Source organism: Dendrobates tinctorius, unplaced genomic scaffold (assembly GCF_039654945.1).
Source record: "Dendrobates tinctorius isolate UK_male_01 unplaced genomic scaffold, ASM3965494v1 ptg000054l, whole genome shotgun sequence".
NCBI lineage: Eukaryota > Metazoa > Chordata > Amphibia > Anura > Dendrobatidae > Dendrobates > Dendrobates tinctorius.
Window position 1 is genome coordinate 16284703 of NW_027361722.1, and position 265503 is coordinate 16550205.

Genomic DNA, 265503 nt, shown 5'->3' on the forward strand with positions numbered 1-265503 from the left:
AATTGTGGAATGTAATAATTGCGCAGAATCAAACAAATTTCCCACCAGAATTTTAAATTTGGCAAATCTGCTAATTTCTTCTAGCATGCCACTTGTTCCGGGAATTGTAGGGGGTCCCAAGATTCAGTCTTAATAAAATGCCATCAGTTGTTTATTTCCCGTTGTAAATGGCAAGTTGTAGCATTGTAAACCTGTTTATTACATCCAGATGTTCAAATTTGGACAATGGAACCTGTATTTTATTTGTTCTTTTTTTGTATTTTATTATTTTATTTGTCTTTTTTTTTTTTTTTAATTTACTTTTATTGTGTTTGCTCAGTGTTTCATTTTTGGTTGTATTTATGGAGAACAAAGCCTTAGGCAAAAGTTTGTTTAGAACGTATTGAATGAAATTGGCTTCTTTTTTTTATTAACTATTTATGCATTTTGCAGAAAAAAAAAGATAAAGTCCAAAAACAATTATTTATTTTATTTAATGGGAACCTGACACATTAAGAATGTAGACAGATCTACGGTATGCTAGAGAGCTGGAGGAGCTGAGAAGATGATATATATGGGTTTCCAGGAAAGGATTTAGTTTCAGTCATTAATTCATTGGAATCTCTACTGGTGATGAGTCTACGTGCTCGGATAAGGAGTTACCAACCTGAGCATGCTCGGGTGCTAACCGAGTATCTCGGGCGCTAAACGAGTATCTCGGGCATGCTCGAATAATATGTTCGAGTCCCCGTGGCTGCATGTCTGCCTGTTTGTAAGATCCAATCCCTGGCTGTCGAACAGCCGTGGGGACTTGAACATTTTTTTTTCGATCATGTCAAAGACACTCAGTTTGCACCCGATCATGCTTGGAGAACACCTTATCCCAGCAAGTTCATTCACCACTAATCCCTACTTCTTCTGAGCTGAGGAGTCCAGTGGGAGGTCCCTTCATGATTGACAGCAATCTGTATAAACACTCCCACTGGACTCCAGCTATCAGCCTCCTAAATCCAACAGTTTAAGGAATGAATGAGCGTTTCTAATGAACCTTCACCCACAAAACTATATATCGATCTATTCATTTCCTCAGGCCCTTTATCATACCGTCCACAGAATGTACATCAAGGTCAATGACTTTTCTATTTAGTCAGGATTAGAGCTGAGTGAATTTTTCCAAATTCGGTTCCAATTATGATCGGTGCCGAATATCGTTTTTTGCAATATTCGCCCGACGTCATTGGAGTCAATGGGAATAGAAATGAATGAATATGTTCAGAACCGATCATCAAACATAAATTCGGCACAAACAGTGTTCCAATATGGGACAAATATGGCCAATTCAGATTCGGCGACTGATTCCGAACATATTCGCTCATCTCTAGTCAGGATGGATTGTTTAATAAAATGCCGATGTAGTCCCATCCTAACAGGCGCATAAAAGTTATATTGTACAAGGATGGATGTCAGATCGGAAGATGCAAAGCTTTAGCGTAACCTTTGACAATCTGTTTTGTTGTAGCTTTTGATGTATATGGTATATTCATTTAATAAAGCTCTTGTTTTACTCCGATTTTTTTGTAATAAAAATCTATACGCAATTAGTTTTGTGCTGCTTTTCTTTAAACTGATGTGTAGATAGCATTATAAATTGACTTGAGCTAAGGGGAGCTTCTTGTGAGAAACTCGCGCAAGTCTCGCGTCTCAATACCCGGCATTGCCGCCGGCACTTGGGACCGGAGTGTACGACTGCATGTATTTCTATGCAGCTGAATGCTCCAGTCCGAGTGCCGGGTATTGAGACGCTAGACTCGTGCAAGTTTCTCGCAAGTGTGACCCCGGCCTTATACACACTGTCAGGATTCTGCTCCCTTTGCTTGCTGGAGCTCCTGCTCATCAGATGACTGCTCTATTTGCATACTGGTGATCACATGCCAACTAGCTACAATTCCCTACCCTCGTAATGTTCAACATTCTATTGAGAGAAGAGGGAAAAGTTGAACATTTTCCCGTAAATATCAGTATGCAGATTGCTTATGAGCTTTCACATGATGGCTACTTCCATAATCAGCTCAATCCAAACAGTTTGCATATTGTATATTGCTAACATTTGGAAGCAACGGTCATCTACAGCAACTATAAACATTCATGTCTTGTCTAAAGAACCTCTTTAACCCCTGAATGACAAGCGCCATACAAAGGAGGAATGGAGAGGGCTCAGTAGCTGAGCCCGCTCCACTCCCAGTAGATGATGGCTGTGTTATTATTGTGTAATTTGTTTAGTCAAAAATCTACAAACAACTAAATCAACACATTTAACAGTACAGGTGATCTGTTTGCAACACCTGCTTAAGTTGTAAAATTGGAGACATGAACACGGCTCGCTGAGATTACGGGAAGGTTGCTGCTGCATTAGCCGTTTTGGCTATCATGCGCTACCTAGCATTTCTGGTCATATTTTTCAAGGATTTGCTAAGAGTCGCAAAGAAGTGTTATTAAATTCTATACTCGTGTCCAAAATGTATAGTAAACGGAAATGTGTCATTGGCAATGAACATGGTGGTGTGAGAAAAAATAACACATACCATAGTAGAAAAAGGGCAAGGTGCTAACAGCAGTTCCACCAATACTGCTGGCACTAGATTTCCAAGCAGTAAATGTACTAAAAGCCGGTCACATTCGCCCTCCTTTGGTTTACAACAAATTAGTGGGGAGGAAGTGGAGGTTGTGATGGAATATATGTCACATCATTTATATCAGTCACAGCAGGAAGGTGTAGCCTCTGACAGTAACACCATCAGCTTGAGTCATTGTTGTGCACAGTTGAAGTTGAGGCGTTGATATTCTCAGAGAAAGAGAGTGTTAGCCTCGGTGATACACACCATAGGCAAAGTGTGGAGGTAAAATCTACTTGTTTCGTGGTTGATTCTGGAGCAGGTGTTGCCGAGCGTGCTGTTTGGTGGTGGAGGTTTAACAGTGTCTGGAAGCTCTTGTTGTGAGGGGGGGTGAGTTGTACATGCAGGAATCTCATATGTGGGAGCTCTTTTACATATAACAAAAGACTGACCGTCAATTCTAAAACAGAAACCAGGTGTGTACAGGTGCAAACTAAGAGTAGCCACCTTCATATCTAACCAACAAATAAAGCTGCACTCTGTAGCACTATAGAAAATAGGAAAAATTGAGAATGCTTAGATTGGCCAGTTCATGTGTACCCAGCAGCCACGATAAGGTGATTCTCGTTGCTGGGCACCTATTGTAATGTGAATCTTCTCCTAGGCTGAAGCCTACATTATATGGCTGGATAGGATCCTGTTGTAATTATAGCCAAAGCAGGCTGATGGGTGGAGTGCTCGGTCAGAGAGTCTAAGTATACAAATATCGCGGCTGCTGGGTACACATGAATTGGACAATTTATACACTAAGTATTCTCAATTTTTATTATTTTCTAGAGCAGTAACACAATTCATATATCATATATTTCTTTTTTTTCATGCTTTAGCACTACAGAGTGCTACTTTGCTTGTTAGCTCTTCTTATGCTGCTATCAAATGATTCTTTGGCACTCTGCAGGATCTGCCAGAGGACGATAAGCTGTGAACTTCAGAGCTCAAATTGACCAGGAACTACAACTCAGTACATGAAGCAAAATCACCTCCCAATTTGGAAAAATAAAGCAGTCTAGCAATCAGAAGCCTCGAGCTGTCCTCTTCTCCTTTCTTTTTTCTCCTCACATTAGTCTTTCAGTCAGCAAGGCCACATCCTCAAGTAGCATCTGGTCAGTGTCATCATCACTATCATCCTCGACTACCACTACTGCTTGTCGCACTCTGAGTACTCCTCCTCCTTCTCCGTTGCACTGTGGTAGGGGGCCGGATTGGGGGGTGGTCCACTGCTTACCCTGTCCGGATGACACAGACACCAGGCGATGCAAGGACGAGCCTGAGACAGATTTCAATAGTAACAGTTCCGTATTTATTCGTCGTCCTCCTGACCACAATCATGCACCGCAGCTTCTTTACAGTTCTCTGTCTCCAGGCCCAGGTACCTGCACCTTTCCTCCAGTCGAAGTAACGTCCCTCGCGGATCTTTCGCTGGGGCTGTCCTAGACCAATCTACCGACAGCGCTTCACCTGGCCGAGGTCGTCGTACAATCGGTACCCCCGGGGCCTCGTCTGTCCTGTGGTCCGTCGGGTCAGGGCCACCCCCTAACTGTCTCTTTGCTGTCCGTCCCCTGGTCGAGCTCTTCTCTCTTCACCTTCTTCCACCGAGCTCCTTCCTGGACTAGACTGCCTGGAACCCTATCCTGTTCTATTTATCCCCTCTCTCACTTGGAATTCCCCTCCTGGGTTCCTATCTCCCCGCCCCCCATGACTAAGCGTTTCTCAAGCCATAAGCTGATGTTGAGTCCTAAGCTACTCCCCCCTGCCATCTTGTAGTCATTTCTAGGTACTGCACTCTCCTATCCACCTTTCCCAGCTGTCACCCTTCCATCCTGTCAATCTCCATCTCTAGTGCACAAACCATCCCCTCCTACTACCAGTCACGTCTGTCCGTCAAGTCACCTTCCCCACACTCACCCTCCCTTTGTCCATTGTCGTCCTGACAATCATACTCCCTACCTACGTCGTTCTGAAGCTTGTCCACAGTCTTTTGTCGGACCGGTCGTTGGGCCAAAACCCCGCTGCTCATGGGGCCGAACTAAACCAGGAGCAACATGCTCCGAGCAGCCTACTGCTACTTGCCAGCGCTCACGCCACGTGACAACTTCTTTCGGGTTGGCGAGGTCCACCTGGACTACTCTAAGGCGTAAACCTCTCACTACTCTCCCCTTCCACTACCTTCAGCTTTCCGGAACGCTATGACCGAGGCCTTTCGCCTACCAGGTTATCATTGGCGCCCGCCCATCCTTGTGGGGTGTCCGTGGTGTTGGGGACCTGACTGACGGACCACTGTCTGGTTCGATGTTTGTCATCTCTTCGTCCTTCACCTAAAAAGAGTCATGGTCGGCGTCTTCGCCACATCTACCTCGTACCCGGAACCTGTTACACACATTTTTTTTTTTTTAAAACACACTACTCATTAAATCAACTTTAACATACTGTTATCTCTACCTTAATAACAATATGAGTTACCCAACAGTGGTAACCCCTTTTCCCTTGTTTTTTTCTTTCGTTTTTCTTTTTCTTTTCTTTCAACATAACATTTTAACATAAATACTCCCCCTCCCTTTAACATTAGTTCTTCCTCCTTCGCACCCCCGCTATATCAGGAGAAAACAATAACTAATAAAATATTTTCCTTAACTTGGACGCATAACTGTCCTTTTAGGCCTGCACAACGGTGCAGCGATATTCCGGTAGTCCGGGCCATCTCCTGACGGCCGATGTTATGCCAATTCACCAGGGATCTCCACAGCCGTGGAGCTCCCGGGGTGTCTCAACTGTTCCTGGGCCCCGACTGTTCTCTTTGCCCCGGGCTCAGGGGTCATCTCCCTCCTGAGAGATGCGGCTACAGGGGTAGAAGGGGTCAAAGGTGGTTCCACGGCGCGCGTTCCGAGCTATTTCTCTACTTGGGGACCAGCAGTCCACCACCGGTGGTGGCGTGGACGTGCTCATCTCTGTCAACGCGGTGGCTTCGCTCCAGCCGGCCCCCAGCTCCTGTAGCTCCAACTGCAGGTGAGGGACCGGTGTCGTTGACCGATGAGAAGCGGAGCGGCAAAGCTGGGGCCTGCTAGTGTGGATGGCAGACGTCTCCGCAGAGGCGGCGGAGCCCAATGACCCGGCCGAAGCTGCCGTCCGGAGGGGGGCCGGAGCAGCCGCGGACCTTGATGGGCAGGCCGCAGCCGCGGTATGGAGTGCGGCAGAGGCGGCCCCAGGTATCGGTGAGCAGGCCGCAGCTGGAACCATGAGCGAGGCCGAGGCGGCTGCGGGTGCCGCCGGGTAGGCCGCAGCCGGCGCCGCAATTGAACCAGAGGCGCCCGCGGAGCAGGCCGCAATCGGAGTCACAGATGGGGCCGGAGTGGCGGCCCGCACTGGTGAGGAGGCCTCAGGGGAGGCCGGAGTGGCGGCAGGCTTCGGGTGATAAACCGCTGCTGCCAGGTTGAACGCAGCAGCGTCGGCCACGGGCTGGTTCCTCACCGACGACGCGGGCCGATGCGCCGCCAGGCAGGGTGGCTCAGGGTGGCAGGTGAGAGCATCGGTCGGCCTAGCGGAGGCCGCAAAGCCCTTCGCAACCGGGCCCACAGGAACGCAGGAGGCCACGCAAGAAGGCCGGGTGGAGGGAGCCGGTCGCGGAGCCGCCGGCCGGGCCGGGGGATTTCTCACCTACCCTTGTGCCGCAGCCTCCGGCAGGTCACTCCGCAGCTCCTCCCTCGACCTCTGATCTTCGCCCCGCCATCTGGCAGGGCTAGCCTCCAGGCTTGTGGGTCCCACGGGGAGGCTCCCAGGCGATGTCTTTGGTGGCTGCTCCAGCAGAGCCCGAAGTCGCTCCTCCTCTCCGCCAGATGTCTGGGGGCCGTCAGTGGCTCCCGAAATCAGGCTTCCCGGCGAGATTCGGCCTCTTGACGCCACCGCCCCGGATCCGGAACCAAGTCTCCAATTATAATCCACAGGTGAGCAGTCTTGTAATCCACATGTATTTGTAATCCACAGGTGAACAGTCCAAGTCCTGTTGGGTTCTTCAGACGCAGGCCTGCCGCGGAAGATGTCGTATTAGCGGCGGCGATCCTGCTGACTACGCCAAATGTGGTAGGGGACCGGATTGGGGGGTGGTCCACTGCTTACCCTGTCTGGATGACACAGACGCCAGGCAATGCAAGGACGAGGCGGAGACAGATTTCAATAGTAACAGTTCCGGATTTATTCGTCGTCCTCCTGACGACCACAATCACGCACCGCAGCTTCTTCACAGTTCTCTGTCTCCAGGCCCGAGTACCTGCACCTTTGCTCCAGTCGAAGTAACGTCCCTCACTGATCTTTCGCTGGGGCTGTCCTAGACCAATCTACCGCCAGCGCTTCACCTGGCCGAGGTCGTCGTCCAATCGGTACCCCCGGGGCCTCGTCTGTCCTGCGGTCCGTCGGGTCAGGGCCACCCCCTGATTGTGTTCTTGCTGTCCGTCCCCTGGTCGAGCTCTTCTCTCTTCACTTTCTTCCACCGAGCTTCTTCCTGGACTAGACAGCCTGGAACCCTATCCTGTTCTATTTATCCCCTCTCTCACCGGGAATTCCCCTCCTGGGTTCCTATCTCCCCGCCCCCCATGACTAAGCGTTTCTCAATCCATAAGCTGATGTTGAGTCCTAAGCTACTCCCCCTGCCATCTTGTGGTCATTTCTAGGTACTGCACTCTCCTATCCACCTTTCCCAGCTGTCACCCTTCCATCCTGTCAATCTCTGTCTCTAGTGCACAAACCGTCCCCTCCTACTACCAGTCACGTCTGTCCGTCAAGTCACCTTCCCCACAGCACCTCCAAATATCCATCTCCAATTGTCTGTCACGGAAACGTGTGTTCTCAGAGGCATACACCGGTTGTCCAACTAAATTTTCACCTGGTCAACTTACTTGTTTCCCAGTTGCTGCATTTCTACCTGGTGGAGTCGACTGCCTTTTGAAAAACTATGGTGAGCGCTTGTTGGAAGATACCAAGCCGCCATTATTTCCTGCAGAAAAGGATGTCCGTTCTGTACTCTCACCTGCAGAATAGCGTAGACCGCTCTCTGAACTTGGTGAAGTCTCCATGGCTGGGAGCTACATCTATTTCTACCACCAGGGGGCTGTTATCTGTCTCCTCCTACACCTTCTCTGCATCTTACTCAACAGACATGACTTCATCCACAACACGTAAAGGACATATCATTGATTCTGCACAGTGAAAATCTATAAGATTTTTCTCATCACCACATTAGCGACAGTACTGTACATTAATATCTGCTCCCTTTGTACATACAAATGGTTGACACCATATTCACTTTTTGGACCCATTGCTTCTAACTTTTAACCTGACTTTTTGTTAGGTATTTTGGATAAAGCGAGGTAAAGAAAGGGGGTCTTGTCTAAAAGACTATGTCATGATTAGGGTCGAAATGGAATTCTTGATTTTTATTTTTTATATTCCACTTGGTTTATATGATTAGACAAGAAGTTTTTTTTTAATGATTCTGGAGTTGTGGAGTGTCTCACTTTGAACTTGAATTTTTGCATGGATAAGCCAGCTCTGCTTAAAGGGAATCTGTCACCCCTTTTTTCGACTATGAGCTGCCGGCACCGACATCAGGGGCTTATCTAAAGCATTCTGTAATGCTGTAGATAAGCCCCCGATGTAACCTGAAAGAGAAGAAAAACAAGTTAGATTATACTCACCCGGGGGGCAGTCCGGTCCGACGATTGTCGCGGTCCGTTCCAGCACCTCCCATCTTTATACTATGCCGTCCTCTTCTTTGCTGCCTGTTGTGGCTCCGGCGCAGGCGCACTGCTCTGCCCTGTTGAGGGCAGAGCAGAATACAGCAGCGCGCAGGCGCCGGACCTCTCCCGGTGCCTGCGCACTGCAGGACTCTGCTCTGCCCTCAACAGGGCAGAGGAGTACGCCTGAGCCGGAGCCGCGACAGGCAGCAAAGAAGAGGACGGCATCTTATGAAGATGGAAGGCGCCGGACAGCAACACCCACCGAACAGGACCGCCCCCCCAGGTGAGTAAAGTCTAACTTGTTTTTCTTATCATTCAGGTTACATCGGGGGGCTTATCTACAGCATTACAGAATGCTGTAGATAAGCCCCTGATGTCGGTGCCGGCATTTCATAGACAAAAAAAGGGGTGAGAGATTCCCTTTAACCCCGTATACCACTGAATGTGTCCCCACATGAGTGACACTCTGGGCGAGTTTAATAATTGCTTTTTTTTAAACTATTATTATTCCTGTATTCGTCTGCGCCTCTCTGTCTCTCACACTCTGCCCATTCTTCCTCCTATCTCTCCATAGACTCCAATAAGCAGCTGTAATCTGATCCCTCAGTGAGCTGGAAAATTTTCAGCAGGATAGATTTTAGGTGTATTTTTTTAGAGAAAAAAATTATTTCAGTAGTAGAGGACGTGGAGAGAAAAGATACAGAATTCTATGATAAGATATATTGCAACATTTCCTATAATCACTTGTACTATTGAGTTATGCAAAGTTTGTTGAAACAACAGAAGCAACATATATCCTGTTCTGATGTATTTGCTGAACCCATTGTATAAAAGTCCCTGGAATATTCTGTGTTTCTATGATGTTAACAATAGCCTTGAGATTCCAACTTTTACCAGCGCCATCAGCATCCGCCATTAGCCCTATCTGCATACTGTTATGTCTTTTTGGTAATAAACAGAATACTGCTGCTAAAGGTGAAGCTCCTTTACAGAGAAGCTGTAATTATGCCATAAGCAGGACTGATAAGCAAGGTATAGTCAGGAGCAGAGAGCAGACAGTAAAATAATTTTGTCTGCTGGGACTGCAGAAAATGTAGCTGCAATCAATAAATAGCACCAAAGTGTTGCTAATTACAGTAATTGGGATATTGTGTTCCTGGTAAAATAAAAGTCCCCAAATCTTCCCAAAATTTGATGATATTATGAACTATCACATTATTCCCGTGATCCAAATAATTGTTGTTGTCTGCAAGTGAAGCTGAGCAGAAACAAGACAATCTGATGGATCTGTAAGAGAATAAAGTGGGGTACAAAAATGCACACGTCAACCCATAATAAGGCCAAGCAATCAAGATGCATGAGAATAAAAAACTTTTTTTTAACCAGTTCATAACCAGCCCATTTACACACGTGGTCAAAATTGTTGGTTCCCCTCGTTTAATGACAGAAAAACCCACAATGGTGACAGAAATAACTTGAATCTGACAAAAATAATAAATAAAAAAATCTATGAAAATGAACAAATGAAAGTTAAACATTGCTTTTCAGCCATGCTTCCACAGAGTTTAAAAAAAATTAACCTCATGAAATAGGCCGGGACAGAAATAATGGTTCCTTAACTTAATATTTTATTGCACAACCTTTTGAGGCAATCACTGCAATCAAACGATTCCTGTAACTGTCAATGAGACTTCTGCGCCTCTTGACAGGTATTTTGGCCACTCCTCAAGAGCAAACTGCTCCAGTTGTCTCGTGTGTGAAGGTTGCCTTTTCCAGATGGCATGTTTCATCTCTTTCCAAAGATGCTCAATAGGATTTAGGTGAGGGCTCATAGAAGGTCACTTCAGCATAGTACAATGTTTTCCTCTTGGCCATTCTTGGGTGTTTTTAGCTGTGTGTTTTGGGTCATTATCCTGTTGCAAGACCCATGAACTGTGACTGAGACCAAGCTTTCTGACACTGGGCAGCACATTTCTCTCTAGAATCCCTTGATAGTCTTGAGATTTCATTGTACTCTGCACAGATTCTAGACACCCTGTGCCAGATGCAGTAATGCAGCCCCAGAACATAACAGAGCCTCCTCCATGTTTCACAGTAGGGACAGTGTTCTTTTCTTGATATGCTTCTTTTTTCCGTCTTTGAACATAGAGCTGATGTGCCTTGCCAAAAAGTTCCATTTTTGTCTCATCTGTCCATACAACAGTCTCCCAGAAGCTTTGTGGCTTGTCAACAAATAGTTTGGGAAATTCCAGTCTGGCTTTTTTATGATTTTTTTTCAACTATGGTGTCCTCCTTGGTCGTCTCCCATAAAGTCCACTTTGACTCATACAACAACAGATGGTGCGATCTGACACTGATTTTCCTTGAGCTTGAAGTTCACCTTTAATCTGTTTAGAAGTTTCTCAGGGCTCTCTTGTTACCATTCGTATTATCCATCTCTTTGATTTGTCATCAATTTTCCCCCTGTGGCCACGTCCAGGGAGGTTGGCTACTGTCCCATGGAGCTTACATTTCTGAATAATATGTGCAGCTGTAGTAACAGGAACATCAAGCTGCTTGGAGATGGTCTTATAACTTATACCTGTAACATGTTTGTCTATAATTTTCTTTCTAATCTCCTGAGACAACTCTTTCCTTCGCTTCCTCTGGTCCATGTTGAGTGTGATACACACCAGGTCACCACACAGCACAGTGAGTATCTGTAGCCTCTATACCGGCCGCTCACTGACTCCAGGATTGTAGACACCTGTGATGATAATTAGTGGACACACTGCGATGTAACATGTCCCTTTTGTCACATTATTTTCAGGGGAACCATCATTTCTGTCCAGGCCTATTTCATGAGTTTTATTTTTTTCACATTCTGTGGAAGCATGGCTGAAGAGCAATGTCTGACTTTCATTTGTTCATTTTCATAGATTTTATATTTATGATTACTTTTGTCAGATTCAAGTTATTTCTGTGACCATTGTGGGGTTTTCTGTCATTAAAAGAGGGGTACTAACAATTTTGACCATGTATGTACCCCTCTTCCAAAGCATGAATATTTTGGGGTTTTATCCTATATGCACTTATAATGCCTCCATATTTTTTATGGTTCAGAATTATTTTCATGATACATGTGGCTTAATTTTAGGCCATTTTTGTATTAATATTTTATATGATATTGAAGTGAAAATGTAAAAAAAAAAAAGAAATACCTCTCTATTTTTCACATTTTTATTTTTACCACAATAAACATAGTAACATAGTTATTAAGGTTGAAGGTTGACTTTAAGCCCATCTAGTTCAACCCATCTCCTATCCTAACTTGCCCTAACATGTTGATCCAGAGGAAGGCAAAAAAAACCCCCATGTGGCAAACAGTAAGCTTCACATTGGGGAGAAAAATTCCTTCCCGACTCCACATATGGCAATCAGACTAGCTCCCTGGATCAACGCAGTATTAAGGAAACTAATGTATATACCCTGTAATATTATACTTTTCAAGAAAGGCATCCAGTCCCTTCTTAAAATTTATTAGGGAATCACTCATTACAACATCATATGGCAGAGAGTTCCATAGTCTCACTGCTCTTACAGTAAAGAATCCGCGTCTGTGAGTATGCTTAAACCTTCTTTCCTCCAGACGTAGAGGATGCCACCTTGTCCCCGTCACAGGTCTAAGAGTAAAAAGATCATTGTCCCCGCATATATTTATACATTGTATAAAGGACCGTTAAAAAGCATTCTAAATTGTTTTCCTCTATCCTAAAAGATATTTTTATATATTGGACATATTTGTTTGATAGGGGCAAAGCTAGAAACAGCCATTTAGGTTGGCAGTGTCTCTTTTATTTTCTTAGTTAAATTTTTTTTATTTATGATTTTTTTTCTATTTAATTTTCTTATTATTTCTTTTTTTCATTTCTTGTGATCACTGTGCCCCCTAAAAGACTTTGTTTTGGGATGGGGCATTGTAACATATCTATATAGTTTTATTCTTGGCTAATTTCCCTTGTAACTAAAACTGATCTATTAGCCCCAGTTAGGTGCCAGGATTCTCCTGCTCCACAGGGTGGATCCCCATCCTTGTCTGCCTCTGCGGTCTCCCGTTCAGCTTCGGCCGCAGTTGAAGCTGCTCAGCAAGGACGTCGGTCCCATGGTCTTCCTCAGACTCATGCTGTGCGCTTTGTTACTGCTGGCTCTCCAGCCAAAGCTATAGTACCTAGCAATGGGCAGCGGCGAACAAACCTTCCTGAGCCTGCTATAGTACCTAGCAATGGGCAGCGGCGAACAAACCTTCCTGAGCCTAAGTCCAGAAATCACTCTACTGAGCATGCTCGTGAGGTGACTTCTCATTGGTGGTCAGTCATCAGCTGCTTGGGTGACATGGCAGTTCCGGATTGGTCCACAAGCAAGGTCCTGTCAGACTGGACTTGAACAGGAACATATAAAAGGTCCTCTGGAGCATTCATCGGCGCGCTAAGATAATATGTGTTTGTTGTGTAGGTGGAAATGTTACCACCCTGTGTGCACGTGTGTCGCTACTAACTCTATGAGTGTATGTCTAGACAGGCAGGGTAGGGTGGGAACTCCCGCTTGAGTTTAGCATCTGCTCCGGGCGGCAGCATCGCATGTGCCGTTTGCACAAACCGTGTGTCAGAGCAGGCTCAACCACCAACTTAGTCTTCCCTGGGGAGGTTAATTGTAGGGACCCCAACTAGTGTCATTTCCACTATGCTCCTGTGATGTCTAACAGAGCATAGCTTACAGTGCTCTCAGTTTTTGTACTGCTCTGTGGAGTAACAGAGTAAGGCACTTTGCACTCTGTTCACACCGAATGACGTTTAACTCGGTGTGCTTACAGTGCTTGCTCACAGCTACGCTTCGCCATTGTTTACTAGTTTCTGTTCCTCCATCACGCACGGTGGACCCCAGGTTGCGATCGCACCTTTTCATAATTTATATTTGGTGCGATCCGCAAACCCTAACACCAGCTACAAGCCTGTAGGCTGCAGAACAGAACTGTTTGGTTTTCATAGGACTCAGCACTCCTGCTCCCTCCCTAATAAACCATGTTTACCTTCTCTCCTGAACCCAAGATGATGATTTTTTTAAAGCTGCTTAGACTGATTTAAAGTCTATGGGGAATCCAGCAATAGTTAAAAATTGTAAGTGATGAATTTACCTTAAAACCACAAAAAAGTAGAAAGCAACCATCTAGGACCACACATAAATATATATGTGGAAACCCAAGTTGTTTCTCTAAGTGCTAAAAGCCCGGTCTTGATGTTTCACCTTCGGTATCTTCCTCAATGATGGTCAGGCTGAGCCTCCTCACCTCAGCCGTGTCTCTGAGCATTGAACACCTTGTTCTTCTGTGTCTTACTCAGTCGTGGTTGGGCTCAGCCACCCCACCTCAGCAATGTCTCTGAGCAGTGAACACTTTGTGCTTCAGTATCTTGCTCAGTGGTGGTCAGACTCAGCCTCCTCACCTCGGCCTTGTCTCTGAGTAATGACCACCTTGTACTTCCATGTCTTGCTCAGTGGTGGTCGTACTTGATCTCCTCCCCTCAGCTGTGTCTCTGAGCACTGAACACTTTGTACTTCTGTGTCTTGCTCAGTGATAGTCTTGCTCGGTCTACTCCCCTAGGCTGTGTCCCTGAGCACTGAACACCTTGTACTTCTGTGTCTTGTTCAGTGGAAGTCGGGTTCAGCCTCCTCACCTAGTCTGTTTCTTTGAGCACTGAGTACCTTGTACTTCTGTATCTTTCTCATTGGTGGTCTGGCTCAGCCTCCTCACCTTGGCTATTTCTCTGAGCACTGAACACCTTGTACTTCTGTGTCTTGCTCAGTGGTGGTTGAGCTCAGCCTACTGAGAGGTCCACACTATCTATAAACAGAGAGATGGTGAGAGAATACTTAGCTAATTTAAGTAAATTTTAATCTCCTGGTTCAGATGATTTACATCCTAGGGTAATTAAAGAGTTAGCAGAGGAAGTTGCAGAACCACTAGCCAGAATCTTTGAAAAATCCTAAAGAACAGGAGTAGTCCCAGAAAATTGGAGAAGGGCAAATATTGTCCCTATCTTCAAAAAAGGAAAGAAGCACTTTGATAAGAATACAGTAACTAACCAGAGCCAGCATGGGTTTGTAGCAAACAAGTCATGCCAGACTAATCTAATTTCCTTCTATGACGGAATCACTGATTGGTTGGATCAGGGAAATATTGTAGATATAGTATATCTTGACTTCAGCAAAGTATTTACTAAAGTATCTCATACTATCCTTATTGAAAAAATGGCCAAGTATGGGATTGACAAGGCTACGGTTAGGTGGGTTCATAACTGGATCAGTGATCGTACTCGAAGAGTTGTAATAAAAGGTTGCACATCAAATTGGAAGAGTGTTTCATGTGGGGTACCCCAAAGCTCCTGGCCCCAGTGTTGTTTAACATTTTTAGAAATGATCTAGATAAGGGAACTGAAAGTAGACTAATGAAATTTGCAGACAATTCAAAGCTAGGAGGGATAGCTAATACTAGAGAAGAAAGAGAAAGGGTTCAGAAGTATGTGGATAAGCTTGCACAATGGGCACCAAATAATAGAATGGTATTTAACAAGGAGAAATGCAAGATTCTACATCTGGGCAAAAAAAAAGAAAATTACATTTACAGAAAGGGAGGAATAGAACTAAGCAACAGCACATGTGAAAAAAACGTGGCTGTACTAATAGATTACAGCCTGCACCTGAGTCAACAGTATGGTGCAGCAGCAAGAAAGACAAACATGCAAACGCAGTTCTAGGATGCATTAAAAGAAGCATAAATTCTTGATCACATGAAGTAATTATCCCCCTCTACTCCTCCTTGGTCAGACCTCATCTATAATACCATGTCCAGTTCTGGGCACCACATTTTTAAAAAACACATTGAAAAACTGGAGCAAGTTCAGAGAAGAGCTACCAGGATGGTGAGTAGACTGGAAAGAGGAACGGTCAAAGAATATGGGAGTGTTTAGCTTGCAAAAAATAAGGCTAAGAGGACACTTAATAACTGTCTACAAATATCTGAAAGGATGTTACAGTGTAGAGGGATCATACTTAGTCTCATTTACACATAAAAACATGAGAAGCAATGGAATGAAACTGAAAGGGAGAAGATACAGAATAGATATTAGAAAAAACTTTGTGACAGTGATCAATGAGTATAACAGGCGGCCACGAGAGGTGGTGAGTTCTCTCAATGGAAGTCTTCAAACTGAGGCTGGACAGACATCTCTGTCTGACATGGTTTAATAAATTCTGCAATGAGCAGGTGGTTTGACATTATGACTCGAGGTCCCTTCCAATTCTAACTTTCTGTGATTCTGTGAACCCCACTGATGATAAGAGCTTACAGGAGACAGGATCCTGTAGAGGATCCTCTCATGGACATGAGCTTTAGTACAAAAAAAGTCCCTCCTACAGCCTGTATCACACAGCTCAGAGATCCGCCACACCCAGGCCCACAGCACATACACCAAGTACATGGGGATGCCACACCAGAAACCCACACAAATCCAACAGCCCAGCAGTGTGTGCGGCTCAGAGCCCTCCTCGGCCTGTCACCATGTATAACACATGTCCTCTCCCTCCACTATAGTGCCCCGGCGAAGCGACAGCCAGGCTTTTTATAACCCTCCTCCCTCTCGGCTTATACATGAGTTAATTGTCCCAGAGGGCTGGCAGGGGGAGGGGCAAGTGGCGGAGCAGCGGGTCACAGAGGCAGGAGCCGGCGGCTGCAACTGTATCTGTGCCTGCTGCTAAAGAGAAATGAATATTCATTTCTATATTATAGCACGCACAGTGACACCGGCAGCCGCCGGTTTCCAAAAGACATCTGGGTCGCCCTCACACTCGGTACCTGGCCCGATGGTCCTCAATGAGAGATGTCACGGTAGCTGGAACCCGGCCCGTGGCCCTGGGCGCCCATTGTAAAAGTTCAGTGTCAAGGTGTAAGTCTTGACGCCACCTGTGGTGTTCGGCAATGAAGATGTAAGCCGACGCTGCAGACAGATCCTCTGGGACAGATAGTGTGGTGCAGCAGTGATGTTATAGCCCTCCACAGGCAGGACTGTAGTCCCAGGGCAGAATAGGTAAAGTGACATGTAGGTGGTGTAGTGTCAGGCACAAGGGATGTAGCAGTGCTGGGCAGGTTGGCGCAGGAATAAGTGGAGGACACCAGGGCATGTAGTTCCAAAGCTTTACTCACAGTCTTGCACAAACAGGTGCCTGCCTCCGTTCCGTGTCCTCCGGGTCAGGGACTCAGTCAACCTCCAGGCCAGATGGAATACTCCTTTCCAAAACTCCGCCAACATATGTGCCTTTTCTGATCGTCTCCTCTTATAGCGCCTTTGAGTGAAGTACTCCTAGTACTGAGTTACACTGGAGTTCCTCCTGTCCGATGTTCTTATGAACCCTACTTGTACGGCAGACAGCTGTAGCCTGCTTCGGGGACTTCTTGCTACTAAGTCCCGGCTCACTATCCAGTTGCTGTTGTGCCCCCAAGTCTTGTGTGGGAATAAAATGGTCACTACTTCTATTCCTCCGGTGTCTGCTGCAGGACCATTAGTATCCATACAACCTCGGGGACCGGGCCCCGGCCTTGCGTTTGGAACTTCTAGGAAGGGTTCTCTTCTAACCCACGTCCTCTGTTCCCTTTTAATCCTCACGTTCCGTACTAGTCTTTCTTTCTATGGAGAATCAGGCTTTCAGTCTATGTTGCTCTCTTTCTTCCTTTCCCGTGCCAGCAGACCCAGGTCTGCTGCAGCACTTCCATCCATCTATCCCTCTCTCTAGGGATCTTCTTCTCTCCAACTCTCTAACCAACTGACTGACTGTTCTAAACTCTTTCCGCTCTTTGTAATGTAATCTAACTCCACCCACCTCCCAGCACGTTTCGTGTTCCAAGCAAGGAGCAACCAATGGGTGTTTTGCTATACTCCAAGCAGGGAGCCGCCGAAGGTGCTTTGCTACACTACTTTGTGGTGAGGGGTGCGGGTGTTGGAGCGTGGTCAGGAGTCCCCACCTTACCTGGATGGTGGGATACCACACCTCAAAAGTAGGTGCAGTACCTCTGTGGCGACTGAGCCTCAGGGGCGCCACACATCCTACTCACCTTCCTGCACGATTAGCGATCACATGGCCTCGCTCATTAAGGTAATGATGAATTTGCACGGGAGCCATGCATACCAGGAAAGGGATGAGGGGAAAATGCATACCAGGCTTATACTCGAGTCAATAAGCTTACCCAGTTTTCGTGGCAAAATTAGGTGCCTCGGTTTATAGTCAGGTCGGCTTATACTCGAGTATATACGGTGTATACATACATATCTACATATAAAGCTGAGTGTATTTTGTTACGCCGGGCTCTTCAGCTAATTGACTATAATAATGTAGACAGAGTCACGGTTTGCTCTGTTGTGCATCATTTTTGGCTATATACGCATGCAGAAGAAGGCAGCAAGCACAGTCTGCTACATATTGTCGCCCACTTCCAAAAAGTATATGCAGTCAGAAATTATTTTATATTTGGGGAGTCCAAATAGACTAGTTTCCCAATTCAGCCTACACCTAAAACCGTCTGCAATTTATTTTGGGGTGGAGAGATGTTTCCAAGTTTTTCACGAGATATACAGTAGGTGCTGATATGGCACCTAGCACCTCGTATGTATACATGTCTGCGGAGATTGTGGGTTGGTTCGTTCAAGAATAAAAGGGATAAAGTTATATAAAAAATCTTTTTACCATCTCGTGATTCCAATATGGATAGGCACAGGTCGGCCATGTGCCTGTTACATGAAGACTTCCAGGAAATTCCATGACATTCAAAAACATCAGAGCGATGAGCTGTTTTTTCCTACAGTGGTGGAAATCCCCTAAAGTACAGTAACTTTCCACATAAATAAGATAAATGCCATCACACTTATAATATTTATCCATAAAATGATGAATACAGAAGGATTAAAAGGGGCCCCCATTCCCACTCCGTGCACCCTGAAGTGCAGATGCGTTGGCTGAAATGTTTCAACAAGTTTGCGATTAAAAAAAAAAGCATCACCTGCGTACCAAAAACACTGGGGGAGATTAGGTCATGTTCCCACCATTTTATAGGTGCCAAAAGTGCAATATAAAATACTAATCTGCTCTGGTTATTGCATGTTTATTGCATTTTTTACATGGTTTTCCCATTTTTGATGTTTTTGATGCTGGTTCTAATCAGCATTTCTTTTTGTTACTAATTTTAATGCAGAGACTCTGAGATTTTGTGCTTATAAACATATAAACATGGCTACATTTATTATATGCATGTTTTTAGGCTTCCCATAAAAGTTTAAGGGGGAAAAATGCACAGTTCCACACATAGTGGGAAGAACTTTTACTGAAAACACATCCACTTTGCTGGAACTGTTAAACATAGCAAATTTTCTGCAAAAAAAAATGAAAAGGAAGAAAAATGCATTGTTTATGTATTGTGAAAACATGGCCTTAAACTTTTGGCTTAAGGTTTCTGGCAGAAAAAGAAATGCAAACTTTGGCATATGACTATTCTGTACAAAAATGTCAACTTTTTTAGTTTTTAAATGAGCAGAGCAATTTTCCAAACACATAAATGCAGAGAGCTGCACGTTTGCGGCCACCTGTCCATTGATAACGGCGAAAGATGAGATCCTGTTCTCCAAATACCTTTGGGGTTCAGTGCTAAAAAAGTTCGACCTGGGAATAACCATTTAAACTGTTTAGCATCCACGTGTTGTTATACTTCATTCCTTGGGGCAAGTCAGCGTGTGGCTACACTCCACAGTTTGAGTGTAGAAATAATTTTTTTTTAATTGACCAGACTTTCAATAATTGGAGTTGCTCTTTGGACGCTAGCCGCTACTCATGGACAAGCTGAGAGGCTGGGTGGTCAAGAGGTCCGGTGTCAAAGGAGAGTACATCATAGACAGAGGAATGAGACAAAGGCGTTGTCAGATCACAGTTCGGGGTCAGAATTCCAAAAAGGTAGGGGATCACGACAGGACAAAAGAGATAGGCAACGCAAGGTCAAAGGCAAATTGAAGGTGGAACAACAAAGATCAGAAAACAAGACTTTAAGCATACAAACACACACCTCTTGAGCAACGCTACAATTGGAAGTAATCTAAGGCAGAGGGCTGGCTAAATAGCTAGGTAATCACTCTGAACTGTAGACACATGGATGAAGTCCCAGCTGTTATGATTGAGACACCGTAGGAGGCAAAAACAGAAATGCTAGCTAAGTCCAGAAAACCAGAGAAGTTGGCAGCTATCGGATTGCAGACCCCTGAACCTATCAACACAACTAGCAGTAGCCGTGGGGGGTTCCTACGAAGCCCTAGACCCCTCGATCACAGCCGGAGAATTAAATAGGCCTAAAGAAAGAAAGGGGAAATCTAAACTGCCCCAGAGCAGACCCCAAAGCAATAGGCAGCCCCCAACAAATAATGACGGTGAAGCAAGATGAAAATACTAACACAGACAGAAAGATAGACTGAGCAAAGGCGGGGCCCAAGCTAACTAAATAGAAAAGGACAGGAAGGCTGCTGTCTGCAATCCGTGAAAAACCCTATGAAAATAAGAGCCAACAGACTGACAGAGAAAAAGGCCCTGAAGACGCTAGGCTTCAAAAAAGCTATGTCAGTACTCAGGAATATTCTGAAGACAGAGCTGCAGGCAAAAGGAGATTCAGCTCACCCCAGCAGGGAATGGCAGAATACTGAAAAGCAAGGAAAGCAAAAAAACAAAACAAAAATGCTAACAGGCAAAACAGAAAACTTAGCTTTAGAGGAGTAGGAATCAGACTGGTGTCCTAGAAGTCCACAGAGAAATCACCCACAGGGCAAAAGGGCGTCGTCAGCCTTATATCCAGTCCGTGACTCCACTCAGCCAGTCATCCTCATTAGGCTCAGGTGCCTGATAATCAGGCTCATTACCTTCCTTTACCAGAATAGGGAGTTCACCAGACCTCAGTGACGAAGGGGAAAATGAACTCACAACACCCAGCTGTTATGAATGGGTCACCGAGGAGGAAAACAAGACCAAGCCAAGTCACAGAAAACCAGAGAGGTTGGTAACTACGCAGATTGCAGACCCCTGATCCTAACCACACAACTAACAGCAGCCGTGGAGCGTACCTACGATGATTCTAGAAGCCTCATAAAAGCCGGAGGACTAAATAAGCCTAAAGTAAGAAAAGGGGAAATCTAAAACTGCCCCAGAGCAGACCCCAAAGGAATAGACAGCCCCCACACATGTATTGACGATGAGACAAGATGAAAACATGAACACAAGTAGGAAAATAGAATGAGCAAACGATGGGGCCCACACTAGCTAGAAAGGACAGGAAAGGAAAGATACTGTCTGCAATCACGCCAAAAAACCCTGCAAAAATGTCCAACACTTCTGATAGCAAAAAAATACCCTGAAGTCACTAGACTTCTCCCACTATATCAGCACTCTGGCATATTCTGAGAAAGGAGCAACAAGAGGCCAATCTAATAAGGGACAAAAAGCAAACTGGCACATACAGTGACATAAGAGTAGAAATTCAGCACAGCCCCAGCCGGGGCTGGCTGACCACACAAAAAACTGAATAGACCAAACCAAATCAAATGTGAACATTAGCAAAGACAATTTAGCTTGAGATGGCAGGAACTGAGCTGGAAACTAAGACCTCAGGAGGCAGGAAAAATTCACCAGCATGGGAATAGGGAGTCGGCTGTCTTAAATCCAGTCTGAGACTCCAGATGTCCACTCCTCTACCTCATTATCAGGTGACAGGTCTCTGTTAATTAGATCAGCTTCAATACCTCCTGCCACCACCAGAGGGAGCCCGGAAAGAGAACTCTCAACTCCTCTCAGCACAACCAGCTCCATCACCAAAAACCAGAGCAGACCAGAAAATGAGTTCACAACACCCAGCAATCCCTAGCACTGATTGGACAGCTAAACTGACACTCAAGACACTGACAACTCAGCATGCTCTAGGATCCGATTGGACAGCTGACCTGTCCATCACCATACTAACAGCTCAGCACATCCCTCTTATAGATTGAATGGCAGAACTGTCATTCACTGTGTCCAGACCCACTGCTAGGTGGAATCGCGACACCCATATGTTTAATTCAAGTCACATTCAGTTGATTCCCTACATAAATTATCTTTGGTCTTGATTTAGGCACTTGTTTGAAATTCTCTGGCGCCAAGATGAGTTCACATGTTAGTTTTCTTAAAAATTTTTGTGCTGGGTGTTCCAGGATTAAACACGAGTCTCAAGCTTATAGACTGGGCCATATTTACTCCACCAAAGTGTCATGGATCATACCATACCTTATTTTCATGGTATATTCCTACTGCTTCAAAGACTGGATCGTCACAGCTAATATCACGTAAAAGAGCTGCAGGAGATTCTCAGAAATGCACTATGGTCCAAATGGCTCCACAGTAGGGACATGTGGTTGGTATAGATGGAGATGGATCCAAATAGAAAACAAAAATGTAAAATTTTTCTTGGGTCTTATAACATTGGGAACCCCTTTAGTAGCTTTTCCCTGTTAGGAGGGAGTTGTCCAGCGGCTACCGGTAGCTTCTATTTCCTGCTTCTAGAAATGGAAGGGAATGTCCTCCAAGACAATCACTGGTCAAAATGGTGAAAATTGCTTTGTTTTGAACAAATCTCTGGTAAACATCATTGTCATTGACGCATCCTGGTCAGCAAAAATATAAACTATATCTGACATTCTTTCGTCACTTTTTCATAAATAGGGGGTCTATATAAAACAAAAAAATGCTAATTTATCTGCAAGGTAAAAAGTCTACCAAAAATATGTGCAAGGCTATGCATACGGTTCAAATCCATGTTGTTTTACATCCTGTCCTGTGCTTGTTATATTTTTTCCATTGTCAGCTCTACCAGGAACATGTCCACAGCTTGATGCTGCCACCCAGAGGATTTCTCTAGAGAAGGTATGTTTCTCATATTTTTTGTTCTCTTAATGGTTTTGGATCTCCATTTGGAAAGTATTCGCAAATCAAGATATAGATGGAGGTGTCCACCCAATCAAAAAGGATCACCGGAAAACAAATTGTATTCAAGGCACATTAATAAAGAGCAGTTCATATAATGTCCAACCTACAAACAAGGAGAAAAAGACTGATAAGGCCAACAAGTGTGGTGGATCTAAAGTGCAAGGTTGACAAAGGTCTCATATAGAAGGTGCATCCTTGTGAAGGCAAGGTCCTAAGGACTAATCCCAGAGCATAGTGCTTTAATACAGCTCAGTACAAAGTTAGGTAGTTCCAGACCACGGTATGGTTTACACATTGGATGTACGAGCTGGATCAATATTAAATCATGATTCAAGATGAGCGAACGTGTTTGGAAAACTTTCACCAATCTCAAATTTGTCACGAATGTAGCATATTCGGATTTGTGTTTGGTTTCCCGAGCAGTTTTCCTCAAAGTCGGCAAAATTCGATCACAGATAAATAAATGATTGTTTTTCCACTAATGCTTTTGTTCTGACTTTCTCTAGGATAGTGGTGGTATATGATGAGCTGGGGAGACGGGGGGCGGGGGCGTATTTTATGAGTAGAGGTCTAGGTCAGAGGAGCGGCGGAGTGTAATTTTTAAAAAAAAAATTCTATTTCTGTAATAACTTAATGTGTGTATATTTTTCTGGCAGTCAACCAAGAAGCAGAAACCATCCACAACATCACGTCACAAGGTCTTCTGTGATTGGCTGCCGAAGTCACATGTCCCTGGCTATATAAAAAGTGGACATCTTGTTTTGCTGGCGCCATTTTCTAAGTGTAACAGTGCAGAGAGGTCGCTCCTGCTGCTTCTGCTTAAGATAGATAAGATCCTGTCTTGTGTGAAATCGATCTTCCAGCATCTAAATAGATTGTGCTAAAACTGTGTTGCAGTCAGGACAAGGCCCCATTTGCTAATCCAAAGAGTTTGGGCAAAAACTGTGTTGCAGTGAGGAATTAGGAGGTCCCAATTGCTCTTAAAAATCGTTAGTCCTAATATTGGGGTTCAGCCAGGAGGCCCTATTTGCTTATCTAAATCGTTTGGTATATTACTGCGTTGCAGTGAAGAATCAGGAGGCCTCATTTCCTCCTAAAAATTGTTAGGTCTAAAATAGGGGTTCAGCCAGGAGGCTCTATTTGCTTATCCAATTTGTTTGTGATAAAACTGTGTTGCTGTGAGGAATTAGGAGGCCCCAATTGCTCTTAAAAATCATTAGTCCTAATATCGGAGTTCAGTCAGGAGGCCGTATTTGTTTATCCAAATCGTTTGGGATAAAACTGTGTTGCAGTGAAGAATCAGGAGACCCCATTTCCTATTAAAAATTGTTAAGGCCTAATAGTGGGGTGCAGCCAGGAGGCCCCATTTGCTAATTCAAATCATTTGGGATGAAACTGTGTTGCAGTGCTGAATCAGGATGCCCCTTTTGCACTTAAAAATCATTAGTCCTTATATTGGTGTTCAGCCAGGAGGCCATATTTGCCTATCAAAATCATTTGCCATAAAACTGTGCTGCAGTGAGGAATCCGGAGGCCCCATTTGCTCATCAAAATTGTTAGGTAGGTAAAAGAGTGTTTTTCAGGCACACTATTTAACAAAATTTAGTGACAGGTGACTGACAGCTGTGGGCCTAAGGATGTGAAACAGCAGGTTAAAAGAGAGGAAGGCTACTTACAACATGGGTGGGAAACAGCGAGGTTGTGGTGGAAGGGGGAATAGTCTTGGTGTTCGACTTGAACGTGGGCTAGGTGTTAACGTTAATGAAACCTCAAATGAACAAACACCATCTACTGGATAGGCTACTGCACTCCCTTTCTTTGGAAGTCACACAGCGATACACCTTGTAGATGAGGGTCATAAAGCGCATGTGTTCCAATGGATGGCAAACGCTGCATCAAGTGGCCTCTCATCTTCTTCCTCCAGCTTAACATCACGCACAGAACAATTCTCAGAGGTGGCACCCCAATGACCCTTGTTTCCCCCCATGTCAAAAAGCTCCAAATGCCCAACTGACTGTGGGGAATCTCAGATGGGCCATTCTGCAGAGCTGTTCATACATTCTATTCCATGAGCATCAGAGGTCAGCTTCAAAGATTCACAGAATCCAGAGGAGAAAAGTATCTGCAATGATGACTAGTGTTGAGCATTCCGATACCGCAAGTATCGGGTATCGGCCGATATCAGCGGTATCGGAATTCCGATACTTAATTCCGATACTTTTTTCATATCGGATTCCGGGATCGGAATCGGAATAGGAAGTTCCCATCATGCTATGAGCCTGCTTGCTTTGATTAAGCCAATGGGAATCCTCCGAAGTGTGGGCACATCCTGTTAGGCATGTAGGCATGTTAACTATTGGCATGGCTGTGATTGGCTGCCGAAATGATGTCATGATGCACTATAAAAGCCACCGCAGCCGCCATTTCTGGTCACTCTGCTGTGAATTCAGTTAGGGACAGGCTGCTGTAGAAGACTGTGAGGGACAGTTAGAAATAGCGATTCTAAAAACAATATTGTGCTTTATCCAGGCTACATAAACCACCACTGTAGCTTGCTTTTCCCTAGCAGCGCTGTTTTCACAGCTGTCTGCAAGGGCTGTGTGAGTGCAGCTCACGCTGTGGAGTGGGTCCTGCAGCCACGTCAGGCTGTAGGCCACCCAGTGTGATCACTGCTGCCTCATACATCTTTTATTTTTTGAGCTGCATTTTTTAAATAATTTCAATCTAGTGTGCTTCCATCCGTATCCATATACGTTGGTTGCAAACACTAGTAGTAGACAGCGGAGCCTTTCTGCAGCCTTTCAGTGCTAGTGTCCACTTTGCTGCACTGTTCACGGCTGTCTGAGAGGTCTCTGACTGTGTGTGAGTGCAGCTCATGCTGAGTAGTGTGTCCTGCAGCTACGTCTGGCTGTAGGACGCTCAGCGTGCGTCACTGCCTCACACATATTTTTATTTGAGTGCAGCTCATTTTTTCTTCTATTAGTGTGCATCCATCCGTCTCCATCTACGGTGGTTGCAAACACTATATAGGAGTACACAGCGGAGCCTTTCTGCAGCCTGTCAGTGCCAGTGCCCACTTAGCTGCACTGTTGACGGCTGTCTGAGAGGTCTCTGACTGTGTGTGAGTGCAGCTCACGCTGAGTAGAGTGTCCTGCAGCTACGTCTGGTTGTAGGACGCTCAACGTGCGTCACTGCCTCACACATATTTGTCTCTGAGTGCAGCTCATTTTTTCTTCTCCTATTAGTGTGCATCCATCCGTATCCATCAACATTGGTTGGTTGCAAACACTATATAGGAGTAGATAGAGGAGCCTTTTTTTCTGGCTTGTGCCCTGCCGGCGCAGCCAGATTAGTATTACCCAATTTTTTTGGAGCCTCATCTTTTGCATTGTAGGTTACCTGCCTGCATTGTAATAGCTCCAAAAAGTTGGTGATACTATCAGTTTCAATTCTTTGTTCTCATACTTTGAGTTTGTTTCAAACAAAGAAACCACATAAAAAGTTCACCAAACACTACATTTTGAACTTGTGTAGGCCACATCAGCTCCTATTAAAGTCTAGTCCACACACACACACTTCATAAAATTAGTGTTTCTTGTACCTGTAACCAGCTGTTCAGGAATAAGCACACTAAGGCCCCCCTTTGTCCTTTTTTGCCTATCTTAAGCAGTCTTGCAAGATGAAGAAGGCAGGGAGTAAGGCGCGGGGGCGTGGGCGTGGGCGTGGAGTTTCAGCAGGGAGAGGACGTGGGGATTCTGCAGGGAGAGGACGTGGGGATTCTACAGGTAGAGGACGTGGGGATTCTGGGCCTGCTGCGGGCACCAGTGGATCAGCATCCCCCAGTTTTAGCAGGCAACAGTCCTTTATGCGCAGCTTTGTAGGACCTCAACGTACCCCACTGCTGCGGGAGGAACAAATTGAAGCCGTTGTCGGATGGATGGCAGCTAACGCATCGACTTCAATTACTTCCGCATCCTCTCAGGGTCAGAGCACCGAAGAGCAACCATCTGTCTCTTCACCACCTGCCAAAGTGCCCAGGCAGTCAGAGAGACATGGACAGGAGCCATCACAATCTCTACTTCTGTTCTCGGAATCTGTTGGCTTGGAAAGAGGGGGCCAGCCAAGCAGCATTCCTGAATGTGAAGAAGAGGGAGTATGCAGTGATGCGCAACTTCTTTGTCCCTCTGAATCTGAAGAGGCGAGTGGGCCAGTGCCTATGGTCAGCACACCTCAGTACGCATCAGATGATGACGAGACTCAGTTGCCACTTTCTGGTGCGTACAGTGCTGGCGAGACAACCCCGGAGAAGCAGCTGTTTGAAGAGGGGAGGGAAGATGATGAGGTCCTTGACCCATCATGGCGTGAGCAACAGGAAGGTGGTGGGAGCAGCTCGGAGGAAGAGATTCCCCTACTGGCCAAAACAGGAGGCAGAGGGAGGGGGAAGACTTGGTTGCCTGTACCCTCCACTTCGGCACCCGTTAGGAGCATTCCTCCTTCCAAAGGCAAACCGGGCGCTCACAAGAGTTGCAGTGCGTGGTCCTTTTTTGACACAGTTGCAGATGACATTTGCTTTGTCAAATGCAAGCTGTGTCATCAGAGAGTCAAAAGAGGGAGAAATGTCAGCAACCTCAATACCACAAATATGTGGAAACATGTGCGCACCAAGCACGAGTTGGAGTTGCATAGACACCCTCAAGACGTAGGCCAACGTACAGCACCACCTACCACCTCTTCAGTTCGTGTTGGGCCCTCTTCCTCCAGCTCACACACTGCTGGTTCGGCTTCCTCACAGGATCGCCAAGGAAGAACCTCTGCCACTGTTGTCCGGAGACCCTGTCAGATTCCACCCATAACAGCACGTTCCCATCCATCACAGCCATCGGTAGCACAGGCATGGGATAAAAGGCGCCCTTACTCGGCAAACCATCCCCGAGCACAGTCTCTGAATGCTGGCATTGCCAAACTTCTGGCAGTTGAAATGCTGTCATTCAGGCTGGTGGACACTGACACCTTCCGGGACTTAATGGCATTGGCAGTCCCCCAATACAACGTGCCCAGCCGCTTTTATTTCAGCAGGCGAGCCGTCCCTGCCCTGCAGAAACATGTTGAGGGCAAAATAAAACATGCGCTACTAAACGCCGTTAGTAGCAAGGTCCACCTGACCACCGATGCGTGGACCAGTAACCATGGACAGGGACGATACCTTTCCCTCACTGCCCACTGGGTCAATGTTGTGGAGCCGGGTACGGATCTGGAGAGTGGCGCTGTACGTGTTCTTCCAACGCCACGGATTGCAGGACTCCAGTCTGTACACATAGACTCCTCCTCCTACTCAAGTTCCTCAGAAACAGCAGAGCAGGAGCCTGTTACGACCGATATGAGCACAGCCGTGGCCAAACGTCAACAGGCTGTACTCAAATTAATTTCTTTGGGGAATCGAAGCCACACAGCGCAGGAGCTCTGGAATGCTATCAAGCTGGAGAGCGATGTGTGGTTTGGGCCAGCGAATCTCCAGCCGGGCTTGGTAGTGTGTGACAATGGCCGAAATCTGGTGGCAGCTCTTGGCCTAGGCAACCTCACACACATCCCATGTCTGGCACATGTTCTTAACTTGGTCGTGCAGAGCTTTCTGAGGGACTATCCGGATCTTGATGCACTGTTGCACAAGGTCCGCATAGAGTGCGCTCACTTGCGACGTTCCAGCACGGCAAGATCGCGCCTCGCTGCTCTGCAGCGACGATTTGGCCTTCCAGAACATCGCATCATATGTGACCTACCCACCCGGTGGAATTCAACGTTACATATGTTGGAGCGGTTGTGTGAGCAGCAGGCAGCAGTCATGGAGTACCAGCTGCATCAGGCGCAAACAAGTCGCACTGTGCGCCGTTCACACTTCAGCACCATTGAGTGGGCCTCTATGAAGGACATCTGCCTCGTTTTGCGTGCCTTCGATGAATCCACGCGGATGGCGAGTGCAGATGATGCACTAGTCAGCATGACTGTCCCCCTTATCTGCCTGCTTCAACAAACACTGCAAGCACTAAGGGATGAGGTTTCAGAAGAGGTGGAGGATGAGGAGTCCCAAATGCCATCTGCTTCTGGACAGTCTGCGCTACGTGTTTCCTCACAAAGGCCTAGGCAGGGGACACTTTGTGAGGAGGATGAGGAGGAGTCGATGGAGGAGGAAGACATCTCTCCAGAGGAGGGAGGTACACAAACCTCTACTCAGTATGTACAGCGAGGGTGGGGTGATGCAGAGCAGGTCGAGGTCACGCCTCAAACAGGGGACAGCGGTTCTTTGGCAGTTGGGAGTCTGCAGCACATGGTTGATTTCATGCTGCAGTGCCTGAGAAACGACCGCCGCATCGCCCACATTCTCGTCTCGGCTGATTATTGGGTGTACACCCTCCTAGATCCTCGCTACCGGGACAGCGTACAAAGGCTCATACCAACGTTGAACCGGGAGCGTAAAATGCGGGAGTACGAAGAGTCACTGGTGCAGTCCATAATGTTTTCCATTCCACCCGACAGCATTGTTGCAAGTGCTTTACAAAGCAGCTCTGTGCGTCGAGGCAGTGGAGGAAACTCTGCACAAAGAGGGAGCAGAGGCAGTGCCGCAGCACAAGGCAAGACCACTATGGCCCAAATGTGGCAAAGTTTTGTGTGTCCACCACAATTGTCTACACCATCAGCGACGCCTCGAGTCAGCAGGAGGCAACGCTTCCGTCAGATGGTGTCAGACTACATGTCTTGCCCTGTCGCTGTACTCCCAGATGGCTCTTCCCCCTTCAAGTTTTGGGTCTCTAAGCTGGATACATGGCCAGAGCTTAGCCAGTATGCATTGGAGGTGCTGGCTTGCCCTGCTGCCAGTGTATTATCGGAACGTGTCTTTAGTGCCGCAGGTGGTGTACTAACAGACCGTCGCACGCGACTATCTTCCGATAATGTTGACCGGCTGACTTTTCTGAAAATGAACAAGGCCTGGATCTCCAAAGACTTTGCCATTCCTCTTACAGACTAAATTAGTGGTTGGCAACTGTATCCAGGTCTGCTGGTGTGTTCATTTTTCTACCACCTGAACTATAATCCCTGTGCTTCAACACAGCCAGTTGTCGCTCAGATGTGTCGTCTGCACAGAGAAACACACTAGCTCCTGTGTTACTGGGGTTCAGTAATGCCAGCTGATCCCCTGCTGTGTGGACGGCAGAGTCACCAGCTCCATCAACATTCAAACCACTACTGATTTTTAACCGTGCCCAACTTAGGTCTCTGGCTCCACTGTCTCTACTATTTCCCCTGACCTCCAACCCCGCCATCTACATCTCTGAAGTGGCGTCAGCACAATCTACACTTGTTCCTGTGTTCCTGTGGCTCAGTCCCATCAGTTTATCCCCTGATGTGTGTCCGGCAAGGTCTCCTGCTCTGTCCACATTCCCATAACCAGTAGTGGGAATGAGGACAGAGCTGGCGAACTTGCCGGACAAACATCAGGGGATCAACTGATGGGACTGAGCACCAGTAACACAGGAACAAGTGTAGATTGTGCTGACGCCACTTCAGAGATGTAGCTGGCGGGGTTGGAGGCCAGGGTAAATAGTAGAGACAGTGGAGCCAGAGGCCTAAGTGGAGCATGGTTAGAATCAGTAGTAGTCCACAACCTCCATAAAAACCGCTGCCCATTGGCCTCTGCATGCGGCATGCGTAATCCTGGGCACCAACAGCGTCAGTTGGTGTTCAGAAGTGTCGTCTCCACAGAGCCAAACACATTCGTTCAAGTGTTAGTGGGGTTCAGCACTGCCAGCTGTTCCCCTGCTGTGGAGATGGCAAGTCTCCTGCTGCCTTCACCTGCCCAAATCCAGTAGGCCCCAGCCTGCTCCTCGCCTAATCCTGGGCTCCAACAGCGTCAGTTGGTGTTCAGAAGTGTCGTCTCCACAGAGCCAAACACATTCGTTCAAGTGTTAGTGGGGTTCAGCACTGCCAGCTGTTCCCCTGCTGTGGAGATGGCAAGTCTCCTGCTGCATTCACCTGCCAAAATCCAGTAGGCCCCAGCCTGCTCCTCGCCTAATCCTGGGCTCCAACAGCGTCAGTTGGTGTTCAGAAGTGTCGTCTCCACAGAGCCAAACACATTCGTTCAAGTGTTAGTGGGGTTCAGCACTGCCAGCTGTTCCCCTGCTGTGGAGATGGCAAGTCTCCTGCTGCCTTCACCTGCCAAAATCCAGTAGGCCCCAGCCTGCTCCTCGCCTAATCCTGGGCTCCAACAGCGTCAGTTGGTGTTCAGAAGTGTCGTCTCCACAGAGCCAAACACGTTCGTTCAAGTGTTAGTGGGGTTCAGCACTGCCAGCTGTTCCCCTGCTGTGGAGATGGCAAGTCTCCTGCTGCATTCACCTGCCAAAATCCAGTAGGCCCCAGCCTGCTCCTCGCCTAATCCTGGGCTCCAACAGCGTCAGTTGGTGTTCAGAAGTGTCGTCTCCACAGAACCAAACACATTCGTTCAAGTGTTAGTGGGGTTCAGCACTGCCAGCTGTTCCCCTGCTGTGGAGATGGCAAGTCTCCTGCTGCCTTCACCTGCCAAAATCCAGTAGGCCCCAGCCTGCTCCTCGCCTAATCCTGGGCTCCAACAGCGTCAGTTGGTGTTCAGAAGTGTCGTCTCCACAGAGCCAAACACATTCGTTCAAGTGTTAGTGGGGTTCAGCACTGCCAGCTGTTCCCCTGCTGTGGAGATGGCAAGTCTCCTGCTGCCTTCACCTGCCAAAATCCAGTAGGCCCCAGCCTGCTCCTCGCCTAATCCTGGGCTCCAACAGCGTCAGTTGGTGTTCAGAAGTGTCGTCTCCACAGAGCCAAACACATTCGTTCAAGTGTTAGTGGGGTTCAGCACTGCCAGCTGTTCCCCTGCTGTGGAGATGGCAAGTCTCCTGCTGCCTTCACCTGCCAAAATCCAGTAGGCCCCAGCCTGCTCCTCGCCTAATCCTGGGCTCCAACAGCGTCAGTTGGTGTTCAGAAGTGTCGTCTCCACAGAGCCAAACACATTCGTTCAAGTGTTAGTGGGGTTCAGCACTGCCAGCTGTTCCCCTGCTGTGGAGATGGCAAGTCTCCTGCTGCCTTCACCTGCCAAAATCCAGTAGGCCCCAGCCTGCTCCTCGCCTAATCCTGGGCTCCAACAGCGTCAGTTGGTGTTCAGAAGTGTCGTCTCCACAGAGCCAAACACGTTCGTTCAAGTGTTAGTGGGGTTCAGCACTGCCAGCTGTTCCCCTGCTGTGGAGATGGCAAGTCTCCTGCTGCATTCACCTGCCAAAATCCAGTAGGCCCCAGCCTGCTCCTCGCCTAATCCTGGGCTCCAACAGCGTCAGTTGGTGTTCAGAAGTGTCGTCTCCACAGAACCAAACACATTCGTTCAAGTGTTAGTGGGGTTCAGCACTGCCAGCTGTTCCCCTGCTGTGGAGATGGCAAGTCTCCTGCTGCCTTCACCTGCCAAAATCCAGTAGGCCCCAGCCTGCTCCTCGCCTAATCCTGGGCTCCAACAGCGTCAGTTGGTGTTCAGAAGTGTCGTCTCCACAGAGCCAAACACATTCGTTCAAGTGTTAGTGGGGTTCAGCACTGCCAGCTGTTCCCCTGCTGTGGAGATGGCAGTCTCTCCTGCTGTCTCCGCATTACAAAGACAGTAGGCCTCTGCCTACACCCTCCTATTTCCTGGGCTTCAACACAGCCAGTTGTAGTTCGGAAGTGCCGTCCACACGGAAAGAGATACTTGCTCCCGTGTCTCAGTGGGGTTCAGTAACGTCAGCTGATCCCCTGCTGTGTGGATGGCAGTCTCTCCTGCTGTAAACTCATTCAAAATACAGTAGGCCTCTGCCTACACCCTCCTATTTCCTGGGCTTCAACACAGCCAGTTGTAGTTCGGAAGTGCCGTCCACACGGAAAGAGATACTTGCTCCCGTGTCTCAGTGGGGTTCAGTAACGTCAGCTGATCCCCTGCTGTGTGGATGGCAGTCTCTCCTGCTGTCACCTCATTCAAAATTCAGTAGGCCTCTGCCTACACCCTCCTATTTCCTGGGCTTCAACACAGCCAGTTGTAGTTCGGAAGTGCCGTCCACACGGAAAGAGATACTTGCTCCCGTGTCTCAGTGGGGTTCAGTAACGTCAGCTGATCCCCTGCTGTGTGGATGGCAGTCTCTCCTGCTGTCACCTCATTCAAAATTCAGTAGGCCTCTGCCTACACCCTCCTATTTCCTGGGCTTCAACACAGCCAGTTGTAGTTCGGAAGTGCCGTCCACACGGAAAGAGATACTTGCTCCCGTGTCTCAGTGGGGTTCAGTAACGTCAGCTGATCCCCTGCTGTGTGGATGGCAGTCTCTCCTGCTGTAAACTCATTCAAAATACAGTAGGCCTCTGCCTACACCCTCCTATTTCCTGGGCTTCAACACAGCCAGTTGTAGTTCGGAAGTGCCGTCCACACGGAAAGAGACACTTGCTCCCGTGTCTCAGTGGGGTTCAGTAACGTCAGCTGATCCCCTGCTGTGTGGATGGCAGTCTCTCCTGCTGTAAACTCATTCAAAATACAGTAGGCCTCTGCCTACACCCTCCTATTTCCTGGGCTTCAACACAGCCAGTTGTAGTTCGGAAGTGCCGTCCACACGGAAAGAGATACTTGCTCCCGTGTCTCAGTGGGGTTCAGTAACGTCAGCTGATCCCCTGCTGTGTGGATGGCAGTCTCTCCTGCTGTCACCTCATTCAAAATTCAGTAGGCCTCTGCCTACACCCTCCTATTTCCTGGGCTTCAACACAGCCAGTTGTAGTTCGGAAGTGCCGTCCACACGGAAAGAGATACTTGCTCCCGTGTCTCAGTGGGGTTCAGTAACGTCAGCTGATCCCCTGCTGTGTGGATGGCAGTCTCTCCTGCTGTAAACTCATTCAAAATACAGTAGGCCTCTGCCTACACCCTCCTATTTCCTGGGCTTCAACACAGCCAGTTGTAGTTCGGAAGTGCCGTCCACACGGAAAGAGACACTTGCTCCCGTGTCTCAGTGGGGTTCAGTAACGTCAGCTGATCCCCTGCTGTGTGGATGGCAGTCTCTCCTGCTGTCACCTCATTCAAAATTCAGTAGGCCTCTGCCTACACCCTCCTATTTCCTGGGCTTCAACACAGCCAGTTGTAGTTCGGAAGTGCCGTCCACACGGAAAGAGATACTTGCTCCCGTGTCTCAGTGGGGTTCAGTAACGTCAGCTGATCCCCTGCTGTGTGGATGGCAGTCTCTCCTGCTGTAAACTCATTCAAAATACAGTAGGCCTCTGCCTACACCCTCCTATTTCCTGGGCTTCAACACAGCCAGTTGTAGTTCGGAAGTGCCGTCCACACGGAAAGAGACACTTGCTCCCGTGTCTCAGTGGGGTTCAGTAACGTCAGCTGATCCCCTGCTGTGTGGATGGCAGTCTCTCCTGCTGTAAACTCATTCAAAATACAGTAGGCCTCTGCCTACACCCTCCTATTTCCTGGGCTTCAACACAGCCAGTTGTAGTTCGGAAGTGCCGTCCACACGGAAAGAGATACTTGCTCCCGTGTCTCAGTGGGGTTCAGTAACGTCAGCTGATCCCCTGCTGTGTGGATGGCAGTCTCTCCTGCTGTCACCTCATTCAAAATTCAGTAGGCCTCTGCCTACACCCTCCTATTTCCTGGGCTTCAACACAGCCAGTTGTAGTTCGGAAGTGCCGTCCACACGGAAAGAGATACTTGCTCCCGTGTCTCAGTGGGGTTCAGTAACGTCAGCTGATCCCCTGCTGTGTGGATGGCAGTCTCTCCTGCTGTAAACTCATTCAAAATACAGTAGGCCTCTGCCTACACCCTCCTATTTCCTGGGCTTCAACACAGCCAGTTGTAGTTCGGAAGTGCCGTCCACACGGAAAGAGACACTTGCTCCCGTGTCTCAGTGGGGTTCAGTAACGTCAGCTGATCCCCTGCTGTGTGGATGGCAGTCTCTCCTGCTGTAAACTCATTCAAAATACAGTAGGCCTCTGCCTACACCCTCCTATTTCCTGGGCTTCAACACAGCCAGTTGTAGTTCGGAAGTGCCGTCCACACGGAAAGAGATACTTGCTCCCGTGTCTCAGTGGGGTTCAGTAACGTCAGCTGATCCCCTGCTGTGTGGATGGCAGTCTCTCCTGCTGTAAACTCATTCAAAATACAGTAGGCCTCTGCCTACACCCTCCTATTTCCTGGGCTTCAACACAGCCAGTTGTAGTTCGGAAGTGCCGTCCACACGGAAAGAGACACTTGCTCCCGTGTCTCAGTGGGGTTCAGTAACGTCAGCTGATCCCCTGCTGTGTGGATGGCAGTCTCTCCTGCTGTAAACTCATTCAAAATACAGTAGGCCTCTGCCTACACCCTCCTATTTCCTGGGCTTCAACACAGCCAGTTGTAGTTCGGAAGTGCCGTCCACACGGAAAGAGATACTTGCTCCCGTGTCTCAGTGGGGTTCAGTAACGTCAGCTGATCCCCTGCTGTGTGGATGGCAGTCTCTCCTGCTGTCACCTCATTCAAAATTCAGTAGGCCTCTGCCTACACCCTCCTATTTCCTGGGCTTCAACACAGCCAGTTGTAGTTCGGAAGTGCCGTCCACACGGAAAGAGATACTTGCTCCCGTGTCTCAGTGGGGTTCAGTAACGTCAGCTGATCCCCTGCTGTGTGGATGGCAGTCTCTCCTGCTGTAAACTCATTCAAAATACAGTAGGCCTCTGCCTACACCCTCCTATTTCCTGGGCTTCAACACAGCCAGTTGTAGTTCGGAAGTGCCGTCCACACGGAAAGAGACACTTGCTCCCGTGTCTCAGTGGGGTTCAGTAACGTCAGCTGATCCCCTGCTGTGTGGATGGCAGTCTCTCCTGCTGTCACCTCATTCAAAATTCAGTAGGCCTCTGCCTACACCCTCCTATTTCCTGGGCTTCAACACAGCCAGTTGTAGTTCGGAAGTGCCGTCCACACGGAAAGAGATACTTGCTCCCGTGTCTCAGTGGGGTTCAGTAACGTCAGCTGATCCCCTGCTGTGTGGATGGCAGTCTCTCCTGCTGTAAACTCATTCAAAATACAGTAGGCCTCTGCCTACACCCTCCTATTTCCTGGGCTTCAACACAGCCAGTTGTAGTTCGGAAGTGCCGTCCACACGGAAAGAGATACTTGCTCCCGTGTCTCAGTGGGGTTCAGTAACGTCAGCTGATCCCCTGCTTTGTGGATGGCAGTCTCTCCTGCTGTAAACTCATTCAAAATACAGTAGGCCTCTGCCTACACCCTCCTATTTCCTGGGCTTCAACACAGCCAGTTGTAGTTCGGAAGTGCCGTCCACACGGAAAGAGATACTTGCTCCCGTGTCTCAGTGGGGTTCAGTAATGTCAGCTGATCCCCTGCTGTGTGGATGGCAAAGTCTCCTGCTGCCTACACAGTCGTACCACTACTGATTTTTAACCGTGCTCCAATTAGGCCTGTGGCTCCACTGTCTCTCGTATTTCCCCTGTCCTCCAACCCTGCCAGTTACAGCTCCGAAGTGGCGTCTGCACAATCCACACTTGTTCCTGTGTTACAGGTGTTCAGTCCGATCAGTTAATCCCCTGATGTGTGTCCGACAATGTCGCCTGCTCTGTCCACATTCCCATTATCGGAATGTGGACAGAGCAGGCGACATTGCCGGACACACATCAGGGGATTAACTGACCGGACTGAACACCTGTAACACAGGAACAAGTGTGGATTGTGCAGACGCCACTTCGGAGCTGTAACTGGCGGGGTTGGAGGACAGGGGAAATACGAAAATCAGTGAATCCACAGGCCTAAGTGGAGCTTGGTTCAAATTAGTAGTCTACAACCGATCTTAAAATTTCTTCAATGCAGCCTAAGCCTGCTCCGTGCTTGTCCCTGGGCTTCAACACAGCCAGTTGTTGCTCGGAAGTGCCGTCTTCACAGAGTAAAACACTAGCTCCTGTGTTTGTGGGGTTCAGTAACGTCAGCTGTTCCCCTGCTGTTTTGATGGCAATCTGTCCTGCTGCCTCCCAATTGACAGCACATCAGGCCTCAGCCTGCTAAGTGCTTGTCCTGGGCTCCAACATCGCCAGTTGCTGCTCATAACTGACTTTGGCACGGGTACTCCCTCCTGCCCAGCTTGGTTCCAGCCCTGCCTGCTGTTTCCGGGAAGTGTCAATGTCAGTTTGCCACCCCAAGTTGCCATGTCGTGTTGCGGTTGGGTTAGCCGAGGCTAGGGTGCCAGCAGTTTAGGTGCTTCCTATGTGGACTGCGGGTTCTGGTAAGAAAGGTTTGTTCCATAGTGCCAGTAGGACAAGCACCCCCTGTAGGACTGTGTGATTCGGTAACTGCGGCCAGCTTGCGGCATGCCAACTTTGCTTTTCAGGGGTAACTTCTGATACCCCTCCGGGTTCCAGCACCGTCAGCTGGTTCTCATCAGAGCCTTTGGCCTAGGTGCCTCCATCTCGGTATCCGAGTTCCAGCAACGTCTGCTGGTCCTTGGTAGTGCTTTGTAGCACAGGTACCTCCTGCTTAGTAACCGGGTTCCAGCACCGTCAGCTGGTCCTCGGTTGTGCCATTGGCTCTTATTCCTTCTGCTGCCCCTCCGGGTGCCAGCACTGTCAGCTGGTCCTCGCTATTTCCATTTGCTCTTGCAGCTTATGCTACCCCTCCGGGTTCCAGCACCGTCAGCTGGTTCTCGTCAGAGCCTTTGGCCTAGGTGCCTCCATCTCGGTATCCGAGTTCCGGCAACGTCTGCTGGTCCTTGGTAGTGCTTTGTAGCACAGGTACCTCCTGCTTAGTAACCGGGTTCCAGCACCGTCAGCTGGTCCTCGGTTGTGCCATTGGCTCTTATTCCTTCTGCTGCCCCTCCGGGTGCCAGCACTGTCAGCTGGTCCTCGCTATTTCCATTTGCTCTTGCAGCTTATGCTACCCCTCCGGGTTCCAGCACCGTCAGCTGGTTCTCGTCAGAGCGTTTGGCCTAGGTGCCTCCATCTCGGTATCCGAGTTCCGGCAACGTCTGCTGGTCCTTGGTAGTGCTTTGTAGCACAGGTACCTCCTGCTTAGTAACCGGGTTCCAGCACCGTCAGCTGGTCCTCGGTAGTGCCATTGGCTCTTGTTCCTTCTGCTGCCCCTCCGGGTGCCAGTACCGTCAGCTGGTTCAAGAGGACAAAGAACAGGAAGACAACCACCAAGATGCAGAACAACAAGAGAGAGAAGACAAAGAAGCATAAAAAAAACAAAGCAGAAGAACATTAAGCATAAGACTAATACTCTGAGCAAATGATATTATCTTATTTATAAGCAGAAGAAGACTAAGCAGTGTATGGGGGTGAGTCCGTTCCTCCTCGTGGTGCCCCTGGAAAAGGCCTGCTTCTGCAGGCCAAACTGAACGCGGACAAATCCTGTTGTAAATCTTTTGTGACAGGCAGAACGGAAGGTGTAAACTTCTAACTTTTCTAGATAACAACTACAGGAATGCCTGACACAAACAAGAATATGATGAAGAAGAATAGGAAGAAGATGAAGAAGCTGAATATGTAGAATAATAATTGTTGAATAAGAAGAATATGAAGAATGTAAGAAAAGGAAGAAGAAGAAGAAGAAGAAGAAGAAGAAGAAGAAGAAGAAGAAGAAGAAGAAGAAGAAGAAGAATGTAAAAAAAGGAAGTAGAAGAAGAAGAAGAATGTAAAAAAAGGAATAAGAAGAAGAATGTAAAAAAAGGAAGTAGAAGAAGAAGAAGAAGAATGTAAAAAAAGGAAGTAGAAGAAGAAGAAGAAGAATGTAAAAAAAGGAAGTAGAAGAAGAAGACATACATGTCTGGCAAAATATAAATGAGGCTAACATAGTCAATATCTTTGTAACTCCTAACATCTTTAAAAAAAAAAGTTTAATTCCTGCTATTCCATTTGATTGGGCTAAACCTCTATGGCTTTAATGTCTCCTCCACCTCCCACAATACATTCTACATTATTCTTAGTTGTTTTTCTTCATGTAGAATTAACCTACAAGGAAAGAAAGGTTTTTTTTTAATTCCGATATTTTGGCCCCATTGACTTGCATTGGTTCCCGGTATCGGAATCGGCGATACCGATACTTTTTTTTAAGATCGGCCGATCCATTCCGATCCGATATTTTCAAGTATCGGCTGGTATCGCTCAACTCTAATGATGACCAAAATTTTTTCATGATGGATCCAGGGCCAGATGAAGTAGAGTTGGGGTAGAATCCAGACCTTTGTCAACAGACGATAACCCCCGGATGTGGAGGTGATCCTGATGAGTTCTTCTTAGGTTGTCACTAAACTTTTAGATAAGATCCATGCTCCTAGAGTCAAAATTATTCACCTAGCCATACACTTCGATAAAACAGACTTCATGCCTACGATGATTGTTTCTCATACTACAGGAAGTCCATTCTAGTGTACGTCAAGGTGTCTTTGTCCTATTAGGCTATGTGCACACGTACCGGAACTCTCGCGGAAATTACCGTGAGAATTCCGGAATTCCATTCCGCGGGAAAATCGCATTTTAAATTCCCACGATTTTCCCGCGGAAAAACTAGCATTTTGCAAGCATATTTAGCTTGCAAAATGCTAGCGTTTTCCAAGCGATCTGTAGCATCGCTTGGAGAACTGATTGACAGGATGGTCACACTCGTCAAACATAGTGTTTGACAAGTGTGACCAACTTTTTACTACTGAGGCCGCCTATGCGGCCTCAGTAGTAAAAGATAGAATGTAAAAAAAAATAAAAAATGGTGTTATTCTTACCTTACGACGTCCCGCGCATCCGTTCCCAGTAATCCTTTGCGAAAATGCCCGCGATGACGTCCGTTCTCATGCCATCGCGGGCATTTTCGCAAAGGCTTACTGGGAACGGGAGCGTGGAGAGAGGCGGGAATGCTGCGCGGGACGCCGGAAGGTGAGAATAACAATATTTTTTATTTTAAATTCTATTTTTTACAGGGATATGGTACCCAAAGCCCGGAGGACAGTCTCCTCTCCTCCGGACCGTGGGTACCATCCGCAATTGTTCTGCTTACTTTCCACATGGTGTGCACAGCCACATTCGGGAAGTAAGCGGAACAATGCATTCCTATGGGTGCGGGATCGCCGCGATTCCGCAAATTAATGAGCATGCTGCGTTTTTTACCGCGAAGCGATTCCGCCGCGGTAAAAACCGCAGCATTAGCACAGCATTGCGGAATCCCATAGGAATGCATGGGATGCTTATTTTTCGCGTTTTCACGGCAAAATCGTGCGGTTAAAACCGCCGCGGAAACGCGAAAAAAACACCACGTGTGAACTCAGCCTTATGGTCATCGTCAACTCAGTTAATTGGTTCAGCTCCCCAAGTGGGCATTTTACTGACAAAGATTAGAACTTAGCTTTGAGAACCCCACTTTTGGTGTCCTCCAACTAAAATGACCAAGCAGGTTGGTGCATCTTCCCCTCTACCTGTGGGTGTACATATGGCATTGGTAGTCCACCTGATATAATGGTATGGACACAGATGCATCTCCCGTAATGGCGTGAATGGCATCCTATGCAACCTGTGTGCATATTGAATACTAGGCAGTGGCCCCACTGATGTTTGGTGGGCTAGTAAGTGGCTGTTTTATTAGTATTTTGCACCTGTGCAGCCCCCGTCTTCATCATGGTGGACCTGCTGCATCCTGTTGTGCATTTGTGTCTAGACATGGTATTGCAAGTGGGTCGCCCTCCCAGGACTGTGGGGTACTAGGTACCGGGCCCGAAGAGCTTCAATGGGAGATGTCACAGCAGCTGGGACCCTGGGCGCCCAATGTAAAAGGGGGGAAATGTTCAGTGTGCTTATGATGATTAGAGTTTATGAATGAATGAGTCGCCACCTGTGGTGTTCGGCAATGAAGATGTTGAGCCGACGCTGCAGACAGATCCTCTGGGACAGATGGTGTGGTGCAGCAATGATGTTATAGCCCTCCACAGGCAGGGCTGTAGTCTCAGGGCAGAGTAGGTGAAGTGACACTTAGATGATGTAGTGTCAGGCGCAGGGGATGTAGCAGTGCTGGCAGGTTGACGCAGGAATAAGTGGAGGACACCAGGACATGTAGTTCCAAAGCTTTACTCACAGTCAGTTGTGGCACCAGAGCCCGCATCCGTGCTGTGTCCTCCGGGTCAGGAGCTCAGCCAACTTCCAGGCAAGATGAAGTACTCCTTTCCAACACTCCGCCAACATATGTGCCTTTTCTGAATGTCTCCCTCTTAGCACCTTTAGTGAAGTACTCACAGTAGAGATGAGCGACTTTGCCTTTTTTCGGGTCGAGTCGGGTTGCGTGAAACCCAACTTTCGCAAAAGTCAGGTTGAACGAAATCGGACGATTATCGTGAAAAGTCGAAGGCCGACCGAAACACGAAAAACAATGCAAGTCAATGGGGAAGCAAAGTCGGCAGGCAGTGGAGGACAGTAAACACACCTACAGTGGCCATTTGAATGCCAAAAACATCAATTTTTATTACTGAAGCTTGTCAACCTTAACTTACTTCAAAATAATAGTTACGCACTGAAAAATGGGGGTTATTTGGCTAAAGTTGTGGGGGGTAGGGCTGGCTCCAGGTTTTCATGTGCCCTGGGCCAAAGAGCGCACCTTTAACACATAACACAAATCATGATGCTCCGATATGGCAGAGAAATAGCGGTATAGTACAATGAAAAATACTTCACTTTTTACATCTCATGACTGATATTGATTTTAAATTCTCCAATAGCTCCAAAAACGGACAGTATATTACTCCATACAGTATTATGGGCACCGCATAGTGCGTTATACAGAGTAATGAGGCCCATATATTTCTCCATACAGAATCATTGGTCCCAAATAATGTTTGAAACAGTATATGATGAGCTGCACATAATGATACAGTATATGTTGGTCCCCATGGATGAAGCTCCACTGTCTTATGGGCCCATATAATGCTCTATATATAATGGGCCCCATTTCTAATGCTCTAGTGTATAATGGGCCCTGTAAATGCTGCTCCAGTGTCTGATGTCCACCTTTGGAATGCTCCATTGTATGGTGGGCCTCATATATCATTCTCCAGAGTATAGTGCCCACCAAAAATTGGTGTCCCAACATTGAAAACAATTAAATAAGTCTCCTCGCTAGGGAATCCCTGTACTAGCCTGGACTCCTCGTCGTCCCCATCTTCCATCTCACTGCACTTTGCTGTTTAGGCAGAGGGCGTACAGACGTGATGTCATTGCGCTCTCTGATCAGAATATCACTGTCAGGACACGTGGAAGACGTCATGGCGGTGGAGCAGGGAGAGGTAAGTATTTCAACTTTGCAAGTGCTGTGATCCTGAGCAAGCAGGGGGGCCCACTCGTTGGCGACGGCACTGGCACAGGGCCCCTCATAGTACGGCGGTGTGTGGCGGTGTGTCTGATGGCGGGTGTCTGATGGCGGGTGGGCCCTCCCACTGGCAGAGACACTTTTGCGTACTATGAGGGGCCCTATGCAAGTGCCGTCACCCATGAGTATGCCCCCCCACCTGCTCAAGTAACCTGCACTTTCATCTGCACCTTCCTCTTTGTCACCGTGTAAGGTGGTATAGTATGCGGGAAGGGGAACCTGAGTTTCCTCAGGGTCAGATTCTGGCTGTGTAGAGTGTGAGGGGAATGTAGTGGTCTGGGTCAATGTACCAGAAGAATAATCTAGCAGTGGCTGGGCATCAGTGCACTTGTGGCGTCCGCAGGAGTACGCTCGCCACAGTGGCATTACCTTCCTCCTTGGGAGTGTGCTGTCAAGCTTGGGAGCAACGAAGGCTCTCTCTAGCAGTTAAACCAACACACAACACATTTCCCACTCCAGGCCAGCAGGGAGACCTCTGAACCTGACTGCTGAGGAGCTGCTCTCTGTGGTCGGGAGGAGGTAAGTTAGGGCACTCTGTGCAGGGAAGGGGAAGTGTGTGGACGTGAGAAGGGGAGCTGGAGGATGAGCAGAGTTAAGGCTCACTTCTAGCTGGAGCGCATGGTCCGGATTCCGGTCTCCGAGTTTGTAGGGACACTGACGTTCCTGCAGCAGAACCCGGAGGAAGTAGCAGCTGTAAATGCTCTGTACCCAACTAAGCCTCGGAGGCCCCAGCATCGACGTGTGGGAGTCAGAAGGAAAAGGCTACGGCTGCCTGCCATACGAGAAAGTTCCAAAAGAGAGTCAACAGGGGGAACTTCATTGAACTCAGCACTGCGAGTACCTCAGATAAGCGCTAGAACGGAGGCCACACTACCTATCTGCAGAGAGAGAATTCAAAATTGGCTTCCAGGCTGACCAACTCCTTCACCATCTGTACTCTGGGTCCTGGACGGCACTTACGAAGTACAGGTAAAGGAACTGCACGACTGTGTCTGTCATCTTTCTCCTGCGCCTGGCGCACGGCTCTGCTACATCCTGCACTGCACACCATCTACCAACTCTTTCATCTGCCCTGCGACTACGGCCCTACCTGTGCAGGGCTTCTACATCTTAGCTGCACCACAACATCTGTCCCAGAGAAGCGACACTGCAGCGCTGGTCAATCTAATCAGAAACCACAGGTGGCGTCACGTATCATTCACCTATTAACGTAATTCACCCCTTTGCATGGACGCCCAGGGCCACGGAATGGGTCACCACCACCGTGACACATCCCTGTGAGACACCGGCCCGATACCGATTAACCCCACTGCCCTGGCTGACCACCCACACTCCATGTCAGATTCATCTTGGACTTGGGAATTCACGATTTGACTTGATAACCCAGGCATGGTATGATAGAAAGAGCTACATGGACTAAAGTGAAGTGTGGCCTGCTGCATCATTCACTTTTGGTGGGGGTGAAAGTCACAAGGAAAGGGGTTCTTCCTGACCAGGAGCCAGCACTTGACGACTCAGTGCTTGCATTTTTTGAAACTTCAGAAGAGGAGGGCATATTTGCTGGAGTCTGTTTCGGCAATGTAAGCCAAAACCAGTTCCTAATGCTCCGCCTTTAAAAGCGGTTAACCTACTCCCAGAAAAGGTAGTCCTCCAGGCGTTCCGGAGCCAGACCATGACGCAGGCTCAACACCTCCTGCCTTAGCTGCTATTGTGCTTTTGCCACTACCAGCAGATGCACCACCACCATCAGCACCAGCTTGCCCCCCACGCCCACGTCCGCGGCCTCTTCCACCAAACTTCAAAATTTTGCAGAAAATAGACCCAAAATAACATCAGATATATGGCACTGTATCAGAAGCGTACAGATCTATTCAGTCAAAGGATAATTGTCAATCTCCTTATATATTCCATCAGTCACACAGAGACGCTCACAGGCTCAGTATGGAATAGACAAGAATATAAAAATTAGACAAAGTGTACAGTATCATCAGACAGCAGGTATATATAGTATAGTTTAAACATACTAAATCTCCATAGATATTTGAGGAGGCACATACAGACAGGCTCAGTATTGGATTACAACACAATCTAAAAAGCCATAAAACGGTAATGGATCTCAAGAGTACAGCTGTACACAGTGTAGGTGTCATTGTTGTCAATCTCAGTATTTATTTCCACAGTCAGAAAATAACTCTCACTTGGTCAGTTTGGATTAGACCAGAATATAACAAGCAGTAAATGGGTAATGTATCACAAGCGTAGAGCTGTATACAGTGTTGTGGTAATTTTTAAATGTACATCTAAATTGCAGGAGTAACCCATAGACACTCACACGCTCAGGATGGATCACACCACAATATAACAAGAAGATCCGCAAGAAATAATAACACATGTGGGACAATGTTCCAGGTGTCAATGATACACTTAGAGTGGTGGGTGGAGGAGGACTTCCTGGCAGAAAGGGTACTGTATCACCAGATACCAGGTATATATAGCATAGTTTAAACATTAACAATGTACGTCTATATATCAGGAGTAGTGTTGAGCCACCCCGCTAGTGTTCTGGTTCGCCGCACAGGAGGCAAGTTCGTCGGATGTTCGTCGAACACCGTCGAACCCCATTGAAAACGATGGCAGGCAAACACAAATACATACAAACACATAGAAAACAATTGCAAAACACCTTAAAAGGTGTCCCAAAGCAGACAAAATGCTCAGAAGACAAAAATAACATATGGAAAAGGGCAACTACATTTAAAAAAGAGGTGGAGGAGTAAAAGGAGGAGGTGGAGGAGACACTGATATAGGCTTGTCATGCCCTTATGAAGTCAAGAAAGGCTGGAATAAAAATGTAAAATACAAACCAAAAAAAAAAAATTTCTGAAATCGAACATGATCATATACCGTCGGACTTCCCACCAATAAATTATGCCAACTGCCGATCGGGCGGCATTATTCCCACGAACCTCCAAACAGCGTCCATGAAGGCAAAGTGTTTGGTTTCCGGGGGCAGTATGATTGCAAAGCTGAACCTTAAAGGAATGTCCAAAAGGGCACCACCAGGAGTGGAGCCTGTGGCTTTATTGGACTCCACCCGGGAAACCACAACCATGCCACCTAAAGAAAAGATGCACACATTGAAAGCTTTGTCGATTCTGTGTGTGGTGTGGTATGTCCGTTTGTAGTTGGGCTAGCGATTTCTCAGCTTTATTCCGTTAACGACCGAGACTCCGGCATGCCCCCCGTGGTACGCGTCAAGCTTACTAGAGGGATACGCGAGGCTCTGGCATGCGAGATCGAGCAATAACAGGTCCATCATGCCCTTATATGTCCGGGGCTGCATGCGCGCTACACTGAAAGGACCAGCTTTTGTCGCTTACAGGTGCAGATAACCCGCTGAACACCGTTAGTGATGGGGATCTGGGATTCCAAATATTCCCCGCGAACGATGATTTCCCAGTAAGTGCAGGTCAACCGCAATTCCGGAATTAGGCCTAACCGGCATTCCTGAAGAAATGAAAAAATTACGTGTCCAAACCACAGGTGCTGTAGCTAGCTTAACAGCTCGGCAGCCGTTCTCAGGCCCAGTATGGATTCGACAACATTGTAGAAAGTTGATAAAGGGTACAGTTTCACCGGATAATACGTATATATGTAGCATGGTTTACACATTAAAAACCTATGTCTATATATCAGGAGGCAGGCTCGGACGGTCTCAGGCCCAGTATGGATTTGACCAGATTGTACAAAGTTGAGAAAGGGTACTTTATCACTGGATAGCAGGTATATATAGCATAGTTTAAACATTTAAAATCTCCGTGTTCTCAGTATGGATTAGACGACAATCTAAAAAGTAGAAAAAAGGAAATGTATTTGAAGCGTACACCAGTATACACTTTTGGTGGTATTTTTAAATCTTCATATATATTTCTGTCTCAGTAAGACAGTCCAGCCTCTCCGCAATAGGAAATGAGAAGCATACAATTACTGACATAAAGTCTAGTGTTTGCAGAGATCTAGGAATTACTAATCACGGGAAAAACGTCCATCACAATTCTCAGAGGCGATGCTCACCCTCAATTAATTTGTGTGTGGAGACAGCGAAAACATTTCTTTGTGAAGAAAATGTTGCTGTATCGCAGTACCGTTGATCCCATCACCGTTACTCATCTCCATCAAATTTTTATCACAGGGATAGGTGTAAACATGGTGCTCACTGCCTATCATGATCTGTCACGTAACTTTGGAGTGCAAAAGACAGAAGCCACAGGCCGTAGGTGATTCTATGGGATTGGCATGAGAGGGCACATTTAAAAATGTGCGCCGGAATGTCACATGTCTGCACACGTCTGTGAGTAGGAAAACGGTGAAAGCTGATGATAAACTACCACTGCATGTCATTGTGAGTCGACGTCCATATGAAATGGAAACCATTGATCATGTGAAGCTAGAGCCCGGCCAGCGGGACAGGGCATAGCTACGTCTTAACCATCATCTATCAGTTCAACAAATTTGTAGTGGCAGTCCCAGTGAAGGATTTGACAGCCCAGACTACACAGCGGAGGAGCAGGGAGAGGTAAGCATTGCAAATGCTGTGGTCCTGCCCAAGCAAGGGGGGCACACTCGTGGGCGTCGGTACTGGCACTGGGCCCCTCATAGTACGGCGGTGTGTCTGACGACGGGTGTGCACCCCCACCGTCAGAGACACTTGATTGCACTATGAGGGACCCTGTGCCAGTGTCCGCACCCAAGAGTCGGCCTACCCACCTGTCCAGGGCAACGGCACTCGCACGGTTGCGTGCGCTAGGTGGTGACCCCGGCCATGGGGGGGAGGCAGCCCAGTTAGGGAGGTTTACAAAATGGCATATGTTGATGTGGGACATTCAGCTGCTGCTAAAGGCGAAATTGGTCAAGTCCGAGGAAGAGGAGGACCAAAGCAAGCCATTTTTCTGACAACCTATGTGTCATCAGGGTGAGGTGGGAAAAAATCCTTGGAAACCCATGCATGGTTCATTTTAATGAAGGTTAGATCATCCACATTTTGGGTCGACAGACGGGTCCTTTTTTCTGTCAGGATTGATCCAGCTGCACTGGAGACTCTTTCCGATAGCACACTTGCAGCTGGGCAAGCGAGCTCCTGTAAGGCATATTGTGCCAAATCAGGCCAGGTGTCCAGTTTAGCAGCCCAATAGTCAAATGGGAATGACCTGTGAGGGAGAATATCGATATGGGACGAGAAGTAGTTTGTAACCATAGTTGACAATTGCTGTCTCCTGTCACATTCAATCGATGCAGTATTACCAGTCGTGTGAGCGGGACTTGAAAAATCATTCCACAACATGGTCATGAAACCCCTGTCTCCAACGCCACTTCTAATGTGTGAACCACGAACACCTCTTCCAAGCTGCCCCGGCCCCTACGGCTCGTGTGAGAACCATCAACACTGCTGTGTGCTGGGAATGCCTCAACCTACTGGTTTACCAGAGTTGCTTGTTTGTTAGCCAATATTAGGTCAAGGTTCTCATGTGGAATGATGTTTTGGAATTTGCCTTAATAGCGTGGATCCAGCATGCTGGCCAACCAGTAGTCGTCATCGTTCATCATTTTGGCAATGCGGGGGTCCCTTTTTAGGATCTGCAAGGCATAATCTGACATGTGGGCCAATGTTCCCGGTGTCAATGATGCACTGTGAATGCTGGGTGGTGGAGCACTTTCTGGCAAATCCACATCCTTCCAGTCACGCACAAACCCTGTTCCAGACCTTGCCACGCCAACATTTTCTCTTGCCCCACGAGAAGCATCCTCCTCCCCTAAATAATCATCCCCATCATCATCCTCCTCCTCCTCTTCTTCCTCCACCTCGTCCAGGAGAGGTCCCGGATCAGACAATGGCTGTCATCAAGGCTTCCCTCCTCCTCTTCCTCCTCATCAACCTCGGCTGCAGACGCCTGCTCCTTAATGTGCGTCAAAGTTTGCATGAGCAGATGCATAAGTGGGATGCTCATGCTTATGATGTCATCATCTGCGCTTACCAGCCGTGTGCATTCCTCAAAACACTGAAGGACTTTACAGAGGTCTTTCAGCTTTGACCACTGCACACCTGTCAACTCCATGTCTGCCCTCAAAGTGCCTGCCCGTGTATCCTCCCACAAATGCATTATGGCCTGCCTCTGTTCGCACAGCTGCTCAACCATGTGCAGGGTGGAGTTCCACCTTGTTGCAACGTCGATAATTAGGCGGTGCTTGGGAAGGTGGAGCAATCGCTGCAGCTTCTGCATATGACTGGAGTGTGCGAGCACAGTCTTCGAACCTTATGGAGCAGGCCTGCTAACTCTGGATAATTATTGAGGTAGCACTGCACCACCAGGTTCAAGGTGTGAGCCAAGCAAGGTATGTGTCTGAGTTTTGAAAGGGCTATGGCTGCCACAAAATTCCGGCCGTTATCACTAACTACCTTGCTTGCCTCAAGATGTAGACTGCCCAGCCATGACTCAGTTTGTCCCTGAAAGTAGTCGGCCAGTACCTCTGTGGTGTGTCTGTCACCCAAACACATCATCTTCAATACAGCCTGCTGATGCTTTCCACTAGCTGATCGATAGGGGGACACCTCGTATGCAACACTGGCAGCTGCGGATGGAGTGCTCGTGCGACTGCGCTCTGTGGACGAGCTTTCGCTTCTGGAGGAGGAGGAGGGTCAAACGCCTACAGCCTACTATTTCCTATACCGTGGGCTAGGCAGCACTGTCCCACCACCGTTGTCCCCTGTGGACCCTGCATCCACCACATTAACCCAGTGCGCAGTGATGGACACGTAACGGCCCTGGCCATGCCTACTGGACCATGCATCAATTGTGAGGTGCACCTTTACACTTACTGATTGCTTGAGTGCATGGACAATCTGGTCTTTCACATGAAGGTGGAGGGCTAGGATGGCTTTGCGAGAAAAGAAGTGGCGACTGGGTAGGTCATAGCATGGTACTGCGTAGGCCATGAGTTCGCGGAAAGCTGCGCTTTCAACCAAATGATAGGGCATCATCTCTAATGAGATTAGTTTGGCAATGTGGGCATTCAAACCCAGTGTACGCGGATGAGAGGATGAGTACTTTCTTGTCCTACTCATAGTCTCTGGTAGGGTGAGCTGGACTTGAGAGCTGCATATGGTGGAACTAGCGGTGGACATGGCGGACTGAGAGAGGGTTGATGATGGTGATGGAGTTGGTGTTCTTGCTGATGGCCTAGATTCAGTCTTTCGCTGATATAACATTGTGATTCTCTGACTGCTTTGGCCTTGCGAGGACACCTCAACATTTGCTGCTGGTGGTGTGCTAACCGGTGGGCCTACAGTGGGGAAAACAATGTAGCGTTGCTGACTACCTTCTTTGGGAGCAGTTGCACATGTGGTATGTGAGGTTTGGTAGTCCGTCCACGCTTGCAAGTGCATGGTGGTTAAATGTCTAAGCATGCCACTGGTATTCAAATTTCTCAGATTTTTCCCTCGGCTAAAGGTCTTTGCGCACTTCTTACAGATAACCTTTGCCTGATCATTAGGATTTTGTTCAAAAAAGTGCCACACTGCACTCTTCCTACTATGGAAGACATTTTGAGGCCTTGCACGCTGTGCTATTTTGACTGTCTGGCCAAGCTGTCCTGCAACTCTTTTGGTTTTTGTAACCCGTTTTTGGACTGCTCTGGGCCTGCCAGATAATAGCTGTTGCGATGTCGATGCCTGCTGCGGATGCTCTTCCTCCTCTTCTGAGCTATTGGCAGCGGCACCCTCTTCCCCCAATGGATGACAATCTGGGTCAACAACTGCATCATCCATCACCTCCTCTTCAATGTCATGTGCACCTTCCTCTGTGTCACCGTGTATGGTGGTATAGTATGCGGGAAGGGGCACCTGAGTTTCATCTGGGTCAGATTCTGGCTCAGTACACTGCGAGGACAATGTAGTGCTCGGAGTGAATGTACCAGCAGAATCATCTAGCAGTGGCTGTGCATCAGTGCACTCCATGTCAGATTCATCTTGGCCTGGGTAATTCACGATTTGACTTGATAACCCAGGCATGGTATGTGAAATCAGCTCCATGGAGTGATCTGTAGTGTGGCCTGCCGCATCCTTCAGTTTTGGTACGGGCGAAGGACACAAGGAAAGGTTTGGTTCATGACCATGAGCCTCCAATGACGACTCAGTGCTTTTATTTTTTAAAACTTCAGAAGAGGAAGCGATAGAGCTGGAGGCTGAGTCAGCAATGTAAGCCAAAACTTGTTCCTGAAGCTGCGGCTTTAAAAGTGGTTTACCTACTCCCAGAAAAGGGAGCCTTCGAGGCCTTGTGGAGCCAGACGATGACGCAGGCTCAACACCTCCTGCATTAGGTGCTATTTTGCTTTTGCCACTACCAGCAGATCCACCACCACCAACACCTTCATTACCAGCTGGCAACCCCACTTCCACTTCCACAGCCTCTTCCACCACACTTCCTCATTTTTGGGGAAAATGTACCCAAAATTCCACCAACTATATGGTGCTGTAAAACAAGGTACAAGGTGTATATAGTAGTGGGGAGAATTTGAATCTCCTTACATACTTCTGGATACTGAAGTATTCTCTCAGGCCCAGTGTATATTACACCGCAATGTAACAGGCTGATTTTGGATGGTGGATAAAATGTCTATAGAGGACTGGGGAGAATTGGAATCTCTCTACAGACTTGAGGACACTGAAGGATTCTCTCAGGCCCTGTGTATATTACACTGCAATGTAACAGGCTGATTTTGGATGGTGTAAAAAATGTGTATAGAAGACTGGGGAGAATTTGAATCTCCTTACACACTTCTGGATAATGAAGGATTCTCTCAGGCCCTGTGTATGTTACACCTCAATGTAACAGGCTGATTTTGGATGGTGTAAAAAATGTCTATAGAGGACTGGGGAGATTTTGAATCTCCTTACACACTTCTGGATACTGAAGGATTCTCTCAGGCCCTGTGTATGTTACACCTCAATGTAACAGGCTGATTTTGGATGGTGTAAAAAATGTCTATAGAGGACTGGGGAGAATTTGAATCTCCTTACACACTTCTGGATACTGAAGGATTCTCTCAGGCTCTGTGTATGTTACACCTCAATGTAACTGTCATGTCGCCATCAGACTCGGGGCCTGCTGTTCAGCCCTCAGCCACTAGGAGGCGACGAACTGTCACGCCGCCCTCGGGCTCGTGGCCTGCTGTCCAAGCCTCAGCCACCAGGAGGCGCCGGACTGACACATCGCCGTCGAACTCGGGGCCTGCTGTTCCTGCCGCGGCCACTGGGAGGCGCCGTGGCTCACGCCCGAGTGATGGCGGCAACAGTGAAAGGGCTTCTGCGCAGGCGTCTAGTGGACACAGACTCCGCTCCTCTGTCAGTCATGAAGGGGTTGGTGCATCATCATCAGGTCTGGTCCTGGGGGCGGTCCTGATGACATCATCAGCCCGGGAGCCTGTGAGGGATGACCTGATCCCTCAAATACCTTTGGACTGGGCTTGCAAGCCGCCGGATATATTCTTGGTTCCCCTGCGTACTACTTTGTGATTTACTATAGTTTACTCTGACCTCAGCCTGGATTTCTGACTATTCTACTGCCTACCGTTTTTGTACCGATACCTTTCTCCTGACTACTGACACTGACCTTGGCTTGGATCCCTGACCTCTCTTCTGCCTGCTGATTCTGTACTTCTGCTATTCTCCCGGTTTGTGACCTTGGACTGGATATTCGACTCTGCTACCGCCTGCCGTTTTTGCACCTCTACCGCCCTCCTGTTTTGTGACCTTGGCCTGGACTCTCGACTCTGCCTCTGCCTGCCGTTTCTGTACCTCCACTGCTTGCCTGGTTCTGACCACGTTTTTGGCTCCTTCCTGCTTTTCTATTGGCGACCATTCTGCTCTGGCGCACTACCCCTATTTTGACAGCGCCTCCTGGGCTCTGCTGTAAATCCAGATCCCTGTATAGGGGTAAAGGGTATCGGGGTTACTCAGGGTGCTGTCTTTCTGCAGCCCAGACTTGCAGACGGACATTACAGTAACAGGCTGATTTTGGATGGTGTAAAAAATGTGTATAGAGGACTGGGGAGAATTTGAATCTCCTTACACACTTCTAGATACTGAAGGATTCTCTCAGGCCCTGTGTATGTTACACCTCAATGTAACAGGCTGATTTTGGATGGTGGAAAAAATGTCTATAGAAGACTGGGGAGAATTGGAATCTCTCTACAGACTTGAGGACACTGAAGGATTCTCTCAGGCCCTGTGTATATTACACCGCAATGTAACAGGCTGATTTTGGATGGTGTAAAAAAGGTGTATAGAGGACTGGGGAGAATTTGAATCTCCTTACACACTTCTGTGTTGTGAGTTCATTTTCCCCTTCGTCACTGAGGTCTGGTGAACTCCCTATTCTGGTAAAGGAAGGTAATGAGCCTGATTATCAGGCACCTGAGCCTGATGATGATGACTGGCTGAGTGGAGTCACGGACTGGATATAAGGCTGCTGATGCCCTTCTGCCCTGCGGGTGATTTCTCTGTGGACTCCTAGGAGACCAGTCTGATTCCTGCTCCTCTAAAACTAAGTTTTCTGCTTTGCCTGTTAGCATTTGTGTTTTGTTTTTGTTTACCTTGCTTTTCTGGATTCTGCCATTCCCTGCTGGGGTGAGCTGAATTTCCTTTTGCCGGTTGCTCTGTCTTCAGAATATTCCTGAGTACTGACAAAGCTTTTTGAAGCCTAGTGTCTTCAGGGCCTTTTTCACTGTCAGTTTGTTGGCTCTTATTTTCATAGGGTTTTTCATGGATTGCAGACAGCAGCCTTCCTGTCCTTTCCTATCTAGTTAGCTTGGGCCCCGTCTATCTGTCTGTGTTAGTGTTCTTTCTTCTTGCTTCACCGTCATTATATGTTGGGGGCTGTCTTTTGCTTTGGGGTCTGCTCTGGGGCAGTTTAGATTTCCCTTTCTGTCTTTAGGCTATATAGTCCTCCGGCTGTGATCGAGGGGTCTAGGGCATCGTAGGAACCCCCCACGGCTACTGCTAGTTGTGAAGATAGGTTCAGGGGTCTGCAATCCGATAGCTGCCAACTCCTCTGGTTTTCTGGACTTAGCTAGCATTTCTGTTTTTGCCTCCTACGGTGACTCATTCATAACAGAATCACCCGCCATACTGCAGATCCTAGGGTACTCAATAGCAGGAAAGAATTGTGTTTAAAAAAAAAAAAAAAAAAAAAGGTGTGTATATTCTTTCCTCTATATCTCTGAGGCCATAGGGGGAATTTTTTTTTTTCTCTCAATGGAGATAAAGCAATTGTCTGATCATGTGGAGCAGCTCGCTGCGGAAGTGCGGGGAATTTCCGCCTACCTTGTTCGTTCGCATGCTGTTGAACCAAAGATCCCTACACCTGAATGTATTTTTTGGGGATCGATCTAAATTTTTGAGTTTCAAAAATAATTGTAAATTATTTTTTGCCTTGAAGCCTAACTCGTCAGGGAGCTCCGCGCAGCAGGTTAAAATTGTCATCTCTTTGCTGCGTGGCGATCCCAAGGATTGGGCGTTTTCTTTGAAACCAGATGATCCTATTCTGACTAATGTGAACGCATTCTTTCAAGCCTTGGGGTTGTTGTATGACAAACCTAATGCTATTGATCAGGCTGAAAAGACTCTGTTGGCATTGAACCAGGGTCGAGATTCTGAAGAGTTGTACTGTCAAAAATTCCGAAAGTGGGCAGTACTTACTACCTGGAATGATAATGCCTTGGCTGCTCTCTTTCGGAAGGGTTTGTCAGAAGCCGTAAAAGATACTATGGTGGGATTTCCTGTTCCCTCTGGTCTGGACGATTCTATGTCATTAGCCATTCAGGTTGATCGGCGTTTACGTGAACGCAGGATTGCACGAGAGGTGTTGCCACCGGTTGAACAGACGTCTGAACCTATGCAATGTGATAGAGTTTTGTCTAGGGCGCAACGTCAGGAGTTCAGAAGGCGTTATAAGCTGTGCTTTTTCTGTGGAGATGCCTCGCATATTATTTCTGTTTGTCCTAAGCGAGAGAAACGCTTTGCACACACGTTTTCTGTTGGTGGTGTTCAACCTAAGTTTCTTCTGGCAATTACTCTGATCTGCTCCCTGTCCACATTTTCCGCCAAGGCTTTTGTGGATTCAGGAGCAGCGCTAAACCTAATGGACTTGGATTTTGCTAAACGTTGTGGATTTCCGATGACACCTCTGCAGACGCCTATCCCTTTGAGGGGGATTGATGCTACTCCTTTGGCGAAAAATAAACCTCAGTTTTGGACCCAGGTGGTCATGCGGGTCGCCCCAGACCATCAAGAAAATTGCAGATTTTTGGTGTTGCATGGTCTGCATGATGCCGTTGTTCTGGGGTTTCCCTGGTTGCAAATTCATAATCCAGTTTTGGATTGGAAATCTGTGTCTGTGGTGAGTTGGGGTTGTCGGTGTGCTTTTAGTGAGGCTCCGGTTTTTTCCACCTCTCCTCAGTCGCATGATGTTCCTGACTATTTGGCGGACTTTTATGATGTATTTAGTGAGAATGAGTCTGCATCTTTGCCTCCTCATAGGAGTTATGACTGTGCAATTGAACTGAGCCCGGGGTGTAAATTTCCCAAGGGTCGGCTCTTCAATTTATCTGTACCCGAGCACGAGGCTATGCGATCCTATATTAAGGAGGCGTTGGAGAAGGGTCATATTAGACCATCCTCTTCACCCTTAGGTGCCGGGTTTTTTTTTGTGGCCAAAAAGGATGGTTCTTTAAGGCCTTGTATTGATTATCGTGCCCTCAACAAAATTACTATTAAATATCAGTATCCGTTACCCCTGATTTCGGATCTATTCTCTAGAATTAGAGGTGCTTGCTGGTTTACCAAGCTTGACCTCAGGGGGGCGTATAATCTTATCCGCATTAAGCAGGGGGATGAATGGAAGATGGTGTTTAATACTCCGGAGGGACATTTTGAGTACCTGGCGATGCCTTTTGGGCTCACTAATGCCCCTTCTGTCTTCCAGTGCTTCATAAACGATATTTTCCGAGGCTTTGTCGATAGATTTTTGATTATCTATCTGGATGATATTTTGATCTTCTCCAAGGATTGGGATTCTCATGTGGAACATGTTCGGACTGTGTTCCGGATCTTAAGGGAGAATTCCCTGTATGTCAAAGGATCGAAATGCCTTTTTGGAGTACAGAGGATTTCATTTTTGGGATTTATTTTGTCTCCGTCAACTATTGAAATGGACCCGGCCAAGGTACAGGCCATTTATGATTGGGTTCAGCCCACTTCTTTGAAGGCCCTCCAGAAGTTTTTGGGTTTTGCTAATTTTTATCGGAAATTTATAGCAAAATTTTCTAGTATTGCCAAGCCATTGACTGATCTGACTAAGAAGGGTGCTGATGTGTTGAATTGGTCTCCGGAGGCTGTTGCTTCCTTTCAGCAGCTGAAGCGAAGATTTACCTCCTCCCCGGTTTTGCGGCAACCTGATGTCTCACTCCCGTTCCAGGTAGAGGTGGATGCTTCTGAGATTGGTGCAGGAGCTGTTTTGTCCCAAAAGGATCCTGTAACATCTAAAATGAATCCCTGTGCTTTCTTTTCCCGAAAGTTCTCTCCATCTGAACGTAACTATGATGTGGGGAATCGGGAACTGTTGGCCATGAAATGGGCATTTGAGGAGTGGAGACATTGGTTGGAGGGAGCTAAACATCAAGTTGTGGTCCTCACTGACCACAAGAATTTGATTTACCTAGAGTCGGTTAAACGCTTGAACCCTAGACAGGCTAGGTGGGCCTTGTTTTTTACACGTTTTGATTTTGTGGTCTCTTTTCTTCCTGGAACTAAGAATGTCAAGGCAGACGGCCTCTCTAGGAGCTTCTTTGCTGATTCTCCTGTGGTGACCAAGCCTGCTACCATCTTAGGTGAAAGGGTAGTTCTTTCTGCCATCTCGCCCGATTTGAGACTTGCTCTGCAAGAGTTCCAGGAGGACAAGCCTGAGCGTTGTCCCAGTGGAAAGTTGTATGTTCCTGACCAGTGGAAGAAGAGAGTGATGTCTGAAGTTCATTGCTCTGCATTGGCTGGTCATCCAGGTATTTTTGGTACTAGAGATCTGGTGAGTCGCTCTTTTTGGTGGCCCACCTTGTCTCATGATGTCAGGAATTTTGTGCAGTCCTGTGGGACTTGCTCCCGGTCTAAATCTTGTTCTCGCTCTAGTGGGTAGTTGATGCCTTTGCCGGTCCCCTGGATGCCATGGACCCATATTTCAATGGATTTCATCTCTGATATGCCGGTCTCTCAAAGAATGACTGTTATTTGGGTGATTTGTGATAGGTTCTCTAAGATGGTTCATCTTGTACCACTCCCTAAGTTGCCATCTTCCTCTGAGTTGGTGCCCCTGTTTTTGCAACAGGTGGTTCGCTTGCACAGGATTCCTGAGAACATTGTATCTGACAGAGGAGTTCAGTTTGTGTCTAGATTTTGGAGGACTTTCTGTTCCAAGCTGGGAATTCAGTTGTCCTTCTCCTCTGCTTTTCACCCTCAGTCCAATGGGCAGACGGAGAGAACAAACCAGACCTTGGAGTCGTATTTGAGATGTTTTATTTCCGCTGATCAGGATGATTGGGTTTCTTTTTTGCCCTTGGCCAAATTTGCTTTAAATAATAGAGCTAGTTCTGCCACTTTGATGTCACCTTTTTTTTGTAACTTTGGGTTTCATCCTCGATTTTCCTCAGGGCAGGTGGAGCCTTCTGCCTGCCCAGGTGTTGACACTGTGGTGGAGAGAATGCACCAGATCTGGGACCAAGTGGTGGATAAGTTATCTCTCTCCCAGGAAAAGGCCCAGCGGTTTTCCAATCGACATAGGACCATTGGTCCCCAGTTTAAGATTGGTGATATGGTGTTGTTATCATCAAAAAATATTGCTATGAAGGTGGCTTCTCCTAAGTTTAAGCCTAGATTTATTGGACCTTACAAGATTTTGGAGATTATTAATCCGGTCTCTTTTCGTTTGGCTCTTCCTGTCACATTTAAGATCCATAATGTGTTCCATAAGTCCTTGTTGAGGAGGTTTGTTGAACCAGTTGTTCCTGGGGTGGCACCTCCGGACCCTGTATTGGTTGAAGGTAACATGGAATATGAGGTAGAGAAAATACTGGATTCCCATCTGGCTAGACAGAGACTCCAGTATTTGGTTAAGTTGAAGGGTTATGGTCAGGAGGATAATTCCTGGGTCTCTGCCTCTGATATTCATGCCAAAAGATTGGTGCGTGCCTTTCATCGGGCTCACCCTGATCGCCCTGGTGGCGTGGTTGAGGGTTCAGTGACCCCTCCTCAAGGGGGAGGTACTGTTGTGAGTTCATTTTCCCCTTCGTCACTGAGGTCTGGTGAACTCCCTATTCTGGCAAAGGAAGGTAATGAGCCTGATTATCAGGCACCTGAGCCTGATGATGATGACTGGCTGAGTGGAGTCACGGACTGGATATAAGGCTGCTGACGCCCTTCTGCCCTGCGGGTGATTTCTCTGTGGACTCCTAGGAGACCAGTCTGATTCCTGCTCCTCTAAAGCTAAGTTTTCTGCTTTGCCTGTTAGCATTTGTGTTTTGTTTTTGTTTACCTTGCTTTTCTGGATTCTGCCATTCCCTGCTGGGGTGAGCTGAATTTCCTTTTGCCGGTTGCTCTGTCTTCAGAATATTCCTGAGTACTGACATAGCTTTTTGAAGCCTAGTGTCTTCAGGGCCTTTTTCACTGTCAGTTTGTTGGCTCTTATTTTCATAGGGTTTTTCACGGATTGCAGACAGCAGCCTTCCTGTCCTTTCCTATCTAGTTAGCTTGGGCCCCGTCTTTGCTCAGTCTATCTTTCTGTCTGTGTTAGTGTTCTTTCTTCTTGCTTCACCGTCATTATATGTTGGGGGCTGCCTTTTGCTTTGGGGTCTGCTCTGGGGCAGTTTAGATTTCCCTTTCTGTCTTTAGGCTATATAGTCCTCCGGCTGTGATCGAGGGGTCTAGGGCATCGTAGGAACCCCCCACAGCTACTGCTAGTTGTGATGATAGGTTCAGGGGTCTGCAATCCGATAGCTGCCAACTTCTCTGGTTTTCTGGACTTAGCTAGCATTTCTGTTTTTGCCTCCTACGGTGACTCATTCATAACACTTCTGGATACTGAAGGATTCTCTCAGGCCCTGTGTATGCTACACCTCAATGTAACAGGCTGATTTTGGATGGTGTAAAAAATGTCTATAGAGGACTGGGGAGAATTTGAATCTACTTACACACTTCTGGATACTGAAGGATTCTCTCAGGCCCTGTGTATTTTACACCTCAATGTAACAGGCTGATTTTGGATGGTGTAAAAAATGTGTATAGAGGACTGGGGGGAATTTGAATCTCCTTACACACTTCTGGATACTGAAGGATTCTCTCAGGCCCTGTGTATGTTACACCTCAATGTAACAGACTGATTTTGGATGGTGTAAAAAATGTGTATAGAGGACTGGGGAGAATATGAATCTCCTTACACACTTCTGGATACTGAAGGTGTCATGGTCACGTGTGTCAGGACGCAGATGTTTCCGCAAGGCGAACCCATGTGACACACGTGACCCTGGATACACCGCCTCCAGTGGGGCGAATTTAAATAATAAAACGTGCAGATGGATACGCCGCCTCCACCTGGCGAATTTGGGTATTACACGTTATGCATACATATATCTGGAAACACCGCCTCCAGTAAGGCGCATTTAAATAATAAGGGGGGAACCTGGGTAACTTTAACAATGGTGGGCCCTGCGATAGGGAATGGAGAAATGGAGACCTCCTGCACTCCCCTGAGCCAGTGTCCCTACACTCCTCACATTCCCTAAACAGGCTCCGCACCTGTCGCCGCACACGTACCTTAACGCCCTTGCTCGCCCTGAGCCTAAACCCTCACTAGGGAATAGGTCGGTGCGGAGACTAATCCCACCACTGCACTAACAACACACATGAGGAAAGAGACAATACAGGGAAACCACCACTTATCTTTGCTCTGTTGCGTTCGCTCCTAGCAACAGAGCCCACCACCTGTGTGCATCTTCTCCTCCACCCTGATCCATCACATAACTGGATCCGTCACCATCGTGCAGCCTGGGAGCAGAGTCCATCACCACTTGCAGCAGTCCAGTACACAGAGTCCCAAGATGAGTCCAGCCTCTGCCAAGAATCCAAGCATGCTCGAGTCCAGTTCTCAGCAACCAAGTAGAGCATGCTGAGTGCAACTCTCTTCCAAGTCGCCACTCCTCCAAGCCATGCCCGCACTTCCCGCCGACACCACAAACTGCGACTCCACCAAGCCATGCCAGTCCTTCCTGCAGACACCATTAGCTGGCACTCATCCTCTCTGGCTGACTGCGCAGGACTCCTATCCCGCTCCATCCTTCCACCAGGCTCTCCAACAACTCAGAAAGAAATATCACCAGCGGTGAGTGAACCCCCTAAGCACACCTTTATAGGGAGTCACACCTGATCCCTAATTAAGTGAACATTAACCTAAACCTATGGTGCGATACCGCTAACCACCACCGGGACAGTCAAAACACCTTTTAACTCAACCAAAGTAAAAAAAGTTCACTTTGTGCTCTTAATACCGCCAGATCCAACACTGGATCATGACAGAAGGATTCTCTCAGGCCCTGTGCATGTTACACCTCAATGTAACAGGCTAATTCTGGATGGTGTAAAAAAGGTGTATAGAGGACTGGGGAGAAATGGAATCTCTCTACAGACTTCAGGACACAGTTGTATTCTGTCAGGCCCTGGGTATATTACACCTCAAAGTAACAGGCTGATTCTGGATGGTGTAAAAAAGGTGTATAGAGGACTGGGGAGAAATGGAATCTCTCTACAGACTTCAGGACACAGTTGGATTCAGTCAGGCCCTGTGTATATTACACCACAATGTAACAGGCAGAAATTGCCTAGTGTATTACAAACTACAAGGTGTATATAGAATTGGGCAGAATTGGAATCTCCCTAGAGTGTAGGTCTGTAAGAACGGACAAACTCCTCGGATTATTCTTACAGAGTCACACCCAGATAGCTTAAATTTGGCCGTGATACCAGCCGGTACACGGTACTGTGTGAGCAGCATACACGTACACCGCTGTACAGTGTATGTAAAATTGTCAAGCTCCGTGTTTTTGTATACGGACTGACACACGCTGTCTCTCTCTAGTTTTGAATGTAATCGAACAGCAGATAATCGAAACTGTTTGAAAAACGGACAAAACTCTAAGGTGTAGGTCTGTAAGAACGGACAAACTCCTCTGCTTTTCCTTACAGAGTCACACACAGTTCGCTTCAATTTGGCCGTGATAACAGCCAGTACATGGTACTGTGTGAGGAGCGTACACCACTGTACGGTGTGTGAAAAAATGAACGCTCAGTACCTCACCAGGACAAAACAATAAAATTTGGATTGCTTTTAAAAAAGCAGTTTGAACACCAGTGTGCACACAGCAATGCAGGTAGCCTTAAAAGGCAGGCTAATCACCACCAGAGCTGCTGCACAAAAGCAAAAATCTTCACCTTTCACTGCACACTAACTACAGTGAAAAGCGCTATCAGCAGAAGCATTTTTTTTTCTTTTGGCCTTCCTAACGCTCTCCCTACAGAATCAGCAGCAGCAGCAGCAGCTCTCCCTATTGTGAAATCAGCATAAGTAACATGGCGGTCGGCGTGCACGCCCTTTTATACCCCCTTTGACGCCACACAAAGCAAGCCAATCACTTGCATGCCCTTCTCAAAGATGGTGGTGACCCCTGCCTATGTCATCACATTGCCCACAGTGTCCGTTCTTCCTGATTGGCTGAAAAAGGGCGCTAAAGCATCTTTTGAAATGCGACTTTGGCGCGATGGTCGCCGACCTCGTGGCCGACCTCACGCTAAGGTCGGGTTTCATTTCTTGAAACCCGACTTTGGCGAAAGTCGGCGACTTTTGAATTTTTTCGGCCCGTTTCGCTCAACTCTAACTCACAGTACTGAGTTACACTGGAGTTCCTCCTGTCAGATGTTTCTATGAACTCTACTTGTACGGCAGACAGCTGTAGCCTGCTTCGGGGACTTCTTACTATCTAGTCCCGGCTCACACACATTGCTGTTGTGCCCCCAAGTCTGGTGTGGGAATCAAGTGGTGACAACTTCTATTCCTCCGGTGTCTGCTGCAGGACCATTAGTATCCATACAACCTCGGGGACCGGACCCCGGCCATGCACTTAGAACTTGGGAAGGGTTCTCCTTTAACCCTGATCCTTGGTTCTCTTCTCCTCATGTTCCGTACTAATTCTTTCCTTCTTATGGAGAGTCAGGCTTTCTATTAATGTTCCTTTCCTGTGCCAGCGGACCCAGATCACTGAGGTCGGCTGCAGCACTTCCTTCATCCATCCCACTCAGGGGATCTCCTTTCACAGACTGACCTCGTCAGACTCCTGTGACTAACTAATTCCTATCCTCTTCCCGCTCTTTTAGTGCAAACTAAACTCCACCCGCCTCCCAGCACGCTTCGTGTTCCAAGCAGGGAGCCACCAAGGGTGCTTTGCTACACTACTATGTTGTGTGGGATACAGGTGTTGGAGTGTGGTCAGGTGTCTCCACCTTACCTGAATGGTGGGGTACCACACCTCAGGAGGAGGTGCAGTACCTCTGTGGCGACTGAACCCTCAGGGGCACCACACAAGTAATGCTGCTCTTTTTTTCTGACATGTTTTTTTAATTGATTTTTTTACTTTTTTTTTTTTACAAGACAGCATCTGTTATGAATGGGTCACCGAGGAGGAGAGCAGGTCCAGGTTAAGCCACAGAAAACCAGAGAGGTTGGTACCTAAGCGGATTGCAGACCCCTGATCCTATCCGCACAACTAGCAGTAGCCGTGGAGCGTACCTACGATGATCCTAGATGCCTCGGCACAGTCGGAGAGCTAACTAAGCCTAAAGCAAGAAAGGGGAAATCTAAACTGCCCCAGAGCAGACCCCCAAAGGAATAGATAGCCCCCAAACATATATTGTCGGTGAGACAAGATGAACACACAAACACAGGCAGGAAAATAGACTGAGCAAATGAGGGGGCCCACATTGACTAGACAGGACAGGAAAGGAAAGACACTGTCTGCAATCACACAAAAAACCCTGCAAAAAGTCCAACACGTCTGATGCAAAAAACACTGAAGTCACACGACTTCGCCCCCCACTATATCAGCACTCTGGTATATTCTGAAAGCCGAGTAAAAAGAGACCAATCTAACAGGGGATAAAACAATCTGACACAAACAGTAACATATGGGTGGTGATTCAGCACAGCCCCAGCCGGAGCTGGCTGACATGCATCAAGAAGAGATAGACAAAACCAGATCAAATGCAAACAGAATAGCAAATAAACCACTTAGCTGAACATGCAGGGACAGAGCTGGAGAAATCAGACCTCAGGAGGAACAGGAAGCAAATCACCAGCAGCGATAGAGGGAGTCAGCTGTCTTAAATGCCAATCTGAAACCCCAGATCTCCAATCGTGGTCCTCATTACCAGGTGGCAAGCCTCTGTCAATCAGATCAGCTCCATTACCTCCAGTAACCACCAGAGGGAGCCCAGAAAGAGAACTCGCAACCCCTCTGTCAATCTGACCAGCTCCACTACCTTCAGTAATAACCAGAGGGAGGCCAGAAAGCGAATTCACAACAAGCATCTATGTCATTGCGAAGAACCTTGGTGGTCTAGAGTAGCAAAGCGTCAGCAAGAGGTCTGAGGCAATGAAGGGGTTTAATATGTTCTTTTGGGTTTGGAGCTGTGTAGCGTAGATAGGGGCAAATCAAATGTGTGCATCATGCCACACTTGACCACTGGGCCACACATCATTGACTATGTGACAATTAGTCAGCACTAGAAGATTTAAACAACCAGATGACCAGGTGAGTATTTGTAGAGCAGCTGAGGGAAGGGCCTAAGACAAATGAGTATTTTTTTCCACTCCCCTTATTATGCTGGGGAATCTGGAGATTGGGGCAGATTAGACTCAGACTGAATTTTATCCTGGCCAATTTGAGTATCCTGGATGATTCAAGCCACTGTGCTAGAAACAAATTTTCAGCTCAACCCTAGTCAATGATTGATATGTCTTCTCTGGTTTCCAATAGCTAGCTGACTCTGTAAGCTCCATCACTACTCTATATTGTGAACTTGAACACTGATCATTCAGCTTCCTCTTCTGACAGGCACATTAGGCCATCCGGAAACATTGATTTTGAAGATCCACTATTATTATTTTTAATATTATTTTACTCACTTATATAGCGCCATTAATTCCACAGCGCTTTGCAGACATTATCGGCACTGTCCCCGATGGGGTTCACAGTCTACAGTCATGGCCAAAAGTTTTGAGAATGACACAAATATTAATTTTTACAAAGTCTACTGCTTCATTTTTTCTAATGGCAATTTGCATATACTCCAGAATGTTATAAAGAATGATCAGCTTAACAGCAATTACTTGCAAAGTCAATATTTGCCTAGAAAATGAACTTTATCCCCCAAAACACATTTCAACATCATTGCAGCCCTGCCTTAAAAGGACCAGCTAACATCATTTCAGTGATTGCTCCATTAACACAGGTGTGGGTGTTGATGAGGACAGGGCTGGAGATCAATCTGTCATGATTAAGTAAGAATGACACCACTGGACACTTTAAAAGGAGGCTGGTGCTTGGCATCATTGTTTCTCTTCTGTTAACCATGGTTATCTCTAAATAAACACGTGCAGTCATCATTGCACTGCACAAAAATGGCCTAACAGGGAAGAGTATCTCAGCTAGAAAGATTGCACCTCAGTTAACAATCTATCGCATCATCAAGAACTTCAAGGAGAGAGGTTCCCTTGTTGCCAAAAAGGCTCCAGGGCGCCCAGGAAAGACCAGCAAGCGCCAGGACCGTCTGTTAAGTGTTTCAGCTGCGGGATTGGGCTACCAGCAGTGCAGAGCTTGCTCAGGAATGGCAGCAGGCAGGTGTGAGAGCATCTGCACGCACTGTGAGGCGGAGACTCTTGGAGCAACGCCTGGTCTCAAGGAGGGCAGCAAGGAAGCCACTTCTCTCCAGGAAAAACATCATGGACAGACTGATATTCTGCAAGAGGTACAGGGAGTGGACTGCTGAGGACTGGGGTAAAGTCATTTTCTCTGATGAATCCCCTTTTCGATTGTTTGGGACATCTGGAAAACGGCTTATTCGGAGAAGACCAGGTGAGCGCTACCACGAGTCTTGTCTCATGCCAACTGTCAAGCATCCTGAAACCATTCATGTGTGGGGTTGCTTCTCAGCCAAGGGAATGGGCTCTCTCTCAGTCTTGCCTAAAAACACAGCCATGAATAAAGAATGGTACCAGAATGTCCTCCAAGAGCAACTTCTCCCAACCGTCCAAGAGCAGTTTGGCGATCAACAATGCCTTTTTCAACATGATGGAGCACCTTGCCATAAAGCAAAGGTGATAACTAAATGGCTCAGGGAACAAAACATAGAGATTTTGGGACCATGGCCTGGAAACTCCCCAGATCTTAATCCCATTGAGAACTTGTGGTCAATCATCAAGAGACGGGTGGACAAACAAAAACCTTCAAATTCAGACAAAATAAAAGCATTGATTTTGCAAGAATGGACTGCTATCAGTCAGGATTTGATCCAGAAGTTGATTGAGAGCATGCCAGGGAGAATTGCTGAGGTCTGAAGAAGAAGGGTCAACACTGCAAATATTGACTTGCTGCATTAACTCATTCTAACTGTCAATATAACCTTTTGCTACTCATAATATGATTGCAATTATATTTCTGTATGTGATAAAAACATCTGACAAACACACATAAAAACCAGAGGCCAGCAGATCATGTGAAAATATAATATTTGTGTCATTCTTAAAACTTTTGGCCATGACTGTACATTCCCTGTCAGTTTGTCTTTGAAGTCTGGAAGGAATCCAGATACCCGCGAAGAAACCCACACAAACATGGGGAGAACATACAAACCACGGTATTTGCAGATGTTTATTTGAACTCAGGACCTCAGAGCTTCAAAGCAACAGTGCTAACAACTGAAATGCACAAATGTGAACAAGTCTGTAGGACAATGTTCACACCCCCCACTGATTGAAACACAAACAAAGCACAGAATGAAAAATGTGCAAAAATACCTTGCAGTAAGACATATAATAGTAGTCAGCAAGTGCTGATAAAAAGATGACAACAAATACAAAAAAATGTATGCCAAGCTGCTCCACCACGTCAAGGTAACCCCTATTGAAGCAGTCCCTATCTAATATATTATATATATTAGGTTACCTATATATATTAGGTAAGCACTTGCTGACTACTATTATATGTCTTACTGCAAGGTATTTTTGCACATTTTTCAGTCTGTGCTTTGTTTGTGTTTCAATCAGCGGGTGGTGTGAACATTGTCCTACAGACTTGTTCACATTTGTGCATTTCACCTGTGTTTTAATCCAGTTTTTTTCGTGCTTATGCATGATTTGAGAGACCCCAGCCCTCTCTTGTGTGACACGCACAAAAGGAGCTGTCTCACACCACGAGCCCATACAGGTAAGCGCCTGTCTTAATCCTGCTCATTTAAACACTGTTCACATGTTCAGGTTTTAAATATATTAGATAGGGACTGCTTCAATAGGGGTTACCTTGACGTGGTGGAGCAGCTTGGCATATATTTTTTTTGCAAAAAAAGTATCAACTAAATACCCTGTATTTGTTGTCATCTTTTTATCAGCACTTGCTGACTACTATTATATGTCTTACTGCAAGGTATTTTTGCACATTTTTCATTCTGTGCTTTGTTTGTGTTTCAATCAGTGGGTGGTGTGAACATTGTCCTACAGACTTGTTCACATTTGTGCATTTCACATGTGTTTTTAATCCAGTTTTTTTTGTGCTTATGCATGATTTGAGAGACCCCACCCCTCTCTTGTGTGACATGCACAAAAGGAGCTGTCTCACGCCACGAGCCCATACAGGTAAGCGCCTGTCTTAATCCTGCTCATTTAAACACTGTTCACATGTTCAGGTTTTAAATATATTAGATAGGGACTGCTTCAATAGGGGTTACCTTGATGTGGTGGAGCAGCTTGGCATACATTTTTTTGCAAAAAAAGTATCGACTAAATACCCTGTATTTGTTGTCATCTTTTTATCAGCACTTGCTGACTACTATTATACGTCTTACTGCAAGGTATTTTTGCACATTTTTCATTCTGTGCTTTGATAGTGCTAACAACTGAGCCTTTTGCTGCCCACTATCCATCTCTATAAAAAAAGCCTGCTCAGTTAATTTCTTATTATTAAAGTGTACCTTCAGTTTAATAGGGTTCTAAGAAGTAGCATCTTTCCTTGTGGCGCATCATATGCTGGTGTGAAGAGACTTATAGGCCATGCAATGTTCTTCTGGGAAACTAAATATGCAAATTGCTTCTCCAGAGTGGAAAAAGTATTGAACACTAGTACAGCCTACTGAAAGTAGCAATCCTAGAAGCTAATATTGACTCTTAACGAGACATTACCCCTTAGACGCCAGTCAAAGGCCTGCGATCCAGTCAAATAAGACACCTTGCATTGCACGATGAGGGGCTTCCTTTTACTAATTCTGCATTGGGACCTAAATGCATAAAGGGCTAGTCTGGGTTAATGATAATGATGACCTGTCCTTATGATAAGTCATCAATATTATATAGATGAGGTCTCACATCTGGTACCCCACCGATAAAGCTGTTCTCAGCAATGGTCCCCACGTGGAGCTTTACTGACCCGCTCAGTATATTGGTTATGCCACTGACAGAGCTGATAACTAGAGTTGAGCGACTTTTGGTTTTTTAGGGTCGCGTTTCGTTTCATGAAACCCAACTTTTGCAAAAGTCGGGTCGAGCAAGATCATCTGATTATAGGGAAAAGTCGGGGTCGTCCCGAAACACGAAACCCAATGTAAGTCAATGGGGAATAAAAGTCGGCAGTGAGAGGAGGACAGGAAACACACCTACAGTGCCCATTTGAATGCCAAAAGCATCAATTCTTCTTACTTAAGCTTGTCAACCTTAATTAACTTCATAATACAAGTTACGCACTGAAAAATGGGGGTTATTTGGCTAAAGTTGTGGGGGGGGGAGGGCTGGCTGCAGGTTTTCATGTGCCCTGGGCGAAAGAGCGCCCCTTTAACACATACCACAACTCATCATGCTCCGATACGGCAGATAAATAGCGGTATAGTACAATGAAAAATACCTCACTTTTTACATCTCATGACGAGGCCCATCTATTTCTCCATACAGAATCATTGGTCCCATATAATGTTTGAAACAGTATATGATGAGCTCCACATAATGCTACAGTATATGTTGGTCCCCATGGATGAAGCTCCACTGTCTTATGGGCCCAAATAATGCTCCAAACATAATGGGCCCCATTTCTAATGCTCTAGTGTATAATGGGCCCTGTAAATGCTGCTCCAGTGTCTGATGTCCACCTTTGGAATGTTCCAGTGTATGGTGGGCCCCATCTATCATTCTCCAGAGTATAGTGCTCCCCAAAAATTGCTGTCCCAACATTGAAAACAATCAAATAAGTCTCCTCGCTAGGGAATCCCTGTACTTGTCTGGACAGGTGCTGTAGCTTGCTTAACAGCTCGCCAGCCGTTCTCATGCCCAGTATGGATTGCACGTGATTGCACAAAGGTTAGAAAGGGTACCGTATCCCTAGATAACATGTATGGATAGCGTACACATTCAAAATATATGTCTCAGGAGGCAGGCTCAGACGGTGTCAGGCCCAGTATGGATTGCACGTGATTGCACAAAGGTTAGAAAGGGTACCGTATCCCCGGATAACATGTATGGATAGCGTACACATTCAAAATATATGTCTCAGGAGGCAGGCTCAGACGGTGTCAGGCACAGTATGGATTTGACGGCCCAGATTACACAGCGGAGGAGCAGGGAGAGGTAAAGATTGCAAATGCTGGGGCCCTGCCCAAGCAAGGGGGGCCCACTCGTGGGCGTCGGTACTGGCACTGGGCCCCTCATAGTACAGCGGTGTGTCTGACGGCGGGTGTGCACCACCACCGTCAGAGACACTTGATTGCACTATGAGGGACCCTGTGCCAGTGCCCGCGCCCAAGAGTCGGCCTACCCACCTGTCCAGGGCAACGGCACTCGCACGGTGTTGTGCGGTAGGTGGTGACCCCGGCCATGGGGGGTGAGGCAGCACAGTTAGGGAGTTTTAGAAAGTGGCATATGTTGATGTTGGACATTCAGCTGATGCAAAAGGCGAAATAGGTGAAGTACCAGGAAGAGGTGGACCAAAGCAAGCCATTTTTCTGTCACCCTATGTGTCATCAGGGGAAGGTGGGACAAAATCCTTGGAAACCCATGCGTGGTTCATTTTAATGAAGGTTAGATCATCCACATTTTGGGTTGACAGACGGGTCCTTTTTTCTGTCAGGATTGATCCAGCTGCACTGAAGACTCTTTCCGATAGCACACTTGCAGCTGGGCAAGCGAGCTCCTGTAAGGCATATTGGGCCAATTCAGGCCAGGTGTCCAGTTTAGCGGCCCAATAGTCAAAGGGGAATGACCTGTGTGGGAGAACATCGATATGGGAGGAAAAGTAGTTTGTAACCATAGTTGACAACTGCTGTCTCCTGTCACTTTCCATCGATGCAGTATTACCAGTTGTGTGAGCGGTATTTGAAAAATCAGTCCACAACATTGTCATGAAACCCCTGTCTCAAACGCCACTTCTGCTGTGTGCACCACGAACACCTCTGCCAAGCTGCCCCCGGCCCGTACGGCTCGTGTGAGAACCATCACCGCTGCTGTGTGCTGGGAATGCCTCAAGCAACCGATTTACCAGAGTTGCTTGTTTATTAGCCAATATTAGGTCAAGGTTGTCCTGTGGCATGATGTTTTGTAATTTGCCTTTATAGCGTGGATCCAGGATGCTGGCCAACCAGTAGTCGTCATTGTTCATCATTTTGGCAATGCGGGGGTCCCTTTTTAGGATCCGCAAGGCATAATCTGACATGTGGGCCAATGTTCCCGGTGTCAATGATGCACTGCGAGTGCTGGGTGGAGGAGCACTTTCTGGCAAATCCACATCCCTCCAGTCACGCACAAACCCTGTACCAGACCTTGCCACGCCAACATTTTCACTTGCCCCACGAGATGCATCCTCCTCCCCTAAGTAATCATGCCCATCATCCTCCTCCTCCTCCTCTTCTTCCTCCACCTCGTCCAGGAGAGGTCCCTGAGCAGACAATGGCTGAATGTCATCAAGGATTCCCTCCTCCTCTTCCTCCTCATCAACATTGGCTGCAGACGCCTGCTCCTTAAGGTGCGTCAAAGTTTGCATGAGCAGACGCATAAGTGGGATGCTCATGCTTAGGATGGCGTCGTCTGCGCTTACCAGCCGTGTGCATTCCTCAAAACACTGAAGGACTTTACAAAGGTCTTTCAGCTTCGACCACTGCACGCCTGTCAACTCCATGTCTGCTCTCAAAGTGCCTGGCCGTGTATCCTCCCACAAATGCATTATGGCCTGCCTCTGCTCGCACAGCCGCTCCACCATGTGCAGGGTGGAGTTCCACCTTGTTGCAATGTCGATAATGAGGTGGTGGTTGGGAAGGTGGAGCAATCGCTGCAGCTTCTGCATACGAACGGAGTGTACAGGCGACCGGCGGATGTGCGCGCACAGTCTTCGCACCTTCTGGAGCAGGGCTGTTAACTCCGGATAATTTTTGAGGAAGCACTGCACCACCAGGTTCAAGGTGTGAGCCAAGCAAGGTATGTGGCTGAGTTTTGAAAGGGCTATGGCTGCCACAAAATTACGGCCGTTATCACTAACTACCTTGCCTGCCTCAAGATGTACACTGCCCAGCCATGACTCAGTTTGTCGCTTCAAGTACTCGGCCAGCACCTCGGCGGTGTGTCTGTCGCCCAAACACATCATCTGCAACACAGCCTGCTGACGCTTTCCACTAGCTGCTCGATAGGGGGACACATCGTGTGCAACAGTGGCAGCTGCAGATGGAGTGCTCGTACGACTGCGCTCTGTGGACGAGCTTTCGCTTCTGGAGGAGGAGGAGGAGGAGGAGGGTCGAACGCCTACAGCCAACTGTTTCCTATACCGTGGGCTAGGCAGCACTGTCCCACCACCGCTGTCCCCTGTGGACCCTGCATCCACCACATTAACCCAGTGCGCAGTGATGGACACGTAACGGCCCTGGCCATGCCGACTGGACCATGCATCAGTTGTGAGGTGCACCTTTCCGCTCACTGACTGCTTGAGTGCATGGACAATGCGGTCTTTCACTTGATGGTGGAGGGCTGGGATGGCTTTGCGAGAGAAGTGGCGACTGGGTAGGTCATAGCGTGGTACTGCATAGGCCATGAGTTCGCGGAAAGCTGTGCTTTCCACCAACCGAAAGGGCATCATCTCAAACGAGATTAGTTTGGCAATGTGGGCGTTCAAACCCAGTGTACGCGGATGAGAGACTGAGTACTTTCTTGACCTACTCATAGTGTCTGGGAGGGTGAGCTGGACTTGAGAGCTGCATATGGTGGAAGTAGCGGTGGACAAGGCGGACTGAGAGAGGGTTGATGATGGTGATGGAGTTGGTGTTCTTTCTGATGGCCTAGAATCAGTCTTTCGTTGATATAACAGTGGGATTCCCTGACTGCTGTGGTCTTGCAACGACACCTCAACATTTGCTGCTGTGCTAACCGGTGGGCTTACAGTGGGGGAAACAATGTAGCGTTGCTGACTACCTTCGTTGTGATCAGTTGCACATGTGGCACTTGAGGTTTGGTGTTGTGTCCACGCTTGCAAGTGCATGCTGGTTAAATGTCTAAGCATGCAACTGGTATTCAAATTTTTCAGATTTTTCCCTCGGCTAAAGGTCTTTGCGCACTTCTTACAGATAACCTTGGCCTGATCATGAGGATTTTGTTCAAAAAAGTGCCACACTGCACTCTTCCTACTTTGGCAGACATTTTGCGGCCTAGCACGCTGTGATCTTTTGACCCTCTGGACAAGCTGTCCAGCAACTCTTTTGATGTTTGGAACCTGTCTTTGGAGTGCTCCGGGCCTGCCAGATAACAGCTGTTGCGATGTCGATGTCTGCTGTGGATGCTCCTCATCTGAGCTATTGGAAGCAGCACCCTCTTCCCCCAATGGATGCCAATCTGGGTCAACAACTGGGTCATCCATCACCTCCTCTTCTATGTCATGTGCACCTTCCTCTGTGTCACCGTGTATGGTGGTATAGTGTGCGGGAAGGGGCACCTGAGTCTCATCAGGGTCAGAATCTGGCTCTGTACACTGCGAGGACAATGTAGTGCTCTGAGTGAATGTACCAGCAGAATCATCCATCAGCGGCTGTGCATCAGTGCACTCCATGTCAGATTCATCTTGGCCTGGGTAATTCACCATTTCACTTGATAATCCAGGCATGGTATGTGAAAACAGCTCCATGGAGTAATCAGTAGTATGGCCTGCGTCATCCTTCAATCTTGGTTGGGGTGAAGGACACAAGGAAAGGTGTGGTTCATGAACATGAGCCTCCAATGACGACTCAGTGCTTTTACTTTTTACAACTGAAGAAGAGGAGGCGATAGAGCTGGAGGCTGAGTTAGCAATGTAAGACAAAACTTTTTCCTGATGCTCTGGCTTTAAAAGCGGTTTGCCAACTCCTAGAAAACTAAGCGTTCGAGGCCTTATGTAGCCAGACGATGACGCAGGGTCAGCACCTCCTGCATTCGGTCCTATTTTGCTCTTGCCACTACCATCAGATCCACCACCAACACCATCATTACCAGCTGCCAACCCCCGCCCAATTCCACGGCCTCTTCCACCAGCCTTCCTCATTTTTGGTAGAAATGTAGACAAAATCCAACAAACTATATAGTAATGTAAAACAAGGTACAAGGTGTCTATAGGACAGGGGAGATTTAGAATTTCTGCACACACTTGTGGACAGTGGACACTTTTGGATTGTGTGAGGCCCACTGATATCTGAGCGCTATGTGACAGGCTCGATGGCACAGCTGCCTGTGACCAAAGTGACGAGAGGATAATGGAGATTTTGAATCTCTGCGCACACTTTTGGACACTGGACACTTGTGGATTGTGTGAGGCCCACTGATATCTGAGCGCTATGTGACAGGCTCGATGGCACAGCTGCCTGTGACCAAAGTGACGAGAGGATAATGGAGATTTTGAATCTCTGCGCACACTTTTGGACACTGGACACTTGTGGATTGTGTGAGGCCCACTGATATCTGAGCGCTATGTGACACGCTCGATGGCACAGCTGCCTGTGACCAAAGTGACGAGAGGATAATGGAGATTTTGAATCTCTGCGCACACTTTTGGTCACTGGACACTTGTGGATTGTGTGAGGCCCACTGATATCTGAGCGCTATGTGACACGCTCGATGGCACAGCTGCCTGTGACCAAAGTGACGAGAGGATAATGGAGATTTTGAATCTCTGCGCACACTTTTGGACACTGGACACTTGTGGATTGTGTGAGGCCCACTGATATCTGAGCGCTATGTGACACGCTCGATGGCACAGCTGCCTGTGACCAAAGTGACGAGAGGATAATGGAGATTTTGAATCTCTGCGCACTTTTGGACACTGGACACTTGTGGATTGTGTGAGGCCCACTGATATCTGAGCGCTATGTGACACGCTCGATGGCACAGCTGCCTGTGACCAAAGTTACGAGAGGATAATGGAGATTTTGAATCTCTGCGCACACTTTTGGACACTGGACACTTGTGGATTGTGTGAGGCCCACTGATATCTGAGCGCTATGTGACAGGCTCGATGGCACAGCTGTGACAAAAGTGACTAGAGGATAAGGGAGATTGGATTGCTTTTAAAAAAGCAGCTTGCGGAGCAGTGGGTAAACAGCAATGCCAGCGTGTCAGGAAGCCTTAAAAGGCAGCCCAACAACCAACACCACTGATACACCACAATATAGCCTCCCCTTGCACTGCACACACAGTGACTTGTGTGTTGTGCAGGCCAAATCGCTAGCAGCAGAAGCAGTTTTTTTGTCTTCTTCCCTGCCTAACGCTCTCCCTACAGAATCAGCAGCAACCTCTCCCTATACTAAGATCGGCAGAAGTAAGATGGCGGTCGGCGTGCACGCCCTTTTATACCCCCTGTGACGCCCACCAAAGCAAGCCAATCACTTGCATGCCCTTCTGAAAGATGGTGGTGACCCGTGCCTAGGTCATCACGTTGCCCACAGTGTCCGTGGATCCTGATTGGCTGAAAAAGAGCGCAAAACAAACTTTTGAAACGCGACTTTGGCGCGTAAGTCGCCGACCTCGTGGCCGACCTCATCCTAGGGTCGGGTTTCGTTTCATGAAACCCGACTTTGCCAAAAGTCGGCGACTTTTGAATTTTTTCGACCCGTTTCGCTCAACTCTACTGATAACATGTTATCCTTGAACGTGCTGGGCTTTAACTCACCTATATGATATTGAAGGCTTGAAGGAAAAAAAAACCCTTTAAAGTTACTCTACTAGCCACTTTGTAATGTCCTAAAATATGCCTAACGAAACAACCCAATCCATTTTTGCAAAACATAGACTGGCGTCAGCTCCATCAGTCCAAAGACAGTATTTTAGGACATGATGAATATCATTGACCCAACCCCATGGATGTTTCCACTCCTTATAATGCTGCACAGCATGAACCTTTTGTTAAAGGGATATTTTCATCTTGTACATTTATGGTATATCCTCAGGCTCTGCCATATACGTATGTGGGTCCCATCAATTGGATCTACCTCTACCTTAAGAACCAATTTCCATCATTAGTAGAGAAGTTGTCAGAAGTCTTATTAATTTATTTGGGAATTACGACAATTTCTCCACTACCAGCAGCACACAACGGGGACCAGTATTTACTAAATGTTAATGGCATAGCCTTTGGATTTGTTATAAAGTACAAGATAGGAGTACCCCTTGAAGACCTGAAGCATGATTCTAATTAATTAAATCCGACTACATGTGTTCTTGTTGGGACATGTAATTATAAGTCAACAATTGATCAAACACCATTCATGGTCCATATCTAGTGGATGATGGTAGATGTGGTATCCGTTCCTGTGGACAATCATATCTTTGTCCATCTCTAGCGGTTGGTAACGTGTGTTGTCCATGATTTCCAATGTTACATTCAAAATCTGTATCTGATTAATAATCCAATATATTGTCCAAAAATATTACTATAGTGTGTGATCCACCCATGTGCTATCGTACCCACCACCAGTCGTACCTCACCATTCACTTATGGCCTTGTAACTTTTCTTATGTTTCCCTCTAGTTTATAAAATTAGACCTGATAACATTGTGAGATTAATCATTACGGTAATCTTCACTGTTCTCCTCGCCGAACTTTTCATAAGCCTGAAGATCAAGAGCCAGGTACTTTTTGGACTTCGTATTGATGTAATGACGGCACATCCCACAGCTCTCTGTTTATATTGGCTTACAGTATAGAAGACTTTGTTATATTACATTAATTCAGCTCATACTGATCACATAAAGTCACATATACCATTATATTTTTACATTTATAACATCAAAACACATTATAGTAAACTTTCTCTAATTAGTTTTACTTGTGGCACTGTTACAAATTGGAGAAAAATCCAACTCACCGTATTATAGGGATCACTATCTGTGGTCATCTCTGTTCGGACGTAGCTTTCTGTTTATTTCATGGAGGTAGCAGATATCCCTTTTGTCAATTTTCTTTTGAACTTCTGCTCCCCGCATTTGTTTATTTTCTCATACTGAGATGGGAAGATGTTATTCAAGTACTGACTTCCCTCCATTCTGTGTCAGTTGCAGAGGGCATGTGGAGGAGGTGGAAAATTCACTGCCTCTTAGAGGCCATGGCTTATAAGGGTGAATCGGACACACCTGATATAGTGTGTCGTGGCAGGTTATCAAGAGGTTGACCCTTTAATTTCTTTGTTTTCAGCTCCTCACCTGGAATTATTTTCACTACATTTGTTGATTTTCTGATCCTGTGAGGGATAGATGTTATTTTTGGACTGGTTTCCCTCCATTCTTTGTCAGTTGCAGAGGGAATGTGGATAGAGTAGGAGCTTTACTGTCTCTTAGAGCTAATAACTTCTAAGTGTGTATAGAACACAACTGAAATGTGTTCGCCCTGGGTTATGGAGGGGAAATTAAATCTTTCATTTGTGAACTTTCAGCTCTCCACCTGTATTTGTTTATTTTCTGAAACTCGGATGGACAGATGTTATTTTTGGACTGGTTTCCCTCCATTCTGTGTCAGTTGCAGAGGGCATGTGGACAGAGTAGGAGCTTTAATGTCTTTTAGAGCCCATAACATCTAAGTGTGGACAGAACACAACTGAAATAAGGGAGATTGAATCTTTAATTTGTGAACTTTCAGCTCTCAAGCTGTATTTGTTTATTTTCTGATACTGGGATGGACAGATGTTATTTAAGGATTGATCTCCCTTCGTTCTATGTGTGGCACCCCTGAGGGTTCAGTAGCCACAGAGGTACTGCACCTCCTCCTGAGGTGTGGTACCCCACCATCGAGGTAAGGTGGAGACTCCTGACCACGCTCCAACACCTGCACCCCACACCACAAAGTAGTGTAGCAAAGCACCCTGCTGGGAGTGTAGCATAGCACCCCTTGGTGGCTCCATGCTTGGAACACAAAACGTGCTGGGAGGTGGGTGGAGTTTAGTTGACACAAAAGAGCGGGAAGAGTTGAGTTGTACAGTCAGTCATTCACTCAGTCAGAGAGTAAGGATGTAGACGGACAGAGTGTGAGACAGAGAAGATCCCAGGGAGAGGGATGGAAGAAGGAAGTGCTGCAGCAGGCCACAGTGATCTGGGTCTGCTGGCACAGGAAAGAGACAGAGAAAGGAAGCTTGATTCTCCATTGGGAAGAAGGATTAGCACGGAACGTGAGGAGAGTAAGAGAACAAGGGCCAGGAATAGAGAACCCTTTTCAAGTTCTAAGCGCAAGGCCGGGGTCCGGTCCCCGAGGTTGTACGGATACTAATGGTCCTGCAGCAGACACCGTAGTGTTATGAATGGGTCACCGAGGAGAAAAAAAACCAAAACAAGTTAAGCCACAGAAAACCAGAGAAGTTGGTAACTATGCAGATTGCAGATCCCTGATCTTACCACACAACTAGCAGTAGCCGTGGAGCGTGCCTACGATGTTCCTAGATGCCTCGTCATGGCCGGAGGACTACATAAGCCTAAAGCAAGTAAAGGGAAAACTAACTGCCCCACAGCAGACCCCAAAGGAATAGATAGCCCCCACACATGTATTGACAGTGAAACAAGATGAAGGCACAAACACAGGCAGGAAAATAGGCTGAGCAAATGATGGGGCCCAAACTAACTAGACAGGAAAGGAAAGGCAAGTCACTGTCTGCTGTTATGAATGAGTCACCGTAGGAGGCAAAAACAGAAATACTAGCTAAGTCCAGAAAACCAGAGAAGTTGGCAGCTATTGGATTGCAGACCCCTGAACCTAACAACAACAACTAGCAGTAGCCGTGGGGGGTTCCTACGGTGCCCTAGACCCCTCGATCACAGCCGGAGAACTACATAGCCTAAAGACAGAAAGGGAAATCTAAACTGCCCCAGAGCAGACCCCAAAGCAATAGGCAGCCCCCAACATATAATGACGGTGAAGCAAGATGAAAAAACACTCACACAGATAGAAAGATAGGCTGAGCAAATGATGGGGCCCAAGCTAACTAAATAGGACAGAATAGAAAAGCTGCTGTCTGCAATCCGCCAAAACCCTCTCAAAACAAGAGCCAACAGACTGATAGGGAAAAAAGCCCTGAAGACGCTAGGCTTCAAAAAGACTATATCAGTACTCAGGTATTTTCTGAAGACAGAGCAAAAAGGAATTAAGCTCACCCAGCAGGGGAAGGCAGAAATCCAGAAAAAAAAGGCAAAACAAAACGAAAACACAAATGCAAAAAGCAAAGCAGAAAACTTAGCTTTTTAGGAGCAGGAATCAGACTGGTCTCCTAGAATCCCTCAGAGAAATCACCCGCAAGGCAGAAGGGCGTCGGCTGCCTTATATCCAGTCAGCAATTCCAGTCACCCAGTCATCATCATTCTGCTCAGGTGCTTTGTAATCAGCCTCACTACCACCTTCCTTCACCAGAAGAGGGAGTTCATCAGACCTCAATGGTGAAGGGGAAAATGAACTCACAACAGTCTGCAACCTGCAAAAAACCCTACAAAAATAATGTCCAACACTTCTGATAGCAAAATTAACCCTGAAGTCACTAGACTTCTCCCACTATATCAGCAATCTGGAATATTCTGAGACAGAGCAAAAAGAGACCGAACTAGTAAGGGACAAAAAGCTAATTGGCAAAATACTGATAAATAAGAGTGGAAATTCAGCTCAGCCCCCAGCCGGGGCTGGCAGACCCCACAAAAAACTGAATAGACCAACAAAATCAAGTGTGAACATTAGCAGAAAAACTTAGCTTTAGATGACTGGAACAGAGCTGAAAACCAGGAGCTGACAAGCCAGAAGGAATTACCAGCAACTGAATAGGGTGTCGGCTGTCTTAAATCCAATCTGAGAATCCTGAGATCCAATTGTCATCCTCATTCTCAGGTGGCAGATTTCCACCGATTAAACCAGCCGCATCACCTCCCGAACCAGAGAATGAACTCACAACAGTAGCCCCCCTTGAGGAGGGGTCACCGAACCCTCATCCACGCCACCAGGCCGATCAGGATGGGCCCGGTGAAAAGCACGAACCAATCTATTGGCATGAATATCAGAGGCAGAGACCCAAGAATTATCCTCCTGACCATAACCCTTCCGTTTGACCAAATACTGGAGTCTCCGTCTAACCAAACGAGAATCCAATATTTTCTCTACCTCATATTCCACATTGCCTTTGACTAACACATGGTCAGGAGGTGCTGCCATAGGAACCACTGGCTCAACAAACCTCTTCAACAGAGATTTGTGAAATACGTTATGGATCTTGAACGTAACTGGAAGAGCCAATCGAAACGAAACAGGATTAAGAATTTCCAAAATCTTATAAGGACCAATAAATCTTGGCTTAAATTTAGGAGATGCAACCTTCATAGGAATATTCTTAGACGACAACCAAACCATATCACCCACTTTAAACCGGGGACCAATGGTCCTATGCCGGTTGGAAAATCGCTGGGCTTTTTCCTGAGAGAGTGACAACTTATCCACCACTTGGTCCCATATCTGCTGCATTCTCTTAACCACAGTGTCCACACCTGGGCAGGACGAAGATTCCATTTGCCCTGAAGAGAATCGAGGATGAAACCCAAAATTACAGAAAAAGGGTGACATCAAAGTGGCAGAACTAGCTCTATTGTTCATTGCGAATTCGGCCAAGGGCAAAAATGAGACCCAATCATCCTGATCAGCAGATATAAAACATCTCAAATAAGACTCCAAGGTCTGGTTTGTTCTCTCAGTCTGTCCATTGGTCTGGGAATGAAACGCGGAGGAGAAGGATAACTGAATTCCCAGATTGGAACAAAAGGCTTTCCAGAATCTGGAAATAAACTGGACTCCTCTGTCGGACACATTGTTCTTAGGAATCCCATGTAACCGAACCACCAGTTGTAAAAACAAGGGCACCAACTCAGCGGAAGATGGCAACTTTGGGAGTGGTACAAGATGGACCATCTTCGAAAATCTATCACAAATCACCCAGATAACAGTCATTCTCTGAGAGACCGGAAGATCAGAAATAAAATCCATTGAGATATGGGTCCATGGCCTCTTGGGCACCGGCAAGGGCATCAGCAGCCCACTAGAGCGAGAACAAGGTTTAGACCGAGAACAAGTCCCACAGGACTGTACAAAATTCCTGACGTCACGAGATAGGGCAGGCCACCAAAAGGACCGACTCACCAAATCTCTGGTACCAAAAATAACTGGATGACCAGCCAATGCGGAGCAATGAATTCAGACATCACTCTCTTTCTCCACTGGTCAGGAACATACAATTTTCCCATAGGGAAACACTCAGGTTTATCCTCCTGAAATTCCTCCAAGGTGCGTCTCAAATCGGGCGAAATGGCAGAAAGAACTACCCCCTCACCTAGGATAGTAGTAGGCTCAGTCACACTAAGAGAATCAGCAAAGAAACTCCTAGAAAGGGCGTCTGCCTTAACATTCTTAGTGCCCGGAAGAAAAGAGACCACAAAATTAAAACGTGTGAAAAACAAGGCCCATCTAGCCTGTCTAGGATTCAAGCGTTTGGCCGACTCCAGATAAATCAAATTCTTGTGATGGTGAGGACCACAACTTGATGTCTAGCTCCCTCTAACCAATGTCTCCACTCCTCAAATGCCCACTTCATGGCCAACAATTCCCGATTCCCCACGTCATAGTTGCGTTCAGATGGGGAGAACTTTCGAGAAAAGAAGGCACAGGGATTCATCTTAGAAGTCACAGGGTCTTTTTGGGACAAAACAGCTCCTGCACCAATCTCAGAAGCATCTACATCCACTTGAAATGGAAGTGAGACATCAGGTTGCCGTAAAACAGGAGCTGAAGTAAATCTCTGCTTAAGCTCCTGAAATGCTGAGATAGCCTCAGAAGACCAATTCAGCACATCAGCACCCTTCTTGGTCAGATCAGTCAGTGGTTTGACAATACCAGAAAAATTACCTATAAATTTACGATAGAAATTAGCAAAACCCAAAAACTTCTGGAGGGCCTTCAAAGAAGTAGGCTGAACCCAATCATAAATGGCCTGTACCTTGGCCGGGTCCATTTCAATAGTCGATGGAGATAAGATAAATCCCAAAAATGAAATCCTCTGTACACCAAAGAGACATTTCGATCCCTTAACAAACAGGGAATTCTCCCTCAAAATCCGGAACACAGTCCGGACATGTTCCACATGAAAATCCCAATCACTAGAAAAGATCAAAATATCATCCAGATAGATGATCAAAAACTTATCCACAAAGTCACGGAAAATATCGTTCATAAAGGACTGGAAGACAGAAGGGGCATTAGGTAGCCCAAAAGGCATCACCAGGTACTCAAAATGTCCCTCCGGAGTATTAAACGCCATCTTCCATTCATCCCCGTGCTTGATGCGATTAAGATTATACGCCCCCCTGAGGTCAAGCTTGGTAAACCAACAGGCACTCTTAACTCTTGAGAATAAGTCAGACATCAGAGGTAACGGGTACTGATATTTAACCGTCATCTTGTTAAGGGAACGATAATCAATACACGGTCTTAATGAACCATCTTTCTTGGCGACAAAAAAAACAGCACCTAAAGGTGACGAGGATGGTCTAATATGACCCTTCTCCAATGACTCCTTAATATAGGATCGCATAGCATCATGTTCGGGTACTGATAAGTTGAAAAGCCAACCCTTGGGAAATTTACACCCAGGCATCAACTCAATTGCACAGTCATAACTCCTATTAGGAGGCAAAAACGCAGACTTACTCTCACTAAATACATCAGAAAAATCGGCCAGATAATCAGGAATATCATGAGACTGAGGAGAGGAGGAGAAAACAGGAGCGTCCCTAAGAACACACTGACAACCCCAACTCACCACAGACACGGATTTCCAATCCAAAACTGGATTATGAGTTTGCAACCAAGGAAAACCCAGAACAATAGTATCATGCAAATTATGCAGCAGCAAAAATTTACAATTTTCTTGGTGGTCTGGGGCAACACGCATCATCACCTGGGTCCAAAACTGAGGTTTATTCTCCGCCAAAGGAGTAGCATCAATACCCCTCAAAGGAATAGGCGTCCGCAGAGGTATCATGGAAAAACCTTGTAGATTGTGAGCCTTCGCGGGCAGGGTCCTCTCTCCTCCTGTACCAGTTATGACTTGTATTGTTTAACATTATTGTACTTGTTTTTATTATGTATACCCCTCCTCACATGTAAAGCGCCATGGAATAAATGGCGCTATAACAATAAATAATAATAATAATAATAATAATAATAATAACCACAACGTTTGGCAAAGTCCAAATCCGTCAGATTCAATGCTGCTCCTGAATCCACAAAAACCTTTGTGGAAAACGTGGATAAGGAGCAGATCAGAGTAATTGCCAAAAGAAACATAGGTTGTATACTGCCCACAGCAAATCTATGTGCAAAACGTTTCTCTCGTTTTGGACAGACAGAAATAGTATGAGAGACGTCTCCACAGAAAAAACACAGCTAATTACGCCTTCTAAACTCCTGACGTTGCGCCCAAGACAAAACCCCATCACATTGCATAGGTTCAGACATTTGTCCAAAAGGTGGCAGCGCCTCTCGTGTAGTTTTGCGTTCACGTAAACGCCGATCAATTTGAATGGCTAATTACATAGAATTGTCAAGACCAGAGGGAACAGGAAATCCCACCATAACATCTTTTACGGTTTCTGACAAACCCTTCCGAAAGAGAGCTGCCATTCCATGTAGTAAGGACCGCCCACTTTCGGAATTTTTGACAGTATAACTCTGCAAAATCCTGACCCTGGTTCAATGCCAATAGGGCTTTCTCAGCTTGATCAATAGCATTAGGTTCATCATACAACAACCCCAAGGCTTGGAAAAATGCATCCACATTAGTCAGAATAGGATCTTCAGGTGTCAAAGAAAACGCCCAATCCTGGGGATCGCCGCGCAGCAAAGAGATGACAATTTTAACCTGCTGCGCAGAGCTCCCCGATGAATTAGGCTTCAAGGCAAGTAATAATTTACAATTATTCTTAAAATTCAAAAATTTAGACCGATCCCCAAAAAACACATCAGGAGTAGGGATCTTTGGTTCAGCAGTATGTGAATGAGCGTGATAGGCGGAAATTCCCCGCACTTCAGCAGTGAGCTGCTCCACATGATCAGACAATTGCTTAATCTCCATTAAGAAAAAAAAAAATCCTCCTACGGCCCCAGAGAAAGAGGAAAAAATATACATATAAAAAAAAAAATTCTGACACTTTTTTTTTTACAATTCTTTCCTGCTTTTGAGTACCCTAGAATCTGCGGTATGGCTGGTGATTCTGTTATGAATGGGTCACCGAGGAGAAAAAAAACCAAAACAAGCTAAGCCACAGAAAACCAGAGAAGTTGGTAACTATGCAGATTGCAGATTCCTGATCTTACCACACAACTAGCAGTAGCCGTGGAGCGTTCCTACGATGTTCCTAGACGCCTCATCACGGCCGGAGGACTACATAAGCCTAAAGCAAGAAAACAGATAGTAGTCTGGTGGCTCTGGCTGACCGGATGATGTGGGATATTAGGGGTAGTAGTCTGGTGGCTATGGCTGAGGGGATGATGTGGGATATTAGGGGTAGTAGTCCGGTGGCTCTGGCTGACGGGATGATGTGGGATATTAGGGGTAGTAGTCCGGTGGCTCTGACGGGATGATGTGACATATCAGGAGTAGTAGTCCAGTGGCTCTGACGGGAAGATGTGGGATATTAGGGGTAGTAGTCCGGTGGCTCTGGCTGACGGGATGATGTGGGATATTAGGGGTAGTAGTCTGGTGGCTCTGGGTGACGGGATGATGTGGGATATTAGGGGTAGTAGTCTGGTGGCTCTGGGTGACGGGATGATGTGGGATATTAGGGGTAGTAGTCCGGTGGCTCTGGCTGACGGGATGATGTGGGATATTAGGGGTAGTAGTCCGGTGGCTCTGGCTGACGGGATGATGTGGGATATTAGGGGTAGTAGTCTGGTGGCTCTGGGTGACGGGATGATGTGGGATATTAGGGGTAGTAGTCCGGTTGCTCTGGCTGATGGGATGATGTGGGATATTAGGGGTAGTAGTCCGGTGGCTCTGGCTGACGGGATGATGTGGGATATTAGGAGTAGTAGTCCGGTGGCTCTGGCTGACGGGATGATGTGGGATATTAGGGGTAGTAGTCTGGTGGCTCTGGGTGACGGGATGATGTGGGATATTAGGGGTAGTAGTCCGGTTGCTCTGGCTGATGGGTGGCTCTGACGGGAAGATGTGGGATATTAGGGGTAGTAGTCCGGTGGCTCTGACGGGATGATGTGGGATACTAGCAGTATTAGTCTGGTGGCTCTGACGGGATGATGAGACATATTAGGAGTAGTAGTCCAGTGGCTCTGACGGGAAGATGTGGGATATTAGGGGTAGTAGTCCGGTGGCTCTGGCTGACGGGATGATGTGGGATATTAGGGGTAGTAGTCCGGTGGCTCTGGCTGACTGAATGATGTGGGATATTAGTGGTAGTAGTCCAGTGGCTCTGACGGGATGATGTGGGATATTAGGGGTAGTAGTCCGGTGGCTCTGGCTGATGGGATGATGTGGGATATTAGGGGTAGTAGTCCGGTGGCTCTGGCTGACGGGATGATGTGGGATATTAGGGATAGTAGTCCGGAGGCTCTGGCTGACGGGATGATGTGGGATATTAGTGGTAGTAGTCCGGTGGCTCTGGGTGACGGAATGATGTGGGATATTAGGGGTAGTAGTCCGGTGGCTCTGACGGGATGCTGTGGGACATTAGGGGTAGTATTCCGGTGGCTCTGGCTGACGGGATGATGTGGGATATTAGGGGTAGTAGTCTGGTGGCTCTGGGTGACGGGACGATGTGGGATATTAGGGGTAGTAGTCCGGTGGCTCTGGCTGATGGGATGATGTGGGATATTAGGGGTAGTAGTCTGGTGGCTCTGGCTGACGGGATGATGTGGGATATTAAGGGTAGTAGTCCGGTGGCTCTGGCTGACGGGATGATGTGGGATATTAGGGGTAGTAGTCTGGTGGCTCTGGGTGTCGGAATGATGTGGGATATTAGGGGTAGTAGTCCAGTGGCTCTGACGGGATGATGTGGGATATTAGGGGTAGTAGTCCGGTGGCTCTGGCTGACGGGATGATGTGGGATATTAGGGGTAGTAGTCTGGTGGCTCTGGGTGTCGGAATGATGTGGGATATTAGGGGTAGTAGTCCAGTGGCTCTGACAGGATGATGTGGGATATTAGGGGTAGTAGTCCGGTGGCTCTGGCTGACGGGATGATGTGGGATATTAGGGGTAGTAGTCTGGTGGCTCTGGGTGACGGGATGATGTGGGATATTAGGGGTAGTAGTCCGGTGGCTCTGGGTGACGGGATGATGTGGGATATTAGGGGTAGTAGTCCGGTGGCTCTAGGTGACGGGATGATGTGGGATATTAGGGGTAGTAGTCCGGTGGCTCTGGCTGACGGGACGATGTGGGATATTAGGGGTAGTAGTCTGGTGGCTCTGGGTGACAGGATGATGTGGGATATTAGGGGCAGTAGTTCGGTGGCTCTGGCTGACTGAATGATATGGGATATTAGGGGTAGTAGTCTGGTGGCTCTGGCTGACGAGATGATGTGAGATATTATAGTGAATGTGGCTATGCGGAGTGGGCGGGGCTGTACACTCAGCTTTATATATAGATATAATCATTATAATTTTTTATAACTAACCGTAGTTGGTTATTATGCCCGGGCAGCGCTGGGCTCTTCAGCTAGTTCCTTTATAAAAATGGCAAAAAGTTTACAGAATTGCTTTTTTGTCAGTGAGCTTTAAAACATGACCAAGGAACTGAAAGCCGGATCTGTGATATTTTTTGTGTGCAGCCATACCATATAATAAAACCATAATGAATTTCTGACATACAGTATAGAAAGTTTGCTGGACAGGAAGTTGAGCTACATAAATAGCTCTATCTGTCGGTTTCCTCTTTCTTTTCACAGCAGAATTAAGAAATGGTGCCGCTGCGATCTGTAACTTTTCGGATGGCTCTAGTTCTTTGGTTCTTGGGAGTTATATCTGCAGGTGAGTGCTTTCTATATGGATGGGAGGAGATTAAAAGTTGGGACTCTGCCGCTTACAAAGTTTTCAGATAATGTAGTGTTGCCAATATTTTACCTTAAGAATTCTGATTTTAGACTTTTAACATATTTTGTACTTTTGTTATCTTGGACAAAATAAAAATACATTTCATTTCATGGGCTTGGGCCAGAACCTGGAGCTAAGCAAATAACTCCTGGATTGGCAACCTTTGCTGAGTTCCTTCCACCAGTCCAGTATTGAAGCCATTATCTCGCTAGAACCTTTGCTGAATTTTAAGAAAATACTGATGTCATTGTAGTTTACCATTTGTCCTTCTAGGTTTTTTCTACTTTGTTTCTGTTGATATACGACATACAATTTTAAAAAGAAAAGTTCCACATTGTTCTATTTTATTTTCAATTTCTTATTTTTATTTTTTTTGTTGTAACCCTGAACCTGCCCCTAGCCCTACAGCTAACCCTAACACTACTTAAGATTGGAAAAAATGTGTAAAAGCATAACATTTATAATAATGTTAGTGAATTTTTTTTATTTAATGGGATTTTTTTTTAGATTTATTTTACAACAGATCTATGTTTCTCCTATCACAAAACTATTAAAGAGGCTGAGAAGCGTGCAGCACATGGAAAGTGTGCATGATTGAATACTCTCATGCTCAACTTCTGACATGTCAGCCTCTGCCTATACAAAGTGCAGTAGTCAAGATGAGATCGTCATTGCTGCTGCGCTCTGCATAGGCGGCAACCAAACCGACAAAGTTCACTTCGTGATACTGAGAGCTTTCTCATCTCATTGACTGCCTATGCAGAGCACAGCCCCATTGTGTGCTCTACAAAGGAACTGATAGCGGCTTCCAAAATAAGGAATAACCCAGATATCCAGGACATTAATGTACGGGAGAGAGAGTTCAAGTTGTCTCTATTTGCGGATGATATTCTCCTCACTCTCACCAACCCACACATTTCCCTCCCAAATCTCCACTCTACCTTGACAGAATATGGACTACTCTCAGGGTACATGAAATTAAAACAGTGGGGAATAAAAATAATATTCCAAAATAAACAATTTTTTGAAATAATTAAATATATAATAAAAATTATGCCAAAAAACCCTCTGTAAAAATTGGATGGCAGACCATCCGGTGAAAAAACCACTGTATACTCTGGGTATGGTGGAAGATGAAACCGGGCAGGGTATAGAAATAAAAGAAAATATGATGTGTGTAATATATAATATAAAAAAAACACAGAATAAAATAATCAAAAAATGGCCTTTATTAAAATATAAAACAACAATAGGTGCACACTTAGAATAACTAAAAAAGGCACCCCAAATGTATACATGGTATTATAAATACAGTGGGGCAAAAAAGTATTTAGTCAGTCAGCAATAGTGCAAGTTCCACCACTTAAAAAGATGAGAGGCGTCTGTAATTTACATCATAGGTAGACCTCAACTATGGGAGACAAACTGAGAAAAAAAAATCCAGAAAATCACATTGTCTGTAGTGTTGAGCATTCCGATACCGCAAGTATTGGGTATCGGCCGATACTTGCTGTATCGGAATTCCGATACCGACTTCCGATATTTTTTCAATATCGGAATTCGGCATCGGAATCGGAAGTTCAAAGTTGATTGACAGACTGACGTCATCATGATGCGCGGTGTGTGCGCATCATGATGCGCCGTCATTTCGGGCCTTCCGGGGGTCTCTGCCGGCCTGCCGGGGGGCTGTGCCGGCCTGCCGGGGGGCTGTGTGGACTGCCCGGGGTCTGTACCGGCCTGCCGGGGGGCTGTGCCGGCCTGCCGGTGGTCTGTGCACCCTGTGGGGGTCTGTACCGGCCTGCCGGGGGGCTGTGCCGGCCTGCCGGTGGTCTGTGCACCCTGTGGGGGTCTGTACCGGCCTGCCGGGGGGCTGTGCCGGCCTGCCGGTGGTCTGTGCACCCTGTGGGGGTCTGTACCGGCCTGCCGGGGGGCTGTGCCGGCCTGCCGGGGGGGCTGTGCTGATGTCCGGGGGTCTGTGCAAGCATCGTCCGATGGGACTACAAGTCCCATCGGGCGATGCCTGCTACCATGACAGTGATTGACACATTAGCCAATGATGGGACAGTAGTAGTCCCATCATCCGGCTAATGTGTTAAATGTTAAAAAAAAAAAAAAAAAATACTACATACATACTACATGCATGCTACATACATACTACATGCTACATACATACTACATATATACTACATACATACTACATACATGCTACATACATACTGCATGCTACATACATACTACATACATACTACATACATACTACATGCATGCTACATACATACTACATGCATGCTACATACATACTACATGCATGCTACATACATACTACATGCTACATACATACCACATACATACTACATACATACTACATGCATGCTACATACATACTACATGCATGCTACATACTACATACATACTACATACATGCTACATACTACATACATACTACATGCATGCTACATACATACTACATGCATGCTACATACATACTACATGCCACATACATACCACATACATACTACATACATACTACATACATACTACATGCATGCTACATACATACTACATGCTACATACATACCACATACATACTACATACATGCTACATATATACTACATGCATGCTACATACATACTACATATATACTACATGCATGCTACATACATACTACATGCTACATGCATGCTACATACATACTACATACATACTACATACATACCACATATATACTACATACATACAATACATTCATACAATACATACATAGACATACAGTACATATAACATAGAGTAACATACTTACCAATACTTGTCACATTGTTCCCCGAAGCCATTGTCTTTTCCGGAATAAATATTAACATAACAAACCACAAAAATACTCACCCACGATCCGAAGCAGTCCACGAGTGTGTCCCACGACGATCTTGGGTAGAGAACGGCAGCATCAGATGATGCTGCCGTTCTCTACGGGCTGCAGGAATCCAATGACGGAAGGTAGGTATCCTTCCGCACTGTATTCCTCCGCCACTTAAAAAAAAAAAAGTCCCTAGTCTCACTTTATGCCATTGCTGCGTGGGAAATTCCCACACAGCAATGGCATAAAGTGAGACTAGGGACTTTTTTTTTTTTTTAAGTGGCGGAGGAATACAGTGCGGAAGGATACCTACCTTCCGTCATTGGATTCCTGCAGCCCGTAGAGAACGGCAGCAACAGCTGATGCTGCAGTTCTCTACCCAAGATCGTCGTGGGACACACTCGTGGACTGCTTCGGATCGTGGGTGAGTATTTTTGTGGTTTGTTATGTTAATATTTATTCCGGAAAAGACAATGGCTTCGGGGAACAATGTGACAAGTATTGGTAAGTATGTTACTCTATGTTATATGTACTGTATGTCTATGTATGTATTGTATGAATGTATTGTATGTATGTAGTATATATGTGGTATGTATGTAGCATGTAGTATGTATGTAGTATGTATGTAGCATGCATGTAGCATGCAGTATGTATGTAGCATGCATGTAGTATATATGTAGTATGTATGTAGCATGTAGTATGTATGTAGCATGCATGTAGTATATATGTAGTATGTATGTAGTATGTATGTAGCATGCAGTATGTATGTAGCATGCATGTAGTATATATGTAGTATGTATGTGGTATGTATGTAGCATGTAGTATGTATGTAGCATGCATGTAGCATGCAGTATGTATGTAGCATGCATGTAGTATATATGTAGTATGTATGTGGTATGTATGTAGCATGTAGTATGTACGTAGCATGCATGTAGTATGTATGTAGCATGCATGTAGTATATATGTAGTATGTATGTAGCATGTAGTATGTAGCATGCATGTAGTACATATGTAGTATGTATGTAGCATGTAGTATGTATGTAGCATGCATGTAGTATATATGTAGTATGTATGTAGCATGTAGTATGTATGTAGCATGCATGTATGTATGTAGCATGCATGTAGTATGTATATGGTATGTATGTAGCATGTAGTATGTATGTAGCATGCATGTAGTATATATGTGTTATGTATGTGGTATGTATGTAGCATGCATGTAGCATGCATGTAGTATGTATGTAGTATGTATGTAGTATATATGTAGTATATATGTAGCATGTAGTATGTATGTAGCATGCATGTAGTATATATGTAGTATGTATGTAGCATGTAGTATGTATGTTGCATGCATGTAGTATATATGTAGTATGTAGCATGTAGTATGTATGTAGCATGCATGTAGTATATATGTAGTATGTAGCATGTATGTAGCATGCATGTAGTATATGTGTTATGTATGTAGCATGCATGTAGCATGCATGTAGTATGTATGTAGTATATATGTGGTATGTATGTAGCATGCAGTATGTATGTAGCATGCATGTAGTATATATGTAGTATGTATGTTGCATGTAGTATTTATGTAGTATGAATGTAGCATGTATGTAGTATGTAGTATGAATGTAGCATGTATGTAGTATGCATGTTGTATGTATGTAGCATGTAATTTTTTTTTTTTTTTTACATTCAACACATTAGCCGGATGATGGGACTACTACTGTCCCATCATTGGCTAATGTGTCAATCACTGTCATGGTAGCAGGCATCGCCCGATGGGACTTGTAGTCCCATCGGACGATGCCTGCACAGACCCCCGGAGCCTGCACAGCCCCCCGGCAGGCCGGCACAGCCCCCCGGCAGGCCGGCACAGCCCCCCGGAGCCTGCACAGCCCCCCGGCAGGCCGGCACAGCCCCCCGGCAGGCCGGCACAGCCCCCCGGAGCCTGCACAGACCACCGGCAGGCCGGCACAGACCACCGGAGCCTGCACAGACCCCCTGGCAGGCCGGCACAGCCCCCCGAAAGGCCCGTACAGACCCCAGAGAGGCTGTACAAGGGCAGGAAAGGGTTTTTCTTATTCCGATACCGGAAGTCCCATAGACTTGAATGGGACTTCCGGTATCGGAATCGGCGATACCGATACTTTTTTTAAAGATCGGCCGATACCATCCGATACGATACTTTGAAGTATCGGACGGTATCGCTCAACTCTAATTGTCTGTTTTTTTTTTCATTTTATTTGCATATTATGGTGGAAAATAAGTATTTGGTCAGAAACAAAATTTCATCTCAATACTTTGTGATATATCCTTTGTTGGCAATGACAGGTCAAACGTTTTCTGTAAGTCTTCACAAGGTTGCCACACACTGTTGTTGGTATGTTGGCCCATTCCTCCATGCAGATCTCCTCTAGAGCAGTGATGTTTTTGGCTTTTCGCTTGGCAACACGGACTTTCAACTCCCTCCAAAGGTTTTCTATAGGGTTGAGATCTGGAGACTGGCTAGGCCACTCCAGGACCTTGAAATGCTTCTTACGAAGCCACTCCTTCGTTGCCCTGGCGGTGTGCTTTGGATCATTGTCATGTTGAAAGACCCAGCCACGTTTCATCTGCAATGCCCTTGCTGATGGAAGGAGGTTTGCACTCAAAATCTCACGATACATGGCCCCATTCATTCTTTCATGTACCCGGATCAGTCGTCCTGACCCCTTTGCAGAGAAACAGCCCCAAAGCATGATGTTTCCACCACCATGCTTTACAGTAGGTATGGTGTTTGATGGATGCAACTCAGTATTCTTTTTCCTCCAAACACGACAAGTTGTGTTTCTACCAAACAGTTCCAGTTTGGTTTCATCAGACCATAGGACATTCTCCCAAAACTCCTCTGGATCATCCAAATGCTCTCTAGCAAACTTCAGACGGGCCCGGACATGTACAGGCTTAAGCAGTGGGACACGTCTGGCACTGCAGGATCTGAGTCCATGGTGGCGTAGTGTGTTACTTATGGTAGGCCTTGTTACATTGGTCCCAGCTCTCTGCAGTTCATTCACTAGGTCCCCCCTCCCAATTAACTTACCGTGCGCAATGGTGGACGCCCTGAGATCAAAGTTTAAATTTGTATGGAAGGACACCAAAATTAAATATTTGGTTATCTTCCTGACTGGCTCTTACGACTCCCTTTATAGACCAAATTTCCTGGCCTTCTTTCAAGAGATTAAAGGGAATCTGTCACCCCTTTTTTGAGATATCATATAATGATATCATTCAATTGTGTGTCACATAAGGATTCATGCATAAATACCTATTTTATATTGGTTCAGATGTTTGTAAACTGCCGCTGTCCGGTCCGCTGGGCGGGGCTTCTTCAACTGCTCCCCCCTCCCTGTCTTGCTCTACGCATTTCTTCTTGTGTAGAGCAAGACAGGGAGGGGGGAGCAGTTGAATAAGCCCCGCCCAGCGGACCGGACAGCGGCAGTTTACATACATCTGAACCGATATAAAAAAGGTATTTATGCATGAAAGGTGCGGGGTCAGTGGGAAGCAAAAGTACTAAGAGAATCCTTATGTGACACACAATTGAATGATATCATTATATAATATCTCAAAAAAGGGCTGACAGATTCCCTTGAGCGGATTACTATCTAGATGGTCTAAACTTCCTCTCTCTCTTTTTGGTAGAGCAAATTTGATAAAGATGTTTATTATACGTAAGTTCTTATACATGGTGGAAGTTTTGCCGGTTCCGATCGCACGAGCGGTGTTGAGGAGGTTTCAGACCGTGCTTCTAAATATTTTTGGGAGTCAGAGATGACTTTGTATAGCTAAATTAGTCCTCACATCTCCAAAAAACGCAGGGGGTGTATTGCTTTTCCAGACATATTAGTCTGGAAAAGTCTGGAGATATTACTTGGCCGTGCACCTTAGAAGGATACCAGCTTGGGACTCCTTGCAGGCTTAGAGCAAATGGGTAGAAATCAAGAAACTTTGGATGTCTCCAGTGCATCCCAATTCATTGCTATGGGGAGATGGGAGTACATGACCCTCAGTCAGTAGCGTAGCTACCGGGGGGGCAGAGGGGGCGGTGGCCCCGCACTCTCAGGGGGCCACCCGGCGCTACGCTACAGATGCATTTTGCGGCAGAGCAGGGATAATCAATCCCTCCTCTGCTGTCCGGCCGCTATGGGCCCCTGAGCAGGCAGGGGGCCCGGTGCCGGCAGTGGGCCCCCGCCCGTCATCGCAGGGTCAGCGGTGTCGGCTACATGCCGACACCGCTGACCGCATTGATGACAGAAGGAGCGAGCGCTGCTTCTCTCATCATCCCCCTGTCAGCGTCTGACGTCACCGACGCCGACACTGACAGGGGGTGCGATGACGTCAGTACCCGGCGCCTGCAGTCGGAGATTAGCGGCATCAGCGCAGGAACCAGGAGGAAGAGAGGTGAGTATTTAGTTTATGGGGGGGTGCATTATCCTACAGAGGATGGCTATGGGGGTGCATATGCATAGGGTAGCTATGGGAGTGCATATACAGAGGATGGCTATGGGAGTGAATACAGAGGGTGACTATGGGGGTGCATATACAGAGGATGGCTATGGGGGGTGCATATACAGAGGATGGCTATGGGGGTGCATATACAGAGGGTGGCTATGGGGGTGCATATACAGAGGGTGGCTATGGGGGTGCATATACAGAGGGTGGCTATGGGGGTGCATATAAAGAAGGTGGCTATGGGGGTGCATATACAGAGGGTGGCTATGGGGTGTATATACAGAGGGTGGCTATGGGGGTGCATATACAGAGGGTGGCTATGGGGGTGCATATACAGAGGGTGGCTGTGGGGGTGCATATACAGAGGATAGCTATGGGGTGCATATAAAGAAGGTGGCTATAAGGGTACATATAGAGGGTGGCTATGGGGTTGCATATACAGAGGGTAGCTATGGGGGTGCATATACAGTGGATGGCTATGGGGGTGCAATACAGAGGGTGGTTATGGGGGTGCATATACAGAGGATGGCTATGGGGGTGCATATACAGAGGATGGCTATGGGGGGTGCATATACAGAGGATGGCTATGGGGGGTGCATATACAGAGGATGGCTATGGGGGGTGCATATACAGAAGGTGGCTATGGGGGTGCTTATACAGAGGGTGGCTATGGGGGTGCATATACAGAGGGTGGCTATGGGGGTGCATATACAGAGGGTGGTTATGGGGGTGCATATACAGAGGATGGCTATGGGGGGTGCATATACAGAGGATGGCTATGGGGGGTGCATATACAGAGGATGGCTATTGGAGTGCATATACAGAGGATGGCTATTGGAGTGCATATACAGAGGGTGGCTATGGGGATGCATATACAGAGGGTGGCTATGGGGGTGCATATACAGAGGGTGGCTATGGGGATGCATATACAGAGGGTGGCTATGGGGGTGCATATACAGAGGGTGGCTATGGGGGTGTATTTACAGAGGGTGGCTATGGGGGTGCATATACAGAGGGTGGCTATGGGGGAGCATATACAGAGGATGGCTATGGGGGTGCATATACAGAGGATGGCTATGGGGGTGCAATACAGAGGGTGGTTATGTGGGTGCATATACAGAGGATGGCTATGGGTGGTGCATATACAGAGGATCGCTATGGCGGTGCATATACAGAGGATGGCTATGGGGGTGCATATTCAGAAGGTGGCTATGGGGGTGCATATACAGAGGGTGGATATGGGGGTGCATATACTAGAGGATGGCTATGAGGGTGCATATACAGAGGGTGGATATGGGGGTGCATATACAGAGGGTGGATATGGGGGAGCATATACAGAGGGTGGCTATGGGGGTGCATATACAGAGGATGGCTATGGGGGTGCATATACAGAGGGTGGCTATGGGGGTGCAATACAGAGGGTGGTTATGTGGGTGCATATACAGAGGATGGCTATGGGTGGTGCATATACAGAGGATCGCTATGGCGGTGCATATACAGAGGATGGCTATGGGGGTGCATATTCAGAAGGTGGCTATGGGGGTGCATATACAGAGGGTGGATATGGGGGTGCATATACTAGAGGATGGCTATGAGGGTGCATATACAGAGGGTGGATATGGGGGTGCATATACAGAGGGTGGCTATGGGGGTACATTATACTACAGAGGGTGGCTATGGGGGTACATTATACTACAGAGGGTGGCTATGGGGGTGCATTATACTACAGAGGGTGGCTATGGGGGTGCATTACATTATAGAGGCTGCCTATGGGGGTGCATTACACTACAAAGGCTGTCTATGGGGAGTGCATTACATTACAGAGGCTGGCTATGTGGAATTCATTATACTATAGAACCTGCCTATGGGGAGTGCATTATACAATATAGAGTTAAAAAAAAAAAAAAAAAGCATTATTACGTTCTAGGGGACAAAATGTGGGCACTGTTTTATAGGGCACTTGCACCCGGCCTTAGTATTTTCTAGAGGGTTGCTTTAAAATTTAGAGGTCACATAGGGCCACCCAGCAGGTGCATTAATAGGGTCACACATGACAGCAGCGGATCAGCATTGGGGCATCAGCAGGATGAGGAGTTTGTGTAGGTTGGGGATAGTCCGGTTTTGGACACTGCTGAAAATGTGAGAAGTGAAACGTCTTTGTTGTATTCTCTGTAGCCGAGTCCTGGCTGGAGAAGTTGTCATGTCGGTCTGGGCCAGATGGAAAAGATGTGAAAAGTGAACGGTTCCTTCAGAAAGAACGTCAGCGGTAGGTCATATCTGTAGCTGTGCTGTGATCTCTTATACAGTATGTTCTGTAGGACAGGTATCTACCACTGACCATATGGCGGTAATATCAATGTTGATCTTTATATAGCAATTATTTTCAGTAACAGCGCGGTCATCTGCTGAGGTTCTCCTCCACTTTTAAGGTGCGTCACCCAGTTATAATCAAGGTTACCTGGTTAGGGGCCCACTCGGAAGTTTCGCCCCCCGCCCTGAACCAAAACCCTGGCTATGCCTCTGCCCTCAGTGCCTCTGCTGGGCTCTATGGCATTTACAATGAAAATTTGGAGGATAAGCAGCAGGGCCTTTCCATTGATCTCCTCCAGATCCCCTATGATCTCCTTCCTTTTTACACCCTATATACCTGATAGTCACGGATCCATACATTCCTCAACCAAGAATCTGCAAAAACCCTAGTCCATGCCCTCATCATCTCCCGCCTTGACTACTGCAACCTCCTGCTCTGTGGCCTCCCCTCTAACACTCTCGCACCCCTCCAATCTATTCTTAACTCTGCTGCCCGACTAATCCACCTGTCCCCCCGCTATTCCCCGGCCTCTCGCCTCTGTCAATCCCTGCACTGGCTCCCCATTACCCAAAGACTCCACTTCAAAACCCTAACCATGACATACAAAGCCATCCACAACCTGAGTCCTCCGTACATCTGTGACCTAGTCTCCCGGTACTTACCTGCACGAAACCTCCGATCCTCACAAGATCTCCTTCTGTACTCCCCTCTTATCTCCTCTTCCCACAATCGCATACAAGATTTCTCCCACGCATCACCCCTATTCTGGAACTCTCTACCACAACATATCAGACTCTCGCCTACCATGGAAACCTTCAAAAAGAACCTGAAGACCCACCTCTTCCGACAAGCCTACAACCTGCAGTAACCACCGATCCACCAAACCGCTGCACGACCAGCTCTGCCCTCGCCTACTGTATCCTCACCCATCCCTTGTAGATTGTGAGCCCTCGCGGGCAGGATCCTCTCTCATCCTGTACCAGTCGTGACTTGTATTGTTTAAGATTACTGTACTTGTATGTATTATGTATACCCCTCCTCACATGTAAATCGCCATGGAATAAATGGCGCTATAACAATAAATAATGATAATAATAATAGTCTTACTGCTGCTATGATGGAACCATGGCTTCAAGTACAATTATTTTATTACGCAGATATTGTAGACCTCTAACAGAAATATTCTTCCTTTCCAGACACTTAGAGAGCGGTTTAAACTCCCACTTAGGACCTATTTCTCATACTTGCAGATCCGCCACCTGGCCTTAGCTTTATATAAAACACAACGTTCTCTACCCCCAATCCCTTTGAGTGACTCTGTAAAGGGAATCCCTCTGCAGGGATGCACACAAAAATGGCTGCACACAAAAAATATCACATATCCCTCTGTTTGATCATGGACATTTATAATATACTGCTCACTTTGCCATCAGACCCCCCTCCTAAACATGCTTACATGATTAAGTGGGAGAGATACCTGGGGAGGGAACTTCCGCTTCCTGTCTGGCAGGTCATTTGGTCTAAGTCACCATGCATAATACAGAAGGAAAATCAGTACAAGATACTGACGCATTGGTATCATACGCCGGAAGTTTTACATAATGTTTACCCTGCCACGTCAAAAAGATGCTTGAAATGCCTGGGAAGCTGTGGGCTCATTGCCACATGTATTCTGGGATTGCCAGGCTATATCCTCGTTCTGGAAGAGGGTATGGGGGTTGATTTCTCAGGTGTTGGATGTAGAGATTCCTCTGGATCCTGTGACTTATTTGCTTAATGTTTTTTTTTTTAATTCGTTTATTGAACCTCAGGACACAAAGAATGTACAACATACACAATGGCTTATGATAACCAGTAGAGTTGAGCGAAACGGGTCGAAAAATTTCAAAAGTCGCCGACTTTTGGCAAAGTCGGGTTTCATGAAACGATACCCGACCCTAGGATGAGGTCGGCCACGAGGTCGGCGACTTACGCGCCAAAGTCGCATTTCAAAAGTTTGTTTTGTGCTCTTTTTCAGCCAATCAGGATCCACGGACACTGTGGGCAACGTGATGACATAGGCACGGGTCACCACCATCTTTCAGAAGGGCATGCAAGTGATTGGCTTGCTTTGGTGGGCGTCACAGGGGGTATAAAAGGGCGTGAACGCCGACCGCCATCTTACTTCTGCCGATCTTAGCATAGGGAGAGGTTGCTGCTGATTCTGTAGGGAGAGCGTTAGGCAGGGAAGAAGACAAAAAAACTGCTTCTGCTGCTAGCGATTGTGCCTGTACAACACACCAGTCACTGTGTGTGCAGTGCAAGGGGAGGCTATATTGTGGTGTATCAGTGGTGTTGGTTGTTGGGCTGCCTTCTAAGGCTTCCTGACAGCTGCATTGGTGTTTACCCACTGCTCTGCAAACTGCTTTTTTAAAAGCAATCCCAATTTTTTTTTTTTTGTCCTGCTGAGGTACTGAGCTGCAAACTGCTTTTTAAAAAGCAATCCCAATTTTTTTTTTTTGTCCTGCTGAGGTACTGAGCGTGCATTTTTTCACACCATACAGCGGTGTACGCTCCTCACACAGTACCGTGTAACAGCTGTTATCACAGCCACAGTGAAGCTATCTGTGTCACTCTGTGAGAATAAGTCGAGGACATGTTCCGTTCTTACAGACCTGCACTCTAGGGAGATTCCTATTCTGCCCAATTCTACATACACCTTGTAGTTTGTGATACACTAGCCAATTTCTGCCTGTGACATAGCGCTGTGATATTCAGTGGGCCTCACACAATCCAAAAGTGTCCAGTGTCCACAAATGTCTGCAGAAATTCAAAATCTCCCTTATCCTCTAGTCACTTTGGTCACAGCTGTGCCATCGAACCTGTGACATAGCGCTCAGATATTCAGTGGGCCTCACACAATCCAAAAGTGTGCAGTGTCCACAAGTGTCTGCAGAAATTCAAAATCTCCGTTATCCTCTAGTCACTTTGGTCACAGCTGTGCCATCGAGCCTGTGACATAGCGCTCAGATATTCAGTGGGCCTCACACAATCCAAAAGTGTCCAGTGTCCACAAGTGTGAGCAGAAATTCAAAATCTCCCTTATCCTCTAGTCACTTTGGTCACAGCTGTGCCATCGAGCCTGTGACATAGCGCTCAGATATTCAGTGGGCTCACACAATCCAAAAGTGTCCAGTGTCCACAAGTGTCTGCAGAAATTCAAAATCTCACTTATCCTCTAGTCACTTTGGTCACAGCTGTGCCATTGAGCCTGTGACATAGTGCTCAGATATTCAGTGGGCTCACACAATCCAAAAGTGTCCAGTGTCCACAAGTGTCTGCAGAAATTCAAAATCTCCGTTATCCTCTAGTCACTTTGGTCACAGCTGTGCCATCGAGCCTGTGACATAGCGCTCAGATATTCAGTGGGCTCACACAATCCAAAAGTGTCCAGTGTCCACAAGTGTCTGCAGAAATTCAAAATCTCCGTTATCCTCTAGTCACTTTGGTCACAGCTGTGCCATCGAGCCTGTGACATAGCGCTCAGATATTCAGTGGGCTCACACAATCCAAAAGTGTCCAGTGTCCACAAGTGTCTGCAGAAATTCAAAATCTCACTTATCCTCTAGTCACTTTGGTCACAGCTGTGCCATCGAGCCTGTGACATAGCGCTCAGATATTCAGTGGGACTCACACAATCCAAAAGTGTCCAGTGTCCACAAGTGTCTGCAGAAATTCAAAATCTCCGTTATCCTCTAGTCACTTTGGTCACAGCTGTGCCATTGAGCCTGTGACATAGTGCTCAGATATTCAGTGGGCTCACACAATCCAAAAGTGTCCAGTGTCCACAAGTGTCTGCAGAAATTCAAAATCTCCGTTATCCTCTAGTCAGTTTGGTCAAAGCTGTGCCATCGAGCCTGTGACATAGCGCTCAGATATTCAGTGGGCTCACACAATCCAAAAGTGTCCAGTGTCCACAAGTGTCTGCAGAAATTCAAAATCTCACTTATCCTCTAGTCACTTTGGTCACAGCTGTGCCATCGAGCCTGTGACATAGTGCTCAGATATTCAGTGGGCTCACACAATCCAAAAGTGTCCAGTGTCCACAAGTGTCTGCAGAAATTCAAAATCTCCCTTATCCTCTAGTCACTTTTGTCACAGCTGTGCCATCGAGCCTGTGACATAGTGCTCAGATATTCAGTGGGCTCACACAATCCAAAAGTGTCCAGTGTCCACAAGTGTCTGCAGAAATTCAAAATCTCCGTTATCCTCTAGTCACTTTGGTCACAGCTGTGCCATCGAGCCTGTGACATAGTGCTCAGATATTCAGTGGGCCTCACACAATCCAAAAGTGTCCAGTGTCCACAAGTGTCTGCAGAAATTCAAAATCTCACTAATCCTCTAGTCACTTTGGTCACAGCTGTGCCATCGAGCCTGTGACATAGTGCTCAGATATTCAGTGGGCCTCACACAATCCAAAAGTGTCCAGTGTCCACTAGTGTGAGCAGAAATTCAAAATCTCACTTATCCTCTAGTCACTTTGGTCACAGCTGTGCCATCGAGCCTGTGACATAGCGCTCAGATATTCAGTGGGCCTCACACAATCCAAAAGTGTCCAGTGTCCACTAGTGTGAGCAGAAATTCAAAATCTCACTTATCCTCTAGTCACTTTGGTCACAGCTGTGCCATCGAGCCTGTGACATAGCGCTCAGATATTCAGTGGGCCTCACACAATCCAAAAGTGTCCAGTGTCCACTAGTGTGAGCAGAAATTCAAAATCTCACTTATCCTCTAGTCACTTTGGTCACAGCTGTGCCATCGAGCCTGTGACATAGCGCTCAGATATTCAGTGGGCCTCACACAATCCAAAAGTGTCCAGTGTCCACAAGTGTCTGCAGAAATTCAAAATCTCCGTTATCCTCTAGTCACTTTGGTCACAGCTGTGCCATCGAGCCTGTGACATAGTGCTCAGATATTCAGTGGGCCTCACACAATCCAAAAGTGTCCAGTGTCCACTAGTGTGAGCAGAAATTCAATATCTCACTTATCCTCTAGTCACTTTAGTCACAGCTGTGGCATCGAGCCTGTGACATAGCGCTCAGATATTCAGTGGGCCTCACACAATCCAAAAGTGTCCAGTGTCCACTAGTGTGTGCAGAAATTCAAAATCTCACTTATCCTCTAGTCACTTTGGTCACAGCTGTGCCATCGAGCCTGTGACATAGCGCTCAGATATTCAGTCGGCTCACACAATCCAAAAGTGTCCAGTGTCCACAAGTGTCTGCAGAAATTCAAAATCTCCGTTATCCTCTAGTCACTTTTGTCACAGCTGTGCTATCGAGCCTGTGACATAGTGCTCAGATATTAAGTGGGCTCACACAATCCAAGTGTCCAGTGTCCACAAGTGTCTGCAGAAATTCAAAATCTCCCTTATCCTCTAGTCAGTTTTGTCACAGCTGTGCCATCGAGCCTGTGACATAGTGCTCAGATATTCAGTGGGCTCACACAATCCAAAAGTGTCCAGTGTCCACAAGTGTCTGCAGAAATTCAAAATCTCCGTTATCCTCTAGTCACTTTGGTCACAGCTGTGCCATCGAGCCTGTGACATAGCGCTCAGATATTCAGTGGGCTCACACAATCCAAAAGTGTCCAGTGTCCACAAGTGTCTGCAGAAATTCAAAATCTCCCCTGTCCTATAGACACCTTGTACCTTGTTTTACATTACTATATAGTTTGTTGGATTTTGTCTACATTTCTACCAAAAATGAGGAAGGCTGGTGGAAGAGGCCGTGGAATTGGGCGGGGGTTGGCAGCTGGTAATGATGGTGTTAGTGGTGGATCTGATGGTAGTGGCAAGAGCAAAATAGGACCGAATGCAGGAGGTGTTGAGCCTGCGTCATCGTCTGGCTCCATAAGGCTTCGAAGGCTTAGTTTTCTAAGAGTTGGCAAACCGCTTTTAAAGCCAGAGCATCAGGAAAAAGTTTTGTCTTACATTGCTGACTCAGCCTCCAGCTCTATCGCCTCCTCTTCTGAAGTTGTAAAAAGTAAAAGCACTGAGTCGTCATTGGAGGCTCATGTTCATGAACCACACCTTTCCTTGTGTCCTTCACCCCAACCAAGATTGAAGGATGACGCAGGCCATACTACTGATTACTCCATGGAGCTGTTTTCACATACCATGCCTGGATTATCAAGTGAAATGGTGAATTACCCAGGCCAAGATGAATCTGACATGGAGTGCACTGATGCACAGCCGCTGATGGATGATTCTGCTGGTACATTCACTCAGAGCACTACATTGTCCTCGCAGTGTACAGAGCCAGATTCTGACCCTGATGAGACTCAGGTGCCCCTTCCCGCACACTATACCACCATACACGGTGACACAGAGGAAGGTGCACATGACATAGAAGAGGAGGTGATGGATGACCCAGATTGGCATCCATTGGGGGAAGAGGGTGCTGCTTCCAATAGCTCAGATGAGGAGCATCCACAGCAGACATCGACATCGCAACAGCTGTTATCTGGCAGGCCCGGAGCACTCCAAAGACAGGTTCCAAAAATCAACAGAGTTGCTGGACAGCTTGTCCAGAGGGTCAAAAGATCACAGCGTGCTAGGCCGCAAAATGTCTGACAAAGTAGGAAGAGTGCAGTGTGGCACTTTTTTGAACAAAATCCTCATGATCAGGCCAAGGTTATCTGTAAGAAGTGCGCAAAGACCTTTAGCCGAGGGAAAAATCTGAAAAATTTGAATACCAGTTGCATGCTTAGACATTTAAACACCATGCACTTGCAAGCGTGGACACAACACCAAACCTCAAGTGCCACATGTGCAACTGATCACAACGAAGGTAGTCAGCAACGCTACATTGTTTCCCCCACTGTAAGTCCACCGGTTAGCACAGCAGCAAATGTTGAGGTGTCGTTGCAAGGCCACAGCAGTCAGGGAATCCCACTGTTATATCAACGAAAGACTGATTCTAAGCCATCAGAAAGAACAACTCCATCACCATCATCAACAGTCTCTCAGTCCGCCCTGTCCACCGCTACTTCCACCATATGCAGCTCTCAAGTCCAGCTCACCCTCCCAGACACTATGAGTAGGTCAAGAAAGTACTCTCTCATCCGCGTACACTGGGTTTGAACGCCCACATTGCCAAACTAATCTCGTTTGAGATGATGCCCTTTCGGTTGGTGGAAAGCGCAGCTTTCCGCGAACTCATGGCCTATGCAGTACCACGCTATGACCTACCCAGTCGCCACTTCTTCTCTCGCAAAGCCATCCCAGCCCTCCACCATCATGTGAAAGACCGCATTGTCCATGCACTCAAGCAGTCAGTGAGCGGAAAGGTGCACATCACAACTGATGCATGGTCCAGTCGGCATGGCCAGGGCCGTTATGTGTCCATCACTGCCAGAGGTTAATGTGGTGGATGCAGGGTCCACAGGGGACAGCGGTGGTGGGACAGTGCTGCCTAGCCCACGGTATAGGAAACAGTTGGCTGTAGGCGTTCGACCCTCCTCCTCCTCCAGAAGCGAAAGCTCGTCCACAGAGCGGTCGTACGAGCACTCCATCTGCAGCTGCCACTGTTGCACACGATGTGTCCCCCTATCGAGCAGCTAGTGGAAAGCGTCAGCAGGCTGTGTTGCAGATGATGTGTTTGGGCGACAAGACACACCGCCGAGGTGCTGGCCGAGTACCTGAAGCGACAAACTGAGTCATGGCTGAGCAGTGTACATCTTGAGGCAGGCAAGGTAGTTAGTGATAACGGCCGTAATTCTGTGGCAGCCATAGCCCTTTCAAAACTCAGCCATATACCTTGCTTGGCTCACACATTGAACCTGGTGGTGCAGTGCTTCCTCAAAAATTATCCGGAGTTAACAGCCCTGCTCCAGAAAGTGCGAAGACTGTGCGCGCACATTCGCCTGTACACTCCGTTCGTATGCAGAAGCTGCAGCGATTGCTCCACCTTCCCAACCACCGCCTCATTATCGACATTGCAACAAGGTGGAACTCCACCCTGCACATGGTGGAGCGGCTGTGCGAGCAGAGGCAGGCCATAATGCATTTGTGGGAGGATACACGGCCAGGCACTTTGAGAGCAGACATGGAGTTGACAGGTGTGCAGTGGTCGAAGCTGAAAGACCTCTGTAAAGTCCTTCAGTGTTTTGAGGAATGCACACGGCTGGTAAGCGCAGACGACGCCATCCTAAGCATGAGCATCCCACTTATGCGTCTGCTCATGCAAACTTTGATGCACCTTAAGGAGCAGGCGTCTGCAGCCAATGTTGATGAGGAGGAAGAGGAGGGAATCCTTGATGACATTCAGCCATTGTCTGCTCAGGGACCTCTCCTGGACGAGGTGGAGGAAGAAGAGGAGGAGGAGGATGATGGGGATGATTACTTAGGGGAGGATGCATCTCGTGGGGCAAGTGAAAATGTTGGCGTGGCAAGGTCTGGTACAGAGTTTGTGCGTGACTGGAGGGATGTGGATTTTCCAGAAAGTGCTCCTCCAACCAGCACTCGCAGTGCATCATTGACACCGGGAACATTGGCCCACATGTCAGATTATGCCTTGCAGATCCTAAAAAGGGACCCCCGCATTGCCAAAATGATGAACGATGACGACTACTGGTTGGCCAGCATCCTGGATCCACGCTATAAAGGCAAATTACAAAACATCATGCCACAGGACAACCTTGACCTAATATTGGCTAATAAACAAGCAACTCTGGTAAATCGGTTGCTTGAGGCATTCCCAGCACACAGCAGCGGTGATGGTTCTCACACGAGCCGTACGGGCCGGGGGCAGCTTGGCAGAGGTGTTCGTGGTGCACACAGCAGAAGTGGCGTTGGAGACAGGGGTTTCATGACAATGTTGTGGACTGATTTTTCAAGTACCGCTCACACAACTGGTAATACTGCATCGATGGAAAGTGACAGGAGACAGCAGTTGTCAACTATGGTTACAAACTACTTTTCCTCCCATATCGATGTTCTCCCGCACAGGTCATTCCCCTTTGACTATTGGGCCGCTAAACTGGACACCTGGCCTGAATTGGCACAATATGCCTTACAGGAGATCGCTTGCCCAGCTGCAAGTGTGCTATCGGAAAGAGTCTTCAGTGCAGCTGGATCAATCCTGACAGAAAAAAGGATCCGTCTGTCAACCCAAAATGTGGATGATCTAACCTTCATTAAAATGAACCATGCATGGGTTTCCAAGGATTTTGTCCCACCTTCCCCTGATGACACATAGGGTGACAGAAAAATGGCTTGCTTTGGTCCACCTCTTCCTGGGACTTGACCTATTTCACCTTTTGCATCAGCTGAATGTCTAACATCAACATATGCCATTTTCTAAAACTCCCTAACTGTGCTGCCTCCCCCCCCATGGCCGGGGTCACCACCTAGCGCACGACACCGTGCGAGTGTCGTTGCCCTGGACAGGTGGGTAGGCCGACTCTTGGGCGCGAGCACTGGCACAGGGTCCCTCATAGTGCAATCAAGTGTCTCTGACGGTGGTGGTGCACACCCGCCGTCAGACACACCGCCGTACTATGAGGGGCCCAGTGCCAGTACCGACGCCCACGAGTGGGCCCCCCTTGCTTGGGCAGGGCCCCAGCATTTGCAATCTTCACCTCTCCCTGCTCCTCCGCTGTGTAGTCTGGGCCGTCAAATCCATACTGTGCCTGACACCGTTTGAGCCTGCCTCCAGATGTATAGACATATATTTTGAATGTGTACGCTATCCATACATGTTATCCGGGGATACGGTACCCTTTCTAACCTTTGTGCAATCACGTGCAATCCATACTGGGCCTAACACCGTCTGAGCCTGCCTCCTGATGTATAGACATATATTTTGAATGTGTACGCTATCCATACATGTTATCCGGGGATACGGTACCCTTTCTAACCTTTGTGCAATCACGTGCAATCCATACTGGGCCTAACACCGTATGAGCCTGCCTCCTGATGTATAGACATATATTTTGAATGTGTACGCTATCCATACATGTTATCTGGGGATACAGTACCTTTTCTCACCTTTGTGCAATCACGTGTAATCCATACTGGGCGTGAGAACGGCTGGCGAGCTGTTAAGCGAGCTAGAGCACCTGTGGTTTGCACACGTAAGTTTTTCATTTTTTCAGGAATGACGGTTAGGCCTAATTCCGGAACTGCGGTTGACCTGCACTTACTGGGAAATCATTGTTCGCGGGTAATAATTGTAATCAGTGATCCCCATCACTAACGTTGTTCAGCGGGTTATCTGCACCTGTAAGCGACAAACGCTGGCCTTTTCAGTGTAGCGCACATGCAGCCACGCACATGTAAGGGCATGACACACCAGTTATTGGCCAGTATCATGTGCCAGAGCCTCACGTGTCCCTCTAGTAAGCCGGACTCGGACCGCGGGGCATGACGGAGTCTCGTTCGTTAACGGAATTAAGCTTGCAATGTGTGCATCTGTTCTGTAGCTGGCATGTTTGAGGTTTCCCAGGTGGAGTCGGATTTAACCGTAGGCTCCACTCCTGGTGGTGCCCTTCTGGACATTCCTTTAAGGTTCAGCTTTGCAACCATACTGCCCACGTAAAACAAACACTTTGCCTTCATGAACGCTGTTTGGAGGGTCATGACTCATGGGAATAACGCCGCCCAATCAGTTAACCTGCTAGAGAGATCGTTCGTTGCTCCCAAGCATGACATCACACTCCCTAGGAGGAAGGTAATGCCACTGTGACGACCGTACTCCTGGGGGCGACCCAAGTGCACTGATACCCAGCCACTGCTCGATGAATCTGCTGGTACATTGACCCAGACCACTACATTCCCCTCGCACGCTACACGGCCTGAATCTGACCCTGATGAAACTCAGGTTACCCTTCCCATATACAGTTCCATCTTACACGGTGACAAAGAGGAAGCTGTAGATGAAAGTGCAGGTTCGGCCCACCCGCCATCAGACACACCACCGTACTATCAGGGGCCCTGTGCCAGTGCCGTCGCCAACGAGTGGGCCCCCCCTGCTTGCTCAGGATCACAGCACTTGCAAAGTTGAAATACTGTGCAGTGAGATGGAAGATGGGGACGACGAGGAGTCCAGACTAGTACAGGGATTCCCTAGCGAGGAGACTTATTTGATTGTTTTCAATGTTGGGACAGCAATTTTTGGGGAGCACTATACTCTGGAGAATGATAGATGGGGCCCACCATACACTGGAACATTCCAAAGGTGGACATCAGACACTGGAGCAGCATTTACAGGGCCCATTATACACTAGAGCATTAGAAATGGGGCCCATTATGTTTGGAGCATTATTTGGGCCCATAAGACAGTGGAGCTTCATCCATGGGGACCAACATATACTGTAGCATTATGTGGAGCTCATCATATACTGTTTCAAACATTATATGGGACCAATGATTCTTTATGGAGAAATAGATGGGCCTCGTCATGAGATGTAAAAAGTGAAGTATTTTTCATTGTACTATACCGCTATTTCTCTGCCGTATCGGAGCATGATGAGTTGTGGTATGTATTAAAGGGGCGCTCTTTCGCCCAGGGCACATGAAAACCTGGAGCCAGCCCTACCCCCCCACAACTTTAGCCAAATAACCCCCATTTTTCAGTGCGTAACTTGTATTATGAAGTTAATTAAGGTTGACAAGCTTAAGTAAGAAGAATTGATGCTTTTGGCATTCAAATGGGCACTGTAGGTGTGTTTCCTGTCCTGCTCTCACTGCCGACTTTTATTCCCCATTGACTTACATTGGGTTTCTTGTTTCGGGACGACCCCGACTTTTCCCTATAATCGGCCGATCTTGCTCGACCCGACTTTTGGAAAAGTCGGGTTTCACGAAACGAAACTCGACCCTAAAAAACCAAAAGTCGCTCAACTCTAATAACCAGCATTATACATAGCACACATGTTTCCGTCCATTGTAAAATATAATGCAAAGAGATTGCACACTCTTATAAACTAGGTAGTATGTACATATCCTTCCAAGCCTACACAAAGGATAATTGCCTATACATTTTCCAGCATGTATATCAATCCAATTTCATAAGCCTTGTAATATCATTCAGAAATAAAATCTAACTAAAATTCCTAAACTACAACTACCACTACATCAACTGGTATCTACTATTTCCGCAGCCTGGTCTCCTATATCATATTATGTCACGTGTGATGTCTCAGCCTTCTAAAGTGAGGTCAGAGGAATTCCACCTCTCCCAAATCTTTTCAAATGTACCCAGGCATCCCCTATTTTGGTATAACGTGCGCTCATATGGAACAATCAAATTTAACAACTCGATCCAAAATCTAAGGTAAGGACATGAACCCCCCCATCCACCGCAATGCCAGCACCTTCCGCGCCATAAACAGCGTCTCGCGCAGGAAGACCCCAGCATAGCGATCCCAAGTCTCCTCCTCCCATACCCCAAACAAGCAGAGCAATGGCTCTAGAGGGTCAGGGGCCTGCACCAGGGATGTCAGTAGTGTCGTCACCTCTTTCCAGTAATGTAGGATAATGGGACACTGCCACACCATATGAATAAAATCAGCATCTGGCGAGTGACATCGCATACATTCTGATGATTGAAGCCGACCCATCCTAAAAAGTCGCACCGGAGTCAGATATGATTGATTTATTATACACAGTTGTATCATTCTGTTATTAATAGATGGTGATACTCCAGTCGGAGACTCTAGAATCTCCTCCCACTCCTCTTTTTGCGTATTAGGGATGAGTCGTTCCCACTTCCTCTCAGTAGAGCTTATGGCCGATTCTGCCCCTACTGACAGAGAGTATGAGACCCTGGGGACCCTGCGAATTAAGGATTCCTATCAGAGGTAAAGATGAAATAGTACGGTCCACACCCCTATCCCTCATATGCGATTGAAGAGCCGATCTCAACTGCAAATTATGAAAAAATTGAGATCTCGGAATATCATGTGTGGCCTGTAGTTGTTCAAAAGATTTTAAGATCCCTTGGTCATACAAGTCTCCCATTGAAGAGCCGCCATACTGAATCCAAAAAGCGGCGGATGGGTGACTCAGTAACCCCGGAAAATAGTTATTATTCCACAGGGGCATTTCAGCTATAAAACCTTTAAACCCAATAACGTTCTTGATTTGTCTCCATATTAATGGTGCCAGCCGGAGCAGGGGTAACAGACGTGGAACATTGGTTTTCTCCAACTCCAGGAAACCTAATGGGCAATCCGCTTGTGCAGCGTGGAGCAAGTGACTTTCAGAATTGGGGAGACAATTACCCGACATCCATTTACTTAAAGCTTTAGCCTGCCCAGCTAAGTAGAATAGGAAAAAATCTGGCAACGCCGCCCCGTCTCCCTTCTTTGGTCTTTGTAAAGTGGACAGTTTAAGTTTGGGCCTAGTTTTCCCCCATATAAAGGACGTGACCAGGGAATTGAGATTAACAAAAAAGGACTTGGGCACCGCTACCGCACTGTGCTGGAGCGAGTAGCTAAATTTAGGGAGTAATATCATTTTAATCAGGTTAATGCGTCCAGCCACAGATAATGGGAGCCTACTCCAGGATGCAAATTTAACTTTAACTAGTTCCAGCAATGGGTGGACATTAAGTTGTAGATCAAGCGTACTATTGTTAGATATGTGGATGCCCAAATATTTAAAACTAGATACAGTTGATAGCAGACTTCTCCCAATTTATATGTAAACCTGAATATTTACTGAATCTATCTATAAGGGATATCACCTGCGACAAAGTTTCTTCCACATCATTCAAGAATATCACCATATCATCAGCATATAGGCCTATGGTATCCACCCGACCTGCTATATCTATACCTCGGATGTTAGGGGAGGACCTTATACGTATTGCTAGTGCCTTAATCGAAAGGGTGAAGAGGGCCGGGGAAAGAGGGCAACCCTGACGGGTTCCCCTATGTAATGCGAAAGACTCAGATATAGAGTTATTTATTATAATACGGGCCTTGGGTTTCATATATAGTACTTTGATCTTTGTTATAAATTTATTGCCAAAGCCATACCTCTGCAAACATTCGGAGAGGAAAGGCCATTCAAGAGAGTCAAAAGCCTTGGCAGCATCTAACGATGCCAAAGCCCATCTGTTGTCTGGCATTAGGGAGCTATATTGGACTATTGACTGGACTCTTCTGATGTTAATAGAAGTACTTTTACCAGGCATTAAGCCCGTTTGATCAGGATGTATAAGGTTCAATATAATTGAATTCAGTCTAGTAGCTAGAATCTTGGTGAAAACTTTATAGTCCACATTCACTAACGAAATGGGACGATAGGATCCACATTCCAAAGGGTCCTTCCCCTCCTTCCTAATCACTATGATGTTAGCCTCATAAAAGGACTCAGGCATAGAATTCCCTTCCCAATTTCCCCGAAATACCTTCACCAAAAGTGGCGTCAATATATCCCGGTACTTCCGATATAATTCAATAGGGAACCCATCAGGTCCAGGGGCCTTCCCAGAAGCCATGTCTGTCATAGCATTTTCTATCTCCTCTGCAGTGAACACAGCGTCCATAAGGGCCCGCTGCTCAGGATCTAATTTGGGGAATGATAGATCTGACAAATAGTCAAGACACCCCAAAGTGTCAGAGTCACTTTTAGATTCCTATCGTGACCTGTAGTATTTCTGAAAACAGCCAAGAATCTCCTCGGTCGAAGACACCAATATACCATCGGCCCTACGAATCTGTAATATCGTGTTGGAGGTGTTATGTTGGCGCACCGTTAGGCCAAGAATTTGCCCGTCTGGTTCCCCAATTCAAAATAGCATTGACAGGTAAAGAATAGTTTACGTTTAGATTTAGTGTCCACATGCTGAGTATATAACCTCTGGGCAGCCAACCACTCACTCCTGTTCCCACTGGTTTGGTTAGATATATATGTAGCCTCTGAATCTTTCAGTCGTTGCTCCACCTCATCATTCTTTTCCGAGGTTACCCGCTTAATATAAGAGATCGTGGAGGAAAAACAGCCCCTCAGATATGCCTTAAGGGCATCCCAAAATAAATTAATATCTTGAGGTTCCAGGTGGGACTCGATGAAGCAATGCAACTGACCAATCATTCTGTCTGGAGGTCCCATCAATTTTAACCAGAAAGGATTCAACTTCCAAGCTATCCCATTGTTTACATGCCCATATTTGAGTTTAAGGATAACCGGACTATGGTCTGAGATCCCTCTACTTCCATGCTCTATATCAGCCACCCACATTGCCAGACCGCTAGAACCAAATATGTAGTCTATGCGTGATAGAGAGCGTTTAGTGGATGAGTGGCAAGTATATTCCCTTAGCTCAGGGTGACGCACCCTCCACAAATCCAACCACCCGCCATAAATAATGACAACGGGGTTGTATTCGGTGGAGAGGACCCTCCAGTCGCTCCATCATCCAACCTCAATTTATCAAGACAGTTGTTCATAACCATGTTAAAGTCTCCCATGCAAATAACATCAGCGTCTGGGTAATTAAGAGCAAAACTCATTGCCTTCTGTAGAATGGATATGCGAGCCGGGGGGAGGATTATAAATACATAAGGCCACATATTTCCTGGTGTTTATCAATGCACCCTCAGAGTCTCCCTAGTTTCCCATCTAACATCTTTATGTACCAACAGTGAGACCCCTCTCGAGTAGCTGGTGTGGAATGTATGGGCAGACCATTGTACCCAAGGCTTCTGCACGCAACGCGCTGTATCCCTAGTCAGGTGCATCTTCACCAAGGCCACAATGTGAGGGCGATAATGTCTGATCTGTGAGAAAACCTTGATCTTTTTTCGAGGAGTTTTTATACCCCTCACATTCCATGTCATACATATCATCTCCGACCCCATGTTTTACTCCGCTGAATATAATGCATAATATTACCCGGGCAAAATTTAGAGACATCACCTAGAGACTGAAATTGTTGTCGACTGCGATTAATACCTAAAAAATACAAAAAACCACAACGGAATAAAAACTAAGTGGAAAAAACAAACAACGCGGGAGCAGAGTCCTGTACTCCCATCACAAAGCAAACAAGGGGATACCATCACTGAGCCCAGTGTCCGGTATTGTTGGTAACTTGGACGCTTTCGAGTAGAGCTCCAATCAGTCGATTAATAGAAAAATACCAACTAGCCATAGATACGTTAGGATTCCATTGCAGCAGATCCTTTGTGAGACCGTAGCCACTCCGCCGCCTCCGCTGGATCTGTAAAAAATAAAGTAGAACCCTCGTGAACCACCCTGAGCCGGGCCGGGTAAATCATCGAGTACATAACATTCCTCTCCCGTAGATGTCTTTTGACCGCCGTAAACTGTGCCCGTTGTTTCTGGAGTTCCATAGAGAAGTCTGGGAAAATCAAAATCGTGGCATTGTTGAACTTGATAGGACTCTTATTTGCTTAATGTTCCCCCCGTGCCGATGAGAAAGGGCCCTACCAGGCTGCTCCTCCATATCCTAACATCGGCGAAGTGTCTAGTAGCCTCTTACTGGAAGAAAAGGTCGACTCCCTCCATGAAAAACTCAGGATGAAGATTAAAGAAATGTGACACATGGAGAATCTTACGGCCTGTATTAATAATCAACTTGATTTGTTTAATCGCATCTGGGCTCCATGGGATGATTATGTAACTAAGCTAACCAATTGATGTTACGTGCCTTCTTTCTTTCGTGTCCTTTCCCCCTTCCTGACTTTTTTCCTATCTCTTCCCTGTACTCCTATACTGTTAGATGATGTATTACATGTTTGACCTAATGTTAGGAGGAGCAGCAGTGCTGTGCACTGTGCATTGTGCCACTGCAAGAAACATCTAAAATGTTTGGCACTGTTTTGCATAATTAGGCCACAACTATATTTGTGTTTATGATGCTATTTGTACACGAAAAAGGAAAATCTTTAAAAAATAAACAGTTAAAAAAAAATATAAAAAAATAACACTTAATTAACACCAATAATAATATTACATATTCCCTGAAATAACATCCAAAGAGTGGTGAATACATATCATGACAACCACTTCTGGTTGGATGTCAAATGAAAGCGTGAGTCCACAGCTGTGATCGGAGGTATAATATTTACCTCTGGTCACTGGCGTTGGCTGATAACTGTGCTGTAAATAAATAATTTAAAAAAAAAATGACCTGGGCTCCCCTGTGTTTTTGATAACCAGCCGGGAAAAACTCACAGCTGGGGGCTGCAACCCACAGCTGTCAGCGACAGCAAAGCTGGTTATCAAGTATAGAGAGGTCCCCATTCCGATTTAAATAAATAATTTAAAAAAATGGCATGGGGTGACCCCCATTTTTGACAACCAACTGAGCTAAAGCAGACCATGGGGCCATGGATTTTGCTTCCCTGAGACTAAAAATAGCAGCCCGCAGTCACCCAGAAAAGATGCCAATTTTGGCACTTTGTCTGGCTCTTCCCACTTGCCCTGTAGCGGTGGCAAGTGGGGTTCATATATGTGGGGTTAATGTCACCTTTGTATTGTCAGGTGACATCAAGCCCACGGATTAGTAATGGAGAGGCGGCTATAATACACCTATCCATTACTAATCCTATAGTTATATTGTAAGTAAACACACAGCCAGAATAAAGTCTTTTATTTGAAATAAAACAAAAAAACACTTTAACTTTTTTATTTAAAAATAACAAACACAGTTATACTCACCTAATGCCCATTCCACTGAATTCCTCATCTCATGTAATAAAACAATAAAAAACAACAATATCCCTCACCTGTCCGTCGTTCTGTCCCGTGTCTGGGGATAAATAGTTTTCAACCTGGATGTGCCAAGATGCGACTGTCCAGGCTGAGAACCACTGGGAAATGAGGTTGCTTTTGTTTTTTTAATTTTTGTTTTATTACAGGAGATGAGGGATTCAAAAGAATGGGTTCTGATAAGTGTTTGGTTTAATTTAGAATTATTAAAGCAGTCTGTGTCATTCTTTCAAATAAAAGACTTTATTCTGGCTGTGTGTTTATTTACCATATAACTGTAGAATTAGTAATGGATAGGTGTCTTATAGATGCCTCTCCATTACAAAGCCATGGACTTGATTTCACAGGACAATACAAAGGTGACATAAACTCCACAAATATTACCCCATTTGTGTCATGATCCAGGGTGGATCTGACAGATTAAATGCACAAAGTAACCCATTTTTTTTCCTTTGGCTGTGTGCCAAAGGTGGTTTTGCCCCCGGTGGCCATTAGGGTCATTGCACTTTGGTTACCTAAGTTTGTGCATGTGATTATATAACAGGTGTGATTGCTCTATAAAAGAGTATCAGGTGTGTTAATCACTGTTGGTGATGAGTTCCTCATGTGCAAGCAAACCTGGGTAAAGAAGGGAGCTGAAGGAGAGTCACGGGCAGCCCAGTCAGAGTGCTGGAGTAGCAGCTATGGTGTCTGCAAGGAGGGCTGGCATGGATTGGTGGAGTGTCAGCTATGGTGTCTGCAAGGAGGGCTGGTATTGCTTGGTGGAGTGACAGCTATGGTGTAGAGCTCCACTCAGAATGCTGGACTCGGTTGCGGAAAGCTGCACTCAAAATGTTGGACCCTTTGGCAGAAAAGCTGGACTTATTTGCTGGACTCTGTTTCTGGACAGCTGCATGCAGGTGTGGACTCTGTTTGCTCCAAGGCTGCACTATGGTGTTGGATCCGGTCGGAGGAAAAGAGGCACGCAGGTGGTGGGCTCTGTTGCTGGGAGCGTAAGCAACAGAGCAAAGCTAAGTGGTGCTCCCCTGTTTTGTCATTTTTCCTTGTGTGCTTAGTGCAGTGATGGGATTAGTTTCCGCACCGACCATTTCCCTAGTGAGGGTTTAGGTGCAGGGTGAGCTAGGGTATCCTGATCGGCACCCGGTGCGGAACCAGCCTAGGGAACGTTAGGAGTGTAGAGACACTGACTCAGGGGAGTGCAGGAGGTCTCCATTTCCCCATTCCCTATCGCAGGGCCACCACTGTTATTGTTAGCCAGGTTTTCCCTATTCCCTTGTCTTATTGTATTAGTTACCGGCCTGCGGGCCGCGTCACATAGGACAATTGCACGTGCCGCGTCCTGTTGTATCAGTTACCGGCCTGCTGGCCGTGTCACTCAGGACGGGGCACGTGACAATTTGCCACTGCTACAGGGCAAGAGGGAAGAGCTGGGCAAGGCGCCAGAAATTGCACATCTAACAGATGCGCCTTTTCTGGGCATCGGCGGGCTGCTAATTTTAGTCTGAGGGGGCCAATTTCCATGGCCCCTTACCAGCCTGACAGTACCAGCCCGCCCCCATCTGTCTGCTTTAGCTTGGCTGGTTGTCAAACATGGGTGGAACCTCATGTCGTTTTTTAAATTATTTATTTAAATAATTGGAAAAAATCGGAGTGAGGACCACTCTATAACCAGCTTTGTTAATGCTCACAGCTGAGGGTTGCAGCCCCAAGCTGTGAGTTTTGCCTGGCTGGTTATCAAAAATACAGGGGAACCTACACCGTTTTTTTTATTATTTATTTACAGCGCAGGTGCCGGCTGATGGCTACTCCCATCAGCCGCCACCTGCTCTCGCTGTTATAAGTGGTAGCAGGTGTAGGCTGATGGGAGCTGTAGTCCATCAGCCGAAGTCCATGACCGGAGGTAAACTTCTTACCTCCAATCACAGCTGCATAGGAACCGCGGCTGTCTGTCTGGCAGTAATGATTTTACTGCTGATCAGAAGCAGTGTTTGCCGCCCTGTCATGCACATGACAGTGTGGCAAGCACTGGATGTTAGGGCCCCCCATTCTAGTGAAAGGGAGCCATGTTTGGGTCCGGGTACTTTTCTGATACCCAAACACAAACTTTTTTTTAACTGTTCAGCCAAACCAGCCAGACCCAAACATCCAGGGGTCCAACCATCTTTACTTACCACTTGTGCACTTCACCACATTGCATCCCAGCTCCTCCCCAAATTCATCACCACGCTTATCCCGGGCCCAACCCATCTTTTCAACTTATTGCTAACCTCTGGTACCTTCCCTTCTGCTTTCAAACATGTCATGATCATAAACAAGTCATCCTTTGACTTGACCTCTATGTCCAGCTATACCCCCTTATCACTACTCCCGTTCGCCTCCAAACTCCTCAACTTGTACATGCTGAACTTTACTCTCATCTCTTATCTAACTCAATCTTCGACAACCTACAGTCCGGCTTCCTGACCCTCACTGGAGCTGCCACAACCCCCAATCCACTGTCTCCTTTCACATTATCCTGTAGAATGTAATCCTGCGATTGCAGGGCCCTCTACCCTCTGTATCTGTCTACCATTGTTAGTTTGTTTACTCCCTGGCGAAGGCTACGTGCCAAGACGCATGTTTGGTTGGACGCCATCCAGGAGCAGACCATTGCCATACTATTTTGTGAGTTTTCTGACACTTTTGCGTTACTACTGTATTTTGTCTAACTTTTGTAATGCTCATCCTGCACATTTTTCCGCTTCCGTTCAATGCTGCTCTTCTGAGTACTTATATTACCACTTGGTAGATTCATTTGCCTATGTTAGGATTTATATCACTTTTTACCACTGGGTTTTTGTCTGATTTCTTTACAGTTTGGTTTGTGCCGCTGTTATAAGATTTGATTATTAAAAATTCTTAAAAATTTGGGGAAGAGCTGGGATACAATGTGGTGAAGTGCACAAGTGGTAAGTAGAGATGGTTGGACCCTTGGATGTTCGGGTTTGGCTGAACAGTTAAGAAAAGGTTTGTGTTTGGGTATCAGAAAAGTACCCGGACCCAAACACGGCCCCCTTTCACTAGAATGTGGGGCCCTAACATCCAGTGCTTGCCACACTGTCATGTGCATGACAGGGTGGCAAACACTGCTTCTGATCAGCAGTAAAATCATTACTGCCAGACTACTTAAAAAACCATCCCTTGACCAAAACTGTGCCGCTAAATATAGACCTGTCTCTAATCTTCCCTTCATCTCTAAACTCCTGGAACGCCTGGTCCACTCCCGTCTGATCCGCTATCTCTGTGATAACTCTCTTCTCGACCCTCTCCAATCCGGTTTCTGCTCTTTACACTCTACTGAAACTGCCCTCACTAAAGTCTCTAATGATCTACTAACAGCTAAATCAAATGGTCATTACTCCATGCTAATTCTTTTGGATCTCTCTGCAGCATTCGACACTGTGGATCATCAGCTCCTCCTCACCATGCTCCACTCCATTGGCCTCAAGGACACCGTTCTCTCCTGGTTCTCCTCCTATCTCTCTGACCGCTCCTTTACTGTATCTTTTGTTGGTTCCTCCTCCCACCTTCCCTTTACTGTTGGGGTTCCTCAAGGATCGGTTCTAGGCTCCCTCCTCTTCTCCTTGTACACTGCCCCTATTGGTCAAACAATCAGTAGATTTGGTTACGCATCTTCTCCTGACATCACTCCAGCCTTCTTAGAAAACACCAGCGATTGTCTAAACGCTGTGTCTAACATCATGTCCTCACTATATCTGAAACTGAACCTGTCAAAGACTGAACTCCTTGTGTTTCCTCCCGCTACTAATGTACCTATACCCGACATTGCCATTTCTGTGTGTGGTTCCACTATTACTCCCCAGCAACATGCCCGCTGTCTTGGGGTCATACTTGACTCTGAGCTTTCCTTTGCCCCCCCCACATTCGATCACTGGTTCGCTCTTGTCATCTGCACCTCAAAAACATCTCTAGAATTCGATCTTTTCTTACTTTTGACTCTGCAAAAACTGTTACTGTTTCTCTTATTCATTCTCGTCTCGACTATTGTAACTCTCTTCTAATCGGTCTCCCTCTTACCAAACTCTCCCCCCTCCAATCTGTCTTGAATGCTGCAGCCAGGATCATATTCCTCACCAATCGTTACACCGATGCCTCTACCTTGTGCCAGTCATTACACTGGCTACCCATCCACTCCAGAATTCAGTATAAACTTATTACCCTCACCCACAAAGCCCTCCATGGCTCAGTACCACCCTACATCTCCTAACTTGTTTCAGTATACCACCTTACCCTTGCCCTCCGTTCTGCTGCTGACCTGAGGTTAGCATCCTCAATAATCAGAACCTCCCACTCCCATCTCCAAGACTTTACACATGCTGTCCCATTTCTTTGGAATGCATTTCACAGGTCAATGCGATTAGTCCCCAATCCCCACAATTTTAAGCGTGCCCTGAAAACGCATTTATTAAGACTGGTCTAACGCCTCAACACATTAATCTAATCTATCCCTGTGTGGCGCAGCCAAAAGTTTTACCATAACCAGGTTCCCACATGCTTTATGCATCCATTAGCCCTTTGTGTCTTTACTGTTACACACTTAACATTATGGCTGGTCCATACAATCAGGGCAACTGTTACCACCCACCTTTCGTGTCTACCTCTTTCCTCATAGACTGTAAGCTTGCGAGCAGGGCCCTCACTCCTCTTGTATGTTATGATCTATGTGATTATTGTTACGCTGTAATGTCTATTGTCTGTACAAATCCCCTCTGAAATGTAAAGTGCTGCGGAATATGTCGGCGCTATAGAAATAAAATTTAATATTATTATTTATTGTGGTTCTCCTGACTGTCCACACGGTGTCACTTGGGTCAGGCATTTTGGTGGAGGGCTTGATGTTTTATATGGTTATATAACGAATACTTACTTAACACCATTTATACCCCCACCACCATTTTTAGTATTTCCTTTGTTACTTTTTTTATTGATATTCCACCTTATCCTGTAGAATGTAATCCTGCGAGGGCAGGGCTCTCTACCCTCTGTATCTGTCTACCATTGTTAGTTTGTTCACTGCAACTTATATTTGTGTTTTGTATCTAAGCCATTTTAATTACAGCACCATAGAATCAATGGGGCTCTAAAAATAGAATCATAGAATCGTAGAGTTGGAAGGGACCTCCTGGGCCATCTGGTCCAACCCTCTGCTCAAAGCAGGATTCGCTAAATCATAATAATAAAACAAACAAAAACCTGGTGACAGATTCCTATTAAGTTTAGGTAAAAATAAATATATTATATCACCATATTTTAAAACTCACCAACATAATTTTCTACGTTCCAGGTATGGTGACTGTGAGAAGAGGCGAGCCTGCTGTTCTGCAGTGTGACGCTGATCCCGGAGACACGTTACGATCAGTTATATGGAAGCTTGGTCTATATAAATCATCCTGTGTAATATCATATAAAATAGAGGAGAATAATACAAAGACGTCATACAGCTCCTGCAGCCCAAGGATGAGAAGTGACCATTTATCACTGACGATCAATCACACAGAGATATCTGATGAAGGGACGTACGCTTGTGAAGTGGTGAATGATGAGAACACGATCTTCAGGAACTTTTCACTACAAGTATTAGGTGAACAATTAATTTTATTAAAATGCAAGTTTCTAATGTGCCCCTGTTAGGATCATTTCTGTAAATCCATACATTACATAACATATTAGACGTGTTGTATGTAGGATATATACTATAATTTGTCCCCAATAAATTGCCTCTTATCTTGTGTGTAAATAAATTTAAGGAGCGTCTGAAGAGATTACAGGAGCGGGCGCTTTTTTTTTCTCTTAGTTTTATGTGTGTTGATTCTGGCAACCAATCAGGGTGCATAAACCATCCACAATGTCATGACACATGGTCTTAAGCATACTCACAGATGCGGATTCTTTACTGTAAGTACAGTTCTGGTCTCTGGTGTATAAGAAAGGCATAGCTGAACTGGAGCGGGTGCAGAGAAGAGCGACCAAGGTTATTTGGGAACTGGGGGGTCTGCAATACCAAGACAGATTATTACACTTGGGGTTATTTAGTTTGGAAAATCAAAGGCTTACAATGTATATGTTGTGAACTCATTTTCTGGTTTACCTCTGGCTTCTGGTGAGGATGGTGGAGCTGGCTGTGTTGACAGAGGAGTCGTGAGTTCTCCATCCAGGCTCCCTCTAGTGGTGACAGTAGGTAATGAAGCTGATCTAAATGGCAGAGACCTACCACCTGAGGAGGACAGCATCTATCCTTTCCTGTCCTTTCTAGTTAGTGTGGGCCCCATCGTTTGCTCAGCCTATTTTTCTGCCTGTGTTTGTGTTTTCATCTTGTCTCACCGACAATACATGTTTGGGGGCTGTCTATTGCTTTGGGGTCTGCTCTGGGGCAGTTTAGTTTTCCCCTTTCTTGCTTTAGGCTTATTTAGTTCTCCGGCTGTGACAAGGCATCTAGGATCATCGTAGGTACGCTCCTCGGCTACTGTTAGTTGTGTGGATAGGTCCAGGGGTCTGCAATCCACTTAGTTACCAACCTCTCTGGCTTTCTGTGGCTTAGCTTGTTTTTGTTTTCCCTCCTCAGTGACTCATTCATAACAGAATCACCAGCCATACCGCAGATTCTAGGGTACTCAAAAGCAGGGGAAAAAAAAAAATTGTAAAAAAAAAAGAAAGTGTTAGAATTTTTTTTTTTATATGTATTTTTTCCTCTTTTTCTCTGGGGCCGTAGGATTTTTTCCTTAATGGAGATTAAGCAATTGTCTGATCGTGTGGAGCAGCTCACTGCTGAAGTGCGGGGAATTTCCGCCTATCTCACTCAATCACATGCTGTGGAACCAAAAATCCCTACTCCTGATGTGTTTTCTGGGGATCGGTCTAAATTTTTGAATTTTAAGAATAATTGTAAATTATTTCTTGCCTCGAAGCCTAACTCATTGGGGAGCTCTGCGCAGCAGGTTAAAATTGTCATCTCCTTGCTGCGCGGCGATCCCCAGGATTGGGCATTTTCTTTTACACCTGAAAATCCCATTCTGACTAAAGTGGATGCATTTTTTCAAGCCTTGGGGTTGTTGTATGATGAACCTAATGCTATTGATCAAGCTGAGAAAGCCCTATTGGCATTGAACCAGGGTCAGGATTCTGCAGTTATACTGTCAAAAATTCCGAAAGTGGGTGGTCCTTACTACATGGAATGATGGTGCCTTGGCAGCTCTCTTTCGCAAGGGTTTATCAGAAACAGTAAAAGATATTATGGTGGGATTTCCTGTTCCCTCTGGTCTTGACGATTCTATGTCATTAGCCATTCAAGTTGATCGGCGTTTACGTGAACTACACTAGAGGTGTTGCCACCTTTTCAACAAATGTCTGAACCTATGCAATGTGATAGAGTTTTGTCTAGGGCACAACGTCAGAAGTATAGAAGGCGTAATAAGCTGTGTTTTTTCTGTGGAGATGCCTCTCATATTATTTCTGTCTGCCCTAAATGAGAGAAACGTTTTGCACACACATTTGCTGTGGGTGGCGTGCAACATAAGTTTCTTTTGGCAATTACACTGATCTGCTCCCTGTCCACATTTTCCGCAAAGGCTTTTGTGGATTCAGGAACGGCTTTGACTCTGATGGATTTGGATTTTGCTAAACGTTGTGGTTTTCCCATGATACCTCTGCGGACGCCTATTCCTTTGAGGGGTACTGATGCTACTCCTTTGGCAGAGAATAAACCTCAGTTTTGGACCCAGGTGATAATGCGGGTCGCCCCAGACCACCAAGAAAATTGTAGATTTTTGGAACTGCATAATTTGCATGATACTATTGTTCTGGGTTTTCCCTGGTTACAAATCCATAATCCAGTTTTGGATTGGAAAGCTGTGTCTGTGGTGAGTTGGGGCTGTCGGTGTGCTCTTGGTGACACTCCTGTTTCCTCCACCTCTCCCCAGTCTCATGATGTTCCTGACTATTTGGCTGATTTTTATGATGCATTTAGTGAGAGTAAATCTGCGTCCCTGCATCCTCATAGGAGTTATGACTGTGCAATTGAGTTGAGGCCTGGGTGTAAATTTCCCAAGGGTCGGCTTTTCAACTTTCCTCTACCTGAACACGAGGCTATGCGATCTTATATTAAGGAGTCATTGGAGAAGGGTCATATTAGACCATTCTCTTCACCCTTAGGTGCTGGGTTTTTTTCGTGGCTAAGAAAGATGGTTCATTAAGGCCTTGTATTGACTATCGTTCCCTTAACAAGATTACTGTTAAATATCAGTTTCCGTTACCCCTGATTTCTGATTTATTCTCCAGAGTTAAAGGTGCCTGCTGGTTTACTAAGCTTGACCTCAGGGGGGCGCATAATCTTATTCGCATCAAGCATGGGGATGAATGGAAGATGGCGTTTAATACTCCGGAGGGACATTTTGAGTACCTGGTGATGCCTTTTGGGCTCACTAATGCCCCTTCTGTCTTCCAATCCTTCATGAATGATATTTTCCAGAACTTTGTGGATACGTTTTTGATCATCTATTTGGACGATATTCTGATCTTTTCCAGTAATTGGGATTCTCATGTGGAACATGTTCGGACTGTGTTCAGGATTTTAAGGGAGAATTCCCTGTATGTTAAGGGATCGAAATGCCTTTTTGGTGTACAGAGGATTTCATTTTTGGGATTTATTTTGTCTCCGTCAACTATTGAAATGGACCCGGCCAAGGTACAGGCCATTTATGATTGGGTTCAGCCCACTTCTTTGAAGGCTCTCCAGAAGTTTTTGGGTTTTGCTAATTTTTTTTCGTAAATTTATAGCTAATTTTTCTGGTATTGCCAAACCACTGACTGATCTGACCAAGATGGGCGCTGATGTACTGATTTGGTCTCCAGAGGCTGTTTTGGCATTTCAGGAGCTGAAGCGGAGGTTCACTTCTGCTTCGGTTTTACGGCAACCTGATGTCTCACTTCCATTTCAGGTAGAGGTAGATGCTTCAGAGATTGGTGCAGGAGCTCTTTTGTCCCAAAAAGATCCGGTGACTTCTAAAATGAATCCCTGTGCCTTCTTTTCCCGAAAGTTCTCCCCATCTGAACGCAACTATGATGTGGGGAATCAGGAATTGTTGGCCATGAAGTGGGCATTCGAGGAGTGGAGACATTGGTTGGCTGGAGCTAAACATCAAGTTGTGGTCCTCACTGATCACAAGAATTTGATTTACCTGGAGTCGGCCAAACGCTTGAATCCTAGACAGGCTAGGTGGGCCTTGTTTTTCACGCGTTTTGATTTTGAGGTCTCCTTTCTTCCGGGCACTAAGAATGTTAAGGCAGACGCCCTTTCTGGGACTTTCTTTGCTGATTCTCCTATTGTGACCAAACCTACTACCATCCTAGGTGAGGGGGTAGTTCTTTCTGCCATCTCGCCCGATTTGAGACGTGCCATGGAAGAATTTCAGGAGGACAAACCTGATCGTTGTCCTATGGGAAAATTGTATGTTCCTGACCAGTGGAGGAAGAGAGTGATGTCTGAAGTTCATTGCTCCACGTTGGCTGGTCATCCAGGTATTTTTGGTACCAGAGATTTGGTGAGTCGGTCTTTTTGGTGGCCCGCCTTATCTCGTGATGTCAGGAATTTTGTGCAGTCTTGTGGGACTTGTTCCCGGTCTAAACCCTGTTCTCGTTCTTAGTGGGCTGTTGATGCCCTTGCCGGTGCCCAAGAGGCCATGGACCCATATCTCAATGGATTTTATTTCTGATCTTCCTGTCTTTCAGAGAATGACTGTTATCTGGGTGATTTGTGATAGATTTTCTAAGTTATCCATCTTGTACCACTCCCAAAGCAGCCATCTTCCTCAGAGTTGGTGGCCTTGTTTTTTCAACAGGTGGTTCGGTTGCATGGGATTCCTGAGAACATTGTGTCGGACAGAGGAGTCCAGTTTGTCTCCAGATTTTGGAAAGCTTTTTGTTCCAAGCTGGGAATTCAGTTATCCTTCTCCTCTGCGTTTCACCCACAGACCAATGGGCAGACTAAGAGAACAAAAAAGACTTTGGAGTCCTATTTGAGATGTTTTATATCTGCTGATCAGGATGATTGGGTCTCATTTTTGCCCTTGGCCGAATTCGCTCTAAATAATACAGCTAGTTCTGCCACATTGATATCGCCCTTTTTCTGTAACTTTGGGTTTCATCCTCGATTTTCTTCAGGGCAAGTGGAATCTTCAGCCTGCCCAGGTGTTGACACTGTGGTAGAGAGAATGCAGCAGATTTGGGACCAAGTGGTGGATAAGTTGTCCCTCTCTCAAGAAAAGGCCCAGCGGTTTTCCAACCGATATAGGACCATTGGTCCCCGGTTTAAAGTGGGTTGATATGGTTTGGAGTCGTCAAAAAATATCTCTATGAAGGTTGCGTCTCCAAAGTACAAGCCAAGATTTATTGGACCTTATAGGATTTTGGAGATTCTTAACCTGGTTTCTTTTCAATTGGCTCTTCCAGTTACGTTTAAGATCCATAACTTGTTTCATAAGTCTCTGTTGAAGAGGTTTGTTGAGCCAGTGGTTCCTATGGCGGCACCTCCTGACCCTGTGTTGGTTGAAGGTAATGTGGAATATGAGGTAGAGAAAATACTGGATTCTTGCCTGGCTAGACAGAGACTCCAGTATTTGGTCAAGTGGAACGGTTATGGCCAGGAGGACAATTCTTGGGTCTCTGCCTCTGACATTCATGCCGATAGATTGGTTTGTGCTTTTTATTGGGTCCATCCTGATCGGCCTGGTGGCGTGGATGAGGGTTCGGTGACCCCTCCTCAAGGGGGGGTACTGTTGTGAACTCATTTTCTGGTTTATCTCTGGCTTCTGGTGAGGGTGGTGGAGCTGGCTGTGTTGACAGTGGAGTCGTGAGTTCTCCATCCGGGCTCCCTCTAGTGGTGACAGTAGGCAATGAAGCTGATCTAAATAGCAGACACCTACCACCTGAGGAGGAGGACTGTGAGTGGACCTCAGGAGTCTCTGACTGGATTTAAGACAGCCGACTCCCTAATTTTGTGCTGGTGATTTTCCTGCCCTGAGGTTCTGGTTTCCAGTTCTGTTCCTGCCTTCTCAAGCTAAGTGTGCTCTGCTATTTTTTCACATGAGATTTGGTCTGGTTTACTCAGTTTTTGTGGTCAGCCAGCCCCTGCTCGGGCTGTGCTGAATTTCCAGTCTTATGTCTCTGTTTATGCCAGTTTGTTTTTTGTACCTGATCAGATTGGTCTCTTTTTGCTCTGTCTTCAGAATATACCAGAGTGCTGATATAGGGAATTGAAGTCTAGCGACTTCAGGGTTTTGTTATCAGAACGTGTTGGACATTTTTTGGCAGGGTTTTGTGTGTGATTGCAGACAGCATCTTTCCTTTCCTGTCCTTTCTAGTTAGTGTGGGCCCCATCGTTTGCTCAGCCTATTTTTCTGCCTGTGTTTGTGTTTTCATCTTGTCTCACCGACAATACATGTTTGGGGGCTGTCTATTGCTTTGGGGTCTGCTCTGGGGCAGTTTAGTTTTCCCCTTTTCTTGCTTTAGGCTTATTTAGTTCTCCGGCTGTGACGAGGCGTCTAGGATCATTGTAGGTACGCTCCTCGGCTACTGCTAGTTGTGTGGATAGGATCAGGGGTCTGCAATCCGCTTAGTTACCAACCTCTCTGGTTTTCTGTGGCTTAGCTTGTTTTTGTTTTTCCTCCTCGGTGACTCATTCATAACAGTATAAATATATGCAGAGACAATACAAAGACCTTTCTAATGATCTTTTTACTCCTAGACCTGTGACGGGAACAAGGGGGCACCCTCTACGTCTGGAGGAAAGAAGGTTTAAGCATACTCACAGACGCGGATTCTTTACTGTAAGAGCGGTGAGACTATGGAACTCTCTGCCGTATGATGTTGTAATGAGCAGAGTTGAGCAAAACGGGTCGGTCAGATTCAAACATCGCCGACTTTCGCTAAAGTCGGGTTTCGTGGAGTCGTGAGTTCTCCATCCGGGCTCCCTCTAGTGGTGACAGTAGGCAATGAAGCTGATCTAAATAGCAGACACCTACCACCTGAGGAGGAGGACTGTGAGTGGACCTCAGGAGTCTCTGACTGGATTTAAGACAGCCGACTCCCTAATTTTGTGCTGGTGATTTTCCTGCCCTGAGGTTCTGGTTTCCAGTTCTGTTCCTGCCTTCTCAAGCTAAGTGTGCTCTGCTATTTTTTCACATGAGATTTGGTCTGGTTTACTCAGTTTTTGTGGTCAGCCAGCCCCTGCTCGGGCTGTGCTGAATTTCCAGTCTTATGTCTCTGTTTATGCCAGTTTGTTTTTTGTACCTGATCAGATTGGTCTCTTTTTGCTCTGTCTTCAGAATATACCAGAGTGCTGATATAGGGAATTGAAGTCTAGCGACTTCAGGGTTTTGTTATCAGAACGTGTTGGACATTTTTTGGCAGGGTTTTGTGTGTGATTGCAGACAGCATCTTTCCTTTCCTGTCCTTTCTAGTTAGTGTGGGCCCCATCGTTTGCTCAGCCTATTTTTCTGCCTGTGTTTGTGTTTTCATCTTGTCTCACCGACAATACATGTTTGGGGGCTGTCTATTGCTTTGGGGTCTGCTCTGGGGCAGTTTAGTTTTCCCCTTTTCTTGCTTTAGGCTTATTTAGTTCTCCGGCTGTGACGAGGCGTCTAGGATCATTGTAGGTACGCTCCTCGGCTACTGCTAGTTGTGTGGATAGGATCAGGGGTCTGCAATCCGCTTAGTTACCAACCTCTCTGGTTTTCTGTGGCTTAGCTTGTTTTTGTTTTTCCTCCTCGGTGACTCATTCATAACAGTATAAATATATGCAGAGACAATACAAAGACCTTTCTAATGATCTTTTTACTCCTAGACCTGTGACGGGAACAAGGGGGCACCCTCTACGTCTGGAGGAAAGAAGGTTTAAGCATACTCACAGACGCGGATTCTTTACTGTAAGAGCGGTGAGACTATGGAACTCTCTGCCGTATGATGTTGTAATGAGCAGAGTTGAGCAAAACGGGTCGGTCAGATTCAAACATCGCCGACTTTCGCTAAAGTCGGGTTTCGTCGATCGAAACCCGACCATAGCGTGAAGTCGGCCATGCGGTCATCAACCCGAGCGCCAAAGTCGCGTTTCCCATAATGCTTTTGAAGCTGGCCGGGGGACCACCACAATGCAGGGAGACTACAGTACGCAAGATGAGGTGCAAACAACAAAGGGTTAATTTATTTACAGGCAAGGAATGCAGTGTTAGGAAAGAGTAAACAGGGGTGTGCAATGACATAAAACTATTTACAAAAGTGATATTCTCTAGCTGGGCCATACAAATGGCACGGTGCACCAACTATTGCAGATCAGTGTATTTCTCCAAAAGCAAAACAATACAATACAGTACAGTGTGCTGCTACTCTAACTCTAGCCTGACTGTTCGCTTCTACACCAGCCGCACGGCAACCATGCTCTGTCTATTGCTGCCTATCCTAAGCCCTAAACATGTGCGCACACGTGGTTAACACTCACAGTACAGTTGGTGTTGAAGTTCCTTTCTGGGGGCCCCCTACAGTTCTCTGCAAGATGATGCAATGTCCTCCCTGGAAGCTCTGTGCAACGTGGTCTTGTTCTTGTGTGAAGATCCCGATCCTGTTCCTCCCTTATATATCTTCGTGGCTCCTTGCAGTAACACAGGAAAAACCACCATTGTTATCCCCAGAAGGGTGCACAATCCCACAGGTTCAGTCAGTTCTAAGCTGCACATTTTTCTCCTCACAGAATCCAGCGCCCCAGCTTCCTTCTGTCTCCAAGCTCCGAACACTCCCTGGAAACAGCCCCTCCCCTCTCCTAGCAGGCAGAACGACCCAAAAACAGTCTTATTGCAGGGGAGATCCGAATGTCCAATTGCTCTAGCCAAGGGGGTTCTGTCTCTTAAAGTGGCAGTTTGTCTCTACTGTCCATAGAAATGCCACCCCCTTACATGCATCCCTACTTAAAGATGGTCGTCCTCGACCATCACAGCATCATGGTTGCAGTGGGAAGAAACTTGCAATGCAGAATAGCACCTATAGAGGTGGCAGCACAAGTGGAAAAACAGAGAACGCTGTTCTATATAACGGACTGGTGGAACTCCTGCAGTAGACCTCTGGGATCTCCGGAGGTTTTGAGTATCTTCCAAAGGAATGCTTGCTGCAGGAGTTGTAGGCTCTTGTCTGGACTCATTGTCACGTGGCGGTGGTGGTACCTCCAGCCTATCCCACTGGTGTAATACACTCTTCATCTCAGCATCCAGACTATCTCTCTTGCTTGCCAGGCTTCTGCTTCTGCGCTACCCAGCATTTCATCTGTCTCAGCCCTCCGTCTTCATCTTGAACATTTCCCCACAATTCATTGATTCTCCCCAGAGATCGGGGTAGTGCGCAGGCCTCCCTACTTGACTGGACTGCAACCACTGGGGTCTTGAACTTATGGAAGTCTGGGGTTTCTTCCTCTTTGAGTTGTTCATCGAGATCCCCCACTGGAGTTTCCACCGTCACTCGTGACAGGTCATCGGCATTTGCATTTTCAGTAGCAGAGCGATAACGGATGGTAAAGTCAAACTTTGCCACGCGAGCCACCCAACGTTGTTCTAGGGCCCCCAATTTAGCATTCTCAAGGTGGGCCAGGGGATTATTGTCCGTTCGAACTTGAATCTTGGTCCCTGCCAGGAAGCCCGCAAACTTCTCTGTCATGGCCCACACGAGGGCCAGGAGTTCTAACCGGAAAGAGCTGTAATTATGGGAGTTTCTTTCACAGTCTCGCAGGGACCTACTGGCATACCCGATGACTCTCTCATGTCCATCCTGTATTTGGGAAAGTACTGCACTGAGTCCATGAAGGCTACCATCTGTGTATAACAAGAATGGTTGATCGAAATCTGAGTAGGCCAAAATTAGGGCTGAAGTAAGAGCATTCTTTATACCCTGGAAGGCCTCATCTTGCCTCTGGTCACAGGGGATGCACTGGGTCTTCGGCACTCCGGCGGTCCCACTCAGCAGATCATTCAGAGGACCTGCCACCATTGCGAAATCTTTGACAAACCGTCGGTAGTACCCGGCGAGTCCAAGGAAGGCCTGGAGTTCCCGCACGGTTTGAGGAACTGGCCACTTCTGGATAGCAGCCACTTAATCTTTTGAAGGCAGAACTCAGTCTTGTGACACTATGTGGCCCAGGTACTCAATCTCTTTCTTGAAGAGGTGGCACTTCTTTAGCTTCACCTTCAGGTTATGAGCCCGCAGTCTTCCGAATACCTGTCCAAGCCGGGCAAGATGGTCTTCGAACGAGGCAGAGAACACAATGATGTCATCCAGGTAGATCAGGGTAGCCTCAAAGTTTAAGTCTCCCAAACACTTTTCCATCAGCCGTTGAAACGTGCCCGGAGCATTGGAGAGCCCGAAGGGCATCTGGTTAAGCTCGAACAATCCCATAGGGAGGATGAAGGCAGTTTTTTCCTTGTCTTTCTCGGCCACGGCCACTTGACAGTATCCGCTTGCTAGGTCCAAGGTGGAAAAGTACTTGGCTTTCCCCAACGCTGTCAAGGATTCCTCGATGGGGGGTAACAGATATGAGTCTCGCACAGTGCAAGCATTGAGTTTCCTGTACACAGGACCGGATGGTCCCATCCTTCTTCTTGACGAGCACCACCGGGGCCGCCCAAGGGCTTTGACTACACTGCACTACTCCTGAATCCAGCATCTGCCTCAGTAATGTCTTCACCTCTTGGTACATCTTGGGTGGGATTTGCCAGTATCGTTCTCGAATTGGACGAGCGTCCCCGGTCGGTATCTGGTGTGTGATCGCTTCGGTACAGCCAAAATCTTCGGTGGGACGGGCGAATGTGGCCTGATTTTCCCACAGCATAGCTTCTATCGCCCGCACACGCTCAGGTCCAAGAGCCTTCACATCCACTTCCATTTGGTCAAGGATGATCCGCCCATTCCACTCTGGTGATGGCTTCTCTTCGGGCCCCGCAGCGACAGCCAGGGTCCACCCCACACCTTCGATCGGCAATAAAGACATCTCCTTCTGACTCACCACTTTGCCCTTGTGTAGGTACACCCGGGCCAGATCTGTCCCCCGGAGCAAGGTGACTTCCCCGGGGCCCACGTTAAAAGCTCTTATGGGGACGTGTCCTCGCTGGACCACAGCTATCGTACGAGCTATCATAACTTCTTGGTCCGCTCCTCTGCCTACCACAGGCTGAACTATCACCTCCAGCCCGTCAAGGTTGCGATGAGTCCCCACTGGAAGGTGTAATATACTTTCTTGCTCGGGAGGCAGGATTACATACTCCTTCCCAGGGGCCCTGATGACCCCTACCGCCTGATAAGATGGCACACTATTTTGCATCCCACAGACACGAATCAATCGCTGAAGGGCTTCTTGAGTAGGCTTATGTGTGGCAGCCTTCTTCCAATAACTGGGTCCCCGTTTGGTGAACATTATCTGATCGAGTTCTCGTATGATATTCATTCCCACTACTACAGGCACGTCTTCTTTGATGGGCTCAGGGACTAGCAGGATCCCTTTCTTTCCTACTTCTTGCCCACAGATTCGAACATTCATCCACACGACCCCTGTGACCGGGATTGGCTGTTGATTGGCAGCAAACAACCGTATCAATGTCTCCTTCTCTGGCTTAGCCAGGGCTTGAAAATGCTGTTTGAAATATGATTCTGGCATCGCTGTCACTTGTGAACCGGTATCCATCAAGCAATCCACTGGAATGCCTTCAAATTCAGCACGCAGGATGGGACTCCCAGCAATCAGGTGTTCATTATGATAAGGAGTGGCATCTCTTCTTGCTTCCCCCAAAGAGTGCCGCGTTACTGCGGGGGATGGTAGTTTAGCTGCGGCTGTTGCTGGCTTTGAGCATAATTCCGGCAGTCCCTGGCAAGGTGCCCTTGTCCTCCACACTCCCAGCATTGGATGCCTCCTCTTCGCCGAGGGGCACCCCGAGCCTGTCTTCGTGCCTCTGATGCCTGGCAGGGGGGAGCTTGCACCCACTGACCCCTTAAAGGTTGGGCCGAAGGATGGTTATATGATTGCGTTGAGTCAGACTGTTGTTCTCCCATTCTTTGCTCCATACGGGTTAATTTGTCTTGCATACTGACAAGAGACTGCTGCAAGTCAGGCACTACCTGCATCAGCGCCTCCTGTTGATTTGGGTCTCCTCTAGTATTGGCACCTGGGACACACATCACACCAGACGCGTAACTGTCTTCCTTGCTTCGGGCCACTGCTTCTGCCAGGATTTGATAGAATGAAAAAGTCAGATCTACACGGACCCGTTCTGACAGTGCACTCCTCAAGGATGTGTTGTGCAGTCCCAGAATGAATTGTTCCCAGAGTATCCGGTCTTTGAAGTCCATGCCACCGAGCACATCCGCCTCTTTCCTTTGCACTTCTGCCAATACTTTTTGCAGTGCTGTCGCATACTGAGAGATCCCTTCTTCCTGCTGCAGTCTAGAGAAAAAATTGGCGTGGAGGTGTCCCGCACTAGCAATCTCACCGTAGATCTCTTCCAGGAATTTCACTAGCTCCACCAGGGTACTATGGGTGAGTTCCAGCTGTAGGCAGACGTTTTTATGGGCCTCTCCCTCCAAGGCAGTCAAAGCAATGTCCACTTCAAGATCTGTGCTGATGTTATAAATGTTCAGGGTGCTTTGCAGCCGGGACACCCAGTCCAACAGGAGCATATTATTGCCATCAAATTTTGGAAGCACACTAAATATGGTGCCCATAGGGAGTGTCCTTGCAGGGGTTCCACCAATGCCCACAGCATCCCCACTAACACTAGCATTCTCGCCGTTGCCGCCTTCTGCCTGCATCTTGGTGATAGTCACCCTGCTCGCAGCGCCACTTGAAGCGATGGCCGGGGGACCACAACAATGCAGGGAGACTACAGTATGCAAGATGAGGTACAAACAACAAAGGGTTAATTTATTTACAGGCAAGGAATGCAGTGTTAGGAAAGAGTAAACAGGGGTATGCAATGACATAAAACAAATTACAAAAGTGATATTCTCTAGCTGGGCCGTACAAATGGTTTTCCCGTGATTAGTAATTCCCAAATTTCTGCAATCACTCGACCTTCCGTCGAGGGAAGCACAATGTTTTTGCAACGAAAGACTCAATCTAGGCCATCACCACCATCACCAACCCCCTGTCAGTCCGTCAGGTCCACCGCTAGTTCCCCCATATTCAGCTCTCAAGTCCAGCTCACCCTACCAGACACTCCAGAGTAGGACAAGAAAGTACTCATCCTCTCATCCGCGTACACTGGCTTTGAACGCCTACATTGCCAAACTGATCTAATTAGAGATGATGCCCTTCCGTTTGGTTGAAAGCAAAGCGTTCCGAGAGCTCATGGCCTACGCTGTCCCACGCTATGACCTACCCAGTCGGCACTTCTTTTTGAGAAAAGCCATCCTTGCCCTCCACCTGCATGTGAAAGACCGCATTGTCCATGCACTCAAACAATCAGTGAGTGGAAAGGTGCACCTCACAACAGATGCATGGGCCAGTAGTCATGGCCAGGGCCATTAATTGTCCATCACTGCTCACTGGGTTAATGTGGTGGATGCAGGCTCCACAGGGGATAGCGGCAGTGGAACAGTGCTGCCTAACCCACGGTATAGGAAACAGTTGGCTGTAGGCATTCGACTCTCCTCCTCCTCCAGAAGCGAAAGCTCGTCGACAGAGCGCAGTCGCATGAGCACTCCATCCGCAGCTGCCAGTGTTGCACACGAGGTGTCCCACTATCGATCAGCTAGTGGTAAGCGGCAGCAGACTGTTTTAAACATGATGTCTTTGGCGACAACAGACACACCGCGGAGGTAAGGCAGGCCAGGCAAGGTAGTCAGTGATAATGGCCGTAATTTTGTGGCAGCCATAGCCCTTGCAGAACTCAGACACATACCTTGCCTGGCTCACACCTTGAACCTGGTGGTGCAGTGCTTCCTAAATAATTATCCAGAGTTAACAGACCTGCTCCATAAAGTGCGAAGACTGTGCTCGCACAACCATTGCTCGCCCGTAGACTCCAGTCGTATGCAGAAGCTGCAGCGATCGCTCCACCTCCCCAAGCACCGCTTAATCATAGACGTTGCAACAAGGTGGAACTCCACCATGCACATGGTTGAGAGGCTGTGCGAACAGAGGCAGGCTGTAATGCATTTGTGGGAGGATACACAGGCAGGCAGTTTGAGGGCAGACATGGGGTTGTCTGGTGTGCAGTGGTCGAAGCTGAAAGACTTCAGTGTTTTGAGGAATGCACATGGCTGGTAAGCGCAATCGACGCCATCATAAGCATGAGCATCCCACTTATGTGTCTGCTCATGCAAACTTTGATGCACATTAAGGATCAGGCATCTGCAGCAGAGGAGGAGGGAAGCCTTGATGACAGTCAGCCATTGTCAGCGAGGGCCACTGACCTGGACGAGGTGGAGGAAGAAGAGGAAGATGAGGAGGATGAGGGGGATGATTACCAGAAAGTGCTCCTCCACCCACCACTGCCAGTGCATCATTGACACCTGGAACATTGGCCCATATGTGTGATTATGCCTTGCAGATCCTAAAAAGGGACCCCCCGCATTGCCAAAATGATGAAGGATGACGACTACTGGTTGGCCAGCATCCTCGATCCACGCTATAAAGGCAAATTACAGAACATCATGCCACAGGAGAACCTAGAGCTAATATTGACTAACAAGCAACTCTGGTAAACCGTTTGTTTGAGGCATTCCCAGCAGACAGCAGAGGTGTTGGTTCTCCCACGAGCCAAAGTGGGCAAAATGGAAGAGGTGTTCGTGGTGCACACAGCCGAAGTGGCGTTGGAGACAGAGGTTTCATGACCATGTTGTGGACTGATTTCTTAAGTACCACTCACACGACTGGTAATACTGAATCGATTGCAAGTGACAGGAGACAGCAGTTGTCAACTATGGTTAAAAACTACTTCTCCTCCTTACAGAAGCTCGCTTGCCCTGCTGGTAGTGTGCTATCTGAAAGAGTCTTCAGTGCAGCTGGATCAATCCTGACAGAAAAAAGGACCCGTCTGTCGACCCAAAATGTTGATGATCTAACCTTCATTAAAATGAACCATGCATGGGTTTCAAAGGATTATGTCCCACCTTCCCCTGATGACACATAGGTTGCCAGAAAAATGTCTCGCTTTTGTCCTCTTCCTCGGACTTCTCCAATTCCTCCATTTGCAGTTGCTGAATGTCCAGCCTACACATCAACATATGCCATTTTTTCAATCCCCCCTAACTGGGCTGTCCCTTCCCCCAGGGCCAGGGTCACCACCTGGCGCACCCGGGCAAGTGCCGTTGCCCTGAACAGGTGGGGGGGGCTCACTCTTGGGTGATGGCACTGGCACAGGGCCCCTCATAGTACAATAAAGTTTCTCTGACAGTTGGGGGGCCCACTCGCCATCAGACACACCGGCGTACTATGAGGGGCCCTGTGCCAGTACCGGCGCCCACGAGTGGGCCCCTCTGCTTGCTCAGGGCCCCAGCACTTGCAATACTTACCTCTCCCTGCTCTACCGCTGTGTAGTCTGGTCAGTTAAATCCTTCACAGGGACGCCACTACAAACTTGGTGAACTGATCGATCATGGTTAAGACGTAGCTATGGCCTGTCCTGCTGGGCTCTACCTTCAGATGATCAATGGCTACCATTTGTAATGGACGTCGACTCACAATCGGATGCAGTGGTGCTTTATGATCAGCTTTCACAGTTTCCTAGTCACAGACGTTTGACATTCCTCCCACCATTTTTCAATGTCTCCTCTCATGCCAATCCAATAGAATCGCCTACGGCCTGTGGCTTCTGTCTTTTGCACTCCAAAGTGACCAGACAGATCATGATAGGCAGTGAGGACCATGTCTACATCTCTCCCTGGGATCACAGTTTGATGGAGACGAGTAATGGTGATGGGATCCACGCTACTGCGACCCAGCAACCCTTTCTTCACAAAGAATCATTTTTGCTGTCTCCACAGACAAAGTAATTGAGGGTCAGCATCGCCTCTGCAAATTCTCTCGGGAGGTTTTCCCGTGATTAGTAATTCCCAAATTTCTGCAATCACTCGACTTTCCGTCTGTACTTGTATCCATCTAGTTTCCTGTAGCGGAGAGTCTGGACTGGCTTACTGAGTCTGAAATATATATGAAGATTTAAAAGTGCCCCAACACTGTATACTGGTGTACGCTTCTAATACATTTCCCTTTTTCTACTTTTTATATTCTGGTGTAATCCATACTGAGCCTGTGAGAGTTTGTGTCTGACTCTGGAAAAATATACGGATATTTAAAATGACCCCAACACTGTATGCAGCTGTACGCTTCTAATACATTACCCTTTTTTGACTTTTTATATTCTTGTCTAATCCATACTGAGCCTGTGAGTGTCTTTGTCTGACTCCGGAAATATAGACAGAGATTTACAATTACCCCTAGACTGTATACACCTGGCAGGGGTTGGACAAAATAATGGAAACACCTGGAAACCTCAACAAAAGTTAGTTTAATATGGTGTTGGTGTGAATTGTTTCCAAAGGAATTTTAGCCCATTCTTCAGTTAAAACACCCTCCAGTTCTTTGAGCGACGATGGCGGCGGAAATCGACGTCTAACTTGAATCTCTAAAATTGACAATAAATGCTCAATAATGTTGAGGTCTGGGGATTGTGGGGGCCAGATGAGATGCTCAACTTCATTAGAATGTTCCTCGTGCCATGCTTTAACGATTCTAGCTGTATAAATTGGTGCATTATCATCCTGAAAGATGGCATTCCCCTCCGGGAACAGTGCTTGAACCATAGGATGCACTTGGTCGCCCAAAATGCCTAAATAATCTTGGCTGTTAATTCTTCCATGAAGGGATATCATTGGCCCGGCACATCTCCACGAAATAGCACCCCAGATCATCACAGAACCTCCGCCATGTTTTACGGTTGGGAGAAGGCAGTCTGGATGGAATGCTTCTTTCGGCTGTCTCCAAACGTACACTCGGCCGGAGGTCGGAAATAGGGTAAACGATGATTCGTCTGAGAATATCACATGTTTTCACTGCTCGAGGGACCAATTCTGGAGGTTTCTACACCACTCTAAACACTTGGAAACATTTGTAATTGAGAGCAGCGGTTTTCTAATTGCAGCTCTTCCGTGAACTTTCCGCCTGTACTTGCATCCATCTAGCTTCCTGTAGCGGAGAGTCTGGATTGGCTTTCTGAGACTCAAATATATACAAAGATTTAAAAGTACCCCAACACTGTATACTGGTGTACGCTTCTAATACATTTCCCTTTTACTGCTTTTTATCTTTTTATATTGTGGTCTAATCCATACTGAGCCTGAGAGCATCTGTGTCTGACTCCTGAAATAAATACGGAGATTTAGAATGCTTAAACTATACTATATATACCTGGTATCTGTTGATTCTGTACCCTTTTTCAACTTTTTATATTATTGTCTAATCCATACTGGGCCTGAGAGCGTCTGTGTCTGACTCCTGAAATATCTGAAATATATACAGAGATTTAGAATGTTTAAACTATACTATATATACGTGGTATCTGTTGATACTGTACCCTTTTTCAACATTTTATATTATTGTCTAATCCATAATGAGCCTGTGAGCGTTTGTGTTTGACTCATGAAATAGATACGGAGATTTACAATTATCCCTAGACTGTATACAGCTGTACGCTTCTGATACAGTACCATATATCTACTGGTATTTTGGGTCCATTTTCACAAAAATTATCAAGTATGGTGGAAGAGCCCGCGGACGTGGGGGGCCAGCTGGTACTGATGGTGGTGGTGGTGCATCTGCTGGTAGTGCCAAAAGCACAATAGCACCTAAGGCAGGAGGTGTTGAGCCTGCATCATGGTCTGGCTCCGGAAGGTCTGGAAGGCTCCCTTTTCTGGGAGTAGGTATACCGCTTTTAAAGCCGGAGCATCAGGAACAGGTTTTGGCTTACATTGCAGAAACAGCCTCCAGCTCTATCGCCTCCTCTTCTTAAGTTTCAAAAACTGCAAGCACTGAGTCGTCAGTGCAGGCTTCTGGTCAGGAACAACCCCTTTCCTTGTGTCCTCCACCCCCACCAAAAGTGAAGGATGCGGCAGCCCACACTTTAGATTACTCTATGGAGCTCTTTTCACATACCATGCCTGGGTTATCAAGTGAAATCCTGAATTTCCCAGTCCAACATGAATCAGAGATGGAGTGCACTGATGCACAGCCACTGCTAGATGATTCTGCTGGTACATTCACCCACAGCACTACATTCCCCTCGCAGTCTACTGAGCCAGAATCTGAACCTGATGAAACTCAGGTGCCCGTTCCCGCATACTATACCACCTTACACGGTGACACAGAGGAAGGTGCAGATGAAAGTGCTGGTTCCCTGAGCAGGTGGAGAGGGCAGACTAGTGGGCGACGGCACTGGCACAGGGCCCCTCAAAGTATGCAAAAGTGTCTCTGCCAGTAGGAGGGCCCACTCGCCGTCAGACACACCGGCGTACTATAAAAGGCCCTGCGCCAGTGCCGTCGCCCACAAATGGGCCCCCCTGCTTGCTCAGGGCCACAGCACTTGCAATACTTACCTCTCCCTGCTCCACCGCCGCGACGTCTACCGCGTTTCCTGACAGTGACATTCAGGTCAGAGAGTGCGACGACATCACGTCTGTACGCCCTCTGCCTAAACAGTCCAAGTGCAGAGAGGTGGAAGATGGCGATGGTGAGGATTCCAGAGTAGAGCAGTGCCCAGCCAGGTATTTAATTTTTTAAAGGTTGGGAGCAATTTTTGGGAGCACTATACACTGGAGAATGATATATGGGGCTCATCATACACTGGAGCATCATCCATAAGGCCCATCATATACTGAAGCATTCCAAATGGGGGACATCAGACACTGGAGCAGTATCTATGGGGCCCATTATACACTGGAGCATTAAAAATGGGGCCCATTATATATGGAGCTTTATTTGGGCCCCTCATACACTGGATCATCATCCATGAGGCCCATCATATACTGGTGGATTTAAAATGGGGGACATCAGACACTGGAGCAGCATTTACGGGGCCCATTATACACTGGAGCATTAGAAATGGGGCTCATTATATATGGAGCATTATTTGGGCCCATAAAACACTGGCGCATCATCCATGGGGCCCATCATATACTAGAGCATTCTAAATGGGGCAGATCAGACACTGGAGCAGCATCTATGGGGCCCATTATACACTGGAGCATTAGAAATGGGGCCCATTATATATGGAGCATTATTTGGGCCCATAAGACTCTGTAGCATCATCCATGGGGACCATCATATACTGTAGCATTATGTGGAGCTCATCATATACTGTATGGAATATTATATGGGACCAATTATTCTGTATGGAGAAATATATGGGGCTCTTTATTCTGTATCGCGCACTATGTGGTGGCCATAATACTGTATGGAGTAATATACTGTCCAGTTTTTGAGCTATTGTAGAATTGAAAATAGATATCAGTCATGTAATGTAAGAAGTTAAGTATTTTTCATTGAACTATACCTATATTTCTGTGCCGTATCAGAGCATCATGAATTGTGGTATGTGTTAAAGGGGCGCACTGACACTCTTTGGCCCGGGGCACACGAAAACCTGTAGCCAGCCCTCCCCCCCACAACTTTAGCCAAATAACCACCAGTTAACTATTATAACTATTATTATAAAGTAAATTAAGTTTGACAAGCTTAAGTAATAAGATGTCGTTGGCATTGAAATGGGTACTGTAGGTGTGTTTACTGTCCTCCACTCCCTGTCAACTTTGCTTCCCCATTGACTTGCATTGGGTTTCGTGTTTCAGTCGGACCCCCGACTTTTCTCTATAGTCGGCCGATTTTGTTCGACTCGACTTTTGAGAAAGTTGGGTTTCATGAAACCCGACTCGACCCTAAAAAGGCAAAGTCGCTCATCTCTAGTAATGAGTGATTCCCTACTAAAATTTAAGAAGGGTCTGGATGCCTTTCTTGAAAAGTATAATATTACAGGGTATATACACTAGTTTCCTTAATATTGCGTTGATCCAGGCAGCTAGTCTGATTGCCGTATGTGGAGTCGGGAAGGAATTTTTTTCCCCAATATGGAGCTTACTGTTTGCCACATGGGTTTTTTTTGCCTTCCTCTGGATCAACATGTTAGGGCAAATTAGGATAGGATATCGGTTGAACTAGATGGACTTAAAGTCTTCCTTCAACCTTAATAACTATGTTACTATGTTACCTGTTACTGTGGTGTCATGGCAGGAGAAAGAGGATGATGAGGAGTGTGAAAACAGAGAGGATGATCATGAGGTTGCAGATCCCACTTGGTGTGAACCCAGAGGTACGCAGCTGAGTTTTTCAGCAGAGGAGGTGGAGGAAGATGAAGAGGTTACATTATGGCTTTCCACACAGGCACGAAATGATGCAAACATGACAAACACTGCATGCTTAGCCCCAACTATGGCTGTAGCCAGCACCAGTCGTGAGTGTGCAGTTTGCAGGTACAGCAAGGGTTGCCAAGCCTGGCCCTTTTTTGAGACCGCAAAGGATGACCTAACACATGTTATCTGTCGAATTTGCAAAAGAAACTCAGTAGAGGCAGAAAGTGCAATAATTTGACAACGACATGCATGAACCGGCACAACGATGAACATGCCTTAGTGTGGGAATCTCATTACGCTAAAATGTGGACTAGCGGGCCTCGACAACCACCAGCCACCTCATCAACCTCATCTGCTGCTTCTTCCTCCGTCACCATTCCAAGTCTTCTCACACAGGTTTCCGGCCACAGAAATTACAATTGTTTACCCACCACTGTCAGGGTGAGTGAGAGCCAGTCAGTCAGTCAGCTGTTATGGAAGTAGAAATGATTGCAGCTTTTGTGCCATCTAGCACAAATCTTGCTCAATCCACCATCTCTGCTTGCACCTCACTCACAGTTCAGCAGTTTGCCCTGTTCTTCGTACTCCTCCCTCTCTAAGCACAGCTGCCAGCCCTCGGTCCCGCAGTTGTGATCACATAAAATATTGTTTCCTCCTACACATGCCAAAGCTAAGAGTTTGAAAGCCACCATCTCCAGTCTGTTGACCACAGAATTACTGCCTTTTCGTCTGTTGGATACAGATGGTTTCAGAAAGTTGATGGCCATTGCAGTCCCACAGTACCAGTTGCCCAGTAGCCATTACTTCTCTAAGAAAGCTGTGCCTGTACTACACCAGCATGTCGCCGACAACATCACCCTTTCCCTGAAAAAATCTAAGTCTGCCAGGGTGCATTTCACCACTAACAGCTGGACAAGCAAACATGAACAATGCCTATACATCTCACTGACTATGCACTTGGTGACTCTGGAGGCTGCAACACTTAAGCAAGCACTTACTGGAGAAGAGATCTTAGAATCATAGAATCGTAGAGTTGGAAGGGACCACCTGGGCCATCTGGTCCAACCCCCTGCTCAAAGCAGGATTCGCTAAATCATCCCAGTCAGATGTCTGTCCAGCCTCTGTTTGAAGACTTCCATTGAAGGAGAACTCACCACTTCTCGTGGCAGCCTGTTCCACTCATTGATCACTCTAACTGTCAAAAAGTTTTTTCTAATATCTAATCTGTGTCTCCTCCCATTCAGTTTCATCCCATTGCTTTTAGTCTTTCCTTGTGCAAATGAGAATAAAGTTGATCCTTCTACAATGTGACAGCCCTTTAGATATTTGCAGACAGCTATTAAGTCTCCTCTCAGTCTTCTCTTTTGCAAACTAAACATTCCCAAATCCTGCAACCTTTCCTCATAAGACAGGGTTTGCAGACCGGTCACCATTCTGGTCGCTCTTTTCTGAACTTGCTCCAGTTTGTTGATGTCTTTTTTAAAATGTGGTGCCCAAAACTGGACACAATATTCCAGATGAGGTCTGACCAAAGAGGAGTAGAGGGAAATAATGACTTCACGTGATCTAGACTGTATGCTTCTGTTAATACATCCTAGAATTGCATTTGCCTTTTTTGCTGCTGCATCACACTGTTGACTCATATTCAGTCTGTGATCTATTAGTATACCCAAGTCTTTTTCACATGTGCTGTCACTTAGCCCTATTCCTCCCATTCTATATATGCTTTTTTCATTTTTATTGCCCAGATGTAGTACTTTGCATTTCTCCCTGTTAAAATCCATTCTGTTAGTTGCTGCCCACTTCTCCAGTTTATTTAAATCTCTCTCTTCTCTAGTATTAGCTATCCCTCCTAGCTTTGTGTCATCAGCAAATTTAATCAGTTTACCCTCAATTCCTTCATCTAAATCATTGATAAAGATGTTGAACAATTAGTGTATCCAGACTTTGATCAGGCATTTATCCTGCACACCAATGCCAGCAATGTTGGGTTAGGAGCTGTCCTATCGCAAGTGCAGCGGGGTAAGGAGAAAGTCATTGCTTATGCCAGTCGGAAGCTTCGTCCTACCGAGAGGAACCCTAGCAACTATAGCTCCTTCAAACTAGAATTCATTTGGGCAGTGACCGAGAAGTTCAAGCACTATTTGGCACTTTATCCCCAATCAATTCTACCCCTTTTACATGACCGCCTGGGGCCAGGAACCGAGTTACCGCCCATTGAAGTTAACGGGCCCAGTGCCGAGTATCCCACGGCCCCTCGGGCACATCACATGCATGAGTAGACCTTTCAAAATCATTTTCTTTCAGTTGCTAAACGTGATTCAGCAAGGCATACCTCACCTTGTCAATTAGTGCCACAGAACTTAATCTCACTTTGGCCTATATGAAAAGACCAATACTATTAAAGACTTGCAATAATTGGAGGCCCCATTGGAGCTTTTGAATTGGGGCCCATGAGCTTCAAATTTCACCACTGATTAAATATGTTGTATATAATATTCATTATAGTTCAGGGCCATCAAGATTCCCATTTATCTTGTCTGTAATCAATATTTATATTTTCTGTTCTGTTTTTTTTAATATGTATTTTTTTTTAAGTGCTGTAATTTTTTTATGAAATATAAACAGCTTTAAACCATAATAAAGGACCGCACATTATTTTTTGCTTACGATACCTATTTATCATATTCTAGTTAATATAATTTTATAAAATCTTTAATGTAGAAGATTCTGTGCGGGAATGTCTCTAGGGTCTTAATTTAGGGATGGAGGAATTTCTTATTCTTTGTCTGCACCCCTCTCTGCCCCCTTATGTGTGAGCTGTGCAGTCATTCCAAATGAAAATTATTCTCAGGGATGAAATTGAGGCAGATCTGGTGTGACTGCTCTTATAATTTCATATATAATAACTCACTGCTTACAAGTAATGTACAGCCGTGGTGTGTAACAGCTTCATACAAAATAATTTCATTAATTTTCAGCTCCGCCTTCTACATTCTTAAAACTAAACAGTAATGGATTTCTTGAGTGTGGAGCCATCGGTGGGAATCCACCTGCAGAAATCTCCTGGATCCCACATTCAGTTAATATAAACACTACAAAACTAGAAGATCCGGACAGGACGTGGTCTGTGGTCAGCACAATCAGGAGAAGTGGAATTAATGGGACTTGTGTTGTGTCTCATCCAATGTTTGTAAAGCCGTGGAAAGCAGCGATTACTCTGAGCGGTGGTAAGTATATGTGTGTGGAATATAATGAACATCCACTTAAAAATTCACAGTGGAGTAAACTTATCAAGTCATTTTTTGCATGTAGCCTAATTTCCATAATTCAAGATGTCTTATCGATTGATAAATTTGACACCGCCGCCTATATTTAGTTAAAAAAGTTTGCAACTCATAAATCTGACTTAAACATGATTTGCATCACTAATCACGCCATGTACCACCTTCTTCCAAAAAATAGAGGAGCGTAAAATAGCAACAAGTCACAAATATTTGCACGTTTAGACAATGTTCCATTTTTTTTTTACATTTTTTAATTACACAAAAATTTAGCATTTTGACAATGGCTTCATACGTACATTGCTATGTAGACATCTGTGCAAAAATTGACAGGAAAGGAACTGAACATAAAAGTTGCTCTTTTTGAGAGTTGTGTCCCTAATGTGAGTCATGTTGAATGGATTATCTCTGGGTAGACATTGCCTGTATACGGCTAGTATATGTTTCTAATGCTTGCGTAGTGCCACACCAACTTGCCACAGCATGCCTCTCACGGATCGCACCAATCACCTAGTATGACAGTAACTTTGTGCCTTCGTGGGTCATCATGGCTCCCATGACACTTTCTTTCATGGATGCTGTCTACCATCTCACTCCATTGTTTCACAACATTCTGGCCTAATTCTGCATCAATTCTTTACCACTTAGGTAAAGTAATTCTAGGAAACTGGAAGCTATATGGGCCACACCGCATAGCTCTCCGACATGTTGCTTCTGCCTACAGCCCACTGGCATACCTGACAATGGGTGTATTCAGGCCTCTCTCCCACTACACGCGGCCCATCAACACTCTTAGGATTTGGTCCTGCTACCAACAAAGACTTGAAGCTGGTCCTCCTGGCTGCATAACCATCTCGCCCACAATCTTCATATTTCCTGAAGTCTGACATAAAAGCTCCTCAAAAGCTGCAATTCTTCAGACTAACCCTCTTACTCCGGCCATCAGCAGGCTCCCTCTGCACTTCGCTGTAACAGCCACGGGTCATCTTCCACCTCTATACATCTATCGTTCATCTTACCTTTTCTATAACCATGCCACAGAGCATCATCCAGTGCCACAATGCTATGTCCTGCGTCAGTGTCAGGGTCCCGAAAGAGACACTACTGAAGCAACGACCTTGCGCCTTAGTGGGTGCCAAAAAAACGGTTTTAAGTCGTGGTTCATGGCTTAATTTTTTTCACATAGATGAGTTTTCTTGGCACATTTATTCTTCTGCGTGGGACACAAACAATATTGATTCAGTAATGGCGGAGTAGGGGGGGAAGGAGCTTACCACGCCTGCATGCGAAGTATCGGGAGAATATTGTTCCATCAGCTAATCCCAGTGTCCCTGCCGGGCATGCCTGAGTATTCACTAATTTTTTTTAAGCCAACTAACACTTCTCACAAATCAATCCGACTCTTCTCATACCGTAGCGGGCCTCTAGACTCCCATTCCGGTTTTCCACTCAATAGCTTCTCATGCGCCATTTCAGATACCGGCCACCGGCTGATTATATAACCTTTTATCTTGATTTCTAGGATATAAACTTCTATTTGATAACATTCTGAGATTGATCGCCACCGTAATCTTCACTGTACTCTTCATAGCATTCCTTCTATACCTAAAGATCAAGTACCAGGTACTTATATTACACTAATATGATGATGAAACATCCTGTAGGTCTCCATTACATAGGATTACAGTATAGAAGGAATGTATTAATCTTTTTATCACAAGTCAATGAAAGTCATCAGGAATATGAGAATTAATTTGATTTGAATCAAATTTAAGTAGAATTTTTAATAATTCACTGAATTGGAAGGATAATGTGATTCCCCTCCACGCGATTCGCCTAAGATGACAACCACCATTTTAATAACTGCAAAAGATTAAATAACCATAATGCTTTAGCAGCTATCCCAACACCTGGTACAGCAAAGTCAGAAAAGGAAAATTGTGGATGATCCGTGCTGTAATCGAAATGGTAAATCCAGGTCCACACAAGTGGGTTTACTATTTTTTATTTGGTCATCGAGTTTCAAATAATCATGTTTTGTCCTGATGAAGAAGAGTGTAGTACTTCGAGAAGCATTCACCAAATAAAACAATGAAAACCCACTTGTGTGGACCTGGATGCACCAATTCGATTACCAGCAGTTCGGATCATCTACAATTTTCCTTTTCTGTGATTTCATTGGTCTGAGGACTTGTTCGACTTGCAGCAGCTGGATTTCCATGCCATCACAATGTTGTGTGAATATAGCCAGATCTGGTTAGCATAACTTTTTTAGATATTTTATTATTTGAGACCCTATTACACTGTTTTCTGCTCCCTTTCTTTCTAATCCAAAAGGTATATCGTAGCCTGTATAAAAGCCGAGGATGGGAATACAGCGGTCATATTGGATCTGAATAGTGAGAGGATATCTAAGATCATAGATTAGAAAGATGGATAGAAAGCTATAAAATACTGAAGAAACTGTACAGATAGTGTGTGACCGTAAGTGGATGAGAAAAAGAGTATAATACAGTTTTCTAGATGAGAAGAGAGATAGGAGAGCCAGACTGTCATACACATAATTTTGGGGCAATTGGAGGCTTCGGAGTACATTCAATTTGCAACCGATCAAATTTCTTAGCAAAATTTGGTGAAAGTGGCATATTTGGATTTCAAAAGATTTGATCATCTCTAATGATTGCTCCATAGATTGGATGCAGTGCTCTCTTCTGCCTCTGGAGGGAGCTATTTTTGCATTTATTCATTTTCTTTACTTGTACTATAGTAAACACCTTCAGACAGAAATAAAGACCCTGTAATAATAAGACTATGGACCACCTATGATACTGGTTTCATTAGATGAGGCAGTGAGGTCGGTCCTACGTCAGACTCCAAGTCCTGGATGTGACTGCAGTCTCACCATCCCCCAATATGACGTCCCTGCCACCATATGTAATGACAAGCGGATCAGTCAGTGTATTAATCTTGTGATCACAGATCCGACATGTTGTAGTTATGTATCAAACCGGCTACTGCTCTATGTTCTATTCAACAACATATAGAACGTTAGATCAATCAATATCTATTGTACTAGAAAAATCGACATTTCTTTATTGTGCTCCTGATTCTATAAAAACTCGGTCATTATTGCACTGAATGATTAATATGTTTATGTTTTGTAACTGACAGAATATTCCCGGAGAGCAAAAGAATGAAGACCCATAACAAAAAAAAAGGAAATGATGATGTTTCTATTGATTGGATTATCAGAAATGGATTTTACCTTTTCTTCATCTTCTTCGATGTAATTGTCTTTTTTTTTTTCCTTTTGTTGTTGTAAAAATTTGTATTTTCCTTTAGTAAAGTTTTTCTTATACTCCTTTGCATGTTTGATCATTTCATTGCAGATTTCTGGTCGGGTAGCTGCCGATTTTCCGCTTTCAGTCCTTCTTTAAATTCTTGCTTAAGTATTTCTGAATGGTTCTAGATATTCATTTCCTAGAAAAATTAAAAAAAATTAAAGGCTGATGTAAACTTGAGAGTTCAACTCAAAGAACCATAATAAAACAAACACCCCCAATAGGCAAGAAGACCTCTACTGCGTCTCATCAATTCCTGTAATAAAATAATTCACAAATATACAGTTGTGTGAAAAAGTATTTGCCCCTTCCTTATTTCCTATTCTTTTGCATGTTTGTCACACTTAAATGTTTCAGATCACCAAACAATTGTAAATATTAGGCAAAGATAACACAAGTAATCACAGAATGCAGTTTATAAATGAAGGTCATTATTATTAAGGGAAAAAGAAATCCAAACCTACAGTGCCCTGTCCACGTTTTCGCCATTTGTGGATAATGGTTCTCACTGTTGTTTGCTGGAGTCCCAAAGCTTTAGAAATGGCTTTAAAACCTTTTCCAAACTGATAGATCTCAATTACTTTGTTTCTCATTTGTTCTAGAATTTCTTTGGATGGCGGCATGATGTCTAACTTTTTAGGACCTTTTGGTCTTCTTCACTTTGTCAGGCAGGTCTTATTTAAGTGATTTCTTGATTGGGAACAGGTGTGGCAGTAATCAGTGCTAGGAAATTTATACTCTGCTCCCCAAAGATGTCATAAACCACAGTTTTAAGAGGGGTGGGGGGCAATCACTTTTTCACACAGGGCCCTGTAGGTTTGGATTTCTTTTTCCCTTAATAATAAAGATAAAGACCTTTATTTAAAACCTGCATTTTGTGATTACAGAGCAAGTGTTAACGGGTGTTTTTATATATCAAGAGAAAAAGATGACAACGCGTTGTCCACGCAGGGAGTTGATATATACAAGATGCACAGATGTACTGCGTGGTAGATAAGTGAAAGTACAGTATGATGCGGTGACAGCCTGACTTCAGCTGTCAACAACTGTAAAAAAAAACATAGTTGCTAACGGCGGGAAAGGAAAAAACATAGGGTTCAACTTAGACTCTGTCGTCCGGAGATAGGTGGTTAGGAGATCCCACGATGGTGCCGCAGACGGCGCTTCACGTTGAGGAAGCGGCCCTGGATGTACCGGAGGCACTGTCTCTTAGCGGCGGTGAAGAGTCTGGGAGCTTTTGGTGGGCCGCTGCATGTCTGGGTACCAGTGGCTGTTGTTTCAGCGAATGAGGAGGAGGGATCAGGTCTCAAGGCTGCAGCCGCGGCTGTAGAGTTGAAGTCTCTGACGGGGGCTGTGCACCCTATGCTGTCAGCGGTCAAGCGTTGCACAGGACAGTCAGCATTTCCTGCCTGAGGTCGCGTAGGGTCGGCGTCTGGCAGAGGTAAGCAGTCACTGGCGCTGTTGCTGGATGCTGGGAAGTACACGCTCAAGCGTAGTCTGCCGTCTGTTGGATTACTCGCAGGGAGGGAGCAATCCTACACCTGCCGCATCTCCTGTCTTCCTGCCAAAAGCCCCGGGCCCAGCCCTTTTTATAGCAGACCCGCCCTTGGCAGCAGGGGTCACAGGTCTGTCCCAGTCAGGTTCTCTTGTGGCAGTCCCAATGGTTCCAGCCTAGAGACACCGTTGCCTCTATTGTTCCAGTTCTTCCTCCCACAAATCCATCTATTTTTGTCAGAGAACTTACAGTCTCACTGCTTGAACATTAAAGGATCTATAGTTTCAAGGCTCATACAGTAAGGAATCCAGTCACATTGAGTGTACAGTAAAGCATCTATTGTATTATTGCTTGTACAGTATATAATCCATAGCCTCACTGCTCGAAAAGAAGCCATTGTCTGACTGCTTGTACAGTAACGAATCCATAGTTCCAGTAATTGTACAATTAAATAATCTACATTATCACTTCTCGTACAGTAATGAATCTACAATCTCACTGCTCGTACAGTAAGAAATCTTAAGGTGCATACGGTAAGGAATCCAATCACCCTGCATGTACAGTAAAGAATCTACTGTTTAATTTCTTGTACTGTAAATAATTCATAATATTTCTCCTCGTAAAGTATATAACTATTTGTTTTATTGCTTGTACAGTAATGAAGCCATAGCATAACAATAAAGAATCCACTGAGTCACTGCTCCATCAGTAAAAATCCACAGTCTCACTGCTCATACAGTAAAGAATCCACGGTCTCATTCAGTAAGAATCCAATAAAACAGTACAACAGTAGAGAAATTGTGGCTTCACTGCTAAATTCAGCAAATAATCTATTGTCTCACTGCTTGTACAGTAATGAACATATAGTATCACTATTCGTACAATAAAGAATCTGCACAGTAAAGAATCCATAACCTCACTGCTCACAGAGTAAAGAATCCATGGTTTCACTGCTCACAAAGTGAAAAAATTGATAGTCTTACTGCTTGCACACTAAAGAATCCTTAATCTCACTGCTCAGACAGTAAAGAATCCATAATCTCACTGCTCACACAGTAAAGAATCCATAGTCTGATTGTCCATACAGTAAAGTATCCATGGTTTCACTGCTCAAAAAGGGAAGAATTGATAGTCGTATTACTCACATGGTAAGAATCCTTGTTTATGATGAAGGTTAACCCATCTGTTCTTTAGGCATAGAGGATGCCCCCTTGCAGGCCTAGGTGTAAACAGATGTTTAGAAATATAACTCCAGGTATGTACTGTTCTTTGTATATAGAGATTAGATCACACCTACACTGTTTTCTTCTTCAAAACTGAAAAGCATGTTTTACAACCCGTTTTGGGTCTGCACCTGCTCTTTTTCAGCTATATGCAGTTTTAGGTATGTCCTGACTAACTATGTTTTGAGCCTCTTTGCCTCTTTTAATGCGTCCCATTATTTCATTAGCCTTTACAGCAGCTGCCTGACACTGGTCAATAAAGTTGAGTTTTCTGTCCACCCGTACACACGAGTCCTTTTATCGACAGTTTTACATCCTATCATCTATTTATGTGCTCTGATAATGAAGTGGAGATTTGCTTTAGGAATACACCCCCTAGGGATATTACTGTCACTATCCGGCAGCTGATACCCACAACACCGACCATTAAGGCTATCCTGTCCTGCCGGGCCCTATATCAGGTGCATGGCCCACTTACTAAAGTTACCACATGAAAATGTCAAAAAGTTTCCGAAATACTTTTATCATCATCCTGTAAATGTAACTGAGTAACTGAGATCTGGACACCTGATAACCTGATATTTGTGGGTTCCCACGCTTTATATTAAGGTTGCTCAGCAGGAAGTTCAGTTATTTGCTGCTTTTCTCTTTCTTCCCGCCGCAGGTTTCAGAGATGGAGCCTCTGCGATCGGTCCGTCCTCTGATGGTTCTGGTTCTCTTGTATCCGGGAGCTGATTCCTCCGGTAAGTGTCCTCTGTGTGCGGATGGGAGGTGATATAACTTGTGTCTCACACTCGGGACCATTTATTGTTGTTAGTTTTTCTCTTTATTATTGATAAAGTCCTAATTTTATTCTTCTAGTAAATAAGACCTTTTATGCCCATGTTCATCAAACTGGTTTTTTTTGGAGTTTTCAGGTGAAAAACCTGAATTAAATTGCACTTCTTACTCCAGCGCACTCTTCTTCAAGGCTGGTATACAGAACTTTGGTCTTAAAGGGGCTGTCTGGTTAAAACCAATAAGTCTGCAGTCACACTGCGTGACTGCAGACTTATGAATCCCCCCAATGCATGCACTGTTTCGCTGCGGGGAGTCTCCGGTTTCAGACCCGGGACCGGATGGTATGTATGAGTTACACATATCTCTGGCAAGTAGGCGCGGCCTCACTCCGTACACTTGTATTGAGCCAAGGCCATGCCCCATCTAGTGACGCGGATGGCCAGTGGTCGTGTCCGACTAGGGTGCGCAGCCTCGCTCCATACCAGTGTATGGAAGCGAGTCCACGCCCGCTGGTAGGGGTTATGTCTAACTCATACATACCCTCCCTTCCTAGGTGTGAAACTGGTGAATCCCCGCAGTGCACAGTGTGTGCACTCGGGGGGCTTCCTAAATCTGCAGTCACACAGATTGACTGCAGACTTATCGGATTTGACCGGACAACCTCTTTAATGAATTGGGAGTCGGACACAGACTTATAGCAGGATCTTCTTTTCTATGATGATAAAACGCATATTTTATTAAGTATCCCTCAATGAACCATTACCAGTGCAAAATAAATAACTAAAGGAAAAAAATAAAGGGCAATAAAGGTATAAGAAAGTTAGATCTAGCCTATAGTATCCCTACTAATCAATGAGTCTAATAGTACCCCGGGGGGCGGGCACTTCAGAAACTTCATAATATCTTCCCCTCCCCAACTACATGACAGCTGAGCCATAAATAACCCCCAAAAATCCCTAAGAAATGGATACTAGTTAGGAAACAGATGCAAGAAAAATAACTAGATGCTTATAAAATATTAACTGTAAATCCCTCCACCCCTGCATACAATCTTAGCAGGGATATATGAGCGAGAGAGTTTAATATTAGAACAATGTAGCTCAATCAAGGATAGACAAAAAAATGCTACTTTTTCCCTCTAATCCCTCTAATAATTAGTATAAACGGGGGAGAGGCGATGTAAGCAAGGTAAGTGCAGGACATTCTTTACTGTCTGAGCAGTGAGACCATGGATTCTTTACTGTCCAAGCAGTGTAAAAATAAAAAGACAAAATATATATCTGCTTGTATAAAGCTACCCACTCCAAGCAAATGCCCAAAGGAATAAAATAGTAATATACGCAATGCCTCTATTATGAAGAAGACACTTCTGGTGTCATATCAGAAATTCTATAGGGCTAGCTAGTTACAGAAAATAATATTTAATAACTCTGTAATAAAGACTATCTTACACTTATAGGGAATCTGTCTGTAGGCTCAATCCCTCCTTAGCCATCCATATGGGCATGTACATGATAGGAAGTTGAGTAAGATGATACCTTGATATCTACAATCAAAAGACTTATTGCACAGAAATCCACTTTTTAATATGCTGTATTAATTAGGTGATAAAGGGGCTGTCCAGTCTTAAATGGCAAATTTTTAGTCACTCTATGTGACTGCAGACTTGTGAATCCTCACATCGTGTGCTCTGCACACTGTCAGGATTCTCTGGTATCAGTGCGGTAAATGGCAGACATGTGACCACAGTGATGTGATATGCATACTCCCAATCCGACTAGACTGTTTCTGGCATGCTTAATGTAAGAGTATTCAACGAGGCCGGAAACAGTCTAGTCGGATTGTGGCCAGGAGTATGCATATTGCCCACTTGACCGCCATTCTCGGAGCTGACATCGGAGAACCCTAGTTCGGTCGCATAGAGTGACTGCAGTGTTGTCGTTTTAAACTGAATAATCCCTTTAAGATTTGTAAAGGGGACAGAGATATTCCCCACATCGCCTCCACAGCTTATTTTAATGCTTAGCGACACCTCTGTATGTAAATTATTCTCCTTTCTCCATGTGCGATGTCAGGCTGCGTACATGAAATTTGTGGCATGTGCAGATCGCCACTGTCCTCACTTCTCTGCAGAGTTCTGCCTTTCTATAGTCACTGGCTTCAACTTCCTCCTGCGAGGCTGAGTGACGAATAAAGAAAGATCGACCTGTGGGAGTTATTTTTACATTTGCTTCCTGTTTATAACAGTCTCATTATCACAACACGCTGGAATACAATGACTGATAATACCTCTATGCCTAGCTGATAACTCAGAATCCACCATTCACAATAGGTGATATCACAGCTCACCTCCTCCTCCTTCTGCACAATGACTGATAACACCTCTATATACAGTAGATAACACAGGATCCACCATTCACAATAGATGATGTAACAGCTCACCTCCTCCCCTCCTGTACAATGACTGATAACACCTCTATATACAGTAGATTACACAGGATCCAACATTCACAATAGGTAATATTATTATTATTATTATTATTATTATTATTATTTATATAGCACCATTGATTCCATGGTGCTGTACATGAGAAGGGGTTACATACAAATTACAGATATCACTTACAGTAAACAAACTAACAATCAGAGACTGATACAGAGTGGAGAGAGGACCCTGCCCTTTCGGGCTTACATGCTACAGGATGGTGGGGAAGGCGACAGTAGGTTGGTGGGTTGCAGCAGTTCCGGTGTTGGTTGAGGTGATATTACCGGTAGTGGTGAGAGAGATGTGATATCACAGCTCACCTTCTGCTCCTCCTGTACAATGACTTAGAACACATCTACAGCTCTAGCAAAACTTAAGAGACCACTGCACAGTTTTATAAAAATCAGCTTTTCTACATGTCTGACAGCCATTCCATTCCAGTGTCAGTTGAATTCCAACCAGAGTACACCTCATTCTAATTAATGTGCTTCTGATTAGGTGATCACCTGAACCAAATCTTATTTAACGAAGGAAAGTATAATAAACCCTGCTGTGGTGTTCACAATCCTCTCGGCAATAGGACAAGCTGGATGGCAAAACAAGTGCTGGTAATATCCCAAAAGTAATAGGAATGAGAAAATAACTTATAACCATGCCAATTGAGTTGAAAAGAAAAGTCTTGAGTGAGGAAAAGACGGGCTCAATTCTGGCTTTACTAGCAGAGGTATACAGTGAGCGTCATGTTGTTTCCATCATTAAAATCTCTAAGATGGCAATCCATTACAACAAGGTCAAGCAGCAGACATTGGGGACAACAAAGCTACAGACCGGCAGAGGGCGAAAACAACTCTCCACTGTCTGGGATGACCATCATATTATTCAAATGTCACTCAGCAACTGCAGGATGACATCAAGTGACCTACAAAAGGAATGCAAAATGGCAGCTGGGGTGAAGTGCACGGCAAGAACAGTCCGTAACAGGCTCCTAGAGGCAGGGCTCAAGTCATGTAAAGCTAGAAAAAAAGCCTTTCATCAATGAGAAGCAAAGGAGAGCCAGGCTGAAGTTTGCCAAAGACCTTATGGACTGGACCATAGAGGACTGGAGTAAGGGAATCTTCTCTGATGAGTCTAATTTTCAGCTCTGCCCAACACCTGGTCATCTAATGGTTAGACGGAGACCTGGAGAGGCTTACAAGCCACAGTGTCCTGCACCCACTGTGAAATTTGGTGGAGGATCGGTGATGATCTGGGAATTCTTCAGCAAGGCTGGAATTGAGCAGGTTATTCTTCATGAAGGACGTATGAATCAAGCCACATACAAGGTTATCCTGGAAAAACAGCTGATTCCTTCTGCTCAGGCAATGTTCCCCAACTCAGAGGACTGATTTTTCCAGCAGGACAATGCGCCGTGCCACACAGCTAGGTCAATCAATGTGTGGATGAAGGAGCACCACATCAGATCCCTGTCATGGCCGCCCGATCTCCAGACCTGAACCCAATTGAGAACCTCTGGAATGTAATCAGGAGGAAGATGGATAGTCACAAGCCATCAAACAAAGAAGAACTGCTGACATGTGTGTACCAGGAGAGGCATAAGGTCACCCAAAAGCAGTGTGACAGACTGGTGGAAAGCAGCCAAGACGCACGAAAGCTGGGATTAACAATCATGGGTGTTCCACAGATTACTGATATCTGAACTCTTCCTGAGGTAAAACATTAGCATTGTTGTTTCTAAATGATTATGAACTTGTTTTCTTAGCATTATTTGAGGTCTGCAAGCACTGCTTTTTTTTGTTCTTTTGACCATTTCTCATTTTCTGAAAATAAATACAAAATTTAGTGCTTTGAAATTCGGAGACATGTTGTCAGTAGTTTATAGAATAAAAGAGCAATTTACATTTTACTCAAAAATATAAAGAGAAAAATCAGAAAAGCTGAACATTTTGCAGTGGTCTCTTAATTTTTGCCAGAGCTGTATATACAGTAGATAACACAATTCACAATAGGTGATGTCACAGCTCACCTCCTCCTCCTGTACAATGACTGATAACACCTCTATATACAGTAGATAACACAGGATCAACTATTCACAATGATATCACAGCTCACCTCCTCCTCCTGTACAATGACTGATAGCACCTCTATATACAGTAGATAACACAGGACCCACCATTCACAATAGGTGATGTCACAGCTCACCTCCTCCTGTACAATGACTGATAACACCTCTATATACAGTAGATAACACAAGATCAACTATTCACAATGATATCACAGCTCACCTCCTCCTGTACAAAGACTGATAACACCTCTATATACAGTAGATAACACAGGATCCACCATTCACAATGATATCACAGCTCACCTCCTCCTGTACAAAGACTGATAACACCTCTATATACAGTAGATAACACAGGATCCACCATTCACAATAGGTGATGTCACAGCTCACCTCCTCCTGTACAAAGACTGATAACACCTCTATATACAGTAGATAACACAGGATCCACCATTCACAATGATATCACAGCTCACCTCCTCCTGTACAAAGACTGATAACACCTCTATATACAGTAGATAACACAGGATCCACCATTCACAATAGGTGATGTCACAGCTCACCTCCTCCTGTACAATGACTGATAACACCTCTATATACAGTAGATAACACAAGATCAACTATTCACAATGATATCACAGCTCACCTCCTCCTGTACAAAGACTGATAACACCTCTATATACAGTAGATAACACAGGATCCACCATTCACAATAGGTGATGTCACAGCTCACCTCCTCCTGTACAAAGACTGACAACACATCTATATACAGTAGATAACACAGGATCCACTATTCACAATGATATCACAGCTCACCTCCTCCTTTCCCCTTTATAATGACATTTATACACACTCATTAGAAGCTTCATACATAATATAGGGCTAACCTATAAAGAGGTTTTCCATCTCTAATCCCAATTTCCATTCAAGCTGTTTTTCGTGTCCGCCAAAATTTTTTCTTTTGGAGACTCCCTGTGATGCCTTTGCTATAAAGCGGCGCTATCTTGTGCCGGTGTCATTGAATAACTGAGGAGTGGAGTGGGAGGATTACAGTGGGATGAGAGGAGAAAATACTGGCTTAAGATCCAGCATCGGGAATTATGGAATTTAGGCAAATGTCTTTTAAAATTGACACAGCAAGAAGCGTATTCGATATCATCAGAATGCAAAAAAGAAAGGAGCAAAAGAGTAAAAAAAATGAATGCCATTTGGGCAACTTTTTTTTTTTAAATACTAATTTTAAATAATTATTTTTATGCTTAAAAATCACTTTATGGGAAGGTGACAAATAACCGGATCTGGAAAAGAAGCGATGGGTTTCTTAACTTCCTAACATGACTTTCTTACTTGTAGATGTGGTGACGGTGAGAAGAGGCGATCCTGCTGTTCTGCAGTGTGAGGTTGATCCCGGAGACACATTACGATCAGTTACATGGAGGCTTCATCTATGTAATTCTTCCTGTGTAATATCATATAAAATAGAGGAGGAAGGTAATAAGACGTCATACAGCTCCTGCAGCCCAAGGATGAGAAGTGACCATTTATCACTGACGATCAATAACACTGAGATATCTGATGAAGGGACGTACGCTTGCCAAGTGGTAAATGATTTTGCCAAAATTACCCAATACCTTTTACTGCAAGTGTTAGGTGAGTTAGACCTGGTGTGATTTCTTATACTATTTTTCCTTTTATAGGATCATTCCTGTACACCTCAGAGAATACATCTGACCCGATGTGTAAATAATATTCTATAACAATTCTTGTCCATGAATACTTCTCACTGTCATGAAAATAATGTGTGTATTCTTTAGTAATGATGGGCGAACCCAAACGGTGAAGTTCGGGGTCTGTACTGGATACCTAGTGTCTTCTTCAGGACAAGTGCTACTGTTCAGTTTTGGCAGCACAAACAAAGCTTGTCAAGTATTAGCATGGCTGTGATTAGCTGGCGCAGTATGTAATAAAATAAATAATAAAAAAAGATGTGGGATATTTTTGATAACAAGCAGAGGTAAAGCTGACAACTGTGGGCTGCAGCCCGCAACTGTCAGCTTTATCTCGGCTGGCTACCAAAATTAGAGGTGTCCCCATGCCGTTTTTTTAATTATTTAAATAAATAATTTAAAAAAAGTCGGGGGACACCGAGAGCTGGTATTCTCAGGCTGGGAAGGGGCCATGGATGTTGACCCTCCCTAGCCTAAAATTGCGTCCCACATATGCCCCAAAAAAGGCGCATCCGTAAGATACGGCAATTCTGGCACATTGTCCGGTTCTTCCCACTTGATCTGGTGCGTTGGCAAGTGGGGTAATAGTTTTGGGGTTGATGTCAGCTGTTTTTTGTCCGCTGACACCAAGTCCAGGGGTTAGTAATAGAGAGGTGTCTATCAGACACCTCCATTACTAACCTCATAATCAAAAGTAAGAAAGACACACAGAAAAAAGTTTGTTTCATTGAACAAAACCCTCCCCCACAACAAACCTCTGTGACAACACAGCATGCAATCTTAATTATCCAGATGTAAATTCAGTAATCCAGGAGGCATAGACTGTTATCTACATGTTGACTTTTGAATTCTTGCGTTAATTCTTCAGTTGGTCAAGATCAAGAACCATACACTGTTGTCATATGAGTCTTAAACATTGATTTTTTATATATTCGAATGGCTGATGTTTGCCTCTTATATCGGCCCCTACAGCTTATTGTCTGCTGTCTTTGCAAGACAATGATGCAGGGTCATTGAACCACGGATGTTTGAATGAGCAGATGGGTAATTTTGCACCATCTTGGATATTTTGCTGGGACTGTTCTATGTGTTATCTGCCTGTTTTATGGTTCAATATAGTATTGCCACACTGTTTTACCCTCACCCTATGTTGCTGAGCAGTACTGATGAGCGAGTATACTCGTTGCTCGGGTTTTCCAGAGCATGCTTGGGTGTCCTTCGAGTATTTAGGCATGCTCGGACATTTAATTTCTGTCGACGCAGCTGCAAGATTTGTGGCTGCTGGACAGCCTGAATACATGTGGGGATTCTCTAACAAACAGGCATTGCTCACATGTATTCAGGCTGTCCATCAGCCCCAAATCATGCAGCTGCATCGACGCAAACTAAATCTCCGAGCACGCCAAAACACCCGGAGGGCACCTGAGCATGCTCGGGAAAACCCAAGCAATGAGTATACTCGCTCATCACTACTACTCAGCAACGTAGAGTGAGGGTAAAACAGTGTGGCAATACTTTATTGAACCATAAAACAGGCAAATAACACATAGAACAGCCCCAGCAAAGTATCCAAGATGGTGCAAAATTACAGAGTCTCACCCTTCCGCTGATTCAAACATCCGTGGTTAAATGATGTTGAATCTGAACCTCGATCCCATTCAAATGAATGGGAGGCTCGAATATCGGGCGTTTCCCAGTCTGTCACCTGTGTTACAGCACAAGAAACACAGGCTCTGATTGGTGGTAAGTTCATTACTACTGGTCAGAACGCTGCAGTTCCTATGCTGTCACACAAATGACGAGGTGTGAGCCATCAGCTGGGGCCAGCAGTAAAAGGTGCTGGCTGAGAGTCTGATGAGAGCACTACTTTCATCATCCTACACCTGGTTTCGCTGATAGCAGCGAGAGTGGGTGTTCGATGATGGGAGTATTCACCTACCGGTACCTGCGCACTAAAATAAAAAAAAAAATTACCTGCTGTCCATTTGATTTTTGACCACCAGTGCAGGCAGCTGCCCAGAAAAGGCCCATCTATTAGATGTGCCAATTCTGGCGCTTTTCCCGACTCTTCCCACTTGCCCTGCAGCCGTGGCAAGTGGGGATAATATTTGTGGGGTTGATGTCACCTTTGTATTGTCAGATGACATCAAGCCCATGGCTTAGTAATGGAGAGGCATCTATAATACACCTATCCATTACTAATCCTATAGTTAAATGGTAAATAAACACACAGCCAGAATAAAGTCTTTTATTTGAAATAAAACCAAACACACTTTTACTTTTTATTTAAAATAACAAACCCAGTCATACTCACCTAACACCTCTTCCACTGAAGTCCTCGTCTCCTGAAAAAAACAACACTATCACCTGTCTGTCGTTCTGTCCCACAGCGTTATGAATACTCCCATCAGCCACCACCTGCTCTCGCTGTTATTAGCGGCAGCAGGTGTCAGCTGATGGGAGCAGTAGTCCCACCTGATTACATCAGTGACCAGAGGTAAACTTTATACTTTCAATAACCCGGACTCTCTGACGGGCGGTGATGATTTTACCGCCGATCAGAAGCGGTGTTTGCCACGTTGTCATCCACATGACACCATGGCTAACACTGAATGTTTGGGCCCCCCATTTAAGTGAATGTGGTTCGGGTTCAGGTCCGGGTATTTTTCTGGTACCCGAACTGGAAATGTCCAGCCCAACACGCTGGACCCGAACATCCAGGTGTCCGCCCATCTCTACTTAGCATGACCCAGTTTCCATAGGACAGCAAAACAATCACTCTCTGAGAGAAGGAATTGTGACAACTCCTTTAGTCAATATATTCTTGCAAATAGAGTTAGATAAAAAGCAACGCTCACCACTGGCATCTCCATAAATTGTATGGACCCAGGAGGAGCATGTACAAGGCGAAACAGCTGTTGCTTGTTCACTCTGTCTCACTGTTTATTCGATGACCTAAGAAATTTACAATTTATGGAAACGGCAGAGGATAAGAGCAGCTTTATAACCATCTCTATTTTTAAGACTTACATCTGTAGGTTCACCAGCTAAGCACCATTCTGTCTGACCGCCAACTCTGAAAATATTGATTCACTGGTGAGCTCCTTTGTGAAACAACTGTATGTAACGCAATGCCAGCATTTTCTCCTGACTACAGTTTACTATACCCAAAGGACATAATTTCCATTAGTATAAGTAAGGGTATGTACACACATCACATTTTTTGCTGCATTTTTTTCATGTTTTTGATGCCCAAAATGCAACACTTTGCAGTCCCTGTAATACTGTAGATAAGCCCCCGATGTAACCTGAAAGATAAGAAAAATGAGTTATATTATACTCACCCAGGGGCGCTCTAGGTTCGGTCCAGGTCCGATGGGTGTCACGGTCTGGTCCGGCGCCTCCCATCTTGTAGCGATGACGTCCTCTTCTTTCCTTCCTGTTGTGGCTCCTGCGCAGACGCACTGCTCTGTCCTGTTGAGGGCAGAGCAGAATACTGTAGTGTGCAGGCGCTAGACCTCTCCCGGCGCCTGCGCACAACCGGGCAGAGGAGTATGCGCCTGCGCAGGAGCCACGACAGGAAGGAAAGAAGAGGACAGCAGCCATCATATGAAGATGGGAGGTGCCGGAACACCCATTGGACTGGACCGTTCTCCCGGTGAGTATAATCTAAAGGGCTCTTTACACATAGCGATATCGATAGCAATATCGCTAAAGCGTCACCGATTTTGTGACGCAGCAGCGATATCACTAGCGATATCGCTACATGTAATACTCACCTCTGACCGGCTCCCCGGCTGGTTATCGCTGATCGCGCGAGATCGGCCTGGTCCATTTCTTGTCGTCGGCTTCCTGCTGGCACCGATGAGCGAGCCATGGACGCAGGCGGAAGATGGTCACCCTCGCTGCGTCTGACGGTAAGTATCGACCGCCGACCGCTGCTGCATCGCTAGTGAGATCTGCCTGTGTGGCAGCTCACTAGCGACCATTTAGCGATGCACCAGCGATCCTGACCGGGTCGTATCATGGTCGGGATCGCTGGTGCATCGCTAAATGTAACGAGGCCTTAACTCCTGTTTCTTATCTTTCAGGTTAAATCGGGGGGGCTTGTCTACAGCATTACAGAATGCTGTAGATAAGCCCCTGATGTCGGTGCCGGCAGCTCATAGTCAAAAAAAGGGGTGACAGATTCCCTTTAACCTTGTCGTAGTGGGGTGAAAAATTTCCTCAAATTCTGTTATATGTGCCTCAAAAATATTCTCTGCTTCCATATGTTTTCCCAGAGCAAACATGATGTCAGACCAGACATAACAATAAATTCCAACCCCTGACTAGACATTAAAGTAAATCCAGACAGTTAATCAGTCTGATGTAGCTATCTCTCCTGCTTCACGGCTGCAATCCTCTTCATTCCTAGTTGGTGACATAGATTTCAGCCTTGACTGATAGGCATCAGGACTAGTGATGTGTCGCTCGTGAACGAACCGACTCTTTCATGTGACCGACGGGAGTCGGCTCACCACTAGGAGCTGAGCCAATTTTTTTTTTTTTCCCCTGCTGTTTGTGTAGCTTCTTCCTGCCTGGCTGGGAGGAGCTGAGGAGGAGACTTAGAGCAGTGTGCACGAGTGGGGAGTGACTGGCAAGGCTTTGACTTGCGACTGGGCTCCTCCCACATGACACATAGCTGTACTGTGATTGGCAGCTCAGTGCAGTGAGTGCACACACATGAGCTACAGGAAAGATGTAGATCTTTGTACCATTGTTAGCCAGTAGATAGAAAAATATTCCGAATTGAGAGTCCTCAGTGGTTGATACCTTTTAATGGCTAACTGAAAAGATGGTAACACATTGCAGCTTTCCAGACTACTCAGGTCTCTTCATCAGGCTAGACTGATACAAAATCTGAAGTCACATATTTATGCACAATACAGCACAGAAAAAATGCAATAGATAAGACAAGTGACGTGAAGCAGAACAGTCAATATGGGAGAGGGAGAAACATAAATATAAACATTGGACCACTATATAGATAAGGAGTCTGGATGTTTTATGGTCCTCTGATTGGGGTCTAGTTCTGTGTTGTGATGCCCCCACACGGTTTTAAAAGGAAATTCCTTAATTGATGTAAAAAGACATAAATCCATGCGACACATTCATTCCAGCACTGAGAGTGTCAAAGGTCGTCATAAATTTGTACTCCCATATTGATAGTTCTGCTTCACGTCACTTGTCTTATCTATTGCATTTTTTCTGTGCTGTGTTGTGTATAAATATGTGATTCTTCAGGTTTTGTATTAGTCAATGCCTGAAGAAGAGACCTGAGTAGTCTGGAAAGCTGCAATGTGTCACCATCTTTTCAGTTAGCCATTAAAAGGTATCAACCACTGAGGACTCTCAATTCTGAATATTTTTCACACATGAGCTGTGATAGATCACAATGTGCGGTCAGACAGACTGTCACTGACATAACAGTGGATGTCCTGCTGCTGCAGGATGAGCAGAGGCGCTGAGCTCAGGCACTGACAGCCATCTTATCCCTCTCATTAAGTTCTGTAGTTCCTGCTGCTCTACAGTGGGAAAGTAATAATATAAATCTGAGGCAGAGAAACTCTGTGGACAGAGCCAGGGTATATCTATAATATAACGGGCTAAGCGTCACTCTGTCCGAAGCCTATAAAGACTGCGCAAGTGCGACGCACCTACGCAGTCTGGCTCCACACAGAGTGACGCACCCCCCAGGAGATCGCGGTATGCGTAAGCACTGAACGCATACCGTGATCTCCAACACAACACCTTAGGCCTGTTTCACACATCCATTTTTTCCCTTCAGTCAAAATCCGCCAAAAAAGGGTCGGATCTGTTTTTTTCCCCCATAGACTTACATTATTGGCGGATCTTGACTGACGGTCGTCCGTCCCACCCGTTTTTTTACGGATCCGCCAAGATTTTAGCGGCTCCCGGGCGGATGAAATGGACCTTACAACTTTTTTGCTTTAACGGTCCGCTAATTTCAGCATTAACCCATAAATGCCGCTCCGGGAGCAGATAAAATCTCTCTCTCTCATCACGCTCCAACTCACCCGTCCCTCCCACGATATCCCTCTCCCAATCCCGCTCCACCTCCCGCGATATCCCGATCGCGCTCCACCTCCTGCATTATCCCGATCGCGCCCCACCTCCTGAGATATCCCGATCACGCTCCACCTCCTGCGATATCCCGATCGCGCCCCACCTCCTGCGATATCCCGATCGCGCTCCATCTCCCGCGATATCCCTCTCCCGATCGCGATACTCCAGCTCCCGCGATATCCCGATCGCGCTCCACCTTCCGCGATATCCCTCTCCCGATCGCGCTCCACCTTCCGCGATATCCCTCTCCCGATCGCGCTCCACCTTACGTGATCTACATGCAATTCGCGACCGCCGCAGTCACTTTAAATTTGGCCGCATCGCTTCTCCCACGGATCCTTCATCCTACGTGCTCCGCTGACATCCGTCCGTCACGGATTAGCTGGTTTCAACCTTTGGCGGATTTCAACTGACCGCCGGTGACGGAGGTATGAAACAGGCCTTACCGATTGAGTGTTGCCGCGGGGTCTTGCGTCTGGCGGTGATGACAGGAGAGGGAGGGTTGTTGGGCCGGAATCGGCGCATGTGCAGTCTGCGCTTTCCGGCGCCATTTTGTGGAAGACACACTGCAGTGTGTCTTCAAGAAAATGGCGCCAGAAAGAGAGGAATGTGCAGGCGCCAATTCCGGCCCAACAACCCGCTCTCTCCTCACATCATGGCACAAAAGATTACCGATCGGGTATTCACCGTGAAGTCAGTAGAGGGCTGGTTGTGGCACCATGCATACCTGGATAGGGGGGGTTAGAGGACCATGCATACCAGGATTGGGGGGTGAGGGGTAGCATGCATACCAGGATAGGGGGGTGAGAGGAAAATGCATACCAGGATAGGGGGTGAGGAGACCATGCATACCAGGATAGGGGGTGAGGAGACCATGCATACCAGGATAGGGGGGTGAGAGGACCATGCACACCAGGATAGGGGGTGAGGAGACCATGCATACCAGGATAGGGGGTGAAGAGACCATGCATACCAGGATAGGGGGGTGAGAGGACCATGCATACCAGGATAGGGGGTGAGGAGACCATGCATACCAGGAAAGGGGGGTGAGGGGACCATGCATTCCAGGATAGGGGGTGAGGGGACCATGCATACCAGGAAAGGGGGGTGAGGGGACCATGCATACCAGGAAAGGGGGGTGAGGGGACCTTGCATACCACAAAAGGGAGGTGAGGGGACCATGCATACCAGGATAGGGGGGTGAGAGGACCATGCATACCAGGATTGGGGGGGTGAGAGGACCATGCATACCAGGATAGGGGGGTGAGAGGACCATGCATACCAGGATAGGGGGGTGAGAGGACCATGCATACCTGGATTAGGGGTGAGAGGACCATGCATACCAGGATTGGGGGGGGTGAGGGGACATATATACCAGAATAGGGATATGAGGGCCATGCATACCATTATAGGGATGACGGGGCCATGCATACCAGGATTGGGAGATGAGGGGTACCATGCATACCGGAATTGGTAGGTAAGGGGTGCTATGTATACAAGGATTGGGGATCAGGGGACTATACATCCTACGATAGGGATGAGGGGGGACCATGCATACCAGGTTAAGGGGGGTGAGAGGACCATGCATACCAGGATTGGGGGGTGAGGGGAACATGCATATCAGGATTGGGGGATGAGGGGGCGATGCATACCAGAATTGGTAGGTACGGGGTGCCATGTATGTCGGGGCGTAACTAGAACTGATTGGGCCCCATAGCAGACTTTTAAATGGGGTCCCCTTCAAGACACACCCCCTTCAAGACGCACCCTCTTACCGATAATGCATACTAGAGTCAATTGTTACCAAACACCACTGCAGAAAAGACTGGGCTGGCGCTGAAGAAAAACAATAAAATCCGAGGGCGAGGCAAGAAATCAGGCTGGCTGAGTGGCTGGCATTAACTAAGCTGAGACAGTGAGGGCTGCCTGCCTTCCTCCGCGCAAACCGACCTCCAGGAACTACATTTCCCAGAGGTCCATGCGGCAGGCAGCTCTGCAGAGAGCTAACAGACAGCGAGGGCTTGGAAGGGGCGGGACTGAACTAGTCTGAAGCAATACACTGGCTGCAGGCAGGGAGGCGGGCCCAATATGTGCTTTGCTCCGCACAGCAGGCACAGAAATGCAGCGTAGGCAGCAAAATCATTCATAAATAGTGTACATTTTTTTCCGCCGGGGACCCGGATCCCCTACACTACACACAACGGGCCGGCAGGCCCCCAAGTCAGCGTTGGCCACAGCACCCGCCGGAGCGCCGCTGACGCAGTAATGTACCTAATTGCCAGGGGCTGGCTGGCACATTTTAGCCTGGGGGGCAGGCACACAGCAGTGGCCCATGAGTAGCGGCCCATCGTTAAAAAGTTGTCCGATCTTAAGCTACAAGTCTAAAGCCACTATATGTGAATCCTCACATCATGTGCGCTGTGAGGATTCTCTGGTGCTGGCGGTGGGAGCGGGCACTTATGTGATCAAGTATGTGATGTGTATATTCCCGGCCATATTACAACTAGACTGTTTCTGGCCTTGCTCAATACAGCTGTAATAAGTGGGGCCGAGCAAGGCTAGTTGTCATGTATGCAAATCACATACCTGCAGTCACACGCTGCCGAATCATGACAGCACTGCGAGCAATGTGAGGATTCACGAGTCTGCAGTCACAGACTGACTTGTAACTTAAATCTGGACAACCCCTTTAACATGTTTACCTCCGGCTGCTTCATAGGCTATATGCCTACTACTGTACTGACTGAGAGCTGTTCAAAGAAAAACCAGAAAGTACTGGGATCAGCTCAGATGAGCGTTTCTATTGATCAGACAAATCACATATTATGCTCATGTATTATTAATTTTAAACTGGATATACATTTTCAGAAATGTAGTAAAGCAAAGTATGCTATGCTTCTCATCATTACCTAGGATTTTTTTTCCAATGCTCTATACTGGTCACACCTGGACCTGCCTACAGAATCTCAGATATCACATATGGAACCATATAAGTTTCAGATTTAACAAAGCCATGAAGCACATTATGGTTTGCTACATGTGTACATGATCAGAACCAGTAGTAGAATGAAGTGACAGAACCATCAGTATATACATGCAGCACCAGAACCACCGACAAGTAGATAAATGTAGCACCAGAACCCCCATCAGTAGATGAATGCAGGGTCATAACCACCACCAGTAGATGAATGCAGGGACACAGCCACCATCAGTAGATGAATGCAGGGTCATAACCCCCATCAGTAGATGAATGCAGGGACACAGCCACCATCAGTAGATGAATGCAGGGACACAGCCACCATCAGTAGATGAATGCAGGGACACAGCCACCATCAGTAGATAAATGCAGGGACACAGCCACCATCAGTAGATGAATGCAGGGACACAGCCACCATCAGTAGATGAATGCAGGGACACAGCCACCATCAGTAGATGAATGCAGGGTCATAACCACCATCAGTAGATGAATGCAGGGACACAGCCACCATCAGTAGATGAATGCAGGGTCATAACCACCATCAGTAGATGAATGCAGGGACACAGCCACCATCAGTAGATGAATGCAGGGACACAGCCACCATCAGTAGATGAATGCAGGGTCATAACCAACATCAGTAGATGAATGCAGGGTCATAACCAACATCAGTAGAATCATAGAATCGTAGAGTTGGAAGGGACCTCCTGGGCCATCTGGTCCAACCCCCTGCTCAAAGCAGGATTCGCTAAATCATCCCAGTCAGATGTCTGTCCAGCCTCTGTTTGAAGACTTCCATTGAAGGAGAACTCACCACTTCTCGTGGCAGCCTGTTCCACTCATTGATCACTCTGTCAAAAAGTTTTTTCTAATATCTAATCTGTGTCTCCTCCCATTCAGTTTCATCCCATTGCTTCTAGTCTTTCCTTGTGCAAATGAGAATAAAGTTGATCCTTCTACAATGTGACAGCCCTTTAGATATTTGTAGACAGCTATTAAGTCTCCTCTCAGTCTTCTCTTTTGCAAACTAAACATTCCCAAATCCTGCAACCTTTCCTCATAAGACAGGGTTTGCAGACCGGTCACCATTCTGGTCGCTCTTTTCTGAACTTGCTTCAGTTTGTTGATGTCTTTTTTAAAATGTGGTGCCCAAAACTGGACACAATATTCCAGATGAGGTCTGACCAAAGAGGAGTAGAGGGAAATAATGACTTCACGTGATCTAGACTGTATGCTTCTGTTAATACATCCTAGAATTGCATTTGCCTTTTTTGCTGCTGCATCACACTGTTGACTCATATTCAGTCTGTGATCTATTAGTATACCCAAGTCTTTTTCACATGTGCTGTCACTTAGCCCTATTCCTCCCATTCTATATATGCTTTTTTCATTTTTATTGCCCAGATGTAGTACTTTGCATTTCTCCCTGTTAAAAACCATTCTGTTAGTTGCTGCCCACTTCTCCAGTTTCTTTAAATCTTTTTGAATCCTCTCTCTCTCTTCTCTAGTATTAGCTATCCCTCCTAGCTTTGTGTCATCAGCAAATTTAATCAGTTTACCCTCAATTCCTTCATCTAAATCGTTGATAAAGATGTTGAACAATACAGGGCCCAGGACAGAGCCCTGTGGTACCCCACTTGAGACATTCTTCCAACTGGATGTGCAGCCATTTACGACCACTCTTTGGGTCCGATCACTAAGCCAGTTATGAATCCACCTAACAGTTGCCTTGTCCATTCCATACTTAGTCATTTTTTCAATAAGGATTGTATGAGATACTTTGTCAAATGCTTTGCTAAAGTCAAGATATACTATATCTACAGCATTTCCTTGATCCACCCAATCAGTGATACCGTCATAGAAGGAAATTAAGTTAGTCTGACATGACTTATTAGTTATAAACCCATGCTGACGCTGTTTAATCACTTCATTCTTATCCAGGTATTGACATACATGTTGTTTAATAATTTGTTCAAAGATCTTTCCTGGTATAGAAGTCAGACTCACTGGCCTATAGTTGCCTGGGTCCACCTTCTTCCCCTTTTTGAAGATAGGAACAACATTTGCTCTTCTCCAGTCTTCTGGGACTTCTCCTGTTCTCCAAGAATTTTCAAAGATTATGGAGAGGGGTTCAAAAATTTCTTCTATCTCCTTCAGTACTCTGGGGTGTAATTCATCTGGACCTGGAGACTTGAATTCATTTAGGTTAGCTAAGTGTTTCCTCACTATCTTTCTGTTTATAGATATCCTGGATTCTTCTATTCCCTTAATAGGACAGTGAATAACAGTTGATGTTACATTTCCTTTCTGAGAGAAAACAGATGCAAAATAGGAATTTAAAAGTTCAGCCTTCTCAACATCCTGTCTTACCATTTCATCATTTTCATCCTGTAAAAATCCTATAGCATCTTTGACTTTTCTTTTACTTTTGACATATCCCCAAAATCCTTTATTATTGCTGTTGACATCTCTTGCAAGCCTCAATTCATTTTCAGCTTTAGATAATCTGATTTGTGCCCTGCAGGTTCTGCAGACAGATTATATTCTTCTTTAGATATGCCTCCCTCTTTCCATTTTATAAACATTTCTTTCTTCCTTTTTAGCATGTGCTTAAGTTCTGTGTTCATCCATCCTGGTTTCCTTAAATGCTTCCTATTCTTCCCTCTTTTCGGAATTGTTAACAACTGTGCTTTGAGAATTTCATTTTTCAAGATTTCCCATCCTTCCTGGACATTTTTGTCTTTAAGGATATCCAGCCATTGGATCCCTCCAATTCTCTTTCTGAATCCCTTAAAATCTGCCTTTCTGAAATCTAACCTTGACGTCTGAGTCTTCACAGGTCTTCCGCCTCTAGTTATCCAAAATTCTAAAATAGCATGGTCGCTACCTCCTAGGGTCCCAGCCACTTTTACCTCCTCAACCATTTCCTCCCTGTTTATAAGGATTAGATCCAAGGTAGCAGTTCCCCTTGTTTTCTCCCTTACCTTTTGGAAGATAAAGTTGTCAGCAAGAGAGGATAAGAATTTCCTTGACCTGTTAGTTTTGCCTGAGAGAGATTCTCAACAAATGTCTGGATAGTTGAAATCTCCCATGACAACTATGTCATATTTTTTGGAGAACTTGGCCATTTGATGCATAAAGACTTCATCCATATCTTCAGCTTGCACAGGCGGCCTGTAGTAAATGCCTACAATGGTGTCCTTTCCATTGTTCTGTCCTTGTATTCTTACCCAAACAGTTTCCACAGAACTCCCAGTCTCTGAAGCTTCAATCTCTGTGCAGATATACGCGTTTCTAACATACAATGCGACACCCCCTCCTCGTTTATCAAGTCTGTTTCTTGCAAATAAGTTGTATCCTTCTAGTCTTGTATTCCAATCATGTGTATTGTCCCACCAAGTTTCAGTGATTCCAATGACATCATATTTCTTTTCCTGTGTTAGTAGTTCCAATTCTCCTTGTTTGTTGCCCATGCTTTGTGCATTAGTATAGATGAATGCAGGGTCAGAACCACCATCAGTAGATGAATGCAGGGTCATAACCACCATCAGTAGATGAATGCAGGGCCAGAACCACCATCAGTAGATGAATGCAGGGCCAGAACCACCATCAGTAGATGAATGCAGGGCCAGAACCACCATCAGTAGATGAATGCAGGGCCAGAACCACCATCAGTAGATGAATGCAGGGCCAGAACCACCATCAGTAGATGAATGCAGGGCCAGAACCACCATCAGTAGATGAATGCAGGGCCAGAACCACCATCAGTAGATGAATGCAGGGCCAGAACCACCATCAGTGGATGAATGCAGGGCCAGAACCACCATCAGTAGATGAATGCAGGGCCAGAACCACCATCAGTAGATGAATGCAGGGTCATAACCACCATCAGTAGATGAATGCAGGGCCAGAACCACCATCAGTAGATGAATGCAGGGCCAGAACCACCATCAGTAGATGAATGCAGGGCCAGAACCACCATCAGTAGATGAATGCAGGGCCAGAACCACCATCAGTAGATGAATGCAGGGCCAGAACCACCATCAGTAGATGAATGCAGGGCCAGAACCACCATCAGTAGATGAATGCAGGGCCAGAACCACCATCAGTAGATGAATGCAGGGCCAGAACCACCATCAGTAGATGAATGCAGGGCCAGAACCACCATCAGTAGATGAATGCAGGGCCAGAACCACCATCAGTAGATGAATGCAGGGCCAGAACCACCATCAGTAGATGAATGCAACGACAGAACCACCATCAGTAGATGAATGCAACGACAGAACCACCATCAGTAGATGAATGCAGGGCCAGAACCACCATCAGTAGATGAATGCAGGGCCAAAACCACCATCAGTAGATGAATGCAGGGCCAAAACCACCATCAGTAGATGAATGCAGGGACACAGCCACCATCAGTAGATGAATGCAACGACAAAACCACCGTCAGTAGATGAATGCAGCAACAGGACCACCATCAGTAGATGAATGCAGCACCACGCTTATTACAGTGGTCAATTTCAGTGTTAGATCAGCCCCATGATACACTTGTATGACATGAACATGTAGCTCCCAGTATGTCCTTAACGATGGTAAGAAGATACTGGGAGTTGTTGCTACCTTTATCATCAGACAGCGGACAATACAGGAACCTCACTACTTATGAGATGTAGTCAGTATTAGAGATATCACTGAATTGGCACCCTTACACCAGATACAAATCCAACCAATTACCGAAATTGCAAAAATCACTGACTGTGGTGGAAAAATAATAAAACTTTTAATAAATTGTTAATAAACAATATATCAAATCATCCACCGTGCTTGTGTGCAGTCTGTCCAATCAACCCCTATCACAAGAGGGGGTCATAAAGGACACTAATAATATAATTATATAACATTGTATTCATGGACTCCAAGACACCCTTTAATGAGGGAAACTCTCACTAGGCATCCTTTTTTAAGGGAAGTGTTTAACAATTGTTGCATTTATGGATATACTATATATGGATATACCATTGCATCATTCCCAATCATTAATAGCCAATTTTACACTCCAATATCTGTAGACTAAAGTGCTAATGCTATTGCACATTGTCCCCAATAGAATAACGGAATCTCCCTAATACAGTGTCATCCGTTGACTACACAAAGGCTCCTTTGCCCAATTGAAATAGATGCCAGCCAGTGACCGAATGATTTATCTCACTCAGTCCGTAGATGTCACCTCTCACATGCACATGCTCTCCCTTTATTCACATGGGAGTAACATTAATATAATCTGCCAGTATACTGAGCCATAAACTTAAGGCTCTAGCACATCCCGGCAATTTTGCCTCATCCCCGTACTCATAATGGGATTAATATGTCCACAATGTGCCTGAGATGGTAAGCTGTGATATTAAGCTCTGTCACATCTCAGCAATGTTGTCTCAACGCGTTTCGCCCTACACTATCATATTAGGGTACATCAGGAGGCTTCGCCCTTTTGCTGTGCGCTTATGATTTTACAACGGCGCAAAATACTCCTGGCCACAATGAGAGCCGCGTGCGGCGGCATGGACGCCGAGCTTTTATAAACAACGTGCGTGGCTCTCATCGTGGCCAGGGGTATTTTGCGCCGTTGTAAAATCATTATACTGCCAACAAAGTATAAATATCTACCATGTTGTAATAATTGCCCTTCAATGTGCTTCCTACAGAAAAAATCCCCCTAGACTGTCTCTCTCCATAATATCGCTCCCACACCACCCTTCTCCATAATATACCCCCACACATGCCGCCCCTCCCCATGATAAATGTCCTTCTCCATAATATCCTGCCTACACCACCCATCTCCATAATATCCCCTTCGCTGACTCTCCCTATAATATACCCCATACACCACCCCTCTCCAAAACATACCTCTCCATCCCATAATATCCCACCTACACCGTCCCTCTCCAAAATGTTTATCTCCATAATGTCCCCCACATACTGCCCCTAGTCTCTATAATGTCCTCCCTCCACACTGCCCGTCTGAACACACACACACATACACACTCACTTACACATACTCATACACACACACACACTCACTTACACACACACACACTTACTCATACACACACTCATATACACAGTCACACAAACACACACACCACACTTACACACACACACTTTCATACACATGGACTAACACCATGGATTCATGCCCTGTACCTTATGCACAGCAAATGACAGTTCTCCAATCTTCAGCAGCTCAGCTCTGAGTCCGGCTCCTCATTGGAGCGCTGCTGCTCACCAATCTTCCCGCCGGCCGCCTTGTCCCCGCCTCTTCTGCTCTGTGTCGCCAGCAGCAGTGTGAGGAGGTCGCAGCATGATGGCCTCATCACTCTGCTGCACGCTAGGCCGTGGAGCAGCAACAACGGCGATGCTCTGCCACCCGGCCCAGCCCGCACTGTTAATTGCACTACCGGGTAGCGCCGATCGGAGCCGGGGACCCGGGCCCCTATATGGGCCGGGCCCCAAAGCAACCGCTTCGGCTGCTACCCCGGTAGTTACGCCACTGCATGTATGGTGCAGATATCAGAGTTACTCTGTAAGAACCTGGAACATGTCTCCAAGGATTTACTTATAAGGGTATCTGCACATGTTGTGGATTGCTGTGTGGAATTTTCTCTGTGGAATCTGCATCTCTTGGCAGAATCCGCAGGTCTAAATCCGTGTGGTTTTTATGCAGATTTATTGTGGATTTAGTGCGGATTTGGCCTGTGTTTTTACACCTGCGGATACCTATAATGGAATAGGTGTAAAATCGCTGCGGAATCCGCACAAAGTATTGACATGCTGCAGAAAATAAACTGCTGCGTTTCCGCTTGGATTTTTCCGCAGCATGTACACAGCGTTTTTTTTCCCCCATAGAATAGCATTGTACTGTAAATCACTTGTGGATCCGCAGCAAATCCGCAACGTGTGCACATAGCCTTAGAATAGTCATTGCTGGCAGATGTCACAGCAGTGACTAATGTAGAGCACATGGACAAATATCAGATATTAGAGGATAACACAAATCAGCAATACGGACAGGAGTGAGGGCCTTATCCCAGGAGCTTACACTCTGAGAAAATGGCTAAAAAGCCTTCACTAGACCCCTGTACAGCTGTATAATGAGGCCCAGGCTTTATAGTTAAGAGTCTGGAGTGATAAAAGTGGGGAAAGTAGCACTTTTTGCAAGAAGAGCCGCTTTTTGAGCCAAAAAGGAGAGGAGCCGAGTGAGCCAGATCACCAAAAAGAGCCGGACTGCCCATCACTAATAAGGACATTGTGTGTAGCAGCACCCAGAAGCAAAGACGTATGTTACTAGACAGAAGATGAAAAGCCAGGCAGCCATGCTGTTCATTATGTAGAATAAGGCTGAGTTCACACGTTGCATTTTTTTCGCGTTTCCGCGGCGGTTTTAACCGCGCGATTTTGCCGCGAAAAATAAGCATCCCATGCATTCCTATGGGATTCCGCAATGCTGTGGTTTTTACCGCGGCGGAATCGCTTCGCTGTAAAAACCACAGCATGCTCATTAATTTTGCGGAATCGCGGCGCTCCCGCACCCATAGGAATGCATTGTTCTGCTTACTTCCCGCATGTGGCTGTGCACACCATGCGGAAAGTAAGCAGAACATTTGCGGATGGTACCCACGGTCCGGAGGAGAGGAGACTGTCCTCCGGGCTTTGGGTACCATATCCCTGTAAAAAATAGAATTTAAAATAAAAAATATTGTTATTCTCACCTTCCGACGTCCCACGTAGCCTTCCCGCCTCTCTCAACGCTCTCGTTCACAGTAATCCTTTGCGAAAATGCCCGCGATGGCGTCCGTTCTTGCGGGATCGCGAAGTCTCGCGGTCATCGCGAATTACCATGAGACGTCGCGATCCCGCGAGAACGAACGTCATCGCGGGCATTTTCGCAAAGGATTACTGGGAACGGCTGCGCAGGACGCCGGAAGGTAAGAATAACACCATTTTTTATTTTTTTTTACATTTTATCTTTTACTACTGATGCTGCATAGGCGGCATCAGTAGTAAAAAGTTGGTCACACTTGTCAAACACTATGTTTGACGAGTGTGACCAACCTGTCAATCAGTTCTCCAAGCGATGCTACAGATCGCTTGGAAAACGCTAGCATTTTGCAAGCTAATTACGCTTGCAAAATGCTAGTTTTTCCGTGGGAAAATTGCGGGAATTTAAAATGCGATTTTGCCGCGGAATGGAATTCCGGAATTCTAGCGGTAATTTCCGCGAGAGTTCCGGTACGTGTGAACTTAGCCTAATGGTGAGGTGGACCACACAATACTAACTAATAATATTAATGCAGAAAAAGATCAGCCAGAGCAATGAAGATGGTAGAGACTGGATGGCAGCTCAACTAATGGAGGCTGATCAGGGCCATAGGGAAGATAAAGATTCAGTAGAAAGTGAGATTGTGTAGTTGTAGCAGGGTTCAGTATGTCAGGTCGTAGAGACCAGCATTATGGTACTAGTGCAGTGGCGTAGCTACTGTTTGTGGCGCCCGGGGCGGTCGAAAAATTTGCCGCCCCTTTGGTCGTTGATAATCCAGAAGCATCAGAGATCTAATTTTTAGTCTGCTATTAACTTTGCTGTTATTATTTCTACATTTCTAGACTTTCATCTTCTTGCAGTTCTCTATATATATGTATGTATTAGCTTGATGATGCTGGATGAAGACCTAATGGCTTTTTTAATAATAATTTTTAATAATGTGACAGAAAAAAAACAGAAAGTACAAATTATTTTCGAAACTTGGGTAAAACAGGCCAAAACAGGTGACAGGTGCACTTTAAAGCAGATCCGCTTTAAAATGCATGTAAAAAAACAACCTGTGAAGTTACCCTTAGGATAAGTGCACACGACCGTTTGATCTCCATCCAAGAAAAACGGTCCAATTATGCCAATCAGCCTATGATCAGAGTTTGATCAGCGTGGGATCCGATTTTCTCAGATGTGGAGAGAAAAAAAGAAAAGACTCTCCACCTCCTCCATCTAGTCAGTCCATGAAAATCAAACCGTACTCGGATGCCATTTGTATGTGGTCCAATGTTTTCCACGGGCCCATAGATTTGAATGGACGATTTTGATCAGACACACAGATCAAAATTGGATATGTGCACAGTCTCATAGAATAACATGTTACCAGTACTATGCGTCAAAACGAAGGACAGCACTCGTCCATTTTAGGCTATGTGCACACGCTGCAGTTTTTGCTGCGGTTCCGCTGCGGTTTTGGCCCTGCAGAACCGCAGCAGTTCCGCAGACCTGGTACTTTACCATGTTAGCCTATGGGTTTTCAAAACCGCAGTGCTCACGCTGCGGTTTTTTCCGCAGCATGTCAATTATTTCTGCGGATTCTGCTGCGGTTTCACACCTTTAACATAGCAGAGGTGTGAAACCGCAGGCTAATCCGCAGCAAAACCGCAGGTCACTTTACCTGCGGTTCCGCGGGAAAAAACCCGCAGGTGAATCTGCAGTGTGTGCACATAGCCTTAAACGGTTGTGTGCACGAGACCTAAAAGTGATTTTTGATATGGATATTGGAGTGGAATCATTAAATAATAAACTATGAGTTATTCCCATATCAATCTTTCATGGCTGGGTTATGAATAAGGCTCGGTCCACACTATGTCTTTGCTCACTGTCGGCGGTATACACTACGGAAATTATGTGTCCGACAGTGCGCACTGTCAAGATGGATGCCGGGGCATCCCTCCACCATTGTAAACAAATGTATATCACATAGCATGTTTCTTTGCAGTAGTCCTCTGGATAGAAAAACACACTTGGAGGCTGTGTGCACACGCTGCGGTTTTTGCTGCGGTGTACAGTACCATTATTCCCTATGGGAATAAAAAACCGCAGTGCAGACGGTGCAGATTTTTCCGCGTGGTTTTGAAACCGCAGAAAGAATTGACATGTCAATTCTTTCTGCGGATTCCGCTGCGGTTTGCCATCTCCTCCATTGTGGAGATGAAAAACCGCAGGGCAGAACCGCAGGCCAGTCCGCAGGTAAAACCGCAGGTCTTTTGACCTGCAGATTTACCTGCGGATTTTACAAAATCTGCACGGCCAAATCCGCAGAGCATTCTGCAGCGTGTGCACGTACCCTGATGCTCTTTCCTATACAGTTAAACGGTATCCAGCCGCATACTGGCCAGACAGAGGCTGAAAGAACACACTTTCAGCCATCGCCTGGTGAACAGACGCCTGTGGCAACGTTACAGTATACGTTGGGAAAAGCTTGTGATGTATACTGTGGGATAGACGTACGGAGAGAATGTGCACTACCTAGCCTAACTCCATCTGGGTGCCAGCCACAGGGCAAGGAGCTCCAGACACAGCCAAGAGGTACACTTTTTTTCCCCATAACATCCATAGAAATGAATGGGAGTGAAGGAAACAGCACAGTGACAAGCCGCTCTGGATGCTTCCATAGGTCCCGCTTCCATAGGTCCCACTCCCATCTCCACAGGTGGGCAACTGGATGAGCTATTTCCATTCCAGCCATGAAAGGTAGAGATGAGAATGGAAATAACTCCAAAGGGATGGAAGTTCACAGAGGGCAGAAATGCTGCCATTTGCAAAAGCTCATCGTGTGTTGCGGAAATTGATAAGTGTTGAGGATTTTGAGGTTGGCAGCATGTCAGGTTCTGTGGTGGATTTTTCACCTTTCCGTGTAGCAGGATTGAATTCTGAGGTAAATCTGAATCAAAATCCACATGAAAGTATAAGGCCATATGTGTTTTGGTCAGTATTTTACCTCATTAATAATTGTAAGCCCAAACCAGGAGTGGACCGTCAGCGGAAAAATATAATAGAAACCCGTCACCAATTCTGCATTTATCACCCACTCCTGGCTTTGGCTTAAAAATACTGAGGTAAAATATGACCAAATACTCAATGTGTGAACATAGTCTAACACATGCAGGTTTTGATATGGATTTCCAGCCTTGTCTTAGGCCATGTTCACATGTTCAGTATTTGGTCAGTATTTTACCTCAGCATCTGTAAGCCAAAACCAGGAGTGGTGATAAATACAGGAGTGGCGACGGGTGTCTATTACACCTTTCCTCTGATTGTTCCACTCCTGGTTTTGGCTTATAATTTATTGAGGTAAAAAACTGACCAAATACTGATGGTGTGAACGTGGCCTTACTACAACTCACTTATGCCCTAGAGAGATCCAGGTAACATTCAGGCGCCTTTCATTTTATGGAAAAATATTACAAATACTCAACCATTGATGCTCCCTGCTAAGAAGACCTGGAAAACCCGAATACACCAATATAATCCTGAATGTTGAGCTGAAAACACCAAACATTGCTAAATATAAGTCGCCTTAAGACAAATGTAACCTTTTCCTAGCTGTCTGACGCGATTCCTGAAAGGGATCTGCAACTTTTTTCCTCACAAAGTCCTCTGCATGGACTTGGACTAGATGGTCCAGCAGTGAGGGAGTTAACAGCAGCACTGTGTGTCCATTGAAGAAAAATAAAACCCTAAGGCTACTTTCACTCAGTTTTTTGCCGTCAGGCAGGATCCGGCTATTTTTAGAAAAAACGGATCCGGCATAAATTTTGGAGAACTGTAGAAACGGATCCGGTTTTCTGCCGGATCCGTCTAGCAGGTTATATCTGTTTCCTGGGGGCTGGCCAATTGGATCTGAGCATGCGTAGACTTAAAAAAACGGATCCGGTGGCTGGATCCGTCTTTTTCTGGATCCGGCGCATTCCGGCGCCCATAGACTTTCATTGTGGCAAAAAGCCGGAAGCGTCGGATCCGGCGCTTCCGGCTTTTTCGCCGGAGACAAAAAACGTTACAGTAGCCGTTTTTTCCAGACGCCGGAATGAGACAAGTAGCCGGATCCGGCAAAAAACGGATGAAACGCATGGCCATCCGACGCGATCCGGCGCTAATGCAAGTCAATGGGGAAAAACTGGATCCGCCGGATCCAGTTTTGCAAAAAAAAGCCGGATCGCGCCTGACGGCAAAAAACTGATGTGTGAAAGAGGCCTAAGCGTTGTTGGCGGGAATGAGGGAGCTGACTGAGGGGACCGGCCTGTGGGAGAGAGAAAAGCCGCCCGACCGGGGCGGGAATTCCGCCTGCGTCATGTGACGGACGGGCCCCCTGAGCAAGGCGCGCTCCACGGTCAGCACTATGGCGTAGTGCAGGCATGTGCACAGTGCAGCAGGGAAGCTCTGCCACAGAGGCGCCCACGTCAGGGGGCACAGCGCCGTGTATACGTACACGCCATACTGCAGCGGTTCTGCAGGACACATGCTTGTGCTGCCGAGTAAAGAAATACCTCACACGCCATAGTACATTCCTGAGAGGACACCGTCCCAGTTTAGGTTGATTGATTGCACTGGGTGTGATAGCCGCGCTGCTGGGACAGATGCTGCAAGTTGCCTCCGCCCCAGTCCCGCCCCCACCTGGACAGCGCCGGCAGCAGCAGTGTGGTGTGTGCGGTCGGCGTAGTGATGGGAAGTTCGGCTCTTTTTGGTGAACCGGCTCATTCGGCTCCGTTCACCATAAAGAGCCGGCTCTTTTCTTAAATAGAAATCCGTTTACCACAGTCATCATTCTCGGTCTCTCCTGTACAGTGAGGCCTCATTATACCCCTGTATAAGGATCTAGTGACGCAGTGTAGACTGTTATTCAGCATTGCTGTCTCCTCAGATTGTCAGCTCTTGTGATCTGGCCCCTGCTCCTCGCTCCGGTCTCTCCTGTACAGTGAGGTCTCATTATACCCCTGTATAAGGATCTAGTGACGCAGTGTAGACTGTTATTCAGCATTGCTGTCTCCTCAGATTGTCAGCTCTTGTGATCAGGCCCCTGCTCCTCGCTCCGGTCTCTACTGTACAGTGAGGCCTCATTATACCCCTGTATAAGGATCTAGTGACGCAGTGTAGACTGTTATTCAGCATTGCTGTCTCCTCAGATTGTCAGCTCTTGTGATCAGGCCCCTGCTCCTCGCTCCGGTCTCTCCTGTACAGTGAGGTCTCATTATACCCCTGTATAAGGATCTAGTGACGCAGTGTAGACTGTTATTCAGCATTGCTGTCTCCTCAGATTGTCAGCTCTTGTGATCTGGCCCCTGCTCCTCGCTCCGGTCTCTCCTGTACAGTGAGGCCTCATTATACCCCTGTATAAGGATCTAGTGACACAGTGTAGACTGTTATTCAGCATTGCTGTCTCCTCAGATTGTCAGCTCTTGTGATCTGGCCCCTGCTCCTCGCTCCGGTCTCTCCTGTACAGTGAGGCCTCATTATACCCCTGTATAAGGATCTAGTGACGCAGTGTAGACTGTTATTCAGCATTGCTGTCTCCTCAGATTGTCAGCTCTTGTGATCTGGCCCCTGCTCCTCGCTCCGGTCTCTCCTGTACAGTGAGGCCTCATTATACCCCTGTATAAGGATCTAGTGACGCTGTGAAGACTGTTATTCAGCATTGCTGTCTCCTCAGATTGTCAGCTCTTGTGATCTGGCCCCTGCTCCTCGCTCCGGTCTCTCCTGTAGAGTGAGGCCTCATTATACCCCTGTATAAGGATCTAGTGACGCAGTGTAGACTGTTATTCAGCATTGCTGTCTCCTCAGATTGTCAGCTCTTGTGATCAGGCCCCTGCTCCTCGCTCCGGTCTCTACTGTACAGTGAGGCCTCATTATACCCCTGTATAAGGATCTAGTGACGCAGTGTAGACTGTTATTCAGCATTGCTGTCTCCTCAGATTGTCAGCTCTTGTGATCAGGCCCCTGCTCCTCGCTCCGGTCTCTCCTGTACAGTGAGGTCTCATTATACCCCTGTATAAGGATCTAGTGACGCAGTGTAGACTGTTATTCAGCATTGCTGTCTCCTCAGATTGTCAGCTCTTGTGATCTGGCCCCTGCTCCTCGCTCCGGTCTCTCCTGTACAGTGAGGCCTCATTATACCCCTGTATAAGGATCTAGTGACGCAGTGTAGACTGTTATTCAGCATTGCTGTCTCCTCAGATTGTCAGCTCTTGTGATCTGGCCCCTGCTCCTCGCTCCGGTCTCTCCTGTACAGTGAGGCCTCATTATACCCCTGTATAAGGATCTAGTGACGCAGTGTAGACTGTTATTCAGCATTGCTGTCTCCTCAGATTGTCAGCTCTTGTGATCAGGCCTCTGCTCCTCGCTCCGGTCTCTCTTGTACAGTGAGGCCTCATTATACCCCTGTATAAGGATCTAGTGACACAGTGAAGACTGTTATTCAGCATTGCTGTCTCCTCAGATTGTCAGCTCTTGTGATCAGGCCCCGGCTCCTCGCTCTGGTCTCTCCTGTACAGTGAGGCCTCATTATACCCCTGTATAAGGATCTAGTGACGCAGTGTAGACTGTTATTCAGCATTGCTGTTTCCTCAGATTGTCAGCTCTTGTGATCTGGCCCCTGCTCCTCGCTCCGGTCTCTCCTGTACAGTGAGGTCTCATTATACCCCTGTATAAGGATCTAGTGACGCAGTGTAGACTGTTATTCAGCATTGCTGTTTCCTCAGATTGTCAGCTCTTGTGATCTGGCCCCTGCTCCTCGCTCCGGTCTCTCCTGTACAGTGAGGCCTCATTATACCCCTGTATAAGGATCTAGTGACGCTGTGAAGACTGTTATTCAGCATTGCTGTCTCCTCAGATTGTCAGCTCTTGTGATCAGGCCCCGGCTCCTCGCTCTGGTCTCTCCTGTACAGTGAGGCCTCATTATACCCCTGTATAAGGATCTAGTGACGCAGTGTAGACTGTTATTCAGCATTGCTGTGTCCTCAGATTGTCAGCTCTTGTGATCAGGCCCCTGCTCCTCGCTCCGGTCTCTACTGTACAGTGAGGCCTCATTATACCCCTGTATAAGGATCTAGTGACGCTGTGAAGACTGTTATTCAGCATTGCTGTCTCCTCAGATTGTCAGCTCTTGTGATCTGGCCCCTGCTCCTCGCTCCGGTCTCTCCTGTACAGTGAGGCCTCATTATACCCCTGTATAAGGATCTAGTGACGCAGTGTAGACTGTTATTCAGCATTGCTGTCTCCTCAGATTGTCAGCTCTTGTGATCAGGCCTCTGCTCCTCGCTCCGGTCTCTCTTGTACAGTGAGGCCTCATTATACCCCTGTATAAGGATCTAGTGACACAGTGAAGACTGTTATTCAGCATTGCTGTCTCCTCAGATTGTCAGCTCTTGTGATCAGGCCCCGGCTCCTCGCTCTGGTCTCTCCTGTACAGTGAGGCCTCATTATACCCCTGTATAAGGATCTAGTGACGCAGTGTAGACTGTTATTCAGCATTGCTGTTTCCTCAGATTGTCAGCTCTTGTGATCTGGCCCCTGCTCCTCGCTCCGGTCTCTCCTGTACAGTGAGGTCTCATTATACCCCTGTATAAGGATCTAGTGACGCAGTGTAGACTGTTATTCAGCATTGCTGTTTCCTCAGATTGTCAGCTCTTGTGATCTGGCCCCTGCTCCTCGCTCCGGTCTCTCCTGTACAGTGAGGCCTCATTATACCCCTGTATAAGGATCTAGTGACGCTGTGAAGACTGTTATTCAGCATTGCTGTCTCCTCAGATTGTCAGCTCTTGTGATCAGGCCCCGGCTCCTCGCTCTGGTCTCTCCTGTACAGTGAGGCCTCATTATACCCCTGTATAAGGATCTAGTGACGCAGTGTAGACTGTTATTCAGCATTGCTGTGTCCTCAGATTGTCAGCTCTTGTGATCAGGCCCCTGCTCCTCGCTCCGGTCTCTACTGTACAGTGAGGCCTCATTATACCCCTGTATAAGGATCTAGTGACGCAGTGTAGACTGTTATTCAGCATTGCTGTGTCCTCAGATTGTCAGCTCTTGTGATCAGGCCCCTGCTCCTCGCTCCGGTCTCTCCTGTACAGTGAGGCCTCATTATACCCCTGTATAAGGATCTAGTGACGCTGTGAAGACTGTTATTCAGCATTGCTGTCTCCTCAGATTGTCAGCTCTTGTGATCAGGCCCCTGCTCCTCGCTCCGGTCTCTCTTGTACAGTGAGGCCTCATTATACCCCTGTATAAGGATCTAGTGACGCAGTGTAGACTGTTATTCAGCATTGCTGTTTCCTCAGATTGTCAGCTCTTGTGATCTGGCCCCTGCTCCTCGCTCTGGTCTCTCCTGTACAGTGAGGCCTCATTATACCCCTGTATAAGGATCTAGTGACGCAGTGTAGACTGTTATTCAGCATTGCTGTGTCCTCAGATTGTCAGCTCTTGTGATCAGGCCCCTGCTCCTCGCTCCGGTCTCTACTGTACAGTGAGGCCTCATTATACCCCTGTATAAGGATCTAGTGACGCAGTGTAGACTGTTATTCAGCATTGCTGTCTCCTCAGATTGTCAGCTCTTGTGATCTGGCCCCTGCTCCTCGCTCCGGTCTCTCCTGTACAGTGAGGTCTCATTATACCCCTGTATAAGGATCTAGTGACGCAGTGTAGACTGTTATTCAGCATTGCTGTCTCCTCAGATTGTCAGCTCTTGTGATCTGGCCCCTGCTCCTCGCTCCGGTCTCTCCTGTACAGTGAGGCCTCATTATACCCCTGTATAAGGATCTAGTGACGCTGTGAAGACTGTTATTCAGCATTGCTGTCTCCTCAGATTGTCAGCTCTTGTGATCAGGCCCCGGCTCCTCGCTCTGGTCTCTCCTGTACAGTGAGGCCTCATTATACCCCTGTATAAGGATCTAGTGACGCAGTGTAGACTGTTATTCAGCATTGCTGTTTCCTCAGATTGTCAGCTCTTGTGATCTGGCCCCTGCTCCTCGCTCCGGTCTCTCCTGTACAGTGAGGTCTCATTATACCCCTGTATAAGGATCTAGTGACGCAGTGTAGACTGTTATTCAGCATTGCTGTTTCCTCAGATTGTCAGCTCTTGTGATCTGGCCCCTGCTCCTCGCTCCGGTCTCTCCTGTACAGTGAGGCCTCATTATACCCCTGTATAAGGATCTAGTGACGCTGTGAAGACTGTTATTCAGCATTGCTGTCTCCTCAGATTGTCAGCTCTTGTGATCAGGCCCCGGCTCCTCGCTCTGGTCTCTCCTGTACAGTGAGGCCTCATTATACCCCTGTATAAGGATCTAGTGACGCAGTGTAGACTGTTATTCAGCATTGCTGTGTCCTCAGATTGTCAGCTCTTGTGATCAGGCCCCTGCTCCTCGCTCCGGTCTCTACTGTACAGTGAGGCCTCATTATACCCCTGTATAAGGATCTAGTGACGCAGTGTAGACTGTTATTCAGCATTGCTGTGTCCTCAGATTGTCAGCTCTTGTGATCAGGCCCCTGCTCCTCGCTCCGGTCTCTCCTGTACAGTGAGGCCTCATTATACCCCTGTATAAGGATCTAGTGACGCTGTGAAGACTGTTATTCAGCATTGCTGTCTCCTCAGATTGTCAGCTCTTGTGATCAGGCCCCTGCTCCTCGCTCCGGTCTCTCTTGTACAGTGAGGCCTCATTATACCCCTGTATAAGGATCTAGTGACGCAGTGTAGACTGTTATTCAGCATTGCTGTTTCCTCAGATTGTCAGCTCTTGTGATCTGGCCCCTGCTCCTCGCTCTGGTCTCTCCTGTACAGTGAGGCCTCATTATACCCCTGTATAAGGATCTAGTGACGCAGTGTAGACTGTTATTCAGCATTGCTGTGTCCTCAGATTGTCAGCTCTTGTGATCAGGCCCCTGCTCCTCGCTCCGGTCTCTACTGTACAGTGAGGCCTCATTATACCCCTGTATAAGGATCTAGTGACGCAGTGTAGACTGTTATTCAGCATTGCTGTGTCCTCAGATTGTCAGCTCTTGTGATCAGGCCCCTGCTCCTCGCTCCGGTCTCTCCTGTACAGTGAGGCCTCATTATACCCCTGTATAAGGATCTAGTGACGCTGTGAAGACTGTTATTCAGCATTGCTGTCTCCTCAGATTGTCAGCTCTTGTGATCAGGCCCCTGCTCCTCGCTCCGGTCTCTCTTGTACAGTGAGGCCTCATTATACCCCTGTATAAGGATCTAGTGACGCAGTGTAGACTGTTATTCAGCATTGCTGTCTCCTCAGATTGTCAGCTCTTGTGATCAGGCCCCTGCTCCTCGCTCCGGTCTCTCCTGTACAGTGAGGCCTCATTATACCCCTGTATAAGGATCTAGTGACGCAGTGTAGACTGTTATTCAGCATTGCTGTCTCCTCAGATTGTCAGCTCTTGTGATCAGGCCCCTGCTCCTCGCTCCGGTCTCTCCTGTACAGTGAGGCCTCATTATACCCCTGTATAAGGATCTAGTGACGCAGTGTAGACTGTTATTCAGCATTGCTGTCTCCTCAGATTGTCAGCTCTTGTGATCAGGCCTCTGCTCCTCGCTCTGGTCTCTCCTGTACAGTGAGGCCTCATTATACCCCTGTATAAGGATCTAGTGACGCAGTGTAGACTGTTATTCAGCATTGCTGTCTCCTCAGATTGTCAGCTCTTGTGATCAGGCCCCTGCTCCTCGCTCCGGTCTCTCCTGTACAGTGAGGCCTCATTATACTCCTGTATAAGGATCTAGTGACGCAGTGTAGACTGTTATTCAGCATTGCTGTCTCCTCAGATTGTCAGCTCTTGTGATCAGGCCCCTGCTCCTCGCTCCAGTCTCTCCTGTACAGTGAGGCCTCATTATACCCCTGTATAAGGATCTAGTGACGCAGTGTAGACTGTTATTCAGCATTGCTGTTTCCTCAGATTGTCAGCTCTTGTGATCAGGCCCCTGCTCCTCGCTCCGGTCTCTCCTGTACAGTGAGGCCTCATTATACCCCTGTATAAGGATCTAGTGACGCAGTGTAGACTGTTATTCAGCATTGCTGTTTCCTCAGATTGTCAGCTCTTGTGATCAGGCCTCTGCTCCTCGCTCCGGGCTCTCCTGTACAGTGAGGCCTCATTATACTCCTGTATAAGGATCTAGTGACGCAGTGTAGACTGTTATTCAGCATTGCTGTCTCCTCAGATTGTCAGCTCTTGTGATCAGGCCCCTGCTCCTCGCTCCGGTCTCTCCTGTACAGTGAGGCCTCATTATACCCCTGTATAAGGATCTAGTGACGCAGTGTAGACTGTTATTCAGCATTGCTGTTTCCTCAGATTGTCAGCTCTTGTGGTCAGGCCCCTGCTCCTCGCTCCGGTCTCTCCTGTACAGTGAGGCCTCATTATACCCCTGTATAAGGATCTAGTGACGCAGTGTAGACTGTTATTCAGCATTGCTGTCTCCTCAGATTGTCAGCTCTTGTGATCAGGCCTCTGCTCCTCGCTCCGGTCTCTCCTGTACAGTGAGGCCTCATTATACCCCTGTATAAGGATCTAGTGACGCAGTGTAGACTGTTATTCAGCATTGCTGTCTCCTCAGATTGTCAGCTCTTGTGATCAGGCCCCGGCTCCTCGCTCCGGTCTCTCCTGTACAGTGAGGCCTCATTATACCCCTGTATAAGGATCTAGTGACACAGTGTAGACTGTTATTCAGCATTGCTGCTTCCTCAGATTGTCAGCTCTTGTGATCAGGCCTCTGCTCCTCGCTCTGGTCTCTCCTGTACAGTGAGGCCTCATTATACCCCTGTATAAGGATCTAGTGACACAGTGTAGACTGTTATTCAGCATTGCTGTGTCCTCAGATTGTCAGCTCTTGTGATCAGGCCCCGGCTCCTCGCTCCGGTCTCTCCTGTACAGTGAGGCCTCATTATACCCCTGTATAAGGATCTAGTGACGCAGTGTAGACTGTTATTCAGCATTGCTGTCTCCTCAGATTGTCAGCTCTTGTGATCAGGCCTCTGCTCCTCGCTCTGGTCTCTCCTGTACAGTGAGGCCTCATTATACCCCTGTATAAGGATCTAGTGACACAGTGTAGACTGTTATTCAGCATTGCTGCTTCCTCAGATTGTCAGCTCTTGTGATCAGGCCCCTGCTCCTTGCTCCGGTCTCTCCTGTACAGTGAGGCCTCATTATACCCCTGTATAAGGATCTAGTGACGCAGTGTAGACTGTTATTCAGCATTGCTGTCTCCTCAGATTGTCAGCTCTTGTGATCAGGCCCCTGCTCCTCGCTCCGGTCTCTCCTGTACAGTGAGGCCTCATTATACCCCTGTATAAGGATCTAGTGACGCAGTGTAGACTGTTATTCAGCATTGCTGCTTCCTCAGATTGTCAGCTCTTGTGATCAGGCCCCTGCTCCTTGCTCCGGTCTCTCCTGTACAGTGAGGCCTCATTATACCCCTGTATAAGGATCTAGTGACGCAGTGTAGACTGTTATTCAGCATTGCTGTCTCCTCAGATTGTCAGCTCTTGTGATCAGGCCTCTGCTCCTCGCTCTGGTCTCTCCTGTACAGTGAGGCCTCATTATACCCCTGTATAAGGATCTAGTGACACAGTGTAGACTGTTATTCAGCATTGCTGCTTCCTCAGATTGTCAGCTCTTGTGATCAGGCCCCGGCTCCTCGCTCCGGTCTCTCCTGTACAGTGAGGCCTCATTATACCCCTGTATAAGGATCTAGTGACACAGTGTAGACTGTTATTCAGCATTGCTGTCTCCTCAGATTGTCAGCTCTTGTGATCAGGCCCCGGCTCCTCGCTCCGGTCTCTCCTGTACAATGAGGCCTCATTATACCCCTGTATAAGGATCTAGTGACGCAGTGTAGACTGTTATTCAGCATTGCTGTCTCCTCAGATTGTCAGCTCTTGTGATCAGGCCCCTGCTCCTCGCTCCGCTCTCTCCTGTACAGTGAGGCCTCATTATACCCCTGTATAAGGATCTAGTGACACAGTGTAGACTGTTATTCAGCATTGCTGTTTCCTCAGATTGTCAGCTCTTGTGATCAGGCCCCTGCTCCTCGCTCCGGTCTCTCCTGTACAGTGAGGCCTCATTATACCCCTGTATAAGGATCTAGTGACGCAGTGTAGACTGTTATTCAGCATTGCTGTCTCCTCAGATTGTCAGCTCTTGTGATCAGGCCTCTGCTCCTCGCTCCGGTCTCTCCTGTACAGTGAGGCCTCATTATACCCTTGTATAAGGATCTAGTGACGCAGTGTAGACTGTTATTCAGCATTGCTGTCTCCTCAGATTGTCAGCTCTTGTGATCAGGCCCCGGCTCCTCGCCCCGGTCTCTCCTGTACAGTGAGGCCTCATTATACCCCTGTATAAGGATCTAGTGACGCAGTGTAGACTGTTATTCAGCATTGCTGTCTCCTCAGATTGTCAGCTCTTGTGATCAGGCCTCTGCTCCTCGCTCTGGTCTCTCCTGTACAGTGAGGCCTCATTATACCCCTGTATAAGGATCTAGTGACGCAGTGTAGACTGTTATTCAGCATTGCTGTGTCCTCAGATTGTCAGCTCTTGTGATCAGGCCCCTGCTCCTCGCTCCGCTCTCTCCTGTACAGTGAGGCCTCATTATACCCCTGTATAAGGATCTAGTGACGCAGTGTAGACTGTTATTCAGCATTGCTGTCTCCTCAGATTGTCAGCTCTTGTGATCAGGCCCCTGCTCCTCGCTCCGGTCTCTCCTGTACAGTGAGGCCTCATTATACCCCTGTATAAGGATCTAGTGACGCAGTGTAGACTGTTATTCAGCATTGCTGTCTCCTCAGATTGTCAGCTCTTGTGATCAGGCCTCTGCTCCTCGCTCCGGTCTCTCCTGTACAGTGAGGCCTCATTATACCCCTGTATAAGGATCTAGTGACACAGTGTAGACTGTTATTCAGCATTGCTGTCTCCTCAGATTGTCAGCTCTTGTGATCAGGCCCCTGCTCCTCGCTCCGGTCTCTCCTGTACAGTGAGGCCTCATTATACCCCTGTATAAGGATCTAGTGACGCAGTGTAGACTGTTATTCAGCATTGCTGTCTCCTCAGATTGTCAGCTCTTGTGATCAGGCCCCTGCTCCTCGCTCCAGTCTCTTCTGTACAGTGAGGCCTCATTATACCCCTGTATAAGGATCTAGTGACACAGTGTAGACTGTTATTCAGCATTGCTGTCTCCTCAGATTGTCAGCTCTTGTGATCAGGCCCCTGCTCCTCGCTCCGGTCTCTCCTGTACAGTGAGGCCTCATTATACCCTTGTATAAGGATCTAGTGACGCAGTGTAGACAGTTATTCAGCATTGCTGTTTCCTCAGATTGGCAGCTCTTGTGATAAGGCCTCTGCTCCTTGCTCCGGTCTCTCCTGTACAGTGAGGCCTCATTATACTCCTGTATAAGGCTCTAGTGACGCAGTGTAGACTGTTATTCAGCATTGCTGTCTCCTCAGATTGTCAGCTCTTGTGATCAGGCCCCTGCTCCTCGCTCCGGTCTCTCCTGTACAGTGAGGCCTCATTATACCCCTGTATAAGGATCTAGTGACGCAGTGTAGACTGTTATTCAGCATTGCTGTGTCCTCAGATTGTCAGCTCTTGTGATCAGACCTCTGCTCCTCGCTCCGGTCTCTCCTGTACAGTGAGGCCTCATTATACTCCTGTATAAGGATCTAGTGACGCAGTGTAGACTGTTATTCAGCATTGCTGTGTCCTCAGATTGTCAGCTCTTGTGATCAGGCCTCTGCTCCTTGCTCCGGTCTCTCCTGTACAGTGAGGCCTCATTATACCCCTGTATAAGGATCTAGTGACGCAGTGTAGACTGTTATTCAGCATTGCTGTCTCCTCAGATTGTCAGCTCTTGTGATCAGGCCCCTGCTCCTCGCTCCGGTCTCTCCTGTACAGTGAGGCCTCATTATACTCCTGTATAAGGATCTAGTGACGCAGTGTAGACTGTTATTCAGCATTGCTGTCTCCTCAGATTGTCAGCTCTTGTGATCAGGCCCCTGCTCCTCGCTCCGGTCTCTCCTGTACAGTGAGGCCTCATTATACCCCTGTATAAGGATCTAGTGACGCAGTGTAGACTGTTATTCAGCATTGCTGTCTCCTCAGATTGTCAGCTCTTGTGATCAGGCCCCTGCTCCTCGCTCCGGTCTCTCCTGTACAGTGAGGCCTCATTATACCCCTGTATAAGGATCTAGTGACACAGTGTAGACTGTTATTCAGCATTGCTGTCTCCTCAGATTGTCAGCTCTTGTGATCAGGCCCCTGCTCCTCGCTCCGGTCTCTCCTGTACAGTGAGGCCTCATTATACCCCTGTATAAGGATCTAGTGACGCAGTGTAGACTGTTATTCAGCATTGCTGTCTCCTCAGATTGTCAGCTCTTGTGATCAGGCCCCTGCTCCTCGCTCCAGTCTCTTCTGTACAGTGAGGCCTCATTATACCCCTGTATAAGGATCTAGTGATGCAGTGTAGACTGTTATTCAGCATTGCTGTCTCCTCAGATTGTCAGCTCTTGTGATCAGGCCCCTGCTCCTCGCTCCGGTCTCTCCTGTACAGTGAGGCCTCATTATACCCCTGTATAAGGATCTAGTGACGCAGTGTAGTCTGTTATTCAGCATTGCTGTCTCCTCAGATTGTCAGCTCTTGTGATCAGGCCCCTGCTCCTCGCTCCGGTCTCTCCTGTACAGTGAGGCCTCATTATACCCTTGTATAAGGATCTAGTGACGCAGTGTAGACTGTTATTCAGCATTGCTGTTTCCTCAGATTGGCAGCTCTTGTGATCAGGCCCGTGCTCCTCGCTCCGGTCTCTCCTGTACAGTGAGGCCTCATTATACCCCTGTATAAGGCTCTAGTGACGCAGTGTAGACTGTTATTCAGCATTGCTGTCTCCTCAGATTGTCAGCTCTTGTGATCAGGCCCCTACTCCTCGCTCCGGTCTCTCCTGTACAGTGAGGCCTCATTATACCCCTGTATAAGGATCTAGTGACGCAGTGTAGACTGTTATTCAGCATTGCTGTCTCCTCAGATTGTCAGCTCTTGTGATCAGGCCTCTGCTCCTCGCTCCGGTCTCTCCTGTACAGTGAGGCCTCATTATACCCCTGTATAAGGATCTAGTGACGCAGTGTAGACTGTTATTCAGCATTGCTGTGTCCTCAGATTGTCAGCTCTTGTGATCAGACCTCTGCTCCTCGCTCCGGTCTCTCCTGTACAGTGAGGTCTCATTATACCCCTGTATAAGGATCTAGTGACGCAGTGTAGACTGTTATTCAGCATTGCTGTGTCCTCAGATTGTCAGCTCTTGTGATCAGGCCCCTGCTCCTCGCTCCGGGCTCTCCTGTACAGTGAGGCCTCATTATACCCCTGTATAAGGATCTAGTGACGCAGTGTAGACTGTTATTCAGCATTGCTGTCTCCTCAGATTGTCAGCTCTTGTGATCAGGCCCCTGCTCCTCGCTCCGCTCTCTCCTGTACAGTGAGGCCTCATTATACCCCTGTATAAGGATCTAGTGACGCAGTGTAGACTGTTATTCAGCATTGCTGTCTCCTCAGATTGTCAGCTCTTGTGATCAGGCCTCTGCTCCTCGCTCCGGTCTCTCCTGTACAGTGAGGCCTCATTATACCCCTGTATAAGGATCTAGTGACGCAGTGTAGACTGTTATTCAGCATTGCTGTCTCCTCAGATTGTCAGCTCTTGTGATCAGGCCCCTGCTCCTCGCTCCGGTCTCTCCTGTACAGTGAGGCCTCATTATACCCCTGTATAAGGATCTAGTGACGCAGTGTAGACTGTTATTCAGCATTGCTGTCTCCTCAGATTGTCAGCTCTTGTGATCAGGCCCCTGCTCCTCGCTCCGCTCTCTCCTGTACAGTGAGGCCTCATTATACCCCTGTATAAGGATCTAGTGACGCAGTGTAGACTGTTATTCAGCATTGCTGTCTCCTCAGATTGTCAGCTCTTGTGATCAGGCCCCTGCTCCTCAGTTGTAGCCTTACCATGTATTGTGGCATTTTTTGTTCATGTCCTTTGTGAATTAGTAAGTGCTGTGATATGTGTTGGTGCACATGATGCATCCTGATCCTGATGCAAACGCAGGTCCGTGCGTCCCTATGTTAAGTATAGGGATGTAATCTGGATCAGGATTGCTACGCATCACAACGTACCGTACCACAACGCTAGTGTGAACACAGCCCCACTCGTGCAGCCCCTAACCAGGAGCCCCCATGTTATATACATGCTCCCAATACATTTTATTATCATTACCACACTGTAACATAAGGCATAGGCCCTTCTAGTGATGCAGGAAAGATCACTGTATGACAGAGCAGCATGCGGGCATAGTCTATATTATGTCTGCATACTGGTCCCATACAGCACATCCCTCGCTTCCGAGCATGCTCAGTGCCGCAAAACGGATTCCTGCACACGGAAGCACCTGGATCCGTGCTCCATAGAGCTCCATGTTAATTCCAGACGTGTAGCTGCGGATCCGTGCGTGTCCCTGTGCCTGTGTGTTTTTCAGATGACACAAAACTGCAACAAGTTGCGTTTTTGTGCATCTGATAAAATATGCAGACATGCGGATCTGTGGGAAAACGGTGACATCTGGATGCACACGCAAGTCCCATCCGTCATCACTGAAAGTCAGTGGTGACGAAAACGGATCTGTGTGCGGCCAAAATATGCAAGTGTGAAACCAGCTTAACCCTATATAATGATTGGAGCTGGACCTGATCTCTCCACAGGTTTTGCCTAAAATCACTTTATATTACTTACTCTACCCTTAGGGCTCATACTCACTTGCGAGAGACTCGCGTGGAAACTTGGCACTGCCGCCGGCACTCGGACCGGAGGGGGTGACTGCATAGAAGTACATGTAACCGCACGCTCCGGTCCCAGTGCTGGTGGCAGTGCCAGGTTTCCATGCGAGAGACTCACACGAGAATCACGTGAGTCTCTCGCTAGTGAGTATGAGCCCTTAGCAGCAACAACTGCCGTCGCCTATCCTCCTCCCTGTAGTGTTGTCCTGAATCCTCCTGGCCCTGCGTTCAACGGGATCCGTTACATAGCAGCACTAACGCTATGTAGCAGATGCGTTAACGCACCCTTTGGCCGCAATGATACTAACTCATCCAAAATCGGCATGATGCGTTACTTGATGACGTACCCTTGAACGCGGTCTGCAGCAGTCGGGGGTGCGTCATGAAGTATCACATCATGCCGATTTTGGATGCGTTAGTAGCATTGCAGCCAATGGGTGCGTTAACGCGTCCGTTACATAGCGTTAGTGCCATTTGCTATGTAACGGATCCCTTTAAACGCAGGGCCATTAACGCAATGTGAACCTGGCCTAACACTATGAGAAGATGATATACCAAACAATGTGCTGAGTCTCTCATCCTACCCATACTATATACTGTATGTATACGCCATGGATGAGGGGCCAGTAAAGTAGATCTTTATTCGGGACTAAAGGTATTGCACGGATCATTGCAGATGATGATGACAATGTGCTGAGTCGCTCCATGCCATATATAGTAACATAGTTTTGAAGGCTGAAGGAAGACCTTATGTCCATCTAGTTCAGCCTATTTTAAGTGCAGCTGTTCTGCATTGTTGATCCTGGGGAAGGCAAAAAACCCACAGAGTAGAAGCCAATTTTCTCCATAGGGAAAAAAATTCCTTCCCCTAAGCTGGGTCAACCATCTACCTATAATATTCTGTTATTCGTAACCTTCTATACTGTTACTCACAAGAAAAGCATCCATTCCTTTCTTAAGTTCATTCAGTGAGTTGGCCATCACCACTTCCTCAGGAAGAGAATTCCAGAGCCTCACTGCTCTTACCGTGAAGAACCCTCTTCTATGCTGGTGCAGAAATTGTCTTTCCTCCAAACGAAGAGAATGCCCCCTTGTTCTTGTCACAGTCCTTGGTACAAACAGTTCATTGGAGAGATCTCTGTATTGCCCTCTGATATACTTGTACATATACTGTATATTAGGTCTCCGCTAAGTCTTCTCTTTTCTAGAGTAAATAGACCTAATTTTGATAACCTTTCTGGGTATTGTAGTGAACCAACTCCATTTATCATTTTAGTAGCTCGCCTTTGAACCCTTTCAAGTTCAGTAATGTCTTTCTTGAGCACCGGCGTCCAAAATTACACACAATCCTCCAAGTGTGGTCTGACGAGTGACTTGTACAGAGGGAGAATTATGTTTTCATCTCGTGTCCCCAGACCTCTTCTAATGCATCCCATGACCCTATTTGCTTTGGTGGCAGCTGCCTGACACTGGGCACTCCAATTTAGCTTCTTATTGACTAAGATGCCTAAGTCTTTTTCCATGTTTGATTTCCCCAGCAGTTTCCCATTTAGTAAGTAATTCTAGCATCTGTTTCTCCTTCCCATGTGCATAACCTTACACTTATCTGTGTTAAACCTCATTTGCCATTTTTCAGCCCAATTCTCCAATTTACTCAAATCTGTCTGTAGCTGCAAACTGTCCTCCTTTGTGTTAACTACCTTACATAGTTTTGTATCATCTGCAAATACTGATATTTTACTGTGTAAGCCATCCACTAGATCATTAATAAATATATTAAATAGTAGGGGGCCCAATACAGACCCCTGTGGTACCCCACTAGTAACCCTGGCCCAATCTGAGGATGCCATGGAGGAACTGGCAGTGTATATTTGGGACTGTAGGGTTAACTGCCCTGCATTTATTCACAGTCCTCTCCTGACTGCTCCTCCCCCCAGATGAGTCACAGTCAGGCTTCAGTAAGCTGTTGAGGCGCCAGGAAAAAAAAAAAACGGCTCCTTCACCCTGCAGAGTCAGCTCATTTTGTTCACAGCAGGGAGCCGGCTCTTTGAATCGGATCGTTCATGAACGACACATCACTAGTGCGGTGAGAGCGCAGCCGAGGACAGCAGCATGTCCCGCCCAGTAGGGTCACCCGCTCCGGGGAGCAAGCACACACGGCGCCGACTTACCGTGCTCCGTACGACGCAGTGTCTGTGCCTCCGCGCTTCTCCCACAGAGGAGAGGAATTGCTGCTGCTGCCGCCGTGCCGCCCCCACACACGTGCCACTCCCCCACGCTACGCCACTGTACTAGCGTAGATACCAAACTACCTGAATACTCAGGTTGTGGCGCCTGAGCCAGCCTTTAAAACCTTAATGCCTGTCATCAGAGGTGACTGCTGGCTGAGGGGAAGGAGGTTGCAAAGCCGACACATAGTGAATAACACTGACAATACCACCACTCTGTACTGTTCAGATTTGACTCCAAGAATGACCAAGCAATGAGTCAGTTCTGGGTGTGATTCCCATTGGATTCACCCATATCTGACGCACTGAGATTATTAATAATTTTTTTTCCCCACAATTGCCCTCTAGTGACATAGAGTTGAGTGAAACGGGTCGGTCATATTGAAAAGTCGGTGACTTTCGCTGAAGTCGGGTTTCATGAAATGAAACCCGACCATAGCGTGAGGTCGGCCACAAGGTCGGCGACCAGAGCGCCAAAGTCGCGTTTCAAAAGATGCTTCCAGCACCCTTTTTCAGCCAATGATGGAGGACGCACACTGTGGGCAATGCGATGACATAGGCATCGGTCACCACCATCTTTGAGAAGGGCATGCAAGTGATTGGCTGGCTTTGTGTGGCGTCACAGGGGCTATAAAAGGGCGTGAACCCCGACCGCCATCTTGCTTATGCCGATCTTAGCATAGGGAGAACTGCTGCTGATTCAGAATAAGGGAGAGCGTTAGGCAGGGAAGAAGAACCCAAAAACTGCTTCTGCTGGTAGCGATTTCCACTTACAACACAACACTCTGTGTGCAGTGACAGGGGAGCAGCGTCGGACTGGCCCACCGGAGAACCGGAGGATTCTCCGGTGGGCCCTGGCATCTGGTGGGCCCTGGCACCTGCTGGCATACAGGGCCAGGAGTTGCCTAGGGCCCCCGCTGCTCCAGGGGCCCCCAGCCAATGGTGTGTCGCACACCATGCAGCTGCTATGGGGGCCCCTGCCAGCGGAGTAGCAGCGGGTGTCAGGAGGCAGGAGCCCCTGTCCCCGCTGCTAAAGAGAAATGAATATTCACTGCGAAGCAGGTCTCCACCCCCAGAGGCCCCGCCCCCAGCCCAGTAAGCCGCTCTGCAGACGACAGCTGTAAATCAGGGCCGGCGCCGCCCTCAGTCCTCTCTGCTCCTGGCTCACAGCCAGTGCGCGATGACGTCACTACATCGCGCACCCGCTGTGTGTCTGGCAGAGGGGGCAGCTCCTGACACTGAAGCCGGGATCAGCGTGGGAGCGAGGAGGAGAGGTGAGTATTGTGTTTTGTTTTGTTTTTATATCTCTCTCGCTCTCTCTATCTGTCTCTCTCTATCTATCTCTATATATCTCTATATATCTCTCTCTCTATCTCTCTTTTATCTATCTTTCTATCTATTATCTATATCTATCTATTATCTATTATCTATATCTATTTCTATATCTATCTCTATCTATCGCTCTATCTTTATATCTATCTTTCTATCTCTACATCTATCTCTATATCTTTCTATATATATCTCTATATCTATCTATTATGTCTATCTATCTCTATCTATCTATCTTACTCTATCTATCTCTATATCTATTATCTCTATATTATCTATCTAGCTACCATCTATCTATCTTTATCTATATATATATATATATCTATCTAATATCTATATCTATCTATCTCTATACCTATCTATCTATTTATCCGTTATCTATCTCTATATCTTTTCTCTGTATCTATCTCTATATCTATATCTGTCGCTATCTATCGCTCTATCTCTATATCTATATCTATATATCTATCTCTATATCTATCTCTATATCTATATCTATTTCTCTCTATATCTATCTCTATAGCTATCTATCTATATATCTCTATCTATCTCTATATCTATCTCTCTGTATATCTATCTTTCTATCTCTATATCTATATATCTATCTTTCTCTATCTATTTATCTCTATATCTTTTCTCTGTATCTATCTCTCTCTATATCTATATCTATCTATCTCTATATATATCTATTATCTCTATATCTATATCTATTTCTCTCTATATCTCTCTATATCTATCTATCTATTTATCTCTATATCTATATCTATCTCTCTGTATATCTATCTTTCTATCTCTATATCTATCTATCTATCTCTATATCTATCTATCTATTTATCTCTATCTATTATATATATCTCTATCTATCTATCGCTCTATCTCTATATCTATCTTTCTATCTCTACATCTATCTCTATATCTATCTTTCTATCTATCTCTATATCTATCTATATCTATATCTATCTATTATGTCTATCTATCTAGCTATCTCTATTATCTATATCTACCTATCTCTATATCTTTTTATCTTACTCTATCTCTATATCTATCTGTTATCTCTATATTTATTATCTATCTTTATCTATCTATCTCTATCTATTATCTATATCTATATCTATCTCTCTATCTATTTATCGATCTCTGTATCTATCTCTCTCTATATCTATCTCTCTCTCTATCTCTCTCTCTATCTACCGCTCTCTCTGTCTCTATCTTTATATCTATATCTATCTCTATATCTATTATCTCTATATCTATCTACCTATCTATCTCTATATCTATATCTGTTTCTCTCTATATCTATCTCTATATCTCTCTCTATAGCTATCTATATATTATCTCTATATCTATCTATCTATCTATATATTATCTCTATATCTATCTATCTATCTCTATATCTATCTATCTATCTCTATATCTATCTATCTCTATATCTGTTATCTCTATATCCATATCTATCTCTATATCTATCTATCTATCTATCTCTATATCTATCTTTCTATCTAACACTATATCTCTATATCTATCTCTATATCTCATTATCTATCTCTATCTCCATCTCTCTCTCTTTATCTATCTATCTATTGATCTATCCATCTATCTCTATATCTATCTCTATATCTATCTATTATATCTATCTATTATCTCTATTATCTATATCTATCTATCCATCTATCTATCTAGCTATCTCTATCTATCTATCTTTCTAACTCTATATCTATCTATCTCTATACATATCTCTATATCTAGCTATTATCTCTATATCTATCTCTATATCTATCTTTCTATATCTATTTGTCTCTATATCTATCTCTATATCTATCTATCTCTATATCTATTATCTCTATATCTATCTCTATATATATCTCTATATCTATTTTTATTTATAGCCATCTATCTATATATATTTATCTCTATATCTATCTATATATGTCTATATTATTATTATTATTATTATATCTGTATATCTCTATCTATTATCTATCTCTATCTATATATCTATCTATCTCTATATCTTTCTATCTATGGCTATCTATCTCTATATCTATCTATCTATCGATCTATCTATCTATCTATATTTCTTTCTATATCTATATTTATATCTATCTCTATGAATCTTTCTATCTATATCTATCCATTATCTACTTTCTATCCATTATCTACTATCTATCTCTATATCTATCTATTTCTACATCTATCTTTCTATCTATATCTATCTAACTCTATATCTATATATCTATATAGCATTATACCCTATGAGGGGGGCAGTATTATACCCTATGAGGGGGGCAGTATTATACCCTATGAGGGGGCAGCATTATACCCTATGAGGGGGCAGCATTATACCCTATGAGGAGGGCAGCATTATTCCCTATGAGGGGGTGCATTATACCCTATGAGGAGGGCAGCATTATACCCTGAGGGGGCAGCATTATACCCTATGAGGGGGGCAGTATTATACCCTATGAGGGGGCAGCATTATTCCCTATGAGGGGGTGCATTATACCCTATGAGGGGGGCAGTATTATACCCTATGAGGGGGGCAGTATTATACCCTATGAGGGGGTGCATTATTCCCTATGAGGGGGGCAGTATTATACCCTATGAGGGGGGCAGTATTATATTCTATGAGATGGCTGCATTATACTATGTGAGGGGGCTGCTTTATATTCTATGAGGGGGCTACCCCAACTCCTGCTACATAATTAAGACATGTACAACCTTATATTATACCCGGATATTAGCGTGTTTTACCGCATAATTGGTGGTCTGGTATTTAACTCTATGCAGCTACATAGTGGGCCCCAAGAATGATTTTCTCTGGTGGGCCCAAGGTGTTCCAGTCCGACGCTGCAGGGGAGGATATATTTTTGTGCATCATCTCTGTTGGTTGTTAGGCTGCCTTATAAGGCTCCCTGATAGCTGCATTGCTGTTTGTACACTGCTGTGCAAATGGCTTTTTTAAAAGCAAAATACTTTTCTTCCTCTTTTCTGCACAGTTACCAAGGGTTCATTTTTCCACCCTTTTGTGTGGGCAGCAGTCCTGCTTATTAGGCTGCCTGCATCCATACTTGGACTGAGAGCATCATTGTCAGCGTCCTCAAATCTCTAGTGAGATCCAAATTCTCACCAATCCTATAGAAACCCTCCACCTTGTCATTCACCATCCAATTTCAGCCTGTTACATTGAGGCGTAATCTCTCCTGGGCCTGAGACAATAGTTCTGCGTCCTCAAATCTATAGTGAGATTCAAAATCTCACCAATCCTATAGACACCCTCCACCTTGTCATTCACCATCCAATTTCAGCCTGTTACATTGAGGTGTAATCTCTCATGGGCCTGAGACAATAGTTCTGCGTCCTCAAATCTATAGTGAGATCCAAATTCTCACCAATCCTATAGACACCCTCCACCTTGTCATTCACCATCCAATTTCAGCCTGTTACATTGAGGTGTAATCTCTCCTGGGCCTGAGACAATAGTTCAGCGTCCTCAAACCTATAGTGAGATTCAAATTCTCGCCAATACTATACTTTAGACACCAGGGGCGTAACTACCGGGGTAGCAGCCGAAGCGGTTGCTTTGGGGCCCGGCCCATACAGGGGCCCGCCCGGGTCCCCGGCTCCGATCGGCGCTACCCGGTAGTGCTGTGCTGCCATTCCCCCGTGTTGCGCGTTATTATGGGGCTGCTCCTCAGCTTCAGCCGCTGCTGTGAATCCCCTCAGTCACTAATCCTCCTAGACGCCAGCAGTGAGCCTGTGCTATTACACCCTGTCACCAGCAGGGGAGCTCTCTCCTCCCATCTCCAGCTGCAGTGAAGCTCAGGGGCGGTGTGTAGGAGATGATGCATGCGCAGTACACGTGCCTCATATAATTTTTTTCTCCTGTGACTCGTGCGTCGCATCTTAACACGGGACGGGAGTGGACGGTGAGCACTGGTGGTTACATCACTGCCCTGTGTGTACTGTGTAAGTCCTGTAGTGGGGCTGCAGGGCATGCTGACACTTGTAGTGCCCCCTCCTGTAACATGGCGCTATATCCTGGCGGCGCATTGCTCTGCATGGAGGTATCCGTCACATGCTCTGATGACACCTGTACATGGGGTTTATGTTATCTGCGGGTGGAGTGTGAAGTGCAGAGAGCAGGCTGTGTGTGCATTTAGCCATTGTACCCTCACCCCACAACCACTCATACAATGGGGTCTAATCTTATTGACAAGTTCCGCTGAATGAAAGGCAGAGATCAAGGTGGCTGGCAGCAGAATGGAGCTGTGGACACCCCACATAATGGGGTCAGGACTTCACTGCAGGACACAGCCATGGGATCGGAGGCTTGATCTTTATCCAGCCTGGACAGTAATGTCTGCACACACCTCCTCTCTGGTGCCGATCCAGTCCTCCTATGCCCGCATCACAACACTTCACATGGAGCTACTAATGGTAATGTCAGCTCTAGCTTTCTACTTCTACCCAGGGCCACTGTACACTCACATCGGGCTTAGAACTCCATTTTTGGAGATGTCAGGTGCAAACAGGCACTCTAGCCCTCCATCAGGCGCAATAGATCTGACAGGCACACAGTAATTAGTTTCACTTCTCTCTCCTTGCCCACTTATCAGAAAACCCCACCCCTCCTAGTTATCTCCTGACTCTACAGGCTCTGTGAAACCTGATATCACAGTGACTCAGCAGACCTTCTAGTGAGCAGATATCAACACTTTGGCTTCTCAGGCACATTGCGCCTGATTTCAACACAAATTGAAAGGTTAGTATTTTCTTTTTTTATTCATCACGATTGTGTATTTAGCTTGTTTTATGAAGGATTAATGCTAAGTTAGTGTACATAAGTACTGTTTTCTTAGACAAAAGGAGGGTGGCTTCTAAGGCACATTGCGCCCTAACACATACTCTTTCTCTCTTGCTTCAGATTTTCTGCTGCAATGGCCAGAAAACAGTATGATTCATCTAAACCCCTTCATTTAGAAGAAATGAAGATTTTTTTGTTAGAAGATGATGAGGAAGAACCAGCAGTAACTGAGGATTTAGAGGAATCTAGTGACATTTCATCTGAAGATGAGGTAGCAGAATGTAACACTGATTCTGGAACAGAGCAGGATGGTGATGACACTGATACAGAGGAAACAGACACAGATCTAGCTTATTATTTGGGCAAAGATAAAAATACAAAGGACGTCCCAAGGACGTTCCAGAACAAACACCGACTCTACCACCTTCTAAAAGACGCAGTTGTACTACCTGCTCATTTGTATCTGGTTTCAGAAGGCTTTCTAAATATGACTGCAAAATATGTAAAGAATCAATCTGCCTTTCCCATGCAACTTTCGTCTGCCAGCCTTGCTTTTCTAAGTGTACCTGTGCTGCTTCTGCTGCAATTGAAACCACTGAAGATGAGTAGAAAATAATTAAGTAACATCTAAGTGCAATATCCTTTAATTTTTTTTCCATAATTTTATATTTAAGCAATAGTTAAGTAAAGATAACTGGAGCCTATTTGGCGGTACTACCGAAAAGTGGTACTTTTAGTTTTAATAAGTTTATGGTTAATAAATGTTTTTTTTTGCATCTGATTTGGTGTAATCTCTTTTAATACATTCCTATGAAGGTCACTGACTACTTCTATAGTCCTGAAATTGAAATATGTAGCTACTATAGGTGGTTTTCTGACCTGTGCTTGTCAGGCACATTGCGCATGAACTGAGGAGAATCTATATTGCGCCTGACGGAGGGCTAGTATGTCTCTCCTGGTGCAGATGGAGGTCTCTGAGCTGTCACTTCCCCTCTCTCTCCCCAGCAGACTGCCAGCACATGCAGAGTGGCAGCCAGGATCGCAGGCACCGGGCACTGCTGCCAGCCTCAGCCCCATGCCCCACACATGCCACCCTAGCTCTGCTTTCCCTGCAATACTGCTATTAAGGGTCCCTGGGACTCTGGTGGGACTCTGGGTAACACTCGGGGGAGACATCCTCTGCTCCACAACACGGAGCACCCCGCACAAGGCGCTGGAGGATTGTAAACCTTTGGTTTAGTGCAGATGTGACAAGATCCAGCAGAGTCTAGAGGCAGGGAGTGCAGCCTGCACTGGGGATGGCTCTGTATACGAGCCGCTGGGCTCTTACCTTCTTGTCCTGACACTGAGCATCCTGAAAAGTGCAGAGCAATAACTCCAGCCAGCAGCTCCATGGTGAGGGCACACATGTCTGTCTTCACTGCCACTGAGTCATGGAGATGGGGCAATGCTGGGCTTCAGCATGTGCACAATGCCAGTAAGGTCCTGGGTGATGTCGGTGATATTCCGGATATGGGTGTAATATCCGCACTCGCCAGGGATACAGAGGAGTTTCCTGCCCCAGACGCAGGGGATCGAACTAGTGTCCAGTGACGGTGGCTCCCGGGCTAGTGTGGCCAGTGCAGTCCCTGGCTGTCTGTGGTGAGCACTTGCACTGCTGCCTATGAGGATGGTGCGGAGTGTGCGCTCAGAGCCGGGCTCCTGGAGTCTGCTCCCTCCAGCTCCTATGCCACCTTATACAGAGAGCAGCATGTGCAGAGAGGCAGAGCTACAGCGCTCCACACAGCCCGCCCCTCACCCTGTCACCGATCACAGCCCGCCGCTGACACAGCCCATCAATTTGCCAGCAGCGGAGAAAGCAGGGCGACTGCTCCCCCCGTCTACCTGCTGCCCCGTCTACCTGCTGCCCACAGCTACCTGCTGCCCACAGCTACCTGCTCTCCACAGCTACCTGCTGCCCACAGCTACCTGCTGCCCCGTCTACCTGCTCTTTCTAATTCTGTTACTTATTGTGACTCTAGTATGCATTATCGGGAAGAGGGTGCGTCTTGAAGGGGGTGCGTCTTGAAGGGGGTGTGACTTGAAGGGGGTGTGTCTTTGAGGGAGCCCCGTTTAAAAGTTTGCTATGGGGCCCAATCAGTTCTAGTTATGCCCCTGATAGACACCCTCCACCTTGTCATACACCATCCAATTTCAGCCTGTTATATTGAGGTGTAATCTCTCCTGGGCCTGAGTTCAGCGTCCTCAAATCTCTAGTTAGATTCAAATTCTCACCAATACTATAGATACCCTCCACATTGTCATACACCATCCGATTTCAGCCTGTTATATTGAGGTGTAATCTCTCCTGGGCCTGAGACAATAGTTCAGCGTCCTCAAATCTCTAAGGTCTAAGAGGTAAGGTTTCTACTTGCGGAGAGTGACATGCCAGCTCTGGCTTGTCAAGGTAAGGAGGCTTATTCGCCGTGCAATGCTCCTCTGGGAAAATAATATGCAAATTGCCTCTTCAGAAAGAAAGAGGACTTTTACTCTACAGCGCCACCTATTGGTAGTAGCGATCCTACAAGTCACAATCAACCCTTTAACGAGTCTTGTAATATGACTTAGGATAAAAGCCAAATCAGAATCTGAATCAAATTGAGATTCTGATTTGGCTTTTATCCTAAGTCATATTACAAGACTCGTTAAAGGGTTGATTGTGACTTGTAGGATCGCTACTACCAATAGGTGGCGCTGTAGCTCAAATCTCTAGTGAGATTCAAATTCTCACCAATCCTATAGACACCCTCCACCTTGTCATTCACCATCCAATTTCAGCCTGTTATATTGAGGTGTAATCTCTCAATACAATAGTTCAGCGTCCTCAAATCTCTAGTGAGATTCAAATTCTCACCAATACTATAGACACCCTCCACCTTGCCATACACCATCCAATTTCAGCCTGTAAAGGTACTGTCACACTTAGCGATGCACCAGCAATCCCGACCAGCGATATGACGCGGTCAGGATCGCTGGTACATCGCTAAGTGGTCGCTAGTGAGCTGCCACACAGGCAGATCCCACCAGCGACATAGCAGGGGTCGGGGGTCGCTACTTACCTGTCAGACGAGGTGATCCTGACGTTCTCCCGCCCGCGTCCACGCGTTGCTCGTCATCAAAGCAGGAAGCTGACGACGAGAAGCGGCCCAGGACGTTCTCGCGCGATCAGCGATAAACAGCGGGGGAGCGGTCGGAGGTAAGTATCAGACATAGCGATATCACTAGCGATATTGCTATAACGTCACAAAAACCAGTGACGTTATAGCGATATTGCTAGCGATATCGCTTAGTGTGACAGGCCCTTTACATTGAGGTGTAATCTCTACTGGGCCTGAGACAATAGTTCAGCGTCCTCAAATCTCTAGTGAGAATCAAATTCTCACCAATAGTAGATACACCTTCTACCTTGTTTTACAGTACCATATAGCTGGTGGTATTTTGGGTACATTTTCACAAAAATGAGGAAGTCTGGTGGAAGACGCCATGGAAGTGGGCGGGGGTTGCCAGCTGGTCCCAATGGTGGTGGTGTTGGTGTTGCATCTGTTGGTAGTGGCAAAAGCACAATAGCACCTAAGGCAGGAGGTGTTGAGCCAGCGTCATTGTCTGGCTCCACAAGGCCTCGAAGGCTCTCTTTTCTGGGAGTAGGTAAACCACTTTTAGAGCTTCAGGAACAAGTTTTGGCTTACATTGCTGACACAGCCTCCAGCTCTCTCGCCTTCTCTTCTGAAGTTTCAAAAAATAAAAGCACTGAGTTGTCAGTGGAGGCTCCTGGTCAGGAACAACACCTTTCCTTGTGTCCTTCATCCCTACCAAAAGTGAAGGATGTGGCAGGCCACACTACCGATTACTCCATGGAGCTCTTTTCACATACCATGCCTGGGTTAGCAAGTAAAATCGTGAATTCCCCAGTCCAAGATGAATCTGACATGGAGTGCACTGATGCACAGCCACTGCTAGATTTTTCTGCTGGTACATTCGCTCAGAGCACTACATTGTCCTCGCAGTGTACTGAGACAGAATCAGACCCTGATGAAACTCAGGTGCCCCTTCCTGCATACAATACCACCTTACACGGTGACACAGAGGAAGGTGCACATGAAATTGAAGAGGAGGTGATGGATGACCCAGTTGTTGACCCAGATTGGCATCCATTGGGGGAAGAGGGTGCCGCTGCCAATAGCTCAGAAGAGGAGGAGGATTCGCAGCAGGCAATGACATCGCAACAGTTGTTATCTGGCATGACCGTAGCTGTCCAAAAACCTGTTACAAAAACCAAAAGAGTTGCAGGACAGCTTGGCCAGACGGTCAAATTAGCACAGCGTGCAAGGTCTCAAAATGTCTTCCATAGTAGGAAAAGTGTAGTGTGGCACTTTTTTGAACAAAATCCTAATTATCAGGCAAAAGTTATCTGTAAGAAGTGCGCAAAGACCTTTAGCTGAGGGAAAAATCTGAGAAATTTGAATACCAGTTGCATGCTTAGACATTTAACCACCATGCACTTGCAAGCGTGGTCAGACTACCAACCCTCACGTACCACATGTGCACCTGCTCCGAATGAAGGAAGTCAGCAACGCTACATCGCTTCCCCCACTGTAATCCCACCGGATAGAACACCACCAGCAGCAAATGTCGAGGTGTCGTCGCAAGGGCAAAGCAGTCATGGAATCAGAATGTTATTGCTACGAAAGAGTGAATCTAGGCCATCAGCAACACCACCAACAACATCAACATCACCAACCCTCTCTCAGTCCGCCATGTCCACCGCTAGTTCCACCATATGCAGCTCTCAAGTCCAGCTCACCCTACCAGAGACTCTGAGTAGGACAAGAAAGTACTCATCCTCTCATCCGCGTACACTGGCTTTGAAAGCCCACATTGCCAATCTAATCTCGTTAGAGATGATGCCCTACCGGTTGGTTGAAAGCAAAGCTTTCGGCGAGCTCATGGCCTATGCAGTACCATGCTATGACCTACCCAGTCGGCACTTCTTTTCGTGAAAAGCCATCCCAGCCCTCCACGTGCATGTGAAAGACCGCATTGTCCATGCACTCAAGCAATCAGTGAGTGGAAAGGTGCACCTCACAACAGATGCATGGTCCAGTAGGCATGGCCAGGGCCGTTACGTGTCCATCACTGCGCACTGGGTTAATGTGGTGGATGCAGGGTCCACAGGGGACAACGGCGGTGGGACAGTGCTGTCTAGCCCACGGTATAGGAAACAGTTGGCTGTAGGCGTTTGACCCTCCTCCTCCAGAAGCGAAAGCTCATCCACAGAGCGCAGTCGCACGAGCACTCCATCCGCAGCAGCCAGTGTTGCACACGAGGTGTCCCACTATCAAACAGCTAGTGGTAAGCGTCAGCAGGCTGTGTTGAAGATGATGTGTTTGGGCGACAACAGACACACCGCGGAGGTACTGGCCGACTACTTGCAGCGACAAACTGAGTCATGACTGGGCAGTCTACATGATAACGGCCGGAATTTTGTGGCAGCCATAGCCCTTCCAAAACTCAGACACATACCGTTGTGGCCAAAAGTATTGACACCCCTGCAATTCTGTCAGATAATACTCAGTTTCTTCCTGAAAATGATTGCAAACACAAATTCTTTGGTATTATTATCTTCATTTAATTTGTCTTAAATGAAAAAACACAAAAGAGAATGAAGCAAAAAGCAAAACATCGATCATTTCACACAAAACTCCAAAAATGGGCCAGACAAAAGTATTGGCACCCTCAGCCTAATACTTGGTAGCACAACCTTTAGCCAAAATAACTGCGACCAACCGCTTCCGTAACCATCAATGAGTTTCTTACAATGCTCTGCTGGAATTTTAGACCATTCTTCTTTGGCAAACTGCTCCAGGTCCCTGATATTTGAAGGGTGCCTTCTCCAAACTGCCATTTTTAGATCTCTCCACAGGTGTTCTATGGGATTCAGGTCTGGACTCATTGCTGGTCACCTTAGAAGTCTCCAGTGCTTTCTCTCAAACCATTTTCTAGTGCTTTTTGAAGTGTGTTTTGGGTCATTGTCCTGCTGGAAGACCCATGACCTCTGAGGGAGACCCAGCTTTCTCACACTGGGCCCTACATTATGCTGCAAAATTTGTTGGTAGTCTTCAGACTTCATAATGCCATGCACACGGTCAAGCAGTCCAGTGCCAGAGGCAGCAAAGCAACCCCAAAACATCAGGGAACCTCCGACATGTTTGACTGTAGGGACCGTGTTCTTTTCTTTGAATGCCTCTTTTTTTCTCCTGTAAACTCTATGTTGATGCCATTGCCCAAAAAGCTCTACTTTTGTCTCATCTGACCAGAAAACATTCTTCCAAAACGTTTTAGGCTTTTTTCAGGTAAGTTTTGGCAAACTCCAGCCTGGCTTTTTTATGTCTCGGGGTAAGAAGTGGGGTCTTCCTGGGTCTCCTACCATACAGTCCCTTTTCATTCAGACGCCGACGGATAGTACGGGTTGACACTGTTGTACCCTCGGACTGCAGGGCAGCTTGAACTTGTTTGGATGTTAGTCGAGGTTCTTTATCCAACATCCGCACAATCTTGCGTTGAAATCTCTTGTCAATTTTTATTTTCCGCCCACATCTAGGGAGGTTAGCCACAGTGCCATGGGCTTTAAACTTCTTGATGACACTGTGCACGGTAGACACAGGAACATTCAGGTCTTTGGAGATGGACTTGTAGCCTTGAGATTGCTCATGCTTCCTCACAATTTGGTTTCTCAAGTCCTCAGACAGTTCTTTGGTCTTCATTCTTTTCTCCATGCTCAATGTGGTACACACAAGGACACAGGACAGAGGTTGAGTCAACTTTAATCCATGTCACCTGGCTGCAAGTGTGATTTAGTTATTGCCAACACCTGTTAGGTGCCACAGGTAAGTTACAGGTGCTGTTAATTACACAAATTAGAGAAGCATCATATGATTTTTCGAACAGTGCCAATTCTTTTTTCCACCCTCTTTTTTATGTTTGGTGTGGAATTATATCCAATTTGGCTTTAGGACAATTCTTTTTGTGGTTTTTCATTTAAGACAAATTAAATGAAGATAATAATACCAAAGAATTTGTGTTTGCAATCATTTTCAGGAAGAAACTGAGAATTATCTGACAGAATTGCAGGGGTGTCAATACTTTTGGCCACAACTGTACCTTGCCTAGCTCACACCTTGAACCTGGTGGTGCAGTGCTTCCTCAACAATTATCCGGAGTTAGCCCTGCTCCAGAAGGTGCGAAGACTGTGCTCGCAGATCCGCCGGTCGCCTGTACACTCCAGTCGTATGCAGAAGCTGCAGCGATTGCTCCACCTTTGCAAGCACCGTCTAATTATCGACGTTGCAACAAGGTGGAACTCCACCCTGCACATGGTTCAGAGGCTGTGCGAACAGTGGCAGGCTGTAATTCATTTGTGGGAGGATACACGGGCAGGCAGTTTGCAGGCAGACATGGAGTTGTCTGGTGTGCAGTGGTCGAAGCTGAAAGACCTCTGTAAAGTCCTTCAGTGTTTTGAGGAATGCACACGGCTGGTAAGCGCAGACGACGCCATCATATGCATGAGCATCCCACTTATGCGTCTGCTCATGCTAACTTTGATGCACATTAAGGAGCAGGCGTCTGCAGCTGAGGAGGAAGAGGAGGAGGGAAGCCTTGATGACAGTCAGCCATTGTCTGCTCAGGGAAGTCTCGTGGACGAGGTGGAGGAAGAAGAGGAGGATGATGGGGATGATTATTTTGGGGAGGAGGATGCTTCTCAGGGGGCAAGAAAAAATATTGGCGTGGCAAGGTCAAGTACAGGGTTTGTGCGTGACTGGAGGGATGTTGATTTGCCAGAAAGTGCTCCTCCACCCAGCACTCGCAGTGCGTCATTGACACCTGGAACATTGGCCCACATGTCTGATTCTGCCTTGCAGATCCTAAAAAGGGACCCACACATTGCCAAAATGATGAACGATGACGACTACTGGTTGGCCAGCATCCTGGATCCACGCTATAAAGGCAAATTCCGAAACATCATGCCACAAGAGAACCTAGAGCTAATATTGGCTAACAAACAAGCAACTCTGGTAAACCCTTTGTTTGAGGCATTCCCAGCACACAGCGGTGGTGATGTTTTTCCAACGAGCCGTAGGGGGCAACATGGAAGAGTTGTACGTGGTGCACACAGCCGAAGTGGCGTTGGACACAGGGGTTTCATGACCATGTTGTGGACTGATTTTTCAAGTACCACTCACACGACTGGTAATACTGCATCGATCGAAAGTGACAGGAGACAGAAGTTGTCAACTATGGTAACAAACTACTTCTCCCATATCGATGTTCTCCCTCACCGGTCATTCCCCTTTGACTATTGGGCCAGTAAACTTGACATCTGGCCTGAATTGGTACAATATGCCTTACAGGAGCTCGCTTGCCCTGCTTCTAGTGTGTTATCTGAACGAGTCTTCAGTGCTGCTGGATCAATCCTGACAGAAAAAAGGACCTGTCTGACGACCCAAAATCTGGATGACTTAACCTTCATTAAAATGAACCATGCATGGGTTTCAAAGGATTTTGTCCCACCCTCCCCTGCTGACACGTAGGTTGCCAGAAAAATGGCTTGCTTTTGTCCTCCTCTTCCGCGGACTTCTCCAATTACTCCATTTGCAGCTGCTGAATGTCCAGCATCAACATACTCCAATTTTTCCACCTCCCTAACTGGGCTGCCTCCCCCCACAGGGCCGGGGTCACCACCTGGCTCACGCACCCATGCGAGTACCTTTGCCCTGGACAGGTGGGTGGGAACACTCTTTGGCAACGGCACTGGCACAAGGTCCCTCATAGTAGAATCAAGTGTCTCTGACGGTGGGGGTGCACACCCGCCATCAGACACACTGGCGTACCATGAGGGGCCCTGTGCCAGTACCGCCGCCCACAAGTGGGCCCCCCCTGCCTGCTCAGGGCATCAGCACTTGCAATACTTACCTCTCCCTGCTCCACCACTGTGTAGTTTGGCCTGTTAAATACTTCACTGGGACTGCCAATACAAATTTGGTGAAATGATAGATGATGGTTAAGACGTAGCTATGCCCTGTCCTGCTGGGCTCTATCTTCAGATGATCAATGGCTTCCATTTGTTATGGACGTCGACTCACAATGAGATGCAGTGGTGGTTTATTATCAGCTTTCACGGTTTTCCGACTCACAGACGTGTGACATTCCTGCCCACATTTTTAAATGTGTCCTCTCATCCCAATCCAATAGGATCGCCTACGTCCTGTGGCTTGTGTCTTTTGCACTCCAAAATTACCTGACAGATCATGATAGGCAGTGAGGACAATGTCTACATCTGTCCCTGTGATCACAATTTGATGGAGATGAGTAACGGTGATGGGTTTTCGCTGTCTCCACAGACAAAGTAATTGAGGGTCAGCATCGCCTCTGAGAATTCTCCCGGGAGTTTTTACCGTGATTAGTAATTCAAAGATTTCTGCAATCAGTCGACTTTCCGTCTGTTCTTGTATCCATCTCGTTTCCTCTTGTGGAGAGTCTGGACTGTCTTACTGAGACTGAAATATATATGAAGATTGAAAAATACCCCAACAGTGTATACTGGTGTATGCTTCGAATACATAACCCTTTTTCTACTTTTTAGATTCTTGTCTAATCCATACTGAGGCTGTGAGTGTCTTTGTCAGACTACGGAAATATACACGCAGATTTTTAATGTTTATACTATGCTATATATACCTGCTATCCAGTGATACTGTACCCTTTCTCAACTTTCTACAATCAGGTCGAATTGATACTGGTCCTGAGACCATCTGAGTCTGACTCCTGATATATAGACATATGTTTTTAATGTTTAAACTATGCTATATATACCTGTTATCCGGTGATACTGTACCCTTTCTCAACTTTCTACAATCTTGTCGAATCCATACTGGGCCTGAGAACATCTGAGTCTGCCTCCTGATTAGAGATGAGCGGTGTTCGAGTCGACCTGTTTGCCAAGTTAAAATTCCAGCTGTTTTGGGCGGTGTTCGAGCCGTTCGTCGAACTCGAACACTTTGCTTAAAATTCGGCTGTTCGAGGTTCCGTTCGAGTACGGTTCGTTCACCAAAAGCGTAACTTCATTTTCACATTAATAATGGTTTTCAATGTTAGTAGACTGTTTCATGGCATAGTAGCGGTGTGTGGTAGCAAGCTGTGTAGTACACCTGTCAAGGAGCTACACCGTGTGTGTTTCTAATTATTTTTTACCGCATCTTGTCCAGAAAATCCTTTTGGTCCTTGTAGCACTGTCTGCTACTCAGCAGAGGAGCCCACCAGTGAACCAAGCTATGCCGCCTGTTTATGTAAGAACTGCGTGCTACTCAGCATAGGAGCCCAGCTGTTAAGCAAGCTACAGCACCTGTGGTTTGGACACTTAATTTTTTCATTTTTTCTGGAATGCCGGTTAGGCTTAATTCCGGTTGACCTGCACTTACTGGGAAATCCTCGTTCGCGGAGAAGAATTGTAATCCCAGATCCCCATCACTAACGGGGTTCAGCGGGTTATCTGCACCTGTAAGTGACACATGCTGGACCTTTCAGTGTAGCGCGCATGCAGCCCCGGACATGTAAGGGCCAGAGCCTCGCGTGTCCCTCTAGTAAGCTTGACGCGTACCACGGGGGCATGCCGGAGTTTCTTTCGTTAACAGAATTAAGCTGACAAATCGCTAGCACAACTAAAAACGGACATCCACCACCACCCACAGAATCAAGAAAGCTTGCAATTTGTCAATCTTTTCTGTAGCTTGCATGGTTGAGGTTTCCCGGGTGGAGTCGAATTAAGCCGCAGGCTCCACTCCTAGTGGTGCCCTTCTGGACATTCCTTTAAAGTTCAGCTTTGCAACCATACTGCCCCCGGAACCCAAATACTTTGCCTTCATTGACGCTGTTCAGAGGTTCGTGGGAATAATGCCGCCCGATCGGCAGTTGGCCTAATTTATGATGGGAAGTCCGACGGTATATGATCGTCTTAGTTTTCAGATTTTTACTTTTTTTTTGGTATTTTACATTTTTATTCCAGCCTTTCTTGACTTCATAAGGGCATGACATGCCTATATCTGTGTCTCCTCCTCCTCATTTTACTCCTCCACCTCTTTTCTATATGTAGTTGCCGTTTTCCATATGTTATTTTTGTATTCTGAGCATTTTGTCTGCTTTGGGACACCTTTTAAGGTGTTTTGTAATTGTTTTCTATGTGTTTGTATGTGTTTGTGCTTGCCTGCCATTGTTTTCAATGGTGTTCGACGTTGTTCGTCGAACGTTCGACAAACATTCGACAAACTTGCCTCGTGTTCGACCAACCAAAACGAACTGGAACACTAGCGGGGTGGCTCAACAATACTCCTGAATATATAGATGTACATTTTTAGTGTTTAAACTATGTTATATATACCTGGTATATACCTGGTGATACTGTACCCTTTCTGCCAGGAAGTCCTTCTCCACCCACCACTCTAAGTGTATCATTGACACCTTCAACATTGTCCCACATGTGTTATTATTTCTTGCGGATCTCTTTGTTATATTGTGGTTAGAGTTGAGCGATACCGTCCGATACTTCAAAGTATCGTATCGGATGGTATCGGCCGATCTTTAAAAAAAGTATCGGTATCGCCGATTCCGATACCGGAAGTCCCATTCAAGTCTATGGGACTTCCGGTATCGGAATAAAAAAAACCCTTTCCTGCCCTTGTACAGCCTCTCTGGGGTCTGTACGGGCCTTTCGGGGGGCTGTGCCGGCCTGCCAGGGGGTCTGTGCAGGCTCCGGTGGTCTGTGCCGGCCTGCCGGTGGTCTGTGCAGGCTCCGGGGGGCTGTGCCGGCCTGCCGGGGGGCTGTGCCGGCCTGCCGGGGGGCTGTGCAGGCTCCGGGGGGCTGTGCCGGCCTGCCGGGGGGCTGTGCCGGCCTGCCGGGGGGCTGTGCCGGCCTGCCGGGGGGCTGTGCAGGCATCGTCCGATGGGACTACAAGTCCCATCGGGCGATGCCTGCTACCATGACAGTGATTGACACATTAGCCAATGATGGGACAGTAGTAGTCCCATCATCCGGCTAATGTGTTAAATGTAAAAAAAAAAAAAAAAAAATTACATGCTACATACATACAACATGCATACTACATACATGCTACATTCATACTACATACTACATACATGCTACATTCATACTACATAAATACTACATGCAACATACATACTACATATATACTACATGCATGCTACATACATACTGCATGCTACATACATACCACATATATACTACATACATACTACATGCATGCTACATGCTACATACATAACACATATATACTACATGCATGCTACATACATACTACATACTACATGCATGCTACATACATACTGCATGCTACATGCATGCTACATACATACTACATACATACTACATATATACTACATGCATGCTACATACATACTGCATGCTACATACATACTACATATATACTACATGCATGCTACATACTACATGCTACATACATACTACATATATACTACATGCATGCTACATACATACTACATGCATGCTACATACATACTACATGCTACATACATACCACATATATACTACATACATACAATACATTCATACAATACATACATAGACATACAGTACATATAACATAGAGTAACATACTTACCAATACTTGTCACATTGTTCCCCGAAGCCATTGTCTTTTCCGGGATAAATATTAACATAACAAACCACAAAAATACTCACCCACGATCCGAAGCAGTCCACGAGTGTGTCCCACGACGATCTTGGGTAGAGAACTGCAGCATCAGATGATGCTGCCGTTCTCTACGGGCTGCAGGAATCCAATGACGGAAGGTAGGTATCCTTCCGCACTGTATTCCTCCGCCACTTAAAAAAAAAAGTCCCTAGTCTCACTTTATGCCATTGCTGTGTGGGAATTTCCCACACAGCAATGGCATAAAGTGAGACTAGGGACTTTTTTTTTTAAGTGGCGGAGGAATACAGTGCGGAAGGATACCTACCTTCCGTCATTGGATTCCTGCAGCCCATAGAGAACGGCAGCATCATCTGATGCTGCAGTTCTCTACCCAAGATCGTCGTGGGACACACTCGTGGACTGCTTCGGATCGTGGGTGAGTATTTTTGTGGTTTGTTATGTTAATATTTATCCCGGAAAAGACAATGGCTTCGGGGAACAATGTGACAAGTATTGGTAAGTATGTTACTCTATGTTATATGTACTGTATGTCTATGTATGTATTGTATGAATGTATTGTATGTATGTAGTATATATGTGGTATGTATGTAGCATGTAGTATGTATGTAGCATGCATGTAGTATGTATGTAGCATGCATGTAGTATATATGTAGTATGTATGTAGCATGTAGTATGTAGCATGCATGTAGTATATATGTAGTATGTATGTAGCATGCAGTATGTATGTAGCATGCATGTAGTATATATGTAGTATGTATGTAGCATGTAGTATGTATGTAGCATGCATGTAGTATATATGTAGTATGTATGTAGTATGTATGTAGCATGCATGTAGCATGCAGTATGTATGTAGCATGCATGTAGTATATATGTAGTATGTATGTAGTATGTATGTAGCATGCATGTAGTATATATGTGTTATGTATGTAGCATGTAGCATGCATGTAGTATGTATGTAGTATATATGTGGTATGTATGTAGCATGCAGTATGTATGTAGCATGCATGTAGTATATATGTAGTATGTATGTTGCATGTAGTATTTATGTAGTATGAATGTAGCATGTATGTAGTATGTAGTATGAATGTAGCATGTATGTAGTATGCATGTTGTATGTATGTAGCATGTAATTTTTTTTTTTTTTTTTTTTTTTTTACATTTAACACATTAGCCGGATGATGGGACTACTACTGTCCCATCATTGGCTAATGTGTCAATCACTGTCATGGTAGCAGGCATCGCCCGATGGGACTTGTAGTCCCATCGGACGATGCTTGCACAGACCCCCGGACATCAGCACAGCCCCCCGGCAGGCCGGCACAGCCCCCCGGCAGGCCGGTACAGACCCCCACAGGGTGCACAGACCACCGGCAGGCCGGCACAGCCCCCCGGCAGGCCGGTACAGACCCCGGGCAGTCCACACAGCCCCCCGGCAGGCCGGCACAGCCCCCCCGGCAGGCCGGCAGAGACCCCCGGAAGGCCCGAAATGACGGCGCATCATGATGCGCACACACCGCGCATCATGATGACGTCAGGCCGTCAATCAACTGAACTTCCGATTCCGATGCCGAATTCCGATATTGAAAAAATATCGGAAGTCGGTATCGGAATTCCGATACAGGAAGTATCGGCCGATACCCGATACTTGCGGTATCGGAATGCTCAACACTAATTGTGGTGTGATCCATCCTGAGCGTGTGAGTGTCTATGGGTTACTCCTGCAATTTAGATGTACATTTAAAAATTACACCAACACTAGTGTATACAGCTCTACGCTTGTGATACATTACTCATTTACTGCTTTTTATATTCTGGTCTAATCCAAACTGACCAAGTGAGAGTTATTTTCTGACTGTGGAAATAAATACTGAGATTGACAACAGTGACCCCTACACTGTGTACAGCTGTACTCTTCAGATCCATTACCGTTTTACGGCTTTTTATATTGTGTTGCAATCTATACTGAGCCTGAGAGCGTCTGTGTCTGCCTCCTGAAATATCTACGGAGATTTAGAATGTTTAAACTATACTATATATACCTGCTATCTGATGATACTGTACACTTTTTCTACTTTTTATATTCTTGTCTAATCCATACTGAGCCTGTGAGTGTCTCTGTGTGACTGATGGTATATATAGGGAGATTGACAATCATCCTTTGACTGTATAGAGCTGTACGCTTCTGATACAGCACCATATATCTGATGTTATTTTGGGTTCATTTTCTGCAACATTTTGAAGTTTGGTGGAAGAGGCCGCGGATGAGGCGTGGGGGGGCAAGCTGGTGCTGATGGTGGTGGTGCATCTGCTGGTTGTGGCAAAAGCACAATAGCAGCTAAGGCAGGAGGTGTTGAGCCTGCGTCATGATCTGGCTCCAGAACACCTGGAAGGCTACCTATCCTGGGAGTAGCTTAACCGCTTTTAAAGCCGGAGCATCAGGAACTGGTTTTGGCTTACATTGCTGAAAGAGACTCCAGCAAATATGCCCTCCTCTTCTGAAGTTTCAAAAAATGCGAGCACTGAGTCGTCAAGTGCTGGCTCCTGGTCAGGAAGAACCCCTTTCCTTGTGTCCTTCACCCCCACCAAAAGTGAATGATGCAGCAGGCCACACTCCACATTAGTCCATGTAGCTCTTTCTATCATACCATGCCTGGGTAATCAAGTCAAATCGTGAATTCCCCAGTCCAAGATGAATCTGACATGGAGTGTGGGTGGCCAGCCAGGGCAGTGGGGTTAATCAGGTACCGGGCCGGTGTCTCAGAGGGATGTGTCACGTTGGTGGTGGTGACCCATTCCGTGGCCCTGGGCGTCCATGCAAAGGGGTGAATAACGTTTATAGGTGAATGATACGTGACGCCACCGGTGGTTTCTGATCAGATTGACCCACGCTGCAGTGTCGCTTCTCTTGGACAGATGTTGTGCAGATAAGATGTAGAAGCCCTGCACAGGTAGGGCCGTAGTTGCAGGGCAGATGAAAGAGTTGGTAGATGGTGTGCAGTGCAGGATGTAGCAGAGCCGTGCGCCAGGCGCAGGAGAAAGATGACAGACACAGTCGTGCAGTTCCTTTACCTGTACTTGGTAAGTGCCGTCCAGGACCCAGAGTACAGATGGTGAAGGAGTTGGTCAGCCTTGAAGCAAATTTGGAATTCTCTCTCTGCAGATAGGTAGTGTGGCCTCCGTTCTAGCCCTTATCTGAGGTACTCGCAGTACTGAGTTCACTGAAGTTCCCCCTGTTGACTCTCTTTTGGAACTTTCTCGTATGGCAGGCAGCCATAGCCTTTTCCTTCTGGCTCACACACCTTGCTGCTACAATCTCGGAGACCAGAATCCGGACCATGCGCTCCAGCTAGGAGTGAACCTTAACTCTGCTCATCCTCCAGCTTCCCTTTTCACAACCACACACTTCCCCTTCTCTTCACAGACTGCCCTAACGTACCTCCTCCCGACCACAGAGAGCAGCTCCTCAGCAGTCAGATTCAGAGGTCTCCCTGCTGGCCTGGAGTGGGAACTGTGTTGTGTGTTGGTTTAACTGCTAGAGAGATCCTTTGTTGCTCCCAAGCATGACATCACACTCCCTAGGAGGAAGGTAATGCCACTGTGGCGACCGTACTCCTGGGGGCGCTACAAGTGCACTGATGCCCAGCCACTGCTGGATGATTCTGCTGGTACATTGACCCAGACCACTACATTCCCCTCGCACTCTACACAGCCAGAATCTGACCCTGATGAAACTCAGGTTCCCCTTCCCGCATACTATACCACCTTACACGGTGACAAAGAGGAAGGTGCAGATGAAAGTGCAGGTTCCTTGAGCAGGTGGGGGGCATACTCATGGGTGACGGCACTGGCACAGGGCCCCTCATAGTAAGCAAAAGTGTCTCTGCCGATGGGAGGGCCCACCCGGGAGGGCCCACCCGCCGTCAGACACACCGCCGTACTATGAGGGACCCTGTGCAAGTGCAGTCGCCAACGAGTGGGCCCCCCCTGCTTGCTCAGAATCACAGCACTTGCAAAGTTGAAATACTTACCTCTCCCTGCTCCACCGCCGTGACGTCTTCCGCGTTTCCTGACAGTGACATTCTGGTCAGAGAGCGCGATGACATCACGTCTGTATGCCCTCTGCCTAAACAGTCCAAGTGCAGTGAGATGGAAGATGGGGACGACGAGGAGTCCAGACTAGTACAGGGATTCCTTAGCGAGGAGACTTATTTAATTGTTTTCAATGTTGGGACAGCTATTTTTGGGGAGCACTATACTCTGGAGAATGATATATGAGGCCCACCATACACTGGAGCATTCCAAGGGTGGACATCAGACACTGGAGCAGCATTTACAGGGCCCATTATGCACTGGAGCTTTAGAAATGGGGCCCATTATATATGGAGCATTATTTGGGCCCATAACACAGTGGAGCTTCATCCATGGGGACCAACATATACTGTAGCATTATGTGGAGCTCATCATATACTGTTTCAAACATTATATGGGACCAATGATTCTGTATGGAGAAATATATGGGCCTCATTACTCTGTATAGCGCACTATGCGGTGGCCATAATACTGTATGGAGTAATATACTGTCCATTTTTGGAGCTATTGGAGAATTTAAAATGGATATCAGTCATGAGATGTAAGAAGTGAAGTATTTTTCATTGTACTATACCGCTATTTCTCTGCCGTATCAGAGGATCATGAATTGTGGCATGTGTTAAAAGAGCCCAGTGACACTCTTTGGCCCTGGGCCCACGAAAATCTGGAGCCAGACCTACCTTCCCCCCACAACTGTAGCCTAATAACCCCATGTTTTCAATGCATAACTATTATTATAAAGTAAATTAAGGTTGACAAGCTTAAGTAATAAGAATTGATGTTTTTGGCATTAAAATGGGCACTATAGGTGTGTTTCCTGTCCTCCATTCCCTGCCGACCTTGGTTCCCCATTGACTTGCATTGGGTTTCGTGTTTCAGTCGGCCTTCGACTTTTCACGATAATCGGCCGATTTCGTTCGACCCGACTGTTGAGAAAGTCGGGTTTCATGAAACTCGACTCGACCCGAAAAAAGGCAAAATTGCTAATCTCTAGTGACATATAGTCTCTAACAGCTTAATAAAAGAGCCTTTCATCCTTTTTCCAGTTCAGCCGTCTACTTACCTAAAATTAAGCAGTGATGGATCTCCAGAATGTGGAGCCATCGGTGGGAATCCACCTGCACAAATCTCCTGGATCCCAAATGCAGATGATATAAACATTACAAAACTGGAAAATCCGGACTGGACGTGGTCAGTGATCAGCACCATCAGTATAAGGAGAGTGTCCAGGACGTCGGTGACTTGCGCTGTGTCTCATCCAACATTTGTAATTCCACAGAAATCCGACATTACACTGAGTGGTAAGTACATGTATATGTGTGTGTGGATGATAGTGAACCTCCACATTTTACACTTTTACATCAAAGCAAAAATATTACAGGAAAGAAAAATAAGCTACTTCTTTGGGATTTTTATCCTAATATGAGGAGTGAAGTTAAAGAGGAACTGTACTTTTGAGTAAGTTTTCAGAATAAGTTGTTATGCATGTGTAATAATAACACTATTTCTGACCATGATATCACTTTGCATCACACAGAGATAAATTCTTGCTCTTCATTCCTTAGTTAGCACATAGAGAGAAGCAGCAGAGGTATGGAGAAGATTATTTAACTGTACTAATACTATAGATGTAAATGCAGAGGTAAAAGACTTGTTAGAAAGCTCAACTCAATCTTTCTGTGTCTCTGTCTTTTTTCTTACCCTGCTCCTCTCTTCTCCATCCATACAGTATATTAGTATATCTCCCATGACATTTCACTGAGCTGGCAGTCCATCTTGCTTGTCTTGGATTGAGCAAGATAAACATGAGCTGTTTATTCTGTGTGGATTGGGAGTTTAGGAGTTAAGGAGACATGGGGGGTATAAGAAGTGGCTCCAAAGTGGAGAAAGAAGCCTTTGACTCTTATAAGACATGAAATATACTGAAAGTACAATCTCTTTTTTGACAAATTAATTATTTAGGCAACAAGCAACCTTCCTTGTGGTTTGTGTGCACACTTGTGATCTAGTCAGCACAGATGCTGCATGACAGTTCTTCACACTCAGGCATCAGTCTCCACCTGTCTCTAATGACTTTTTCTGACTCTTGGGCATCCAACTTCTTATCTAGTAGATGTACAGTCAGAATAAACCGCAATTCTCCCTTCGGCTGTGGCAATTCTTCTAATGGTGGTACTCATATGTAGGATGGGTGGATTGGCTGCAGCTCAAGATGGAGCTTTAAACAAACTTCTGAGGCCCTTACTTAGCCCAAATGAGTGCTTCATAAAATCAAGTGCTACTCACTACTAAGAATGAGTGAGTTGATTCTAAACAAATCCAAATCATTTACAATTTCCAAAAAATTCATTATTTGTTGGGCATTAAATTTGCATGATTCTAACAAAATAGTGAAGAGTTGGCCGCCATTTTGTTGGGCCAGAAAGAGGTTAAAAAACTGTAAAAGTTCATACTCCGCCATCCTAATACCTGTTCTATCTGCTGCAGCTTCTGTCCAGTCCTTTACTGGATTTCGAGTTCCCCGTTCTGCCTTGGCGACGACCTCGTCTCTGCTGCTGCTGAAGATGCCCTTTCTAAAATCATGATGTGCACTGCCCCACTAGGGGGCATAGAAAACCAGTGGAGGAATGGTAAGGAAGGTGAGGAACTAGGGGAGAATGCATTTTTATTTTTTTTAACCCCTTCCCAGATTATCTCTTTATTATGCTTTGCAGTCTGGAGACCCCGGAGCCTAACAAACGGCAGTTTTTAATGGCTATTCAATTTCCATAAAATACAATTTTTGCAAATTTCCTGTCCCATTTTGATAGAATCTGCTGAATTCAAATTTTCAAGGATTTGCTCATTTAGTTACAACCATTTGCTAACCTAGACATGGTTCAGGCATTGTTCCCTGCTGCACAGTTCCTCCTCTCCTCCACCGTTCTGCACCATATTTGTGTCTGACTGCTGCAGGCGTCAGAGCAGGAACATAATCATTTTTTCAACAGTGTTGCAACCCTTATACTACTTTTAGAGTGAAATCAGTAAAAAAAAAAGTCAGATATCCACAAACTCGTTCATCACAATAAATAAATAACTCTTTTTATTGGATTCTAGGAAATAATCTTCGAATTGATAACATCTTCATAGTAATCGTCACAGTTGTCTTCACCGTACTCACCGCAGGAATTCTTCTGTACCTGAAAATCAAGTGCCAGGTGCTAATATTATTATACTAAGTATTGATATGATGGAACAACCCACAGCACTTTATATATACTGCTCCAAAAAAAAGGGAACACTATTCCAGTTGCAACAGGCTGTTTGTGTTCCCTTTATTTCTTTGAGCAGTATACATTACATCACAGTATAGAGGGAATGCTTTAACGCTTACAGTGGTGCTTGAAAGATTGTGGACCCTTCAAAAATTTTTATTTTTCTGCACAAATTTGTCCCAAAATTACATCAGATTCTAAAATTATAAAAAGAGAACAAAATCAAACAAATGAGCCAATAATTGTAGATACTTTTTAAAATGAGGAAAATGATCCAATATCAAATAACTATGCATCTATGAGTGGTAAAAGTATGTGAACCTTTGCTCTCAGTGTCTGATGTGACTCCTTGCGCAGCAATAACTGAATCTAAACGTTTCCGGTAATTGTTGATGAGTCTGGCACATCGACTTGACATTAAAGAAAAAAAATGCTGTAGATAGAAGTTTCAGATGTATAAAGAGAATTGCTTGCAATTTTAATAGTAATTCAAATTACATAAGTCTTTAGGCTTAAATATAGATATTTAGAAAGGGCATTTTATTTATTGATCAACCTTTTTAATTTCCTCTGACTGTGGATTGCTGGAGTCCAATATCCTTAGAGATGATTTTCTAACCAGCCCTGATACAATTCCACAAAAGAATCTTGTGAATTTCTCTAGTTGTTTAAATAAAACAGGTCGCCCACTCACATTTGATTGTCATCCCATTGATTGAAAACACTAGACTTTAATTCAGTCTTCAAACCTACCTACTAATCCTTAATTTTGCCACTCACAGACTTGAGTCCGACAGTTTCAAGAGAATAGAGAAAATATAGGATACGGGATACAGGTCGCAACATGAGAGTGGGACAGTGTCGTAAAAAGCCATCAACCCAGTGGAAGAACCAATATCTGCTTCTGTGTGCAATGAGGAGCAGGAAGAGCACTACAAAAAAATCATATTCCTTCTGAGCACATGTGAGAGATGTAAAAGCCTCTGAAGATGCTGCGGTGAACATAAATGCAGCCTGCAATATCATCCAGGAACACCGGTTTGATGGAGGGTCACACAAACTTCCTTGTCAGTGCCGATGGTACCTTTACAAATGTACCGTAATCAACTCCACAGAGCCATTGCCACACCTTAAACTAAAGGTTCAGGACACTGCCTGGCCTCATGTGGTCAAAGTATGTAGACAGTTCCAGGATGATGACAGCATTGATGCCATTGACTGGTGCTCAAGTTTCCAGTCCATCTCCACCAGAATGATACAACCTTAAATGGCATCACACATTACAAGAAGGCTGTCTGACTCAGACAGTCTCAAGAGCAAGGAGAAAATATATGACACTGGCCATATTCTTGGAGAGTCGCATAAACTTCCATCTTGTGGCCAACAGTACTTTGATAAATGCAATCAAATCAACAGAACCATTGTCAAAACTTACACTGGTGCATTGGTCCGGGTCCTCCTGGGTCAGGAAAATGCCCAGCCTCATGTGGCCACAGTGTGTGGGCAGACCTGGGATGATGAAAGCATTGATGCCATTTACTGGTGATCAGATTTCCCAAACATGAATCGAATTGGGAACCTCTGGGACTTTATGTATCTGTACATCGAACATTATTATTTAACACCACAGATCAAGAACCTCTGAGGTCCTAATCCAGATCTCAGAGGAGGTCCTCCAGGATGCCATCAAAGATCCTAACATTCAGATAGCCATGTGGTTGCCATACACACTACACATGATAAATTGCCTTGATGAAATTCTCGTAAATTGGATGATTTCGATGATTCGATGAATTCAATTCCTGTTTTTTATTGACCTCTGATAATAAATTACACAAGTTATATCTGGAAAGATTTTCGACTTTAATCTTTCATTTAACAAGGTCTGATGTGTGATTTACGTTTTCCATTCTTTTTTAGAGCAGTGACTTTTATCACAAACTTATTGTATTGAACTTACTGCCCCTCTGCACTGTTCTACATGATAGGATGCAGTGCTCTCTCCAGCCTCTGAATTGTGCTGTAGGACCAATCTGTCCACTTTATTCTCCGGGTTAACATCCCCTCATTTAACTCAAACTCTAACAAAGCCCCCTCATTCTATGTGACATTTAGAACACTGGTGTCATTTTATGTTGCCTAGAGGCCGCTGGGTCCCATTGGGACATTGCGGACTGGGGAAGACGATGACCTCAGCAGCCTAATTTTTACACGTCTTCTTGTCACCATACTTCTATTCTATTCACATAAAGTGTTCAGAGCTCAGATATTTCTGACTTATTTTATTGCTTTTAGGTTGTTTTTATCAATATCTATTATTGTGCACAAATCTGAATGTTGTTACCACTCTTCTCATTTTATAAAATCTTTCTTATTTTTACATTGAGTGAATTATATTTTTTTTCTTCTGTTTTAAGGGATTAAAGATTCCTGAACATGAAAGTAATGAAGACTGATGATAAGAAATAAGGAAATGTATTCTAACAAGACAATACATTATCCTGGATGATCCTTTCTTGAAATTCTCATCATTACAAATTTTTCTTTAATTTCTTTACTTGTAAATTTGTATTTTCTTCAGTAAAGATTTGTAAACTCTTTTAGTGTCAATCATTTATAAAATCACTGGTGAGGTATCAATACAATCTTAACTTCTTCTTTCATGATAAATTAGAGACCGGCGAACTTATTTAATTGGAATTAAATTTTACTTGAATCTTAAAAAAAACAAAAAAACATTTTCTTCTGAATGTGGATTTTTGTACTATGGTCTGCACGAATTCAGCAAAGTGGTGACTGGACAGCAAAAGGTTAAAAAAAAAGATAAAACAATTACTTCACATCCCTCCTTTCCGGATACCTCTTCTGTTTGTTTTCCACTATTGAGTCCGGAACGTATCTTGTCACCATTGGCGCCCTCTGCATCTTCATGCTAAACCAGGACTTCTGGTCGAAACTCCCTTTTGGACGACACAACAAGTGGGCAGGGTCATCTTGAGTCTATTTGTTGCACAATGTCGCTGCACCTTTACAATGGACGCACACACACTGATGTTCCGAGCCTAGTTTGCGCATTCTCAGCTGGGCCTTCCCTCAGCAACATGATGTCACGACGCGTGTCATGACCTTACAACACACTCTCTAGGTCTGGACTTCTGGACGCCACTAAGCTCAAGATGACCCAGTGCATGCGCAAGGTTTCCCGAGCTTGGTCAAAGCCGGGACTTTTGGACTGTCGCTAGCATAAAGATGAAGCTCATGACAGTCAGAAAATGTAGTTGAGCCAAGGAGCCGAGTGGCAGATGCCCTCTGGGCTGGTCGCCTACTGTCTGAGGCTAAGTGCAGACGTACTTTTTGGCCCTGCGGATTTTTCCGTGCAGAATTGAAGAAGTCCGCAGGTCATAGAATCATAGAATTGTAGAGTTGGAAGGGACCTCCTGGGCCATCTGGCCCAACCCCCTGCTCAAAGCAGGATTCCCTAAATCATCCCAGTCAGATGTCTGTCCAGCCTCTGTTTGAAGACTTCCATTGAAGGAGAACTCACCACTTCTCGTGGCAGCCTGTTCCACTCATTGATCACTCTAACTGTCAAAAAGTTTTTTCTAATATCTAATCTGTGTCTCCTCCCATTCAGTTTCATCCCATTGCTTCTAGTCTTTCCTTGTGCAAATGAGAATAAAGTTGATCCTTCTACAATGTGACAGCCCTTTAGATATTTGTAGACAGCTATTAAGTCTCCTCTCAGTCTTCTCTTTTGCAAACTAAACATTCCCAAATCCTGCAACCTTTCCTCATAAGACAGGGTTTGCAGACCGGTCACCATTCTGGTCGCTCTTTTCTGAACTTGCTCCAGTTTGTTGATGTCTTTTTTAAAATGTGGTGCCCAAAACTGGACACAATATTCCAGATGAGGTCTGACCAAAGAGGAGTAGAGGGAAATAATGACTTCACGTGATCTAGACTGTATGTTTCTGTTAATACATCCTAGAATTGCATTTGCCTTTTTTGCTGCTGCATCACACTGTTGACTCATATTCAGTCTGTGATCTATTAGTATACCCAAGTCTTTTTCACATGTGCTGTCACTTAGCCCTATTCCTCCCATTCTATATATGCTTTTTTCATTTTTATTGCCCAGATGTAGTACTTTGCATTTCTCCCTGTTAAAAACCATTCTGTTAGTTGCTGCCCACTTCTCCAGTTTATTTAAATCTTTTTGAATCCTCTCTCTCTCTTCTCTAGTATTAGCTATCCCTCCTAGCTTTGTGTCATCAGCAAATTTAATCAGTTTACCCTCAATTCCTTCATCTAAATCGTTGATAAAGATGTTGAACAATACAGGGCCCAGGACAGAGCCCTGTGGTACCCCACTTGAGACATTCTTCCAACTGGATGTGCAGCCATTTACGACCACTCTTTGGGTCTGATCACTAAGCCAGTTATGAATCCACCTAACAGTTGCCTTGTCCATTCCATACTTAGTCATTTTTTCAATAAGGATTGTATGAGAGACTTTGTCAAATGCTTTGCTGAAGTCAAGATATACTATATCTACAGCATTTCCTTGATCCACCCAATCAGTGATACCGTCATAGAAGGAAATTAAGTTAGTCTGACATGACTTATTAGTTACAAACCCATGCTGACTCTATTTAATCACTTCATTCTTATCCAGGTATTGACATACATGTTGTTTAATAATTTGTTCAAAGATCTTTCCTGGTATAGAAGTCAGACTCACTGGCCTATAGTTGCCTGGGTCCACCTTCTTCCCCTTTTTGAAGATAGGAAAAACATTTGCTCTTCTCCAGTCTTCTGGCACTTCTCCTGTTCTCCAAGAATTTTCAAAGATTATGGAGAGGGGTTCAAAAATTTCTTCTGCTATCTCCTTTAGTACTCTGGGGTGTAATTCATCTGGACCTGGAGACTTGAATTCATTTAGGTTAGCTAAGTGTTTCCTCACTATCTTTCTGTTTATAGATATCCTGGATTCTTCTATTCCCTTAATAGGACAGTGAATAACAGTTGATGTTACATTTCCTTTCTGAGAGAAAACAGATGCAAAATAGGAATTTAAAAGTTCAGCCTTCTCAACATCCTGTCTTACCATTTCATCATTTTCATCCTGTAAAAATCCTATAGCATCTTTGACTTTTCTTTTACTTTTGACATATCCCCAAAATCCTTTATTATTGCTTTTGACATCTCTTGCAAGCCTCAATTCATTTTCAGCTTTAGTAATCTGATTTGTGCCCTGCAGGTTCTGCAGACAGCATTATATTCTTCTTTAGATATGCCTCCCTCTTTCCATTTTATAAACATTTTTTTCTTCCTTTTTAGCATGTGCTTAAGTTCTGTGTTCATCCATCCTGGTTTCCTTAAATGCTTCCTATTCTTCCCTCTTTTCGGAATTGTTAACAACTGTGCTTTGAGAATTTCATTTTTCAAGATTTCCCATCCTTCCTGGACATTTTTGTCTTTAAGGATATCCAGCCATTGGATCCCTCCAATTCTCTTTCTGAATCCCTTAAAATCTGCCTTTCTGAAATCTAACCTTGACGTCTGAGTCTTCACAGGTCTTCCACCTCTAGTTATCCAAAATTCTAAAATAGCATGGTCGCTACCTCCTAGGGTCCCAGCCACTTTTACCTCCTCAACCATTTCCTCCCTGCTTATAAGGATTAGATCCAAGGTAGCAGTTCCCCTTGTTTTCTCCCTTACCTTTTGGAAGATAAAGTTGTCAGCAAGAGAGGATAAGAATTTCCTTGACCTGTTAGTTTTGCCTGAGAGAGATTCCCAACAAATGTCTGGATAGTTGAAATCTCCCATGACAACTATGTCATATTTTTTGGAGAACTTGGCCATTTGATGCATAAAGAGTTCATCCATATCTTCAGCTTGTACAGGCGGCCTGTAGTAAATGCCTATAATGGTGTCCTTTCCATTGTTCTGTCCTTGTATTCTTACCCAAACAGTTTCCACAGAGCTCCCAGTCTCTGAAGCTTCAATCTCTGTGCAGATATACGCGTTTCTAACATACAATGCGACACCCCCTCCTCGTTTATCAAGTCTGTTTCTTGCAAATAAGTTGTATCCTTCTAGTCTTGTATTCCAATCATGTGTATTGTCCCACCAAGTTTCAGTGATTCCAATGACATCATATTTCTTTTCCTGTGTTAGTAGTTCCAATTCTCCTTGTTTGTTGCCCATGCTTTGTGCATTAGTATAGAAACATTTTAGTTTGTGATTGGTTTCTCTTTCTCCAATATTTTTATTAATTAGATTCTTTCGTCTTTGTTCTTCCTTTCCACTTCTAATAGCAGAGTTCTCAATAGCATTTGTCAGGTGTAAGGCTTTTTCTGGTCTTTTGCTTCCCTTCCCATGTTGTTCTAGTTTAAAGCTCTCCTTACAAGTGTAGCAAGGCAACTTCCAAATACATGCTTTCCAGTCTTCGTAAGGTGCACCACATCTCTAGCAAGTAGTCCATCGTATAAGTAGTTCACTCCGTGATCCAGAAATCCAAATCGTTGCTGACGACACCATCGACGTAGCCAGTTGTTCACCTGCAGAATCTTATTCCACCTCCTTGTTCCATGGCCATCCACTGGGAGGATGGAAGAGAAGACCACCTGCGCTCCCAGTTCTTTCACTTTCTTGCCTAAGTCTTCAAAGTCTCTGCAGATGGTTTCCAGTTCGTTTCTTGCGGTGTCATTTGTCCCCACATGTAGTAGCAGGAATGGGTAGACATCTGTAGGTCTGAAGAGTCCTGATATCCTGTCAGACACATCTTTAATTTTTGCACCTGGAAGACAGCACATTTCTCTTGAAGTTATATCCGGTCTGCAGATAGCGGCCTCTGTTCCTCTCAACAGGGAATCCCCCATGACCACCACTCTCCGTTTCTTCTTCACAACATTTTTCTTTCTCCATCCAGGAGGACTCTGAAGGCGTACAAGGTTGCTGTTTGTTATCAAAGTCTTATCCTGATGTATTTCTTCATCGTTTTCCTGCGTGAGAGCCTGGTACTGGTTTCTGAGCAGTATGGGTGCTGACTGCCTCCTGATCCTCCTGCTTCTCTGGGTCACATGTCTCCATTCCTCTGTTTCTTCAGGTGCACTTTGAATTTCTTCTCTTTCTGTAACATGAAGAGATAAAACTGAGGAGAGAAAGAGCGCAATAGGGTCTTATCTGGGTAACAGATGAAATAAATTCAGAGAATCTACTCACCTTTTCCAAGATAGTTTAAAGCATGTAGATCAATGTCAGTCTGCTGCACGCCCGAGGTTCACGTCCGTGACCACAGATAAAGATCCTTTTGGATAAATTATTGGGCTTATTGTGCGCTGCTGAGCCAAAGATAAAGTCACCACATGAAATACTTTTTAACTCTTTATTCCCAACGCGTTTCAAAGTGGAATATCACTTCTTCTTCAGGGGATGACATGTCATCCCCTGAAGAAGAAGTGATATTCCACTTTGAAACGCGTTGGGAATTAAGAGTTAAAAAGTATTTCATGTGGTGACTTTATCTTTGGCTCAGCAGCGCACAATAAGCCCAATAATTTATCCAAAAGGATCTGTAACATGAAGAGATAATTCTGCTCTGTCCAAGAACTTTTCACCTTCCTTAATGATCTTCAACGTAGCTAACCTCTCTTCGAGATTTTGCAACTTTTCCTCCAACAGGGACACAAGCTTGCATTTGTGGCATGTGAAGTTTGGCTTTTCCACTGGTAAATCTGTGAACATGTAGCAAGAAATGCAGCTCACCAAATGGCTCCTGGCCTCTTCCATCTTGAGATTTCTTAAAAACGATGAAAGATGAGCCAAAATGATGCAAATGATCTCCTCAAGACTCTTCCCCTGGTTTTTCGATTTCCTCTTTTCAGCTGCAACGGCCAAAACCCAGTGATTGTTGAGCTCGCGGAGACTCTTCACTTATCCCAGAAGGCACTGGGAATATGCAAATGATCTCCTCAAGACTCTTCCCCTGGTTTTCCGATTTCCTCTTTTCAGCTGCAACGGCCAAAACCCAGTGATCGTTGAGCTCGCGGAGACTCTTCACTTATCCCAGAAGGCACTGGGAATATGCAAATGATCTCCTCAAGACTCTTCCCCTGGTTTTCCGATTTCCTCTTTTCAGCTGCAACGGCCAAAACCCAGTGATCGTTGAGCTCGCTGAGACTCTTCACTTATCCCAGAAGGCACTGGGAATATGCAAATGATCTCCTCAAGACTCTTCCCCTGCATTTTTCCTGCGGATTTCTTCCTGTTTTCTTGCAGTTTTTGTGCGGTTTTCCTCTGCGGATTTCCCCCTGCGGATTTGGAGAATGGAGCAGGTGGAAAACCGCACAAAAGAATTGACATGCTGCATATTTTGAACCACAAGAAAATCGTGCGGAAAAATCCGCAACGTCTGCACAGCGTTTTTTTTTTTCTATTGACTTACATGCTACTGTACATCACAATGCGGATATGCAGCGTTTCTGCGCGGTAAAATCAGCTGCGGATCCGCTGGATATCTGCATCATGTGCACATGGCCTGACTGTTCATGGTCGCACGACTGCCAGGTGCCTCAGCCGCAAAGCAAATTAAAGCAGAATGATCTCACCCATTTAGTAGAGTAGTGAAGGAAGTGTCAGTGTGGAGAATTGGACATCTTGATTCCTTAATTCTTGATTTCTGAAGGCATTTTATCTCCAATATGTCTCACATCTCTTTAATGATGAAAATTCAGTGACTATTTCTTTAGGATGGTTAAGTCTAAGGGTGAAGAATACATATCACAGTAGGCAGCCCTAGTCTGGAGAATTTTCTAAAAGTAATCCAGTAAAAAAAACTCTCTGAAGCAGCTGTAATGTACCCCAAAAGTTCCTGACTTTATAGCAAAGTTGGGCCAAAATTTCTGTGTTGTGGAATTCCGGCATGCAGACTGGGATCTCACAACTCAATGTGGCTGCTCTCGTGGTGAAAGACTGAGATCTCATGTGATCTTGTTTTTTCCACTAATTCAACGCTGCTGCATACATTCTAAACCCCTTAATGACCGGGCTATTTTCATTTCTTTCCTTTTGGTTTTTCCTCCCCTTCTTTCAAGAGCCATAAGTAGTTTACTTTTCCGTCCACATGACCGTATGAGGGCTTGTTTATTGTGGAATGAGTTGTACTTTTCATTGATTTCATTATTTAATGCACTGGAAAGTGATAAAAAAAATCTTAAATTTAGGAAAAAGAAATTTGCTTTTCTTTTATGAGACTCATAATGTTTAGAGATGAGTGAACCTTTCAAGGTTCAGTTCGGATTCGGCAAACAGCCAACAACACCTTCAGGGGGGCCAAAAAGCCACCAAAACAGTTCAAATTAGAGGCAGAAACCAGGAAAAGTGGCATAAATTGAACCAGAGTACAAAATAGTATACTTGCTCAGCATGGATGCCTGGGACAGGGCTTAGACCAGCATTGGATGAGTTTACAGATGTAAGCCTGGTGGTCTGAGAGGCCTGACAAATCCATGCAAAACACATGAAGGAGACCCAACTCAAAGTGCAAAAATTTCCCCAAATTATTTCAACACACCACTAAAGTGTCATCAATTGCCTATGAGCAGAAATAGTAAAATTGCTAATTTTTTTGAAAACTTCTGTTACTGTATGGTCTACTCGTCTCCCTTTCTTTCGCATCTGCACAGAGGTATTATTATTATTTATTATTACAATAGCTGAGGGTAGAGATGGTCGCACAGCAATATGGTGGAGCGATGGTTACTGCAGGTTGTAGGCTTGTCAGAAGAGGTGGTTCTTCAGGTTTATTTTGAAGGTTCCAATGGTAGGCGAGAGTATCATATGTTGGGGTACACCGTTCCAGAGTAGGATGATACGCAGGGGAAATGTATGCGATTGTGGGAAGAGGAGATGAGGGGAGAAGACAAGGAGATCTTGTAACGATCGGAGGATGTGTGCAAGTAATTACTGGCAGACTATGAATGGAGCAGACAGGTTGTGGATGGCTTTTTACGCCAAAGTTAGAGTTTTGAATAGTAGTCTCTGTACAATGGGGAGCCAGTGCAGGGATTGACAGAGGGGAGAAGCTGGGGAATAGCAGTGTGACAGGTGTATTACTTGAGCAGCAGAGTTTAGGATAGATTGGATGGGTGCAAGTGTATTAGAATGGAGGCCACAGAGCAAGAGGTTGCAGTAGGCATAGTGAGTGATGATGTGGGCATGAACTAGTAGTGTATTTGCAAAATCACGGTTGAGGAATTTGCTTATCCGGGAAATATTTTTAGGTTTGAGTAAGTAAGCAGGAAGTGGAAAGGGTTTGTGTCATGGTTGTGGATAGGGTTCCTTCCTTGTCATCTCAGGGTTAATTTTGTATGGCCTCCTTTTGGTTTGGGGAGGTCTATATTTACCCGCCTTCATCTGATCCTTGTCAGTGATACATCTGTCTTGGCTGTACGTCTGACCCGCTGGTGTGCTTGCATACTGTTTAGTCTGATTGCTTTCTCATGTATGACCCAGTCTGTTTTCTCTTTCTGTGCATTGTCTTGTGACTTAGTGCTTGTTCTCTGTTTCTGGCTCTGACCTTCGGCTTGGTATTCTAACTGTCTTCTCTGTTTGTACTTCACCGCTATCTCGGGCTTCCCGACCTTTTTGCTACGTCCTGACTAGAGTTGAGCGAAACGGGTCGAAAAAATTCAAAAGTCGCCGACTTTTGGCAAAGTCGGGTTTCATGAAACGAAACCCGACCCTAGGATGAGGTCGGCCACGAGGTCGGCGACTTACGCGCCAAAGTCGCGTTTCAAAAGTTTGTTTTGCGCTCTTTTTCAGCCAATCAGGATCCACGGACACTGTGGGCAACGTGATGACCTAGGCACGGGTCACCACCATCTTTCAGAAGGGCATGCAAGTGATTGGCTTGCTTTGGTGGGCGTCACAGGGGGTATAAAAGGGCGTGCACGCCGACCGCCATCTTACTTCTGCCGATCTTAGTATAGGGAGAGGTTGCTGCTGATTCTGTAGGGAGAGCGTTAGGCAGGGAAGAAGACAAAAAAACTGCTTCTGCTGCTAGCGATTTGGCCTGCACAACACACAAGTCACTGTGTGTGCAGTGCAAGGGGAGGCTATATAGTGGTGTATCAGTGGTGTTGGTTGTTGGGCTGCCTTTTAAGGCTTCCTGACACGCTGGCACTGCTGTTTACCCACTGCTCCGCAAACTGCTTTTTTAAAAGCAATCCAATCTCCCTTATCCTCTAGTCACTTTTGTCACAGCTGTGCCATCGAGCCTGTCACATAGCGCTCAGATATCAGTGGGCCTCACACAATCCACAAGTGTCCAGTGTCCAAAAGTGTGCGCAGAGATTCAAAATCTCCATTATCCTCTCGTCACTTTTGTCACAGGCAGCTGTGCCATCGAGCCTGTCACATAGCGCTCAGATATCAGTGGGCCTCACACAATCCACAAGTGTCCAGTGTCCAAAAGTGTGCGCAGAGATTCAAAATCTCCATTATCCTCTCGTCACTTTTGTCACAGGCAGCTGTGCCATCGAGCCTGTCACATAGCGCTCAGATATCAGTGGGCCTCACACAATCCACAAGTGTCCAGTGTCCAAAAGTGTGCGCAGAGATTCAAAATCTCCATTATCCTCTCGTCACTTTTGTCACAGGCAGCTGTGCCATCGAGCCTGTCACATAGAGCTCAGATATCAGTGGGCCTCACACAATCCACAAGTGTCCAGTGTCCAAAAGTGTGCGCAGAGATTCAAAATCTCCATTATCCTTTCGTCACTTTTGTCACAGGCAGCTGTGCCATCGAGCCTGTCACATAGCGCTCAGATATCAGTGGGCCTCACACAATCCACAAGTGTCCAGTGTCCAAAAGTTTGCGCAGAGTTTCAAAATCTCCATTATCCTCTCGTCACTTTTGTCACAGGCAGCTGTGCCATCGAGCCTGTCACATAGCGCTCAGATATCAGTGGGCCTCACACAATCCACAAGTGTCCAGTGTCCAAAAGTGTGCGCAGAGATTCAAAATCTCCATTATCCTCTCGTCACTTTTGTCACAGGCAGCTGTGCCATCGAGCCTGTCACATAGCGCTCAGATATCAGTGGGCCTCACACAATCCACAAGTGTCCAGTGTCCAAAAGTGTGCGCAGAGATTCAAAATCTCCATTATCCTCTCGTCACTTTTGTCACAGGCAGCTGTGCCATCGAGCCTGTCACATAGCGCTCAGATATCAGTGGGCCTCACACAATCCACAAGTGTCCAGTGTCCAAAAGTGTGCGCAGAGATTCAAAATCTCCCTTATCCTCTCGTCACTTTGGTCACAGCTGTGCCATCGAGCCTGTCACATAGCTCTCAGATATCAGTGGGCCTCACACAATCCAAAAGTGTCCACTGTCCACAAGTGTGTGCAGAAATTCTAAATCTCCCCTGTCCTATAGACACCTTGTATCTTGTTTTACATTACTATATAGTTTGTTGGATTTTGTCTACATTTCTACCAAAAATGAGGAAGGCTGGTGGAAGAGGCCGTGGAATTGGGCGGGGGTTGGCAGCTGGTAATGATGGTGTTGGTGGTGGATCTGATGGTAGTGGCAGGAGCAAAATAGGACCGAATGCAGGAGGTGCTGACCCTGCGTCATCGTCTGGCTACATAAGGCCTCGAACGCTTAGTTTTCTAGGAGTTGGCAAACCGCTTTTAAAGCCAGAGCATCAGGAAAAAGTTTTGTCTTACATTGCTGACTCAGCCTCCAGCTCTATCGCCTCCTCTTCTTCAGTTGTAAAAAGTAAAAGCACTGAGTCGTCATTGGAGGCTCATGTTCATGAACCACACCTTTCCTTGTGTCCTTCACCCCAACCAAGATTGAAGGATGACGCAGGCCATACTACTGATTACTCCATGGAGCTGTTTTCACATACCATGCCTGGATTATCAAGTGAAATGGTGAATTACCCAGGCCAAGATGAATCTGACATGGAGTGCACTGATGCACAGCCGCTGATGGATGATTCTGCTGGTACATTCACTCAGAGCACTACATTGTCCTCGCAGTGTACAGAGCCAGATTCTGACCCTGATGAGACTCAGGTGCCCCTTCCCGCACACTATACCACCATACACGGTGACACAGAGGAAGGTGCACATGACATAGAAGAGGATGTGATGGATGACCCAGTTGTTGACCCAGATTGGCATCCATTGGGGGAAGAGGGTGCTGCTTCCAATAGCTCAGATGAGGAGCATCCACAGCAGACATCGACATCGCAACAGCTGTTATCTGGCAGGCCCGGAGCACTCCAAAGGCAGGTTCCAAACATCAAAAGAGTTGCTGGACAGCTTGTCCAGAGGGTCAAAAGATCACAGCGTGCTAGGCCGCAAAATGTCTGCCAAAGTAGGAAGAGTGCAGTGTGGCACTTTTTTGAACAAAATCCTCATGATCAGGCCAAGGTTATCTGTAAGAAGTGCGCAAAGACCTTTAGCCGAGGGAAAAATCTGAAAAATTTGAATACCAGTTGCATGCTTAGACATTTAACCAGCATGCACTTGCAAGCATGGACACAACACCAAACCTCAAGTGCCACATGTGCAACTGATCACAACGAAGGTAGTCAGCAACGCTACATTGTTTCCCCCACTGTAAGCCCACCGGTTAGCACAGCAGCAAATGTTGAGGTGTCGTTGCAAGACCACAGCAGTCAGGGAATCCCACTGTTATATCAACGAAAGACTGATTCTAGGCCATCAGAAAGAACACCAACTCCATCACCATCATCAACCCTCTCTCAGTCCGCCCTGTCCACCGCTACTTCCACCATATGCAGCTCTCAAGTCCAGCTCACCCTCCCAGACACTATGAGTAGGTCAAGAAAGTACTCAGTCTCTCATCCGCGTACACTGGGTTTGAACGCCCACATTGACAAACTAATCTCGTTTGAGATGATGCCCTTTCGGTTGGTGGAAAGCACAGCTTTCCGCGAACTCATGGCCTATGCAGTACCACGCTATGACCTACCCAGTCGCCACTTCTTTTATCGCAAAGCCATCCCAGCCCTCCACCATCATGTGAAAGACCGCATTGTCCATGCACTCAAGCAGTCAGTGAGCGGAAAGGTGCACCTCACAACTGATGCATGGTCCAGTCGGCATGGCCAGGGCCGTTACGTGTCCATCACTGCGCACTGGGTTAATGTGGTGGATGCAGGGTCCACAGGGGACAGCGGTGGTGGGACAGTGCTGCCTAGCCCACGGTATAGGAAACAGTTGGCTGTAGGCGTTCGACCCTCCTCCTCCTCCTCCTCCAGAAGCGAAAGCTCGTCCACAGAGCGCAGTCGTACGAGCACTCCATCTGCAGCTGCCACTGTTGCACACGATGTGTCCCCCTATCGAGCAGCTAGTGGAAAGCGTCAGCAGGCTGTGTTGCAGATGATGTGTTTGGGCGACAGACACACCGCCGAGGTGCTGGCCGAGTACTTGAAGCGACAAACTGAGTCATGGCTGGGCATCTTGAGGCAGGCAAGGTAGTTAGTGATAACGGCCGTAATTTTGTGGCAGCCATAGCCCTTTCAAAACTCAGCCACATACCTTGCTTGGCTCACACCTTGAACCTGGTGGTGCAGTGCTTCCTCAAAAATTATCTGGAGTTAACAGCCCTGCTCCAGAAGGTGCGAAGACTGTGCGCGCACATCCGCCGGTCGCCAGTACACTCCGTTCGTATGCAGAAGCTGCAGCGATTGCTCCACCTTCCCAACCACCGCCTCATTATCGACATTGCAACAAGGTGGAACTCCACCCTGCACATGGTGGAGCGGCTGTGCGAGCAGAGGCAGGCCATAATGCATTTGTGGGAGGATACACGGCCAGGCACTTTGAGAGCAGACATGGAGTTGACAGGCGTGCAGTGGTCAAAGCAGAAAGACCTTTGTAAAGTCCTTCAGTGTTTTGAGGAATGCACATGGCTGGTAAGCGCAGACGACGCCATTCTAAGCATGAGCATCCCACTTATGCGTCTGCTCATGCAAACTTTGACGCACCTTAAGGAGCAGGCGTCTTCAGCCAATGTTGATGAGGAGGAAGAGGAGGAGGGAATCCTTGATGACATTCAGCCATTGTCTGCTCAGGGACCTTTCCTGGACGAGGTGGAGGAAGAAGAGGAGGAAGAGGAGGATGATGGGGATGATTACTTAGGGGAGGAGGATGCATCTCGTGGGGCAAGTGAAAATGTTGGCGTGGCAAGGTCTGGTACAGGGTTTGTGCGTGACTGGAGGGATGTGGATTTGCCAAAAAGTGCTCCTCCACCCAGCACTCGCAGTGCATCATTGACACCGGGAACATTGGCCCACATGTCAGATTATGCCTTGCGGATCCTAAAAAGGGACCCCCGCATTGCCAAAATGATGAACGATGACGACTACTGGTTGGCCAGCATCCTGGATCCACGCTATAAAGGCAAATTACAAAACATCATGCCACAGGAGAACCTTGACCTAATATTGGCTAATAAACAAGCAACTCTGGTAAATCGGTTGCTTGAGGCATTCCCAGCACACAGCAGCGGTGATGGTTCTCACACGAGCCGTACGGGCTGGGGGCAGCTTGGCAGAGGTGTTCGTGGTGCACACAGCAGAAGTGGCGTTGGAGAGAGGGGTTTCATCACAATGTTGTGGACTGATTTTTCAAATACCGCTCACACAACTGGTAATACTGCATCGATGGAAAGTGACAGGAGACAGCAGTTGTCAACTATGGTTACAAACTACTTTTCCTCCCACATCGATGTTCTCCCACACAGGTCATTCCCCTTTGACTATTGGGCCGCTAAACTGGACACCTGGCCTGAATTGGCCCAATATGCCTTACAGGAGCTCGCTTGCCCAGCTGCAAGTGTGCTATCGGAAAGAGTCTTCAGTGCAGCTGGATCAATCCTGACAGAAAAAAGGACCCGTCTGTCAACCCAAAATGTGGATGATCTAACCTTCATTAAAATGAACCACGCATGGGTTTCCAAGGATTTTGTCCCACCTTCCCCTGATGACACATAGGGTGACAGAAAAATGGCTTGCTTTGGTCCACCTCTTCCTGGTACTTCACTTATTTCGCCTTTTGCATCAGCTGAATGTCCAACATCAACATATGCCACTTTCTAAAACTCCCTAACTGTGCTGCCTCCCCCCCCATGGCCGGGGTCAACACCTAGCGCACGACACCGTGCGAGTGCCGTTGCCCTGGACAGGTGGGTAGGCCGACTCTTGGGCGCGGGCACTGGCACAGGGTCCCTCATAGTGCAATCAAGTGTCTCTGACGGTGGTGGTGCACACCCGCCGTCAGACACACCGCTGTACTATGAGGGGCCCAGTGCCAGTACCGACGCCCACGAGTGGGCCCCCCTTGCTTGGGCAGGGCCCCAGCATTTGCAATCTTTACCTCTCCCTGCTCCTCCGCTGTGTAATCTGGGCCGTCAAATCCATACTGGGCCTAACACCGTCTGAGCCTGCCTCCTGAGACATATATTTTGAATGTGTACGCTATCCAGGGATACGGTACCCTTTCTAACCTTTGTGCAATCACGTGCAATCCATACTGGGCCTAACACCATCTGAGCCTGCCTCATGCTGTATAGACATATATTTTGAATGTGTACGCTATCCATACATGTTATCCAGGGATACGGTACCCTTTCTAACCTTTGTGCAATCACGTGCAATCCATACTGGGCCTAAGACCGTCTGAGCCTGCCTCATGCTGTATAGACATATATTTTGAATGTGTACGCTATCCATACATGTTATCCAGGGATACGGTACCCTTTCTAACCTTTGTGCAATCACGTGCAATCCATACTGGGCCTAACACCGTCTGAGCCTGCCTCCTGAGACATATATTTTGAATGTGTACGCTATCCATACATGTTATCCAGGGATACGGTACCCTTTCTAACCTTTGTGCAATCACGTGCAATCCATACTGGGCCTAACACCGTCTGAGCCTGCCTCATGCTGTATAGACATATATTTTGAATGTGTACGCTATCCATACATGTTATCCAGGGGTGTGGTACCCTTTCTAACCTTTGTGCAATCACGTGCAATCCATACTGGGCCTAACACCGTCTGAGCCTGCCTCCTGAGACATATATTTTGAATGTGTACGCTATCCATACATGTTATCCAGGGATACGGTACCCTTTCTAACCTTTGTGCAATCACGTGCAATCCATACTGGGCCTAACACCGTCTGAGCCTGCCTCCTGAGACATATATTTTGAATGTGTACGCTATCCATACATGTTATCCAGGGATACGGTACCCTTTCTAACCTTTGTGCAATCACGAGCAATCCATACTGGGCCTAACACCGTCTGAGCCTGCCTCCTGAGACATATATTTTGAATGTGTACGCTATCCATACATGTTATCCAGGGATACGGTACCCTTTCTAACCTTTGTGCAATCACGTGCAATCCATACTGGGCCTAACACCGTCTGAGCCTGCCTCCTGAGACATATATTTTGAATGTGTACGCTATCCATACATGTTATCCAGGGATACGGTACCCTTTCTAACCTTTGTGCAATCACGTGCAATCCATACTGGGCCTAACACCGTCTGAGCCTGCCTCATGCTGTATAGACATATATTTTGAATGTGGTCGCTATCCATACATGTTATCCAGGGATACGGTACCCTTTCTAACCTTTGTGCAATCACGTGCAATCCATACTGGGCCTAACACCGTCTGAGCCTGCCTCCTGAGACATATATTTTGAATATGTACGCTATCCATACATGTTATCCAGGGATACGGTACCCTTTCTAACCTTTGTGCAATCACGTGCAATCCATACTGGGCCTAACACCGTCTGAGCCTGCCTCCTGAGACATATATTTTGAATGTGTACGCTATCCCTACATGTTATCCAGGGATACGGTACCCTTTCTCACCTTTGTGCAATCACGTGTAATCCATACTGGGCGTGAGAACGGCTGGCGAGCTGTTAAGCAAGCTACAGCACCTGTCCAGACAAGTACAGGGATTCCCTAGCGAGGAGACTTATTTGATTGTTTTCAATGTTGGGACAGCAATTTTTGGGGAGCACTGTACTCTGGAGAATGATAGATGGGGCCCACCATACACTGGAACATTCCAAAGGTGGACATCAGACACTGGAGCAGCATTTACAGGGCCCATTATACACTAGAGCATTAGAAATGGGGCCCATTATGTTTGGAGCATTATTTGGGCCCATAAGACAGTGGAGCTTCATCCATGGGGACCAACATATACTGTAGCATTATGTGGAGCTCATCATATACTGTTTCAAACATTATATGGGACCAATGATTCTGTATGGAGAAATAGAGGGGCCTCGTCATGAGATGTAAAAAGTGAGGTATTTTTCATTGTACTATACCGCTATTTATCTGCCGTATCGGAGCATGATGAGTTGTGGTATGTGTTAAAGGGGCGCTCTTTCGCCCAGGGCACATGAAAACCTGCAGCCAGCCCTCCCTCCCCCACAACTTTAGCCAAATAACCCCCATTTTTCAGTGCGTAACTTGTATTATGAAGTTAATTAAGGTTGACAAGCTTAAGTAAGAAGAATTGATGCTTTTGGCTTTCAAATGGGCACTGTAGGTGTGTTTCCTGTCCTCCTCTCACTGCCGACTTTTATTCCCCATTGACTTACATTTGGTTTCGTGTTTCGGGACGACCCCGACTTTTCCCTATAATCGGACGATCTTGCTCGACCCGACTTTTGGAAAAGTCGGGTTTCACGAAACGAAACGCGACCCTATAAAACCAAAAGTCGCTCAACTCTAGTCCTGACCACTCTTAGCGTCTCACCCTTTGGCACTTTATCGACCTCCTGGGTTGACTTCGACACTTTCAGACTACTCTCCGGCTTCGCCGGTCACCGCCACTACTCAGAGTCTGGCTCTGCCTCAGTCCACTCCCCAGGTGGTCATGTGTTTCAGATCTTGTGCTCCAGCAAGTAAGCTCACCGCAGTGCTCCTCACACACTCTCTGTCCTTCTGTAACACGTGCACAAACTCCTGCTGTAAGTCTGCAGCAGGGTTCTTGATAGTTTGGATTTCAGATTTGAAGAAGAGATCGGAGTCAAGTCTGCAGAACTGGGGGCAGTGGGCAGCCACTGACTTTGATGGATAGGTCGGTTTGAGGGGTTGAATAAGATTGTGGAAAGATGATAAATTTGGTTTTATCCATGTTAAGTTTTAGAAATCTAGCAGAGAAGAAAGATTAAATAACAGACAGACATTGTGGGATTCTGGTTAGTAAGGGGGTGATATCAGGTCCTGAAAGGTAGAACTGTCTGTCATCAGCATAGAGGTGATACTGAAAACCGTGAGACTCTATGAGCTGTCCCAGGCCAAAGGTGTAGATAGAGAAGAGCAAGAGTCCTAGAACTGGAACTTTGGGGACACAGACAGATAGGGGTTGAGATGAGTAGGTGGTGTGTGAGTGGGAGACACTGACTGTCCGGTCTGTTAAGTATGAGGAGATCCAAGATAGGGTCAAGTCTGTGATGCCAAGAAATGATAGAGTCTGTATTAAGAGGGAATGGTCCACTGTGTCAAAGGCAAATGCCAGGTCCAGGAGAAGGAGGAGGACAAACTAGCGTTGCTTGTATTTGGTGGTTAGTAGGTAGTTGGTGACTTTAGACAGGGCAGTTTCAGTGGAATGGTGTGGTCAGAAGCCAGATTGTTTGCGGTCAAAGAGATAGCAAGAGGAGAAGTGGGAGGACAGTTCAAAATGGACATGTTGTTCCAGTAGTTTGGAGGTATAGGGGAGAAGTGAGATGGGCGATAGCTAGACACAGAGGAGGGTCAAGGATGCACTTTACTGACCCTAAACTGTACATGAAATTTAGTCACATTATATTATCTACAGTATGACACTAAGAAACACAGCATAATACAGTTCTCCAAAAGCATGGTAACACATATATAAATGTGGCAGTACCATAAATATACACGATAATACATATTTCTATGAAGCAGTACTGCAAGCATTTATCATAGGCATTATCAACATTACTGTATGTAAACATTAACAGATCAAAGGCAATTAGAGGAAGGGAAGCATCTCACCCCCTTACACTCTCCCTTTCCTTGAACTTGGTCATCCTTGACCAAGGAATAATTCAAATTTTAAAATCTTTAACCATAGAAAACGCAAGTCAGTTGGCTTAATGTATGCCGCATCTGGTACGCACCGCAGTTCATGACGCACAGGTAACATTCCTGGTTCCCAGTTCTCCAAGAGTTGGAGACCTTCATCAATAGCAGTGAACAGTTCATATTTACACTTCCCACAAGCAGGGGCGTACCTAGAAATCATGGGGCCCCATAGCAAAATTCTGAATGGGGCCCACCCCCCAAAAAAAAAATAATGGTCCCCATATATTACTTCATACAGTATAATGGTCCCCATATATTACTCACACGTATCACACACACAGCTCACACATATCGCACACACACACAGCTCACACGTATCACACATAGCTCACACGTATCACACACCCAGCTTACACGTATCTCACACACAGCTCACACACACAAGTAGCTCACTCACGATGACAGACAGCAGTCCTGCATAAACCAAGGAATGATGAGCACAGGACCTGTGATGAGGTCACAGGAGGGGAGGAGTCATGGGTCACATGATCAGGGGGCCCTGACACCTTCCCTCCTGTGACGCATCAATTACAGCCTCTTTCACGACCACCGCATCAGCGTGCAGAGGCTAAATTGTAGGTGCTGCCATGGGTAGAGGAAGCGCATAATGCCGCTCCCTGCTGCCCGCCGCTTGAGCAGCTGGTGCAAATCGTCTCATGTACTTAACTGCACCCTACCGCTTTGGCTGCTACCCCGGTAGTTACGCCAGTGCCCACAAGTGAGAAAGCAGTTCTAGGGGAGGAGCTCCTCCTTCCCTTGAGGAAAGTACAGTCTTTCCATGGGTCTCTGGTTAGGAAGACAGTCTCTCCTTTTTCCAGCAGAAAGGGCGCAACAAAACAAAAGAGTCCATAGGCTCCATATAATCTGCCTAGCTCGCAGTCCTCTAGGCCGAAATCACACACACACAAAAAAAGCATAGATAACATGGACAATGCTTCCCCTTCAGCGTTGTCAGGGGCCGACATTCACCCGCTTACCGTGAGCAAGGGTTTTTTTCTTCTGGAAGGGCTACAGTGCCCACAGGGATGCGGAACAGTCCCAGCAGCTCCAACAGGGATGCAACAAGCATGACACATATTTTTTCTTTTTCCAAGTTTCAACGGCACGTGTCACTCTTTCATTTGCAGCCGCAGAAGATGCAGATTGCGTCATAGTAGTGCCGTCAGGCTCCCGCATGCCGGCTGATGTTTGGGCCTGCACTGAATCCAGGAATGAGCCCATGTCGCCTTTATATTTTTTCGATTTCCATGCCCTGGTACGGGCCGAAGACGATTCCGCAGCCGCAGACTTCAGGATCCGTCTGGGTAGGGCAGCGGCAGCACCACAAAGCTGAGACGTGAATGGGAGCGGGTGTTCTGCCTGAATGGCACAGGGAATGTCCACTGGTACACTGGTGTTGACCTCAGTCGCGGTCCCCCACGTCCGATGACTGAGCGACGCACCCCGGAGACTACTTTCGTAAGTAGACGCGAGAGGGGCCGGCCAAACCCTGCAAATTTGGATCCGGGGTGTACTCACCACCTCCCTATAGAGCATCTTGCACACCCCGGTCCCGCAACTGTGGTCTTCTTCCACACCAGTGGCCGCACGCCACGACTCAAAGAGGCACAGCACCGTGGCCCTTGGTTCCGGCAGTTGAGGGAGAGACTCCTTGTTCTCCCATAGTGGCTCTGGAGGTTGAAAAAATTCGGACTCCGCCGGGGAGAGCTCAGCTTCCCACTGGCTGGCTGACTTCCCCTTCTCCATCGCGTCAGCCTTCTTCAGCTAATCCTGATGGACGCGGCCAAACACGACTTGTTCCTTCAATTCCCACCGGCCACCAGGTGAGACCGCCTCCAACTGCTCCTCCCCTCCATTGTTGGCCAGTGGCAGGAGGCGAGGTTTTCTCCTCTTCATCTGCACCCACCAGGGGCAGACCAGGGAATACTGACAGGCAGGTTTTGGTGCCAAGAGATGACAGCAATGCCCACGAAGGACGCAGTTTTCGTTGTTTTCTTCTTCTCCACCATCTCCAGCCATTCTCACCGCCGCCATCCTGGTCACAGTGGATATATCAGATTTTCTTTCCCAATCAGTCAAATGCAATTCAGTAGTCAAGTCCAGTGTTGCCACAAAATTGTTAGTAGGCAAATCCTGTGTTTCATTCACAATTTCTTCTTCAGACACAGCAACTACTTGCTCTTTCTTCCGGTCATCTTTCAGGGGCACAGCAGTCGTGCACACATCTTCATCAACTTTTTTTCCAGTGGGTTCTCTGCATTGCGAGGTAGTCGCATTCTGCTGACTATGCCAAATGCAAGGGAGGGACAGGTCTGTAGTCGTGACCTGAATTACTGCAACCTCTATGTCCAGTCCTTCCCCTACAGAAAACGGTATTCTTCTCTTCAGCCTACCTGCATCTCCAATTTCAGCTTCCCCTGGGCGCTTCTCAGGCAATGACAGTCCCTTTTCCAGGTGACCCCCAGCAATGGAGACACAGTCAAAGTTAATGTTAACATTCTCTTTACTGAATATCTCACACGTTACATCCACTGTTGGTACATCATGAAATTTAGTTTCCTCATCTTTCCCATTCTGGCTGTCGCTTCTGTGTAGTACAAGCCCAGAGCGGACCGTCCTAGACTGCTCCCCAGTTTCTTCCTGGCCTGACCTTGCCATGATAATTCCTTCTGCCTGTTTCGCCCCAGACTCAAAATCATCAGTCACCAGATTTGGCTGCTTCTGGTAAAGCATCCGGCCCGTCAGTTCCGATCTTGTCATAGAATCATAGAATCGTAGAGTTGGAAGGGACCTCCTGGGCCATCTGGTCCAACCCCCTGCTCAAAGCAGGATTCGCTAAATCATCCCAGTCAGATGTCTGTCCAGCCTCTGTTTGAAGACTTCCATTGAAGGAGAACTCACCACTTCTCGTGGCAGCCTGTTCCACTCATTGATCACTCTAACTGTCAAAAAGTTTTTTCTAATATCTAATCTGTGTCTCTTCCCATTCAGTTTCATCCCATTGCTTCTAGTCTTTCCTTGTGCAAATGAGAATAAAGTTGATCCTTCTACAATGTGACAGCCCTTTAGATATTGTCAAAGCTCTAACTTCCTTCATCTCCTCTGTCCAACCGACTCCTGCCCTAAGGACACCCGCCCACGTTAAGAGTCATCACATATTTCTTTTCCTGTTCTGGCCCACTGCTATGATGCACAGTGGCCGCGGATAACGTGGGTTGCAGCACTTTAACGTTACATGGCTGCCGAGCTGTCCAGGCCTATAGCCCATGTGGACACTTGGACACTGACCTAACTTCAACAATAACAGGCTTGTTTTGTAGTTCAGTTCATTACAGTAGTGATTCTTTCATATGTTTGTCTTACATTATAAAGCAATATTCCTAGAAAAAAGGGATTTTTGTTTTATATATATATATATATATATATATACTGTACATACATGTTTTTATTCTTTTTATTCTATATTCTTTTATACATCTATATTTTGTTCCACTAGGGGGAGTTAAATATCACTGATAGAATAAATGGCAAAACCTTGGCATAGGCAATGATGATGAAGATGTGGCACCTGCGTCTAAAACTATGTGTTGACAGGATTTTTGGAGGCGGTTAAAAATGCCAATTTTTTCAAGTTGAAACTACTTCAGGAAACTTTCCTTTTGTGGGCTTTCTGCACCTGGAGTCTTTTTGCTGACTTTTTTCAGAGCAGAAACTGAGCAGAAGCTAAAAGTTTTTGAAGAGTGTTGAGTAGTGTTGAGCGATACCTTCCGATATCGGGAAATATCGGATCGGATTGGATCGGACCGATAGCCAAAAAGTATCGGATATCGTCAATTCCGATACCGGAAACCAATGCAAGTCAATGGGATAGAAATATCGGAATGAAAATAAACCCTTTCTTTCTTTGTAGGTTAATTCTACATGAAGGAAAACAACTAAGAATAATGTAGAATGTATTGGGGGAGGTGGAGGAGACATTAAAGGCATAGAGGTTTAGCCCAATCAAATGGAATAGCAGGAATTAATTTTTTTTTTTATGACGTTCGGAGTTACAAAGATATTGACTATGTTAAAGGGGTTGTGTAGCAATAGAGGGAGACGTTCTAGCTTGGAGGTTGACTGAGCCCCTGACCCGGAGGACACGGCACGGATGCGGGCACCTGTATGCACAACAGACTGTGAGTAAAGCTTTGGAACTACATGCCCTGGTGTCCTTCGCTTATTCCTGCACCAACCCACTCAGCACTGCTACATCTCTGTGCCTAGCACTGCACCATCTACGTCTCTTCACTACCTCTCCATCTACACTGCCCTGGGACTACTGCCCTACCTGTGGAGGGCCACAACATCATTGCTGCACCACACCATCTGTCCCAGAGGGTCTGCAGCGTTGGCTTAACATCTTCATTGCCGAACACCACAGGTGGCGTCACGAATCATTCACTCGTAAACTTTAATCATCATCCACACGTTCAACATTTCCCTTTTACAATGGACGCAAAGGGCCATGGACCGGGTCATAGCTTCCGTGACATCTCCCATTGAAACCAACGGGCCCGTTACTGAGTACCCCACCAGCCCTGGCGGGCAATCCAATTCGGCGGAAATACATAACAGAACAGGTTGTCCAGGCTTTTCACATAATTTCAGTGCATATCTAGGCTGCAGAATGCTGACAATAAGTAATTTACCTTCTGTGGCTAGTCTGCACGGTTTCCAAGATATCATCTCTTGCTTCTAAGATAAACGTCCGGGGGGGTGTTCTGGCATTGAAATGAGAACTGGTCGTTTCCTCCTCCCCCACTAGTTTCACTTTCCATAGATCACTGTTCAGCGTGTGTCTGGGGGAGGAGCAGCTGGGTGGTCTGCTTGCAGCCAATCACAGCCATGCCATTAGTTAACATGCCTACATGCCTAACAGGATGTGCCCACACTTCTTAGGATTCCGCATTGGCTGAATCAAATCAAACTGGCTCATAGCATCATGGGAACTTCCGATTCCGGTATTCGATATGCAGGAATTCCGATACCGCGAATATCGGCCGATACCCGATATTTGCAGTATTGGAATGCTCAACACTAGTGTTGAGATTTGGAGACGGACTTGGAGAGTTTTTGCCCAGTCAGTAGTGATGTGCACATTATGTCTCTCATCTGATGGCAAAGCTGCCCGACTTTTCTTCTCAAAGCCTTTTCAGGAAAAAGTTTTTTTCCTAAAGCTCCTAGGACGGCGCTTTTGCCCTCATTTTCATTTTGTGCCCAAAGAATGAGCATGTCACTTCTTTTAACTGCTACAAAGGTTCCAAACTCTGAAGCAGTTAAAAGAAGTAACAGAATACTGAACATATGTGTGGTGACACAGCATTTAATCTTAATTATTCAGACATCTATTTTCAGTTGATTGAGAACCATAGACTGTTGTCATATGAGTCTTAAACGTTGACTTTTGATATTTTTGCATGGCTGCTATTCGCCTCTCATATCAGCTGCTACAGCTTATTGTCTGCTATCTTTGCAAGCTAGGGATGTAGGGCCATTGAACAATCGATCTTTGATAATATGATGATTGACCATTGCGTGGGACCCTGTGGCTTGTTCTATGCAAATTGATTAAATACTCAAACAATGAGAGTTAAACTTATCCCAGCTCCCCCCGACCTGTGGATGATGAACTGAAATATGGATGTGGGTATAAAAAAAGGATTTCTATCGTTTTCCAAAGAGAACCAGAGACTCTTTACAGAATCACAGCCAGGAACACTCTACAGGACACCAGCCAGGACATCATGGCTCCATCATGAATGGGGACACAGATTTGAGAGTCTATAGAATTCCAGCTTAGCGGACCACAGCCTGGAATGAAAGAATACAGATTTGCTCCATTGACCAACACTGAACACATGGATATGTTTTGGGGAAGCCAGGATTTGGCCCATCGGTCATCTGAGCCCCATGGATACCTTTGGGGAAGCCAGGATTAGGACCCCCCCAGTTACCTGGTCCATGGAGAAGTTCGGAGAAGCAAGTTTGTGACCCTCCGATTACCTGGCCTTGTACCTCAATGGACTGTAAGCTTCCTAAACTTGTAGTTACCTCCTTTATGTTGCATGTCACAGGTGGGTAGTCAACCCTGGAAGTCCGGAAGTAGCAGCTGCTCTAATCCTGGAGAGTCAGCGGTAGGGTGAAACTCTGTAATTTGTACCATCTTGGGTAATTTGCTGGGAATGTTCTATATGTTATTGTCTGTTTTGTGGTTCAATAAAGTATTGCCACAGTGTTTTACCCTCACCCCGTGGTGTCTGAGTAGTGTTATGCCCACGGTAAATGGAGAGTGGGCATTCACTGGGATGAGCTCTGGTCCATGGGGTCTCAGACTAGCGGACGAAAGCACCCACTGACCCCCGTGTCTCCATAATATGCATATCAACATAGTTTTTACACTGAAGTGCACTATGTTCAATTTTTGCAGCACTTTTTTAGATTAATTCCGGGCTTGAAAAAGATTTTGTGTGTGCATACATAGTTTCTGCTCTAAAAACTCCCCAAAAATCTCTGTGTGCACATAGCTTTAGAGAATTTTGGGGATTTAATTTAAGAGTTTTTTAAGAATTTTTGGAGAGAGTTTTTAAAATCATTTTTGCAGCACTGATTGTACTGTTATTAGTTTGGAGCAGCCGCTATCAAGTTCATACAAGGGGTTTCTTTTTATCTGCAGGGACATTTTTCAAAACCTGAACCTGAAAGAACACTGTACTGAAATATGTATATGTTTGGGATGTATGACCAGCAGTAAATTAACATCTGTCCTTTAACTGCAGCTCTCCACACAGGTCACCTATGTTATCCTGAGAAGGCAGTCTCCTGTGTCCAATCTCACCGGGGGCTTTACTGAGAACCACAAAGTGGAAACATTTCACACCTTCCAGCTCTTTTGAAGAGAGATGCCAAATGAAGAATGACACAATCTAACAATGAGAAAGGTTAGACAAAGAGTTTCAGAGAAAAATAATGTATTCATTGTAAAATAACCATGGTCTGGTGACAAACCAGCAATTAGAATATTAACATGAGAGGCTTGTCTAGAAACCCGATCCCTGAGTAAATCTATTAATTAGGCCTACACACAAAGAAAAAGGGTTCACATGTGAGGGCAGCATGGACAGCTGATGTGCTCTATTTAATATTTCCCCCTCCCTCAGGGACAGAGTACCAGACTGCAAAGTTCTATATTTCTGTAAGTTTTCTCGCTTATATTTTATCACTGCTTTTGCATATTTGTATGTTACTTTTCATTTCAATTTATATATCCTTTTATTGTAAGAACTGTACCTTTTATATTAAAGCTTAAAACTTTAATAATGCAAAACAGAAGCCGCGGAGACACCATCACGTGTTTCTCAACGCAAGCAATGACCAGCCAGGTCTTTGTCCGGGAAGGAACAACCACGGGAAGGGCAGTCTCCAATGAAGGAAACCACCTATGCCAAAACATGGTATCCATCCACATACAGCTGTTTCGGGGTATTGCCTCTCATCAGTGTGGAGTAGGAAACTGGCTGGTAGGAGCAATGCCTAGTAAAAGACTATGAAGAGGAGGATGAATGAACTCATGGAGATCAACATCCGACACTGCGGAGACACCATCACGTGTTTCTCAACGCAGTGATTCTAGAGCACTGCCCCATCCCTTATGGGAAATATGCAAAACATGCAAAACAGAAGCCGCGGAGACACCATCACGTGTTTCTCAACGCAAGCAATGACCAGCCAGGTCTTTGTCCGGGAAGGAACAACCACGGGAAGGGCAGTCTCCAATGAAGGAAACCACCTATGCCAAAACATGGTATCCATCCACATACAGCTGTTTCGGGGTATTGCCCCTCATCAGTGTGGAGTAGGAAACTGGCTGGTAGGAGCAATGCCTAGTAAAAGACTATGAAGAGGAGGATGAATGAACTCATGGAGATCAACATCCGACACTGCGGAGACACCATCACGTGTTTCTCAACGCAGTGATTCTAGAGCACTGCCCCCATCCCTTATGGGAAATATGCAAAACATGCAAAACAGAAGCCGCGGAGACACCATCACGTGTTTCTCAACGCAAGCAATGACCAGCCAGGTCTTTGTCCGGGAAGGAACAACCACGGGAAGGGCAGTCTCCAATGAAGGAAACCACCTATGCCAAAACATGGTATCCATCCACATACAGCTGTTTCGGGGTATTGCCCCTCATCAGTGTGGAGTAGGAAACTGGCTGGTAGGAGCAATGCCTAGTAAAAGACTATGAAGAGGAGGATGAATGAACTCATGGAGATCAACATCCGACACTGCGGAGACACCATCACGTGTTTCTCAACGCAGTGATTCTAGAGCACTGCCCCCATCCCTTATGGGAAATATGCAAAACATGCAAAACAGAAGCCGCGGAGACACCATCACGTGTTTCTCAAGGCAAGCAATGACCAGCCAGGTCTTTGTCCGGGAAGGAACAACCACGGGAAGGGCAGTCTCCAATGAAGGAAACCACCTATGCCAAAACATGGTATCCATCCACATACAGCTGTTTCAGGGTATTGCCCCTCATCAGTGTGGAGTAGGAAACTGGCTGGTAGGAGCAATGCCTAGTAAAAGACTATGAAGAGGAGGATGAATGAACTCATGGAGATCAACATCCGACACTGCGGAGACACCATCACGTGTTTCTCAACGCAGTGATTCTAGAGCACTGCCCCCATCCCTTATGGGAAATATGCAAAACATGCAAAACAGAAGCCGCGGAGACACCATCACGTGTTTCTCAACGCAAGCAATGACCAGCCAGGTCTTTGTCCGGGAAGGAACAACCACGGGAAGGGCAGTCTCCAATGAAGGAAACCACCTATGCCAAAACATGGTATCCATCCACATACAGCTGTTTCGGGGTATTGCCCCTCATCAGTGTGGAGTAGGAAACTGGCTGGTAGGAGCAATGCCTAGTAAAAGACTATGAAGAGGAGGATGAATGAACTCATGGAGATCAACATCCGACACAACGGAGACACCATCACGTGTTTCTCAACGCAGTGATTCTAGAGCACTGCCCCCATCCCTTATGGGAAATATGCAAAACATGCAAAACAGAAGCCGCGGAGACACCATCACGTGTTTCTCAACGCAAGCAATGACCAGCCAGGTCTTTGTCCGGGAAGGAACAACCACGGGAAGGGCAGTCTCCAATGAAGGAAACCACCTATGCCAAAACATGGTATCCATCCACATACAGCTGTTTCGGGGTATTGCCCCTCATCAGTGTGGAGTAGGAAACTGGCTGGTAGGAGCAATGCCTAGTAAAAGACTATGAAGAGGAGGATGAATGAACTCATGGAGATCAACATCCGACACTGCGGAGACACCATCACGTGTTTCTCAACGCAGTGATTCTAGAGCACTGCCCCATCCCTTATGGGAAATATGCAAAACATGCAAAACAGAAGCCGCGGAGACACCATCACGTGTTTCTCAAGGCAAGCAATGACCAGCCAGGTCTTTGTCCGGGAAGGAACAACCACGGGAAGGGCAGTCTCCAATGAAGGAAACCACCTATGCCAAAACATGGTATCCATCCACATACAGCTGTTTCGGGGTATTGCCCCTCATCAGTGTGGAGTAGGAAACTGGCTGGTAGGAGCAATGCCTAGTAAAAGACTATGAAGAGGAGGATGAATGAACTCATGGAGATCAACATCCGACACTGCGGAGACACCATCACGTGTTTCTCAACGCAGTGATTCTAGAGCACTGCCCCCATCCCTTATGGGAAATATGCAAAACATGCAAAACAGAAGCCGCGGAGACACCATCACGTGTTTCTCAACGCAAGCAATGACCAGCCAGGTCTTTGTCCGGGAAGGAACAACCACGGGAAGGGCAGTCTCCAATGAAGGAAACCACCTATGCCAAAACATGGTATCCATCCACATACAGCTGTTTCGGGGTATTGCCCCTCATCAGTGTGGAGTAGGAAACTGGCTGGTAGGAGCAATGCCTAGTAAAGTGTCCGCAGTGTCGGATGTTGATCTCCATGAGTTCATTCATCCTCCTCTTCATAGTCTTTTACTAGGCATTGCTCCTACCAGCCAGTTTCCTACTCCACACTGATGAGGGGCAATACCCCGAAACAGCTGTATGTGGATGGATACCATGTTTTGGCATAGGTGGTTTCCTTCATTGGAGACTGCCCTTCCCGTGGTTGTTCCTTCCCGGACAAAGACCTGGCTGGTCATTGCTTGCGTTGAGAAACACGTGATGGTGTCTCCGCGGCTTCTGTTTTGCATGTTTTGCATATTTCCCATAAGGGATGGGGGCAGTGCTCTAGAATCACTGCGTTGAGAAACACGTGATGGTGTCTCCGCAGTGTCGGATGTTGATCTCCATGAGTTCATTCATCCTCCTCTTCATAAAACTTTAATAAGACTGAACCTTGTTGCTCCAAAGAATCCATAGCCATAGAGTGTGTGCTCCTGGTGATTGGCACATAGTAGTAGTAATATTTCCAGGACTCATCGCCGGTGTGTACGGTGAGTGGTGGCGGGGTGTGCGGTCTGTGTCGGGGTGTGATTTATGCTCCCTCTGCAGCATAGAACAGAGGTTGAATGCTGGACTGAGTGAGAGGAGATAGATTAACCCTTGCAGGCGCAGCCCCAAGTCACGTGCTGAGAAGCGGGTATGTGACAAATTGGTGGCAGCAGTGGAATATACGAATATATCCTCCCTGGTAATTCGTGACAAACACCACTTTGCAATAACTTGAACCTAAAGGGCTTTTTAGTTAGAACGGATAGGTAGACACTAGGTTGTGGTTCTTCTCTTCAAAGCTACCTCAAGTTATTACAAAGTGGCGTTTACAATTTTAACAATACATCTCAGACCCAGTGTTGTGATACTAATATTATCTATTAAGTGACTTCCCCCTAAATATAGGTCTCTTTAACAGCTGTCATTCCTTAATTAATGGGTTAAAAAGAACAGGCTAATTATTCATTATACTATTTAAAGTGAACCTGTCACCATGTTTGACCAATACGAGTTACGGCCACCGCCTTCCAGGGCTTATTTACAGCATTCTATAATGCCCCCGATCCGACCTGAAAGAGAAGAAATATAACTTTTATTATACTCACCTGTAGGGTGGTCCGGTCCGAGGGGTGTCGTAGGTCTTGGTCTGGCGCCTCCCATCTACTTGCAATGCCGTCCTCCTGCTTGCTTCATGGCTCCCCGTCATCACGCTCCTGTGCAGGCATACTTATCTGCCCCGTTGAGGGCAGAGCAAATTCCTGCAGTGCGCAGGTGCTGGGCCTCTCTGACATTTCCCTGCGCCTGTGCACTGTAGTATTTTGCTCTGCCCTCCACAGGGCAGATCAGTACGCCTGTGCAGGAGCACAATGCTGGTGAGCTTGTGTGGATGATGCAGGGACGTGTCATCCACATGACGCAAGAAGATGGGAGGCCCTGGATGCAGAGCTGCGACACCCACCGGACCGCCCCTCAGGTGAGTATAATAAAAGTTATTTTTCTTCTCTTGCAGGTAAGATTGGGGGTTTATCTACAGCATTAAGGAATGCTGTAGATAAGCCCTGAAAGGCAGTGGTGGTAACTCACATCGGCCAAACCTGATGACAGGATCGCTTTAACAATTTTTCCAGCAAATTATGTGATAACAATAGGTGTCACAGCTAGGGCCCAGTTAATAAGTCACCCTAAGTGGTAAATATCAGCAAGTTAAATTCAGGGTTCTTATGATAATATATCCTGTACCTGGAACCTTGGCAATGATTTCCTAAACTAATGCTTGTTAAGGACGGTTTAGGCCAAGGATTTGTGCAATGAATTACCATATTCTTTTGGACTATAAGACGCATCTAGGTTTTAGAGAAGGAAAATAGGGGAAAAAAAGTTTGAACCTGTCATCAGGATCAAGCATGTTAAACTAAATGTATGGGCATTAAGGCACTGTACTACCGGTTTAATAGGTATCTTCACTGTAAAAATCAGTAGCCTGGTTGTTCGGTCCTGTGGGTAGGATCTTCGGCTCTGCTCCGGCCCCTATACTGCCTCTGGTGTCAGTATCTTGTTACTGTTTTAAATTTTGCGCCGACTAGGCCCTAACTGTGGGTGGCGCTTATGAACATTCACCTTGCAGCAGACTTCAGCATGCGCACACTGATCTCCTGGATGTTTGCAGTAAAATGGTCCTGAAGGCGACTCATGCGCAGATTGAGATCTCAGCTTGTCATTGAGCCACGATCTAAATCTGAACATGCACCGACACTGACGCCATTTTCCTGATGCCCATCACAAGGTCAATGTATGCAGCAGGGACTCCGCTCCTTTCTCTTTTTCTTTGCACCACCAGGACACCCCCTTTTGATAGCCCAAGTCCGACAGCATCACCCCACTCCTGCCACCACCAGGATACGGCAATGGCAAGCCTGCCCTTGCCCCCTGTGACCCCCCTTTACTGCCGCCACCCCCTCCCCGAAGCTAGTTTGTAAGAACTGGCCAGAAGCTGGCTGAGAATAAGAAATATACTGGGAGTAATGACCCCAGCGATTCCAGCCAGCTTTATAGCAATATAAAACAGCATGTTCGGCCACTGATGCTAGACAGCAATGATGTTCGTCACCTAGGAGGTCTGGAAGAGCGGTGGTGACTTTTCTGCCCTCTGCTCCTCAGCACTCAGCCCCCCGCTTTATTGCAGGGTCTCTACTTCATGGCTGAGTTTCTGCGGTTCCTTCCACTTCTCAATACTATCACTCACACGTGATGGGGGAAGATTCAGGAGGAAGAAATATCATGGATGGACTTGTTTCATGAAGGGACTTGTTACCCCGGTGGCTCCTATTACAGGAACACGCTGGTATCAGTGACCCACCACTGCAACACCGGCCGCTCTGTCATATGTTAATAAAAGCAGACGGCAGGTGGCGGGCCGGAGGTTATACACCGGGGGCTAGGGGCCAGAGACTATACAACGGAGGGGCGAGGGGCCAGATGTCATACTTCGGGGCAATGGGGCCATATGTTATACACTGGCGATAATGGGGCCAGCCAGATGTTATACACTGGAGCGAGGTGCCGGATGTTATATACCAGAGAGCAATGGAGATAGATGTTATACACCAGATTCAATGGGGCTGGATGATATACACTGGGGGTAATGGGGCCGGATGTTATACACTCGGAGCAATGGAGCCAGATGTCATACACCGTGGGTAATGGGAATGGATGTTATGCACTGGTGGTAAAGGAGTCAGATGTTATACCTTGGGGCAATGGAGCTGGATGTTATACACCAGGGGCAAGGGGCTGGATGTTATACACAAGGGGTGATATGGCTGGATGTTATACACCGGGGCAATGGAGCCACATGTAATGCACTGGGAGTAATGGAGTTGGATGTTATACACCGGGGATAATGGGGATGGATGTTATGCACTGGTGATAAAGGAGTCAGATGTTATACATTGGGGCAATGGAGATGGATGTTAAACACCAGGGGCAAGGGGCTGGATGTTATACACAAGGGGTGATAGGGCTGGATGTTATACACCGGGGCAATGGAGCCACATGTAATGCACTGGGAGTAATGGAGTTGGATGTTATACACCGGGGATAATAGGGATGGATGTTATACATCAGGGCAGTGGAGCCAGATGTTATACTCCGAGGGCAAGGGGCTGAATGTTATACACCAGGTTGTGATGGGGAAGGGTGTTATACACTGGGGGTAATTGGGCTGAAGTAAAAACTGGAAGGTAACGATCAAAACGCATGTCTGATTACTTAGTTTCTTCCACATATTGTGTACATGAATTAGTTCTTTACTTATGGTTAGATATGACACAGTTAATATTAAGATATAAACCACAAGAGCTGAACTCTTAGCTTACAAAAGGAAATAAGTGTGTGGGCACAAATTATAACCAAGGTGAAAAATACCAAAGTATCTAAAGATCATTTTCACCAACTGTATGTGCTGCCTCATCTCGCTCTGTCTCTCTGTCTCCCGATGGTATATTGCACTGTATATACAGTACACAGTAAAGCAAATAAATGCTGTGTTTTCCTGAAAATAAGATATAGTCTTAAATTTATTTTGTACTCTGAAAGATGGGTTAGGGCTTATTTTCAGGAGATGTCTTATTTTTTTTCCATGAACAACAATGCACATTTATTCTTCAACAAAAAAATAAATATTCAAATATAGCCATGCAATCACACACAAACTGCACATACAGCGGGTACGAAAGGTATTCAGACCCCTTTAAATTTTTCACTCTTTGTTTCATTGCAGCCATTTGGGAAATTCAGAAAAGTTCATTTTTTTTCTCTTTAATGTTTTGCCTCTGCATCATCAAAGGCGGGGAGGTCCAGCAATCTGGTCATCTTCAGGGCAGCACTTGCAAGCTTTATAGCAAACAGCTTGAAATCCTGCACTCCTTATATAGAAAATTGTCCAAGAGTTGTAAAATATAACATAAAAATACTTTCTTTTTTTTGAGAACAGATAGGATTTTTTAAAAAAAAATGAAAAATTGCAAGGTTGCTTATTTTATCAAGCACAATTTTACCAATAAGTTAAGGCAACCGTTTAAATCTATAAGATGTTTTGTAACGATGATTGAATCTTTTGAAATTCAAATTCACCAGCGTCATCGAAAATTTTAAAAATTTTTGATTTTGTGTGATTTGATTCTAGGCTTTTAATCTATCAAAAAATGTCTAATGGTTCCTAGAACTGTGTCGACCCACTTTTGAGCACTTTAATGCAAACACAGCCTTAGCCAACACATCTAGAGGGTTGGATATTGGAGGCAACCAACAGTTTGTTCAATTAAACACTCCACTAAGACGTTTTAGGCTTATTAAATTGGAAAAAAAACTTCAAAAATGTTTTGCTTTTGGAGGACAGATGCCTGCCTTTTTGGTGTTTTCACACGGATAATGTGCATGAAAGAAACTGTGACTTTTCCCATGGGGTGGGGCAAAATTTATTTCCAATTGGAGATGAGGAAGAGGTTTGTTGTTTGTTAAATGAAGAAGCTACTGTATAGCGGCTGCCAAGGCAAACAGGATCATGGGGTGCATTAAAAGAGGTATGGATACACATGATGAGAGCATTATACTGCCTCTGTACAAATCTCTGGTTAGACCGCACATGGAGTACCGTGTACAGTTTTGGGCACCGGTGCTCAGAAAGGATATAATGGAACTAGAGTGGGTACAAAGGAGGGCAACAAAATTAATAAAGGGGATGGGGGAACTACAATACCCAGAGATATTAGCAAAATTAGGATTATTTAGTCTAGAAAAAAGATGACTGAGGGGCGATCTAATAACCATGTATAAGTATATAAGGGGACAACACAAATATCTCTCTGAGGATCTGTTTATACCAAGGAAGGTGACGGTCACAAGGGGGCATTCTCTGCATCTGGAGGAGAAAAGGTTTTTCCACCAACATAGAAGAGGATTCTTTACTGTTAGGGCAGTGAGAATCTGGAATTCCCTGGCTGAGGAGGTGGTGATGGTGAACTCAGATGAAGGGTTCAAGAGAGGCCTGGATGTCTTCCTGGAGCGTAACTATATTGTATCTTAGAGTTATTGTTAGGTTCTTTAGAAGGACGTAGATCTGGGGATTTATTCTGACAGAATTTTATAGGCTGAACTGCATGGACTAATGTCTTTTTTCGGCCTTACTATGTTATTATGTAGTTGTTTCTCAAGCCATCCAAACATTATCCCTATTTTAAGAGAGGCTAAGCGACACTTAACATATATGCTGGGTGCACAGATAGGAATCCACTCCGTAGTTTATAGAAAAAAAAAGCACTCCAAAGATCAAATGCAAATAGTTTATTATAAGGTGAGCCCATAATAGTGCAAAAACATACTGTAGTATGATATTAACGTTTCGGCCGTAATGGCCTTCCTCAGAACTACAAAAAAGAGAAATGATCCCAATTACAATACATCACGGTATTTCCACACATAGCTTTATTAAAGAATCATAATAGCATCAGACGAAACGGAAGAAACAAAAAAAACAAAACATAAATGAAAAAAACAACATAATGTAAGCAGCATAATTAGTGATGCTCGTTACTCGAGATTTCCGAGTATAGTAGGGTGGTCTCCGAGTAGTTCTGGTGTGCTTGGAAATTCTGTTTGAGTCACCACAGCTGCATGGTTTGCGGCTGCTAGACAGCCTGAATACATATGGGGATTTCCTAACAAACAGGCAATCCCCACATGTATTCTGGCTGTCTAGCAGCTGCAAATCATGCAGTTGCGGTGACTCAAACTGAATTTCCAAGCACACCCAAAATACTCAGAGAACACCCGAGCATGCTCAGAATTCACGAATAACGAGCACACTTGCTCTTCACTTAGCATAATGTCAATAGAGTATCCAATGAGGGCTTTTGAGCATGTAACAGACATAGTTATGCAAGCAACATATACATCAATATCAATCACGTTACAGATATTACCAAGGTGATGATAATCAGTGTAAGGCCGGAGTCAGACTTGCGAGAAACTCGCATGAGTCTTCTACCGCAATACCCGGCACTGCCACCGGCACTCGAATCGGAGCGTTCAGCTGAATAGAAATACATGCAGCAGCACACGCTGGTCCTGAGTGCCGGCGGCAGTGGCGAGTATTGAGGTGCGAGACTCGTGTGAGTTTCTCATAAGTCTGACCCCGGCCTAAAGCTGGTAACAGCGCTATATAGGAAAAGATAGTAAAGTGTTACTGTGAAAGAAAGTTTTCTATGTGGCTAAAATGCATTCCACACAAACATAGAATTAGTAGAAGCTTACCAAGAAAAAGACAGCACAAAGATTCCGTATCGGCGCTTAGGAGAAAGGCACCATGTACTAAACAGAGCGCTATCAAGCCGGCTGCCATGCAGGGTTTATAAAGGTATAGCTACTGGTGTTACCCAGGTGTATCAGGTTCAGCCAATATGAGCACTTCCGGTATCAGTGAAGTCACAACCCGGAAGTGATTTACAGAAAAGTGTCTCCATACGGCGCCATTTTTGTTGGTTCCGAGTGTAAGTATACATCTTAAAAGATGTCCAATACTAGAGAAGAGAGAGAGAGGATTCAAAACGATTTAAATAAACTGGAGAAGTGGGCAGCAACTAACAGAATGGTTTTTAACAGGGAGAAATGCAAAGGTACTACATCTGGGCAATAAAAATGAAAAAAGCATATATAGAATGGGAGGAATAGGGCTAAGTGACAGCACATGTGAAAAAGACTTGGGTATACTAATAGATCACAGACTGAAAATGAGTCAACAGTGTGATGCAGCAGCAAAAAAGGCAAATGCAATTCTAGGATGTATTAACAGAAGCATACAGTCTAGATCACGTGAAGTCATTATTTCCCTCTACTCCTCTTTGGTCAGACCTCATCTCGAATATTGTGTCCAGTTTTGGGCACCACATTTTAAAAAAGACATCAACAAACTGGAGCAAGTTCAGAAAAGAGCGACCAGAATGGTGACCGGTCTTCAAACCCTGTCTTATGAGGAAAGGTTGCAGGATTTGGGAATGTTTAGTTTGCAAAAGAGAAGACTGAGAGGAGACTTAATAGCTGTCTACAAATATCTAAAGGGCTGTCACATTGTAGAAGGATCAACTTTCTTCTCATTTGCACAAGGAAAGACTAGAAGCAATGGGATGAAACTGAATGGGAGGAGACACAGATTAGATATTAGAAAAAACTTTTTGACAGTTAGAGTGATCAATGAGTGGAACAGGCTGCCACGAGAAGTGGTGAGTTCTCCTTCAATGGAAGTCTTCAAACAGAGGCTGGACAGACATCTGACTGGGATGATTTAGCGAATCCTGCTTTGAGCAGGGGGTTGGACCAGATGGCCCAGGAGGTCCCTTCCAACTCTACGATTCTATGATTCTATGATTCTATGACCAACAGTATCAACAGCTTAACAAGGCCCTGGATAAGCAATCATGTCATTTACCATACACAAGCATTCTGTGGAACCATATTTGCGGATTCAGATATTCAGTAGAGAATACAAATAAAAAAATGGTAAAAATATATAGAGAATCCAATAAACGCAGAATGTCTTTTTTTTCACTATTATGGTCTCACCCTATAATAAACTATTTGCATTTGATCTTTGGAGTGCCAAATTCTATTTTTCTATTATCCCTATTTTGTTATCAACAGAAAGTTTGCTTTTTGCAAAATGAAGAAAAATGGTGTTTTGTTAAACGATGTAAAAATGATCCCTTTATTTAGGGCGTTGGAACAGGTTTCCTGTTTTAATTTTTTTTTTGGCTTCTCAAGAAGCCGTGGAAAAATTATCCTTATTAGGCCGGCGTCACACTAGTGAAAAAATCACTAGTCACTGAGGCTGCGGGGAGTCCCCTGGCTGACCTGAGGTGAACTAATGAGCATGGGAAAAAAGTCAGAAACTTTCCCACGGTAATTAGTTCATCTCCAGGCAGCCAGTGAGGCTGCGCAGAGCTGAATTAATTCATTCTGTAGTTGATTACAGTGAGGCTGGTCGCATTAGCACCGGTCCTCATTGTAAACTATTTAACCCCTTGTGAAGGTTTACAGCGTGGGACATAACTGAACGGCGGAGAGGTAAGAATATTGTTGCTTTTTTATGTTTTATTTTTTGCAGATCTTGGTTTAATTTTGGAATTGCCGAATAATAAAAATTAGTCAAAAACTTGTCTTTATTTCATTAAAAGACTTTTTAATTAATGTCTGTGTGTGTTTTTTAACCATTTCATAGTCTAGGGTTAATAATGGATCGGTGTCTTATTGACACCTCTCCATTATTAATCGGCTTAATGTCACCTTCCAATCGAATGGTTAAAATTAACACTTTGATATTAACCCATTAGCCACAGCTACAGGGCAATGAGAATAGAGAGGATAAGTGCCAGAAAGGGCACATCTTATAGATGCGCCATTTCTGGGGTGTCTGGGGGCAGATTTTTGTAGCCGGGGGGGGCAAAAACAATGGTCCCGCTCAAGGCTATAAAAATCTGCCCTCACTCACCTGCTTTACCTCTCTGGTTGCAATTTTGCCGCGGGAGCCCACGCATTTTTTTTACATCGAATTAACCCCTTTATTTAACACCTAGATCTCCCAAATTTTGCACACAAACCCTCGTCTAATTATTAGTCAAGGACATATATAAAAAAACATGAAATTAAATGGTTTACTGTATGTAAACCATGTGTCATTTCATGTCGGGTTGGGGAATGATTTTACAAAAGCCGGCAATTGATTTTGCGGCTATTCTGCTATGTAGAACTACATGAAATGTAAATATATATATACTGTATATATATATATATATATTCTATGTGTATATATCTATTCTTCCGTTTTGGGTTTTAACCTGCTATAGGGATCCATTATATGTCCATTTTGTAAGCCTCCGACAAAATATCGCCAGATGGATGTCAAACGGATGCTTAGGCCTGTTTGACACATCAGTTTTTCACCATCAGTTAAAATCCGCCAAAATTTGAAAATGGCGGATACGCCTTTTTTCTCTATTGAGATACATTAGTGGCGGATTTTAGCTGATGGTCGTCCGTTACGTCCGCTATTCGGCGGATCCGCCAGATTTTTGGCGGATTCTGTCTGAGGTGAATGGACTTTGCAATGTTTTTTGGCGCCGTCAAAATGGCGGGAGACGGCGGATCCACCGTTGTCTGCCATTTGATAGAATGGCCGCCTATGGGCGGCAGATCCGCCGGGATCCGCTATTTAGCGGAATCTGCCGGCGGAATCTGCTTTTTCGCACTGAGCATGCTCAGAAAAAAAGATACTTTTCCAGACAGTCCAAAAACTACATAAAGGTAGATGCGAATAAAATCGGATCATCGCAGGAAATTTGGATGACAGACGGATCACTGTTCATGAAACATTTGTCTGATTTTGGTCCGTAAAAATCGGACCGATTTTTTTTATCATTGTGTGTGACGCCAGCCTTATGGTATTTTAGGATCAGCAACAAATTTGCAGTTGCAAAATAACCCCTTTCCGACATTGGGCAAACATTTACGCCGATGTCGGACTCCCTTCCTTTGATGTGGGCATTGGCAGTGAGCCCACATCTTTCCCAGGACATTTCAGCTGTTTTGAACAGCTGACATGTGCCCGGAACAGCCGTGGGTGGAAACGCGATTCACTCGGGGCTATTAACCCATTAAATGCTGCTGTCAAACTCTAACAGCGGCATTTAACGTGTGCTTCCGGCCATCAGGCCAGAAATCCGCCCGTCGGTGACCCTGGTCACGTGATCGCGGGTCACCAATAGGTTGGCATAACAACCAGAGGTCTCCTGGAGACCACTGGGTGGCGCATACAGCAAGTCACCAAATCTTCTTCACACAGGCGATCTGATCATCGCCTTTATGTAGTACAGCCGATTTATGGCAGCTTCTAGACTCCCATGGAGACTATTGAAGCATGACAAAAGTAAAAAAAAAGTTTTTAAAAATATGAAAAAAATAAAAAAATATAAAAGTACAAATCACCCCCCTTTCACCCCATTCAAAATAAAACAATAAAAAAAAAAAATCAAACATACACCTATTTGGTCTCGCCGCGTTTAGAATCTCCCGATCTATCAATGAAAAAAATAAGTAACCTGATCACTAAACAGCGTAGTGAGAAAACAAGTCAAAACTCCAGAATTACGTTTTTTTGGTTGCTGCGACATTGCATTAAAATGCAATAACGGGCGATCAAAAGATCTTTTCTATACCAATACAATTTTATACAATTACTTGCATGTATCTACTTTATCAGGAACAGTTGAATATTATTGCATCTTACTGTTCCTCTTCCCTTTTTGTAAGCCATTTTTAATCTTGTGTCCTTTTTGTCTTATTTTTTTCAACATTTTCGATGTTCAATTGTTTATTAATAAAGTTTTTTTTTATTTTAACATGCCTACATTTTTGTGTTTCTTTCTGGTTAGTGGTCACTTTTTCTTTGCGTGCTAGTCCATTGTTGGTTTTTCTATCCTACGCTCGCTGGCGTCCTTACATTCTAAGTAGTTTCTTCTAGTGTACTGTAGATAGGTTATATATCTATCCAAATCCAAAGGAAAAAGAGGGGGTCTCCAGCACCAAAATTAGTGAAAAAAGATAAAACTCACACTTATTAAGAATCATAGAATCGTAGAGTTGGAAGGGACCTCCTGGGTCATCTGGTCCAACCCCCTGCACAAAGCAGGATTCACTAAATCATCCCAGTCAGATGTCTGTCCAGCCTCTGTTTGAAGACTTCCATTGAAGGAGAACTCACCACTTCTCATGGCAGCCTGTTCCACTCATTGATCACTCTAACTGTCAAAAAGTTTTTTCTAATATCTAATCTGTGTCTCCTCCCATTCAGTTTCAGCCCATTGCTTCTAGTCTTTCCTTGTGCAAATGAGAATAAAGTTGATCCTTCTACAATGTGACAGCCCTTTAGATATTTGTAGACCGCTATTAAGTCTCCTCTCAGTCTTCTCTTTTGCAAACTAAACATTCCCAAATCCTGCAACCTTTCCTCATAAGACAGGGTTTGCAGACCGGTCACCATTCTGGTTGCTCTTTTCTGAACTTGCTCCAGTTTGTTGATGTCTTTTTTAAAATGTGGTGCCCAAAACTGGACACAATATTCCAGATGAGGTCTGACCAAAGAGGAGTAGAGGGAAATATTGACTTCACATGATCTAGACTGTATGCTTCTGTTAATATATCCTAGAATTGCATTTGCCTTTTTTGCTGCTGCATCACACTGTTGACTCATATTCAGTCTGTGATCTATTAGTATGCCCAAGTCTTTTTCACATGTGCTGTTGCTTAGCCCTATTCCTCCCATTCTGTATATGCTTTTTTCATTTTTATTGCCCAGATGTAGTACTTTGCATTTTTCCCTGTTAAAAACTATTCTGTTAGTTGCTGCCCACTGCTCCAGTTTATTTATATCTTTTTGAATCCTCTCTCTCTCTTCTCTAGTATTAGCTATCCCTCCTAGCTTTGTGTCATCAGCAAATTTAATCAGTTTACCCTCAATTCCTTCATCTAAATCGTTGATAAAGATGTTGAACAATACAGGGCCCAGGACAGAGCCCTGTGGTACCCCACTTGAGACATTCTTCCAACTGGATGTGCAGCCATTTACGACCACTCTTTGGGTCCGATCACTAAGCCAGTTATGAATCCACCTAACAGTTGCCTTGTCCATTCCATACTTAGTCATTTTTTCAATAAGGATTGTATGAGATACTTTGTCAAATGCTTTGCTGAAGTCAAGATATACTATATCTACTGCATTTCCTTGATCCACCCAATCAGTGATTCCGTCATAGAAGGAAATTAAGTTAGTCTGACATGACTTATTAGTTAAAAACCCATGCTGATTCTGTTTAATCACTTCATTCTTATCCAAGTACTGATATACATGTTGTTTAATAATTTGTTCAAAGATCTTTCCTGGTATAGAAGTCAGACTCACCGGTCTATAGTTGCCTGGGTCCACCTTCTTCCCCTTTTTGAAGATAGGAACAACATTTGCTCTTCTCCAGTCTTCTGGGACTTCTCCTGTTCTCCAAGAATTTTCAAAGATTATGGAGAGGGGTTCAAAAATTTCTTCTGCTATCTCCTTCAGTACTCTGGGGTGTAATTCATCTGGACCTGGAGACTTGAATTCATTTAGGTTAGCTAAGTTTTCCTCACTATCTTTCTGTTTATAGATATCCTGGATTCTTCTATTCCCTTAATGTGACGAGTGTCAGCTTACGCTGAGTCGTTCTTCTTAGAAAGAGTGGACCCTCTGGGCCATGGCACCCACCCACCTAGGGCGAGGTGACCTAATGAGAACCACCCCCTATACAGGGAGTGTCAGGGGCAAGACCAAGGGGGTGAGCCACCACGGCAGCTGGACTAGACGGCCGGCTCAGGGAAACAAGACAAGGCAAGCATTAGTTCAAGTAGACTTCATTTAAGGAAGGTTTCAGGGTACAACAGGTGCAAAGGTGAACACACAAAAACACAAAGCAAGATGCGTGCAAGGCACGCCGAGTTCCAAGGCTTGAGGAACTCTTCTAGGCAAAACAGGTGCAAACGTGAACACACGGAATCCATATAACAGGGTGCGTGCGAGGGCACGCCAAAGTCCAAGGCAGGGTACGAGGCATCGGGATCCGGAAGGCTGGCAAGGACTGACAGGGTCCAGGCATCTGGCTCCAAGCCTCCGGCAGCGGTCAGCAGGCTTCAGGAATCCGGGAGATACACTAGGAGACAAAACAGGGTGCATGCTAGGAGACACGCCAGGATCAGATTCTCAGAATGGAGACCTGCGCATGCCGAGGGGCACGCCAGGGACGGGTATGAGGACGGAGGCCTGCACATGCGAGGGCACGCCAGGGAAGGGTTCAATGGTATCGGAATCCGGGGTGCTGGCATCGACCGACAGGGTCCAGGAATCAGGCTCCAGACATCAGCTCCGGACATCAGGCCGCAGTCATCTAGGTCCGGACCTCTGGCAACGGTCGGCAGGTTACGGAATCCGGCAGGCAAACTAGAGTTCAGAGCAGAGTAAAAGAGACAAAGACTTTGTGCAAGAGTAGCACAAAAAGGCACAGTGCGAGAACCAGCGTGAGTGCAAGGGAGCACAGAGACCACGGCTGGGAGCACCGGCAGGTGGTACTGACGATGGCAGTTGCAAGCGGCCACGACTAGAGGCGGCACCACTGCGGGGCCACGCAGCCAGACCACTATAGCACTGGACGGGCACGGCTGGGGCACACAGGCGAGCACGGCTAGAAGCGGCACGGCTGAGGCACACCAGGTAGGCACAGGCGACCAGGCACGTGCACAGAGGCACGGAGCCACAAGGCTGGGCTAGGCAAAGACACTGGACAGAGACGCGTACAACCAGTACGGCAAAGCCTAGTGCGAAAAGTGCAAGGGCGCACAAAACATCAGGGACAATACAAAGAACGAGGCAGAGACCTGCGCATGCAAAGAGCATGCCAGGGACAGGGACAGTCTAGCAGCGGAGCGTAGGCCGAAGCCCAGAGCCGGGCCAAGGAAGGACCTTGGGACTAGACAGGATACAGAGCGAGGCCTGCACGTGTAGAGACACGCCAGGGACAGGGACAGTCTAGCAGCGGAGCGTAGGCCGAAGTCCAGAGCCGGGCCAAGGAAGGACCTTGGGACTAGACAGGGTACAGAGCGAGGCCTGCATGTGTAGAGACACGCCAGGGAGAGGTTCAGAGCGAAGGCCTGCACGTGTAGAGACACACCAGGGAGAGGTTCGGAGCGAAGGCCTGCATGTGTAGAGACACGCCAGGGAGAGGTTCAGAGCGAAAGCCTGCACGTGTAGAGACACGCCAGGGAGAGGTTCAGAGCGGAGGCCTGCACATGTGAGGAGACACGTCAGGGACATGGTACAGAGACAGAGACCTGCACGTGTAAGGACACGCCAGGAACAGAGACAGAGGCAGGGTACCTGAAGCCACAAAGCAGAGCGAGACATGAAACAAGGAACAGAATCAGAGCAAACAAGGACTACAAGGCAAAGCAGAGCAGGGACAGAACATGGCACGAAGGACAAACACTAGACAAGACAAGAGACGGAATACGAGCACGGAGCGTGTGCAGAGATGCACGACAGAGCAAGGTGCAAGGGCACAGAATAGAGGGAGCGCCCCACAGACAAAGCAGCCATGCAGGGACACCACACAATACTCAGGCCCTGAGCATAGGAAGGGGCGGCCTGATATAGGGCATAGCACCTCCTCTTCCAGGTCAGGACCAGGGGAGCACTTCCGGGTTCAGATCCACAGGATAACAGAGCATAGTCATATGATCGGAGTTCCAGACATGACGAGACGACTGCAGAATCAGTGCTGAAACCTAGACAGGTCACATGATCAGAGTTCCAGACATGACGAGACGACTGCAGAATCAGTGCTGAAACCTAGACAGGTCACATGATCAGAGTTATAGACATGACGAGATGATTACCAAACCAGACAGTGCAGGATCCTAGGAAAGGTCACATGATCAGCGTTCCAGACATGACGAGATCATTGCAGAACCAGACAGTGCAGGATCCAGACAGGGACACCTGATCAGAGATTCTAGACATGACGAGAAGATCACAGAAGACAGAGCAGAAACGCAGGCATCCTGCAGCTCAGACATGAGGTGAGTGTGCACACTGCTCTAGGGAGTGAGCAGCATAGCAGACTAGATATGCGCATGCACATCGCTCCAGGAGTTCTTGAGACAAAACAGACATGGCAGACATGGCGGACATGACAGTACCCCCCTCCTTAAGCCCCCTCTTACCGGGGCTGGAAAGAAGAGAAAAAAAAAATTCTTCGGCAGAAACCAGAGTTTAGTACAAACCACTCCAACGACTTTGATCCGACATCTGAAACGGACAACTGCACCGGTCAAGACACAGGAGCCGTGGATGAGACAAGGGGATCCAGTGGGGAGGACTGCGGGTAGACAAGCAAGTCTTCTTACTCTGGCTGCCATCATTTCCAAACGAGTTCAGAGGTCAAGGGCCGGGTCTGATTTACATCAGAAAAGTGGCCGGGGTACCGCCATTTTCAGGAGAGTCCAGGAGACAGAGCAGATCAGATTCTTCATCAGATGGGTAGCCGAGGTACCAGCGGAGTCCATGGCCTGAGTATTCTGTGACGAGTGTCAGCTTACGCTGAGTCGTTCTTCTTAGAAAGAGTGGACCCTCTTGGCCGTGGCACCCACCCACATAGGGCGAGCTGACCTAATGAGAACCACCCCCTATACAGGGAGTGTCAGGGGCAAGACCAAGGGGGTGAGCCACCACGGCAGCTGGACCAGACGGCCGGCTCAGGGAAACAAGACAAGGCAAGCATTAGTTCAAGTAGACTTCATTTAAGGAAGGTTTCAGGGTACAACAGGTGCAAAGGTGAACACACAAAAACACAAAGCAAGATGCGTGCAAGGCACGCCGAGGTCCAAGGCTTGAGGAACTCTTCTAGGCAAAACAGGTGCAAACGTGAACACACGGAATCCATATAACAGGGTACGTGCGAGGGCACGCCAAAGTCCAAGGCAGGGTACGAGGCATCGGGATCCGGAAGGCTGGCAAGGACTGACAGGGTCCAGGCATCTGGCTCCAAGCCTCCGGCAGCGGTCAGCAGGCTTCAGGAATCCGGGAGATACACTAGGAGACAAAACAGGGTGCATGCTAGGAGACACGCCAGGATCAGATTCTCAGAACAGAGACCTGCACATGCCGAGGGGCACGCCAGGGACGGATACGAGGACGGAGGCCTGCACATGCAAGGGCACGCCAGGGAAGGGTTCAATGACATCGGAATCCGGGGTGCTGGCATCGACCGACAGGGTCCAGGAATCAGGCTACGGACATCAGCTCCGGACATCAGGCCGCAGTCATCTAGGTCCGGACCTCTGGCAGCGGTCGGCAGGTTACGGAATCCGGCAGGCAAACTAGAGTTCAGAGCAGAGTAAAAGAGACAAAGACTTTGTGCAAGAGTAGCACGAAAAGGCACAGTGCGAGAACCAGCGTGAGTGCAAGGGAGCACAGAGACCATGGCTGGGAGCACCGGCAGGTGATACTGACGATGGCAGTTGCAAGCGGCCACGACTAGAGGCGGCACCGCTGCGGGGCCACGCAGCCAGACCACTATAGCACTGGACGGGGCACGGCTGGGGCACACAGGCGAGCACGGCTAGAAGCGGCACGGCTGAGGCACACCAGGTAGGCACAGGCGACCAGGCACGTGCACAGAGGCACGGAGCCACAAGGCTGGGCTAGGCAAAGACACTGGACAGAGACGCGTACAACCAGTACGGCAAAGCCTAGTGCGAAAAGTGCAAGGGCGCACGAAACATCAGGGACAATACAAAGAACGAGGCAGAGACCTGCGCATGCAAAGAGCATGCCAGGGACAGTCTAGCAGCGGAGTGTAGGCCGAAGCCCAGAGCCGGGCCAAGGAAGGACCTTGGGACTAGACAGGATACAGAGCGAGGCCTGCACGTGTAGAGACACGCCAGGGACAGGGACAGTCTAGCAGCGGAGCGTAGGCCGAAGTCCAGAGCCGGGCCAAGGAAGGACCTTGGGACTAGACAGGGTACAGAGCGAGGCCTGCGCGTGTAGAGACACGCCAGGGAGAGGTTCAGAGCGAAGGCCTGCACGTGTAGAGACACACCAGGGAGAGGTTCGGAGCGAAGGCCTGCACGTGTAGAGACATGCCAGGGAGAGGTTCAGAGCGAAAGCCTGCACGTGTAGAGACACGCCAGGGAGAGGTTCAGAGCGGAGGCCTGCACGTGTGAGGAGACACGTCAGGGACATGGTACAGAGACGGAGACCTGCACGTGTAAGGACACGCCAGGAACAGAGACAGAGGCAGGGTACCTGAAGCCACAAAGCAGAGCGAGACATGAAACAAGGAACAGAATCAGAGCAAACAAGGACTGCAAGGCAAAGCAGAGCAGGGACAGAACATGGCACGAAGGACAAACACTAGACAAGACAAGAGACGGAATACGAGCACGGAGCGTGTGCAGAGATGCACGACAGAGCAAGGTGCAAGGGCACAGAATAGAGGGAGCGCCCCACAGACCAAGCAGCCATGCAGGGACACCACACAATACTCAGGCCCTGAGCATAGGAAGGGGCGGCCTGATATAGGGCATAGCACCTCCTCTTCCAGGTCAGGACCAGGGGAGCACTTCCGGGTTCAGATCCACTGGATAACAGAGCATAGTCACATGATCGGAGTTCCAGACATGAAGAGACGACTGCAGAATCAGTGCTGAAACCTAGACAGGTCACATGATCAGAGTTCCAGACATGACGAGACGACTGCAGAATCTGTGCTGAAACCTAGACAGG

At 46.2% G+C, this 265503-nt stretch overlaps 2 protein-coding genes and 1 long non-coding RNA gene across 5 annotated transcripts; 2 read left to right on the forward strand and 1 right to left on the reverse strand.

Moving 5' to 3' along the window:
• Positions 1-84665: 84665 nt before the first annotated feature.
• Positions 84666-144349, forward strand: LOC141091519 (cell surface glycoprotein CD200 receptor 1-like). Of its 2 annotated transcripts, XM_073577153.1 has the most exons (5): positions 84666-84783; positions 117567-117863; positions 140683-140931; positions 142508-142608; positions 144157-144349. In XM_073577153.1, the coding sequence occupies exons 1-5, from the start codon at positions 84714-84716 to the stop codon at positions 144190-144192; spliced, it is 753 nt and encodes a 250-aa protein (XP_073433254.1). In that variant the 5' UTR covers positions 84666-84713; the 3' UTR covers positions 144193-144349. The 2 variants fall into 2 exon arrangements, with proteins under 2 accessions (XP_073433254.1, XP_073433255.1); XM_073577154.1 differs by lacking the exon at positions 142508-142608.
• LOC141091521 (uncharacterized) lies at positions 106643-175671 on the reverse strand. Of its 2 annotated transcripts, none has more exons than XR_012232535.1 (6): positions 175495-175671; positions 153716-153827; positions 144251-144465; positions 118160-118274; positions 117544-117672; positions 106643-110708 (listed from the first exon to the last, which is right to left on the reverse strand). It is a non-coding gene; the product is annotated as an uncharacterized lncRNA (long non-coding RNA). The 2 variants fall into 2 exon arrangements; XR_012232534.1 differs by having other exon boundaries at positions 106644-110708; positions 175553-175671.
• Positions 147635-219935, forward strand: LOC141091518 (cell surface glycoprotein CD200 receptor 1-like). Its single transcript, XM_073577152.1, has 5 exons — positions 147635-147787; positions 153722-154018; positions 215127-215381; positions 217180-217280; positions 219755-219935. The coding sequence occupies exons 1-5, from the start codon at positions 147718-147720 to the stop codon at positions 219791-219793; spliced, it is 762 nt and encodes a 253-aa protein (XP_073433253.1). The 5' UTR covers positions 147635-147717; the 3' UTR covers positions 219794-219935.
• The last annotated feature ends 45568 nt before the right edge of the window (positions 219936-265503 follow it).

Coding starts and splice junctions, on each gene's coding strand:
- LOC141091519 (XM_073577153.1), top strand. CDS start 84,714: ATGGTGCCGCTGCGATCTGTAACTTTTCGGATGGCTCTAGTTCTTTGG. Junction 84,784..117,566: donor CTTGGGAGTTATATCTGCAG/GTGAGTGCTTTC, acceptor TCTACGTTCCAG/GTATGGTGACTGTGAGAAGA. Junction 117,864..140,682: donor CTTTTCACTACAAGTATTAG/GTGAACAATTAA, acceptor ATTAATTTTCAG/CTCCGCCTTCTACATTCTTA.
- LOC141091518 (XM_073577152.1), top strand. CDS start 147,718: ATGGAGCCTCTGCGATCGGTCCGTCCTCTGATGGTTCTGGTTCTCTTG. Junction 154,019..215,126: donor CCTTTTACTGCAAGTGTTAG/GTGAGTTAGACC, acceptor TCCTTTTTCCAG/TTCAGCCGTCTACTTACCTA. Junction 215,382..217,179: donor ATCCGACATTACACTGAGTG/GTAAGTACATGT, acceptor ATTGGATTCTAG/GAAATAATCTTCGAATTGAT.